Source organism: Pseudophryne corroboree, chromosome 7, assembly GCF_028390025.1.
Source record: "Pseudophryne corroboree isolate aPseCor3 chromosome 7, aPseCor3.hap2, whole genome shotgun sequence".
NCBI classification, from domain to species: domain Eukaryota; kingdom Metazoa; phylum Chordata; class Amphibia; order Anura; family Myobatrachidae; genus Pseudophryne; species Pseudophryne corroboree.
Genome location: NC_086450.1, coordinates 357,332,490 through 357,541,735, shown reverse-complemented (window position 1 = coordinate 357,541,735; position 209,246 = coordinate 357,332,490). Strand labels below are relative to the sequence as shown.

The 209,246-nt window shown below is 46.9% G+C and overlaps 1 protein-coding gene, 1 long non-coding RNA gene and 1 other non-coding gene across 3 annotated transcripts; 2 read left to right on the top strand and 1 right to left on the bottom strand.

Annotated features, from left to right (window-relative positions):
• Positions 1-8,786: 8,786 nt before the first annotated feature.
• LOC134943696 (uncharacterized) lies at positions 8,787-114,804 on the top strand. The gene is made up of 3 exons (XR_010181683.1): positions 8,787-9,253; positions 94,755-94,877; positions 114,670-114,804. It is a non-coding gene; the product is annotated as an uncharacterized LOC134943696 (long non-coding RNA).
• Positions 37,077-37,158, top strand: TRNAL-UAG (transfer RNA leucine (anticodon UAG)). Its single transcript has one exon. It is a non-coding gene; the product is annotated as a tRNA-Leu (tRNA).
• SDR42E2 (short chain dehydrogenase/reductase family 42E, member 2) lies at positions 69,117-167,708 on the bottom strand. Its single transcript, XM_063932399.1, has 11 exons — positions 167,369-167,708; positions 167,157-167,252; positions 145,796-145,853; positions 144,490-144,608; positions 139,998-140,073; positions 108,288-108,370; positions 104,361-104,498; positions 89,091-89,156; positions 87,489-87,552; positions 83,047-83,120; positions 69,117-69,386 (listed from the first exon to the last, which is right to left on the bottom strand). Exons 1-11 carry the CDS (start codon positions 167,693-167,695, stop codon positions 69,177-69,179), a joined length of 1,311 nt encoding a protein of 436 aa, XP_063788469.1. The 5' UTR covers positions 167,696-167,708; the 3' UTR covers positions 69,117-69,176.
• Positions 167,709-209,246: the final 41,538 nt, after the last annotated feature.

Sequence of the window (209,246 nt, the reverse complement as noted above, 5' to 3'; positions counted from 1 at the left end):
TAATGGCGGAAATGATGGTGCTCCTGCGCAGGCAGGGCGTCACAATTATCCCGTACTTGGACGATCTCCTCATAAAGGCGAGATCTCGGGAGAAGTTGCTGGACAGCGTGTCTCTGTCCGTGAAGACGTTGCAGAGGCATGGCTGGATTCTCAATTTACCGAAATCCCAGCTAGTCCCTGCAACGCGTCTGACCTTTTTGGGCCTGATTCTAGACACAGACCAAAAAAGAGTTTTTCTTCCAGTGGAGAAGGCTCAGGAGCTGGTAGCTCTGGTCAGGAACCTATTGAAGCCAAAAAAGGTTTCAGTGCATCATTGCACGAGGGTTCTGGGGAAGATGGTGGCTTCATACGAGGCCATCCCCTTCGGCAGGTTCCATGCAAGGACCTTTCAATGGGACCTATTGGACAAATGGTCCGGGTCCCATCTACACATGCAAAAACGGATCACCCTGTCTCCCAGGGCCAGGGTGTCTCTCCTGTGGTGGCTGCGCAGTGCTCACCTCCTGGAGGGTCGCAGGTTCGGCATTCAGGACTGGGTCCTGGTGACCACGGACGCGAGCCTCCGAGGTTGGGGAGCTGTCGCACTAGGAAGAAATTTCCAGGGTCTCTGGTCAAGCCTGGAGACTGGTCTCCACATCAATGTCCTGGAGTTGAGGGCCATATACAACGCCCTACACCAAGCGGAGGACTGGCTTCGGAACAAACCGGTTCTGATTCAGTCAGACAATGTCACGGCAGTGGCTCATGTAAACCGCCAAGGCGGCACAAGGAGCAGAGTGGCCATGGCAGAGGCGACCAGGATTCTACGCTGGGCGGAAGGCCATGTAAGCGCACTATCAAGCAGTGTTCATCCCGGGGATGGACAACTGGGAGGCGGACTTTCTGAGCAGGCACGACCTGCATCCGGGAGAGTGGGGACTTCATCAAGAAGTCTTCACACAGATCACGGATCGGTGGGGACTGCCTCAGATAGACATGATGGCGTCCCGCCTCAACAAAAAGCTAAAGAGGTAATGCGCCAGGTCAAGAGACCCTCAGGCAGTTGCGGTAGATGCTCTGGTGACACCTTGGGTGTTCAGATCGGTCTATGTGTTTCCTCCTCTACCTCTCATACCCAAGGTGTTGAGGATAATAAGAATAAGAAGGGTCAGAACAATCGTTCATTGTTCCAGATTGGCCAAGGAGGACTTGGTATCCGGATCTGCAAGAGTTGCTCACAGAAGATCCATGGCCTCTTCCTCTAAGGCAGGACCTGCTGCAGCAGGGGCCCTGTCTGTTCCAAGACTTACCGCGGCTGCGTTTGACAACATGGCGGTTGAACGCCGGATCCTAGCGGAAAAAGGGATTCCGGAGGAGGTCATTCCTACCCTGATCAAGGCTAGGAAGGACGTGACGTCGAAACATTATCACCGTATATGGCGAAAATATGTTTCTTGGTGTGAGGCCAGAACTGCTCCTATGGAGGAGTTCCAGTTGGGCCGTCTACTTCACTTCCTTCAAACGGGAGTGAATTTGGGGCTAAAATTAGGGTCCATAAAGGTTCAAATTTCGGCCTTATCCATTTTCTTTCAAAGAGAATTGGCTTCTCTTCCTGAAGTACAGACTTTTGTGAAGGGCGTGCTGCATATTCAGCCTCCCTTTGTACCTCCGGTGGTGCCTTGGGACCTTAACGTGGTATTAAGTTTCCTCAAGTCACCTTGGTTTGAACCACTCAAAACAGTAGAGTTGAAATACCTCACTTGGAAAGCGGTCATGTTGTTGGCCTTAGCTTCTGCAAGGCGGGTTTCGGAATTGGCGGCTTTATCATATAAAAGCCCATACCTGATTTTTCACGTGGATAGGGCAGAGTTGAGGACTCGTCCTCAATTTCTGCCCAAGGTGGTCTCATCTTTTCATATGAACCAACCTATTGTCGTGCCTGTGGCTACACGGGACTTGGAGGATTCCGAGTCCCTGGATGAGGTCAGGGCTTTGAAGATTTATGTGACCAGAACGGCTAGGATCAGGAAGACCGAAGCTCTGTTTGTTCTGTATGCGGCCAACAAGGTTGGCGCTCCTGCTTCAAAGCAGACTATTGCTCGCTGGATCTGTAACGCGATTCAGCAGGCGCATTCTTCGGCAGGATTGCCATTGCCTAAATCGGTTAAGGCCCATTCCACTAGGAAGGTGGGCTCTTCTTGGGCGGCTGCCCGAGGGATCTCGGCACTACAACTTTGCCGAGCTGCTACTTGGTCGGGGTCAAACACCTTTGCGAAGTTCTATAAGTTTGATACCCTGGCTGAGGAGGACCTCCTGTTTGCTCAATCGGTGCTGCAGAGTCATCCGCACTCTCCCGCCCGTTTGGGAGCTTTGGTATAATCCCCATGGTCCTTACGGGGTCCCCAGCATCCTCTAGGACGTTAGAGAAAATAAGATTTTACTTACCGGTAAATCTATTTCTCGTAGTCCGTAGAAGATGCTGGGCGCCCGTCCCAAGTGCGGACTTCTTCTGCAAGACTTGTATATAGTTATTGCTTACATAAGGGTTATGTTATAGTTGATCGGGTTTGAACCGAGGCTATGTTATTGTTCATACTGTTAACTGGGTAGTTTATCACAAGTTATACGGTGTGAGTGGTGTGGCTGGTATGAATCTTGCCCTTAGATTTACAAAAATCCTTTCCTCGTACTGTTGATCTCCTCTGGGCACAGTTTCTCTAACTGCGGTCTGGAGGAGGGACATAGAGGGAGGAGCCAGTGCACACCCAGAATCCAAGCTTTCTTAAAGTGCCCTATCTCCTGCGGAGCCCGTCTATTCCCCATTGTCCTTATGGAGTCCCCAGCATCCTCTACGGACTACGAGAAATAGATTTACCGGTAAGTAAAATCTTATTTTTTGGAGCTCTGAAATTCTAAATACTGTATGTAAGGAAACCAATCTGAATCCTGTTGATATGCCGCGATAATGAATGTTCCTAATTTGTCTTCATAACAATAACAATATATAGGCCCTTTAGTCATACTGACAGGGTCGGACTGGCCCATAAGGGTACAGGGGAAACCACCGGTGGGCCCCACTGCCTGGGGGCAGGGGCGTATCTACCTATTGGCCAGGATGGCACTCGCCAGGGGCGCCAGCCAAGGAGGGGCGGTGCCACCCGCGGCCAGTAGGTAGATTTAATATTAATGTCAGCAACTGTCCACTCCGGCCCCCCAAGGTGTGTCTCCCCCCACTCCCTGGTAGTTCGTCTCCCCGAACTGACACCTGGCAGGCTGGCCGCACTGAAGACCATAGCAGGAAGCCGCAGCAGTGGCAGTCACTGTAATTGGCGCCGGGGTCCGACACCGCGCTACAATCAAGAAACTACAGCTCCCAGCAGCCCTTGCTGCCGGGAGGTCACTGCAGAAAGGGCAGCTGGTAAGGTGTAGTTTCTTGATTGTAGCGCGGTGTCGGACCCCGGCGCCAATTACAGTGAATGCGGGTGCTGCGGCTTCCTGCTATGGTCCAGGGCGTCAGTGCGGGTGAGGAACTAACGGGGGAGGGGAGGGGGGGGGGGGGGAGGGGAGGGGTATAATTTTATTCTACAAAGTTGTGCCTTCACAATTAAACTGAACATGCACATTGTTCCAGAGTTGCCACGAAACATACAGATTGAGTATAATAAAGTCAGCATGTAATGCTCCCATACAGAGAACTGCCAGCAATACCTCACTTGTTGAATGGAGCTATCCTTATCACCCTAGCACACATTTACCAGAGACTAAACAGATGTGTTAACATTTACAACTTTCTATATTGACAAAATATAATGGCTCCTCTTTGAGTACAAAACATCTTAATCAATATCAATCCAGGCAGCATGTATTTGTCCTCTTTAATAGTGCAAAAAAAGGGTTGTTTTTGTATGATTATTGAATTTAAACACATAAAAAGGTATGTGTGGATAGATAGATAGATAGATAGATAGATAGATAGATAGATAGATAGATAGATAGATAGATAGATGTGTGCGGCACTCACGGCGACTTTCAATAAGCAGACTTTAGACAGCAAGAAGTTAGCAACGTTTCAATGCTTAAAGCATTGAAACGTTGCTAACTTCTTGCTGTCTAAAGTCTGCTTATTGAAAGTCGGCGTGAGTGGCGCACACACCTGCCTATCTATTGAAACCTTCACATGCGGGGACCCGGTGCGTTATTAGGAGCTTATGGGAGAGCCGGCACCTGCTGAGTTGTGTATATATATATATATATATATATATTTTTATTTTTTATTTTTTTCAAATGGTGATGCCGTGGTCATAGGGACCGAAGACCATCTCCACAGAGCCACTGCCCCGGGCTTCCTCCTCTTCACCGCTGCTGCCCATGTCCTCCGCCGCTGCCCATGTCATCCTCCGCTACACCACCCGGGGCCTTCTCCTGTTCACCACCACTGCCCAGGGCCTCCTCCTCACCACCGCTGACTTCAGCCTCTGCACCGCTGCTGACCACAGCCCCATCAGCTGCTCATGTACTCACTCTTTCTGTCCCTGTCACTGCTGTCACTCTCTCTGTCACTGCTGTCACTCTCTCTGTCCCTGCTGTCACTCTCCCTGTCTCTGCTGTCACTCTCCCTGTCCCTGCTGTCACTCTCTCTGTCACTGTCCCTGCTGGCTCTCTGTCACTATCCCTGCTGTCACTCTCCCTGTCCCTATGTCCCTGCTGTCACTGTCCCTGAATTTTGGCTCATACTGTGTGGGGTAATGTGAATTTTGGATCATACTGTGTGGGGTAATGTGAATTTTGGATCATACTGTGTGGGGTAATGTGAATTTTGGACCATACTGTGTGGGGTAATGTGAATTTTGGATCATACTGTGTGGGGTAATGTGAATTTTGGATCATACTGTGTGGGGTAATGTGAATTTTGGATCATACTGTGTGGGGTAATGTGAATTTTGGATCATACTGTGTGGGGTAATGTGAATTTTGGATCATACTGTGTGGGGTAATGTGAATTTTGGCTCATACTGTGTGAGGTAATGTGAATTTTGGCTCATACTGCGTGGGGTAATACTGCGTGGGTAATGTGAATTTTGGCTCATACTGCGTGGGGTACTGTGAATTTTGGCTCATACTGTGTGGGGTAATGTGGGTGGGGTAATGTGAATTCTGGCTCATACTGTGTGCGGAAATGTGAATTTTGGCTCATACTGTGTGGGGTATTGTGAATTTTGGCTCATTCTGTGTGGGGTAATGTGAATTTTGGCTCATACTGTGTGGGGTAATGTGAATTTTGGCTCATACTGTGTGGGGTAATGTGAATTTTGGCTTAGTCTGTGTTGCATAATGGGAATTTTGGCTCATTCCATGTTGCATAATGTGAATTTTGGCTCATTCCGTGTTGCATAATGTGAATTTTGGCTCATGCAGTGTGGCATAATGTGTATGGGGCACCAGTACTAGATGGTATAAGGGGTCCTACTATTGTGGTGCATAATGTGTATAAGGGGTATATGATGTGGTACACTACACTTAAGGACAACAATGGGCATTACTGTGCTGTGTTGTTAGTAAGGAATGCTACTGAGTGGTGTAATTCGTATTTGAGTATTATTGAGTGGCCACGCCCCCTTTTTTGGCACATGCGTCTTCGATATTTCAAATATGGGTGGGTGTGGGGCGCCAGTCCTTTACTTTGCCAGGGGCGCTCAGACCCTGTCACAACTGAGGGTTGGAGACCCTGACTGGGAGCCTCAGCTGTAAGGGCTGACGGGTACTTGAACTTAGGAGGAGCCATGTGACTCCTGGACATGGGTAAAGACAGTAGCAAGGATGCCCGAAGACGTGACCACGACAACTGGAAATATCTTTCAGTGATTTTATTAAATGAAAAGTCAGAAAACGTGAAAAAACAATAGAAAGTCACAAGTGGAAATTTAGGTGTGCAACTGGTTAATACCAGTAACCTGGAATGTAGAGAAAAGTTCTGTAAACTGTAAATGAAGCTAGGGTTCGCTGGAAAACTGTAAATGAAGCTAGGGTTCGCTGGAAAACTATAGTTGTTGAAGAGTGGCTGCTGGAAAGCCGGAATACAGACACAGGTGAGTAAGGTGATGTTGTAGAGGGTTAATCACAGAGGTGTCGTGTTACACCACAGAGTGTAACACAGAGGAGTCAGGCTTAAATGCAGGAGAGTTCACTGGAGAATCTGTAGAAGACTGCACACAGGAACCACTGGAGACAAATGAAGCACTGCAGAGAAAGTCCATGGAAGAACTGCTCACTGGAAACACTGAAGACCATTGAAGCACTGACATCCTTCAGTGCTGGGACAGGCTATTTAAACCCACAGGTTAGCAGGGATTGGTGGGCAATTAACCAGAGACCTGAGTGCAGCTGCTGTGTAATCAGGCTGGGAGCAGAGTGCAGCCGATTGGCTGAAAAGTAACATGTGATGAAAACAAACATGGCTGCGCCCATGTTTGAACTTGGAGGGAAAGACTGTTTGTAACTTGCATGTGAGTTTAACCATGAAGCTGCCAGAATCACAGTAAAGAGATTTGAGACAATGAGATGCAGAGTGCTGCACACAGACAGTGCAGATGGAATCCAGGCTTGGAACACTGGGACAGTCTCAGGAGGCATTTGGAAGGTAAATACTGATGAGGAATTACCTGGATCGTGACAGTACCCTCCCCTTTAGGAGTGGCCCCAGGACACTTCTTAGGCTTAGGAGGAAATCTGGCGTGGAAAGCCTGAAGCAACTGGATTGCTAGAAGTCCTCCCAATCTTCTTCATCTGAAAGGACTGAGGAATAGCATGTAGAAGGTTCCTTTCCTGGATTAGAAGTACGAGAAAATCGTGCTTTTGAAGCTAGCACTCCACTAAGTCTTAAATTAAATCTTGTTCTAGAACGAGGACTTTTCATACAGAGACCTGTAGAGCTTTTTGGTAATTCTGGAACCTCTTCATGCGTGAAAGCATAACAGGAAAGAGCAGGACCTCCCATAATGTAGCTCGAGTCATCAACAAATGCCCCTTCGGAATCTGAATTGAATCCTGATGAACTTGAACTGGCTGGAACCAGAGGAGTCTTTGGACTGACGGATAGGACTTGATTAGATTCGAAGGTGCTGGAATCGGCTGGAACTGAAGGAGGCTTACTGGAATCGGCTGGAACAGAAGGAGTCAGAATCCGGTTGGAACCGGAATGAGTGGTATCCAAGTGTTCAGTTAGACCATCCTGGACATGGTCCATGCTGGATGCCAACAGGGTGGTGCTCTCTGAAAATGGCAAACAGGAGTTCATAACTGCATCTGTAGCACAAAAATTTCCATCTGGGAACTCGGCTCTGGATACTTCCCTTGGGGCTGAAATTTCGGTGACCCCTCCTGGGGTTGACGAATCAGACACCTCTCTCAGGGTTGTTTTCTCCAGCACCCCTTCTGGGGTTGACAGATCAGAAACTCCTTTTTGAGAAGACTCATATGCCCCTAGTAGAGCTTGAACATTGGATACCCCTCCTGGGGCTGCAGAAACAGACGCCCCATCTTGGGCTGCGGAATTAGATTTTCCTTTGGTGAAGAAAGTCTCATTAAATCTCTTTTGTTCCCCGGAATCGGAAATGGGGCTCCTGGACACAGGACCCCAATTGTAGAATTGGGTTTTTCTTTGATCAACTTTTATATTTTTCTTGACCGGCTCAGAAGGAGCTGAAGATTCCACATAGGAAGGTTTGTAACTATGAATGCTGTGATGTGGAGATCTATCCCACTTCCTCGGCTTATGGAGAGAACAGTCTTTAATAAAGTGATCAGAACCCCCACAGTAGAAGCAGAGTTGAAACTGCATGCGACGCTTGCGTTCCTCTTCAGAAAGTCTAGACCGTGGCTTACCCCGGAACTTATCTTTACTTGGAGCAAGGGAAAACGACTTGGACATAGAGAGATTGGCAGCTGTTGCATCTGTGTTCTCAGCAAACTGTGGGAAGGCTTTCATGGAGATGGGAGCAGAGATAATAGGAGTATCACAGAGACACTTTGAAATAACTGGAACGATGCTAGAGAGAAGGTCTTGTAACTGAACCAACAGTTGACTGAGAGTCAGGACACTGGATGCCCCTGAACCATTAAGGGTTACTTGGATTCCATCCAGCCGGGTGGAAAGGCCCTGGAGACAGCGAAAAACTTGACCCTGTGCAGCCTACAGAAGTTCTAAGCGTGCTGCAAGTCGTTGCATCGGGTTAAACGCTTGGGCCTGGTCTCCGGCCAGATCCATTAGGTCAGTGCTTACTGTCACAACTGAGGGTTGGAGACCCTGACTGGGAGCCTCAGCTGTAAGGGCTGATGGGTACTTGAACTTAGGAGGAGCCATGTGACTCCTGGACATGCGTAAAGACAGTAGCAAGGATGCCCGAAGGCGTGACCACGACAACTGGAAATATCTTTCAGTGATTTTATTAAATGAAAAGTCAGAAAACGTGAAAAAACAATAGAAAGTCACAAGTGGAAATTTAGGTGTGCAACTGGTTAATACCAGTAACCTGGAATGTAGAGAAAAGTTCTGTAAACTGTAAATGAAGCTAGGGTTCGCTGGAAAACTGTAAATGAAGCTAGGGTTCGCTGGAAAACTGTAAATGAAGCTAGGGTTCGCTGGAAAACTGTAAATGAAGCTAGGGTTCGCTGGAAAACTATAGTTGTTGAAGAGTGGCTGCTGGAAAGCCGGAATACAGACACAGGTGAGTAAGGTGATGTTGTAGAGGGTTAATTACAGTGGTGTCGTGTTACACCACAGAGTGTAACACAGAAGAGTCAGGCTTAAATGCAGGAGAGTTCACTGGAGAATCTGTAGAAGACTGCACACAGGAACCACTGGAGACAAATGAAGCACTGCAGAGAAAGTCCATGGAAGAACTGCTCACTGGAAACACTGAAGACCATTGAAGCACTGACATCCTTCAGTGCTGGGACAGGCTATTTAAACCCACAGGTTAGCAGGGATTGGTGGGCAATTAACCAGAGACCAGAGTGCAGCTGCTGTGTAATCAGGCTGGGAGCAGAGTGCAGCTGATTGGCTGAAAAGTAACATGTGATGAAAACAAACATGGCTGCGCCCATGTTTGAACTTGGAGGGAAAGACTGTTTGTAACTTGCATGTGAGTTTAACCATGAAGCTGCCAGAATCACAGTAAAGAGATTTGAGACAATGAGATGCAGAGTGCTGCACACAGACAGTGCAGATGGAATCCAGGCTTGGAACACTGGGACAGTATCAGGAGGCATTTGGAAGGTAAATACTGATGAGGAATTACCTGGATCGTGACAGACCCCTAGATACACCCCTGCCTGGGGGCCCTCCTCCTCTAGTGATCAGGTTCCAGACTGTGTTCTTGAATTATACATTATACATATGTTACCTTATACTGCACAGGATTATGATGTATTCTCTACAGTGCATTGCCAATATTTTTTTGGTACATTACCATGCACGTACTAGCAGTATTTATATATTTGTCAATGGCCCAGTCCATGCACTCACTAATAATTAGGCGATCCAATTTAGCGGCTGGCCACACCCCCTCTGGAGACTGACCACACCCATAAACATGGGCCCTACCACTGCATTCCCCGGAGGGCCCTTCATGCCCCAGTCCGACACTGCATACTGATACTAAAGTGCTGTAGAGTATGCAGGAGCCAAACATTTTTTTTTATAAAATGCAATAAATAATAATAACAACAACAACAACAATAGTATGTGGCTGAAGCTGCTTTCACATATGACGGACAATCCCTTCCAGAACCTAGTCCAAACTTCATGAGTTTAGTTTATTATCATTAAATATTCAACATGTGAACAAACAATGAAATTTCAGTATGAGCGAAACAGATACCACAGAAGTACAAATACCAATAAAACACAATAAAATGTTTTAAAAGCCATAAGAACACAAGTAAACACATGAGCAGATACAACAGTCTTATCTACCCTTAAGACCATTAAGCATATTAATTGCCTTAGGAAAAAAACTGTATTTCAGCCGGCTGGTCTTGCACAGCAGAGCTCTATAACGCGAGTTGGAAGGAAGCAAGGTGAATCCCCCATAATTAGGGTGGGTCTCATCACTCAGTATACTCCTGGCCTTGGGAAGGAGCCTCTTTTCATAAATAGACTGGATATTGGGCAATTGTAAACCTACTATTCTTCTAGCGGTTTTAACAATTCTATCAAGTGAGTTACGCTCTGCTACATTACAATTTCCATACCAGACGTAAATACTGTAAGTAAGCATACTCTCAATAGCTGACCATCGATACCCGCCTGTTTTAATCGTCCGAAATGGCATCAGAGCTAATAGGATTCCACCCTAATGCTTTTACACAGTCTGTGAAGCCAATGTTTCAATTGACACCCAAGTCCTTTCCACTTAAATGTACAGTGTGCATGTAGTATTAAGACCAGAGAGAAATGTATGGGATAGAACATGTGTGAAAAGTATTGGAAATGTGTATAGCGATGAACACTATTGGCCCCAGGAGAATGTTGTGCAACAAAAGCAAGGTGCAAGTTTGGCAGAAAGGTGTCACAAAGTGGCTGATAGTCTACTGCAATTGCAGATTCTATTTCCCATAGCACCAAAGTGAAGCGCTGGGATCTGCCCTGTTTGAGTGTTACAGCAGTCCAGCAGGTTCTCATCATGGTCACCTTTTAAATCCAAAGGAAATTTCCATTTGACAGTGATGTTCATTGTAATAAAAAGAATCTTGGAAGCTGCTTCTGCAGTGTAATCTTATGGTCACTGAAAGAATTAGGACCACATATGGAGGCCAAGGACAAACTGCTCTTCATTGAGAACAGATGGTTGTGGTAAATTTGGTAGGAGTACCCAAAAATGTGTAGGTGTGCATAGGATGATGATGTATCAAATCCATACCAGTCTCTTGCAATTCTATGGAAGCAATACAAACAAAAAACTTGCTGATAAACACAAAAATTCACACGAAGCACCTGTCTGCCATATATTGACATGGGAATGGCCCTACCCGAGACCTGACCTTTAACGACACTCTGCAACTTGACCTCGACTTGAGATGTCATGATATGTCACATACTGTCATAGAGGTCAGGAACTCAGTAAAGCTGATGCATGTTCATGTGATGTAATGATGCTTAGAAGGGGGTTGCATACATTAGAAACGAGCAGGAACACCATAATTGATGGATGGTGAGCATCTGGAATGATCTGTAACTTACTACTTCCTAAATACCTTGTGGCTCAGATTTCACTTGGGTTGTGCAAAGGTCTTAAAGAAGCATAGTGGTCTTATAGGTCAGAGGTATTAAGATGGTAGCAACACATTTGTTTGTTTGTTTGTTTTGGTAGTTGTCTACAGAATATTCTACACTGCAACACAACAACAACACAATGGGGGGTAATTCCAAGTTGATCGCAGCAGGAATTTAGTTAGCAATTGGCAAAACCATGTGCACTGCAGGGGAGGCAGATTTAACATGTGCAGAGAGAGTTAGATATGGGTGGGTTATTTTATTTCTGTGCAGGGTAAATACTGGCTGCTTTATTTTTACACTGTAAATTAGATTGCAGATTGAACACTCCCCACCTAAATCTAACTCTCTCTACACATGTTAAATCTGCCTCCCCTGCAGTGCACATGGTTTTGCCCAATTGCTAACTAAATTCCTGCTGCGATCAACTTGGAATTACCCCCAATATATCAACATAAGAGTTTTCATCTTAAGGGTGAATGCTCGCCCAAGACACATTACATATGATTTGCCATCTGTCAGGATCCGGAATGCGGCATCCCACCCGCCAGAATACCGGCTGCGGGGTGAGCAGTAAGACTCCCTTTGCGAGCTCGCTGCGCTCACCACACTGCGGACACAGTGGCTCGCTGCGTTTGCCACAGGATCTATTCACCATTTTGATAGCAGATCATGACTAGGTGGCTATTTTTAACTTTAGCTTAAGCAATAAAGACAGCAAATAAAGCATATAGCAACTGTATTCCTATATCATAACAGCAGCTGCAAAAGGCATGCAATTCCTAACAGTAAATGCAGGCAGGTCATTTCCATTTCATAATAAGCCAAATTCCATATACACAGTCTGCCCAGGTCCCATGCTCATATTAGTATGGCAATAACAGAACATCTCAAGATGGGAATAACAGAATGTGTCAGGGGTACTTTAAGAGAGGAGGAGGTCGATGTGCTGCCTCCTCCGTTCGGGCCCCCTCCTCTCTGCCAGCAGCGCTGGAGACTCTGAGCACTAGATGGCTCAGACTCTACTGCACATGCGCAGATCACTGGGAAAATGGCGTGGCGGACATTTTCCTAGTGATTCCTCTACTGCGCATGCACAGAACACCGTGAAAATGGGCGCTGCAACATTTTCGCAGTGATTCCATAGCGCTGCTGACATTATCGCAGGACACCGGAGGGGTAAGTATTTAAATAATGGGTGCAGCGTGTACGGTGGGGGCCCCCTCTGGACTCAGGGTCCCGTGTGCCCGCACACTCTGCACCCAGTATAGATACGCCAGTGGGGTGGGCATAAAAGAACAGCTCAGCGTGGGGATAACAGAACACCTCAGGATGTGGGTAACAGAACATCTCAGGATGTGGCAGTGACATGAGGTGAGGTAAATGGCTGAGGAGGCACTGGCTAGTCCCAGAGCCAGATTTATACAAAATATATGAGCCAAAGGGTTCACGTGGGCGTAATACAGAGTTGTGTGGAAAAGGTAGGTGCCTCTCCTGCCATAGACTTTTTACTCCAGAGTTTTTACTATAACAATGATTAGAATAATACAGAGCAAATATTTATAATATAGTCTTTGTATTTCTCTATCGTCCTAAGTGGATGCTGGGGTTCCTGAAAGGACCATGGGGAATAGCGGCTCCGCAGGAGACAGGGCACAAAAAAGTAAAGCTTTACTAGGTCAGGTGGTGTGCACTGGCTCCTCCCCCTATGACCCTCCTCCAGACTCCAGTTAGATTTTGTGCCCGAACGAGAAGGGTGCAATCTAGGTGGCTCTCCTAAAGAGCTGCTTAGAGAAAGTTTAGTTTAGGTTTTTTTTCTTTACAGTGAGTCCTGCTGGCAACAGGATCACTGCAACGTGGGACTTAGGGGGAAAGTAGTAAACTCACCTGCATGCAGAGTGGATTTGCTGCTTGGCTACTGGACACCATTAGCTCCAGAGGGATCGAACACAGGCCCAGCCGTGGAGTCCGGTCCCGGAGCCGCGCCGCCGACCCCCTTGCAGATGCTGAAGCGTGAAGAGGTCCGGAAACCGGCGGCTGAAGACTCCTCAGTCTTCATAAGGTAGCGCACAGCACTGCAGCTGTGCGCCATTTTCCTCTCAGCACACTTCACTGGGCAGTCACTGAGGGTGCAGAGCGCTGGGGGGGGGCGCTCTGAGAGGCAAATATAAACCTTATACAAGGCTAAAAATACCTCACATATAGCCCATAGGGGCTATATGGAGATATTTAACCCCTGCCTGACTGGAAAAATAGCGGGAGAAGAACCCGCCGAAAAAGGGGCGGGGCCTATCTCCTCAGCACACGGCGCCATTTTCTGTCACAGCTCCGCTGGTCAGAACGGCTCCCAGGTCTCTCCCCTGCACTGCACTACAGAAACAGGGTAAAACAGAGAGGGGGGGCACATTAATGGCTATATATATATATATTAAAGCAGCTATAAGGGAGCACTTAATATAAGGATATCCCTTGTATATATAGCGCTTTGTGGTGTGTGCTGGCAGACTCTCCCTCTGTCTCCCCAAAAGGGCTAGTGGGTCCTGTCTTCATTAGAGCATTCCCTGTGAGTTTGCGGTGTGTGTCGGTACGTGGTGTCGACATGTATGAGGACGATATTGGTGTGGAGGCGGAGCAATTGCCAAATATGCAGATGTCACCCCCCAGGGGGTCGACACCAGAATGGATGCCTTTATTTGTGGAATTACGTGATGGTTTATCTTCCCTTAAACAGTCAGTTGAGGACATGAGGCGGCCGGACAATCAATTAATGCCTGTCCAGGCGCCTCAAACACCGTCAGGGGCTGTAAAACGCCCTTTGCCTCAGTCGGTCGACACAGACCCAGACACGGGCACTGATTCCAGTGACGACGGTAGAAATTCAAACGTATTTTCCAGTAGGGCCACACGTTATATGATTTTGGCAATGAAGGAGACGTTACATTTAGCTGATACTACAGATACCGTAAAACAGGGTATTATGTATGGTGTGAAAAAACTACAAACAGTTTTTCCTGAATCAGAAGAATTAAATGACGTGTGTGATGAAGCGTGGGTTGCTCCTGATAAAAAGTTGATAATTTCAAAAAAGTTATTGGCATTATACCCTTTCCCGCCAGAGGTTAGGGCGCGCTGGGAAACACCCCCTAAGGTGGACAAGGCGCTCACACGCTTATCCAAACAAGTGGCGTTACCCTCTCCTGAGACGGCCGCACTTAAGGATCCATCAGATAGAAAGATGGAAGTTATTCAAAAGAATATATACACACATGCAGGTGTTATACTACGACCAGCTATAGCAACTGCCTGGATGTGCAGTGCTGGAGTAGTTTGGTCAGAATCCCTGATTGAAAATATTGATACCCTAGATAGGGACAATGTTTTACTGTCGTTAGAACAAATAAAGGATGCATTTATCTATATGCGTGATGCACAGAGGGATATTTGCACACTGGCATCTCGGATGAGTGCTATGTCCATTTCAGCCAGAAGAGCCTTATGGACACGACAGTGGACAGGCGATGCGGATTCAAAACGTCACATGGAGGTTTTGCCGTATAAAGGGGAGGAGTTATTTGGAGTTGGTCTATCAGACTTGGTGGCCACGGCTACTGCCGGGAAATCCACTTTTTTACCTCAAGTCACTCCCCAACAGAGAAAGGCACCGACCTTTCAACCGCAGCCTTTTCGCTCCTACAAAAATAAGAGAGCAAAGGGCTTGTCGTACCTGCCACGAGGCAGAGGAAGAGGGAAGAGACACCAACAGGCAGCTCCTTCCCAGGAACAGAAGCCCTCCCCGGCTCCTGCAAAAACCTCAGCATGACGCTGGGGCCTCTCAAGCGGACTCGGGGACAGTGGGGGGCCGTCTCAAAAATTACAGCGCGCAGTGGGCTCACTCGCAGGTAGACCCCTGGATCCTGCAGATAATATCTCAGGGGTACAGGTTGGAATTAGAGACGGATCCTCCTCATCGTTTCCTGAAGTCTGCCTTACCAACCGTCTCTTCCGAAAGGGAGAGGGTGTTGGAAGCCATTCACAAGCTGTACGCTCAGCAGGTGATAGTCAAAGTACCCCTATTACAACAAGGAAAGGGGTATTATTCCACTCTATTTGTGGTACCGAAGCCGGATGGCTCGGTAAGGCCTATTCTAAATCTGAAGTCCTTGAACCTCTACATAAAAAAGTTCAAGTTCAAGATGGAGTCACTCAGAGCAGTGATAGCGAACCTGGAAGAAGGGGACTTTATGGTATCCTTGGACATCAAGGATGCGTATCTACACGTTCCGATTTACCCCGCACACCAGGGGTACCTCAGGTTCATTGTTCAAAACTGTCACTATCAGTTTCAGACGCTGCCGTTCGGATTGTCCACGGCGCCTCGGGTCTTTACCAAGGTAATGGCCGAGATGATGATTCTTCTTCGAAGAAAAGACAGCTTTAGCACTATCTCAAGAGGTGCTAAGACAACACGGGTGGATTCTGAATATTCCAAAATCCCATTTAATCCCGACAACTCGTCTGCTGTTCCTAGGAATGATTCTGGACACGGTTCAGAAAAAGGTTTTCCTTCCAGAGGAAAAAGCCAAGGAGTTATCCGATCTGGTCAGGAACCTCCTAAAACCAGGAAAAGTGTCAGTACATCAATGCACAAGAGTCCTGGGAAAAATGGTGGCTTCTTACGAAGCAATTCCATTCGGCAGATTCCATGCAAGAATATTCCAAAGGGATCTGTTGGACAAATGGTCAGGGTCGCATCTGCAGATGCACCTGCGAATAACCCTGTCACCAAAGACAAGGGTGTCACTTCTGTGGTGGTTGCAGAAGGCTCACCTATTAGAAGGCCGCAGATTCGGCATTCAGGATTGGATCCTGGTGACCACGGACGCCAGCCTGAGAGGCTGGGGAGCAGTCACACAAGGAAGAAACTTCCAGGGAGTATGGACGAGTCTGGAAAAGTCTCTTCACATAAACATTCTGGAACTAAGAGCAATCTACAATGCTCTAAGCCAGGCGGAACTTCTCCTGCAAGGAAAGCCGGTGTTGATTCAGTCGGACAACATCACGGCGGTCGCCCATGTAAACAGGCAGGGCGGCACAAGAAGCAGGAGTGCAATGGCAGAAGCTGCCAAGATTCTTCGCTGGGCGGAGAATCACGTGATAGCACTGTCAGCAGTGTTCATCCCGGGCGTGGACAACTGGGAAGCAGACTTCCTCAGCAGACACGATCTTCATCCGGGAGAGTGGGGTCTACATCCAGAAGTCTTCAACATGTTAATAGACCGTTGGGAAAGACCAATTGTAGACATGATGGCGTCTCGCCTCAACAAGAAACTGGACAAATATTGCGCCAGGTCAAGAGATCCACAGGCAATAGCTGTGGACGCACTGGTAACTCCTTGGGTGTACCAGTCAGTGTATGTGTTTCCTCCTCTGCCGCTCATACCAAAGGTATTGAAGATCATACGGCAAAGAAGAGTAAGAACAATACTAGTGGTTCCGGATTGGCCGAGAAGGACTTGGTATCCGGAACTTCAAGAGATGCTCACGGACGAACCGTGGCCTCTACCTCTGAGAAGGGACCTGCTACAGCAGGGTCCCTGTCTTTTTCAAGACTTACCGCGGCTGCGTTTGACGGCATGGCGGTTGAACGCCAGATCCTAAAAGGGAAAGGCATTCCAGAAGAAGTCATTCCTACCTTGATTAAGGCACGGAAGGAAGTCACCGTGAAACATTATCACCGCATTTGGCGAAAATATGTAGCGTGGTGCGAGGATCGGAGGGTTCCGACGGAGGAATTCCAACTGGGTCGTTTCCTACATTTCCTGCAATCAGGATTATCTATGGGTCTCAAATTGGGATCCATTAAGGTTCAAATTTCGGCCCTGTCAATATTCTTCCAAAAAGAATTGGCCTCTGTCCCTGAGGTCCAGACTTTTGTCAAGGGAGTACTGCATATACAGCCTCCTGTGGTGCCTCCGGTGGCACCGTGGGATCTAAATGTAGTTTTAGATTTCCTCAAATCCCATTGGTTTGAACCATTGAAAAAGGTGGATTTGAAATATCTCACATTGAAAGTGACTATGTTACTAGCCCTGGCCTCTGCCAGGAGAGTATCTGAATTGGCGGCTTTATCTTATAAAAGTCCTTATCTAATCTTCCATTCGGATAGGGCAGAACTGCGGACTCGTCCGCATTTTCTCCCTAAAGTGGTATCAGCATTTCATCTGAACCAACCTATTGTGGTGCCTGCGGCCACTAGCGACTTGGAGGACTCCAAGTTGTTGGACGTTGTCAGAGCCTTAAAAATATACATTGCAAGGACGGCTGGAGTCAGAAAATCTGACTCGCTGTTTATATTGTATGCACCCAACAAGTTGGGCGCACCTGCTTCTAAGCAGTCGATTGCTCGTTGGATTTGTAACACAATTCAACTTGCACATTCTGTGGCAGGCCTGCCACAGCCTAAAACTGTAAAAGCCCACTCCACAAGGAAGGTGGGCTCATCTTGGGCGGCTGCCCGAGGGGTCTCGGCATTACAACTCTGCCGAGCAGCTACGTGGTCGGGGGAGAACACGTTTGTAAAATTTTACAAATTTGATACCCTGGCAAAGGAGGACCTGGAGTTCTCTCATTCGGTGCTGCAGAGTCATCCGCACTCTCCCGCCCGTTTGGGAGCTTTGGTATAATCCCCATGGTCCTTTCAGGAACCCCAGCATCCACTTAGGACGATAGAGAAAATAAGAATTTACTTACCGATAATTCTATTTCTCGGAGTCCGTAGTGGATGCTGGGCGCCCATCCCAAGTGCGGATTATCTGCAATACTTGTACATAGTTATTGTTAACTAATTCGGGTTATTGTTAAGGAGCCATCTTTAAGAGGCCCTTTCTGTTGTCATACTGTTAACTGGGTTTAGATCACAAGTTGTACGGTGTGATTGGTGTGGCTGGTATGAGTCTTACCCGGGATTCAAAATGCCTCCCTTATTGTGTATGCTCGTCCGGGCACAGTACCTAACTGGAGTCTGGAGGAGGGTCATAGGGGGAGGAGCCAGTGCACACCACCTGACCTAGTAAAGCTTTACTTTTTTGTGCCCTGTCTCCTGCGGAGCCGCTATTCCCCATGGTCCTTTCAGGAACCCCAGCATCCACTACGGACTCCGAGAAATAGAATTATCGGTAAGTAAATTCTTATTTTTTCATATACTATATATAGTCAAAACTCTGGGATATACGAGCCTCACCTGCCTCACCTTCCTAACCTCACCGCATGTCACTGGGATGGGGATAACAGAACATCTCAGGATGGGCAAAACATAACGTCCATGATGGGGATAACAGAACGTCTCAGGATGGGGATAACAAAACATCTCAGGATGGGGAAAACATAAAGTTTCATGATGGGGATAACAGAATGTCTCAAGATGGGGATAACAGAACATCTCAGGATGGGGATAACAGAACATCTCAGGATGGGGATAACAGAACATCTCATGATGAGGACAACAGAACATCTCAGGATGGGGACAACAAAACGACTCAGGATGGGGACAACAGAACGTCTCAGGATGGGGACAACAGAACAGCTTAGGATGGAGATAACAGAACAGCTCAGGATGGAGATAGCAGAACAGCTCAGGATGGGAATAGCAGAACGTCTCAGGATGGGGATAACAAAACGTCTCAGGATGGAGATAACAGAATGTCTCAGGATAGGGAAAACATAACGTCTCAGGATGGGGACAACAGAACGTCTCAGGATGGGGAAAACATAACGTTTCATGATGGGGATAACAGAATACCTCAGGATGGGGAAAACATAACGTTTCATGATGGGGATAACAGAACATCTCAGGATGGGGATAACAGAACATCTCAGGATGGGGACAGCAGAACATCTCAGGATGGGGACAACAGACCGTCTCAGGATGGGGACAACAGAATGTCTCAGGATGGGGACAACAGAACAGCTTAGGATGGAGAAAACAGAACAGCTCAGGATGGAGATAGCAGAACAGCTCAGGATGGGAATAGCAGAACGTCTCAGGATGGGGATAACAAAACGTCTCAGGATGGAGATAACAGAATGTCTCAGGATGGGGAAAACATAACGTTTAATGATGCGGATAACAGAACATCTCAGCATGAGAACAACAGAACGTCTCAATATGGGGATAACAGAACAGCTCAGGATGGAGATAGCAGAACAGCTCAGGGTGGGAATAACACAGCTCAGGGTGGGAATAACAGAACAGTTAAGTATGGAGATAGCAGAATGTCTCAGGATGGGGATAACAGAACATCTCAGGATGGGGATAACAGAACTGCTTAAGATGGGGATAACAGAACATCTCAGGATGGGGATAACAGAACTGCTTAAGATGAGGATAACTGAACATCTCAGGATAGGGATAACAGAACCCAGGATAGAGATAACCGAACATCTCAGGATGGAGATAACAGAAAGTCTCATGATGGTGATAACAGAAGATCTCAGGATGGGTATAAGAGAACTGCTCAGGATAGAGATAACAGAACCTCTCAGGATGGGGATAACAGAAATGCTCAGGATAGAGATAACAGAACGTCTCATGATTTCCAAAAGCAAAGCCTTCTAGAACTTTGCAGGAACAGCATGTTATCACAACCGTTGTTCCTTTTAATTTTTTTTGCTGAATAGCTGTGAAAAAAAAGTGATTACAAAAATGATTGTGACGATATTGCCCAATAATGATCGGGATAATATTAAGAATTTTGCTGAATAGAGCCCTTTATATTGAACCTCTTTACTGTTTCTAGTAGAATGATACAAAGTAGTTTTTGCTCGCCCCCGATTTTCTCGTTAGCTATAGTATTGTGCCATTAGCTCAGATAATGATGGAGACATTTTTTTTTTACTGCTAATTTGCAGATGACATTATGCCATCTGTTCCTGCTGTACACATGCTTCAAAAAATATTATTGTGAGGTCTGAAATTCTAAACGAAATAACGATTATATGAAAAAATTATTCTGTTAATATTCGCAAGTCTACTCTGCACTTACACAAATGTTCTCACTTCAAGCTGTCACTTTTGACTTATATTAATTACCTTATAATAAAAAATAAAATTTATTTATAGTCAATTTCTATATCCATTCCACATAGAACTGTAGCTTATGAAAAAATCGAGCGTCTTTTTTGATCACTAGGCGTACGCATGTTCATTGACAGGAAGCCAGCGTTTGGGGGTGGTAACTGGCCGAGCCCAAACTTTTTCAGGGAGGGTGTGTGACGTCAGCTCTTGCCCCGATCATCCTTATTATATCGCACTGTAGGAGTAGGTCCTGGGCTACACACAGACTGGAAAAAGCATTTGATGGTGAGTGAGCTGCGAACGGATTTGCAGCCGACCGCCGTTCGCAGAGATTTTTGCAAGGCGTACGCAGACTTGCACGGGGCAGGTTTTCATTCTATCTGGGCGGCGACTATCTGATCGCAAACCTCTGCAAATTCGCAGAGGAGCGATCAGGTATGAATTACCCCCCCACCCCATACTGAAAAGGGGTCTATTTTGTACTACAAACTGTATAACAGTCTGCGATTGTTGCAGTATTTTGCATGGTGTATTCCACCCTGTTTATATAAAAGGCATGCTAAGATGGACCAAATAAAAAAGACCTGTCCCAGCAAAGATAAAAAGGGCATGTTTCACGAATACAAAAGACATCAACATATTTCTGAAGACCACTGCACATGTCCTGAAAGAAAAATGGGCCTAATTAATGCTTGTGCGCACATGCTTTAGCATGTGTGACTTTCTCGGCTTTGCAACACCTTCAAATGGTCACTTCCTGTCAATCACTGTCCTATGAATCCTCATTGCGAGCTGGATCGCAACAGCAATTTAGGGGATGCGCCCTATGATTGCAGCACATCCACAGTCTACTGATTATCACTCATTTGCAAGAACATCGGCCATAGTGAACAAACATGAATTAGGACCAATAATAATACCCTCCTGCACACATTTACACTATTTTCACAAATGATTTCTATCACCACCATACAAGCATAAAACCACCAGGGTGTAAACCACAGCAGGCTCGGACTGGCCCACCGGGGTACAGGTGAAACCACCGGTGGGCCCCTCTGCCTGGGGGGGCCTCCTCCTCTAGTGATCAGGTTCTAGACTGTGCACTTGAATTATATATTATACATATGTTACCTTATACTGCACAGGATTATGATGTATTCTCTACAGTACATTGCTGTCATTAATCTGGCACATTATCATGCATGCACTAGCATTAATTACTATATAAATTATCAAGGAGTCCAGACCAGGTACTCTATAATGGTTAGCCAAACCTCTGTGGTTGCTGACAACACCCCCTTTGGAGGCTGACCACACCTCTAATCATGGGCCCCTACCACTGCATACCCCCGGTGGGCCCTTCATGCGCCAGTCCGACACTGAACCACAGACACTTGGAATTCTAACACCAAATAAAGTAAAAAATACACAAGAAATGAATTACCTTGCCTGCACACACCATTATTATAAGAAGAAATCCCCTATTTTTTTAAAATTATTTATAGATGTTAATGTCTCATATATAGGTACATATTTCCAATGATCAAACGACTCAGGGAGGAGCTGAGGGAGCACTGCATTGTGGGAGAAAGCAGAAAGAGACATGTCCCTGTGTTCTCCACTTCTGCAGGCAAATAATTAATATCATTAGGACATGGAGACTGAATTGTTTTAACCACAAGATTGGAGAAGCATCACTTCTGTCACCTTTCTAATATCATTCTAGCACAGCCCCCAGTGTAACCTATGGGGGCTGTAGAATCATAAATGGGCAGACGAAAAGTCGGAGAAATTAGTTATTAAATAAAAAAATGCTGAAGACAAGTGACTTATGGGTTTACAAAACAGACCCCATAGAGGAGAAAGGTCTAGATGATCTATTGGCTCCAGAGCATAAAGCATATTAATCTGCTGTTATTTTGGATCAAGTTTGTAATTGGCCAAAGAACTCTCAAAAAAAAATTAGGCAGAAAAAGGCACTACTGTAAGCTAACTTTCCCAAACTGTCTCGACCATATCCTGTCATTATATATATATATATATATATATATATATATATATACATTTGCAAATACCTACATATTCAAGTTTCAGCAAAATGATTTTGTTTTGAAGACTTAAAGATACATGTCTTTACACCTTAAATAGCTGATCTGTAAGCAGGAAGGTAAGATGAATTCATGGCCATGATGACTACAATCAACATGCAGGACAGCACCTTAAAAGTTACATGGGAAATCAACTATTCATTATCTATCCATTATCTGGATGTAATGTGGACTGTAGATACAGGCAGGCTCGGACTGGCCCACAGGGGTACATGGGAAACCACTGTTAGGCCCCACTGCCTGGGCGGCCCTCCTCCTCTAGTGATCAGGTTCTAGACTGTGCACTTGAATTATATATTATACATATGTTACCTTATACTGCACAGGATTATGATGTATTCTCTACAGTTCATTGCTGTCATTAATCTGGCACATTATCATGCATGCACTAGCATTAATTACTATATAAATTATCAAGGAGTCCAGACCAGGTACTCTATAATTGTTAGCCAAACCTCTGTGGTGGCTGGCCACACCTCTAATCATGGGCCCCTACCACTGCATACCCCCGGTGTGCCCTTCATGCCCCAGTCCGACACTGGATACAGGTATAATTCACAAAGTTAACTCTTTTTATCATAAAAGTACAGATGTGTGCTCATACTAATTGCTGTGCAGCTACAGTAATGCTAAAGCTGTTGCCCGGCGTCTCTAGAACACTGTGAGAGGTGTTTTCATGCGTCTGCGATGCGACTCAGTGCCACTGGGTGTCTCTCGCCATATGTTGTATTGAGGCTAGGTGTTGGAGAACGCTTCTGTACCTCACAGTCTATATAAAGTGGCTGTATTATTCTCTGGGGCAGGAGTTTTTAACCACTATCCTCAAGTACCATGAACAGCTCATGTTTTGTGGGTTTCTTTCTGCGGAAGTAGGTGGGATAATTACTGACCCAGCAAAAAAAGATTCACTCATTGATGCATGATTTAAGAAATCCACAAAACATAACCAACGTGGTGAAACATGAAACACAGTGGTACTCGAGGATTAAGGATGAGAACCCCTGGTATAGAGAAACTCTATAGTTTGAAACATTTAAAAAAATCTGTGGTCCAGTTGGAGAAACACCTTCATGATGGACTTCAGTACATCTACATCCTGGGACTGGTCCGTCCACCGTGAAAATATGTATTCTGCTTAGCAAGTAGTGAACAGTGAATGATTACAGGTCCTGCTTATCTGTGGTGGAACTTTTGCAATTTCAATGGGTATTAGTCCTGGAGGTGACAAAGGACTTTCAGTGCTGTCCCACCCATTCAGAGTCTCCTTCTAAGCATGTTCAAATGCCAAAGGGCCGATGGCCAACTGGGCTGGTGTGGTCACCTGAAAGCCTGGCCGAGCAGCAACATCATGCTGATGAACCATGATGCAAAGCCACTCCCAGTTACTTGTGGCTCATCCCCTCGAAGTGTGGTCACTCCCCCAATGAGGAGTGGTCACGCTGATTCGCGTCTCTAGGCCACCGCTGTAGTCCCATACGCCCCATTGTTAAGGTGTTACAAATATAACGTTTCTCTTTTATAATATCAATGAACTGATGGCTAAGAAGGAGGACATTTGGATCCAGTGTTAAAAATATAGATCCATAGCTGTATAATTCCATCTTCTCCTCGAAACTAGATGCCTGTAGCATAACTGAACACTGGGGCTAATTCAGAGGTGGGGCCGGATGTAATGAAGGCAAAACCATGCCTTGTACATGATTGCCGCTTAAAAAAAATGTTCAAGTTCCTCCGGGAACCCGCACCTCCAGCCAACTCGGACTTCATTACATCTGGCCCGTGGTTAGGGTTATCACTATGGTAATGCAGCAAGACGCGTCTATTACAAGCAGACACCTCCTTCTGCAGTCTTGTGTCCTAGGACACAGCATCGGATAACTCAGTCACCATCAGGTGGCTTACGGCATCCATAGTGTCGCACAAGCCGCCAGTTGCAGAGGCCATGAGATCTCTGTGCAACCGTGGAGTTCACTAGCCGCTTCCCTTCCCCTAAACGGCAGCAAACTGTCAATCACTGACAGTCTACTGCCGTCCTGCTCCCTACATCACAGGACCCGTTTGTGCATGTGCAGAATGGGTCCTGCTCATGCACAAAGTACCGATAATTCAATACTAATTGATAATCGGTACTTTGTGACACACAATGCAACTCCAACCGCATACGAATAACCCCCACTATTTTTCTGCCTCACAGAATGTTTTACATATATAAAATATACCTCAATTCCAGTATGTCATACTACCAGTCTTCTCATATTAATGGTATGTTCCATTGTGTATTTCCCTGTGCCCCATGTGTACATCTTAGGGGATCTAGGTATGTGAACCGCCGGTCACAACACCTCCCCCTGCATCCCACCCCCTGAGTATCCCAATGGTCAGCATGCCGACCAAGAGGGACTATTCCCACTTGTGGGTGCACAGGACACCTATAGAGTGGGAATAGAACCTGTGGTTGCCACCAAGCTAATCTCTTTATTTATAATAGTAGTAAACAATGAAAATACAATAACAAACAATGGAACAATCTGAACAGAATATCCAACAAAGAGAATCAAATATCTGTATAAAACAGGTATAGACGTTAGTGATGTGCACCGGACATTTTTCGGGTTTTGTGTTTTGGTTTTGGATTCGGTTCCGCGGCCGATTTATGAATTCGGACGCGTTTTGGCAAAACCTCCCTGAAAATTTTTGTCGAATTCGGGTGTTTTTTACAAAAACAGCTTAAATCATAGAATTTGGGGGTCATTTTGATCCCATAGTATTAGTAACCTCAATACCATAATTTCCACTCATTTCCAGTCTATTCTGAACACCTCACACCTCACAATATTATTTTTAGTCCTAAAATTTGCACCGACGTCGTTGGATGACTAAGCTAAGCGACCCAAGTGGCCGACACAAACACCTGGCCCATCTAGGAGTGGCACTGCAGTGTCAGACAGGATGGTCGATTTAAAAAATAGTCCCCAAACAGCACATGATGCAAAGAAAAAAAGAGGTGCACTGTGGTCGCTGGATGGCTAAGCTAAGCGACACAAGTGTCCGACACAAACACCTGGCCCATCTATGTGTGGCACTGCAGTGTCAGGCAGGATGGCACTTCAAAAAAATAGTCCCCAAACAGCACATGATGCAAAGAAAAATGAAAGAAAAAAGAGGTGCAAGATGGAATTGTCCTTGGGCCCTGCCACCCACCCTTATGTTGTATAAACAGGACATGCACACTTTAACAAACCCATAATTTCAGCGACAGGGTCTGCCACACTACTGTGACTGAAATAACTGGTTGGTTTGGGCCCCCACCAAAAAAGAAGCAATCAATCTCTCCTTGCACAAACTGGCTCTACAGAGGCAAGATGTCCACCTCCTCCTGATCGTCCGATTCCTCACCCCTTTCACTGTGTACATCCCCCTCCTCACAGATTATTAATGTCTCCACGGAGGAATTGATTATAATTCATTTTGATGAACATCATCTTCTCCACATTTTCTGGAAGTAACCTCGTACGCCGATTGCTGACAAGGTGAGCGGCTGCACTAAACAGTCTTTCGGAGTACACACTGGAGGGGGGGCAACTTAGGTAAAATAAAGCCAGTTTCTGCAAGGGCCTCCAAATTGCCTCTTTTTCCTGCCAGTATACATACGGTGTCTACTTGGATGCGGTCACTTATATAATCCTCCACCATTCTTTCAATGGTGACAGAATCATATGCAGTGACAGTAGACGACATGTCAGTAATCATTGGCAGGTCCTTCAGTCCGGACCAGATGTCAGCACTCGCTCCAGACTGCCCTGCATCACCGCCAGCGGGTGGGCTCGGAATTCTTAGCCTTTTCCTCGCACCCCCAGTTGCGGGAGAATGTGAAGGAGCAGCTGTTGACGGGTCACGTTCCGCTTGACTTGACAATTTTCTCACCAGCAGGTCTTTGAACCTCTGCAGACTTGTGTCTGCCGGAAAGAGAGATACAACGTAGGTTTTAAATCTAGGATTGAGCACGGTGGCCAAAATGTAGTGCTCTGATTTCAACAGATTGACAACCCCGTGAATCCTGGTTAAGCCGATTAAGGGCTCCATCCACAAGTCCCACATGCCTAGCGGAATCGCTCTGTTTTAGCTCCTCCTTCAATGTCTCCAGCTTCTTCTGCAAAAGCCTGATGAGGGGAATGACCTGACTCAGGCTGGCAGTGTCTGAACTGACTTCACGTGTGGCAAGTTCAAAGGGTTGCAGAACCTTGCACAACGTTGAAATCATTCTCCACTGCGCTTAAGTCAGGTGCATTCCCCCTCCTTTGCCTATATCGTAGGCAGATGTATAGGCTTGAATGGCCTTTTGCTGCTCCTCCATCCTCTGAAGCATATAGAGGGTTGAATTCCACCTCGTTACCACCTCTTGCTTCAGATGATGACAGGGCAGGTTCAGGACTGTTTGCTGGTGCTCCAGTCTTCGGCACACGGTGGCTGAATGCCGAAAGTGGCCCGCAATTCTTCGGGCCACCGACATTATCTCTTGCACGCCCCTGTCGTTTTTTAAATAATTCTGCACCACCAAATTTAATGTATGTGCAAAACATGGGACATGCTGGAATTTGCCCAGATGTAATGCACGCACAATATTGCTGGCGTTGTCCGATGTCACAAATCCCCAGGAGAGTCCATTTGGGGTAAGCCATTCTGCGATGATGTTCCTCAGTTTCCGTAAGAGGTTGTCAGCTGTGTGCCTCTACTGGAAAGCGGTGATACAAAGCGTAGCCTGCCTAGGAACCAGTTGGCATTTGCGAGATGCTGCTACTGGTGCCGCCGCTGCTGTTCTTGCTGCGGGAGGCAATACATCTACCTAGTGGGCTGTCACAGTCATATAGTCCTGAGTCTGCCCTGCTCCACTTGTCCACATGTCCGTGGTTAAGTGGACATTGGGTACAACTGCATTTTTTAGAACACTGGTAACTCTTTTTCTGAGGTCTGTGTACATTTTCGGTATCGCCTGCCTAGAGAAATGGAACCTAGATGGTATTTGGTACCGGGGACACAGTACCTCAATCAAGTCTGTAGTTGCCTGTGAATTAACGGTGGATAACGGAAACACGTTTCTCACCGCCCAGGCTGCCAAGGCCTGAGTTATCCGCTTTGCAGCAGGATGACTGCTGTGATATTTCATCTTCCTCGCAAAGGACTGTTGGACAGTCAATTGCTTACTGGAAGTAGTACAAGTGGTCTTCCGACTTCCCCTCTGGGATGACGATCGACTCCCAGCAGCAACAACAGCAGCGCCAGCAGCAGTAGGCGTTACACTCAAGGATGCATCAGAGGAATCCCAGGCAGGAGAGGACTCGTCAGACTTGCCAGTGACATGGCCTGCAGGACTATTGGCTTTCCTGTGTAAGGAGGAAATTGACACTGAGGGAGTTGGTGGTGTGGTTTGCAGGACCTTGGTTACAAGAGGAAGGGATTTAGTGGTCATTGGACTGCTTCCGCTGTCATCCAAAGTTTTTGAACTTGTCACTGACTTATGATGAATGAGCTGCAGGTGACGTATAAGGGAGGATGTTCCGAGGTGGTTAACGTCCTTACCCCTACTTATTACAGCTTGACAAAGGCAACACACGGCTTGACACCTGTTGTCCGCATTTTTTTTTAAATAATTCCACACCGAAGAGGTGATTTTTTTTGTAATTTGACCAGGCATGTCAATGGCCATATTCGTCCCACGGACAACAGGTGTCTCCCCGGGTGCCTGACTTAAACAAACCACCTCACCATCAGAATCCTCCTTGTCAGTTTCCTCCTCAGTGTCAGCAACACCCATATCCTCATCCTGGTGTACTTCAACAGTGACATCTTCAATTTGACTATCAGGAACTGGACTGCGGGTGCTCCTTCCAGCACTTGCAGGGGACGTGCAAATGGTGGAAGGCGCAACCTCTTCCCGTCCAGTGTTGGGAAGGTCAGGCATCGCAGCCGACACAATTGGACTCTCCTTGGGGATTTGTGATTTAGAAGAACGAACAGTTCTTTGCTGTGCTTTTGCCAGCTTAAGTCTTTTCATTTTTCTAGCGAGAGGATGAGTGCTTCCATCCTCATGTGAAGCTGAACCACTAGCCATGAACATAGGCCAGGGCCTCAGCCGTTCCTTGCCACTCCGTGTCGTAAATGGCATATTGGTAAGTTTACGCTTCTCCTCAGATGCTTTTAATTTTGCTTTTTGGGTCATTTTACTGAACTTTTGTTTTTTGGATTTTACATGCTCTCTACTATGACATTGGGCATCGGCCTTGGCAGATGACGTTGATGGCATTTCATCGTCTCGGCCATGACTAGTGGCAGCAGCTTCAGCACGAGGTGGAAGTGGATCTTGATCTTTCCCTATTTTACCCTCCCCATTTTTGTTCTCCATTTTTTAATGTGTGGAATTATATGCCAGTATCAATAGCAATGGCCTCCTACTATATATACTGCGCACAACTGAAATGCACCACAGGTATGGATGGATAGTATACTTGATGACACAGAGGTAGGTAAAGCAGTGGCCTACTGTACCGTACTGCTATATATTATATACTGGTGGTCAGCAAACTGTGCAAAACTGAAATGCACCACAGGTATGGATGGATAGTATACTTGACGACACAGAGGTAGGTAGAGCAGTGGCCTACTGTACCGTACTGCTATATATTATATACTGGTGGTCAGCAAACTGTGCAAAACTGAAATGCACCACAGGTATGGATGGATAGTATACTTGACGACACAGAGGTAGGTAGAGCAGTGGCCTTCTGTACCGTACTCCTATATATTATATACTGGTGGTCAGCAAACTGTGCACAACTGAAATGCACCACAGGTATGGATGGATAGTATACTTGATGACACAGAGGTAGGTAGAGCAGTGGCCTACTGTACCGTACTGCTATATATTATATACTGGTGGTCAGCAAACTGTGCAAAACTGAAATGCACCACAGGTATGGATGGATAGTATACTTGACAACACAGAGGTAGATAGAGCAGTGGCCTACTGTACCGTACTGCTATATATTATATACTGGTGGTCAGCAAACTGTGCAAAACTTAAATGCACCACAGGTATGGATGGATAGTATACTTGACGACACAGAGGTAGGTAGAGCAGTGGCCTTCTGTACCGTACTTCTATATATTATATACTGGTGGTCAGCAAAATTCTGCACTGTCCTCCTACTATATACTACAATGCAGCACAGATATGGAGCGTTTTTCAGGCAGAGAACGTATAATACTGGTGGTCACTGGTCAGCAAAACTCTGCACTGTACTCCTCCTATATAATACTGCTGGTCCCCAGTCCCCACAATAAAGCAGTGTGAGCACAGATATATGCAGCACACTGAGCACAGATATGGAGCGTTTTGCAGGCAGAGAACGTATAATACTGGTGGTCACTGGTCAGCAAAACTCTGCACTGTACTCCTCCTATATAATACTGCTGGTCCCCAGTCCCCACAATAAAGCAGTGTGAGCACAGATATATGCAGCACACTGAGCACAGATATGGAGCGTTTTTCAGGCAGAGAACGTATAATACTGGTGGTCACTGGTCAGCAAAACTCTGCACTGTACTCCTCCTATATAATACTGCTGGTCCCCAGTCCCCACAATAAAGCAGTGTGAGCACAGATATATGCAGCACACTGAGCACAGATATGGAGCGTTTTTCAGGCAGACAACGTATACTGGTGGTCACTGGTCAGCAAAACTCTGCACTGTACTCCTCCTATATAATACTGCTGGTCCCCACAATAAAGCAGTGTGAGCACAGATATATGCAGCACACTGAGCACAGATATGGAGCGTTTTGCAGGCAGAGAACGTATAATACTGGTGGTCACTGGTCAGCAAAACACTGCACTATACTCCTCCTATATAATACTGCTGGTCCCCAGAATAAAGATATTTGCACTGCAGCCCCCTGAATCAAACTGAGAGGACACCAGCCACGTCCTCTCACTATCATTTCCAATGCACGAGTGAAAAATGGCAGCGACGCGCGGCTCCTTATATAGAATCCGAATCTCGCGAGAATCCGACAGCGGGATGATGACGTTTGGGCGCGCTCGGGTTAACCGAGCAAGGTGGGAGGATCCGAGTCTGCCTCGGACCCGTGTAAAAAGGGTGAAGTTCGGGCAGGATCGGATTCCGAGGAACCGAACCCGCTCATCATCACTAATAGACGTCGCGACTAAAAGCATAGAAGTGATACAGATAATAGAAATATGTCATATCAAATATGAATGTAAAACAATACAGGTCAAAAGAGACATCATCAAACTACCAGTTTTTATATTCGTAGGTACTTTTAAACCAGTAAAGCATACACATAGGTGGTCATTCCGAGTTGATCGCTAGCTGCATTTGTTCACAGCGTAGCATTCAGGCTATAAAATGGCAGTTCTGCGCATTCATATGCGGCGCACTGCGCATGCGTATGCGGCGCAATGCGCACGCTCGTCGTACGGGCACAATGAACGATGTAGTTTTGCACAGGGTCTAGCGAAGCATTTCAGTCGCACTGGTGGCCGCAGAATGATTGACATGAAGTGGGCGTTTCTGGGTGTCAACCCAAGGAGTGTTCGGAAAAATGCAGATGTGCCAGGAAAAACGCAGGTGTGACTGGGCGAACGCTGGGCGGGTTTGTGACGTCAAAACAGGAACTTAACAGTCTGAAGTGATCGCAAGCGCTGAGTAGGTTTAGAGCTACTCTGAAACTGCACAAAAAAACTTTGTAACCGCTCTGCGATACATTCGTTTGCACTTCTGCTAAGCTAAAACACACTCCCAGTGGGAGGCGGCATAGCGTTTGCACGGCTGCTAAAAAATGCTAGCGAGTGATCAACTCGGAATGACCACCATAATACCAATTTAAACTAAAGTCCAAGAAAAATAATGATAAAGAAAATGGGGAAGAGGGAATAATGAAAAAATAAAAGAAGTAAAATATAAAAATAATAAGAATTATTAACCCAGGCCAGCCAGATTGCGATTAAAGTGAGAGAACCATGGTATCCAAACGTCACGGAGAAGAGCAGTAATGTACTACATGGAAGCAGTGTACCAAACCTTATTTTACCCATCCCCATTTTAATTGCTATTTTCTCACTAACAGCAATGAAAAGATTGAAATTAAATGAAAAAACATTACGTTGGAAAACCTCATTTTATTATATAGAACTAAGCCTATGTATATTGGGGGTCATTCCGAGTTGTTCGCTCGTTATTTTTTTCTCGCAACGGAGCGATTAGTCGCTAATGCGCATGCGCAATGTCCGCAGTGCGACTGCGCCAAGTAAATTTGCTATGCAGTTAGGTTTTTTACTCACAGCATTACGAGGTTTTTTCTTCGTTCTGGTGATCGTAATGTGATTGACAGGAAGTGGGTGTTTCTGGGCGGAAACTGGCCGTTTTATGGGTGTGTGCGAAAAAACGCTACCGTTTCTGGGAAAAACGCGGGAGTGGCTGGAGAAATGGAGGAGTGTCTGGGCGAACGCTGGGTGTGTTTATGACGTCAAACCAGGAACGACAAGCACTGAACTGATCGCAGATGCCGAGTAAGTGTGGAGCTACTCAGAAACTGCTAAGAAGTGTCTATTCGCAATTTTGCTAATCTTTCGTTCGCAATTTTGATAAGCTAAGATTCACTCCCAGTAGGCGGCGGCTTAGCGTGTGCAAAGCTGCTAAAAGCAGCTAGCGAGCGAACAACTCGGAATGAGGGCCCTTGTGTTTCCATATTGCTGCACAGTTTCATGCTTCATGGTAAAAAGCTATTTGTACAGACTCCTGTGCTCTTGTTCCCAAGGGTTCCAAGATGAAAGAAAACTGTCTTTAAACAGCAGGTTTGCTGTACATCGTGTACTGTAAACAGGGAGGTGTTGACACACTCTCAGGGAACTGCTGAGAAAGACCTTGTGTCCTGTAACTAATCCTGCTGTACTGTATCACATGTGTAGTGTAAGGAATTCCCTAAAGGAAAGAGATAATTTACAGGCAGTTATTGCTGTCTTCCCCTGTACACATTATTATTATTATTATTATTATTATTATTATTCTTGTTATCCTTTATTTATATGGCGCCACAAGGGATCCGCAGCGCCCATTACACAGTACATAATAAAATGAGCAAACAAGAAAACAGCACTCACAGTACAAGACAAACCCGGGGTTAGGTGCCATCAAAGGGAGTATGGAGTATAAGACAGAGTAAGTAAGAAAAGGAAAGGCACATGAGGAAAGAAGTCCCTGCTCTTGCGAGCAAATAACACAGTTCTAGTCAGTATGAACAAAAGAATCAGGGTTCCGGCATGATGTATTGCATGTGTTTTCATTCCTGTACCCACTTTACTAGCATTGCAGTCAGCGCCTGAATAAGGATGATACACTTGTAGCACCCCCCAGTGACTAGTATGCTTGGAAAGAAGTTACTACATCCCGTATGTGAGTTGGAAGCCCTTGGTGGTTCAGTATTACAGATACACTGCAGGAACACGTTTGCCTCTTTGATCTATCTTTGCAGGGAAGCAGCTGTGCAATTCCGTGTAATTCATATTCAAATGCGGCAGGAGGCGTCTGTAGGAGATAGACGCCTCCTCCATGCATCTGCGAGATCTGAGTGCTGCGTCTGTGGTCGGATCACCTCACAACTATGCATTGCAATTCACAATATTTTTAGACAGCGGTCAGCCTGCATAGGCTGAAGCTTACTCAGGCTGGCCGTCAGTTTTGGACACCGGCTCCAGTAAGTCTGGGTCTGATGATGCAGATCCTGGTCCAGTCATGCCTACAGTAAGGGGATTTTGAAGAACGGTGGCGGTTGCTGCCCCCAAGCGCGACAGCATGTCAATCATTCTGCGGCTGACAGGAGGCTGAAAGTGATAATGCAAGACCCATTCTGCACGGGTGTGGTTCATCAAATCGACAGTGTCTAGGTCGACAATGTTTAGGTCGACCACTATAGGTCGACATGGATGGAAGGTCGACAGGGTTTCTAGGTCGACATGTGCTAGGTCGACAGGTCTAAAGGTCGACATGAGGATTTATTTATTTTGGTGTCGTTTTCTTCGTAGAGTGACCGGGATCCCAAATTAGTGCACCGCGTCCCCTCGCATGGCTCGCTTCGCTCGCCATGCTTCGGGCATGGTGCCTTCGCTCCGCTACCGCTTCGCTCGGCACACTTTACCGTTCCAATCGTAGTCCACGTGGATCGTTAAGTATGAAAAAATTCAAAAACAGAAAAAAAATGTGAAAAACTCATGTTGACCTTTAGACCTGTCGACCTAGCACATGTCAACCTAGAAACCCTGTCGACCTTCCATCCATGTCGACCTAGTGACTGTCGACCTATAGTGGTCGACCTAAACATTGTTGACCTAGACACTGTCGATCTTCAGACCGGATCCCTTCTGCACATGCGCAGACCCCAAATCATCAGATTTGTACGTAAACCAATGGGCTTATGTACAAATCTGAGTTAGGGCCAGAGTCCTCTTGGCGGGAGGTGGTGGCCCAGATGGACCTTTCTGTGTAGTTAGTAGAAAAGAGTAGTGTGTGACACCAGTGCTGTATGTCAGTCTCCACTGATTGAAAGATTGTTAAAGTGTGGAGAAATATTGGGAAAATGTGGGCTTTACTTGTTCAATCTGTGACTTATATTTCAATAAAAGATTTTTTATTTTTATAGGAACCCTAGTGCCCAGAGCTGTACAGCGCTGACGGCTAGAGAGGAGGGGGCCCAGAAGGATCCTGCACATGAGCCTCCTCCTGTCTGGAAACGCCCCTGCATTCTGTAGTATGGACACACCTCCCAACGGTCCTGCTTTCGGTGGGATAGTGTGGTTTTTAGGCGACTGTCCCACCTGCAGGTCACAGTGTCCCATCAACTGGAGTTGGAGGGTGGAGCAAGAGCACTCAGTGGAGCCCATACCTCCCAACTGTCCCGATTTTCGCGGGACTGTCCCGCTGTCCCACCCGCGTGCCGCAGTGTCCCGCGGTGGGGGGGGCAGTTGGGAGGCTCTGTCTCTCGCTGCCCTGCTTAGCAGAGCAGCGGTGAACAGATGCTGTGCGCATGCGCACAGCGTCTATTCACTGGAGTCAGACGGAGAGGGGGCATGTCAGCGGCTCATAGAGCGCTGGGCATGCCCCCTCAGTGATGAAAACGGGGGCATGGCTTGCGATCGCGGGTCCTCCGCGAAGTCACGCCCCATTTTCTTAGACCACGCCCCTTTTCGGGAGTGCGCGCACAGCTTCGCCGCGCGTGTGTCCCTCTTCTTACAAATAGAAAGTTGTGAGGTATGGTGGAGCCTGATTCAGAGGTGAACGTAGACGTCCCCTAGCAGCTGGGACTTTGTGATGATGGGCGCAGGCCTGACTGAACCTTAATCAGGCCCTCTGTCCTAAACCCTACTGTGCTGCCGGAGAGGAGGGGCCTGCACAGAGCCTGCACACGGTCCCTTTCCTCTTTGAAACAGCCCCTGCTGTTGACCCTGCTATTTTGTCTGTTTGTCAAAGCTCAGATTTGCTGACCACAGAACTTACTAGTACAACTGTGCTACACTCATACAGTATGTATCAAACCTTCTAAAGAGGATCATTTGCCCATATCTGATGTCTATGGTTTATGTGCATTAAGTTGTTAATGGGTATATTACATTAATACAGTATTTTCTCTAAAGAGTCTTTAATGTAAAGTTTTCGTTTCTTTGAGTTGATTCATTTTTCTTTTCTTTTGGAGACAATTTAAGGAAGCTTGATTGTAATTTTCTTTCCAGATGAAATCAATATTATTTTTTCAGAGTGCAGTGGGGAGAAGCGGGCTCTGGGAGCAGCCCGGGCCCCACAGCAGCTGCACCCGCTGCACCCACGGTAGTTATGCCGCTGACCCAGGGGTATAAAGCTTCCTGCTTTCCAAGGCTCAGGTTGCCAGTGCCATAAGTCACACAGCTCTGTGTGTGAGCTTTAAAACTGGGCTCCTCAGTGTGTCCAGATACTACCCGTGTACCTGTAGTACTCCTGAGCTTAGAGACAATTACCATCAGTTCCAGTCCAATAACATCAACTACTATCGGTTCTAGTCCGATATCTTCTTTATCATCGGTTCCAGTGCGATATGATCATTACCATTGGTTTCAGTCCGATATTACCAGTACCATCGGTTCCAGTCCAATACCACAGTTACCAGCAACTCCTGTTTAACATCTTCAGTACTGAAACAGGTAACCTTGACGGGGCCGCAACCGGCCCATCAAGTACAGCGAAACCCAAATCCCCTTGCGGGGGTCCCTGGAGAAGACCACTGGCGGGGTAAGACTCTGCGCCACTGCTCTGGCTCTAGTCAATCAACTGATGCTAGTCTCATAATCCTTCTGCCTCCCTGAGGATTGAGCTCTTCCATTTCTATGAGATTGAGAAGCCATCCAGCTTCCAGCACAACACTGCCCCAGTTACCAGCGACACAGATCCCTGAGCCATCCATACACCAAGGGCCTAATTCAGAGTTGATCGCAGCGGCAAATTTGTTAGCAGTTGGGCAAAATCATGTGCACTGCAGAGGGGGGCAGATATAACATGTGCAGAGAGAGTTAGATTTGGGTGGGGTTTGTTCAAACTGAAATCTAAATTGCAGCATACTTGCCTACCTGACCCTCTCCATGAGGGAGAAAATGCTCTGTTCCTGGTCTCTCCTGGCAATGTATGATTGCCATCACCTGTGGTGAAACGCCTTTCTTATCAATTAACTAGCTCACCACAGGTGATGGCAATCATACATTACCAGGAAAGTCCAGGAACAGAGCATTTTCTCCCTCATGGAGAGGGTCAGGTAGGCAAGCATGAATTGCAGTGTAAAAATAAAGCAGCCATTATTCTCTCTGCAAATGTTATATCTGCCCCTCCTGCAGTGCACATGGTTTTTGCCCAACTGGTAACAAATTTGCTGCTGCGATCAACTCTGAATTACCCCCCAAATCCAGACAAAAGTTGCCTGCCAATAATATTTACAAACTTCACCATTACAGTGCAGATTTTAAGGATATCCATGTTTGAGTCCAAATGATTAAATAAAGTTGACTGAGGTACTAATTAAGTCACCTGTGACAAGCAAAACTGGACTGTAATGGTGGAGTTTGGGAAACTCAAAATTCCACTGTAATATTACTAATATGGTAATAGTAGCCGTTAGACAATGAATGCAAATATCTAGTTGCTATAGATTACTGGTAATTTTCACTGTGCCGCTGTTGCAACATAACCATCAATGGACTGTTAGGTGTCTACACTTTCAGTAATAGCCCAAATAGCAGCAAATAAAAGGTTAAATTATCGAGAGAGAGAAGTGGGAGGGGTCAGGGCGCATAGGCCAATGAATTATATGAACAACAGTGCCATCTGGTGACAATAAGTGGATTTGCTGCCAGACAGGAAATTTCTCCACTAGTTTACGTAAGGGATTTTTAGCAAGAAAAATAGTGAAAAAGAGTATAAACAGAATTGTACCTTAAATTTAGATTACCACTGGTACATTTTGGCATGCTGAGGAGTTACATCTGAGAAAATATGACGGCTCCCATTTTGTTGCCTCCAGTTATATCAACAATACAGCTTGTTAAGCTGAGAATGGTAGCGTGGCCGAGTGGTCTAAGGCGCTGGATTTAGGCTCCAGTCATTTCGATGGCGTGGGTTCGAATCCCACCGCTGCCAGTTGTTTTTTTTTTAAAGAATGTTTATTAATCAACTTCCTTTTATGTAATACTTATAATATACTGTAAACAATAATACAAATATCCTCAATCAAAAAGGAAAAAATCAAGCGCTCCTAATTGTGCAATATTACTATATAGGTATACACACACCTTTAAATGTGCAACATTGTTATAATCTACTGAAAATGTCACAAAAAAAATGAAAGTACTGAATTAAATTTCACGTTAACATTTTTCTGTTTTCACATAAAGCAACGAGTTAAAAATTGTGCTTTTGAGCCTGTCTCCCTCTGACCCCGTCTGTTAATCCACTTGAGTGCTGATGTACTTGCTCCTTCTCCCCTCCCTACTTTACATCATTACTGGCTTTCGTTAGCCATAGGGGTTGTTCAATTAGCCGCAGGGTTTATTCTTTGGCTAACTGCTGGCTAAAATCCCTGCTGCAAGGGAAAAGGATATTCCATTAAAAAAAAAACTTTTCCCACATCTAATAATATTTCTTTGTAACAATATATGAATCTTGTGTCTCTTGAGATAATTGTGTATAATAAAGCGCTGTAATTTCTTTTCATATAATTATTTTTTACTTCTGATTATATTAATTTGTTGTACTAGATATCACGGTTTCTATATTTATTAACAAGGAGCTTTAAGCTATTACGTATCCATAGGCAAGATCAACTAAGTCATTTAACCCCTTCATACCAAGATATCTATCATATATTAATTTTCAGCCATTTTACTGTGGATCATACTGACACATTCCTCCCCTACTCCTTTGCTGACTGCAGATCACACTTACAGCGAGTACGTCAAGTGTTGTGCACACTCTGTAGTCAGAATGGAGTGCCATCTACTAGTGGCGTATCTATAGTGTGTGCGTTACACCGCACACCCTGCACCCATTTTTTCAATACTCACCTCTCCGGAGTCCCCAGGCAAAACCATGCCTTGTAAGTGATTGCCCATTTTAAAAAATGTCAGAGATCAGCTGGCATCCCGCACCTCCACTGATCTCGGACCCTTTTACATCTCACTCTGGGCCAGATGTACTAAGCTTGAAAAGTGATAAATATCACTGTGATAAAGTACCAGCCAATCGGCTCCTAACTGTCATTTTTCAAACACAGCCTGTGACATGACAGTTAGGAGCAGGGCCGTCTTAACAGCAGTGTAGGCCCCTGGGCACAGCAATGCACTGGGCCCCCTACCCATCCTTCAGCGGTAGGGGTGGGGGGTGCTATCAGTGCAGCTTTGATGTCCCGCAGGCGGTAGGGGGTGTCCTATCTTCCGCTCAGCATGTAGGACCCGGAACAGTAATTTCTGCTAATTACTCCTTTACTGCACAGATGGGGCTAAACTGTAGAAGGGGGCATTGGGCTGAATGAAGAAGCCCTGGTACATGACCTCCAGGGTGGCAGGGGGTGTTTAATACGTAGGGGAGGGGTGGATAGTGGAGTGGGCTTAATATTTATCATTTTCCAGTGGGAGGGCAGCTTGCTTTACTGCAGATATCTCATGTTCCTGAAAATATATTTCTTAGCTTTGAATGGGAAAAAAAACTAGAGTGTCCCACCTTTCAGATGGTTCTGGGGACTTGGCGATCAGTGTTCAGGAGCCAAAGCAATTCACCAACGAAAATCTAAAACTGCATATTAGGCGTGTGGAGCTGGAGCAGGGACCGGCTGCTTGAAGGCTGATATCTCTGGTTCTGGGCATAGTAGAGACAAGCTGCCAGTGTCCACCAAAAGAGGAGAGTCACAGCTTTTGGTTTTATACCCTCAGAAATACTTTAAATCAGACAGAACCCGAGATATCAAGCTGGGAAGAGCAATTAACAGGCTTGGATGGGAACCACTGCTTTCAAGTCAGATATCTCCGGTTCCCCAGGGCCGATTTTCAAAAATCTGGTACCCCTGGAAAGAGGGGACCCTCAGCTATCAGCCTAGGGCCCTTATACTCCTGGGGCCCTTGGGCAAGAGCCCATTGAGCCCATACGAAAAGACGGCCCTGGTTAGGACTGTAGAGATGTGCACTTGAAATTTTTCGGGTTTTGTGTTTTGGTTTTGGGTTCGGTTCCGCGGCCGTGTTTTGGGTTCGACCGCGTTTTGGCAAAACCTCACCGAATTTTTTTTGTCGGATTCGGGTGTGTTTTGGATTCGGGTGTTTTTTTCAAAAAACACTAAAAAACAGCTTAAATCATAGAATTTGGGGGTCATTTTGACCCCAAAGTATTATTAACCTCAAAAACCATAATTTCCACTCATTTTCAGTCTATTCTGAATACCTCACACCTCACAATATTATTTTTAGTCCTAAAATTTGCACCGAGGTCGCTGGATGACTAAGCTAAGCGACCCTAGTGGCCGACACAAACACCTGGCCCATCTAGGAGTGGCACTGCAGTGTCACGCAGGATGGCCCTTCCAAAAAACACTCCCCAAACAGCACATGACGCAAAGAAAAAAAGAGGCGCAATGAGGTAGCTGTGTGAGTAAGATAAGCGACCCTAGTGGCCGACACAAACACCTGGCCCATCTAGGAGTGGCACTGCAGTGTCACGCAGGATGGCCCTTCCAAAAAACACTCCCCAAACAGCACATGACGCAAAGAAAAAAAGAGGCGCAATGAGGTAGCTGTGTGAGTAAGATAAGCGACCCTAGTGGCCGACACAAACACCTGGCCCATCTAGGAGTGGCACTGCAGTGTCACGCAGGATGGCCCTTCCAAAAAACACTCCCCAAACAGCATATTTTAATAGGCACAACTAAAAGGCACCTCAGGTAAACAATGGAGATGGATGGATACTAGTATACTTATGGATGGACGAGCGACTGCCGACACAGAGGTAGCTACAGCCGTGGACTACCGTACTGTGTCTGCTGCTAATATAGACTGGATGATAATGAGATGAAATTAATATATATATATATAATATCACTAGTACTGCAGCCGGACAGGTATATATATTTATTATGTAATGACTGATGACGGACCTGCTGGACACTGTCAGCTCAGCAGCACCGCAGACTGCTACAGTAAGCTACTATAGTAGTATGTATCAAGAAGAAAGAAAGGAAAAAAAACCACGGGTAGGTGGTATACAATTATGGATGGACGAGCGACTGCCGACACAGAGGTAGCTACAGCCGTGGACTACCGTACTGTGTCTGCTGCTAATATAGACTGGATGATAATGAGATGAAATTAATATATATATATATATATATAATATCACTAGTACTGCAGCCGGACAGGTATATATATTTATTATGTAATGACTGATGACGGACCTGCTGGACACTGTCAGCTCAGCAGCACCGCAGACTGCTACAGTAAGCTACTATAGTAGTATGTATCAAGAAGAAAAAAAATAAAAAAACCACGGGTAGGTGGTATACAATTATGGATGGACGAGCGACTGCCGATACAGAGGTAGCTACAGCCGTGGACTACCGTACTGTGTCTGCTGCTAATATAGACTGGATGATAATGAGATGAAATTAATATATATATATATAATATCACTAGTACTGCAGCCGGACAGGTATATATATTTATTATGTAATGACTGATGACGGACCTGCTGGACACTGTCAGCTCAGCAGCACCGCAGACTGCTACAGTAAGCTACTATAGTAGTATGTATCAAGAAGAAAGAAAAAAAAAAAACCACGGGTAGGTGGTATACAATTATGGATGGACGAGCGACTGCCGACACAGAGGTAGCTACAGCCGTGGACTACCGTACTGTGTCTGCTGCTAATATAGACTGGATGATAATGAGATGAAATTAATTAATATATATATATATAATATCACTAGTACTGCAGCCGGACAGGTATATATATTTATTATGTAATGACTGATGACGGACCTGCTGGACACTGTCAGCTCAGCAGCACCGCAGACTGCTACAGTAAGCTACTATAGTAGTATGTATCAAGAAGAAAGAAAAGAAAAAAACCACGGGTAGGTGGTATACAATTATGGATGGACGAGCGACTGCCGACACAGAGGTAGCTACAGCCGTGGACTACCGTACTGTGTCTGCTGCTAATATAGACTGGATGATAATGAGATGAAATTAATATATATATATATAATATCACTAGTACTGCAGCCGGACAGGTATATATATTTATTATGTAATGACTGATGACGGACCTGCTGGACACTGTCAGCTCAGCAGCACCGCAGACTGCTACAGTAAGCTACTATAGTAGTATGTATCAAGAAGAAAGAAAAGAAAAAAAAAACACGGGTAGGTGGTATACAATTATATATATATTATATACAATTATATATATATATATATATTAAACTGGTGGTGATTAATTAAACTGGTGGTCAGGTCACTGGTCACACTATCAGCAACTTGCAAGTAGTACTCCTAAGCAGACAATCACAATATATACTGGTGGTCAGTGTGGTCACAATGGCAGTGTGGCACTCTGGCAGCAAAAGTGTGCACTGTACGTTAAAATATGTACTCCTGCTCTCAGACTCTAACTGCTCCCCACTGTCTCCCCCACAAGTCAGATATACAGTCACACTATCACTTCAGCAAGTAGTAGTACTCCTCCTAATGCTCTCCAAAATTACTAAAGTAAATACTGTGTCTCTCTCTACTCTAGTCTCACTCTCTTCTCTATAAACGGAGAGGACGCCAGCCACGTCCTCTCCCTATCAATCTCAATGCACGTGTGAAAATGGCGGCGACGCGCGGCTCCTTATATAGAATCCGAGTCTCGCGATAGAATCTGAGCCTCGCGAGAATCCGACAGCGGGATGATGACGTTCGGGCGCGCTCGGGTTAACCGAGCAAGGCGGGAAGATCCGAGTCGCTCGGACCCGTGTAAAAAAACCTGAAGTTCGGGCGGGTTCGGATTCCGAGGAACCGAACCCGCTCATCTCTAGTTAGGAGCCGATTGGCTGGTGCTTTATCACAGTGATATTTATCACTTTTCAGGCTTAGTACATCTCCCCCCCTAAGTGTGTGTAGGTAAGTGTGTATCATAATGTAATGTATTTATGTGGGATAGAGGCAAAGCTGTTGAGTCGGTACACCAAACGTTCTACTCTGACTCCTCTTTTTACAGCTGTCCGATTACAACTCCTTCTCCAACTCCAACTCCCAATATGGCTGCCTCTGTGCCTCACCTGGTATGCTCCTAGATGGGATGATACATGGACCTGACAGTTATGTTGGGACCATACTCCTAGCATCAGTGGTTCCCAAACTTTTTTGAGTCACGGCACACCTAGACCAAAGGTTTCTTATTGAGAAATTTAGAATAAAAAATTACCTTAAGTAATCTCTGTTTATATGTCATCATTAGGTTCAGTCATGTGATGAGGGACAGGATTCACTTCTGTTTTTCCACATATGTTACGATGGGGAGCCATAAGCACTGGTTTTGCCTATTACACTGACCGTAAATTATTTGAATTGGTCCTGGACCACCAACCCAGGACACCCTTGCAAGTGCCCTCAAGGCACCCCAGGCTGCCTAGGCACAGTTTGAGAACCACTGTGCTGATGTGTTGAAGGTGTATCGCGACTGTACAAACGGCATTATTGTGAATAACCGACGTGGAAACTGTAGAGCACTACATGCCATTGATGAGAGAGGTAAACGTCAGCTACAAAGGTGCATGAGAGCCGACTGACACGCTACAGCTGCGGAGCAGCTTGCAATCAAAATGAACCTGGGGGCTACCAAGTGTTGGACTGGGGCATGTTCGGCCCACCGGGGGGAATGCAGTGGGTGTGGCCAGACTGCAGAGGGTGTGTGGTCTGCCACCACATTGGTTTGACTAACCATTAGAGAGTGCAACATCTGGGCCCCTTCATTAAATTCAGTAAATTCAGCTGCTAAATGCACGATAATGTACCATATTAATAACAGCAATGCACTGTAGAAAATACACCATAGTCCAGTATAAGGTAACATATGTATAACGTATAATTGAAGTGCACAGACTGGAACCTGATCCTTAGAGCAGGAGGTGGGCTCCCAGGCAGTGGGGCCCATCGGTGGTTTCCCCTGTATTCCTGTGGGCCAGTCCAAGCCTGGGGCTACCAGACATGTATCTAAAACAACACCTGACCCAAGTGCTGATTGTAAATGCATCTGAGTCCTCCTAGCTGAACTCCGCGCTGCAACGCCACCTGACATGACATCCCAGGCCTCTTGGATTCATTTACTGTACGCCAGCCTTAGACACATCATCTCATGGGACTGCAGGGCAGTGAGCTCCGCAGCAGCTGCTGTGTAAGGAACAGCTGAGCCGCTGAGGGGAGCCGGAGTGAAGGCTGTTCTGCACTGCATGCTAATTGTGGGTATTGTGTGTGGGGGTTCCAGGGTGACTGCACCTGCCCCTCCCATATAATTCAGCCCTGACTCTAAATTATCTTTTTACTTTTGTATTACTGTGTTACTTAATTCTTTGTACTTAGGGCCTAATTCAGACGTGATCACTGCTGCCGATCAGGTCTGAACTGCACATGCGCCGATGTGCGCTGGCGCATGCCAGAGATGTGATCGGCATCTCTGCCCAGCGATCGCCTCTGCCTGATTGACAAGCAGAGAAATTCGCTTACAGGAGGGGGTGGGCCGGCGTTGTGGGGCAGCCGTTTTGGGGGCGCGGTCCGGGCAACGCATGTCACATGCAGCCGCTGTGACCCAGAGAGAGCGACGGGTAGCTCCCTGCCAGCGCGCAGGAGCTGCGCTGGTAGGGAGCTACTCTTCAGGTACAAAAGCATTGCCGCCGTGCAATGCTTTTGTACCTGTGCAGTGGGGGGAGGGCCAGACATGCGGGCGGACTAGCCCTGTGCTGGGCGTCCCCCCGCATGTCAGGGTGGCTGATTGTAGCCATACAAAATTTTTCACGGCTACGATCAGGTCTGAATTAGGCCCTTTGTATCTTCGGATTTGTCTCCCAAAGAACATTCTTTGGAAGTGGTTAGGGCTCTCCGTATCTATGTGGGGAGGACTGCCTCTATCAGGAGGTCAGATTCCCTTTTTGTTTTGTTTTCACAAACATGGCTGGCCTGTGAATAAGCAAACCTTGGCCAGATGGATTAGAAAGGTGATTGCACAAGCTTATGCACAGGCTGGACTCCCAGCTACTGCTGCAGTTAAAGCTCATTCTACTCGGTCTGTTGGATCTTCTTGGGCAACCGCCGTGGCGCGTCCCCAGAACAATTGTGCAAGGCGGCTACATGGTCCTCAGTGAACACGTTTATTAGGTTCTATGCCTTTGATACTTCCGCCTCCCAGGATGCTTCCTTTGGACGCCGGGTTCTCTTACCCGCTAAGGCGCGTCCACTCCCTTGAGGAACTGCTTTAGAACATCTCTGATGTATTCCCTGTAAACACATAGTCCCCCGCTGCAGAAAAGGAGAGTTATGATAGACTTACCACGGTTAAACGCTCTTTCTGCGAGGTACACTGGGTTACACAGGGCGCCCACCCTGACACACCTAGCTTTTTTGGGTTGTATGGCATTAGCCGCTGGTACCCTGTCCTGTCGTGAGATTGTGGTTCTATGTGACTAACATCTGCCTTCTCTTTTATCTGCTTCTGCATTGGACTGGTTAACGAAACTGAGCTCTCAGTGCCTGGCGGCGGGGTTACAGAGGAGGCCCCAATGCATCCTGGGACAGTCAAAACTTTGCCTGATGGTGCCTCTGGATCCAAGATCCTGCTCTACACCCCGACATATTCCCTGTGGAACCCAGTATACCTTGCAGAAAGAAAATTAACCATGGTAAGTCTACCATAACTCTCCTTTTTGGAGTGCTTTACTTAGATCAGTGTTGTATTTTCTGCTCTGATAACAGCAAGTTCTGTTTTTAGCAGATATGTTTAAAGCCTCCAAGTAATAGTGAACCGTCTATATTAATGATTGGGGTCCACAGAAATAGTCTGGCCAGACAATAAAAAATCCACAATACTCTCACCGCTTCTTCCGTGCTTCTCTGTTTAGAGATATACCTCCCCGGCTGCAGGTACTAATCCATTAGGTGCAGACATCTCTGGAAGGTAAGTATCGGATAGTGAGGTGATGCAAGCTATTAACAGTTGTGCTCATAAGTTTACATACCCTAGCAGAATTTGTGATTTTCTGGCCATTTGTCAGAGAATATGAATGATAACTCACAAACTTTTCTTTCACTCATGGTTAGTGGTTGGGTGAAGCCATTTATTGTCAAACAACTGTGTTTAATTTTTTTAAATCATAATGACAACAGAAACTACCCAAATGACCCTGATCAAAAGTTTACATACCCCAGTTCTTAATACCGTGTATTGCCCCCTTTAACATCAATGACAGCTTGAAGTCTTTTGTTGTAGTTGTGGATGAGGCTCTTTATTTTCTCAGATGGTAAAACTGCCCATTCTTCTTGGCAAAAATCCTCCAGTTCCTGTAAATTCTTGGGCTGTCTTGCATGAACTGCACGTTTGAGATCTCCCCAGAGTGGCTCAATGATTTTGAGGTCAGGAGACTGAGATGGCCACTCCAGAACCTTCACTTTATTCTGCTGTAGCCAATGACAGGTCGACTTGGCCTTGTGTTTTGGATCATTGTCATGTTGGAACGTCCAAGTACGTCCCATGCGCAGCTTCCGGGCTGATGAGTGCAAATTTTCCTCCAGTATTTTCTGATAACATGCTGCATTCATCTTGCCATCAATTTTGACCAAGTTTCCAGTGCCTTTGTAGCTCACACATCCCCAAAACATCAGCGATCCACCTCCGTGTTTCACAGTAGGAATGGTGTACCTTTCATCATAGGCCTTGTTGACTCCTCTCCAAATGTAACGTTTATGGTTGTGGCCAAAAAGTTAAATTTTGGTCTCATCACTCCAAATTACTTTGTTGCTGAAGTTTTGAGGCTTGTCTCTGTGCTGTTTGGAGTATTGTAAGCGGGATGCTTTGTGGCATTTGCATAGTAATGGCTTTCTTCTGGCGACTCGACCATGCAGCCCATTTTTCTTCAAATGCCTCATTATTGTGCATCTTGAAACAACCACACCACTTTTTTTCAGAGTCCTGTATTTCAGCTGAAGTTATTTGTGGATTTTTCTTTGCATCCCGAACAATTTTCCTGGCAGTTGTGGCTGAATTTTTTGTTGGTCTACCTGACCGTGATTTGGTTTCCACAGAATCCCTCATTTTCCACTTCTTAATTAGAGTTTGAACACTGCTGATTGGCATTCTCAATTGCTTGGATATCTTTTTATATCCCTTTCCTGTTTTATACAGTTCAATTACCTTTTCCCGCAGATCCTTTGACAATTCTTTTGCTTTCCCCATGACTAAGAATCCAGACACGTCAGTGCAGCACTGGATGAAAGATGCAAGGGTCTTTTAGGAGTCCAGAAACTCACTGACCTTTTATACACACACACTGATTACAAGCAAACAGATCACAGGTGAGGATGGTTTCCTTTAGTAGCCATTCAAACCCGTTTGTGTCAACTTGTGTGCATGTTATCAGGCCAAAATCTCCAGGGTGTGTAAACTATTGATCAGGGTCATTTGGGTAGTTTCTGTTGTCATTATGATTTATAAATAGTAAACACAGTTGTTTGACAATAAATGGCTTCACTCAACCACTAACCATGAGTGAAAGAAAAGTTTGTGAGTTATCATTCATATTCTCTGACAAATGGCCAGAAAATCACAAATTCTGCTAGGGTATGTAAACTTATGAGCCAACTGTATATATACGTATATATATATCTGCTGGGTTCTATAATGTATATATATATATATGGTGACTTGCTGTGGCTCTGGTTGGTTTAATGTACAATATGTATATGGTGGCAGTGGCATCACAACGTGGGTGCGGGGGGTGACAGTGGCGTCACAACGTGGGTGCGGGGGTGCGGCCCGCACCCGGGTGTTACCCTTTGAGGGGTGACACCAAAGTGCCGGCTCCTGCTCAGTGACAGGAGCTGGATGCTGCAACCCGGCTCCTGTCACAGTGCAGAAGCCAGCACTGCAGATTCAGCAGTCTCCGGGTGAAGGCCGTATCCCCCAACCCACAATGTGCCGAAAACGGGGTAGGGACGCAAAGCCACGCCCCTTCCACAAGGCCACGCCCCTCCCACGAAGCCACGCCCCCCTTTTCACCCGCGACCGCACCGGGTGTTGTAAAAGTAAGTGACGCCTCTGTATGGTGGTGACATGCTGGGGCTTCTATAATATTTATATATATGGCAACATGCTGTTGCTGCTTTAATGCATATATATATGCAGCTGCTGGCTTCTACAATCTCTCTCTCTCTCTCACTCTCTCTCTGTATATATAATGACATGCTGCTGCTGTGGCTGCTATAATGTATGTATTGACATGCTGCTGCTATAATGTATGTGTTTGGTGACATGCTGCTGCTCTAATGTCTGTATATGGGCCCTCATTCCGAGTTGTTCGCTCGCAAGGCGAATGTAGCAGAGTTACACACGCTAAGCCGCCGCCTACTGGGAGTGAATCTTAGCTTCTTAAAATTGCGACCGACGTACGCGCAATATTGCGATTACAAACGAGTTAGCAGTTTCAGAGTAGCTCCAGACTTACTCTGCCTGTGCGATCATTTCAGTGCTTGTCGTTCCTGGTTGACGTCACAAACACACCCAGCGTTCGCCCAGGCACTCCCACCGTTTCCCCGGCCACTCCTGCGTTTTTTCCGGAAACGGTAGCGTTTTCAGCCACACGCCCCTGAAACGCCGTGTATCCGCCCAGTAACACCCATTTCCTGTCAATCACATTACGATCGCCGGAGCGAAGAAAAAGCCGTGAGTAAAAATACTTTCTTCATAGTAAAGTTACTTGGCGCAGTCGCAGTGCGAACATTGCGCATGCGTACTAAGCGGATTTTCACTGCGATGCGATGAAAAATACCGAGCGAACAACTCGGAATGAGGGCCATGGTGACTAGAGTTGAGCGGGCTCAGTTTTCAGAGAACCGAGCCCACACAAGCTTCTGGGATTTTCTTTGCTGTTTGTTAACTACTACTACTACTTTTTGAGCAATGATATTCCACACACGATTCTTAGTAAATTTCCATGTTGTATGTTTTCTATTGAAACTTTGAAAGTACTTGCGAGTTGGTCTGATTGGTTATTGCTAATACATTACTTATTTACAAAACATTTTTAAATAGAAATAACTGCTGTGTGTTTGAGCCGCTGCTGTGTTGCGTTGGTGATGAATATTGGGGGTCATTCCGAGTTGATCGCTCGCTAGCAACTTTTTGCAGCGCTGCGATCAGATAAAAACTCTGCAAAACTGCGCATGCATATGCACCGCAATGCGCAGGCGCGTCGTACAGGTACAAAGCGGATCGTTGTTGAACGATGGATTTAACGAAGAATTCATTCGCACAGCTAATCGCAAGGAGATTGACAGGAAGGCGGCGTTTGTGGGTGTCAACTGACCGTTTTCAGGGAGTGTTTGGAAAAATGCAGGCGTGTCCAAGTGTTTGCAGGGCGGGTGTCTGACGTCAATTCCGGGCAAGAATAGGCTGAAGTGATCACAAGGGCTGAGTAAGTTCAGACCTACTCAGAAACTGCACAGATTGTTTTTGTAGTGCTCGGCTGTAAAAGCGATCGCACACTTGCAAAGCTAAAATACACTCCCCTCGACTATGCGTTTGCACGGCTGCAAAAAGTTGCTAGCGAGCGATCAATTCGGAATGAACCCCATTATGAGGTGTGAGGTGGTCAAACTTGAGTGAAAATGACTGGAAATAAATGTTAGTGAGGTTAATAATGCTGTAGGAACAAAAAAAAATGCCCAAATTATGTGATTTTAGCTGTTTTTCTAAAAAAAAAAAAAAAAAACAGATCCAAAACAAAAATCAAAATACGTAAAGCTGTTTTGGCAAAACCAAATCCAAAACCAAAACCTGACGATGAATTAGAACCAAAACCAGCAAAAATGGGCGGCATACGTCTCTAATTATGATGACTGGAATAGAACATTTATAAGGCTGCATACAGTAGCTATGAAGTTATGGGAAAGTGGGATGTGTAAACATTAGAAATGTAACAACATAATAAATTACCACATTATCAATTTTATTTATTTATTTATTAACAGGTATTTATATAGCGCACACATATTCTGCAATATTTGGCCATTCAAATCAGTCCCTGTCCCACTGGAGCTTACAATCTAAATTGCCTAGCACATGTACACGCATACGTATATATCAGTGGCGTAACTAGAAATTTTTCTCCCCCAAGCCAAAAAATTCTTTGGCGCCCCCCCCCCCCCCCCTTCATGCTCCATAATTGGGAGCAAGAAAGGGATAAATATGCGCGCGCCGAAGGCGCGCGCGTCAAAAAAGGGGCGTGGTTTTGTTGGAGTGGGCGTGGTTTCGCATAAAGGGGCGTGGCATTGCAGGAAAAGACTACCTTATACCCCAGTTTTGCAACCTGCACGCCCAGACGTTGGCCACCACAGGAAAGAAAAATAATCCTGATTCATGCCCCTTACATTATTTGTCATTTTTCCTCCTTATAGTAATGCCCAGTATACATTATGCCACATACTGCAATGGCCCTTAGACATTATGCCGCACACAATAATGCACGACACAATATGCACACACCATAATGCCCCCGACACATTATGCCACACACCGTAATGCCTGTGACACATTATGCCACACACCGTAATGCCTGTGACACATTATGACAGGAATCGCAATGCCCGTTATACATTATGCTACACACTGCAATGCCCCTGATACATTATAGCACATACAATGTCTGTGACACATTATGACACACACCGCAATGTCCGTGATACATTATGCCACACACTGCAATGCCCGATACATTATAGCACATACAATGCCTGTGACACATTATGCCACACACTGCAATGACCTTGAGACATTATACCACAATGCCCGTGATATAGTATACCATACACCGTAATGCCTGTGACACATACCGCAATGCCCTGCCCGTTATACCCTATGCCACACATCGCAATGCCCGTTATGTATTATGCCACACTGCAATGACCCTGAGACATTATACCACATACCACAATGCCCGTGATATAGTATACCACACACCGTAATGCCTGACACATTATGACACACACCGCAATGTCCGTGATACATTATGCCACACACTGCAATGACCCTGAGACATTATACCACATATCACAATGCCCGCGATATAGTATACCATACACCGTAATGCCTGTGACACATTATGACACACACCGCAATGTCCGTGATACATTATGCCACACACCGTAATGCCCATTACACATTAAGTCCTACAGTAAGGCTTCTAATTACTTTTCAATTACCTGCTCGTTGTCAGGGGTTTCATGCACTGGGTGTCATGCTCGTTGCCAGGGATTTCATGCTCTTGGTTCCATGCACGGTGCCAGGGGTTTTCATGCTCAGGGTGTCATGCTCGTTGCCAGGGGTTTCATGCACTGGGTGTCATGCTCGTTGCCAGGTGTTTCATGCACTGGGTGTCATGCTCGTTGCCAGGTGTTTCATGCACTGGGTGTCATGCTCGTTGCTAGGAGGTAGTCCTTGTTGCTAGGGCTGTGCTCCCAGTGCCACATATGTCCCCAGTGTACTTACATGCCCCAGTGCCAAATATAGTCGTCCCCCCCATGTGCCAGGTACACATATACCCCCCCAGTGCCACATATGCCCACAGTGCCAGATATTCCCCCCCAGTGCCAGATATTCCCCCCGTGCCATATATGAGCCCAGTGCCAGATATTCCCCCCCAGTGCCAGATATTCCCCCCGTGCCATATATGCCCCCAGTGCCAGATATCCCCCCCAGTGCCATATATGCCCCCAGTGCCAGATATTCCCCCCCAGTGCCAGATATCCCCCCCCAGTGCCATATATGCCCCAGTGCCAGATATCCCCCCCCCCAGTGCCAGATATTCCCCCCAGTGCCATATATGCCCCAGTGCCAGATATCCCCCCCCCAGTGCCATATATGCCCCCAGTGCCAGATATTCCCCCCAGTGCCATATATGCCCCCCGTGCCATATATGCCCCCAGTGCCAGATATCCCCCCCCAGTGCCATATATGCCCCCAGTGCCAGATATTCCCCCCCAGTGCCATATATGCCCCAGTGCCAGATACCCCCCCCCAGTGCCAGATATGCCCCCAGTGCCAGAAATGCCCCAGTGCCAGATATCCCCCCCCCCCCCCCCGTGCCATATATGCCCCCAGTGCCAGATATCCCCCCCCCCCGGTCGCTTTTTGGAGGGACACGGAGGGCACAGCTCGTCTCTCCTGTGTCCCTCCTGCTGCATCATCTCCGGCGGCCGCGGGTCTAATAGGGGGAAGTGCCGGTTCGTGAGCCAATTAGAGCTCACGGACGGCACTTCCCCCTATTAGACCCGCGGCCGCCGGAGATTATGCAGCAGGAGGGAATCAGGGAGGCGCGCTGTCCCTCCGTGTCCCTCCAACAAGCGGCGGAGGGAAGGAGACTGCAGACTGACATGCGGACGCTCGTCCGCATGTCAGTCTGCTGTAAATCAGTGGCGCCCCCAAGCCACCGCGAGGACTGCGGGGGCAGTAGTTACGCCACTGGTATATATAGGCACTAGGGTTGATTTATGTTTGGAGTCAGTTAACCTACCAGTATATTTTGTAATTTTAAGAGAAAACCGGAGTACCCAGAGGAAACTCATGCATGCATTTAAAGAACATACAAACTCCATACAGTTAGGGCCATGGTAGTAAGTAAACCCATGACCTCAGTGCTGAGTAACGCTAACCAATACACCAACCGTGCTGTACAATTCAATCAATTAAGTAGTCGTCAAAATCAATTGTATATAACAGCATTTCTGACATAAGGTAAAAGGTATAGACATTTTACAGAGCAGTGGTTCTCAACCTCAACCCTTATGTTTTCCCAATATGTCATGTTTTAAGGGTTTCTGTCTCTGACAGCAGATGGGATAATTACTGATCCAGCAAAATAGATTAATTTGTCTGTGCATGATTTAAAAAATCCACAAAACATGATCTGTTGGTGGTACTTGAGGATTGATGTTGAGAACCACTGTTATAGGGGTCTGGGACTCCAGGTCGACAGCAAAAAGGTCGACACACCTTAGGTCGACGCCAATTGGTCGACACACCTTAGGTCGACATGGACAAAAGGTTGACATGGACAAAAGGTCGACAGGAACAAGGTCGACATGGAAAAAGGTCGACATGAGTTTTTAATGTTTTTTTGGTGTCATTTTCTTCGTAGAGTGACGGGGAACCCCAATTAGTGCACCGTGTCCCCTCGCATGGCTCGCTTCGCTCGTCATGCTTCGGGCATGGTGCCTTCGCTCCGCTCCGCTTCGCTCCGCTCCGCTTCGCTCGGCACAGATTACCGTTCCATTCGTAGTCCACGTGGATCGTTAAGTATGAAAAGGTTCCAAAAAAGAAAAAAAATTGTGACAAACTCATGTCGACATTTTTCCATGTCGACCTTGTTTCTGTCGACCTTTTGTCCATGTCGACCTTTTGTCCATGTCGACCTAAGGCGTGTCGACCAATTGGTGTCGACCTAAGGTGTGTCGACCTTTTTGTTGTCGACCTGGAGTCCGGATACCCTGTTATAGATACATCTTACTTGGCAGAAAAGGAATGTGGCAACTGAGCACTGAGTAACATCATAATTAGTTTACATGTTAAAGTGAGGAAGCTGCTAAAGGACGCCTCTATCATGAAATACTGGTTTATCATCAACGACCACTAGATGGAGCTAAGAAAACTGATCAATGCAAACAAAAGGAAAGAATCACTGAAGTCATGACACAGAGACATTTAATACCTTATTTCTAAGGAAATAATAATTTTATTTTTTTTAAACATACTATCAAAGCGCTAATAACACAACCCAGGATCATAAATACAGGAGACAATGAAAGGTGGTTGCCTCCGGACGCCAGCCCTGAAGGGGGCACACCATACCTCCCAACTTTGAAGGGGGAGGAAAAGGGACCCCTGCGCGGCGAAGTCGAGCGTGACCGAAAAGGGGGCGTGGCTTGTCGTGGAAGGGGGTGGCATCTGACGAGTGGGCGTGGCCGAGCGCCACGGACCCATTTTCGGCATTTTGGGGGCGTGCCCAGCGCTCCCCGAGCAGCTGGGCAGCCCCCTGCTCCCCTCACAAGTGGGTGATCAAAGCCTCCCCTAACTGCCCCCTCGCCCGCGGGACACTGCGACCGGCGGGAGGGACAGCGGGATAGTGTCCGAATAGCGGGACTGTCCCGCTGAAACAGTTGGTAGGTATGGGCACACTGGGGCAGATGTATTAACCTGGAGAAGGCATAAGGAAGTGATAAACCAGTGATATGTGCAAGGTGATAAAGGCACCAGCCAATCAGCTCCAATATGTAAATTAACAGTTAGGAGCTGATTGGCTGCTGCCTTTATCACCTTGCACATATCACTGGTTTATCACTTACTTATGCCTTTTCCAGGTTAATACATCTGCCCCACTGACCTCCTCCATTGCTCCAGGTTGTGCTTTATGTGCCCCAGAGCAGGAATAAGCAGGGAGCCCAGGTGGCATGTGGTACAGTCGTCCCTTGCCCTGTCTGGGTGCTGCTGAGGTGGTAGAAGTGAATGTGATCTGCAGGAGACAGGGCCCCTCCCACTGCAGCCGTCACCTACTGGGAGAGACTTCCTCTTGAGTACACACTCACCCCACACTAACGTTCCCTTCTCCTCGCAGCTGTACAGGGGGCACAGGCAGTTGCACAAGGGGACCAGCTTAGCAGATGACCTGAGCTGAAGCTCTTTAACAAGCCCAGGCCCAGGTAATTACCTCACCCCCCCACCATACTTGCCTACCTGACCCTCTCCATGAGGGAGAAAATGCTCTGTTCCTGGACTTTCCTGGTAATGTATGAATGCCATCACCTGTGGTGAAACACCTTTCTTATCAATTAACTAGCTCACCACAGGTGATGGCAATCATACATTACCAGGAAAGTCCAGGAACAGAGCATTTTCTCCCTCATGGAGAGGGTCAGGTAGGCACGCATGCCCCCCACCCATCTCGGCGCTCCAGGAGACAGCGTGTGTCTGGGTGCTGCTGGGACATGGTGTTGGAAGTGGAGGGAGGGAAGGGGTGGGGAGTAGTTTGAACTTACACCTCTGCGACAGCCTCATTATTTGAACTTCTCAGTTTGTACATTTATAAGCGTAAAGGAGGAAGTGGAGTTAAAAAAAGGTTATAAATTATGGTATAGATTAAATTAAGTGAATTATATATATGGGCTAGTAACATGTAAGCTACTACTCTTACTTTTTTCTCTATAAACATTTTTGAAAGACATTCAGTTGTTGTAATGTATGTAGCCGCAGAACAGCAGACTTATGAGTGATGGGAAGTCAGGAGATAAACAGGTAGATATCTACCCACATGGTCTTCATAGTAGGGCAAATCCAATAAACGGGAAAAGATGACCTTATTTTACTCATGTGGAAAAAAATAAAAATAAAATTGCTATATTCTTTATATTTCGAGATCAGTCCTCCACGGTTAAATCTTTCTGTAGCCAATTCTTCAAGTTGACCATGTGGATGTCCAACTTGGATGGGTGATTTTTGCACTGCTGCAACCAGATAGTTGCTGCCTACAGGGGAGTGTATTTTAGCTGTGCAAGTGTGCGATCGTATGTGTAGCAGAGCTGTACAAATTGATTCTGTGCAGTCTCTGAGTAGCCCAGTACTTACTCAGCCGCTGCGGTCACTTCAGCCTGTTCGGGACCGATATGACGTCAGACACCCTCCCTGCAAACGCTTGGACACGCCTGCGTTTTTCCAAACACTCCCGGAAAACGGTCAGTTGACACCCATAAATGCCCTCTTCCTGTCAATCTCCTTGCGATTGCCTGTGTGAATGGATTCTTCGCACAAACCCATCGCTGAGCGGTGCATGCAGTTCAGACCTGATCGCCCGTTGTGCGAAAACGCAGCCTAGCGATCAGGTCTGAATTATCCCCCAGGACTTATGAAAAGTAGCCAATGTCTGTCTCTACAATTTCCCATCACAGATTTGGTACTGCGTCATTGGTCATCAAAGGCCAATGCCTTGCCTAATGCAGGCCATACATCAGCCATGCCACTCCCTGACTCCAATCTGCCTATTAAAATGCACATCAGTGAAGATCTAGCAGCAAAATTTAGCATGCTAAAAATCCCAGACTCAACAATACTTTTTTGGTCAGAATTGTCGAGTAGTGGAATTCCAACATGTTGGACTTCCTCACTCCCTGACACAAGTATCAGGAGAATGGGGAATTGCATCAATTACTCCACTGATGTCTGGGCTCCTTTAGTCCTAGAGGTGTTTTATCTGGAGAGCGCTTGAATTCTACAATTGGAAATAAGTAGTATACATTCTAGAGGGAGTCTGGGTAATAAAAAAGTGTGATGTTCAGTGGCAGATTTTACCTATGGGCTGCAGGACTGCAGTAAAATCTTTCACCCAGCTCGGTGTAAGTGAAGCCAGATGCAGTCCATGACTGTACTGACTTCACTGTGACTGGCAGAGACTTCCGATTGGAATTCCTATCTGTCAGTCACACACACACAAGGCAGTCCCATTGGGAGGTGTTTCCTCCCTCCTGGACTGCCAGACCGAGCTGCGATAAGCAGAGCTCTGACTTCCTGTAGTAAACCATTCCCTGCCTTTCACACAGCCCAATCTGGCTTCTACAGGCTGCAGTCGGTGCTGTCCACAGAAACCGGGGGTTTGCGCATGTGCGCATATGCCGTTCCTGGCACCTGCTGAATCCATTGTGCAGGTGCCAGGACCCGGGGCTACTTGTCTCCGGTCCTCTCCCAGCATGGAGGTAGCGGCAGCCCCCCTGCCAAACGTAAGTAGGAGCCGCCGCTAGTGATGTTTATTATAGATTTTAAAGGAGTTCTAGACTTGCAGAGAAGAGTAGATACACTGATTGTGTTCAAAATTTGCATACACCAAAGGCGTAAAGGGAGGTACTCACGGAGCGATAATCTAAGCAATCTGACTAGATTTTAAGCATGATCGCTCCGTGTGTACCCCCCACAGCGAGAGCGATGCGCAGCCCCGCGCATCACTATCGCTGGTGCTATTGCTGGGTGAAATGAGCGCCCACCCCCACGTCTCCCCCCGCACGCTCAGCACACATCGCGCTGTGCTGAGTGGTGGGAGAGATGTGTGCTGAGTGGTTCTCTCCCACATCGGCCCGTGAATATGGGCCTTAGGAGATACAGAAGCAGTTTTATGTTCAGCCATATAAGATAACAGGTGTTTGTATACTCCTAAATTACTGTTTCGTATTGTGTTAGTAATTAACCGCCGGTGGTAAATACATTTTGGTAACTTCATGTAAGTTGTATCAGTGGCGGGGGTATGGTATAATGCAGGGAAGGAATTCAAAAGAAAGATGTTTGGTCCTTTTAAAAGGTGAAGGCCAAATATGATCAAATATGTTTTTATATTGCTATGTAAAACGAATCAAAATGTAAAAAAATCAAATGAAAAATAAATATTAAAATATGAATTTTAATTAAACATTGCAGCAAATTACATTGAATGTAAGTATAGATTATCACCAATCACATTCTACAGAACTGTGCATCAATCAGGAAAAAGCAAGCACACGCATTTCATATGGCATTTCAGGAACAAACATATATTGAAATCAGGCTTGGAACAATCTATTGCTGGGTCCTATAGCAACAGAATAGAGCAGGGGGTCTGAGCATGCAAATACTGACGCATTTCACTACACATGGGGCTGATCCAGCATTTCCAGTTCCCTCTTCTCCGAGCCCCAATATCGCTCTTAACCTTCACTTTTCCTGTAGTTCCGCCCTTGATTAAACTAAAAGCGTTAAGTCCCTGCTTGTCATTATTTGCCACCATCACAGAATATGTGAATGACACAAAAACAACACAAGCACATTGTCTACACAAATACTTAGATCATGTAAAACATTTCCATATATAATTGGTTTAGTCTTGAGTTTCCACTGTAACTCTGTCATAAAAATATGATTATTGACTCCCCATACATCCCAACTGCAAACTACATAAAAAGACAACACAAAGTACTGAAAGCAATGTGTTACTTGCATTGTATCACGGCAAATACTGTACGCATTCTCTCATGCAGATTAATCATACAGTACTCAGAAAAAAAATTGTTCATCCCTAATTTTTCCCCTTATTATATGTAGTACTGGGATGTGGTCACATGACCGGCGGTCAGGATGCCGACGCCGGGATCTCGAATACTGGCAATGCCGACACACAGGGACTAATCCCACTCGTGGGTGTCCACAACACCCATAGAGTGGCACTAGAACCCTCAAGGGGTTCCGTTGCGCTCGTCTCCCCCCCCCCCCCCCCCATGGACGGGATCCCGTGGTCGGTATTCTGACCTCCGGGATCCCGACTAATGGCAAAACAATCCCAACCTGTAGTACCCACTGCGTGGCAATGTTAATACCATATATGATGGCTAATACATCTCAATAGACAGAAGGGGGTATCATACTGCATAAAACTGAAATATCTACAGTCCAAGTTTTACCCAGTATAATATATACAGTAGTTCACTAATATGTTAGTTTGACATTTGTTAGTGTCCAGTACCGATGGCTGGGGTTGGGGCTGAAATGCTGGCGGTCAGAATACCAACCGTGGCATCCTGACATCCTGATGTTTAGAATCCCGAGCATGCTACCCCTACCCCACAACCCTCCCTTACTGCAGCCTAAACCTAACTCAACCCTCCCTGGTGGTGCCTAAACCTAACACTTCCTCCCCGCAGCCTAAACATAACCCTACTCAGGGGTGCCTAAACCTAACACCTCCTCCTCCCACAGCCTGACCTTAACTCCCCCTTCCCGCAGCCTAACCATGTCCCTCCTGCATCGGCCTGAACCTGGACCGTTGGGGGGTGCAGGCCGCGGTGGCAGTGTGACGTCACATGCAGCCGCTGTGACCTGGTGCGCGGCCAGTAGCTTACTGCCAGTGTGCAATAGCTGCGCTGGCAGGGAGCTACTCGTAAAAAATCATTGCCGCCGACATGCGGGGCGGACTAGCCCTGTGCTGGGCGTCCCCCCGCATGTCAGAGTAAATGATCGTAGATGTGCTAAATAATTTAACACATCTACGATCAACTCTGAATTACCCCCTTATTTTGGGAAAATTACCATAGACCAATACACTATAATAAGATTGTCCTTTACTATAAATTAAAAAAAACCACAATTGTAACTAAAGTGTTTTCAATGTATATTACAGAGCATTGTATGTCGATCAGTGGCAATAATCACATCAGTCCATAATTCCACTACGATTCCAAAATGTAAAAAAATTAAATACGGGTGAATAGTTTGTATTGCCACTGTGTTTTTATAGTGAGGTAAGTGTGTACTGTTTGTGAGGCATGAGGCATAGTTTGTGTTTCATGGAGAGCATCATTATGGAAACTAGTTACCAGCCCGTCAAAATGACGGAACAACATAACAGTAATGTCAGCACTGGCTCCATCAGGCGCCACCTAGTGAATCCCCCCATAGAAGTGATGAGCAGCGTTAGCATTTTATTATATACTAGGTGATTCATCACGCCCTACGGGCGCTCTTCACACCGTCGTAAGGGGCTACGTCCCCTTAACCCTTGCACACCCTTGTGGCGTGCAATATTTTATTATATGGGGTATTACATCCAATCATAATTGTGTCAGTGGTTAAATATTGCACGGACAAAGGGCGTGCAATGGTTAAGGGGTCGAAGCCCCTTGCAACGGCGTGAACAGCGCACGCAGGGCCTGGTGAATCACCTAGTAGGTGCTGTGGTTGGGGGAGTGGCGGGTGCGGGGAAGATGCGGATGGGACTCTGGGGTGCCGCGGGAGGGGCGGTTGCAGTGGTGCCGCAGGTGGGGGAGGGGCTGGAGTGGTGGTGCCACAGGTGGGGGAGGGTGCGTAGGTGCCACGGGTGGTGGTCCGGAGCCACTGCGGGTGGGGGAGGAGCAGTTGCGGAGCTAGATGGGAGTAAGGGGCGGAGCTACATGGGACCATGCTGCAGCAGGAGGATGAGCTGCTACAGCTTCGGCCAGTCAGACTTCATTAGATAAGTGTCTGGAAAGAGAGTGAGTGTGTGTGTGTGTGTGTGTGTGTGTGTGTGTGTGTGTGTGTGTGTGTGTGTATATATACATACAGTGTCTGTGTATACTGTATATATGTGTGACTGTGTATGTGTGTAATGTATGTACAGTATGTATGTGTGTGTGTTTGTATATATATATGTGTCTGTTGTGTGTGTGTGTGTATGTGTGACTGCTGCATAATGTGTGTAAGCGTCACTGGTACAGGGGGCATTATGTGTGTAAGCAACACTGGTACAGGGGGCGTTACATGTGTAAGCGGCACTGGTACATGGGGCGTTACGTGTGTAAGCGGCACTGGTACAGGGGGCGTTACGTGTGTAAGCGGCACTGGTACAGAGGGCGTTATATGTGTAAGCGGTACTGGTGGAGGGGGCATTACGTGTGTAAGCGTCACTGGTACATGGGGTGTTACGTGTGTAAGCGTCACTGGTACAGGGGGGCGTTACGTTTGAAAGCGTCAATGGTACACGGGCGTTACATGTGTAAGCGTCACTGCTACAGGGGGCATTACATGTGTAAGCATCACTGGTACAGGTGGGCGTTATGTGTGTAAGCATCACTGGTACAGGGGGCGTTACGTGTCTAAGCGGCACTGGTACAGAGGGCGTTACGTGTGTAAGTGTCACTGGTACAGGGGGCGTTACGTGTCTAAGCGGCACTGGTACAGAGGGCGTTATGTGTGTAAGCGTCACTGCTACAGGGGGTGTTACTTGTGTAAGCGTCACTGGTACAGGGGGGACGTGACATGTCTAAGCGTCACTGGTTCAGGGGGCATTACATATGTAAGCGTCTCTGGTACAGGGGGCATTACATGTGTAAGTGTCTCTACTACAGGGGGTATTATGTGCGCTGTGCATTTGTAAAGTATGCAAGGGTGCAAATTTATAGTTTGCAGGGGGGAGGCGAACACTCTAGCACCGGCCCTGACTGCACACCCACTGCACTGCACAGTCACCTTATACATTGATTCAGCGTCCATACATTACCCTCCTCTCTATCCGCTACATTAGCCATCTCGGGGCTTCCAGGCCGGCAGGCCAGGTGCTGTGCTGTGTTGCGGAGTCAGGGCCTCTGGGCGCGGCTGTGGCTGCGAGGCACTTCTGTGACATCACACGCAGAGGAGGCTCTGGGGCTCAGAGAGTATGCGGCGCAGGGAGGGCTATGAAAGCCTTCTGCTGCGCCGCTTTCATACACATCTATGCCGGTGGCCGCAGCAGCTTTTGTTCCACCTTCGGTGTCGCTAGGGAGTGGGGATTGTTGATGCCGGAGGGGGCAGGTGGACTGGCAGCAAGACATTGGTGGTCATTCCGAGTTGATCGCTCGCTAGCAGTTTTTAGCAGCCGTGCAAACGCTATGCCGCCGCCCACTTGAAGTGTATTTTAGCTTAGCAGAAGTGCGAACGAAGGGATCGGAGAGTGGGTACAAAAATATTTTGTGCAGTTTCAGAGTAGCTTCAGACCTACTCAGCGCTTGCGATCACTTCAGACCATTCAGTTCCTGATTTGACGTCATGAACACGCCCTGCGTTTGCCCTGCCACTGCTGGGTTTTTCCGAACACTCCCTGAAAACGGTCAGTTGACACCCATAAACGCCCTCTTCCTGTTAATCACTCTGCGGCTACCTGTGCAACTGAAAAGCATCGCTAGACCCTATGTAAAACTACATCGTTCGTTGTAATAGTACGCCGCACGTGCACATTGCGCTGCATACGTATGCGCAGAAGTGCCGAATTTTTGTCTGATCGCTGCACAGCGAACGAATGCAGCTAGCGATCAACTTGGAATGACCCCCATAGGACGCTGCAGTAAAATAATGTTTTTCCCTCCTATCTACAGCGCAGAGACTTGCTGCAGATGCAGTGGCATACCCCATACCTCCCAACATTGAAGTAGAAGAAGGAGTGACATCTTGGCGTACGAAGCGCGGGCGCGACCGAAAAGGGGGCGTGGCCTATGTAGAAGGGGGGGGGTGGCTTCGCGGGAGGGCCCGTGATCGCGAGTCACGCCCCCGTTTTCGTCACTGAGGGGGCATGGCCAGCGCTCTGTGAGCTGCTGGCATGCCCCCTCTCCCTCTAACTCACTGGAATAGACGCTGTGCGCACGCGCACAGCGTCTATTCACCGCTACTCTGCTCTCAACTGAGCAGAGCAGTGAGTGATCAGGAGCCTCCCAACTGCCCTCCCCCCACCGCGGGACACTGCGGCCCGCGGAAGGGACAGCGGGACAGACCACAAAAAACGGGACTGTCCCGCGAAAATCGGGACAGTTGGGAGGTATGCATACCCTCCAGCTGCACCTTTTTGGCAGGTACAGTCATTTTTTTTTAATGGTCTGTACCGATTTCTGGCTCTCCAAGCTTCCATTGGAAGTATATGAAATGGGGCGTGGCCACGCTGCTGTACCCGTGACCACGCCCCCTTTTCAAATGTGTATCAATGTTTATGTGTTAAGTGTTGGAGGGTGTGATGCTGCAGATGCAGTGGGACTATTTTGGGGTGTGGGGCTGGAGCTGCAGCTCCATCAGTTCCATTGCTAATCCTGCTCTGTGAAAACACAGCAGCCAAAGGGCAAAGCCTCCTATTGGATGTAACCTGTGTGGGAGGGCGTTTCTCACCCAATCAGCTGTGGACTGGGTGTGATAGACCTGCCACTAACCCAATGAGAGCTCCTAGCCACGCCCAGCGTTAGAAACCCAGGCACAGAATCACAGGGCTATTATATAGGAGATAGGAAATGATGTGCCAGCTTCCTCAGCTGTAAGGGCACACAGCTGACACATTTATCTCACATATATATAACCATGTACTTACAGAAGCTCTGATGTTTGGAAGTAAGGAAAACTGTGAGGGGCGAGACCAGTTCTTTATTTACAGATCTGACTTATGCTGTGTATAGGGGGTATAAAATTGGCAACGCTATGTAAGGATTGTGTATCCCGCTTTAGTATTCTGTATCTTCCCCATTATGTGTCATCTGGCCCATTCAGAGCAGTGACAGGGCCGTGTACTGGAGTGGGCATGGCAAAATTGGGGAGGCTTGTTTCCACTCCCCCTCCCTTCATAACACTGTGCACAGAGAAGGGGGTGGATTTGTCCCTCACAGGGGAAAGATGCAGGGAGAGGGGCGATCTCCCTGTAACACTTGCAGGGAAAAAGAGAAGACTTCTGCTGCTGCTCCCTGGACTATGTGCTGGGTTGGGGGGAGAGACTGCTGCAGCTGAGCAGCAGAAATCTCCTTTCTCTCCCTGCCCGATGCACTACTGACCCAGGCTCCCGCACCTCTTGGTGCTCATGAGTGTCAGCTCTTCCAGGCATTTGTCTATTCTGCCTAGTGTAACTAATGTAGTGCACCCAAGATGGCTACCTTTCCTGGTACCTTTATGGGTAGGATGAATAATCTGAAGTACAACCAAAATGGCTGCCACACCTCTTATGTTCACAGTTCCTGTATTTTCTGCAAATATAAATATCTGTGTTATGTTCATGGCTTCTGTAATGCACATTAAGCCATATTGGAGAGAGCACAATATATAAATATATATATAGAGAGAGAGAGAGAGAGAGAGAGAGAGAGAGAGAGAGAGAGAGACAGACAGACAGAGATAAAAAGATGTTTTTTTTATTTTTTATTATGTGGTCACATACCACTGGCACCACAGCCGTATGAGTGCCCTGGATTAAAGCCTGTTGTTTATATAAGATGTTTGTGGTCACTTTCTCTTGCACCCCTGTTTTCAATGTGTAAGTCAATTAAACGTTGTTAGATATTCCCCAGGTGTTCATTAGCTGATATGCTTGGGTGTGTTTCTGTGTCATTATATAAGTGGGACAGTACCTAAACCTATGATAAGAGCATACTTTGTATTTAAAATCCAAATCATGCCTGAGAGCAATGCTCATATTGTTGAAGTCAGTGTAGAGCAGGCTTGTCCAACCCGCGGCCCGCGGGCCGCATGCGGCCCAAGTCGGCTAGTAATGCGGCCCAGGAGCAGCGCTGCAGCAGAGGTTTTTTTTTGTTTTTTTTTTCGAGTACGGACACCACATGTGAGGCTGAGCCGGCCCCAGCAGGCTGTCAGCACATCCTGATTGGATTGCTGCTGCTGGGACCAGCACCAGCTCACGCCCTCTCCGCTGTCAGTCACAGTGTAGCCCTCCTCCGCTGCATAGCGGCACACGTGACTGAGCAGCGCGAGAGTAGAGGAGCCCAGCGGAAAAGTTGGTTGTACAAGAACACGTAAGTGAGCCGGGGGTGGGTGTCTGTCCGTGGCCGCGCCGCTGTACAGTGTCCGGGGAAGGGGGGGGGGGGAATCAAGATCTGAAGTCCGTGGCCGCTGCCTGCGCCGCTGTACAGTGTCCTGTACAGACGTCCCTCCCGTAGTACAGCAGAGAGGAGCGGCGGACGGAGACGGAGGCTGCGCTGCAGGAGCGGTAAGTATGTGTCTGTGTGTGTGTGTGTGTTTTTTTTTACAGCTACAAGGGGCACAGTACAAGGGCGCAGCTACAAGGGGCACAGTACAAGGGGGCAGCTACAGGGCCATAACTACAAGGGGCACAGTACAAGGGCGCAGCTACAAGGGGCACAGTACAAGGGGGCAGCTACAGGGCCACAACTACAAGGGGCACAGTACAAGGGCGCAGCTACAAGGGGCACAGTACAAGGGGGCAGCTACAGGGCCACAACTACAAGGGGCACATTACAAGGGGGCAGCTACAGGGCCACAACTACAAGGGGCACAGTACAAGGGGGCAGCTACAGGGCCACAACTACAAGGGGCACAGTACAAGGGGGCAGCTACAGGGCCACAACTACAAGGGGCACAGTACAAGGGGGCAGCTACAAGGGGCACAGTACAAGGGGGCAGCTACAGGGCCACAACTACAAGGGGCACAGTACAAGGGTGCAGTTACAAGGGGCACAGTACAAGGGGGCAGCTACAGGGCCACAACTACAAGGGGCACAGTACAAGGGGGCAGCTACAGGGCCACAACTACAAGGGGCACAGTACAAGGGGGCAGCTACAGGGGCACAACTGCAAGGGGCACAGTACAAGGGGGCAGCTACAGGGGCACAACTACAAGGGGCACAGTACAAGGGGCGCAGCTACAGGGGCACAACTACAAGGGGCGCAGCTACAGGGGCACAACTACAAGGGGCACAGTACAAGGGGCACAGCTACAGGGGCACAACTACAAGGGGCGCAGCTACAGGGGCACAGTACAAGGGGCACAGTACAAGGGGCACAGCTACAGGGGCACAACTACAAGGGGCGCAGCTACAGAGGCACAGTACAAGGGGCACAGCTACAGGGGCACAACTACAAGGGGCACAGCTACAGGGGCACAACTACAAGGGGCACAACTACAAGGGGGCAGCTACAGGGGCACAACTACAAGGGGCACAGCTACAGGGGCACAACTACAAGGGGCACAACTACAAGGGGCACAGTACAAGGGGCACAGCTACAGGGGCACAACTACAAGGGGCGCAGCTACAGGGGCACAGTACAAGGGGCACAGCTACAGGGGCACAACTACAAGGGGCGCAGCTACAGGGGCACAGTACAAGGGGCACAGCTACAGGGGCACAACTACAAGGGGCACAGTACAAGGGGCACAGCTACAGGGACACAACTACAAGGGGCGCAGCTACAGGGGCACAGCTACAAGGGGCGCAGCTACAGGGGCACAACTACAAGGGGCGCAGCTACAGGGGCACAGTACAAGGGGCGCAGCTACAGGGGCACAACTACAAGGGGCACAGTACAAGGGGCGCAGCTACAGGGGCACAACTACAAGGGGCACAGTACAAGGGGCGCAGCTACAGGGGCACAACTACAAGGGGCGAACGTCTTCCCGCGTCAGTGAGGGCATAATATTCATTCATTCGTTTGTAAGTATAATTTTCATTTTTATAGGTACCGACCCTTTTGGATTCTACTGGACAAGTGGACGTGACCGGCGTGGGATGTAGGTAAGTAATCTGTCTCTCATTCAGGTATCGTTACTGTTATTTTATTTTATGTGCGGCCCAAACCAAATTTTCATCTTCTAATGTGGCCCAGGGAAGGTGAAAGGTTGGACACCCCTGGTGTAGAGACTGACCAGTAGGGAAGGCCTTGAAGGGACTGGTCAGCTTAACAAATTACTCCAGAAGTCCACATTGGTGCCCTCCCCAGGGAACTTGCCCTATATAGTCTTCAGGATTCTGATGAAGGGGACAGTGGTCCCCGAAACGTTGATGTAGCACCTGAATACACATTTATATATATTTTTTAAAGTCTCCGAGTGCCGCCTCTCACTCCACAAAGTGTATATACATACACATACAGTGGGGCAAAAAAGTATTTGGACAGCCACCGATTGTGCAAGTTGACCCACTTAAAAAGATGAGAGAGGTCTGTAATTTCTATCATAGGTACACTTCAACTGTGAGAGACAGAATCTTAAAAAAAAAACAAAAACAGGAAATCACATTGTATGATTTTTAAACAATTTACTTGTATATTCTTGCGGAAACTAAATATTTGGACACGTACCAAGCAGCAAGATTTCTGGCTCTCACAGACCTGTTACTTCTTCTTTAAGAAGCTCTTCTATCCTCCACTCGTTACTTGTATTAATGGCACCTGTTTGAACTGGTTATCTGTATAAAAGACATCTGTCCACACCCTCAAACAGTCAGACTGCTACCTCATGGCCAAGACCAGAGAGCTGTCTAAGGACACCAGGGACAAAATTGTAGAGCTGCACAAGGCTGGGATGAGTTACTAGACAATAGGCAAGCAGCTTGGTGAGAAGAGATCAAAGGTTGGCGTAATTATTAAAAAATGGAAGAAATTCAAGATCACTGACAATCTCCCTCATCCTGGGGCTCCATGCAAGATCTCACCTCGTGGGGTATCAATGATCTTGAGTACGTTGAGGAATCAGCCTAGAACTACACGGGGGGACCTGGTCAATGACCTCAAGGGAGCTGGGACCACAGTCACAAAGGTTACCATTAGTAACACACTACGTCGTCATGGATTGAAATCCTGTAGCGCCCGAAAGGTCTCCCTGCTTAAGACAGCACATGTCCGGGCCCATCTAAAGTTTGCCAGTGACCATCTGGATGATCCAGAGGAGGATTGGGAGAAAGTAATGTGGTCAGATGAGAGCAAAAACAAACTTTTTGGTATAAACTCCACTCGCCGTGTTTGGAGGGAGAAGAATGATGAATGGCATCCCAAGAACACCATACCCACTGTGAAGCATGGGGGTGGCAACATCATGCTTTGGGGCTGCTTTTCTGCAAAGGGAACAGGACGACTGATCCGTATTAAGGAGATGCTGAATGGGGCCATGTATCGTAAGATTTGGGGCAAAAACCTCCTTTCCTCAGTAAGAGCATTGAAGATGGAACGTGGCTGAGTCTTCCAGCATGACAATGACCCCAAACACACCACCCGGGCAACTAAGGAGTGGCACCTTAAGAAGCATTTCAAGGTCCTGGAGTGGCCTAGCCAGTCTCCAGACCTCAACCCAATAGAAAATCTGTGGAGGGAGATGAAAGTTCGTGTTGCCCGGCGACAGCCCCAAAACATGACAGATCTAGAGAAGATCTGCATGGAAGAGTGGACCAAAATACCTGCTACAGTGTGTGCAAACCTGGTCAAGAACTACAGGAAACGTTTGACCTCTGTAATTGCCATCCGAGGTTATATTACAAAGTATTGAGTTAAACTTTTTGATTGTCCAAATATTTATTTTCTGCAAGAATATACAAATTGTTTAAAAATCATACAATGTGAATTCCTAGTGTTTTTTTCAGATCCTGTCTCACAGTTGAAGTGTACCTATGATGGAAATTACAGACCTCTCTTATCATTTTAAGTGGGTCAATTTGCACAATCGGTGGCTGTCCAAATACTTTTTTGCCCCACTGTATGTATGTATGTATGTATGGGTGGTAGTCATGTGACCGCCGGTCGGCTGACCAACAGTCACATGACCTCCTCCGTGAGCCCGACGGCTCACTATCCCTATGGTCGGCATGCCGACCAACAGGGACTATTTCCACTCGTGGGTGTCCACGACACCCATAGAGTGGGAATAGAACCCGTGGCGACCGCAGGTCGCCACTGAGCCCGCAGCGTGGCGAGCGCAGCGAACCCGCAAGGGGCTTGCTGCACTCGCCCTTCCCCGCCGGGATCCCGGCGTCGGTATGCTGTCGGGATCCCGGCGTAGTAAGGTCACCCGTACTACACCCGTATGTATATATATATATATATATATATATATACACACACACACACACACACACACACACACACACACACACACATATAAGGCAGGTATATTTGCCCCAGGAAAGTGTTTAGTTGTGTTACTAACAGCTTTTGGTAAAAGCCGAATGAGGGTTCCTGGGATATAGATGTGAGAAGAGAGGATGGGCTCCATCCATTAGGCCCAGTTCAGGTCTTATAGGCCATACACACTGGGCGACATGAGTGAAAGATATGAACGATCTCGTTCATTAATGAACGCGATACCATTCATATCTTTCAGTGTGGAGGCACCAGCGATGAACGATGCGTGGCCCCGTGCTCGTTCATCGCTGGTGCCCCGTCGTTTGTGCATGCAGGCCAATATGGATGATCTCGTCCATATTTGCCTGCACTGCTATGGAGCCAAGTGATGGGGGAAGTGAAGAAACTTCACTCTCCCCCCCCCCAGCCACCGGGTCGCCCGTATCCGCCATCGGCAGCTCGGCGGAAATTGTGCAGTGTTTAGGGCCTGCTGGCCTCACAGAAGGCTATTTAGTGATTTAGGCAGCCTGAGAGTGTCATAAGTTCACTATCTCTCTCACAATACCTGGGGATAAAGGAGACTGCAGAGTCTCTGTGAGAGAAATCCTGCTCCTGAAAACAAGTGAGCTATGCTTGGTAAAACTGCTAGTGTTTTATAGTGAGTTATGGAATGACTTGTGTTTACACCACCATCAGCACCAGAAACCTTGGACTTGTGTGATCTCTTGGCTGCTATATTCTACCATCTACCCCTGGAGATGGTTCCTGTTTATCTAACCCTGTTACATATTTTATATATATATATATATATATATATATATGTGTATGTGTATGTGTATGTGTATGTGTGTGTGTGTGTGTGTGTGTGTGTGTGTGTGTGTGTGTGTGTGTGTGTAAATTGTTATTGAATATAATATTAATAAGACTTTTTTTGGATTATTATGATTATTAAAATCAAGCAATTGGCTACCTATCACTGGTAAAGTAGCACTTATATTGGAAAAATTCCTCGAATCGAAGGATCACAATCGGGCAAGTTGGTGAATGCAGTTGATGATGACCGACATACTTTGACTACCTGAAGATTTAGGCCAGAAGTAATCTGCCCCTCAGCTTGAGTACTGAATGGAAAGATCTCACAGTTCAGCCACAAACAGTATATGTACAGCAAGATTAAACAGTGCTCGTATAACTCAACATATTGCCAAAGTCAGTATCGAGCCTTTGTCCAAGTGTCTATGAGCCAATGGTTGGAGCTTGTTACCTCCCCCACCCTAGGGTATGAGTTACCACTCAATGGTGTAATCCAGACTATAGGTCTGCAGACATCAGTATACATTCTTCTTGTTGCAGAGTTACATAATTATTTTTTGTTTCTTGCCAGAAGTACATTTCATGCTCTGTACAATAAGCTCATTCCATCCCATATAAACAGTGTTGGTTTCAAACTATACGCATAAAATGGTAAACCCCATTTTCTCCACAATCCCACTTTAATGCGTACTTCATGTAGAGGTACAGGATTTTGTAGGCTCTATAGAAGCAAGAGTAGGCACAGACAAATAAATAAACAGAGCAGGACAAGCAATATTTTTGTAATGTTCCATCTTTCTTTTGATGGATTGGGTCGGCTTTTGATGAAAAAGTCCACACAGTCAGCAAAGTAGAACTTCTTTGGGTTGTAGCCAAGCTCTTTCCGAGCCTTGTCTATCCGGAAGGTGTGCACCACCGCAATTTTCATTACCTGTAAAGGAGAAGGCAGCCTCACATTGGTGTAGGGAACATTCAGGCAGACTTACCTTCTGTACGGGGGAGTTTTAACCACTTAACTGATGATTTCCATCCCCCAAAAAAACACTCAGAAATTTTGTGTGTGTGGGGGTGTGTGGGGTTATGAGTAAATTAGGTGAAGAGTATGTATTTAACCTTATCCAAAATGATTTTAGTGAAAAAAACACATTTTTTAAAAAAATATTTCTGTGTTTTTTTTAAACATCAGAACATCGGTCATAAAGCGGCCATTGCAGCTTTCAATTTAAAAGCCAGGACAGCCATCAGGTACACAGGGGGGTGGCTTGGTTAATCAATAATTAACGCTTTCCCAGCGGCTGCTATTGCCTGCAGCCGCTGGTTGGGGGGCCTGCCATGCTGACCGATCAGCAGTGATTGGCAGCACACCAAACACTGTGGGGAGGGTGTGGGAAGGCAGAGTGACCTTCCGATCCCTCTGAGAACTGCAGCTGTGGGACATTTTCCTTCCCTGCAGTTGCATACGCTGTTTATCTGACTGGTCGCATCCTGTGTGACCAGGTTAGATAAAGCACTTCCTGGGATGGTCACATCTGAAGCAAACAATGCCAGGAAAGTGGCTAATAGAGGAAGGGCCCCGTGTTGGCCCCTCTCCTCTCCACGGCGCAGTAGAATCTGGCATTGTGCTAGAGTCTACTGCGCATGTACAGGTCTCCAAAAATATGGCATCCACCATCTTCTGGAGACTAATCAATACCACGCATGCGCAGTGGCCATTTTGTCAGTAATTTTTTACAGCAGCTGCAGTTCCAACGTGTAATTCTGGAAAGGTAAGTGATTAAACATGGGTGCAGTGTGTGCGGTTTGGGCTCCCCTGGACACTCAACCATACTTGCCTACTCTCCCGGAATGGCCGGGAGGCTCCCGAAAATCTGGTGACCCTCCCGGCCCCCCGGAAGAGCAGGCAAGTCTCCCGATTTGCGGGGTCCCCCCTGCCCGTCCGCCCACTTAGTGTGTAAAGTGGTCGGTCCGGGCAGTTGATGACGCGATTCTTGCGGAATCGCGTCATCATAGCCACGCCCCCTGCAGTGTAATGCCGGTGATCGCGGCATTACAGAGCGGGGGGCGTGGCTTAAAGGAGGTGTCACTGTGACCCCACCCTTGCTCCGCCCCGTCCCACCCTTGCTCCACCCCCATCCCGCCTCCGGCCACCCCCTCCTTTACAGCACAGCCTCCCCTGCCGGCCCGCTGAGCCGACCTGGCTGCTCTCTCCCGCAGAGAGCAGCCAGAATATCGGTAAGTATGCACTCAACCCATTATAGAAAAGCCAATGCCTCTGTACCAGAGTTATAATAACAGTTGTAATAGTTCCTACGGAACCCTTGCTTTTGACAGCTAGGCCTAGAACACTGAGAAGGGTGAGCAGCTAAACAGAAAAGGACAAGTGTTATCAAATTTATTAATAAAAGCATCAAATGCCACAAGTATTATAGGCATGTAATGGGTTAACATACTCATGATTTACGGTCGTCTGCGCATGTGCCGCAGCCGCAGTGCGGATGCAATCACGATGCGATCGGATCGCAGAAGGATGCATTTGCATCATGATTGACAGACAACGGGTGTCCGGGAGAGGCCATGCATCATTGGGGGGAGAGGAGTACACCAGGAAACGCAGGCGTGTCATGGCCATTTTCGGCACCGGCCAATGATGTCACCTGCTTTTTCTGCGATTGGAAACATGTCGGTGGTGCCATTGCTGCGTAGCCAGGGGTCAACCTCTATTTGAGATTTTTGCAATGCAATCACAACTGAATTGCGATCACATCACGGGGCGGTGCCACACAAGCTAGGCGGCCTTGCCCTGTGCTGTGTGGCCCCCAGGATGCAAGTTTAGTGGTGGCAGATTTTGCTAAGATAGCAAAATCTGTGACCAACTCTGAATAACATAGAGCCGCTCGCCACGGGCCCAGATGGAAGTGGTCCGCCTCTCTCCCGGAGCGCATCGCATGTTCGCTGGGCATCCAGTGCTAAATCATTCATAGACAAACTGATTCTGGGTCAAGGTTTTGTGCGTAGCAGAGCAGCTCCCTACCTGCGATCTATTGATAGTCATCCCTCGAGCCAAGCTTTAGACCTTCTGCCCCACGGGAGGTTACTGTCCTCCCTGAGCTCGCCTTAGAACACCTGCGTTATGCTTTGACAGGTACCGCCCAAGTCAAACTCCCCACCTGCCACTGTGCTCTATGATCCGGTCTGTGTATTGTTTTACACACAGATACTGCAAATAGGCCTAGACGGATAACATAAAACCTCTTATGTATATCCCTATTACCTATTTAGTTATGTTTAATTAATACCTGTTGGATACAGCACAGAAAATATATATCTTGAAGACTGATTTTTTTTTGGGGGAAAAAGGAGATTTATGGTAGACTTACCATGGTTAAATGTCTTTCTGCGAGGTACACTGGACTCCACAGGGAATACATCGGGGTGTAGAGATGGATCTTGATCAGAGGCACCAACAGGCTAAAGCTTTAGACTGTCCAGGAATGCATTGCAGGTCTCCTCTATGGGTCTGGGACTGAGGGTCGACAGCAAAAAGGTCGACACACCTTAGGTCGCCGCCAATTGGTCGACACGCCTTAGGTCGACATGGACAAAAGGTCGACATGGACAAAAGGTCGACAGGAACAAGGTCGACATGGAAAAAGGTCGGCATGAGTTTTTTATGTTTTTTTGGTGTTGTTTTCTTCGAAGAGTGACCGGGAACCCCAATTAGTGCACCGCGTCCCCTCGCATGGCTCGCTTCGCTCGCCATGCTTCGGGCATGGTGCCTTCACTTCGCTCGGCACAGATTACCGTTCCAATCGTAGTCCACGTGGATCGTTAAGTATGAAAAGGTTCCAAAAAAGAAAAAAATCCTGAAAAACTCATGTCGACCTTTTTCCATGTCGACCTTGTTCCTGTCGACCTTTTGTCCATGTCGACCTTTTGTCCATGTCGACCTTAGGTGTGTCGACCAATTGGTGGCGACCTAAGGTGTGTCGACCTTTTTGCTGTCGACCTGGAGTCCGGATACCTCCTCTATAACCCCGCCTCCAGGCACTGTGAGCTATGTTTTGTTAACCAGTCCAATGCAGAAGCAGGTAAAAGATAAGACAGATGTTAGTCACATAGAACCACGTTCTCACGACAGGAGAAGGGACTAGCGGTTAATGCCATACAAACCCAAAGAAGCTAAGTGCGTCGGGGTGGGCGCTCTGTGTAATCCAGTGTACCTTGCAGAAAGAGATTTAACCATGGTAAGTCTACCATAAATCTCCTTTTCTGCAGCGGGGTACACTGTGTTCCAGAGGGAATACATCGGGGATGTCCTAAAGCAGTTCTTCAAGGGAGGGGACGCATCTTAGCGGGTATGAGAACCTGGCATCCAAAGGAAGCATCCTGGGAGGCGGAAGTATCAAAGGCATAGAACCTAATAAACGTGTTCACCGAGGACGACGTAGCCGCCTTGCACAATTGTTCTGCGGACGCACCACTGTGGGCCGCCCAAGAAGACCAACGGACCGAGTAGAATGGGCCTTAATAGCAGCAGGAGCTGGGAGCCCAGCCTGCGCATAAGGTTGTGCAATCACAATTCTAATCCATCTGGCCAAGGTTTGCTTATTTGCAGGCCAGCCACATTTGTGGAGACCAAATAGAACAAAAAGGGCATCTGACCTCCTAATAGAGGCAGTCCTCTCCACATATAAACGAAGAGCCCTTACCACATCCAAAGACCGCTCTTTGGAGGACAAGTCAGAAGAGATGAATGGCGGAACCACAATCTCTTGGTTAAGGTGAAAAGATGACACCGCCTTAGGTAAATAACCGGGGCGAGTTCGGAGAACTGCGTGATCACGATGAAATATCAAAAAGGGTGGATGACAGGATAAAGCGCCTAAGTCCGATACTTTTCTGGCAGAGGCAATAGCCAATAAGAAAAAGACCTTAGCCGTAAGCCATTTAAGGTCCACTGACTCAAGAGGTTCAAATGGAGACTCTTGCAAGGCATTCAGGACAACAGACAAATCCCATGGAGCCACAGAAGGGACATAGGGAGTCTGAATCCGCAGTACGCCCTGAGTGAATGTATGAACGTCAGGCATAGATGCAATTTTTCTCTGAAATCACACCGACAAGGCAGATATGTGAACCTTGAGGGAGGCCAGATGAAGTCCTAAATCCAGGCCTTGTTGCAAAAAAGCCAGAAGTCTGGAAGTAGTAAACTTGGAAGCATCGTAATTCTTAGCAGCACACCAGGTGAAGTAAGAATTCCAGACCCTATAATAAATACGTGCAGAAGCTGGTTTGCAGGCCTTTAGCATAATTTGGATAACCGCCTCAGAGAATCCTTCAGCCCTCAGGAGTAAAGCTTCAAGAGCCACACCGTCAAAGCCAGTCTGCCTAGGTCCGGGTGGACACAAGGGCCCTGAACGAGGTGGTCTGGGCGTTGAGGAAGTAGAAGAGGACGCTCTATCGATAGACCCTGCAGGTCTGAGAACTAATGCTGTCTGGGCCACGCTGGAGCAACTAGAAGTAGTATTCCTCCTTCTTGCTTGAACTTCCGTAGTACCCTGGGCAGAAGGGACACTAGAGGGAACACGTAGGGCAGCCGAAAGTTCCATGGAATTGCCAGTGTGTCCATGAACGCTGCTTGAGGATCCCTTCTTCTTGATCCGAAGACCGGAACTTTGTGATTGTGTCGGGACGCCATCAGGTCTACATCTGGCAGACCCCACTTGTCCACTAGGAGTTGAAAGACTTCCTGATGAAGACTCCACTCTCCGGCATGTACTTACGACTGAGGAAATCCGCTTCCCAATTGAGGACTCACGGAATGAACACTGCTGTTATTGCTGGCAGATAGCGTTCCACCCAACAAAGGATTTTTGACACTTCCATCATTGCCATGCGGCTTCGTGTGCCACCTTGTTGGTTTATGTATGCCACCGTGGTGGCGTTGTCTGATTGTACTTGAACAGGCCTGTTCTGTATCATAGGCAGGGCAAGAGTCAAAGTACTGAACACTGCACGCAATTCCAGAATGTTTATCGGGAGGAGAGATTCCTCCTTGGTCCACCGACCCTGGAGAGAGTGTTGCTCCAGCACCGCGCCCCAACCCCACAGACTGGCATCCGTAGTCAGTAAGACCAAGTTGGGGATCCAGAAGGGACGGCCCCTGCTCAACTGCTGGTCCTGTAGCCACCAGCTCAGTGACAGACGAACCTCCGGAGTCAAGGAGATCATTTGAGACCTGATCCGATGAGGCAAGCCATCCCACTTGGAAAGGATTAACCTCTGTAGAGGGCGGGAATAAAATTGAGCGTACTCTAACATGTTGAAAGCCGACACCATGAGGCCTAGTACTTGCATCGGCGAGTGTATCGACACTCCTGGGTGTCAGGTCTCTGGTTTGGTCTGTCCCCGGCAGGGGCACTAGTGGGTCAGTGTTGGTGCGATGTACAAAGCGTGGAGGCAATATAACAGTCCTGCGCATATGCGCTGATGTTTATTAGCACAGAGGTCACAGAGCAGATGGTATAACAATGAATAATAAGTGAAGACCGGCAATGTGGCAAACAATGGTTGATAACTGAATCCAAAAGTAACAAAGTCTCTTGCAACAAAATATGAAATAACTTGATTTACTGAATGCAGATGAATAAACAAAACTCCGGTAATACTTGAAAGCACAGTCTCTGTATAACACAATATGAAATAAACTGATAACTGAATGCAAATGGATTTGAAAGCAGAACTCTGGTATTATTTGGAAATACACGGTCTCTATATAGCACAAGTTCTAATGGCCACACTAGGCCCAAGCAGGAGACAGTCCCAATGCAATTAGTTGGTAAAACTGCTGAGATGCACAGGTTGATATACTGATAATGAAGTGCACAGGTAGGAAATGAAATGAACACCTGAGGAGAGTCTCTTACTGCTGATGAGCTTGTAGCTAGCTGAGGCTGAAGTCCAGAGTAAACAAGGGAGCTGTAGAATGATGAATGGAACAGTGAATGTAACCACAGAGGATCGCTGGAAACAGGAATACAGGAACCAGGAGGACTAGACACACCATATGTGACTTGTTGTCCGAGGCGGACTGGAACTTATACCCCTTGCTCAGCGGTGATTGGTCACTGAACTCTGGCTGGAAGCACAGCGCTGGATTGGATACCTGGATCAGCTGAGTGCAGGTGTCATGGCAGCGTCCATACAGGCCGGATTCCGGCACACAGCAGAATACACACACAGGACCAGACTCAGGGGTACTCAGCGACATGGGAGATGACGCTCGCGGTCAGTGCACCCATGCAGCCGCAACTGGGGCCATGACCTCCGTAGGCCCGCACACCAGCGCGCTGGTAAGTACGACGCAGCTGAACGCCGATTCCTGACATTGGGCGGGAGAGGAAGTATCTGATCCTGTCCTGAAGTTTCAGGACTTTCACTGGAGACAGAAACAGTCTTTGGCTGTGTGTGTCCAGCAGTGCCCCCAGGTGCACCATGCTCCGAGCAGGGACCAGCGAGGACTTCTTCCAGTTGACAAGCCACCCGTGGGCTTGTAGAAAGCGTACCGTCAGTTGCAGATGACTGGGGAGGACATCTTGGGAGTTCGCCAGGATCAGCAAGTCGTCCAGATAAGTCAGGATCCTGATTCCCTGATGACAGAGATGAGCCGTCATCACTGCCATAACCTTGGTGAAGATCCGAAATGCTGTGGCCAGTCCAAATGGCAGAGCCTGGAACTGATTGTAAAGGTTGACAATAGCAAACCGCAGATATTGGTGATGCGATACAGCAATAGGTATATGCAGATAAGCATCTTGTATATCCAGGGATACCATATAATCTCCGGGTTCCATGGAGAGTACGTAGCATTTCCATATGGAACTTGGACACTCTCACAAATTTGTTCAGTGATTTGAGGTTCAGAATAGGCCGGAAAGACCCATTGGGTTTCAGGACTAGAAACAGGGTCGAGTAGTATTCTCCGCCTCTCTGGGACAGGGGTACCGGCACTACCACTCCTGTTTCCAGGAGGGAATGCAGGTGTAGAGCTTGCACCTTCAACGGGTCCAAAGGAATAACTGTCGCGCAGAACTGGCGAGGGGGACGTCTCTTGAAAGAGACTGTGTACCCATGAGAAACGACTTCTCGCACCCATGCATCTGAAGTGGTCTTTAACTAGACCTGGGTGAACTGCAGAAGTTGGCCTCCCACCCTGGGATCCCGCAGGGGGAGGCCCACCCCATAATGTAGCAGGCTTGTCTTGTTTGGAAGCAGGCTGACGGGCAGCCCAGGATTGTTTTGCTTTGGGGTTAGTGGTTTTGGGAGCACGAGCATGTCTCGGGTATGCCTGACCTTTTGCTTTCCCTTGAGGTCGAAAGGAACGAAAAGTGGTACTCATTGCCTTCTGTGCAGAAGGATTAGTATTCGGGAGAAATGCAGTCTTAGCAGCCGCTAAGTCAGTCACAATCTTATTCAGATCTTCCCCAAATAGGATGTCTCCCTTAAAAGGAAGTACCTCCAAGGTCTTTTTGGAGTCCAGGTCCACCTTCCATGACCTCAACCACAGAGCTCGGCGAGCCAGGATGGACGTAGTCGACGCCTTGGCCGCCATTACACCTGCCTCAGAGGACGCCTCCTGAATATATTGTGAGGCGGTGGTAATATGAGACAGATATTATCTGGCAGTGTCAGATATATCCTGAGGCAGCTCTTCCTCTATTGCCTGAACCCATGCTTCAATTCCTTTTGTGGCCCAAGAGGCTGCTATAGTGGATCTATGTACCGCACCTGTAAGGGAGTAAATAGACTTCATGCATCCCTCGACACGCTTATCTGTCGGTTCCTTCAGTGAGGTGACAGTGGTGACAGGTAGAGTAGATGACACCACAAGATGGGTGACATGGGAATCCACCGGCGGTGAATTTTCCCACTTGTTACACAACTAAGCAGGGAGAGGATAACGAGCTAGCATCTTTTTAGTCAGGGAGCATTTCTTTCCTTGAGAAGACCAGGGTTCCTGACGTATGTCTGCTAAATAGTCAGAATACGGTAAGACTACTTTAGCTACCTTCTGACGTTTAAACTTATCAAGTTTTTTTAGACGCAGTAGTGGGATCTACATCATCATTGATTTGTAGAATCAGCTTAATAGCCTCCACTAGGTCACGGACATCAACCTGAGTTGTAGGTTCCTCGTCAGAAGCAACTGTATCGGTGTCTGACGGATCAGTATACCCCCCATCCTCATCAGAAGTATCATCTGAGATATTAGTGGATTGTGAGGAGGAAGCGGCCCCCTTAGATGACCCCTTGACCCCAGAGGGACGTGGGGTAGGTTTTTGTCTAACCAAAGATTGATTCAATTGTTGGAACTGGATAGACAGAGTATCCGCCCAGGGCGGATTTACCACAGGGACAATATGTGTCTGCAATGGCACAGGAGGTCCCATAGGAAAACCGCCCAAGGTGGCTCATGATTGACTACAGGAGCAGCGGGCTGACTGGGAGATGTATGGCACATATTCCACAGACCATCCTTCTATACTTCCCCCTCAGGCAAATCCTTGGCGCATGCGCTGCATGATGCAGGAGCGTCCGCGGATTTCCTGCTCTTTGTGGTAGACATTATAGTGAATGTAACCCTAGAGTGTAAGAGTACGATACAGCCAGACAAATACAATACATGCAAATAAATCCCCTATTTATGTGACCGTATATACAGGACACAAACAGAGAATAAATGCGGTATGAGGTGACTGAAATACACAGTAGAATCCACTTAACTGTAAATCCTAGTCCCCTAAGGTACAGATTACAGTGACAGCTATAGGTGGGATACACTGAAAGTGAAATCCACACAGCAGATACAGGCGCACACAGTCACAGTGACAATGCAGGTAATTCCTTTAGTCAGACAATAAGGAATATATATATATATATATATATATATATATAAAACAATGCGCGGTCCGAGACCAGATGTATATATCAGAATACTTGTAAAATATATTCTGGTAGAAGTACACTTGTTCTTAACTAACACGGTCTTAAAATGACATGTAGAATACTTAAGTGTCTGTAAAATCACAACGCTGATGAATCAGGCGGATTTACAGGGGAGACCCCGCCCTGCAGTCCCGGAGACCAGTCACAGCTACTGTGAGAAGATGGCGCCCAGAGTCTCAGTCAGGGAGTGAGGGACAGTGTGAGGCAGCTCCAGGGCGGGAACAGCAGCAGTAGATGGCGCCCGGAGCTGGGGGAGGGGCTACAGGTCAAGCACCTTTTCCCCTATGCTGGTCCTCACCACCGGGTACTATGGAGCTTTATTAAAGTGGATATTTTAATATCCAACCTGTCCTCCCTTGCCCTGGTGGGTATAGTGGGTTCCCTGCAGTGTCACAGTGTCCACGTCAGCGTCACGGTTTGTCTCCTTAAACCGCGACAGGAACGAGATTTAATGGCAGGTCCTGCATGGGGGACCCTCTTACCTCCTCCCTTAGTAGCAGCCACGCGATCCAGGAGAGCGTCTTCAGTGATGTGCCTAGGAACCGGAGTGCCTCCGCGCAAGTACCCGGGAACAGAGCCAGTGGGAGTATGCGACGCAGCTGGGGAGGTGATGGAGCCGCAGCACAGTATGTCACACTGACATATGAAGTGCTGCAGCCCTTGAAGTCTTCTAAAAAGCTTTTTCAGGGCTGCCTAGCGCAGCCCCCCTGTTAAGTGACCTGCTTCATGCAGGCACCAACTCTAAAACTGAGCTCACAGTGCCTGGAGGCGGGGTTATAGAGGAGACCCCGCAATGCATTCTGGGACAGTCTAAAGCTTTAGCCTGTTGGTGCCTGTGGATCAAGATCCATCTCTACACCCCGATGTATTCCCTGTGGAACACAGTGTACCCTGCTGCAGAAATAGAATTAAATGCTATTAATAAAAGGGAAGAAGCTGGGGCAGAATGAGAAATGGAACCATGGCTACTCTGCAATTTTAGTTTTAATTTGAATTATTGCAGATTCCTAAGCAGTATAAATGCACACATTTTGCATTAACAGGCGCTACACTCTACAGTACATTAACACTCAGATACAGTCACTGCGTACCTGCCAACTCTTCTGTAATATCTGGGAGATTACCAAAATAGTAGGTGACTTTCCAGACTCCCAAGAGAATCTGGCAATCTGCCTGAAGTGAGACAGGAAACACTAGGGAGAAAGACTGGTCATAGCTACACCCAGGGCTGTAACTAAGGTGGTGCAGCTGGTGCGCGGCACATAGCACATATGCCCTGTTGGCGCAATTGCCTGTATCCACCCATAATTGGATTGGTACATACCGCTGCTGGCTGTGTAGCACCCGCTGCAATGTATAATAGTAGTGGCGTGCCTGGCTCCTTTTCGCCGAGCTCACCACTACTATTATACAGTACATTGCTGGACTCTTGTGCTCCACCTCCTCCCCCCCGACATACACTTCAGGCTTCAGGAGTGGAGCTGGGTGACATAGAGGACACAGCTGGGGTGGGCATTAGTAGATGAGTGAGCATGAAGCGGTATAACTGCATCCTACATATCTGATGTCAAAGTGTTGTGGGCAAGGGAGCTGGTACATCTGGAAAGTGTATCTGGCGGGTCAGTGTATGTGCTGGCACCTACTTGCATATGACTTATTCAGTTCCTTTAATTTATGGATATATATTGCAATGTGTGAGGAATGAGGAGTAGGAATGAGTAGGGTGAGGAATGATGATGAGGAGTAGGAAAGATAATGATTCACAGTAGCTCGGGGTGTGATGATGATGAGGAATGTGGAGGAGGAATGATGATGATGAATAGGAATGAGTAGGAAGAGGAATGATGATGCACAACAGCTCTGGGGGGGGAATGATGAAGAATGCGGAGGTGGAGGAATGAGAGGAAGAGGAATGACGAGGAGGAGGGAGGAGAAAGAATGATGAGGAAGGGCTTTACTGTGGAATAATGTGTATATAACTGTGTTGCATAATGTGTATAAGAGGTACTAACTTAAATAACAGACACTACTGTGTGGTATAATTTGAATAGCAGACACTACTGTGTGGAATAATGTGAATCGTCATGCCCCTTTATTTTTTCGCATGCACCTTTGGCGCAGTGACGTGTGGTGGGGTGAGGCAGAGCCTTTCCTGTCATACTAACATTTGTGCCAGAGTTTTGACTGCGTAAAGTACAGGTATATGAAAAATACAAAAAATATGTTTGAAATATCTTCTTTGCATTATTCTAATAATTTTTATAGCCAAAACTCAGGAGTAAAAAGTCTATGGCAGGTGAGGCACTGGCTAACTTTACTGCCCATCTCTGATCAAAACTCACCAAATTTCCAGGAGTTTATACTGCTGCACCTGTGTATAATGCCCAGATGGACGTTTTGGCTCATATATTGCATGTAAATCTGGCTCTGGTGCTAGTCAGTGCCTCCTGAGCTATTTAGCTCACCGCACGTCCCTGCTTTGGCGCATGCTATCCCTATTTTGAAGAATATGGGGGTCGGCACAGATTCTCTTTCTGGCACAGGCCACAAAAATGTCTAGCTGCGGCACTGGCAACACCTGTATGCTGGAAAGAGGTGGACATTTTCTTGTAGCACACCTCCTTGAAGTGTTACAAGAAAATGTCAGCCATTCTCCACAGATACAATCATTACTTTTCTGCTCCCGTGTGTGTGTGTGTGTGTGTGTGTGTGTGTGTGTGTGTGTGTGTGTGTGTAAGAGAGAGAGACAGGTTAGGGTGATGAGCGGATTCGGTTTTACTCGGTTTTACTCGGTTCTCAAAACCGAATCTTATTGGCTATCCAAAACACGTGACATCAGTGAGCCAATAAGATTCGGTTTTGAGAACCGAGTAAAACCGAGTAAAACCGAATCCGCTCATCACTAGTTAGGATATGAGGCCATGTGGGTGTATACATCCCCTACACAGTCAGCCCCATTGTCTCAATATGTAAAAGAAGAAAATTTATATTATTTTGTGATGAAATTAGAAATAGAATAGCTGGCCACCATCATGCTGTGATAATGGGCCTATTTTTACAGGAATACTATAAACTGTAGTCAGGGCTGTTATTAGGGGAGGACTGCCGAGACTGGAGTCCTGGGCCCGGACACAGAGGGAGCCCCTCTCCTGACACCTACAACTAATGGAGTGCCACCTATCTTAGTGGACTCCAGAAGCAACTACTTAACAACTACAAGTACTGGCAACCGCTGCTGTCCCAAACTAGACTGTAATATAAAGAAGGCCTGCTGCAGCTGCTCTGGATGCGGGAAAAAGAGTCCTGCTGGGAGGTGGTGTGCTGCCCTTGAGGAAAGGATGACCCAGCAAGTGGGAGTTGAGATGCGCAGATCTAAAGCGGGCAAACAGAAAGCAGTACAGATGCAATCCTCATATTCCTCCTCTCTCTCACATCTTCCCTATTCCTTCTCTCTCTCTCTCTCTCTCTCTCTCTCTCTCTCTCTCTCTCATCTCCTCCTATTCCTCCTCCCATTGGCCTATCTATAATGGGTGCAGTGTGTGCAGTGCACACAGGCCCCTGGTCCAAGGGGACCCAAACCGCATACACTGCATCCATGTTTAATAACTTACCTTTCTGGAGTCTTTAGTCAGCAGCCGCGGCATAAATCACTGGCAGAATGGCCTTTTCTTTCTCTCACTTCACCCCCCTCCCCATCCCCTCCAATGGGGTGCATGGTTTGGGCCCTGCCTATTTTGTTACTTCAGGGCCCTAAAATTTCTGATGGCAGCTTTGGTCCCACCCGACTCATTGTTAATTTGGCCCGCCCATCTGCACCCTTACTCTCCCAAGGCCCAGCTGGGTTTTGTGCAATACAATTGGCAATATTATTTGTACAACATAATTTGCAATGTGGTATGTGTCTGATAATCTGGTTTGTGTACTGGGATTTGTTTATGGAGAATATGTAAATGGACATAACTCTAAACAAAGTCTGATTAGGTAATTGGCAGTTGGGTGTCTGTGTAATTGGGTTTCATTATGTGGTATGAGGTCTGTTAATGGGAGGCATTTGATATGCTGGTTGTTGTGATCCCGGCGCTCACCATACCGACGCCGGAATCCCGACAGCCGGCATACCAACAACTATTCTCCCTCTTGGGGTGCCATGACACCCCTGGAGGGAGAATAAATAGCATAGCGTGCGTACTGTGCCACAGCGAGCCCGCAAGGGGCTCTTTTGCGCTCACCCCGGTGCCTGCATGCCGGCGGTTAGGATCACGGCGCCGGCATAACATAACATACTATACCCCTGTTAATAAAAGCCAGCAGGCCAGCAGCACTGTGTCAGGCTGTCCTAGAGGAAGTGTTTTCCAATGCCTGTGGATACTGATCTACTGTTTGTATTGATGACAGTGTGGTGACGTCAGTTGCGTGTGATGGACGTGATGTGCCATTCCAGAGCAGAATATTATGCTCGCTGGCACATACGAAGTCTGCACTACCATAACCCAGTGGTTGCTTTTTTTACATTATTTATCTGAAGTAAAGTTATTGGAAATCTTAATTTCCATCTGGCACCTGTACCTGGATTCAAGTTATCTTACCTCATGTCTGGTCAGCACAGGGTTTAAGTCTATAAAAGGACTTAAGATGATATGCACATATTCCAATATGAGAGCTACAGGGTATAAAAAAATAAATTAAAAAATAAGTATAAGTTTTTTTGTTTGACATAGGACAATAAGTTATGGTAAATGAAAAAAGTCCTATTTTAAGGCATGCTGTTATTTCTTTCTAGTATCCCTGCACACATTTAGACATGGCTACTTGGCTATCTGCACATTGCATAGGACAATGGCTTCTCAAATCGATTAACTGACCAACTAAAATCACAGTGTGACCAGCTGCACAGATTACACCTGTAGGGGCACTGAGAAGAGGGGTTAGGGGACGACAACAATGTACACAGGCCAGGGATCTGAGCTGGCCAGAGAATCATGCTCTCAAGTTGCTGTGGTGGTGGGTCCTGGCATTCACAGTGGTTTGTGGTCAAATCCTCCACATCTCCTAGTACTGGTTTTGCCAGATTGTTTGGTAGCCCAGCTCAACTGTAGCATAGGTAACATTAGCCACAGTGCTACCGGCAGATCATTATCATATGCAGTATAAACATCATCTGTGTGCAGGTAGCCAAGCTGTGGGCTGAACTTACAGATGTGTCCTCATACATCTAGCCTGAATATGCCATGCACTGCGAGATCGGGTGTAGTACTGGTGACCGGCGGTCTCCTGACCGCCGGTCACCTTACCGACGCCGGGATCCCGGCAGCATACCGACGCCGGGATCCCGGCGGGGAGGGGCGAGTGCAGCCACGGGTTCTATTCCCACTCTATGGGTGTCGTGGACACCCACGAGTGGAAATAGTCCCTGTTGGTCGGCATGCCGACCATCGGGATAGTGAGCCGTCGGGCTCACGGAGGAGGTCATGTGACTGTCGGTCAGCTGACCGGCGGTCACATGAATACCACCCGCGAGATCAATATGTTTATTGGCGCTTAATCAATTAAAAAGTAACTACCCTAAATGGTTTACACCTCCAATTGTCAATCAGCTGCAGGGTATAAATTTATGCCTGTGTACACAAACAATAGTAGCACTCTCCTGTTGCTACAGGAGACAACACTCAGATAGATATTTGTTCACTCTGCGCTTATTTAATATGGTCCATAAGATGATTGAAAACACATGCAGCAATATTAATAATTTAGTTTAATATAATATATCTTATTTCAAAAAAATATATAACAGAAATAAACATAAAGCATAAATATCAAGATTAAATTACATGTCATGACATATCCAAGTAGCCCATAACTGTAAGTGTACCATTACAAGTGTAAATACACTCAATAACTCTTTCCAGCTAATCTGGTAACTGCTAAGAGGTGGATCAAATGACCTATATTGTATCAGTGCACTGATATAAGGAATTTTCCATGTGGGGACAATTGTAATAAAACTGGGGATCTCAGTTCTTAAAAGTCCCGCAAATGATACTGAATACTGTCCCGATAAAGGCCCTCATTCCGAGTTGTTCGCTCGTTATTTTTCATCGCATCGCAGCGATTTTCCGCAAACTGCGCATGTGCAATGTTCGCACTGCGGCTGCGCCAAGTAAATTTGCTAAGAAGTTTGGTATTTTACTCACGGCATTACGAGGTTTTTTCATCGTTCTGGTGATCGTAATATGATTGACAGGAAGTGGGTGTTTCTGGGCGGAAACTGGCCGTTTTATGGGTGTGTGTGAAAAAACGCTGCCGTTTCTTGGAAAAACGCGGGAGAGGCTGGAAAAACGGGGGAGTGTCTGGGCGAACGCTGGGTGTGTTTGTGACGTCAAACCAGGAACGAAACTGACTGAACTGATCGCAGTGGCAGAGTAAGTATCGAGCTACTCAGAAACTGCTTAGAAATTTCTATTCGCAATTTTGAGAATCTTTCACTCGCAAATCTGCTAAGCTAAGATTCACTCCCAGTAGGCGGCGGCTTAGTGTGCAATGCTGCTAAAAGCAGCTTGCGAGCGAACTACTCGGAATGAGGGCCATAGTGCTTATCCTAAGCACTCAATGCCAAATATAAAGCGCTATAGAAAGCTGGGGAATAAATTGCTTGTAGCAATAGACCGGAGACCGGTATATGTGCTCAAATGCGTTAGTGGATTACACCAAGCTCACCACCAGGACGTGATTGCACAGTTATTCGATGCACTGCGAGATGCCTGGCGCGAGTGAGCCGCCAGATCCCATGCAACTCTACTAACGTCGGATGTCTTTTCAAACCAATGTGACTGTGACGCATGAGGAAACGGAGATTAATTTGATTTTTGACACTTGTATATTGTGTGTGATGGAGTCTGTGTACGGAGCAGAACAGAACTTGTATTGGAGAAAAGCTGTGGCTGCTACCAGGGGCGTATCTACCCATTGGCCAGGATGGCACTCGCCAGGGGCGCCGCCTCACAGTGCCACCCTCGGCCAATGGATGGAATCCCTTAAGCCGTAGTGTCTGGCAATACCTGCTGTGCCGAGCTGCTGGGAGCTGTAGTTTATTTTCAGTTTCTTCACATAGTTTGGTGCGGTGCCAAACACCAGCGCCAGCTCCTGCCTGCTGAGCAATCCTCCGCCCTTCATCCCAGGCAGCTCGGCACAGCAGGTATTGCCAGACACTTTGGCTATCTGCTGGGATCTTGTGCGGCGAGTACTAGGGCTACGTGCTGTGTGGGGAGGCTATGTATGTGCTGGGAGTGGGGGAGACTACTTCTATGTGCTAAGGGCGGACTACAGCTACAGTATGTGCTGGGAGGGGGATGGGGACTATAGCTATGTGCTTGGGGAGGTGGGGGCCTATGTGCAGGGAGGAGGACTATGGCTATCTATGCTGGCAGGAAACTATTGTTATGTGATGGGAGGGGGGTGGGGACTACTGTATGACTGTGTTGGGAGAGGTGGAAACTACGGCTATGTGCTGGGGGGACTATGGCTATTTCTTGGGAAGGTGGGGGCTATGGCTAGTTACTGGGAGGTGACTGGCTATTTACTGGGAGGTGACTATGGCTATGTAATGGGAGGGAGATGAGGACTATGACTATATGACTGTGGGGGTTTATCTGGCATTGTGTGGACATATGTGTATCTGGCACAGTGGGGGCATATCTAGCACTATGGGGTCATATGTGTATCTGGCACCGTGGGGGAATATCTGGCACTGTGGGGTCATATGTGTATCTGGCCCTGTGGGGGCATATCTAGCACCGTGAGGGGGCATATCTGGCACTGTAGAGGCATATGTGTATCTGGCACTGTGGGGTCATATGTGTATCTGGCACTGTGGGGTTATATGTGTATCTGGCACTGTGGGGCCATGTGTGTATCTGGCACTGTGGGGGCATGTGTGTATCTGGCACTGTGGGGGCATGTGTGTATCTGGCACTGTGGGGGCATGTATGTATCTGGCACTATTGGGGGCATATGTGTATCTGGCACTGCACTATTGGGGTAATGTGTATCACGCTCCATTTTCATTGGCAACGCCCCTTTTTGGCAAGTGCGCACCTTCAGCGCGTGCACACATTACCACTAATATTTTTTTAAACTTGCACCACTGGGTAGTGCACTGCACTGCACTTCTTTGCACTACTATTTGATTATACTACCTGGCCTTAGGTGGCATTGCCTCCTCAGCCAGGCCAGGCACTGCTGATGTCTCCTCCGTGTTATAAGAATTACTGTGTGGGCATAATGTGTAAAGGGAACTGCTTCTGTGTGGGCATAATGTGTATAAGGGTTACTACTGTGTAGCGTAATTTGAATTGGGGGGAAGTATTGTATGGTTATGCCTCTTTCCCACAAGATCATGTCCCTTTTTTGCACATGTACCTTCCCTATTTCAAATATGGGGGGCGCCAGTCCCTTACTTTGCCAGGGGTGCTCGGACCCCTAGATACACCCCTGGCTGCTACATTGTAGCATGTCGTATACAAATTCAGAAGCTCAGTCACACAGAGATATACAAGTGTCATATATTAAATTAATAAGCACAGTCTCCAGGAGCATCCTAGTTGCATTGCATTGCGACTAAAGCCCAGTACACACTAGGGGGTAAATTTACTAAGATGGGAGTTCTATTTAAGATGAGATGTTGCCTATAGCAACCAATCAGATTGTACTTCTCATTTATCTACCACCTTCTAGAAAATAATACCTGGAATCTGATCGGTTGCTACGGGCAACATCCATCTAAAATAGAACTCCCATCTTAGTAAATTTACCCCTAGAGGTGATTCCCGCCGACGCCGATATTGGCGGCAGGGGCCCGGCGGGGTGCCGGCATCGGCAAGTGCATACACACTTGCCGATGCCGGTGGGGAAGGGAGCGAAGGCGGGCGGAACGACAGCATGGCTGTCGTTACGGAGGACCTCCCTCATCCGTACATGTTCAGACGAGGGAGGGGTTCGGTAACGATGTGCGGGAGCGCGCCAATATGTATACCTGCAGCATAGACCAGAGAAATGGGTAGAGTTATCCAAGGATCCGGGAAACCCAGTTTTTTAAACTGCAAATACAAAAAAAGCAATGAATTAATTAGCATGGTGCATCTGCGAGACACATTTTGGAACTGTCCTCTAAGAGTTCTGTGTGCGACCTTTTGCAGGTTTGGAAAGGTCAACGGAACATTCACACTTTAGGACAAACTAATTCTATAATTACAACTTCTACATTTTCCTGCTACTGCATGCTTTTAACGCTTACCGCTAAGAAATCCCTTAATGCAGGAATGTATATAAATCAAAATATTGCCAGGCAAGGTGTGATATGAAATGCCGACGGTTGGGATACCGGCAGTCACATGACATTCCACGGCATCCCGACTTTTAGAATGCAGACAGGGAACTGGGTAATTAATTTACCCCTCCCCTGCCCCCTACCCTAACTTACTTGGGGTGGCAGATAGGGCTAAAATATTGGTGGTTGGGGGGGGGGGATTGGCTATGGCTGCCCCCACTCTTTCCCCCTGTAGTGCCTAACACTATATCCACCTCAGTCCCTAAACCTAACCCTCACCCCCTCACTCAGTGTCGGGATTCCGGGGTCGGTCACCCAATCGCTGGCATCCAGTGTGCCGGGCAGCTTACTGATACCCAGTTGCCTGTGACTACTGGTCTGAAATGGTAAGGGTTAACCGACAACTTAGCCAACGTTAGTGTTAGTAGGTGTGGGCATGCATGATATAACTGAAAGGCCAGATTGGGTCTTCAGTTCCCCTACTAAAAAAAAAAAAAACAACGTTAAAAACAGATGACATTTATTTTAAAAGTTGCAAAAAGTAAAATCAGATCTCTAATTACAAAAATCCCTCCATGCGGAGACTAAAACACTTTTGTATAGTCTTGATCTGTTCTTGCATCTTGTGCATGAAATGAAGCTTCTTAGAAAGTGAGGTCATTTGCTAACATTGGCCCTCATTCCGAGTTGTTCGCTCGTTTCCGATTTTCGCAACGGAGCGATTAAGGCAAAAATGCGCATGCGCATGGTTTGCAGTGCGCAAGCACTAAGTATTTTAGCACAAAACTTAGTAGATTTACTCACGTCCGAACGAAGAATTTTCATTGTTGAAGTGATCGGAGTGTGATTGACAGGAAGTGGGTGTTTCTGGGCGGAAACTGACCGTTTTCTGGGAGTGTGCGAAAAAACGCAGGCGTGCCAGGATAAAACGCAGGAGTGGCTGGGGAAACGGGGGAGTGACTGACCGAACGCAGGGCGTGTTTGTGACGTCAAACCAGGAACGAAACGGGCTGAGCTGATCGCAGTGTAGGAGTAAGTCTCGAGCTACTCAGGAACTGCTAAGAATTATTTATTTGCAATTCTGCTAATCTTTCGTTCGCAATTCTGCTATGCTAATATACACTCCCAGAGGGCGGCGGCCTAGCGTTTGCAATGCTGCTAAAAGCAGCTAACGAGCAAACAACTCGGAATGAGGGCCATTATTTCTTGGAGCACTGGTACCAAAATATGTACTATTGAAGCGTGTTAGATGTGCCTTGAGTGCTTGATTTTAACTCTAAGATTCTGATTTTATCCAGCTGTACTTACCATTGGCTGGAACCACTCGTGAAACTTGACATCTTCCCCGTCATGGATATAATAGGCCTTTCCACTCTGAAACATAAAGTGTTAATTGCAATATTCAGGAAGTTAGAACGACATCTGATATCACAGGATGAGATTCTACTATAATTTAGCTCTCATACACATTGAGTGTCACCCATCAGGGCACTTTGTATAGGCAATTGCCTCTTAGCACACAGACTTCACCGTGACTTTGTACATGTATATTTTCTCAGTGGCACAGGGCCTTCATCTATAGCTTCTACATAACAATTTGGAAGTTCCAGGCACCTTTGATCAGTGAGATGTTCATAACGTTATTACCTCCGTGATCTGAGTTGCTAATGACTCCGCTGGGACCTGGAACCTTTCCATATTTATGGTACAAGTTAAAGAGGAGGCCGATCTCTGATCTACTATCACTATAGCATGTGACAACGGAGAGACCAGCACGTATGGCCAGCACATCCAGCGTCACAGACCAGCAGTGTAGATGGAGTTGCAGCAGAGAGCTATTGTCTTTTTGCATCCTCTGGTCCCAGTTCCTATGGTGCTAGCAGCCAGGGCCACCATCAGAGGTAGACTGCTGGGACAGGTGGTCTGATGTGCATTATGAGGGAATCGCCCACTGGACAGTCACCCCTTCCCCTGGACACAGGATCTCTCCTCACCACACTCCTCCCCCCATGGGGCTGTGACAGGAAGGAAACAACCTATTGCAGTGGGTCACCCAATCAGCCAGAGCCCAACCTGCATCCACCCTGCATGCGAGCAGCTAATAGCGGGGATGGAAGTGAGTGCCATGGCAGAGGGGCCAGATGGGGGATGTTGCTGTTTCCTTATCATGGCCTGGGACAGAGAACGTAGGAGCGGGGGGACTGAGGTCAGTCTGTTGGAGCAGACCTGGAGGACCAGCATTACCAAAGTTAGTACCAGCTGGGCACTTGCGGCATAACACTGGGCATATTACTGAACTGAGCATACATGGTACAGCACTATAATCACAGCTCTGGGCATGGTACAGCACTAAGCATAGCACCAGGGCCGTAACTAGGTGTGTGCGGACATAGCGCTGCAGGGTAGGAGGCACTGTTGCCAGCACTTGTCAATTATCTGTTTTAATTAATTACACTTGCAGCTTTCCTTCTTTTGAAGCCCAACATCTCCTGACCGGCTCCTGTCTCCTACCTCAACTCCTTCTGTTGCTAATACCTATATGGCATTTATAGACTTGACTTAATAGCCCTTTGTTGTTAAGTTGCACTGTCCTATATTACATTTCGGAATGCAGATGTGCCTGAGATTCGAACCCGTTGCCTATGGCATTGCAGTCGGACACTCTTTTTATTGAGCTATCTACCCTTGCATAGAAAGCTAGAGAATTCCAAGCTGGAGAGTCCTAACGATTTAAAGCTTACTTTGTACTTTGTGAAGGGGTGATAAGCGTTGTGGCTGGACAGATCTATGTAGTGTGTGGCTGCAAGGGATTGGATGAGTGGCTGCACACTGTATGGTCCTGGTTATTTTTATGGGGTACAGGTAGCTTCATATAGTAAGAGTCAATTAGTGACAAATTTTCATGGGAAACTTGTGTAGCCGCATATTGGGCATGATTCTGAGTCTCACGCAAAAGCGCACGCAGGATCGTCTATTGTGGTCGCTCATCTGCAGGTTTATACAAATGGCATTACAACCTCCTTCCCGTGTGTACATCTGTGCAGTCAAACATGCAAGGACTGAGAGCCCCACCTTTAGCATCCAAGAACGCTGTAATACCGATTGCAGTTTCCCTATCTCACCAGGGCCTTCTATGCTTCCAGCTGTGTGTGACACTTTCATAACACACACACTGAATGGACCACTTGTGCATGCACTACTAGCCACCTCCCAGTCACTGCCCAGAAACATCCATCACTTTTCTGCACATTTCTGACACCATCTGACCTGAACGGTAGGGCCGGATTAAGCCCTCGGGGGGCCCAGGGCACCCAAGACAGGAGGCCCCCCTTCCCAGAGCCGCGCTGCAGCAGGGAGAGAAAAGAATACACCAGGTTGCCGGGGCAGGAGGGATCCACGCTGCCGGGGGAGGAGTGCGGTTGTCCATGCGGCTTCCTCTCGCCTCCTCTCGGGCAGCATGGGCGGGGACTGAGTAAAGCAATCTCCAGCCTCCGCTGTCAGCAGCATCTCTCCTGGCAGCAGCGAAGGTTGGAGATCGCTTGACTCAGTCCCCGAGAGGAGGGGAAAGGAAGCCGCATGCACAGCCGCACTCCTCCCCCGGCAGCGTGGATCCCTCTTGCCCCGGCGAACTGAAGAGCAGTGCAGAGCTCCGGCAGGGGGTCCCTTAAGACAGGGGGCCCGGGGTACTGACCCCCTTGGCACCCCACTTAATCCGGCTCTGCTGAACGGAACAGCATCTTTCTGCCTGTACTCTGGACCTAACTCATGTTTGTAAGTAAAGCAAAAAAATCAAGTAACTGTGTCTGGAATAAACCATGTTGCCATGCCATGCCATGTTTCTGTACAGGGTAAATACTGGTTGCATTTGCATGTAGCCTGCAAATGTTGGACAGCTTTATTTTTACACTGCAATTTAGATTTCAGTTTGGACACATCCCCACTCAAAACAAAATTTTCTGCACATGTTACATCTGCCCCACCTGCAGTGCAGCATGGCTTTGCCAAGTTGCTTGCTTTTTTGCTTTCATTTGAGTTGGGAGCAGGGGTGCCAGAATATTTTGAGCTTGGGGGGAGGAAAAAAAATTACAGAGGAGCGCTTAACTCCGATACCTGCGGTGACTTGTCCTTTAAAAAGTGTGCTATTCCATGCGCTGTCCAAGCCGGCTCTTCACTGATGCATTACTGGGAGGAGGTGGGGATGTTCCAGCAGGCCCAGCATGGCCACGCCCATTAATGCATCAGTGAAGAGTCGGCTAGGACAGTGCATAGCATAGCACGCTGTGGCAGCAGACTTTGTAAAGGACAAGTCACTGCGAGTGTCAGCAGTAAGCGTTCCCCCTCCCCAGCGCCTGCACATCTGTCATATTTGAGGGAAGGGGCATGCTGCCCCCTTGCCCCCCCCCCCCCCCCCCCCCCATTCCGACGCCACTGGTTGGGAGTAAAGAAAAAAAAGCAGATAACATTGCATGCAGGGTAAAATGTTATTGTCTTCAGATCAAGGGGCTCAGCTCAGCTCTCCTGATTGGCTGAGTAACTAGTACATCATGGTATACTTCCCCACTATCTGTGTGTGACCTTTCCCCCATATATCTGTTTGTGACATATTACTATATTGCCGTAATGTGTAAAAAAGGGGGCACTGTCAGCCGTAATGTGTTAAAAGGGCACTCTGTCCGCCGTAATGTGTAAAAAGGAGGCGCTGTCTGCTGTAATGTGTAAAAAGGGGACACTGTCCGCCGTAATGTGTAAAAAGGAGGCGCTGTCTGCTGTAATGTGTAAAAAGGGGACACTGTCTGCCGTAATGTGTTAAAAGAGGACGCTGTCTGCCGTAATGTGTAAAAAGGGGACGCTGTCTGCCGTAATGTGTAAAAAAGGGGACGCAGTCTGCCGTAATGTGTAAAAAGGAGGCGCTGTCTGCCGCAATGTGTAAAAAGGGGATGCTGTCTGCCGTAATGTGTAAAAAGGGGCTCTACCTGGGTGTCGTGGCGCTACTGTGTGGCGTAATTTCAATAATGGAGACTACTGTGCACCATTATGAATTGGTATTATTTTGTGGCCACACCCCTTTCCCGTTAAGCCACACCCCTATATTTTTTGCGCGCGTCTACGGCACGCACTGCCGCCGGTTTATGTTAGGGGGGCGCCGATGCCGTTTCTTGCACACAGCGCTAAAATGTCTAGTTACGGCACTGATACACACACATACATACATACGAAAGCCCTCACTCACTCACTGACTGACTCATCTCTAATTCTCTAACTTCCCGATATGTTAGGAAGCTGAAATTCAAGATAGGTATTCTTCAGGTGAGAAATAGGAAAACTACGTAATCAGAATTTTAATAAACCTCCCCTAAGGGGATGAAAAGAAGGTTAACATAATAAAGTCATTACTGATGCGTGGCTTGCGTTGCGTGAATGATAACGCCCAAATGGACAAGCGGATAAAAATTTAGATTGCACCTCCATTGTGTAGAATTTAATGAACTACAAAAATGTCCCTGTCACTTTTTACCGTATCTGCTAAGGGTGCTCCTTGGGTAACGCAAAGAACCATGGATTAATATTTACTTACATTAATACGTCTCAAATTTACATCTCAATAAATTTACCAAATTATTAACACTCATGTCAGGGGCGCTTTAACAGAGGAAGGGGCCGTGTGCACCTCAGGGTGGGCCCCCTCCTCTGCACGGCGCAGTAGTCTCTGGCAATGTGCTGGAGTCTACTGCACATGTGCAGGTCTCTGGAAACATGGCGCCCACCATATTCCGGAGACCAATTTGGCTACTGCATATGTGTTGTGGCCATTTTGGCTGCGATTTTTGCTGTGAGAGCAGTGCCCAATGCTGGACATGAAAGGTATTACAATATGGGTGCAGTGTGTACAGCGTGGGCAGTGTCGAACTGGGGCATGAAGGGCCCACCGGGGGAATGCGGCTGTAGGGGTCCATGCGTAAAGTTGTAGCCAGGTTCCAGTGGGGGCGTGGCTATCCACCATAGAGGTTTAGCTAACCATTACATGTTCTGTAACCCTTGGTAAATATATATTAAACCAAATTATAGTGAAGTATAATGTAACATATGTATAATGCATAAATCCAGTGCACCAGGATAGTCTGGAACTTGATCCCTAGAGGAGGAGGAGGGCCCACAGGCAGTAGGGCCCACCGGTGGTTTCCCCTGTTCCCCTGTGGGCCAGTCCGACCCTGACGTGGGCCCAGGGGCCCGTGTGCATTGCACCCATTATAGAAACACCAATAACTCATGTAGATGTACAACCGTGAAAATCATAAAACTCCAGTGCGAAGAATGGGTAGAACAGCTAGTACTGTATATATAAAAATTTGTTAACTTGACAGGGAATCCTATTTTAGGTGAAATCCACTTATTTAGCTGAGAATGTGGTTCACTGTTTCCTAACCACACACCCGCCTGGTAATAAATATGTGTTTGAAATGACAACACTCCCTGTGATGAGCAATATTAGGACTCATACCACACATCTATCTTCCCTTCCATAGATAGTATTTGTTAGAAACATAGAATTTGACGGCAAATAAGAACCATCTAGTCTGCCCCTTTATTAACCATATTGTTACCTGAAACCCTATTTGATACTTATTTCTTTGTAAGGATATCCTTATGTTGTATTCTTTACAGTGTATTATTATTATTATTATTGTTAATGTAATTAGTAACAGTGCTTCAGTTGAATAATAAGTTTGTTAGAGATAAGGTAAAGTACCACTCCTAATAGGATACCGCCTGTAATGTTACTAGCTAAATTAAATCTGGACACCGAGGAATGAAAAAAAAATGGTTTTCTGAAATGTTTTACCATTTAATTTTTCTTTTTTGTTAAGAATAATTTCTACTTTCTTTGGTTTCATTAAATACAATGTGCCTTCACTTACCAACACAGCCTGGTAGCACTGATATCCTGCCCAGCATTCCTTCTGCTCCTCTTAGGTGGATGGGATGCCACAGCAGGGACAAAGCAGAAAGGGAAGGACTGACGGGCACAGCGTCATGCGGTGCATCATGACATAATTCGTGGGCCGGACCAATTGACCAGAAGGTTACCGGAGAGGGGTGAGCGGAACGGTGTGCCTAATTAACTCTGTTTTCTTTTGCCTACCTATCCCGCGTGGCACGCACCAGGCAGACGGCAGGTGCGATCCGTTCATGATCCACCACTAGGCACCACAGCCATGTTTAGTGCTCAGAACCTGGGGGCCCAGCACAGGTGTCCCCTTTATCCCTTCTCCCCTATCGCCGGGCCTGGGCATAATCCAACAACAGAAATGTACACAGTACATTCAAAATAATTTCAACCATAAACAGGAAAACAGAAAGCCAAAAGGAAAGAAAAAGAAAAAAGAGGTGGTAAAGAAGAGAAAGGAGAAGAGGGGGAGGGGAACCATCCAGCCTGACAGGTTATGCCCGGAGAACATAAGTGTACAGACAACAGATTGTAGTAGTATCAGCAAAGGAAGCCTCAATCAAAAATTTAACAAGTTGACAAAAATAAGTGAAGTAGAGGTTTAGCCCTGGACATGAATCAGGAATGCCACTCACTGATGTTCATGATGTTCATGTAAATTCAGGTTAAGGTAGGGCCTAATCTGAGGCCTCCATCTATGCCTTCTACAACCTGGGTGGAGAGGTAGTAGTATAAATAAACCATCTATCCCAAATACACTCAAATTAATCCAGTGAATCATGCAGAGCGTGGGTAATTATTTTAATTAAAGCAAATTAATTACAGCATGACAGTACAGCTACTACCGTACATGCTGTTCCTTTGCCCACGTCATACGTCAATATCTGAGACGTATATGGTGTGTCTTAATACTGGGGTTGCAGCAATGTCACTGTTGAGCTGATAAAACCGCTATACTGTAACTTTTGGATCAAGAATGGGATTATCACTTTGTGTTTGTTGATATTTATATAAATCCCAGTAGTAGAGGAGGCTTAAGTTTAGCTTCTTATTCACTTCTTATTCGAACTACAGCTTCTTATTCAGAAAATTGAGCTTTGCAAGGGCTGACTAGTTTTGTGCCACAAATTTGACACCTGAAATCAACAGAGGGTGGTCACTTACACATGACCCAAGCAAACTTCAGCCTCGTCAATAGTAGTGTGATTCTAACGTAAAACAGTGAAACAGTCTAGAGCAGTGGTTTCCAAACATTTTTGAATCACGGTGCCCTAGAGTATCAGAATTTTATTCATGGCACCCCTGGAATTTTTTTTTTACATTAAGTAAATTGTGTTTTTATGTCATCGTTAGGTTCAATATGGTGAGGGGTAAGATTTTCTTCTGTTTGTCCACCTATTTTATTATTTGCAGCCACAAGCACTGCTTTTGCCTATTAGGTAGACCATAAATAATTTAAATTGATCCTTGACCACAAAATCAAGGCACCCCTGTAAGTGCCCCACAGCTTGAGAACATCTGGTCTATATAGAGCAATTGCAGTGACACCGCTGTTTCACCAAAAGGCAATTACTATTAATATATAATTTTAAGTTACTGTGCACATTGAGTCAATGTCCTTATCTTACATACACTTGACAGTAGCTCCTTATTGATTGTATTGTGGAGCGAGTAATACAGTATGTCTGTGTCCAATTAGCAGCTAGCAGTCACGCCGCTGCTAAACCTGGAAGGAGCTCCTGATAGCGTGTCAGTGACTACTTCTGTACATACTTATGCAGTGTTCACTTTTACATAACATTCTTAAATTACATTTGCAGAGTGGGCTTAATATTGGCGGGTCACAGAAAGGCGGCCTGACAAAGTAGGGGGACAGACTTAATAGGAATTTTAAGAGTTTAACTACTTAACTGATACAATTTTTCCACAAAAAAGTTGAGAAATTGTCATTTTTATATAAAAAATGTCAAATGTATGTAAAAAAAAAATATTAAAATATTTAATAAATTAAAAAAAAAAAAAGGATTTTAATTACCTACCGGTAAATCCTTTTCTCGTAGTCCGTAGAGGATGCTGGGGTCCAAATTAATACCACGGGGTATAGAGGGGTCCACTAGGAGCCATTGGCACTTTAAGAGTTTGAGAGTGTGGGCTGGCTCCTCCCTCTATGCCCCTCCTACCAGACCCAGTCTAGAAACTGTGCCCGAGGAGACAGACATCTTCGAGAGAAGGATTACACAGATAGTGGCAACCCAAGCTAACTAGCTTTAAACATCAGCAACGGCTGAACAGGATTACTTACCAAGTAACAAAACAGTACTTACCCAAAACTAAGCAATACTGAACTAAATAACCACTGCAGGATAACAAAGCGTTGGGCGGGCACCCGCATCCTCTACGGACTACGAGAAAAGGATTTACCGGTAGGTAATTAAAATCCTATTTTCTCTTGCGTCCTAGAGGATGCTGGGGTCCACATTAGTACCATGGGGATGTACCAAAGCTCCCAGAACGGGAGGGAGAGCGCTGAGGCTCCTGTAGAACCAACTGACCAAACTTAAGGTCTTCAGAGCCCAAAGTATCGAACTTGTAGAACTTTGCGAACATGTTCGACCCCGACCAAGTAGCTGCTCGGCAGAGTTGCACAGCTGTGACACCCCGGGCAGCCGCCCAGGAAGAACCCACCTTACGAGTAGAGTGGGCCTTAACAGAGGTAGGAAACGGCAAGCCTGCCGTAGAATATGCATGCTGGATAGTAAGCCTGATCCAGTGAGAGATCGTCTGCTTAGAAGCAGGACACCCAATTTTCTTGGGATCATACAGGACAAACAGAGTCCGATTTTCTGTAACGAGCAGTCCTCCTCACATAGATTTTTAGAGCCCTTACAATATCTAAGGACTTTGATGAAAATGAGGAGTCAGTCGCAACTGGCACCACAATAGGTTGGTTGATATGAAATGCCGACACAACCTTCGGAAGAAACTGCTGACACGTCCGAAGCTCAGCTCTGTCTTCATGGAAGATCAAGTATGGGCTTTTACATGACAAAGCCCCCAGCTCCAACACACGTCTAGCAGAAGCTAAGGCCAACAAAGTGACAGCCTTCCACGTGAGAAACTTGACCTCAACCTCCTGTAGAGGCTCAAACCAGTCCGACTGGAGGAACTGCAACACCACGTTAAGATCCCAGGGCGCCGTAGGCGGAACAAAGGGAGGTTGGATGTGCAGAACTCCCTTCAAAAAAATCTGAACCTCAGGGAGGGCAGCCAATTGTTTCTGAAAGCAAATAGGGCAGAAATCTGGACCTTCACAGATCCTAACCTCAGGCCCATATCCACACCAGCTTGCAGGAAGAGGAGAAAACGTCAGAGTTGAAACTCCACCGTAGGAAACTTCTTGGACTCACACCAAGATACATATTTTTTCCAAAATACGATGGTAATGTTTAGACGTTACTCCTTTCCTAGCCTGTATCAGGGTAGGAATAACCTTGTTCAGAATACGTAGCGGTGGTAAGTCTTGATAGGCGAATGGGCTCTGCTGTAGCAGGTCCTCCCGAAGAGGAAGAGGCCTCGGCTCTTCTAGCAGTAGTTCCAGAAGATCTGCGTACCAAGCCCCTCTTGGCCAGTCCGGAGCAATGAGGATTGCCTGAACTCCTGTTCTCCTTATGAGTTTGAGGAAACTCATAAATGTGGAGTAAACACATACACCGACTGGAACACCCATGGAGTCACTAGGGTGTCCACTGCCACTGCTTGCAGGTCCCTTGACCTGGAACAATACCACCGAACTCTTCTTGTTGAGTCAAGAGGCCATCATGTCGATATGGGGTACGCCTCAAAGATCTGTTACCTCCTTGAACACCTCCGGATGGAGACCCCACTCCCCTGGAAGGAGATCGTGTCTGCTGAGGAAGTCCGCTTCCCAGTTGAATGAAAATTGCTGACAGCACCAACACGTGTTTTTCTGCCCTGTGGATGTTTCTTGTTACCTCTGACATTGCAGCTCTGCTCTTCGTTCCGCCTTGTCGGTTTATGTAAGCCACCGTCGTTACGTTGTCAGACTGTACCTGAACGTCCCGATTTCTCAGAAGATGGGCCACTTGGAGAACACCGTTGTATACGGCTCTTTGTTCCAGAATGTTTATCGGCAGGCCAGCTTCCAGACTTGACCACCTTCCTTGGAAGGTTTCCCCTTGAGTGACTGCGCCCCAGCCCCGGAGACTTGCATCCGTGGTTAGAATGATCCAGTCCTGAATCCCGAACCTGCCGCCCTCCAGAAGGTGAGGTAATTGCAACCACCAGAGGAGTGAAATCCTGGCCTTTGGCAACAGACTTATTCTCTGGTGCATGTGTAGATGGGATCCCGACCACTTGTCCAGGAGATCCAGTTGGAAGGACAGAGCATGAAACCTCCCATACCGCAGAGCCTCGTAAGAGGCCACATCTTCACCAGAAGGTGAATGCACTGGTGAACTGACACCCAGGCTGGCTTCAGGACATCCCGGACAATTGTTTGTATCACCATCGCTTTTTCTTCTGGAAGAAACACCCTCTGCACTTCCGTGTCATGGATCATTCCCAGAAAGGACAACCTCCTGGTTGGTTCCAAATGTGATTTTGGGATATTCAGGATCCAACCATGTTCCTTGAGAAGCTGTTTCGTGAGAGCTATGGACCGTAACAGCTTCTCCTTGGACGATGCCTTTATCAGCAGATCGTCCAGATATGGAATTATGTTCACCCCCTGTCTGCGGAGGAGAAACATAATTTCCGCCATTACCTTGGTGAATACCCTTGGTGCTGTGGAGAGGCCGAATGGTAGGGCCTGGAACTGAAAATGACAGTCCAACAGAGCGAATCATAGATAAGCTTGATGCGGCAGCCAAATCAGAATGTGGAGGTATGCATCCTTGATATCCAGGGATACCAGGAATTTCCCCTCTTCCAGACCTGATATCACCGCCCTTAGAGACTCCATTTTGAACTTGAACTCCCTCAGAAATGGGTTTAGTGATTTTAAGTTCAGAATGGGCCTGACCGAACCATCCGGTTTTGGTACCACGAAAAGATTCGAATAGTAACCTGTGTTCTGCATTTGAGGAGGGACTGGTACAATGACCTGTGCCTCCACCAACTTCTGGATGGCTCCCTGTAGGATAGCCCTGTCTGCCGGCAAATCTGGCAATCCCGATGTGAAGAACCGATGAGGGACATCTTGAAATTCCAACCGGTACCCCTGGGACACAATATCTAATACCCAGGGGTCCAGGCCGGACGACACCCAGACGTGACTGAAATGTTGGAGTCTCGCCCCCACTGGCCCTACCTCCAGGCTGCGCTGTCCACCGTCATGCGGAGGACTTTGGTGCACCTGAAGCAGGCTACTGTTTTTGGGAACCTTCCACAGCAGGTTTCTTGTATTTTGGTCGGCCCCCTCTAAAGAAGGTGTTGGCCGGTTTGGTCTTTCTTGGTTTAGAAACCTAAAAGGACTGAGATGCAGGTGAAGAAAAAGGTTTCTTCGCAGCAGGAGCTGCTAAGGGAAGAAAAGAAGACTTACCCGCTGTAGCCGTGGAGATCCACGCATCCAATGCTTCCCCAAAGAGAGCCTGACCTGTGTAGGGTAGGGTCTCCACATCTCTCCTGGATTCCGCGTTGGCAGACCACTGGCGCAACCACAGTCCTCGACGAGCTGAGATGGACATGGAAGAAATTCCTGCAGCCATTGAACCCATGTCTTTCATGGATTCCACCATAAAACCTGCAGAATCCCAAATGTTATGGAGAACAATTAAATGTCACTCTTATTTAACCTATCCAAGTCCTCAATTCACGTGCCTGACCACTTTACTATAGCTTTGGAAATCCATGCACAGGCAATAGTAGGACAGAGTATCGCCCCTGAAGCCGTGTATATGGATTTGAGAGTAGTATCAATCTTGCGATCAGCCGGCTCCTTTAAGGCGGTTGATCCTGGGACAGGTACAACCACCTTTTTTGAGAGTATGGATACAGATGCGTCCACTATGGGTGGGTTTTCCCATTTCTTTCTATCATCCTCAGGGAAGGGGAAAGCAACCAGAACCTTCCTAGGGATCTGAAATTTTTTCTCTGGATTTTCCCATGCTTTTTCAAAAATAGCATTTAATTCTTTGGACGCAGGGAATGTTAGCGAGACTTTCTTATTGTCAGTGAATTAAGCCTCCTCATCCTGTTCAGGTGTTGTGTCAGTAATATTCAACACATCTCTAATAGCCTCTATCATCAACTGCACCCCTTTTGCAAGAGATGCGGCCCCCCTGAGCATGTCCCCATCACAGTCTGCCGTGTCAGAGTCGGTATCCGTGTCATCTTGCATGATCTGGGAAGAGCATGTTTGTGGGAACCAGACCAAACTGGGGCGCGATTTCGGGTGTGATGTCGGTGGTCAGAGACCACCACGTTACTCCCATCCAAGGGTGCCGTTGTAGCAGGATGAAGTCCGCTCTGCACTTGTGCAGAACGGATTTCCTACATTACACAGGGGGAAGCAGTGGGTCACCACCGTCGTATGTGATACGACCAACCCCAGGTAATGAACTCCTGGCTGCGGTTGTATCACATACGACTATGCCAGGCAAGTTGGTAAAATACATGTATATTTCTGCCTTGAGCGTTTGAGGCAAATCTTAATTCATTTGAATTTTATGTAGGAAAAAATATTCAATACTGGCTCTTCTTTACATATAGGAATAAATATAGCTATAAGATGCACTAAGGCATTACAGTGTGATTTATATTTAAATTGTGCAGACAGATTTATGGCCAAATGTAATAGCTCACAATGTGTGGGAGCCAGCGTGATTCCGATGATATAGTCAATAGATTTAAAGCAGCAAATTAATTAACAGGCAAAATGCGATTTATTACATTTGGCCCTTAGGCTTGGACAGGGATAACATCCTAGCTTAACTCTAATTCACAGTTTAAGAATAAAGTTAACAATACAATGTGATGCCGCTGCGTTAAGGAGGTGGAGAGACTTTGGAGGTAATTCAGAGTTGATTGCAGCAGCAAATTTGTTAGCAGTTGGGCAAAACCATGTGCACTGCAAGGGTGGCAGATATAACATGTGCAGATAGTTAGATTTGGGTGTGGTGTGTTCAAACTGAAATCTAAATTACAGTGTAAAAATAAAGCAGCCAGTATTTACCCTGCACAGAAACAATATAACCCACCCAAATCTAACTTTCTCTGCACATGTTATATATGTCCCCCCCCCCACTTTCCCCCTGCAGTGCACATGGTTTTGCCCAACTGCTAACAAATTTGCTGCTGCAATCAACTCTGAATTACTCCTTTTATTTGGATTACTACAAGTTCTGTTCGTATACTGGATATTTATTAAGTTTCAATTGCTAACAATGGAGCACTGATACTACATGGGACAGAGAGGTGAAGTGAAGAGGTGGGATATCCATGCAGTTCATAAAGTATGCACATTCTCCCTGTGCTTCTATGTAACCAGGTGACTAGAAGCTATTTAATTTGCAAACATTGAATGTAGCTTGCTTGACTAGGGGGGGGGGGGGGGGGGGGGAATCATGCTATGGCTGATTATGGAGGAATTCAATTGAGTATGGGAGATTTAAAAATCCCTGCGGCATGTTTTCCGCAGCCGCAGGGTTTTCCTATTCAATTAAAAGGGAGTAAATGAGATGTGTGATCTCTATAGAAATCACTGTGTCTTTTTTCACGCACCACCAGCGCAATATTTTTAGGAAAAGGCACTAGGACTTGCTCGGGCACCCTTGCGGCACTTACACTCCCCCCCCCCCCCGCCCATTATGCAAGTGTTGGAAATTTCCAGTTATCTTAATTAGGCAGTAATTACTCACTTTCCAAAGCAGTGACTTCTTCATCCAGCATAGTATGTGTGTGAGCAGCGGTTTGTGTGTGAGTGTAAGGTTGTGTAAGTATGTGTGTGACCCACTCTCACCCCCGTGTATGTGTTATCCCCCAGGAGGCAGCAGCAGGGAGAACTACATCTCCCAGCAGCACCTCCCCTTCTAGCAGCCCCCTCGCCTCCCAGCAGCCCCCTTCCCAGTGGAAAGATGGATGGGAGATCATTGGGAGCCGTGGTGACCACCGGACCATTAAGTATAATTTTTTTATTTTTTTATTGCACAGCGTGGTTTTCATAGCTGAAATCCCCTCGTGCATTTTTTTAATTGGGTATCGGTAGAGTGCATACCCATGGCAATCCAAAATTGGGCCACAAAGTTTTTTTTGCGGGCTAAACCTCGTGCCCAATTGAATCCCCCCCTAAGAACAGATGATTTGCTGTATTTGTTAGCTGGATAAGTACTATGTTTAGACTGAGTGAATCTACACTACTCAGAATTTACTAACCTATTTGTGCTGGATTAGGTTTATTAAGCCAATTAACACTTTTTCTTTGATGTTGCAAACTGACAATTATCTCCGGACTACTGAGAATTGAATACCTGTTTAACTGCTCTAATGACTAACAATTGGGACAGAACAACTAATGCTTGAAACTGAGCAATTAAGAAGTTATTATTTCTAGACAGGCTGGTCAAAAGGCAAGAAGTATTTCTTTCATTTACCTATGCTGTAAAAATAGAATACCACCATACTGTGTATATAGTTTAGAACTTGCAAAATTTTATATAGATTTTTATTATATACAGTGCATCCGGAAAGTATTCACAGAGCTTCACTTTTTCCACATTTTGTTATGTTACTGCCTTATTCCAAAATGGATTAAATTCATTTCCCCCCTCAAAATTGTACACACAATACCCTATAATGACAACGTGAATTTTTTTTTGCTAATTTATTAAAAAACCTCTATTCGATGCGATCGCAACTGATTTGCGATTGCATCGCGGGGTGGTGCCACACATGCTGGGCGGCCTTGGCCTGTGTTGAACGGCCTTCAGCATTTGAGTATACAGTATGCATTGCGCAGAAGGTTAGCGCCTGACTTTTTTCTTAGTTAAGAATAAAGTTTCCCAGTATATGTGTGATGCACACAATAGCAGCCAGTACTGTATTTCTCCTGCATGCAAAGAAACTTATACCCCTTTTCCACCTATGAGCACGGGTCGCATCCGGGAGCCTGACACGGGTGCTACCCGGCTGCGGCCCGTGCTCAGCCCCCTTTCCCATCAGCAGTTACCAACCTGGCATATTGCCGGGCTAGTGACGCGGCAGGGGCGGCGCTGGGAGATCACCTCCCAGCGCCACCCTTCCATACAGTGTAAACGGGAGCTGTGTCGCATCGACACGGTTCCCGTTTACACTACAAACCTACCCGGATTATTCCTGTGTCCTACCCAGGTATTTTCCCAGGGTAGGACTCACGGGTTACTTGATCCGGGTTTTTGCGGGGGGACCCTTTTCCACTTGCAAAAAACACGGGTGCGCGCCTCTGTGCATTTACCCGTGTTTTCTGAGCTAGTGGAAAAGGGGTATTAGTACCCCAGGTGCAAACTTCCTCCCCTTAGCTTTATTTGCTCCAAAATCTAAATGAGGCCTTTCACAGTCATTTAGCATGTAAACAAACTATTGCCCGATTCCACAATTGTTGCAATATTATTTTCAACAGCTATTAGATAATAACTCACAGCTATATATCCTTTACTGGCGGTCAGCGCTTCAGCAGCAAGTACATGAGCTTCTATCAGATTTTGTAAGTGAATCCAGTTCATCTTGGTCCGGTCATTCCAAAACTTAAAGCATAATAAACGTTTCTCAGCACTTGCCTGGAAATACACAAGGAATATTTTATAGCTAATCACATTATTATCTAGCAATGAGTTCCCTACTGTACAACATCTGCTGGAACAGTTTGCCCCTACCTCAGTTAAACAATATTTTACAGGTTAATCTGTCACTGCTTAAAACCATACCAGGGGGAGACTCTATCATCTATCACAATCTGGCATCCTGCACTCTCCTTGCCATTATCTAGTCTCCTGTCCTTCCATTTAACCTAATCAGCTCATCCTTGTAATACTTTCTATAGCAACAAGTGGCTTATTGGCAGGGGCGTATTAACAGGGGAGGAGGCTTGTGTCCATCCTCATCCGTCTGGGCCCTCCTTCTGTAGCCGATGCTCGTCAGCGCAATAGAGTCTGAGCTCTACACTGGCACAGACTCTATTGTGCATATTTCCGGGGAAATGGTGCGGCGGTCATTTTCCCAGAGATTTCCTTACTGCTCACGCGCAATCTCCGGAAAAATGTCCACCGCACCATTTACTGGAGATTTGTTGAAGCTGCAAGCCGGCAAGGGAATCCGGAGAGATGAGTATTTAAAAAAGTGGTTGCAGGGTGTGAGGTGTGGGCCTCCCTGCACCGCACACACCCATTATAGATACGCCACTGCTTACTGGTATACAGTACTGTCAATATGCAGAATGATGACATGGTCTGAATTTCGACATGGACATAATGTTGACATAGTCATAATATCAGGTCAAAGCAGAAATGGCTGGTGCTACCGCATATAAAGACCGCGGCTGAGAAGCTTCCAAAATGGCTTCCAAAGATGGATATACAATAAAAGGTAATCTCTGGTGCTGACTTTAGTGTATATAAATGTAACTTTATGTACCTAGTACATGTTGACCTAACGGCTATGTCGATCTAATGGCATTGTCGACCTTCAGTGGTCGACCTAAGTTGTGTTGACCTAACGATCGTAACCCACGCAAAGTTACACTTATATGCACTAAAGTCAGCGCCGGAGACGATCTTGTATATTGGGCCTGATTCAGATGTGGTTGGAGGTGCGCCCATCATCACAAAGTACAGATTTTTGTTACTTTGCACGTGCATGAATGGGTCCTGCGACATAGGACGCAGAGCAGCAGCAGACTGTCTGTGATTGACAGTCTGCTGCTGTCTGGGTGGTGGGGAGGGAGCAGCGACGGCCTCCGTTTGTGAAAATGGAGGCATGCTGCTGCCGTTTAGGGGGTGGGGAGAGGCCAGGGATCTCCATCGTAGGACGGAGATTTCATGGCCTCTGCGACGGGCATCTTGAGTGCCGTAAACTGCCAGATGGTGACCGAGTGATCCGATGCTGCATCCTAGGACGAGGTGGAATCACTACTGCAGCAGGAGGCGTCTGCTTGGAATATCACCATACAGCACTATCACTGCTGCTTCCAGGGAATCACCAGTGATAGCATCTCCAACCACTATTGTTATAATGATGACATTGTGAATGCTGACAGTCCATTTTAGGATTAGGGTTAGACTGCAGTTATAGTTAGGGTAGGATTAGGGCGATGATCTCCTTAAATAGCTATGTCGACATGATGACAATATTCGCAATGTCAACATTCTGGCAATGACAACATAATTCCTATGTTGACATTCTGAATCTTGACATTTTCTAACACCTCGTTTATTATACCTTCATCAGCTACAGTTTGTTAATCTGGTTTTCCACAATCTGTTATTTGCCATAATGTCCCGCATTCCTATTTCTCCGTCAAATAATCTGCCTTATTCCCTTACTTCCCACAATCCATTTTATTCACTTACTTCCCACAATCTGCCCCATAGCCTCACTTCCTACCCATAATCGGCCTTATTCTGTAACTTCCTGCAATCCGCCTTATTCCCTTACTTCCCACAATCTGCCCCATTGCCTCACTTCCTACCCATAATCTGCCTTATTCTGTAATTTCCTGCAATCCGCTTTATTCCGTTACTTCCCACAATCTGCCCCATTGCCTCACTTCCTACCCATAATCTGCCTTATTCTGTAACTTCCTGCAATCCGCCTTATTCCCTTACTCCCCACAATCTGCCCCATTGCCTCACTTCCCATAATTTGCCTTATTGCCTTACTTCCTACAATCCGCCTTGCTCCGTTTCTTCCTACAATCCGCCCCATTCCCTTACTTTCCCCAATCTGCCCCCAATCTATGCCTGCATCCTTTTATCTCCAACAATCTGTCCCAATATGCCTGTCTTTCTTTCTTGCACGCTGGTCTGACAACAGGTCACATTGTTCTATAGACTTTCTCTCGTTGCTGCCTGCTTTGCTGCATGTTTAGCAGAACACAGACAGATACGGGGCACATTCTGGAAAAGCTGTAGCATTATTGCTACGGCCACCATTGATGCAATAAATATATTTTTTATTTTGTTCATTGCGGTACAGTGCACATAACATCATGACGTCATGCAGTGCTGCACCACTGAATGACAGCAAAGGATCCAGAAGCCACAGCGGGCAGCAGAAAAAAAAATACAAAAAGGTGTCAAGACAGGGGGTAATTCAGACCTGATCGCTAGGGTGCGTTTTTTGCATCCCTGCGATTAGGTAGTCGCCGCCTACAGGGGGAGGGTATTGTGTGTGTGCAGGTATGCGATCATTTGTGCTGGAGATCTGCACAAACAGGCGTTTGTGCAGTCTCTGCACAGCCCAGGATTTACTCTGCCACTGCGATGATCGGGACCGGAGCTGACCTCAGAAATCCTCCCACAAAACGCCGGGTCCCTCCTGTGTTTTTCCCGGACACTCCCTAGAAACAGTCAGTTGCCACCCAGAGACACCCGCTTCCTGTTAATCTATTTGCGATCGTTGGTGCGTTTTGAATATTTACACCATCCCATCACTGACCGTCGATCCCCGTTGCTGCGGTTCCATCGCGCCTGCACATTGCGGTGCATACGCATGCGCAGTGCAGACCTGATCGCAGCCTGTGAGAAAACGCACAGCAGCGATCAGGTCTGAATCGGCCCCATTGTGCAGCTGGCTGAAGGGGGCTAGGGCTGGAGAGATAGAAAGCAGCTAGAGGGACGCTGTGGGGGCTCAGGCTGGAGAGACAGAGCAGCTAGAGGGGCGCTGTGGGGGCTAGGAGTGGAGAGACAGAAGGCAGCTAGAGGGATGATGTGAGGACTATGGCTGGAGAGACAGAAGGTAGCTAGAGGGATACTGTGGGGCTAGGGCTGGAGAGACAGAAGGTAGCTAGAGAGACACTGCATGGACTTTCTGGAGGGATGCTTTAGGGACCCAGGGATGGGGTGCCCCTAAACAAATGGATGTACTGTGCCCCATGATTTCTATTGCAGGTCCTGTTTGCACTACACCAATCCTCAAAGTGTCCTCCACAACCTGAACTTTCACCTCCCTGCCCCACATCTTAATTAGTCACATACTGTCTCCCTGTCACCTCAGTTTACTCCTTTATCCACCACAATACTGTATGCCTCTCCTCTATTCTCCACCAGTCTGCCCATTACAGCTATTCCAAAAGAAATCACCAAAAACACAGGGGTGATTTAAGAGAGGAGGGGTCCTGTGTGTATTCTCAGTGCAGTCTCCACTCTCTCCCCAGCAGGGGCTACTACACCTGCACAGAACTCTGGGAAAATGGCCGTAAATATGCTGTGAATTATGGCCCAAATGCCCAGTGTGGCTGGATCAAATTTCTCCTTCCCTTTTTGTATATAACCAGCCCTGTTCTTATATCTGCAAAAATAATCCCCCACTAGTATAATTGAGCATATAATATTTAACCCTTGATGACATACAACCAGTCTTGGCAAATGTCTTCTCTCATCTGGTCCATAAATTCCTGGCGGTCGCAAAACACAAGTGAGAAGTTTATTGCCTCCTACAAGAACACATGAAAATGTATAAGTGCAATCAAATAGATATCATCTGTTAATAAAGCTCTATGTCTTAGCTTTACTTCCACAGTAGGTAAAATATACTGTAAATTGCACCAAATGATGTTGTTCTGGATGATACACTTATGATGCTTTCCTATTCGTAATCTATTCGCTGAGCTAATAAATTAATCCTAATACAGGAGAATAGTTCACCAATTCATTATTTGAAATTGAAGTCATTAGCAATAGTAATATATATATATATAATGCAGTATATATAAAATGGTAAATTCATTAGCAAAAACTGTGAAGAAAGTATGATAACAAAAATAATTGAAATTCCAATTTGTATTATGAGATTTATTTATCCCTTGAAAACTAACCTCCAATAAGTGACTGCAGAGTCCTGTTAGCTCTGCCCAGTGCTGCTGATGTCCTGATTCTGCTAAAACATGGAAGCCCAGCATGTCTCCACTATAATAAACTTTGGGTATTGACCAGTCGGTCTTATGAGTCGGGAGTGTGGGAGTTTTTTGCCAGTTTTTTTTTGGGGGGGGGATGAGAGAAGAATTCCCGACAATTGCGGGTCACTAGCAGCTGAATTGAATAGCGTCGGGAGCTAATTCCCGGCGCTATTCTTAAGTTGCCGAATAGAATGGACTCCCTTGTCCAAGGAAATTATTTCAGGCTCTGTAGATTCCTATATGCCCATTAATTCCCCTCTAGATACGTCCATTGTAAATCACCGGTGTGCTTTCAAAGCAGTTACGCGTGGAGCAGCCATTCAAGCTGGATCCACTCTTAAGAAACAAGCCGTTCAATTACAGTTGAATTTAGAGACTAAACTGAAAGACCTAGAATCAGAAAATATGGCCACTCCCTCCAGAGCCCTTAAGAAACAGCTTTCGAATGTTCGCAGCCAACTCCAGAAGCTACTCCTAGTCCGCACACAAGCGGCGTTAACTAGAATGAGACAAAAGTTTTATCTCCTGGGTAACAGATCAGGTAGAATGTTGGCCCGTAAGCTTCGAGCACAACAAGCCAGACTTAGAATTAAATATCTTTACTTCCCCTCTAAGCAAAAAATCCTAAATCCTAAAGACATTACAAATCATTTTGCACAATACTACTCCAAACTCTACAACTTAATGTCTGACCCCTCCACCCCCAAGCCTACTACATCTTCTTTCTTAGACAAGATAATTTTGCCCGCTCTTACCCTTGAACAATTATCTGTTCTTAATGCTCCATGGGCCTCTACAGAAATCCTTACGACTATTAGGTCACTCCCATATGGCAAAGAGCCAGGCCCAGATGGATTTATCATGGATTTTTATGTCACATTCCGAGACATATCATCCCCCTACTTGGCCGACCTTTTTAATGAGATCTCCACCCAAGGTACCCTCCCTACTGAGTTGTTAGAAGCATGTATCATAACCATCCCAAAACCAGGGAAAGACCCGGCCTATTGTCACAACTATCGCCCTATTGCGCTGTTCAATTGTGACATCAAACTATATGCCAAATTAATAGCTGCCCGTATTAATAAACTTCTTCCAGTGCAGATATACCCGGACCAAACCGGCTTCGTTCCTGGGAGAAAGTCATCGGACAACACACGCAGGGTCTTTAATTTGATTGATTCTCTCTCTAAAGACCAAGGTCTTCTCTTACTGTCACTAGATGCTGAGAAAGCATTTGACAAATTGAACTGGTCTTATACGCACACAGTTCTCGATCACTTTGGTTTTAAAGATCATATCTTATCTTCTATTTTATCATTATATAGCTCTCCCACGCCCCGGGTGTTCAGCAACGGATTTCTATCTGACTCATTTCCTATGGTACGAGGCAAGGATGTCCCCTATCTCCATTAATATTTGTTTTATCAATTGAACCTCTTGCCATCACCATGCGTAACGATCCCTCTTTCCCAGGTCTGAAAATCGTCCCTACCTGCCATAAATTGAGCCTTTTCGCTGACGATGTCCTCCTTTTTGTTTTGAACCCGCTACAAATCTCCCTTCTCTCCACTCTATTCTAGACATATATAGTTCAGTATCTTACTATAAACTTAACACCACAATGACAGATGCCCTCCCTATTAACCTAACCCACTCCCTCTCCTCCATTCAGTCCTCTTACCCCTATAATTGGCAGAAAAACACGATAATCAACATTCTCACTACTACTTCCGCAGTCTTCACCTCCAATCTCTCCCCTCTCGTGACGACGTTAGAGGCCCTATCTCGCTCCTGGCTGTCGTATGATGTCTCCTGACTAGGTTGTATGGCTGCTTTTAAAATGTCCCTTTTGCACAAATTAATGTATCTGTTCCGCACGATTCCATATATTTTTATGAAAAAGGCCCTCTAGGCCCTCCATCCTAACTAAATATGTTTGGTCCTCAAAACCTCCTACATTACCATTTTAGAGTGGGCTATTGTCAAGGGCACTGGGAGTACTGTACCTCCCTGACATCTACTTATACCAGGAAGCGTGTCTCCTAGCTTCCTTTAAGAATTACTTCAATGCTGTCTCACAGACTGGTTGGGTAGAGCTTGAGCAATTTTTTGCTCACTCTCCCTCTCTTACAGACCTGATTCGTATTCCTAAGTCATTCCGACCCCACCTTCCCACCCTGCTCCCTTCCACACAGGCCTCTTTGAAAGTCTGGGATAAACTATCTGCCACTATACCATCCCCCTGCCTGCACCATGATGCAGATTTCCATCACCACACTCGCGAAACTGATCCCACATCTGAACCTCACCAAAGGGAGATTCCTGGGCGTAGCGTTATTAGGAGACATATTAGATGACCTTTCCCTCCTACCCTTCTCATCTCTGCAACAGAAATTTTCTGGACCTGCTTTGGAATTCTTCCATTACCTACAAATTACACATTGGTGGAAATAGTTTTCCCCTGCCTTACTCTCACCTGACATGACTTCACAACAGCTTCGCACCAGACCTTACTTATTCAACTCTAAAGGTGATATTTCTTTCTGGTATAAAGTGCTAATAACTCCTGCCTCACCTTCCAAATCTACTGCCCAGCTAACAGGGGAAGTAGACATCAGTAGAACGTTGTCTCCGCTCGAATAGCAAAAAGTCTTTCTGTCCTCATACTCCATGTCCTGGTCTCTAAACCACACTGAAATGCATATAAAACTGATCCATAGACTATATTTGACCCCAGACCGGTTACACACATTTTGGCCCTCATGTAGCAACAAATGCTGGAGACTGTGTGGCAATGTTGGTCATATATTCCATATTTTTTGGTCTTGCTCAGTGATCACTCGTTACTGGACCGATGTTTTTGCCTTAATTAATAAAGTATTAGACATTAATATTTCCCCGGATCCAACTTTGGCGCTGCTGCATATTGTTCCACCTACTATCCCCCCTGCCAGCAGGTACGTTTTAGGCCACATTCTAATAGCTGCCCAAGCCAGCCTTGCTCAGATGTGGAAACAATCTATATCCCTGCCGATTCTGAAAGTTATCAAATCACCATTTCCTTATGAAAACCGAATTTAGCCCCCACCCAGGTTCGGCCTCCTCTCCCCTAAAACGTTGGTCCCCGTGACACATATTTGTGACCGAAGGCGACGGATCACAATATTTCCCAAATGCATCACAAAGCGACCCACTCCAATTTAGTTTAAAAGAGGCCCCCTCAATGAGCACCCAAACAACCAGTTAATCCGATAGCGTCTTATCCATATTGGATTTAAATACCCTTTCTTCCCTTTCTATTGACTTTTCCTTGCTGTTAGGCGCCGGGGTCCGCTTGTCCGCGCGGCCCGGCGCCTAGCAACTAGGGACGCTGTGCACGTTCAGCCGCCGGCTCCCTAGCAACGCTAGACGCCGGGCGCGCTGAGCCGCACGGACCCTAGCAACGGGGACGCCACTGGCGGACCGCGTTCCCCGTTGCTGGGCTTAATGAACTAACACATACACCTGTCCTCCGGCCGTGCAGCAAGGCAGCTGCACGGCATTTATTCCAATCAGGCTCTAAGCAGCTGATTGGAGGACTCCCTGTTAAGTATCTTCCCAGGGCTTCTCACAGACGCCGGTAATAGCTTCCTGCATGCTGCTTTGGTTTGCTGAGAATCTGTTTCCAGTCCTGCTGTATCCGGTCATTCCTGTCCTCAGAAGTCCAGTATTCGGGAGTTGTCATCTCATCCCAGGAAGTCGTTTTGTTCCCTGGAGTCCTGACTGATCACCGTTTAACATCGAGTGGTGTTTCGTGAGTTGCGGCTCTGCCGTGTGTTGCGGCTCAGCCGCTTTATCTTTATATCTTCTGTTGTCGGAGCATTTGCGGAGGGTTCCGCTTCCACAAGTCCTCTCTGGAACTCGGCGGTGCCGGGTAGGAGAAGTGGACAAGTGGATATTTTGGTTGTCCTTTTCTCTGGCGGTTATTCCGCACATATTCTAGTTTTGAGTTAGCTTGTAGCCCCTGGCCTGGTTGTTTAGTCAGAGGGCCCCTTGTTATCTCCCTGTCTCGGATTTCCCTTTGTCTCTCACTAAGACCGGGGGGGCATCGGAGTTGGGCAGACATAATCCGCCCTTCAAACGCGGCTGCCAAGGGCTCAAGCAACCATAGTCTCGCAGGGGATTTCTGACAGCACGGGTGAGACAACGGAGTTAGGGCGCCAGGGGCTATTTTCCATTCCCGTTCCCTTTCCCAGCATCTCGTTCCAGTGCTCCGGTCCTCGCAATAAGATCTCCTCAGACCAGAGTGCTGGAATCATAACACTTGCGGCCCACTCGCTTTCCTTCATCTGAACTAGATCATTGTACTGCCGTATTATGTATGTATTTTTCTGTATGATATCGAATATCAGATTCTCAGGACTCCATACCTTTGTATACACTGCCTACTGTTCCTCCAGTGATTTCCTTGACACAAATGTTTCCCTTGCTCTTATTAATGCGAAAACACCTTTGTCTGGACATTTTCCTACCCCCGTGCTCCCCCCCCCTTTTCCCACTGTACTCTGTCCCCCCACTTTTTTTTATTTTTTGTATCCCATAAAAACAGTTTTTTTCTCACAATAAAAATTATTGATAATTAAAAACAAAACACACAACAAAAAACCCACACACACACACAACAACAACAACAACAACAACAACAACAACAACAACAACAACAACAACGTTAAAACACACAATTAAACCTTTGCTGATACCAAGATGTTGTTGTTGTTGTTTTTTTAACACTATAACACTCTGTGAAGCCACCAACTGGTTAGTTGATTTACTATTGTTATAAATAAAAAGTAATTTATTTTTTTAAAGTAACGGGTATAACTCATGGTAAAAATAGTTTCTCTTTGTTTTCCCATTTTCCCCCTTCATAAATGATTATAATTAAAATGTATATTTATTTCAATATGATACAAAGAGAAAGGCAAAAAATATAAAGTGTGTTTGGATGGATTGAGAATTGCAGAAATGATTCATTTAGGCAATAGTTCCCAATATGGGTGCTGTCACTGTTGAAGCCCCTGGGGTGCCACGGGGCCCTTGCAGGATTGCCACATGTTTGAAATCCAGGACCAAATTAAATAATGTATGTTCTAAGTGATAGCCACCAGCACTGGTTTATCCTGCCAATCATAACATATGTGGTGAGGCGCAACCCTACCTACCATCACATAACTGAACCCAAGGATGACATAAGCAGAGCCGTATTAAGGGGGGGCTCCAGGGGTAAGTACCCAGGGCCCCCCCATGTCTTAAAGGCTCCCCCCCCCCCCCCCCGACACCTGCCACAGATCGGATCTCTAATCCAATCTGATTTGCAGCGCTCTGCTCCCTGCTGACAGCCCAGCCATGACGGTGGGGAGCATGACGCTCACAGCCGCCGGCACTGCATACTGCTTCTTGCTGAGCAATGGATCAGCTGCCCAATAGTATATCAAGCTGCTGCCTGCAGCTCAGTGACTGGCTGAGCACGCAGGCTGCAGTGAAAAGGAGGTTCCCTTGTTCCCTGACAGCATGTGGATTTGACTTGGGTGCCGGTGAAGGCTCTGATTCTCCTGTAAATTAGGATCCACCGAATTCATTTTTTTTTTGTATGTTATGGATTCAATTTGAAGTTAGGCACTGGGTTTTTAGATATACACAGTGTGTGTGTGTGTGTGTGTGTGTGTGTGTGTGTGTATATATATATATATATTCTACACACACACACACACACACACACACACACACACACACAGTGTATGTGTACACACTATATATATATATTTTTTTATTTTTTATTTTTTTTTGTCATCTAGATTGTTTGTGCCCCTGATGAAGTCCCATTGGGGACGAAACGCGTTGGAAGCATCTATTATTCTACAGGTGTGTTGCTCAGTGAATCTATGCCAACAAAGAAACACACAAATCATTGAATGTAAAACCGATACTTCTGAAGACACATCTCTGTGAAATTGTACAGATGCTCTTGATGTTCTATTGTATTTTTATGAATAAATTTTTACTTGAATTTTATTGTATATTATTGTAACCTAACATTGGAACAATACCGTTAATCTAGCTTATATGTGTCAAGTAGGTGGTGTGGCAGGTAAATCCAGATGCCCCTGACTGGACGACATTCATCAATTTAGTGGCACCAGCATGAAATTATATCTTGGCCCACTCCCTACCTAAAAAGCTTGTGGCGCCCCTACACATAAGCACAATTGACTTTAAAATAAGATTTTACTTACCGGTAAATCTATTTCTCGTAGTCCATAGTGGATGCTGGGGACTCCGTAAGGACCATGGGGAATAGACGGGCTCCGCAGGAGACATGGGCACTTTAAGAAAGAATTTAGATTCTGGTGTGCTCTGGCTCCTCCCTCTATGTACCTCCTCCAGACCTCAGTTAGAGAAACTGTGCCCGGAAGAGCTGACAGTACAAGGAAAGGATTTTGGAAATCCAGGGCAAGACTCATACCAGCCACACCAATCACACCGTATAACTTGTGATAAACTTACCCAGTCAACAGTATGAACAACAACAGAGCATCAGTTCAACCCTGATGCAACAATAACCTAGCCCTTATTGCAGCAATAACTATATACAAGTATTGCAGAAGAAGTCCGCACTTGGGAGACGGGCGCCCAGCATCCACTACGGACTACGAGAAATAGATTTACCGGTAAGTAAAATCTTATTTTCTCTAACGTCCTAGTGGATGCTGGGGACTCCGAAAGGACCATGGGGATTATACCAAAGCTCCCAAACGGGAGGGAGAGTGCGGAAGACTCTGCAGCACCGAATGAGCAAACACAAGGTCCTCCTCAGCCAGGGTATCAAACTTGTAGAACTTTGCAAAAGTGTTTGCACCTGACCAAGTAGCCGCTCGGCACAGCTGTAATGCCGAGACCCCTCGGGCAGCCGCCCATGAGCCTGCTGAATCGTGTTACAGATCCACCGAGCAATAGTTTGCTTTGAAGCAGGAGCACCAAGCTTGTTGGAAGCATACAGGATAAACAAAGATTCTGTTTTCCTGACCCTAGCCGTTCTGGCTACATATACCTTCAAAGCCCTGACCACATCAAGTAACTCGGAATCCTCCAAGTCAGTAGTAGCCGCAGGCACACACAATAGGTTGGTTTATATGAAAGGATGAAACCACTTTTGGCAGAAATTGTGGACGGGTCCACAATTCTGCTCTATCCGCATGGAAAACCAGATAGGGGCTTTTATGTGACAAAGCCGCTAATTCTGACACACGCCTAGCCGAAACCAATGCTAGTAGCATGACCACCTTCCACGTGAGATATTTAAATTCCACCGTTTTGAGTGGTTCAAACCAGTGGGATTTCAGGAAACTCAACACCACGTTAAGATCCCAAGGTGCCACCGGGGGCACAAAAGGGGGCTGAATACGCAGCACTCCCTTCACAAACGTCTGAACTTCAGGTAGAGAAGCCAGCTCTTTTTGAAAGAAAATGGATAGGGCCGAAATCTGGACCTTAATGGAACCCAATTTTAGGCCCAAAGTCACTCTTGACTGTAGGAAGTGAAGGAAACGGCCCAGCTGGAATTCCTCCGTAGGGGCATTCCTGGCCTCACACCAAGCAACATATTTTCGCCATATACGGTGATAACGTTGAGCTGTCACGTCCTTCCTAGCCTTAATCAGCGTAGGAATGACCTCATCTGGAATGCCTTTTTCCGCTAGGATCCGGCGTTCAACCGCCATGCCGTCAAACGCAGCCGCGGTAAGTCTTGGAACAGACAGGGCCCTTTTTGCAACAAGTCCTGTCTTAGAGGAAGAGGCCACGGGTCCTCTGTGAGCATTTCTTGCAGATCTGGATACCAAGTCCTTCTTGGCCAATCCGGAACAATGAGTATTGTTCTCACTCCTCTTTTTCTTATGGGTATGAGAGGAAGAGGAGAAAATACATAGACCGACTGGAACACCCACGGTGTCACCAGTGCGTCCACAGCTATCGCCTGAGGGCCTCATGACCTGGCGCAATACCTCTGTAGCTTTTTGTTGAGGCGGGATGCCAGCATGTCCACCTGTGGCAGTTCCCACCGACTTGCAATCTGCGTGAAGACTTCTTGATGAAGTCCCCACTCTCCCGGGTGGAGGTCGTGCCTGCTGAGGAAGTCTGCTTCCCAGTTGTCCACTCCCGGGATGAACACTGCTGACAGTGCGCTTACGTGATTCTCTGCCCAGCGAAGAATTCTGGCGGCTTCTGACTGAATCAGAACCGGTTGGTCGCGAAGCAGGGTCTCCGCTTGACGTAGGGCGTTGTATACGGCCCTTAGTTCCAGGATGTTGATGTGAAGGCAAGTCTCCTGACTTGACCACAGACCTTGGAAATTTCTTCCCTGTGTGACTGCTCCCCACCATCGGAGGCTTGCATCCGTGGTCACCAGGACCCAGTCCTGAGTGCCGAATCTGCGGCCCTCGAGAAGGTGAGCACTCTGCAGCCACCACAGGAGAGACACCCCGGCCCTGGGGGATAGGGTGATTAACCGATGCATCTGAAGATGTGATCCGGACCACTTGTCCAGTAAGTCCCATTTAAAGGTCCTCGCATGCAACCTGCCGAAGGGAATGGCCTCGTATGATGCCACCATCCTTCCCAGGACTCGAGTGCAGTGATGCACTGACACCTGTTTTGGTTTTAATAGGTTCCTGACCAGTGTCATCATGAGCTCCTGAGCTCTCTCTATCGGGAGATAAACCCTTTTCTGGTCTGTGTCTAGAATCATGCCTAGGAAAGGCAGATGAGCCGTAGGAACCAACTGCGAGTTTGGAATATTTAGAATCCAGCCGTGTTGCCGTTACACTTCCAGAGAAAGTGATACGCTGTTCAGCAACTGCTCTCTTGATCTCGCTTTTATGAGGAGATCGTCCAAGTACGGGATAATTGTGACACCTTGCTTCCGCAGGAGCACAATAATTTCCGCCATTACCTTGGTGAAGATTCTCGGGGCCGTGGAGAGACCAAACGCAACGTCTGAAATTGGTAATGACAATCCTGTACCGCAAATCTGAGGTACGCCTGATGAGGTGGATAAATGGGGACATGAAGGTATGCATCCTTTATGTCCAGAGACACCATAAAATCTCCCCCTTTCAGGCTTGCGATGACCGCTCTTAGCGATTCCATCTTGAACTTGAACCTTTTCAGGTATATGTTCAGGGATTTTAAATTCAATATGGGTCTGACCGAACCGTCCGGTTTCGGGACTACAACATGGTCGAATAATAACCCCCTCCTTGTTGAAGGAGGGGAACCTTGACCACCACCTGTTGAAGATACAATTTGTGAATTGCAGTTAACACTATTTCCCTCTCGTGGGGGGAAGCCGGCAGGGCCGTGGGTGAGGGGGCATCTCCTCAAAGTCCAGCTTGTATCCCTGAGACACAATATCAATTGCCCAGGGATCCAACAGGGAGTGAACACACTTATGGCTGAAATTACGAAGACGTGCCCCCACCGGGCCTAGCTCCGCCTGTGGAGCCCCAGCGACATGCGGTGGATTTTGTAGAGGCCGGGGAGGACTTCTGTTCCTGGGAACTAGCTGTGTTATGCAGCTTCTTTCCTCTGCCCCTGCCTCTGGCAAGAAAGGACGCACCTCAGACTTTCTTGTTTCTTTGTGATCGAAAGGCTGCATTTGATAATGTCGTGCTTTCCTAGGCTGTGCAGGAATATAAGGCAAAAGATCAGAATTACCAGCTATAGCTGTGGAGACCAGGTCCGAGATCCCTTCTCCACACAATCCTCAGCCTTCCATATGCCTCTTAAGTTGGCATCACCTGTCCATTGCATATTCTACAGGACACGTCAAGCAGAAATCGACATAGCGTTGACTCTAGAACCCAGTAGACTAATGTCTCTTTGGGCATGTTTAATATATATATATGTCTTAAGACAGCATCTTTAATATATATATATATATCTATATATATATATATACACATATATATATATATATACACATACTAGGGTCTCAATCTCTGCTGATAAGGTACCTGTCCACGCTGCTACAGCGCTATAAACCCATGCCGACACAATCGCCGGTCTGAGTAGTGTACCAGAATGTGCACGCTATCTGCAGGATCCCTGAGGATCAGGGCTACCTTTTGGGCAAACGTGACACCCTAGGGGAAGATTCCCATCGTATCCTGGCCCTAGTAGGGAAAGGATACTCCCTGAGAAATCTTTGTGGGAAACTGCAGTCTCTTGTCTGGAGATTCCCGCTCTTTTTCATAATGAGAGGAGGGAAATTTACCTCAGCTTTCTTCCCCTTAAACATGTGTACCCTTGTGTCAGGGACAGATGAGTCATCAGTGATATGCAAATCATCTTTTATTACAATAATCATATATTGAATACTTTCCTGCCATTTTGGCTGTAACTTTGCATTATCGTAGTCGACACTGGAGTCAGACTCCGTGTCGATATCAGTGTCTATTATTTTGGATAGTGAGCATTGAGAGACTCTGAAGGTCTCTGCGACATAGGGACAGACATGGGTAGAATCCCTGTCTGTTCTCTAATCTTTTGTGCAATAAATTCACCTTAGCACTTAATTACACATATCCAAACAGGTGTCGGCGTTGTCGACGGAGACACTCCTCACACACACATTTGCTCCATCTCCTCCTTAGGGGAGCCTTTTACCTCAGACATGTCGACACACACGTACCGACACACCACACAGTCAGGGAATGCTCATCTGAAGACAATTTCCCCACAAGGCCCTTTGGAGAGACAGAGAGAGAGTATGCCAGCACACAACCCAGCGCTATTAATCCAAGGAATAACACAGTAACTTAATGTTAACCCAGTAGCTGCTGTTTATATAGATTTTTGCGCCTAATTATGTGCCCCCCCTCTCTATTTACCCTCTTCTACCGTGTATCTGCAGGGGAGAGGCTGGGGAGCTTCCTCTCAGCGGTGCTGTGGAGAAAAAACATGGCGCTGGTGAGTGCTGAGGAAGAAGCCCCGCCCCCTCGACGGCGGGCTTCTGTCCCGCTTAAATATAAATTTTCTTGGCGGGGGCTCATACATATATACAGTGCCCAACTGTATATATGTGTACTTTTGCCAAAAGAGGTCCATATGCTGCCCAGGGTGCCCCCCCCCCTGCGCCCTGCACCCTTACAGTGACCGGAGTATGTGAGGTGTGTTTGGAGCAATGGCGCACAGCTGCAGTGCTGTGCGTTACCTCATGTGAAGAACGGAGTCTTCTGCTGCCGATTTCGAAGTCTTCTTGCTTCTCATACTCACCCGGCTTCTGTCTTCCGGCTCTGCGAGGGGGACGGCGGCGCGGCTCTGGGATCGGACGACGAGGGTGAGATCCTGTGTACGATCCCTCTGGAGCTAATGGTGTCCAGTAGCCTAAGAAGCAGGACCTATCTGCAGAGAGTAGGGCTGCTTCTCTCCCCTCAGTCCCACGATGCAGGGAGTCTGTTGCCAGCAGAGCTCCCTGAAAATAAAAAACCTAACAAAATACTTTCTTACAGCAAGCTCAGGAGAGCTCACTGAACAGCACCCAGCTCGTCTGGGCACAGATTCAAACTGAGGTCTGGAGGAGGGACATAGAGGGAGGAGCCAGAGCACACCAGAATCTAAATTCTTTCTTAAAGTGCCCATGTCTCCTGCGGAGCCCGTCTATACCCCATGGTCCTTACGAAGTCCCCAGCATCCACTAGGACGTTAGAGAAATATTATTGATACATTTCTCAATAAGAAATAAAAAAAATGCTGATACACTAGGGTGCTATGTTTCAAGAAAGGGGTGTGGGTCGACAGGATCAAAAGGTCGACAGGGTCAAAAGATCAACATAAAAAAGGTAGACACCATGTTTTTTGCATTTTTTGTGGTTTGTGCAGATAGTTTTGTCATGTGGAACCCCCAATTGTAGAAAGGCATTCGCTCGCCACGCTTCGGGCATGGTGGCTCACTGCGCTCGCCACAAAGTTTATAACCAACTCTATGCCGACATGGATAGAGAAGATATGAAATAGTACAAAAACATGTTAAATGAAAAAACAAAACAAAACAATTTATCTGTCTTTTTTATGTCTACCATTTTCATGTCGACCTTTTGACCCTGTCGACCTAATGTCTGTCTAACATATGGTGTCTATCTACTGACTGTCTAACTAGACACTGTCTATCCATCAACCGGATACCCAAGAAAGTTTAGGAACCACTGTATTAAGGGGATAAAATGCTGCGGTTGGTGGGTAAGTGGTTAAAAAAGTAAACAAATAATCATATACAGAACATCCCTGGTATGGCGAGATGTCATGTCAGCAGCAGGACCAGCAAGGATTATTTTATAAATGAAGCCCAAATTATAAATGTAATTATGTAACATTTATTTATTTATATCAATAGTTTATTTTTTGGTTATCCCACGTATATATATTTGTACAAACCGCACTTATTCTAAGGGCTCTTGCATGACAGGAGATACATATGAAATTGAGAATATCCTTGTTAGTGTGCTGGTTTTGTCTGTACTAGAAACCACTTGTATCTATACTACAGGTATCAGGTGGAGTGAGAGCGAAGTGTAACCTGTTCCCAGCTAAATTTATCACAGTCTCACCGGGGCAGCTGCTATCATGTTGCACTTTACATTAATTTGTTGTACAGTGGCATTTCTAACCTTATCGCAGCTCTGGGCGTCTTAGGTGCTGAAGTGACTGCCTGCTATGGAAATGTCTGGGGTCTGCCATGAATAATTCTAGCGGAGTGGATCAGGTGACCGCTGCGAGGCTTGTGGCTGGCAAAACAATTAGAAGCAATTGTGCGAGCAGAAACGTATAAGGGCACTTTCTACTCAAGAAATTCGTGACTACAGACAAGCCAGTTGATGATATCAAGAGAATTTTGGAACCTTTATTAGTTTATATATATTAGTTTATATATAAAACGGATGAAACCTTTAGCACCAATAAAATCCCCAAAAGACTATAATATATTCAACACAGGCCAAGCAAGTATTTCATTTGGGTATTATTCTGAGTTGCAGTAGAGCATTTAATTTCTTCTGCGCAAGCATCTTAGTTGCACTGTGCATATGTCCAGATAGTGGATTTGCGATTGAGGAGCACGGGAGACACACACATCTCAGACATGTCTTAAAAGTGTATTAGTAAAATCTTAAAAGTGTATTAGCGGATACACGGAGATGATCCGTCTTATGGGTGTGTTTTGAGAGTGTAGCAGGCATGTCGCTGCAATTGATTGTGTACAGAGATGCTCAACCGCTCACATTGGAGGCCATACTCGGACGGAGAAACTGCATGTGACATAGGGCTGTTGCATGTTTTGATGCTGCGACTGATCTAATGAAGCACAAATCAGTATTTCAGAGTCTACGGGCGCTGACAGTGGACTTCTCAGTCCTTGCACATTCATACACATAGATGGAGGGCTTTGTAATGACATATGCATAAAGTTGCAAAAGTGCAGCTGGCAAACATAATCTGTGCAGGTTTTCATTTTGTTACTAAGGTTTAAAATAAAATAATAATAATAATAATAATAATAATAATAATTATTATTATTATTATTATTAATATCAGTAACCTGACCCAGGCCTCTAAGCCTAGGCTGGTTTTGGAAAAAAGGTGTAAGAAACGGCATGAAGTCTCCAACTTTCAAATACTTTAACATGTTACATGGCACCAGAATCCCCTGAGATCGGAAGGCCCTGAGTTCAGGAAAGGCCACATGGGTCCAGGGTGAGGCCTGTCAAGGTGCAGCGATGATACTCTGCTAACTTGGAAAATCATTGATTTCATTATCATCTACAGTATATTAGTATTCAAAATAACTGAAACAGTTCAAATGTGCTTGGATGTTACAAATGTTTCCCTTAAAACCAGAGTCGGTCCTAGGCATAGGCAAACTAGGAAATGCCTAGAGCATTTGATATGCCTAGGGGCATCAGCAGAATCTGCTGATTAAAATGATATGCAGCATGCCTATATTCTGTGTGTAGCATTTCAAATGCAGATACATCCACAGTCTTACACAGTATATAGGCATGCTGTATATAATTTTAATCAGAAGCTGCTTGTGTCTCCTAGCCACATAGCAATGCAAATAATATGCATTTTCAGCAAGAAAAGTCGCCCGACGTCAGCATTGAGACAAGATTTATGAGGACACATCTGTATCCAAGCAGAGGCAGAGGTCAGAGTGTTAGCGTCTGTGTGAGTGCTGTGTGCGAGTGGGTTGGTTGTGCAGCAGTGTTCGGCATATGTGTAAGGGGCATTATGTGTGTCATGTGTAAAAATGCATTAATAATGTGCAGCAAATGTGTAAGAGGCACTATGTATGTCATTATGTGTATAAGGGCATTAATAATGTGCGGCATATGTGTAAGGGACATTATGTGTATAAGGGCATTAATAAAGGTTGTCATAATATGTAAGGCGCATTATGTTTATAAGGACATTAATAAGGTGTGTCATATGTGTAAGGGGCATAACTGTGTGGTATTATGTGTATAAATGCATTACTAATGTGTGGCATTATGTGTATAAGGTGCTCTACTGTGTGGCGTAAAGTATAAAAAGGGCACTACTGTGTGGTCTAATGTAAATAAAGAGCAATTCAATGTGGTGTAATGTGAATAAGGGGCACTACTGTAAGGAGTAATGTATATAAGGTACAATGGTACTACTGTGTGATGTAACGTGAATTAGGGACACTATCGCATGATAAAATGTGAATAAAGTTTTAGTACTGTGTGGCATAATTTGAATTGGGGGTACTATTGTGTGCCCATGCCCCTTGCCAGCAAAAACACACCCCTTTTTGGGCTGTGCGCCGACTGTTCTTATTTAAATTATAGGGGGTAGGAAACTCAAAATAAGGACTGCTATGGGTGAGGGGTGATGGTGCTGGGATAGGGGTGCACTGTCAGAGGCGGAACTAGCGGTGGTGCTAGGGGGCACCAGCCAAAATCTTGCCTAGGCCATCATATTGCTTAGGGCCGGCTCTGCTTAAAACTACATAATTATTCTTTATTACTGGCACATATTAGGCACCCCCACAAAAATGATGTTTTTGACTAACATTTAAATATCTTGTTCTCTAATTAAAGTGTTATAGAACCTTGAGGGGGAATGTTATAGAGTATGACTATGAGAATCAGAAAGTGGGAGATTTTGGGGTATATGCAATTCACGGCGAATCGCGGCAAATTATCGCCGTTTTTAAATTCGACACAATTCGACAGGTGAATTCCGGCAGGTGGCTGCCGGAATTCACCATATTCAATGAAAAACGGATTCGACAGTCCCGCGGGCGAAAAACGGCCGATTTGCCGGATTTTGCCGCAATTTAAAAAAACGGGAAAAAACGGGAAAAACACGAAAAAAAATGGCGTGGGGTCCCCCCTCCAAAGCATAACCAGCCTCGGGCTCTTCGAGCTGGTCCTGGTTCCAAAAATGCGAGGGAAAAATTGGGCAGGGATCCCCCGTATTTTTAAAACCAGCACCGGGCTCTGCGCCTGGTGCTGGTGCAAAAAATACGGGGGACAAAAAGAGTAGGGGTCCCCCGTATTTTTTACACCAGCATCGGGCTCCACTAGCTGGACAGATAATGCCACAGCCGGGGGTCACTTTTATGCAGTGCCCTGCGGCCGTGGCATTAAATATCCAACTAGTCACCCCTGGCCGGGGTACCCTGGGGGAGTGGGGACCCCTTCAATCAAGGGGTCCCCCCCCCCAGCCACCCAAGGGCCAGGGGTGAAGCCCGAGGCTGTCCCCCCCATCCAATGGCTGCGGATGGGAGGCTGATAGCCTAGAGTAAAATGACAAGAATATTGTTTTTTCCAGAAGAACTACAAGTCCCAGCAAGCCTCCCCCGCAAGCTGGTACTTGGAGAACCACAAGTACCAGCATGCGGGAGAAAAACGGGCCCGCTGGTACCTGTAGTTCTACTGAAAAAAAAATACCCAAATAAAAACAGGACACAGACACCGTGACAGTAAAACTTTATTACACACTGCCGACACACACATACTTACCTATATTCTGTCAAAGTCAGAAAAATATCTCTATGCACACTACCATATTTGCACCTCACACAGGTCCGTGCTGCGCATGCGTACGCTCTCCCGTACGTGCGCATACTCACAGTCGCGGGTACCCGCAGGCGCACGGTATGCGTATTTACGGTAGAGTTTATGTGATCGTAGCGTGCGACTCAATCGTTACATATTTTCACTATACAATGTATTTTGTAGATCATGGTCCCTTTGATAGATTCTGAAAGTTTGGTTAATGTAGAATGTTCATGAACAGAGAAATCCCTCTTTGTTTGATACGAAGGGACAGACAGGAGTAATACAGTGGTGTTTAGTACCCATCGGAAGAGTATTTAATTAGCAATATTCCGGTGTTGGTTTGGAGCGGATTAATCGCTCGTGCGAATAGTTATGGACATAAGAAGTTTATGTCCATTTACTATTATTTGCACTTACTTATCCATGCGGCGGGAAACCCAGTTTCCCTCCCACCTGAGCTGTTGGAAATAGTCACGGCCCACCTGTATGAATCAACCTATGACCTTTTGTTATAATGCGAGGGGGAATTCCTGTGTCCAATGAACAATGAGATTGTAGGGACCATTGAATTGTATTGTGTGTGGGGCATAAATAGACAAGCCGATCACATCCAGCTCTCACTCTTCAACGGTTATCATTGCTGAAAATTGGGAGCTGGATGTCCAGAGGCGCATGCGATCGTTTCCCCTTGTGCGTAAGTGTTTCTCCGCAATCATATTGTTCTTACTGTTATTGTGGGCCATTTCTCTCTCTCTCTCTCTCTTCTCCTCTCTCTCTTATTTTTCCCTTAAAACGTAATTGTATTGTATTGTATTTCCTGTGTAGTTATCTGGTTAGGTAGTCTATGTTATATTGTAGTGTATGACTTGTATTGTGTTAATTCTTTTGCAAGTATATCATTCATAATATATATTTATTAGGCGTTGGACCCTAAGCCCAGGTATCTGTGTATTTCTTATAGTGTTTAGTATTCTCAGAGCGTCGGTGACGCTCGAACAGCATTTGAGTTAATAAGGTTATACTGTGTTGCATTTACACTCTATCATTACACTAAGGTTTTACTGCACAATACACTGTTTATGGTTTAGATACAAAGGTTTAACATTGTTAGCGTCAGCGCCGCTGGTGATCTCCTCGTGGTCCCGAGCGTCCGCTACGCTATAGCGAATCATTACGTTAGTCAGCAGCCAATAGCGTGCCTGCCTGTGATCTCTTGGCCGTGAGCGAACGTGACGCTTGAGCGTCTCGACTACGGCTGAGCGATTGCTACGCAACGAGCGTACCCTTACGGTACTCCATACGTGAATAGCGTACAGTGTTCTTAGACCTCACAAAGGGTTTTATATAAGATAAATATTCAGCTTTATCAATTGGCGGCTCGCCCGTCCTTCACATATCTGCACTAGGTAATTTCAGCAGACATTATCCAGCAGCAAAGGGCGGGAGGTCATATTCCTCGTAGTGCTGTTTGGATAAGCGTCTGCTTCGCTTAGTAAAGGGTGCTGAAGGAATCCGGGACCGGAGGTAAGAACAAAACGATAGTGTCCTTTTAAAACTGTTTATTTCTGTCTTGCGTACACACGCACGCATATCTGCATTTCTTTTCATTCGTGTATTTTCATATATCACTCTCCTGTTTGCCATTGTATAATTGATAAACGTACTAAGAGAGATTTGCCGCTATTTCATAGTTAAAGAGTAAAGGTAATACAGTTAAGGTATAGAAATACACACAGCTCTACCTAAAGGTAAAAGGAGAGATTGGTGTGGTGTGCGGTAGATGATCGAGGATCATCTACATTGATAAAACGTGTTAGTTGTGTTACGGTAGACAAAGACTGGTGTACACGTGTCTCTAACAAAGGGAGAAACTCGCGTATGCAAAAGGCCGACGCACGCAGCGTAAATTACGCAACGGAGCGTCTGGGTACGCCCACGTAACCCAAGTCACACGATAGTGTTGATTTTTAAATAACGCAACAGGCGATAAATAGCGCAAATCTATTTTAAATTCGAAATTTAAATTAACAGATCCTTCTCCTAATTTGTAACACATCTGGTCTAAAGAGAAATTTCTGCGCAGAAATAGAAATAGAAACAAAAGTGTACATGTGGTGAGTGAATGTTTTTACATACATTTATACAATTTTGAGGTTGAACCAAAAGAAATCATCGAGTTCTCGTGAGGTACATACGTGTAAGTGACATGCACGGTGGCTAGGGAGGCATCCTTGGTTAAACATAAAAAAATTGAGCATTAGAGTATAGCAGACCAGGAGGTCATACTGTAACAGACCAGGAGGTCATATCAGACCAGCAGGTTCAGGTACAGCAGACAAGGAAGTCCGCTATACAGTCCACAGGCACAACACCTAAAAGGGTTGGTGCAACACCCATATAGGCCATACAAGCTCTTGCTGAAGGAATTCGCAGCCGCAATTTTCGATTCCGCTGGTCGCTCCGTACATAAGATTAGTTGCTTATGTGCTGAACGATTGTACCGCACGTAATTGTGTGCATTAGTAAACCTGACCGGTACTATTTGTGTACGAAGGTCATAAACGCTATTTGTACATTCTGACGTGATTTGTGTAATTTTTTATTTTTACAAAGGGAAGTTCGCTGGTCACTCAGGAATTATCCAACAACCTCACCTTTACTGGAAAGAGTAAGTGTTCTGCGGATATCCCTCGCATGTTCCAGTAAACAAAGGTTAAATAGGTGCCCTGGGTCGAGTACGCCAGCACCATATCGGTGTGATCAGGTCGTATTGGTCGGCGTGGGCAGAGTGAGTAAGGTGCTCGGTAAACCTTACCGTCAACCTATCGTGAATATCTTGGTTTTTTGTAAGGGTCCGTAACACCTGCAAATTATGGGGGCCAGTTGTTCAGGAAGGGGGCGATCAACCTCGGTTCGGGTTGATTCCATAAAACCGATCAGTCGGGTCGGCAAGGTACGTAATGTGTGAAAAGTACGGAAGTCACACAGAAGCTTTATGTGATGAATGGGAGAGAATGACAGTACATGACGGGGAGAAATTCCCAAGAGTAGGTGGCTTCAGCTCAGAAGTGTTAACGAATTTAAGGAGAAGGATATGTCTCATTAAATCAGCAAAGAGACGAATCAAGCATTATGATTATTTGCAGTTGTGGCAACAGGAGGGTGACATACAGAGAGGATTGGCTCAGGCGGTGGGATCTGGCTCGATCAGGAAACTGATAGCCACGGCCCCACCGCCACCATACATATCAGGAGAGAAATTGGTTGCGGAGAATGACGCACTAAGGTGTAACAAACAAACACTTAGCAACTGTGTAAATGTTAAAGATAATGTTAACCAATTAACCAATGCAAGTATTAACCCGTTCAAGTTGTACCCTGTTTTGAACTTTCCTCAGGAGTGTGATCAAGAGGACGAATCGGCAACAATTTCAGCGCTCTCTCTAGCAGCCACCATAGCAGAGACCACAGTAGGCACAGCTCCACCCCCGAGATTAGTAACAAAGGCCCCTAGCGGAGGGATAGGTGAGGTCGTATCAACGGGTAAGTACGGCACCATACACTATGCTGAAACTATTTCACCACAGCCTGTAGAATCTACACAGAATGAGGTTGTTAGAGTTAATCCTGTTAAGGTAATAGTAGTTCCAAATGGGAAAACAGACACTTCAGGAGTCACTCCTGTTAGGAACATTGCCATGTATAGCCCATTTTCCCGAATGGAATTAAGGACCATAGTGTCTGAATTCCCTGACCCTAGAAAAGACTTAGTTGCCAGCCAAAAATACATCAGAGACCTAGGTAACACGTTAGAGCCCAACAACAAAGACTGGCAGATATTGCTGAGAGCATGTTTACCCTCCAATGTTGACGCAACTCAATTTTTAGCTGACTGTGGATTAGATCAGGATGTACCTCTTACAGAAGTGTACAACAAAGACAATGTAAAAAGAATAAGCTTACAGTTAAAGGAGTATTTCCCAGCGGTAGTTAAATGGAACAAGATATTCTCCATTAAACAAAAGGAGTCAGAAACAGCTACAGAGTATTTTCACAGAGCATTATTAGAGATGGCAAAATACACAGGCATAGAGGACATTAAAACAAACATAAACCATCGAGAAGTAGCAGTATCGGTACTGATGGATGGTTTAAAAGAGTCATTAAAGACTAGGGTACAGACCACACTACCATGTTGGCGAGGTCTGTCTGTGGCTACTTTGAGAGAGGCTGCTATTGATCACGACCGGAATATCACCAGACACAGGGAACAACAAGGTGATAAGTTAATGGCAGTAAGTATACAGGCCTTGACCACAAAACAGCCTGTGTTAATATCACCAAACCCTGTGGGTAAGTCAAATGTGGTAACATGTTATTCTTGTCACAAACAGGGACACTTTGCACGAGACTGTAGATCGAGAAATATACAAAAATCTTATCAACCCCCTAGACAACGACACGACACACGACATTGGGATCAGGGTCCGCAGAAACGGAGTTATGAGCCACATGCAGGGGAAACAAAAAGATATCCCCCGAACAGAGACTGGCAAGCCTCTGGTAGCTCCCAATTAACTCCATCACAAGTAGTTGCTGCCAGCGGGATTCAGGGAGGTCACCATACCCAATAGGGGTGTGGCCATACCTGTAATCTGCAGCCAGTAAAATTGATTGCAAGCCTTGGAAGTGAACCCGAAATTGCAATCAATGTAGCTGGTAAATCATTAAACTTTCTTGTAGATACAGGGGCGGCCAAATCAGTGATAAATTCGACAGTGGGCATGAGAACCACTGGTAAGACAATTCCAGCCATAGGGGTAACGGGAGTAGTCCAGCACTACCCTGTTAGCAAACCAGCCGAGATTACAATAGGGCCTTTACATACCAAGCATTCCTTTTTGCTGGCTGCATCGGCACCGACTAATCTCCTGGGAAGAGACTTACTGTGTAAAATGGGGTGCGTCATTTATTGTACTCCTGAAGGTGTATTCTTGGACATACCTGAGAATCACGCTCAGGAAGTACGAGACATGTTAGACTCCCCATCAAAATTAATGTCACATACCATTATGACAAATAGGACTCCCTCCCAAGTAGAAGAAATGACATCTCAGATACCAGAGTCACTTTGGACTAAAGATGGACAGGACACTGGATTAATGGCAAACGTAGCTCCGGTAGTTGTACAAGTAAAAGATGGTAGGATAGCTCCAAAAATCCCACAGTACCCTCTGAAGCCAGAGGTGGAGTTAGGAGTTTACCCAGTAATAGAGCGCTTGCTACAACAGGGCATTCTGGTAAGAACGTCCAGCACTGCCAATAGTCCCATCTTCCCTGTGAAAAAGAGTGGGGGGAGGGGTTACCGGCTAGTGCAGGATCTAAGGGGGATTAACAAAATAGTTGAGAGTCAGTTCCCCGTAGTGCCAAATCCAGCTGTCATCCTAATGCAAATCCCTCCCACTGCGAAATTTTTCACTGTTATTGACCTCTGCTCCGCTTTCTTTTCGGTACCTCTGCACCCTGACAGCCAATATTTGTTTGCATTTACATACAGAGGAGTCCAATACACATGGACCCGATTACCACAAGGATTCATAGATAGTCCAAGTATATTTTCCCAGGCTTTGCATGATTGTTTACAGTCTTTCCAACCAGTGAGTGGATCAGTATTAATACAGTACGTGGATGATCTACTACTGTGTTCTGATTCATTGGAAGCATCCCTGAAGGATACGAAACAGCTTCTGTTTCATCTTTCAGACACAGGACACAAGGTTTCCAAAGACAAGTTGCAATTATGCCAAACTAAGGTAAAATATTTGGGACACTGTCTAACACAAGGACTGAGACACCTGACCGCTGATAGAATTCAAGCAATTAGAGACATGACTCTGCCACAAACCCAGCAACAGATCAGAACGTTTTTAGGAATGTGTGGGTATTGCCGTAACTGGATCCCAGGGTTTTCCATTCTAGCGTTACCCTTGCAGGAGATGGTCTCCTCAAACAAACCTGATCGGATTTCGCATACAGACGAGTCTGAGACAGCATTTGAGAGACTTAAACAGTGCCTAACGCAGGCACCAGCATTAGGTATGCCAGACTATGGGAAACCCTTTGAACTATACGGAACAGAAAGTGCTGGTTGCGCGGCAGGCGTACTAACCCAAAAGCACGGTGATGCCAGCAGGCCAGTAGCCTATTACAGCGCTCAGCTAGACACGGTAGCGCGATCCCTCCCCACATGCTTGCGAAGCGTTGCTGCAATAGCATTGCTAGTAACGAAAAGCGAAGATGTCGTGCTAGGTCACAACCTCACAATTCATACACCACATGCAGTGTCAGCCTTGCTGAATTCTGCCCAAACCAGGCACGTCTCATCAGCGCGGTTTACAAGATGGGAATTGGCACTAATGGCCCCCGTAAACATCACCATAAGGAGATGCAGTGCATTAAATCCTGCAACATATCTCCCAGGTGTGCCTGGACAGGCACAAAGGGTGGAGGATGAGAGTGGTGGGGAAGGAGGATTTAATACAAAGGAAGACACACATGATTGTATGGAATATTTGACCCAAAATTTTACCGCAAGGCCTGACATCAGTGACAACCCACTGGAAGATGTAGAACTTACGTTCTACACGGACGGTAGTTGTCATAGACAGTCAGACTCGGGAGACTTGTGTACTGGATACGCAGTCGTAGATGACCAAGGCACCATAGAAGCGGAACCGCTAGGCCCACCTCACTCAGCCCAGGTTGCTGAACTGGTCGCCCTAACCAGAGCATGCGAATTGGCTAAGGGCAAATCAGCCAATATCTACACCGACTCTAGATACGCATTCGGGGTAGTTCATGATTTCGGAGCCCTATGGCGCCTCAGAAATTTCATGACGGCAGCTGGTACACCGGTAGCGCATGCAGCTCACATAAAAAGGCTTCTAACAGCGATACAGGAACCCGACAGAGTGGCTGTTATCAAATGTAAAGCACACACATATAGCCAAGACCCAGTATCACTTGGTAACAGCCGAGCAGACGAAGCTGCTAAGTTAGCAGCTGCTACCCCCAGACAGACAGACACCACACAACTGATGGTATTTAATACCATCAACACACAGAAGTTGTGTGAGATGCAAAATTTGTGTTCCACACAGGAAAAGGCAGTCTGGAAGGCAAAAGGATATGGCCAGGAGTCCTCAGGACTCTGGACGGATGGACACGGTAAACCAGTGGCCCCCAGAGCATACCTTCCATGTTTAGCTGAGGCAGCTCACGGGCTGACTCATCTGGGCAAGGAAGGGATGTGCAAGTTGGTAAGAGCATATTGGTGTGCCCCAGGATTTTCATCTCATGCGAGTAAAAGAGCAATGTCATGCCTTACCTGTTTGAGAAAGAACATCGGAAAGGCAATACCTACAGAACCATCTCATATCCCACCTGCCGGCGGCCCTTTCCAGGTAATACAGATTGACTTTATACAATTACCCCCTTGTCGAAATTTGAAATATGTACTTGTTTGTATAGATGTTTTCTCAAATTGGGTCGAAGCATTTCCGGCGGTCACAAATACCGCTATGTTTACTGCTAAGAAAATTGTGCAGGAATTTGTATGTAGATATGGTATCCCTAGAATTATCGAAAGTGATAGGGGTACCCATTTTACAGGTGATGTCTTTCAAGGAATGTGTAAATTGATGGGAATTGATAGCAAGCTGCACACTCCATACCGTCCACAGGCGAGTGCGAAAGTGGAAAGAGTGAACAGCACTATTAAAAATAAACTGAGTAAAGTGATGGCAGAGACAGGATTGACATGGCCAGAAGCTTTACCCATTGTACTGTACAGCATCAGAACCACTCCCAGGTCCCCTCTTAATCTGTCTCCCTTTGAAATCTTGTTTGGTCGACAACCGCATGTTATGATTAACCCTCAGGATGATTTGAAGTGTAACAATGAAGTGACTGTAAAATACTTGATTAACATGAGTAAACAGTTAAGGAATCAAAATGATAATCTGAAGTTAGTGATTCCTGTTTTACCAGATAGTAATTGTCATGACATTGAACCTGGGGATTATGTAATGATACGGAATTTTCTATGCTCAGGTTGCCTTATTGACAGATGGGAAGGACCATGCCAGGTCTTATTGACTAGCACTACAGCATTGAAGGTTGCTGAGAGAGAGACTTGGGTTCATTCGTCCCACTGTAAGAAGGTTGCTGATCCAGAGAGGTCCCGTGATAAGGAACAGACGGTAGAGGTTGTATCACTGGAGTGTCTGTTCCAGGAGGATTGAGGCGGCACCTGAGCATTGAAAATCACAAGACCAAAAGCAGTTGTCGATCCCCTGTTCCCTTTTATTGTTTTTCTCCAACTTCCCATCCCCTCTCCCTCAAATTATTTTTTCCCCCTTCTCATTCTTCTCCGTTTCCTCCTACAAGATGGACTTGCCCCAAGAGACTGTGATCCGGATTTTCCTGTTGACCATGATGTTGACCAGAGCAGTCTGTTCCGGCGAGAGTACCATGGAGGTCGAGAGAGGTTCTGGAATGGGTTCTGATGATAAAGATGGAGGCGTAGTTTTCCAAGAACAACTTAACCAACAAGTAAAGGCGAGTATCAGAAAACGATCCGATAGCATTGACCATAGAAGGAATTGTGAAGGATTGTTAGCTGAAGAAAACTGTATCTGTCGGCTCTGTAACAATGTCATTGAGGATGGGTGCATAAAGAAATGCCAATCCAGTTTTAATATCCATATGGACCGGCATCCATTGAGTGACTATCACTCCTTAGTGGGTAGTGTGTTAAATAAAACAGATTGTTGGGTATGCTCTCAAGTACCTCAAGGTCATAGCAAATCAGGGCTAGTACCATTTCCTTTAACGTTAGGGGAGGTACTTGAGTTAAGTGGTGGGAGACCGGTGGACAGGAGGTTTAATATCTCCAGCCCTCCTAGTTTGAAGCTCCACCAATACCATGTGGATAGGTCCCTATTATGTTTTAACATCTCTAATCCCCGAAAGCCGGGAAATTGGGAAGTGTCATGGAGTAATCAAACCATGACTTTTTCGCATAGAGCAGATAGAATGCCTACAGATACAGAGCTTATACGCCACATAGCCAGTAGAGGAAAATCTTTCCGATATAGGTATACCTTAGGGGATAGGATTATGAGAGTTTGAGAGGTATCACCAGGATACTGTGCACATATCGTACAACCTGATACGTGTACTAAGCAGATGGAAGAATTAGGGTTAGGAGATTTCACATGGAAGGTGTGTAATATGGTTATGTCTTACTCCGTCCCATATGTTCTCCCCGATGATGCATATTTCATATGCGGGAGAAAGGCGTATAAGTGGCTTGCCCCAAACTCTGAAGGATTGTGTTATATTGGAAAAGTACTGCCTGAAGTAATGACTGTATCACATGATAAAATGAAAGACATACACCGTGTTGCCCAAACTCCTTATACTCACACCCATTACGAGCACGTAGTTAAACGGCACCTGATAGAAAGAACAGAGCATCCGGCCTCTGACATGATCCATGAATTCACCGGGATTCAGTTTCTAATCGCGTTAGACATCACTCGCACCACCAGAGGAGTGTTGAATTATAAATACATATCTGCGCTTGCAAATTTGTTAGATAATATCACTGAAATGTATGATGACACGTTTAGGTATACTGGAAGAGAACTTCAAGCTTATAAAACAGAACTGGTACAGCATAGAATGGTTCTTAATTACCTCACAGCAGTGACAGGCGGATATTGTGTCACACTGGCAACACAATACGGCGTGAAATGTTGCACATATATTACGAATAGCACCGAGGATCCGGTCGAGGTCATAGACCAAAAGATGGACGATATTCTCCAACTGAAGTGGGAATTTCGCAGGAGACACAATCTCACTCTTGCTGCTGTAGGTAATGAGCTGACTGGTTGGGTGTCATGGTTGAACCCGCGAAATTGGTTCTCTGGTTTAGGAGACTGGGCTCAAGGAGTCATAATGGATGTTGGGAAGTTTCTCCTATGTATCTTAGGTGTTATCATAACGATTGGTTTGATATTTAGATGCGGTCAGGCTTTAATGAAGTGCAATCGTCGTACTAGGGTAATGAGTTTAAGGAGTGAGGAAACTGTAATTCCAATGGATTTGATTTATGACCCAAATGTAGAAACAATGATGTGATGAAAATGCGATTTCTACGGTCCGTTTCTTTCACCTGTTTTTCTGTTTCCTCCAAGGTAAAAAGACCCACTTGGACGAGGAATTTGATGAGCCGATATACAGACAACAGAGGGATTAAAGAAGAAGTTTTGACAACCTGATACACAGATTTTTGATGAACTTTGCCATAGATCCCCAGTTTCCCTAGAAATTTTAAAATTACGCTAGCCCAACACTTTTGTAAATCTATGGACATTGACAGCTTTTGCTCGCACCTTATGGGCAAAAGCACAAAGAAGACTGCAACCAACAGACACCAAACAAGACCTCAATCGACGAATGTACATTTACCTGACATAGAATACCACCGCATTTACCGTAATTATGTCTTTTCTTCATTTCTACAACCCTCAGGTAATGACACACATAGTCGATAGGGAATACAGGCACAGATATCAGCAATCACATATCTCCCCCATTCATGTATCATCAACTAAAATGTGCTCCCCCATTTTGTTACAACCAAAGCCGAAAAGAGCTCGGTAAAGTTTGACAGCCCATCCACAGACCCGTACCACGGGATAAGAAGGAATTCAAATGTATACTTCGCAATACCTCGAAGCTTGATTTAAAACACGTACGGCACGATGATACATGACCCCCAAGCACGGATTCATACACACATGCTTCTGCTATCTCACTAGGTCATACCCTTTTTTCCTACCTTCTCCTCTCCTCCCCTACCCAACCATGTAAATGTATTAACCCCTGACATATATTTTTCTCCTTTTGAAATGTTTTAGGAAGTGGCAGTTATTGTTGACTGCCAAAGGGTGGACTGTCAAAGTCAGAAAAATATCTCTATGCACACTACCATATTTGCACCTCACACAGGTCCGTGCTGCGCATGCGTACGCTCTCCCGTACGTGCGCATACTCACAGTCGCGGGCACCCGCAGGCGCACGGTATGCGTATTTACGGTAGAGTTTATGTGATCGTAGCGTGCGACTCAATCGTTACATATTTTCACTATATAATGTATTTTGTAGATCATGGTCCCTTTGATAGATTCTGAAAGTTTGGTTAATGTAGAATGTTCATGAACAGAGAAATCCCTATTTGTTTGATACGAAGGGACAGACAGGAGTAATACAGTGGTGTTTAGTACCCATCGGAAGAGTATTTAATTAGCAATATTCCGGTGTTGGTTTGGAGCGGATTAATCGCTCGTGCGAATAGTTATGGACATAAGAAGTTTATGTCCATTTACTATTATTTGCACTTACTTATCCATGCGGCGGGAAACCCAGTTTCCCTCCCACCTGAGCTGTTGGAAATAGTCACGGCCCACCTGTATGAATCAACCTATGACCTTTTGTTATAATGCGAGGGGGAATTCCTGTGTCCAATGAACAATGAGATTGTAGGGACCATTGAATTGTGTGTGGGGCATAAATAGACAAGCCGATCACATCCAGCTCTCACTCTTCAACGGTTATCATTGCTGAAAATCGGGAGCTGGATGTCCAGAGGCGCATGCGATCGTTTCCCCTTGTGCGTAAGTGTTTCTCCGCAATCATATTGTTCTTACTGTTATTGTGGGCCATTTCTCTCTCTCTCTCTCTCTTCTCCTCTCTCTCTTATTTTTCCCTTAAAACGTAATTGTATTGTATTGTATTTCCTGTGTAGTTATCTGGTTAGGTAGTCTATGTTATATTGTAGTGTATGACTTGTATTGTGTTAATTCTTTTGCAAGTATATCATTCATAATATATATTTATTAGGCATTGGACCCTAAGCCCAGGTATCTGTGTATTTCTTATAGTGTTTAGTATTCTCAGAGCGTCGGTGACGCTCGAACAGCATTTGAGTTAATAAGGTTATACTGTGTTGCATTTACACTCTATCATTACACTAAGGTTTTACTGCACAATACACTGTTTATGGTTTAGATACAAAGGTTTAACATTGTTAGCGTCAGCGCCGCTGGTGATCTCGTGGTCCCGAGCGTCCGCTACGCTATAGCGAATCATTACGTTAGTCAGCAGCCAATAGCGTGCCTGCCTGTGATCTCTTGGCCGTGAGCGAACGTGACGCTTGAGCGTCTCGACTACGGCTGAGCGATTGCTACGCAACGAGCGTACCCTTACGGTACTCCATACGTGAATAGCATACAGTGTTCTTAGACCTCACAAAGGGTTTTATATAAGTTAAATATTCAGCTTTATCAATTCACACGCCGACATCGGTCCTCTTCTCCATGTAGAATCCACGGATACCTGAAAAGAAAAGAGCAATATACTCACCTCAGCCAGGGTCCAGAGATAAATCCATGTACTTGGCAAAAAAAGAAAACGGACACACGGACCACCGGACTGAAAGGGGTCCCATGCTGACACATGAGACCCCTTACCCCGAATGCCGGGACACCACGTGACTCCTGTCACTGAAGTCCCTTCAGCCAATCAGGAAGCGCTACTTCCGTGGCGCTCACCTGATTGGCTGTGCGCTGTCTGTGCTGTGACAGCGCATCGCACAGCTCCGTCCATTGGAGGTCATTCCGAGTTGTTCGCTCGCAAGGTGATTTTAGCAGAGTTGCTCACGCTAAGCCTACGCCTACTGGGAGTGAATCTTAGCATCTTTAAATTGCGAACGATGTATTCGCAATATTGCGATTACACACCTCGTAGCAGTTTCTGAGTAGCTTCAGACTTACTCGGCATCTGCGATCAGTTCAGTGCTTGTCGTTCCTGGTTTGACGTCACAAACACTCCCAGCGTTCGCCCAGACACTCCTCCATTTCTCCGGCCACTCCTGCGTTTTTTCCGGAAACGGTAGCGTTTTTTCCCACACGCCCATAAAACGGCCTGTTTCCGCCCAGTAACACCCATTTCCTGTCAATCACATTACGATCGCCAGAACGATGAAAAAGCCGTGAGTAAAATTACTAAGTGCATAGCAAATTTACTTGGCGCAGTCGCAGTGCGGACATTGCGCATGCGCATTAAGCGGAAAATCGCTGCGATGCGAAGATTTTTACCGAGCGATCAACTCGGAATGAGGGCCATTATATTCAATGGTGGGAACTTAGCGGCTAGCGGTGAGGTCACCCGCCGGTCAGCGGCTGACCGCGGGTAACCCCACCGCTGACGGCAAAGTTCCCACCATTGAAACTAATGGACCGAGCTGTGCGATGCGCTGTCACAGCACAGACAGCGCACAGCCAATCAGGTGAGCGCCACGGAAGTAGCGCTTCCTGATTGGCTGAAGGGACTTCAGTGACAGGAGTCACGTGGTGTCCCGGCATTCGGGGTAAGGGGTCTCATGTGTCAGCATGGGACCCCTTTCAGTCCGGTGGTCCGTGTGTCCGTTTTCTTTTTTTGCCAAGTACGTGGATTTATCTCTGGACCCTGGCTGAGGTGAGTATATTGAACTTTTCTTTTCAGGTATCCGTGGATTCTACATGGAGAAGAGGACCGATGTCGGCGTGTGAACATAGGTAAGTATGTGTGTGTCGGCAGTGTGTAATAAAGTTTTACTGTCACGGTGTCTGTGTCCTGTTTTTATTTGGGTATTTTTTTCCCAGTAGTACTACAGGTACCAGCGGGCCCGTTTTTCTCCCGCATGCTGGTACTTGTGGTTCTCCAAGTACCAGCTTGCGGGGGAGGCTTGCTGGGACTTGTAGTACTACTGGAAAAAACAATATTCTTGTCATTTTACTCAAGGCTATCAGCCTCCCATCCGCAGCCCTTGGATGGGGGGGACAGCCTCGGGCTTCACCCCTGGCCCTTGGGTGGCTGGGGGGGGACCCCTTGATTGAAGGGGTCCCCACTCCCCCAGGGTACCCCGGCCAGGGGTGACTAGTTGGATATTTAATGCCACGGCCGCAGGGCACTGTATAAAAGTGACCCCCGGCTGTGGCATTATCTGTCCAGCTAGTGGAGCCCGATGCTGGTGTGAAAAATACGGGGGACCCCTGCTCGTTTTGTCCCCCGTATTTTTTGCACCAGCACCAGGCGCAGAGCCCGGTGCTGGTTTTAAAAATACGGGGGATCCCTGCCCAATTTTTCCCCGCATTTTTAGAACCAGGATCAGCTCGAAGAGCCCGAGGCTGGTTATGCTTTGGAGGGGGGACCCCACGCCATTTTTTTTTTATTTTACCGTTCCAGCACTAAAAAAAAAAATAAAAAAAAAAATAATATTTTAAAAAATATATAAATAATACTTGTGCCTCCAAAAAAAAAAAAAAAAAGTACCTAATCCCTTCTAATATAAATAGATATGCTATTCCCAAAAAAAAACACACCAAAAAAAACATGTTTAAATTTTTTTTTATTGTTTTCACCCTCCAAAGTGTGGCGGATTGAAAATGACGAATTTACTGTCTAAAAGCACTGCTGTCGAATTTCCAAACTTGAATTGAATATGCTTTTGTCGAATTGCAGCACTGAATTTTTGCAAAAAGTCGAATTTCAAAAAGTCGAATTTTGAAAGTCCGTTTTTTTGACGGAAAGCACTGAATTGCATTGACGATTTTTTTTTTTTGGCGAAAATGACCCGAAATTCGACAATTTCGGGAATTCGACCGCAATTGCATATACCCCTTTGTGAGCGTTCTCCTGTGCTTTTTTTTAAGTGCCAATCATTTACATGGCAAAACTAGGATAAGTTTCCCATGTAAATGATTGCCTCTTTAAAAAATCAGGAGAACTCTCACAAAATCTCTCACTTTCTTATTCTCACACCCTATTACATCCGCCCTTGTTCTCTCTATCTTTTGGAGCAAATTTACCTTTTAACTATACAGTATGTTGCCCTGAATTCGCATCACAGTATTACTTACAAGAAAGCTTACCCTTTAGTGGAGTTCCATTGGCTGCCAGGATCATTTGATCAGCAATTGTCTTTGTCTTGGAATAAAAATCCACCTGCTGAAAATTTTACATTCAACTTAATAAAAAATACCAAACAATATTAAAAAATAAATTGATTAAAGTGATATTCATAGGCAGTGTGGAGTCCCATCAAGTAAACACAATGACATTACAATTCATAGTTTTAATAGATTTTCCTTAAAGCATAATTTAGATGTTGTAATGATGTCACACATAGGATGCAGGGACAGGAGGTTCAAATGTTGTGCCTCACTGAAGCGATAGAGGCCAGAAAAATCCCATCACCTGGGACCCATAAGAAAATATCAGTGGCAAATGTTGGCTTTTGAACAAACTGCTTGGAGAGTGAGTTGGTCACTGGAAGATTGAGCAGAGAGGTTGGCACGTAACCTGACTGGTAGGGCCCAGTGAGCTAAACTTAGAAGAGTGGCAGGCTACCACTTACCAGAGGTAAAGGAAGAAACGTTTGCCCATATTAGTATTATTGGCCCAGACACGGCTTAGTGGTTCCATGACTGGCAGTTTGCAAAGGAAAAACCAACTCGCTCGCAGCTAGAAGACATAATGAAAATTGAAAAACATGGTTGTGAAATCTTGGCAAAACTCTTGACTGAAGGTTGCCGAGATAAGGTGAGCCAGTCGGACTCTCAATAAGGCCACCATGATTGACAGGTTCATGGTGCAATAGCTTATGTCCAAAGCTTCTGCGGTGGTTCAAAGACTCCTGCCTAGACAGAAGCCCAACTATACCACTGAGGAATATTAGAAGTCCCTGTTAATGTGAAAGACTAAATTGTTAATGTAGTAGCAGCTATAGCCTGTAAGCTGCCATACCAGTTGATTCTTGGACAAGACTCTCATTGTTTCCAGAAGTTGTACATGAGCTGGTTTGTCCAGATATGATGACAAGTGAATATCTGAAAGTCCTAAATAAGCCTCTCGATCCTGCAGTAAACATGAGCTAAGATCTATTTAAACTAAGTAACCTGCTATTCTGGAATGCTGATGACACGTTGGTGGCAGACAGGGACTGACTGGTTCTGCTTGACAGTGCTGGCATTATAGAGTGCACACCGCTAGCCTTTAGGTCTATTTTCACATTGATCAAAGAAAATGCATATAAAATATACTACAGGTGGTATTATACCCCTGAAAGGGTAGCGAAGATGTATAACTCTGCTTCTCCTACCTGCTGGAGGAACTGTAACCAGATTGGCACATTTCTACATTTCTGTGGTCCTGCCCAGTGATTTTCCATTTTTTGGGATGGGATCCCAGATCACCTGGCCTCTCTGCTTCCTTATCCAGTGAACAAAGACCCATGGTGCTTTCCGTTATGCTACCACATTGAAGAATACCATAAACCTTCTGCAAAACTGGACTCACACATTCCATCTGCAGCTAAATACTGGAAGCATCCAGATCCACCCTATGCTTATGCCCTTATATCATATGTCTGGTTCATCATCTGCATGGAACAAATAACTTATTAACTTCATGATAACCACATCTCTTTTGATCGGATCTGGGCCCCTTGGTTACTTACTCAGAGAAATCTCCTACCCACGTCTTTATCCACCTCACTCCCTCATCTATCCAGCGCCTAGAGATCTCCTTTTCACAGACTCTTCCTTCTTTACTGGTCATACCACTTACACCTTATCACCATGACCTGTCTATGCCACTCTTCTTCCATCATTTGAGATGACCCACTGCCCACCAAGCCCCCCACACTTCCCTCTTTGTTGTGTATTTTCTGTTTGTTATGTTAATTACTCTTTAATTTACCATTTCAAGTATTGGAATCTGTTTGTGATTTAAGTCTGCTTCACAGATTTTTTTTTTCTGAACAGTATCTGACTTCTGTTCAATAAAAAGTCTAAACAAAAACACCCCAAAACATATGTTTAGGAAGGCCGTGACCCAGGAAAGACTATTAGAGAATGAGTTTATAGAGTGGGAGCAACACGTCCCTAAGGAGTCAAATGTGGTTCAGTTTGTGTCTCGGTTATAAGAAAAGCTGGGACAAATTAGTCCCATAGTCAAACAACTGCAGTATAATGAAACAGCATTAGACCGAACTATCAGTCCTAGACAGAAGGTGTTCGTTTTAGTATCGATTCAGGAGACGAAGGTAAGGTCCATATGAGAGCTTAGAAACAGTTTGACTAAAAAGTCTTCCAATTAGGAAGGAAAAGAGAGAAGCAAATATGCCACGTTATATTCCTTAGACCCTGGCTAGATTAGACTTCTGTACCCAGCTTAATAAGTGCTGTCACCAAAGCCATTGCCATAGTCAGGCATGACTCCTGCTCAGAAGCAACAAGTAGAAAAAAAATTGTACAATGGGTGAATTCTCGGACATCCGGCTGAATCAGACTAAATTAAGTATGACATTGCCACCCCACTAGGGTTTGTAGTGAAGCAGAGACCTGACTGTTTACTTATGCCAGATGAGCAGCAGGTAACAAAGAGATAAACTGGTCCAATTGAACGTAATTGTACAGAGAGTAGAACATTCCCATTGCTTTCGTTCAAAAACCAACAGCACAATATGCTTATGCAACAACTTTAGGAAGCTGAAGAGCATATATGGGGGTAGCTATTTACCCTTGACTTCACAAATGGGTATTGACAACTTTGGTTGCATGGAGCACCTGTCATGTTCCAAAGGTATATGAACCGAATGTTGAGACCCCATTTCCCCTATGCTGCAGTGTATCATGATAACATCATTATCTATTCTCCAGACTGGGAATCTCATTTGCCTACAGTTGAGGTGCAGACTGTAAAATGACAAAAGTTTATTTGGTTACTATGGGAAACTTAATTTTAGCTCTCTCCAAGATTTGCTAAATCTCCCCACAGATGATCACCTGACAATAGCTGCTAAGGGGATGATAAAAGTTGAAAGTGGGGACTGCCAGCTTATATGTGAGTAACCCCACATTTAGAGGTATAATTATGGGTGTGCACTCTTACCGGGATCTGTATGCACAACCAGCGGACGGGAAGCCGGTCACAATACCGACGCCAGCATCCGATGGACACGATCTCGACAGGGGCAAGGTAAGTATTCTAACTCCCTAACTCTAACCCTCCCTTACCGCAGCCTAACCCTAACCTCCCCCCTGAGTGCCTAACCATAACCTTCCCCCGTAGTGCCTAAACCTAACCCCCCCGCCATTTCCACAGCCAAACCCTTCCCCTTAGTGCCTAAACCTAACCCCTTTATTTCCACAGCCGAACTCTTCCCCCTTAGTGCCTAACCCTATCCCCCCTCCCCAGCAGCCCAACCCTAACCCCCCTCCCCGCAGCCGAACACTATTCTCCCCGGGTGGCGCCTAAACCTAAACCCTCCCGGCTATATATATATATAGCTTCAGGATTCTGGCGGTCTGGATTCTGGCATCGAGATGTTGACCTGTTCAGGATTCTGGCATTGATGTTCTGACGACTGTTAGTAATCAACAGAAAAACTGCCTGCGCGGCACATTACACCCTGCCCTCCACCATATACAGAAAATCTGTCCAGTAATCATTCGTGATCGCCAGCCAACAACTGCTAAGGGGACTCATCATATAAAAGAGGGGAATCCCCACTTTCCAAAATGGGTGCCATAGATTTTATGGATGCCAGGTTGGGGGGAGGTTTTGCCTGATGATCACACTGATCACCATGCAATAAGCTCTATGGAGCACATAGTTTGAAAGGGTGCCCCCATCACATTACGTGCCAGGGTGGGGGAGGTAAAGAGACTTAAAGTCCCTCCCACTTACCTGTGCCAGGACCGGACGTCTAACCACTGATTAGTTCTGGTGGGGAGAAGAAGATCGGGTAGGAGTGGCGGGGGGCACTTTGCTATGGATGTCGAGTGGGACTTGTCAACCACAGGTTTAATGTATATGCAGATGACAAGCAACACTCATAGGGCCTTATTCAGAACTATTTATGCCCAGTGCGCATGCACAGGAGCTGCACTGCACGTGCGCACACAGTGTTGTGCACTCGCATCTTACTTATGCGAACGCCACATTCGGGCGGCAACGCTGCGTTGCGAGGGCATGCCGCCGAAACAGGGGCGGGTTCGGAGAGACCACGTGACGTCACATGTTGCCGCTGTAAGCCAAATGATGGCCGCTCTGCGTCTGCCTTTGCAGCCAGGCTGTGGAGGCAGGGGTGCATCAACAATTCAGCGATGTGATCGCAATTGAATTGCAATTACATCACTGTCTGGCTTTTGCATGCTGGGCAGCCTTGCCCTGTGCTGGGCGGAACCTAGCATGCGATCGCAAGCACTTGCAGTTTTGCTAAAATAGCAAAACTGCAACTGAAGCTGAATAAGGTCCATAATTGGCAGCTAAGGGGTTAAACTTCCTTACATTTCAATAAAACTTAAACAGTAATTATTTATACTTTATTTGTTGTCTTAAATGAGCTATATAAAATACCTTTTCCAGTGGGTAATAAGGAATTGTTTCCTCGTCACCGTCCTCAATGCAGTTGCCACCAAATACCACATTTACTGTACTGGTGTATATTAGCCTGGGGATGTTTCTCTGTATACAAACTGCATGAAAAACAGGAAAACATAATACATCAGTATATACAGGTAACTAACATGCAAAGATTTCTAGATATCCGTGAAAGTTTCCCAGTGGATTTCTCTCACTCTCTGGATCAAAAGCTGCTCCCATGTTGGTCTCTGACCCATAATTTCTCAAACCAAATGAGTTTTCTACATAAAGCATTGCACCTATTGAGTCATCTACGCTGTAGTCATTTTGCGGCCGATTCTGCGTGACGCACAAATAGGCAAAGAACTAAATGCAGATTTTCCCCTTTGTGCTAAGTTGTATTCATCTATGTGACCACACACACACACACTATGGGCTAGATGCGTCATCGCTTGGAAAGTGATAAAATGGAGAGGAAAAAAGCACCAGCCAATCAGCTCTTAACTGCCATTTTTCAAACACAGCATCTGACATGGCAGTTAGGACCTGATTGGCTGGGGATTTTTCACTCTCCATTTTATCACTTTCCAAGCGATGACGCATCTAGCCCAATACATGTTTGTTTAAATAACCGTCATCATGATTAGCGGGTCCTTGCACCACCACTAAACCTGGTGCAAGAGATCCACCTGAAATCAGACAGATCTCTACGCATGGCAGACTCCAGGTCCGTATTATCCCATGGCCGGTACTCTAGGCTTTCAGGTATTTCGGGTCCCCTTTGGCACTTCAATCGGTCACCCCACACCCCACACCGATCCTCATTGTCTCAAAACAAATTTCAGCTGACTACGAGTTTGCCTTGGTACGGCGCAGAGTGCAATGTGCCTATAACCATTGGAGCCCCAGGTTAACAGTGCCTTAGCAAAAAAAAATAAAAAAAATGACGGGCCCCTACTCCCTTCGGGGCCCTTTGGCTTCAGCCTAGTCAGCCTAATGGATAATACGGTCCTGCTCAGCATAGACCACAAATCTGACTACTGTATATTCCTCGGACATGTCCTCACTAAACCAAGCTTGAGTCTGGGCGCCCCATTGCCATCCAGTTACACTGACTCAGACAAAAACAGAGTTGCAACTGGGATACTTGCAAATGGCCTATAGATCCGTGCTCTCAGCAACGGATCATGAGTAGTGCGATAAATCCTAAAAGATCTGTTGACAAAGCAAACTTTTGTACAACTCTGAGTCTGCCCCTTTGTATTATAGCTAAAATAATGTTAATAAATAGAATACTTACCATCAACAACAACCTGTGTTCCTCCTACGTTTATAGATTCAATCAGTTTCTTCTGTAGCTAAAACGCAGAAGAATAATCTTTGTATGATCAAATAATTCCACTGGATTCATTTTGAAGTAATGCAGTAATCCCTGTACCCTACAGTATGTCTTCTATTTTCCATTTTATAATGGATTCCTCATATACAAAATGATACTTAAAAAGGCAGCAGAACACAATGGGGCTGATTCCGAATTGCGAGAAAGCAAAAAAGAGCAAGTAACTTTGGGCCTGATTAAGCCGTTTGTACAGCAGCTGCTGCTCTGGATGCAGCTGCTGTGAGTAAAATCTGCGAAAGCAGCGGGAAGCGCTGTGAATAAATAGATGTCTCACTTGTGTGATCCGCTGCTGCATTCCAAAGATGCACAATGGGATCACCTGCATGAACATCAGTCATCTGTGTAAACCTCAGGTTCACATTGCCGAAGACCTAGACCTTGATCTCACCTCTCGCTGGCCTGCCCCCAGCCCCCGCCTCTGTGCACTGAATGGATGTCGCGCGTATGTGCTCGGCATCCATTCACCCTCACCCAGGCACCGCTGTTTGCGTAGCAGGGAAGACAGCAGCGGAGACTGCACCTGCCCTGTCCCCAAACCTCACAACTGCCCACAAGATGCTGTGGTTGGGAGGTATGGGCTCTCCCCTCAATGTAAATGAGTCCCGGGTCGGATTATCCGGGTTACCCGTTTACTCTGCCCCTCAACTTGGGTCCTACCCACGTCCAACCCTGCTGGATTCCAGAGTTGAATTGCTAGGTCACTGGACCCGGGTTATTTTTTTGGGGGGTGGCCTTTTACATAGAGGTCAGACCCGAGTCGACCTGGCAATAACCAGAGTTTTTATCTTGGTATAATTAGGGTATCACAAGTCGGTATCCAATTGAAAAGGTATTGCATCAGCAGTATAAGACACAGCTGTAAATGTGTTTTCTCAAGTTATCATAATCCCATTGGCACTGTTAAATTACAATTTTAGGGGGTAATTCAGAGTTGATTGCAGCAGCAAATTTGTTAGCAGTTGGGCAAAACCATGTGCACTCCAGGGGGGGGGCGCGCAGATAATAAGAATTTACTCACCGGTAATTCTATTTCTCGTAGTCCGTAGTGGATGCTGGGAACTCCGTAAGGACCATGGGGAATAGCGGGCTCCGAAGGAGGCTGGGCACTCCAGAAAGATCTTAGACTACCTGGTGTGCACTAGCTCCTCCCACTATGACCCTCCTCCAAGCCTCAGTTAGGACACCGTGCCCGGACGAGCGTACACAATAAGGAAGGATTTTGAATCCCGGGTAAGACTCATACCAGCCACACCATTCACACCGTATAACTCGTGATATGAAACCCAGTTAACAGTATGAAACAACTGAGCCTCTCAACAGACGGCTCAACAATAACCCGATTTAGTTAACAATAACTATGTACAGGTATTGCAGATACACCGCACTTGGGACGGGCGCCCAGCATCCACTACGGACTACGAGAAATAGAATTACCGGTGAGTAAATTCTTATTTTCTCTGACGTCCTAGTGGATGCTGGGAACTCCGTAAGGACCATGGGGATTATACCAAAGCTCCCAAACGGGCGGGAGAGTGCGGATGACTCTGCAACACCGAATGAGAGAACTCCAGGTCCTCCTCAGCCAGGGTATCAAATTTATAGAATTTTGCAAACGTGTTTGCCCCTGACCAAGTAGCAGCTCGGCAAAATTGTAAAGCCGAGACCCCTCGGGCAGCCGCCCAAGATGAGCCCACCTTCCTTGTGGAATGGGCATTGACAGATTTTGGCTGTGGCAGGCCTGCCACAGAATGTGCAAGCTGAATTGTACTACAAATCCAACGAGCAATAGTCTGCTTAGAAGCAGGAGCACCCAGCTTGTTGGGTGCATATAGGATAAACAGCGAGTCAGATTTTCTGACTCCAGCCGTCCTGGAAACATATATTTTCAGGGCCCTGACCACGTCTAACAACTTGGAGTCCTCCAAGTCCCTAGTAGCCGCAGGCACCACAATAGGCTGGTTCAGGTGAAACGCTGACACCACCTTAGGGAGAAACTGGGAACAAGTCCTCAATTCTGCCCTATCCATATGGAAAATCAGATAAGGGCTTTTACAGGACAAAGCCGCCAATTCTGATACTCGCCTGGCCGAAGCCAAGGCCAACAACACGACCACCTTCCACGTGAGATATTTCAGATCCACGGTTTTAGTGGTTCAAACCAATGTGATTTTAAGAAACTCAACACCACGTTGAGAATCCAAGGTGCCACAGGGGGCACAAACGGGGGCTGAATATGCCGCACTCCCTTTACAAAAGTCTGAACTTCAGGTACTGAAGCTAGTTCTTTTTGAAAGAAAATCGACAGAGCCGAGATCTGTACCTTAATGGAGCCCAGTTTTAGGCCCATATTCACTCCTGCTTGCAGGAAATGCAGAAATCGACCTAGTTGAAATTCCTCTGTTGGGGCCTTTTCGGCCTCACACCATGCAACATACTTCCGCCATATGCGGTGATAATGATTTGCTGTAACCTCTTTCCTAGCTTTAATAAGCGTAGGAATGACTTCCTCCGGAATGCCCTTTTCCTTCAGGATCCGGCGTTCAACCGCCATGCCGTCAAACGCAGCCGCGGTAAGTTTTGGAACAGACAGGGCCCCTGCTGCCGCAGGTCCTGTCTGAGCGGCAGAAGCCATGGGTCCTCTGATATAATTTCTTGAAGTTCTGGGTACCAAGCTCTTCTTGGCCAATCCGGAACCACGAGTATCGTTCTTACTCCTCGCCTTCTTATTATTATTCTCAATACCTTTGGTATGAGGGGCAGAGGAGGGAACACATAAACCGACTGGTACACCCACGGTGTTACCAGAGCGTCCACAACTATCGCCTGAGGGTCCCTTGACCTGGCGCAATATCTTTTATAGCTTTTTGTTGATGCGGGACGCCATCATGTCCACCTGTGGCCTTTCCCAAAGGTGTACAATCCTTTGGAAGACTTCTGGATGAAGTCCCCACTCTCCCGGGTGGAGGTCGTGTCTGCTGAGAAGATCTGCTTCCCAGTTGTCCACTCCGGGAATGAACACTGCTGACAGTGCTAACACATGATTTTCCGCCCATCGGAGAATCCTTGTGGCTTCTGCCATCGCCATCTTGCTTCTTGTGTCGCCCTGTTGGTTTACATGGGCGACCGCCGTGATGTTGTCTGATTGGATCAGTACCGGCTGGTTTTGAAGCAGAGGCCTTGCCTGACCCAGGGCATTGTAACTGGCCCTCAGTTCCAGAATATTTTGTGTAGAGAAGTCACTTGACTTGACCAAAGTCCTTGGAAGTTTCTTCCCTGTGTGACTGCCCCCAGCCTCAAAGGCTGGCCTCCATGGTCACTAGGCCCTAGTCCAGTATGTCGAACCTGCGGCCCTCCTTAAGATGGGCACTCTGCAGCCACCATTTTAGAGATACCCTGGTCCTTGGAGACAGGGTTATCAGCCGATGCATTTGAAGATGCGATCCGGACCATATGTCCAACAGGTCCCACTGAAAAGTTCTTGCATGGAACCTGCCGAATGGGATTGCTTCGTAGGAAGCTACCATTTTTCCCAGGATTCGCGTGCAATGATGCACCGATACCTGTTTTGGCTTCAGGAGGTCTCTGACTAGAGATGACAGCTCCTTGGCTTTCTCCTCCCGGAGAAACACCAATTTCTGGTCTGTGTCCAGAACCATCCCCAGGAACAGTAGACGTGTCATAGGAACCAGCTGTGACTTTGGACTGTTTAGAATCCAACCCTGCTGTTGTAGCACTTTCCAAAATAGTGCTACCCCGACTAGCAACTGCTCCTTGGACCTCGCCCTTTTAAGGAGATTGTCCAAGTACGGGATAATTAAAACTCCCTTTTTTCGAAGGAGTATCATCATTTCGGCCATTACCCCGGTAAACACCCTCGGTGCCTTGTACAGTCCTGTCTGGACTTGGTAATGGTAATCCTGTACCACAAATCTGAGGTACTCCTGGCGAGGATGGTAAATGGGGACATGCAGGTAAGCATCCTTGATGTCCCGGGATACCATGTAATCCCCCTCGTCCAGGCTTGCAATAACCGCCCCGAGCGATTCCATCTTGAACTTGAATTTTTTTATGTATGTGTTCAAGGATTTTAATATAAATGGGTCACACCGAACCATGCGGTTTCGGTACCCCAACCCGTGTAGAATAGTAACACTGTCCTTGTTTAAGTAGGGGCACTTGAGTATTACCTTTGGGAATACTGCTTATTAATTGCCTCTAGTACAGCCTCCCTGCCTGAGGGAGTTGTCGGCAAGCCATAATCTAGGAAACGGCTGGGGGGAGATATCTCGAATTCCAGCTTGTACCCCTGACATACTATTTGAAAGAAACAGGGATCCACCTGTGAGCGAGCCCACTGATCGCTGAAATTTTGGAGACGGCCCCCCACCGTACCTGGCTACACCTGTGGAGCCCCCGCGTCATGCTGTGGGCTCAGAGGAAGCGAGAGAAGAATGTTGATTCTGGGAGCAGGCTGACAGGTGCAGCTTTTTCCCTCTTCCCTTGTCTCTGTACAGAAGGGAAACGCCTTTGACCCGCTTGCTTTTCTGAAGCCGAAAGGACTGTACCTGATAATACAGTGCTTTCTGAGTCCGTGAGGAAACCTGAGGTAAAAATATTTCTTCCCAGCTGTGGCTGTGGATACGAGGTCCCAGAGACCATCCCCAAATAATTCCTCACCCTTATAAGGCAGAATCTTTTTAAAGTCAGCATCACCTGTCCCGTGACAGGTCTCTAATACCCTCCTGACAGAATGGACATTACATTCATTTTGGATGCCAGCCGGCAAAATATCCCTCTGTGCATCCCTCATATATAAGACGACGTCTTTAATATGTTCTCATGTTTGACAGGGTCACCGACCACGCTGCAGCAGCACGATCTGCAGGTCTCCGTCTAGCACCTGAGTGTGTAAATACAGACTTCAGGATAGCCTCCTGCTTATTATCAACAGGTACCTTCAAAGTGGCCGTTCCTAAAACGGCAGTGCCACCTTTTTTGACAACCGTGTAAGCGCCTTATCCACCCTAGGGGATATCTCCCAGCGTAACTTATCCTCCTGGCGGGAAAGGGTACGCCATCAGTAACTCTTTAGAAATTACCAGTTTCTAAACGGGGGAACCCACGCTTTTCACACACTTTATTTATTCATCTGATGGGGGAACAAAACACTGCCTGTTTTTTCTCCCCAACCTAAAAACCCATTTTTAGAGGTGCTTGGGTTAATGTCAGAAATGTGTAACACATTTTTTATTGCCGGGATCAAGTCACGGATGTTCCTAGTGGATTGTGTATATGTCTCAACCTTGGCGACACTGGAGTCAGACTCCGTGTCGACATCTGTGTCTGCCATCTGAGAGAGCGGGCGTTTTTGAGCCCCTGATGGCCTTTGAGACGCCTGGGCAGGCGCGGGCTGAGAAGCCGGCTGTCCCACAGCTGTTACGTCATCCACCCTTTTATGTAAGGAGTTGACACTGTCGGTTAATACCTTTCACCTATCCATCCACTCTGGTGTCGGCCCCACAGGGGGCTACATCACATATATCGGCCTCTGCTCCGTCACCATATAAGCCTCCTCATTCAACATGTCGACACAGCCGTACCGACACACCGCAGACACACAGGGAATGCTCTAAATGAGGACAGGACCCACAAAAGCCCTTTGGGGGGACAGAGTGAGAGTATGCCAGCACACACCAGAGCGCTATATATATACAGGGACTAACTGAGTTATGTCCCTAATAGCTGCTTTTCATATAATATATATACTGCCAAATTTAATGCCCCCCCTCTCTTTTCCCTCTTACTGTACTGTAGATTGCAGGTTAGAGCCAGGGAGCTTCCTTCCAGCCGAGCTGTGAGGGAAAAATGGCGCCAGATAGGCTCCGCCCCTTTTTCGCGGCCTATTCTCCCGCTTTTTATGGAATTCTGGCAGGGGTATTTTCCTCATATATAGCCCCTGGGGCTATATATTGAGGTATTTTAGCCAGCCAAGGTGTTTTTATTGCTGCCTCAGGGCGCCCCCCCCCAGCGCCCTGCACCCTCAGTGACCGGAGTGTGAAGTGTGTGAGAGGAGCAATGGCGCACAGCTGCAGTGCTGTGCGCTACCTTGGTGAAGACAGAGTCTTCATGCCGCCGATTTTCCGGACCATCTTCTTGCTTCTGGCTCTGTAAGGGGGACGGCGGCGCGGCTCCGGGACCGAACACCAAGGACTGGGCCTGCGGTCGATCCCTCTGGAGCTAATGGTGTCCAGTAGCCTAAGAAGCCCAATCCGGCTGCAAGCAGGCGAGTTCGCTTCTTCTCCCCTTAGTCCCTCGCTGCAGTGAGCCTGTTGCCAGCAGGTCTCACTGAAATAAAAAAACCTAAGTCTATTCTTTCTAAGAGCTCAGGAGAGCCCCTAGTGTGCATCCAACCTCGGCCGGGCACGAATTCTAACTGAGGCTTGGAGGAGGGTCATAGTGGGAGGAGCCAGTGCACACCAGGTAGTCTAAGATCTTTCTGGAGTGCCCAGCCTCCTTCGGAGCCCGCTATTCCCCATGGTCCTTACGGAGTTCCCAGCATCCACTAGGACGTCAGAGAAATAACATGTGCAGAGAGAGTTAGATTTGGGTGGGGTGTGTTCAATCTGAAATCTAAATTGCAGTGTAAAAATAAAGCAGCCAGTATTTACCCTGCACAGAAACAAAATAACCCACCCTAATCTAACTCTCTTTGCAAATGTTACATCTGCCACACCTGCAGTGCAAATGGTTTTGCCCAACTGCTAACAAATTTGCTGCTGCGATCAACTCTGAATTAGCCCCTTAGTTCCTTGTCTGCCTATAGCGCTGATATACTCCTTTAGTTTGCTATTGGTACATATGTTGATTCTCAGAACTGTTAATGTTTATTACTTGTGATTGTTTTGCGATTACTGTTTGCTGCTTTCAATAAAGTTTTGTTCCAAATACAAAGCTATGCATTACGCATTGGTCCGGATGATGGATAAGACGGTACAGATGGCGACTAGGGAGCGGTGGGGGTTTATAGAGATATTTTTTTCCTAGCACCAACAATTATAAGGCCAAGACTGTACATCAGCCTAAATAAGTGTTTCATAATGCATTCTACAATATGTGTACAACATTAGTTTATGTACTGCAACTACTGACATAGTGGATAATGCTTGATTTAATTCCTTTTCCCACTTTTACCTCTCTGTATTTATTCTACTTGTAACAGTAGTATTAGGTCATAACCAGCAACCACAAGGTGTCATTCACTGTGTGCCAGACAGCTGCAGCTGCTGAAGACTACAAACCCCAAAAGTTATTTGGGCAAATATGAGAAGGGGCGTAAGCACAATGTGCACCAGGAGAAATGCAGAGGAAGCCCACGAGAGTTGGAGCCAGGAAAAACAACAGACAATGATAAAGAGGAGGCGGAGCTGGAGACGGAGAGAGCAGAATTGAGCCTGCGTCACTGATAGAGAGATGTGGCATGAGGTGTGGAAAGAGGCCGAGAGCGGGTATGAGGACTATGAGCAGGGTTGTTTAAGAGAGGAGAGGGCCAGTGTGCAGGCTCCATTTGGGCCCCCTCGCAGTAAACTATGACTTTGTGCCATAGTCTACCATGCATGCACAGGTCTCCGGGAACATGGTGCCTGCGCTAGGTTCCCAGAGACTTCTCTATTGCGCATGAACAAATATTCGGGAAAATGGCCAATGCTATATATTACCAGTGATTACTGTCTGCAGCGTCGGTCAATGTGGGTCTCAGGAGAAGTAAGTATAATTATATGGGTGAAGAGTGTGCAGTGTGGGCACCGCCGGACCCAGGGGCCCATGTCAACGACACACCATGCACCCATTACAGATACACCAATGGACATACTGGCCGCAAGGCTCCTAAAAATCAGGGTGGCCCTTCAGTCCCCTGGAAGAACAGGCAAATCTCCCGAATTTGGAGGCACACCCCTGCCTGGCAGCCAACTTAGTGAGTAAAGTGTGTGTTCTGGGCAGGCCGATGATGCAATTCTCACTGAATTGTGTAATCGTAGGAAGTCGGCAACTATGCCAATGGGAAATCTCATGTCAGCAGACTGCAAATTAAATCTCCAGTTGGTTGTGCTTGCTCTACAGGAGCCATGATGACTGCACATGCAAAGGGGAGCATTCATTTGGGGTGGGTGCACACATACTATATATTCATTATCAGCAATATTGCTGATTACTATAACAAGGGCAGGATTAACAATGATATGGGTGGGTCTGCAGCTCCTGGCCCCCAGTGAAAACAGGCCCACAGGACACTGATAGCATTGTCCTGTCACAGACTGCCAGCGCCGTCCCCAGGCTCCCTCCCCTAAGCACCGCACTTTCACTCTCACGTGTCAGTGAGATCAGTCAGTGCTTAGAGCCATGCAGGCAGTGTAGTGGCCACCCCTTCCCTCACCTCCAGTCCTTTCCTTCACAGGGGTCCTGAGCCCGTCAGTCGCAAACTCCGACCGACCCAAACTACATGAGGAACTGCTGCTGAATGCAGCCTGGTGTTAATTTTTTTCTTTAAAGGCTTCATGATGAGGAGAATGGATTAACGATTGGGGGTGTGGTGTGTGTGAGTGAGATTAAAGTGTGCTGACGGGGGGGGGGGGGGGGGGGGTGTAATGTGGTAATGGGCACTGGGATATTGACATTGATTAATGAATAGGTATATGAGTGCTTGGGGAGCCACATCCAGCGATGTTTGACAGTGTTTAGGGGTGGCAGTTGAAGTGGCTTCCCTATTTGAATAATGGACTGCTGTGCAACTCTCAGTGGCAAGGAAGTCCAGGAACAGAGCATTGTGTCCTACCCCCTCCGATTTGGCATCACCGACATCATGCATTCTTTATAGCCCTGGCTGGGTGGGCTGTTTTATCTCTCCTCTGTGAGGGGGAATTCCCAATAAAAATCTCACCCCTTTTAACCCCCTTGTGGGTGGAATTTTTAAAAATCCCTTCTTAGTGGGTGCCTACGTCACAAAAGCAAGCTACTGTCTAAATGTGAAGTTCCTAGTCCTTATGGTTCAGGAGATTTTGTGATGAGTCAGTGGTTTTTGACATTATATATACATACACACATTATATTATATATATATATTTTTTTATTTTAATTTTATTTGTGGATCTGTATAATGGATTGGGGCACATGATGTGGGGCATAATTAGGTATTGGGGCGCTGTTGTCTGGCATATCATGCATTGGGAGCACTGCTGTGTATTGGTGGTATATCGTGTATTTGCACTGCTCTGTGGCATATTATGTATTGAGAGCACTGATAATAGAATTTTAATTACCTACTGGTAAATCCATTTCTCGTAGTCCGTAGAAGATGCTGGGGTCTACATTAGTACCATGGGGTATAGACAGGTCCACCAGGAACCATGGGCACTTTAAGAGTTTAACAGTGTGGGCTCGCTCCTCCCTCTATGCCCCTCCTACCAGACCCAGTCTACAAATTGTGCCCGAGGAGACGGACATACTTCGAGAGAAGGAAACACACAGATAGTGGCGAGATTCACACCATCTCACACATAAGGCAAACCAAGCAAACCAGCTTGAACAAGACAGCTACAGCTGAACAACAGTACTTAAACAAGGGCGTACTGAACTTAAGTAACTTATAGCAGGAGAATGAAGCGATGGGCAGGCGCCCAGCATCCTCTGCGGACTACGAGAAAAGGATTTACCGTTAGGTAATTAAAATCCTATTTTCTCGTGTGTCCTATAGGATGCTGGGGTCCACATTAGTACCATGGGGATGTACCAAAGCTCCCAGAATGGGAGGGAGAGTGCGGAGGCTCCTGCAAAACTGAATGACCAAACTGTAGGTCCTCAGATGCCAAAGAATCGAACTAAAAGAACGTGTTCTACCCTGACCAAGTAGCCACTCAGCAAAGCTGTAAAGCTTAAACACCCCGGGCAGCCGCCCAGGAAGAACCCACCTTACGAGTAGAGTGGGCCTTAACAGATTTAGGACACAGCAATCCTGCCGTAGAATAAGCATGCTGGATAGTGAACCTGATCCAGCGACAAATCGTCTTCTTAGAAGCAGAACACCCAGTCTTATTGGGAGCATATAAGACAAACAGAGTCCGACTTTCTGTGACGAGAAGTTCTCTTCACATACATCTTCAAAGCCCTCACAACATCCAAGGACTTTGAGGAGTCAGTAGCCACTGGCACCACAATAGGTTGGTTTATATGAAAAGCCGACATAACCTTAGGAAGAAACTGCTGACGTGTCCGGAGCTCAGCTCTATCTTCATGGAAAATTAAGCATGGGCTCTTGCAGGACAAAGCCCCCAGTTAAGACACACGCCTAGCAGATGCCAATGCCAACAGTGTCACCGCTTTCCAAGTGAGAAACTTGACCTCAAGCTCTCGTAGAGGCTCGAACCAATCCGATTGCAGGAACTGCAACACCACGTTGAGATCCCAAGGTGCCATAGGAGGCACAAAGGGAGGCTGGATGTGCAGGACCCCTTTCAAGAAAGTCTGAACCTCAGGGAGGGAAGCCAATTGTTTCTGGAAGAAAATGGACAAGGCCGAAATCTGGAACTTTATGCAGCCCAAACGTAGGCCCACATCCACACCTGCTTGCAGGAAGAGGAGAAACCGCCCAAGTTGAAACTCCACCATAGGAAACTTCTTGGATTCCCATCAAGACACATACTTTTCCCAAATGTGATGGTAATGTTTAGATGTTACTCCTTTCCTAGCCTGGATCAGGGTAGGAATAACCTTGTTCGGAATGCCTTTCCGAGCTAAGATCAGGCATCCAACCTCCATGCCATCAAACGTAGCCTCGGTAAGTCTTGATAAGCAAACGGCCCAAGGTCCTCTCGAAGAGGAAGATGCCTCAGATCTTCCAGCAGTAACTCCAGAAGATCCGCGTACCAAGCTCGTCTTGACCAGTCTGGAGCAATGAGAATCACCTGAACTCTTGTTCTTTTTATAAGTTTTAGAATCCTTGGGATGAGTGGAAGTGGAGGAAACACATACACCGACTGGAAGATCCACGGAGTTACCAGTGCGTCCACCGCCACTGCCTGTGGGTCTCTTGACCTGGAACAGTACCTGCAAAAGCTTCTTGTTGAGGCAGGAGGCCATCATGTCTATTTGAGAGACGCCCCAAAGACTTGTCACCTCTGCGAACACCTCGGGGTGGAGTCCCCACTCTCCTGGATGGAGATCGTGCCTGCTGAGGAAGTCTGCTTCCCAGTTGTCCACTCCCGGAATGAAGATTGCGGACAGCGCCATCGTGTGCTTTTCTGCCCAGAGGAGGATCTTTGTTACCTCTGCCACTGCCGCTCTACTCTTCGTTCCGCCTTGTCGGTTTATGTAGGCCACAGTCGTTACATTGTCCGACTGGACCTGAATGGCCTGATCTTGCAGAAGATGTGCCGCTTGTAGATAGCCGTTGTACACGGCTCTTAGTTCCAGAATGTTTATCGGAAGAATGGATTCCAGACTTGACCACCTTCCTTGGAAGTTTTCCCCTTGGGTGACCGCGCTCGAGCCTCTGAGACTTGTATCCATGGTTAGAAGGATCCAGCTCTGAATCTCGAACCTGCGGCCCTCGAGAAGGTGAGGCATATGCAGCCACCAGAGGAGTGAAATCCTGGCTTTCAGCAACAGACGAATTCTCTGGTGCATGTGTGGGCGAGATCCCAACCACTTGTCCAGGAGATCCAGTTGGAAGGACCGGGCATGAAATCTTCCATACTGTAGAGCAGGGCCGGTGCTAGGGTGTTCGGTGCCCTCCTGCAAAATATAAATTTGCGCCCTCCCATACTTTACATGCAGGGCCGGGGGGTTACCATGGCCTCTTGGGCCCCTGAGCTGCAGGAGATCCATGCAAGCCTATGGATGTGAACTCTCTGCCCACACACACTCTGTGCAGCGCTAGTTATGGCCCTGCACACAGACAGTGCCGTAACTAGACATTTTAGCGCTGTGTGCAAGAGAGGGCATCGGTGCCCCCCTGTATGTAAAATAGGGGAAGTGCGCGCCGCAGGCGCACGTCAAAAATATAGGGGTGTGGCTTCATGGGGAAGGGGTGTGGTCACAAAATAATACCAATTCATATTACATATTATAGTATCCTCCATTATTCAAACTACGCCGCACAGTAGTGCCACTATACCAGGTAGAGCCCCTTTTACATATTACGGCAGACAGCGTCTCTCTTTTTACACATTACGGCAGACAGCATCCCCTTTTTACACATATCGGCGGACAGTGTCCCCTTTTTTACACATTACGGCAGACATCATCCCCTTTTTACACATTAAAGCAGACAGCGTCCCCTTTTTACACATTACGGCAAACATCATCCCCTTTTTACACATTACAGCGGACAGAGTCCCCTTTTTACACATTACGGCGGACAGCGTCCCCCTTTTTACACATTACGGCAGCCATATACACCACAGCCCTCCACCAAGCACACATATAGTACACCACAGCCACCTCTCACACACTCATGTACACCAGCCCTGCACACACTACCTGGCACATGTAGTTACAGCTCTGCACACACACACACACACACACACACACACACACACACACTTTCTCTCTCACACTCTTTTTACATCCACTTACTACAATCCTGCTGGCCAGATCTTCACAGTCTGCTAGCCGGGTCCGGTGTAGCTCCGCCCCCTTTCATCAGAACGAACAGTGACACTCCTCTCACTGTCACAGCCTCACAGGGGAGAGAGGAGAAGGAGTCATGCTGCCGGCGCTGCTGCGGCTGCCTGTCAGTGTGACAGGCGCAGCAGCAGGGGGGACAGGACGACGCTTCAGCAGGGATGCAGAGCAGTGAAGGTGCCTCTCCTGCCCGGCGCCGACCTGCACTGCATCCCTTTGCTGAGCGGGTAGCGCCGGGCCTGCTGTAGAGCCTCGTAGGAGGCCACCATCTTCCCCAGAAAGCGAATGCACTGATGAACCGATACCCAGGCAGGCTTCAAGACCTCCCGGACCATTTTATGCATCACCAACGCTTTCTCCACTGGTAGAAATACCCTCTGCACTTCCGTGTCGAGGATCATCCCTAGGAAAGACAATCTCCTTGTTGGCTCCAAATGTGACTTTGGAAGATTCAGGGTCCACCCATGATCCTAGAGTAGTCGAATTGTGAGAACAATGGACTGTAACAATTTCTCCCTGGACAACGCTTTTATCAGCAGATCGTCCAGATATGGAATTATGTTCACACCCTGCTTGCGGATGAGTAGCATCATCTCTGCCATTACCTTAGTGAACACCTTGAACTTATAGTGACAGTCCAACAGAACAAATCTGAGATACGCCTGGTGTGGCGGCCAAATTGGAATGTGAAGGTATGCATCCTTGATAGCCAGTAATACCAAGAATTTCCCCTCCTCCAGACCGGAGATCACCGCCCTCAGAGATTCCATCTTGAACTTGAATTCCCACAAATAAGGATTTAACGATTTGAGGTTCAATATTGGTCTGATCGAACCGTCCGGTTTCGGTACCACGAACAGGTTGGCGTAAAAACCCTTGTTTACCAGATGAGGTGAACTGGAACAATGACATTTGCCTTTCGGTACCACGAACAGGTTGGAGTAAAAACCCTTGTTTACCAGATGAGGTGAACTGGAACAATGACATTTGCCTTTTCCAGTTTTTGAATGGCTTCCTGCAGGATAGCCCTTTCTGTCAGCAAAGCTGGTAAGCCCGATTTGAAGAATCTGTGAGGTGGGAGTTCTTGAAACTCCAGTCTGTACCCCTGGGATACAATATCTTGCACCCAGGGGTCCAGGCCTAAGGACACCCAGACCTGACAGAAATATCGCAGACGAGCTCCCACCTGTCCGATCTCCAGGCTGGGAGGTCCACAGTCATGCTGAGGGTTTTGAGGAAACAGAAGCCGGCTTCTGTTTCTGGGAAATTGTCAGTGCAGGTTTTCTGGATTTTCCCCGACCACTTCTGAAGAAGGTGGAAGAGGCTTTGGACTTCTTAACCTTTGCGGTCCGAAAGGACTGCATCGTAGACGTAGAAAAGGACTTCTTTGCCATTGGAGTGGCTGAGGGAAGGAAGGCTGACTTACCCGCGGTTGCCGTGGAGATCCACGCATCCAAAGCCTCCCCAAATAGAGCCTGACATGTGAAGGGTAGGTTCTCCACACTTTTCTTGGATTCCGCAGCCGCTGACCATTGGCACTGCCAGAGTCCCCTGCATGCCGAGACAGCCATGGAAGATGTCCGTTCATTCAGATTACCAAGGTCCCTCATGGCCTCCACCATGAAACCTGCAGAATCCTGTATGTGACGTAAAAACATTTCAATGTCACTTATGTCCATAGTATCTAAATCCTCTAGTAATGTGCCCGACCACTTTACTATGGCTTTAGAAATCCATGCACAAGCGATAGTGGGCCTTAGTGCCACTCCTGACGCAGTGTATATAGATTTAGGCGTAGTCTCAATCTTGTGGTCTGCCGGCTATTTCAAAGCGGTAGAGGTGGGAACAGGTAAAACCACCTTTTTAGACAGACAATCTAGATACAGAAGCATCTACTATAGGGGGGTTTTCCCACATTTTCCTATCCTCTTCAGGGAAAGGAAAAGCAACAAGAACCCTCTTTGGGATCTGGATTTTTTTCTCCAGGTTTTCCCAGGATTTCTCAAATAATGCGTTTAATTCCTTAGACGCAGGGAAGGTAAGGGAGACTTTCCTATTGTCAGTAAAATAAGCCTCCTCGACCCCTTCAGGAACTTTGTCAGTAATGTGTAATACGTCCCGTATAGCCTCAATCATGAGCTGCACCCCCTTAGCAAGGGAGGCCTCCCCCTTCAGTATATCCCCATCACCGTTCCCTGTGTCACAGTCGGTATCCGTGTCGACTTGCATTATTTGGGCAAGAGCACGCTTTTGGGGGCATATAACAGTGGATTTAGATGAGGTAGTGGGAGTTGAATACGAGAAAACCTGTACAGATTGTTTCAAAACCTGTGTTTCAGTCTCATAATGAGCTATCCTAGATGAAATCTGGGATATCATCCCATTAATAGAAGCCACCCACTGGGGTTAGGATTCAGAAGGCTGAAACAGTATATTGCATTCCTGAGTACATGGAATAGACTCCTCTGGAGAAGATACATACTCTGCAGCACAAGACACAGAGTCCCTGGACATTGTAATGTGAGATATATAACATACACAGGAAAATGTCAGACACAGTTTCCCCCCAAGTACCTTCAGAGAGACACAGAGTTGAGGAGCCAGCGCCCAGTAGGCAGTTATAATAATAAGAGCCTGGTGCTGACTGAGAAACCTTAATAGATTACTCAGTTAATGTTGTAAATAAAACACTCTCCCCCCTTCTACACCCGCTGGTACTGTACAGGATAGCTGGAGTGATGTGGAGGGTCAGCGCTCCCTGTCAGTGTATCTGTGTTTGATCTGCAGGGAGAAAATGGCGCCGAAGAGTGCTGGATCCGCTCTGATGAGAAGCACCACCCTCCTGTAATGGCGCGTCTTCCCGCACTTTTAAATCTTTATACTGGCCTGAGGTAATAAACACTGGCAGTAGACAGAGTCCCTGAAAGCTAGTGACAAGTTTGCAGGGTATAGCACTGACCCAGGGCGCCCCTCACAGTGCCGCACTGTCTGCCTCTGAGCCCTCCATTGTGCAGCGTCAGCGCTGCGCTCCTACCCTGATGCCGCCATTCTCACTGACTTTCCACTTGTCGGGTCACCGGTGTCCTACACACCACCGCGATCTTCTGGCTCTGTTAGGGGGTGGCGGGCGTGCTGCGGGAGCAAGCGGTCGCCTCGGGGGCTTGCGATCATCACCCTCAGAAGCTCAGTGTCCTGTCAGTGGAGATAGTGGCCATTAACCTCAAGGGTTGGACACTACTCCTGCCCTAGGTCCCACGAAGCAGGGAGACTGTTGCCAGCAGCCTCCCTGTGCTGAACATCTCTTAAAAATAATAATAAAACCAGAAAAGCTCTAGGAGCTCCCCTAGCTGTGACCGGCTCCACCGGGCACATTTTCTAAACTGGGTCTGGTAGGAGGGGCATAGAGGGAGGAGCCAGACCACACTGTTAAACTCTTAAAGTGCCCATGGCTCCTGGTGGACCCGTCTATACCCCATGGTACTAATGTGGACCCCAGCATCCTCTGGGACAGGCATGTCAAACTCATGGCCCTCCAGCTACTACAAGTCCCAGCATGCTTTGCCAGCATACCTCCCACTGATCAGCTGGTAAAGCATGCTGGGACTCGTAGTTTCCCAACAGCTGTATGACCATGAGTTTGACATGCCTGCTCTAGGACATAAGAGAAATATGGTATAGAATGCATTGGGGGCACTGATTGTGGAATATCATATATTTGGGACACTGCTGTGTGGCATATATTGTATTTGGGGTACTGATGTATGGCATATTATATATTGTGGCACTAATGTGTGACATAATTTATAGGGGACACTGCTGTGTGGCATATTATGTATTGAGGCACGGATTGTGGCATATATATTGGGGGAACTGATTGTGGCATAATATGTATTGGGGCACTGATTGTGGCATATTATGTATTGGGGCACTGATTGTGGCATATTATGTATTAGTTGCACTACTGTTTGACATATTATAAATTTGGGGAAATGCTGTGGGGCATTCTATGAATTTAGGGTACTGCTGCATGGAAAATTATGAACAATTAAGGACATGCTTTGTGTTAGATTATGAATTAAGGGACACTTTTTCATGGCATATTACATATTGGATGGTACTGCAAATAACTCACAGCTCTATAACTCTCGCCTACCTTCAAGGTAACTCCCCTCCTCTTTGCCGAGTCTCCTACAAAGTAGTGTTTAGTAGCTGCCCTCAAATTAGGGCAAATGTTTAGACTGTCAACCAGCTCACAAGGAAATCTCCATTGGGCTCCGTACTGTCTATAGTGCAAACTCAAATATTGTTCTTAAGAATTGGTCAACATCATGTGGGTAAGGTTTTATGTACTGTATGTGGCTGGGAAGAGTGTATTGGTGGGGAGCAGGGCGGTAGGGTGAAGTTTTGCCTAGGGTACGCAGAAACCCTGCACCGACCCTGGGTCCTCCTCCTCCTCTCGTGATTCGTCTGTAACACATAAGTGCGCACATAGTTTGCCCACCACATAGGGGTGCTGCATTGCCCGGCCCACATATAACTGAGTGGCCTTGATCTCGCTGATGAAGCTGGGTTTGCTGGGAGTGCGTGATGCGCCAGTTCCTGCAGGATGGTGCCCAGAGTCTGGCGCTCTGCTGTCTGTTCACTAAGGCATTATTTATAAAATAGCGCATGGGAAGGGCATTATTTATATAATATGCCAAGGGAAGGGCAATACTTATAAAATGGGTATGGAAAGGGCATTATTTCTATAAAGGGTTATGGGAATTACATTATATACTGGGCCATGTGAAGGGCATAATTTCAGGCTAAATATGCTATGTGTCTGTTTTTATTTTTATTATTATTATTATTATTATTATTTTTTAAGGCTGTTACAATATTGCTTTGGAAAGGTTATTATGTAGTTGGGGTGGTCTTCAGTATGCCGGCTGTCGGGATCCCGGCACACAGTATACCGGCGCCGGAATCCCGACAGCCGGCATACCGACAGCCGGCATACCGACACTTATTCTCCCTCGTGGGGGTCCATGACCCCCTGGAGGGAAAATAAAATAGCGTGGCGCGGGTGGCGAGCGCAGCGAGCCCACAAGGGACTCATTTGACTCGCAACACTGTCGGTATGCCGGCGGTCGGGCTCCCGGCGCCGGTATGCTGGTCGCCGGGAGCCCGGCCGGCATACCATACTACACCCTGTAGTTGCTGTGTCAGGCTGTCACTGATGTGGCCTTTTATTAAGTATCAGGTTTTAAAACCAATAATTATAATTTCTTATCACGGCAATAAGAAATTATGTACCGTCATCATATGAACTTAGGATCTGACTTGCGATTGGACCCAACTGGAACTGCTGAGAACTGGAGTTAGCTTAGGAACTGACTTGTGCTTGGACCAGACTGGAACCAGTGAGAACTGGAACTAGAGTCAGCTTAGGAACTGACTTGTACTTGGACTGGACTGGACCTGGAGTCAGCTTAGGAACTGATTTGTACTTGGACCGGACAGAAACTGGTGGGAACTGGAACTGGAGTAAGCTTAGGAACGGACTTGTACTTGGACCAGACTGGAACCAGGAAGAACTGCAGCAGGAGACATCACTAGAGAGAAAGAAGAGCTTTTGGATCAGATACTGATCCCAGTAGTCTGGAGCCTAGACGCAGCTGAGACAGAGACATTGGGCCTAATTCAGACCTGATCGCTAGGGTGCATTTTTTGCATCCTGCGATCAGGTAGTCACCACCTACAGGGGGATGGTGAAATCGCTGTGCAGGTGTGCGATCGCATGTACAGGAGAGCTGCACGAACAGACGTCAGAAACCCTCCCTTCAAACGCCTGGTTCCGTCTGCGTTTCTCCGAACACTCCTTAAAAACGGTCAGTTGCCACCCACAAATGGCCTCTTCCTGTCAGTCACCCGTGCGATCGCTTTTCTTGCACCATCCCAGTGCTGCGGACCAAAGCGTCTGCGCATTGCGGTGCATACACATGCACAGTTCAGACCTGATCGCTGGCTGTATGAAAATGCAGCCTAGCAATCAGGTCTGAATTAGGCACATTGTTCTGGGCAGTTTGCTAGAGCTCCCAGCAGCTCTTTTATCCCCCTTGCCGATTAGTGATTGGACAGCGGAGTTAGCTGATCGGACTTGTGCTCGCAATTGGTAGAGTAGCCATCAGGTGACCGGTGGAAATATGACGGCACCCAGTACCCGCAGCTGGTGAAAAAGAAAGCGGCGAGCCTGAACAGCATCCTGGGGTGCCGGACCAAGCATAGAGGGAAGCAGAATGACAAGCGGTGTAGCGCACGCCGGATGGGTTCACTACGATATGCCGGCGGTCGGGCTCCCGGCGACCAGCATACCGGCGCCGGGAGCCCGACCGCCGGCTTACCGACAGTGTGGCGAGCGCAAATGAGCCCCTTGCGGGCTCGCTGTGCTCGCCACGCTACGGGCACGGTGGCGCGCTACGTGCGCAACACTATTTTATTCTCCCTCCAGGGGGGTCGTGGACCCCCACGAGGGAGAATAAGTGTCGATATGCCGGCTGTAGGGATCCCGGCGCCGGTATACTGTGCGCCGGGATCCCGTCAGTCGGCATACTGAAGACCACCCCGCCGGATACCTGGAGCCAGGGCCGGAGCTTCCACTAGGCAGCTTTAGGCAGCTGCCTAGGGGCGCCGGGACCTGAGGGGGCGGCCTGCTACAGCTGCCTGAAAAAGGTAGTGTGGTCCTATCTTTCACAGCCGCTGCAATCCTCCCAGGACTCGTATCTTACAGTAGCCGTGACTGCTAAGCTCCTGTATTGCAGTCTCCAGCTCCAGCTCCACCCGGCACAGGCAGTAACTGTGACAGCTCCTGGAGTCCTGGCTGGGGGTGACATGCAGCACTGCTCTTCATTCCAGGCTCTTTCACAGACTACTCAGTCCCAACTCTGCATCGCTGCACAGTGTACTCTCTGCATTTAAGTCCACTGAGCAGGGGGGGGGGGGGGGGGGGGGGAGGAGATGAGCAGCAGGCATGCACACAGTTTGGGAGGATTGAGCAGCAGCATGCATACAGATGGTGGGGGGGATAGGACAGCAGACTTTTAACAGTGGGGGGGGGGGGGGGGTGAGAGTAGCTGGCACCCAAACAGACTGGGGAGATGGGGAGAGGAGAGCAGCCATGCAACAAACTGGGGGTGGGGGAGAGCCGCAGCATGCCTTTCATCTGAAGGGTGAGTAGGGGGAAGGGGCAGTAGGCAGAAGTTTGCCTAGGGTGACGAGAAACCTTGCACCAGCCCTGCCTGGAGCCAGACTAGGTTGCAGACTGGTAAGACACGGAATGCAGAACTCTGATTCCTGACAGTAAAGCTGCACAGCACTCTATGTACAGTGGTTACTAGGATTTTCTCTGTATTTAATATCTGTCACTAGGATGCTCTTTGCACTGTATGGATGTCACTTGGATGCTCTCTGTATTGTACGGTGGCAACTTGTATACTCTCCCTATTGTATGGTGATCACTAGGATTTACTTTATAGTTCTTTGGGTTAAACAGATATATTTAACATATGTGTTTGTTTGGTATTTTTTTAATCTTTGAAAGCAACCCATGCCACCAAGAATGGGGAGCACTGGGAGGATTGAAGCTATTTCTGGGTACAGGAAGGCAGAGCCAATATGATTTATTTTTACTTTGGTACTGATATAGAAAATGTAGAACCAGTGGCAGCTGTACAGTGTGCAAGACTCCAATAAGATTGATCTATTGTACAGTGACTAGACCCAACTACTATCATATTAATGCTAACCCTGGGAACCTGCTGTTGGATGAAGCAGCACCACTCATGCAATGTATTCACTGCTGTTTTTTTTAATGTGGTAAATTCTATTTTTATTTCATATAAGTGATATTTCTAAATGTAATACTGTCTTACTTATTGTTGCTTTTATTATATATTTTCAGTATTGCTCTATTTTTATCTAACTTAGGTCCTGATTGATTCAGTAAGGATTGCAAATTTTGCCAAGTAGCAGAATTTGCAATTTGTAATCCTTTATCGCATGCTGGGATCGCCCATCGCAGGGCAAGGCCGCCCAGCATGCAAACCCCCCCCCCCCCCCCCCCGCTGAAACCCCCCCCACCCGGCTGAAATTGTGGTCACACCGCAATTTCAACGTGACCGCTAAAAATAGGGTAGCCCGCAGCCATTTTTGTGATCGCAGCGGCTGCGTGTGATGTCACACAGCCGCCCCAATCACGGCCACACCACACCCCCAGTTCGCGCCACCACGCCCCTGGTTTTACTTTGTGCCACGACAACGCTCCATCTCCGCCTTGGATGCCTGATTGACAGAGGTATTCGCATTTTCTGTGGGCGCAAGCGCAGGACAGGCACTGCGCATGCGGCCACCAGGAAATCATAAAAAGTCTGGTTGGATCGCTCTTTCGAATTAGCCACTTATTATTCTAAAATAATGATAAATACTTTGGTACATTTCTCCAAAATTAATAGAAATGTCACATTTTTTAAATTGAATACACTTAAAAAAGATATGAGAGAGACAGAACACAATTGTATCACACAAAGGTGGAGTTGTAATGGTTTCTCACTTGCTGGTATCCTGACATTCCAAAGGAAGCAACATGAAAAATACAGTCAACTCCTTCACAAGCGCTGTACAGCGAGTCATAATCCCGTATGTCACCCTGAAACACAAACAGAACATACAAACTATAGGGAGTAAGAACCCTTCTAAAAATAAGTAAATCACATGATACTGAATTTCACATTTCTATTTATTTTACAATATGGTCGATGTTACCTGTATGAATGTAGCACGACTTGGCACTTCCCAGTCCGGCTTGTGTATGTCAAAAAAAACAACAGAGTACCCCAACTTTATCAGAGTACATCCAAGGTTGTGTCCTAAATAACCTGCGGCCCCTGTGACCAGTACTTTGGTAATCTCCAATGTGCCTGGATGTGCGCCTGGCATACAGGTGGAGATCCCATTCTGATATGGCACCACACCATTCAATCTGCAGTTTCTTATTGGCAGCACGTTCCTGAGACATTCCGAACACATGTCTTCCTTCTCGATCCTGTTTCTCAGGTCTTCTAACTCACACACAGTTTGTGTTTCCCTCATGACTATAAATGTTATCCAAATATAGCCAATAATCTGTGGACAAAATAACAAGAACATTAATATAATATTAAATGACATGACTGCACACAACTATTTAGGCTCTTTTAGGAGAACTTAAGAATAAACTTTGTAGTGAGGTAGCTTCTGGAAAAATAAGGAGCAAATGGGGGGCTTTGGTCACCTACCAATCTCTCCCTGTCTGTTCCTCCAGTGCCTCTACATTGATTTATCATAGCTGCAGTCTCCCAGAACCGGCTTTCTTGTTTGTGGAGTCCTTTAGGATCTTTATTGTGTCCTTTAGAAAACTATTGGGATACGCTAAGTTACACTAAATTACCCACCAAGGGGACATGGAATCAGAGGCAGAACTCTGGGAGGCAACGGAGTCATCTGCCGCCAGGCTCCTGCTCTGAAGGGGGCACCTCTCCTCCCATTCTGTGACACCATTGAATTAAGTTAATTGATAGCTGTCGCTGTCTTTTCAGTGGCCGACTTCCTCACTGGTCCCTGCATACTACAAATCACATCCTCTTTATTATACTGTAGATACATATTTTGCAAGTATCACACCCAGGATTAGAAACCACAACCTATTACACTGGAAGCAGAAACCTTACTGATGAAGCTGTTTGCTCCTGTAAGGAAACATGAGAATTTTAACTATATGAAGATACTTCTCTGACAATTACACGTACCTTCATATAGTTAGAATTCTTCCTCTACAGGAGCAAATAACTCCATCAGTAAAGTGTCTGCTGCTAGTGTAACAGGTCATGGTTTCTAACCATGACTGCCCTGAAATGTGTGATTTAAAATAAAAGACAATCAAATGTATAAATACAGTATACGGGCGACTGTGACGAACTTACGCCACTGAATGGAATAGTTAGGATTCAAATTGTATGTGTGTCTTAATATGTGCCATACTGTCCACACAGGATATGAAGATACGCATTTAACTGCACATCTGGAAGAAAGGGCCTCTTTATAGATGTATTTCCATGGCTGTTGGTATTTTTATCCAAATATCAAAGTTGGGCCATCTGATTATATAAAATCATGTTTGATAAATTAACATCACTAGGGGATTTAGGCAGCTGGAGTTTAAAGAGGCTCAGCCTAGGCTTTGCACAGCAAACAGAAATTTACAGAACATAGGGGATAATTCCAAGTTGATCGCAGCAGGAAATTTTTTAGCAGCTGGGCAAAACCATATGCACTGCAGCAGGGGCAGACATGTACAAAGTGAGTTACATTTGGGTGGGGAGTGTTCAAACTGAAATCTAAATTGCAGTGTAGAAATAAAGCAGCCAGTATTTACCCTGCACAGAAACAATATCCCACCCAAATCTAAAGAGGGGTACTAACGGAGCGATCGCTGCTTAAAATTTAAGCAGCGATCACTCCGTGTGTACCCCTCACAGCGATAACGATGCTGCATGCAGGCCAATCTAGCAGGTCGCTCATTTCACCCGCTGGGTGAAATGAGCCCCCCCCCCCCTGTCTCCCCCCGCACGCTCAGCACACATCTCTTCCCACATCTGCCGGTGAGTACTGGCCTTTACTCTCTCTGCACATGTTATATCTGCCACACCTACAGTGCACATGGGGGGTAATTCCAAGTTGATCGCAGCAGGATATTTTTTAGCAGTTGGGCAAAACCATGTGCACTGCAGGGGGGGCAGATATAACATTTGCAGAGAGAGTTAGATTTGGGTGGGTTATTTTGTTTCTGTGCAGGGTAAATACTGGCTGCTTTATTTTTACACTGCAATTTAGATTGCAGATTGAACTCACCACACCCAAATCTATCTCTCTTGGTTTTGCCCAACTGCTAAAAAATTTCCTGCTGCGATCAACTTGGAATCCCATGGTTTTGCCCAACTGCTAACAAATCTGCTGCTGCGATCAGGTCTGAATTACCCCCATTGTGTCTATAGAGAAGGCATCTCTGCATGTCTTGAGCAAGGGCAAAGTCTGAGGAGTATAAGGCAATTTTGGAAATATAATTTTATAAAGACTGGCTTTACCTAAGTATGACAAGCACAGACAACCCCTACCCGAAACCTCCCGTTCAATAGCAGCAATCTGTGTAGTGATGTTGAGATGATACAACTGGGATAAATGCTCAGGCAGCTGAATACACAAATATGGGATGGAGCGAGAGGCCCTTGAAATTGAAGTCATCCCAACCCCAGAGGGCCCAGCCAGTAGCGGATCTTGCCACGGGCAAGCAGGACTTTTGCCCGGGGCGCCACCTTCTGGAGGGCGCCGCACCAGGGCAAGATCCGCTGCTGCTGTGCCCCCCGCTGCCCGCTGCCCCCCGCTGCCGCTGGCCGCTGTGAAGGGAAACTAGAGTTTCCCTTCGTGGAGAGGTCCTTTACTGTGCAGTGCGCGATGACGTCATCGCGCACCGCACATTAAAGGACCTCTCCACGAAGGGCTTCGCAGCAGCCAGCGGCAGCGGGCAGCGGGGGGCACATTTCAGAGCGCTACAGTAGTCTGTACAGGGGGGCGTAAATGACCACGCCCCCTGTACGAAGCCACGCCCCCCATTGCCGCCTGGGTCGCGCAAAGCCCCAGAACCGGCCCTGGGCCCAGCACAGTCTGGCCAAAACTAGAATGCAAACAATTTTTTTAAATTAACCTGAACTCTAGGTAGCGCTCCCTCAAAATCAATATAAGACATAAGGGGGTCAGAGAGTCTAGGGGGATTTGAAATATACACCACGATATTGTCTGCAAATGATGTTAACTGCACCTCCTCCTTTTGATGTGAATGCCCTGAAGCACTGGACCAGCTTGGCGAAAATAGAGAACGGAACTAAATGAAGAAGCAGTCGGGAAAAGTGTGCACCACTGATGAGTGCCTTGTGGACATAATAACAAGCACCAGCAATGGTCACTGACCAATTAAAGAGATACTAGTATTGCTGTATAAAAAGTGAATATAATCAATAAAGGCTATGCCAAAAGGCCTATATTGTAACACCGCATACATATAAAGCCAAGTTACTGTGTCATAGGCCCTGATGGCATCTAGACCAAGGGGATACATTTATATGACCGGCAGTCAGGAGACTACTGGTCACAATACCGATGCTGGGATCCCAGCATCTGAAAATCCAGCCGGTCGGCATGCCGACCACCAGGGACTATTCCCACTCGTGGGTGTCCACGAAACCCATAGAGCGGGAATAGAACCAGTGGCGAGTACAGTGAGCCACTAAGCCCGCTGCTTGGCGAGCATAGTGAGCCCGCAAGGGGCTTTGTTGCGTTCACCCCCTGCTGGCCATCTAGAAGCCGGGATCCCACCGCCGGTCACACATACCCAACATGGACCAAGAAGCATGTTAGAAGTCTAAGCATTCATAAAGGAGAGAACTACCGCCCGCTATTGCAGGGCATATACCGCTGCCCGAATAACAACCTTCCCCCCAAGAAATTGTGGTTTACAGATTTAAAAGTGTGATACGAGGAAACTAACATAGGGTCTTTCCCTGGTTTCAAAATAAGGGTAGATGTGTGATTAAATAGGGGAAGGGGAGAGTAATGAAGAAGACAGAAAGGTTCAAGCAACGATGCTGCAAAATCCACCTGAAGTTCTTTATAGTATTTCTCCGTGTACCCAATGTTGGTGGACGCGGGGAGCCCGGCCGCCGGCACCCTTAAGACCACCCCGAACCCAATTGGTCCAGGTGATTTAACGAAGTACAGACCAGAAATAGCTGACTATACTTCCAGCGGGGAGATATCAGCATCAAGCATAAGTTGTTAGTCAGTAGACAATTGAGGGAGATCAATTTTGGCTAATAATACCCTATTGCACAGACAGGTTAACTGATATGATAAATAAGGAATGCATGTAATGGCATTGTCCCAAATTCTACAGGTGAATACCGGTGAACAGGAATGCAAATTATAGTAGTGTCCCAGATAAACACTGGGGATTGCAGATAAACAGGAATGCAATAGTAGTATTGTGCAATAGTAGTAAAGTACACTGGTAAATATAGTTGAACAGTAATGCAAATAGAATTATGTGTTGGAGAATGCAGATAAACAGGAAAATAACCTGAATGCTGAGGTGATGCTGGCCTGGTATTTGGGATGACACTGGGAGCAGTCCATCTGCAACACAGAGAGATCAGAAGTTCCAGAAGCAGATCCAGCACAGGAGACTGACATGAAGAATCTGAGACATGGGAGTGTATTTACTAAAGTATATAGAAGTGGTAACCATTCAGATTCTATCCAGCACTTTCTAAAAGATAATAGCTAGAATCTGAATGGTTGCTATGGGCAACATTTCCACTTATATAAACGCACACTTTAGTAAAGATACTTACTGGAGTCTGACAATATGATGTGGCCAATTGATAACTGTGGAGTTGGTTTAAATTAGGCAGTCACAGGTGCAGTCCATGCTGCTGCATCAGCTAATCCGCACAGGATGCAGGGTCACAGAGACCGGGAGCACCACTGAAGAGAGCAGTGCTTCTGGCAGGAGAGTAGTACTGCAACAGATCATGATCCCCAGTATAAATTAGAATAAAAATCAAATCTGAAAATATTTACCAGTAGCCTGCCAGCCCATCTATAATATTTATATGCGTATAATCAATTTGTTGCTTGGCTTGGGAGAAAAGAACGCTCTCCAGTAATTGATGGGATTGAGTATACTGTAGTTGTTCAAGAAACCATCAATCAAGTTTGCACAGAGCGTTGTAATGAAATATATGTATCATTGACTATATTTTTGTGTTGGTGAATGTAAGCAATAATGTGGCAATGTCTCATGACTTTTGATGTTTCACAAAAAAGATTGGGGTCAACTCGGTGTTCCGAGCTGTCATCACTAAATTCTGCTCACTTTAAAATTATGGGGCTAATTCAGACTTGATCGCTGCTGTGCGTTTTCGCACAGCGGGTGATCAGATCTGAACTGCGCATGCGTATGCACCGCAATGTGCAGGCGCGATGGACCTCAACAATGGAGTTTGCCGGGCAGCGACAGGATGGTGCGAAAAATCCGAACGCACCGGCAATGGCAAGGAGATTGACAGGAAGAGGCCGTTGGTGGGTGGCAACTGACCGTTTTCAAGGAGTGTCCAGAAAAACGCAGGAGGGACCAGGCGTTTGGAGGGAGGGTTTCTGACGTCGGCTCCGGCCCCGATCATCGCACTGGAAGAGTAAGTCCAGGGCTACGCAGAGACTGCACAAAATTAGATTGTGCAGCTCTGCTACACATCCGAAAGCACACTTGAATTCCCCCTCCTCCTGTAGGCAGCAACTACCTGATCGCAGGGATGCAAAAAAGCACCCTAGCGATCAGGTCTGAATTACCCCCTATGTACAGTAAGTAGAAAGAAAAGCACCAAAAATTATGAGGACTAGGTGAGCAGGGCATTCAAATTGAGACATTGGGGTGTATTCAACAGCTGTCGGAAGCTGCCGTCTTGTCGGAAAGATGGCAGCTTCCGACAGATTTCGGGCGGAAGGGATTGCGACCTATTCAATATTTGTTTTTTTCTGACAAGTCGAGAATTCCGGAAAACACGTGGATCGGCGGAATAGCCGCTGATCCGCATGCTTCTGTCGGAAACAGGGCCAAATCCGACATGTTTTGGCCCCGTTTCAGACAATCTCAATCTGACTTTAATAAAAGTCAGATTGAGGTGAGGAGATGGGGGAGCAGTGCGGCAGGCTATGGGGAGTGGGGCGGCGGGTAATGGGGAGCGGGATGGCGGGATATGGGGAATGGGGCTAGGAGCAGCAGGGCATGCAGGTACCTGATGGGCGTCTCCCCTGCAGCGCTCCCCAGCCGGCACTGGGATACACAGCTGAGTGCGGTGATGTGCGGCTCCCTCCAGCAGCTCCCTGTGATCTCACACACAGGGAGCTGCTAACAGCAGCTGCACAGATGCCGGCCAAGTCCGACAGTCGGATTAGGCTCATATCCGACAGTCGGATTTGGCCACTCTATTGAATAGGGCTTGTCGGATCCATTCCGACAAATGCATGTCGGAATGAATCCGACTCTTATTGAATATACCCCAAAGACAGGCATGTGGTCTGAAATGAGAATATCGTGTAATGACAAAATTTTGCAAGCAACATTGCAACACAATGAGATTTTGCGATGTTTGGACCTCTATAGACAGTCTGCAATCCACATATCCTGTAGGGCTGAATCATAACTGCTCCATCAATGCGTTTCTTGGAGTAAGTAAGTAAGTAAGGGGAGCATGCACAGAACTATGGGCCTGGTTTTGGGGGTAATTCAGACCTGATCGTAGCAGCAAATTTGTTAGCAGTTGGGCAAAACCATGTGTACTGCAGGCGGGGAGATATAACATGCCAAATCGACACGAGTTACTGTGCGATGTGAAAGGGGCCATGGAGAATTCCCGGGTCCCCTGTCCCAGTAATTCAACCTGGGTTATAAGAAGGGTTATTCCCGATGAATACCGAGTCAGTGGCAGTGTGAACGGGTTGCCAAGTCGATGCGTCCCGGAACCCGTTCACTACATAGGGAGAGGCGGTGTGGAGATGAGATCATCTCCCAGCGCCACCCCCGATGTCGGCTCCGCCCCCCCTTGCCACTATGGCAACCCGACCTGGCATATTGCCATTTCGGGAAGCCTGCTATTAGGGTCCAATGCCAGATCCCACCCGGGAAGGACCCATTTCCAATTCCCGGGTGGGATCCGGCATTGGAGATGTGAAAGGGGTATAAATCATCTGAGCTCAAGGATGGCTATCCTTAAAACCTGGACTGTTAGTGTGCCTTGAGAACCGAGGTTGGGAAACACTGATCCAGTGTACAGTCAGCATTATTCCCAGTGGGTTGGGTATGATATGCCGGTTGCCGGGATCCCATTATACCATAAGCAGAATATAAATAAACACAATACAGTACAGTATATAAATACATTATAACTGCACATGCTGAGATAGATGCATATGCATAATGAAAGAATTAAGAAACCACACATTAAAAAGAGCATATTTACATCCATATGGTCAGACAGAGGCATCTCCATATGCACGCAACTCTGCACAAGTCGCATATGCTCAGTTGAAAAGTGGAGAGAAATGGCGTTAGCTTATAGTGGTGCATAGTAAAAACCCCACAATAGAATAAAAACCCAGAATGTTTATTAAGTATATATTAAAAACCAGTTTACTGGGCTCTACAAATTAGACAAAATAATTAAAACAAGTATAGCAAATGTGATTCGTGAGATAAATAAAGAGACTATGGCCCTCATTCCTAGTTATTCGCTTGCTAGCTGCTTTTAGCAGCAGTGCAAACGCTAAGCCGCCGCCATCTGGGAGTGTGTTTAGCTTAGCAGAAGTGTGAACGAAAGGTTCGCAGCGCTGCTACAAAAAAAGATTGTGCAGTTTCAGAGTAGCTCCAGACCTACTCCTAGCTTGCGATCACTTCAGACTGTTTAGTTCCTGTTTTGACGTCACGAACACGCCCTACGTTCGCCCAGCCACACCTACGTTTTTCAAGCCGCTCCTGCGTTTTTATCTGACATGCCTGCGTTTTTACACACACTCCCCGAAAACGGTCAGTTACCACCCAGTAACACCCACTTTCTGTCAATCACTCCGCGGCCAGCAGTGCAACTGAAAAGCGTCGCTAGAGCTTGTGTAAAACTGCATCGGCTTTTGTGAAAGTACGTTGCACGTGCACATTGAGCCGCATACGCATGCGCAGAAGTGCCGTTTTTTAGCCTGATCGCTGCGCTGCGAACTAAAGCAGCTAGCGATCAACTCGGAATGAGGGCCTATAATTGGGGAGGGGGAGGGCGTGGTTGGCAGAGCCTTCTGTTGTTTATCAAATACCCAGAATTCTGTTTTTCTAAAAAATCCCCACAGGGATATATATGTTTTGTGTGAAAAAAAAACCCTGTGTATTTATGAGAACATATTCTCTTTTCAATATTCATCCCTTCTCTCTCTTTGGCGATATATGCCATCTAGTTTTAGTTCTCAGGCACCCCAGTCAAATGTATGTTAATATTATATTTAACCTATTAAAACAAATTATATTTGCCAAAACAAATCAGATGATTAACGTCTTCACTATTCTAATTTAAACAAATATATATTATTTTATTTGTATTACCTATAGCTGTGTTTCTCAACATTAAACTTGAATAACCCCTGACAGTGCATGTTTTACAGATCTCCTAGTTGGTGCACAAGTGTGTTATTACTGGCTGACACATCTTAAAAGATCTACTGATTGTGCTAGTACAGTGGTTCTCAAACTCGGTCCTCAGTACCCCCACACAGTGCATGTTTTGCAGGTAACCCAGCAGGTGCACAGGTGTATTAATTAATCACTGACACATTTCAAAAGGTCCACAGGTGGAGTTAATTATGTCACTTGTGATTCTGTGAGGAGACCTGCAAAACATGCACCATGTGGTGTCCTGAGGACCGAGTTTGAGAACCTGTGTGCTAGTAATTTCACTTGTGATACTGAAGAGATCTGTAAAACATGGTCTGTGAGGAGTCCTGTGGACTGGAGCTGGGAAATCCTGACCTAGAGATCGATATTAAGCAGAGGCGTAACTAGGGCCAATGGCACCCATTAAATATAATTAAAGATTCTGGCTGAATTCTCATAGCCTATAAGTATTGTTGTCTGTTCTCTCCTCATACTTCCCCCCTTGTCTGTACTCTCCTCATAGTTTCCCCCTTGTCCAAACTATTCTCATAGTGCTCCCCCCCCCCCTTTTCTGTACGCTACTAATAGTACCTCCCTTGTCTGTATACACCTTCAGTGGCGGAAATACCGCCAGTGCAAGCAGTGCCTTGCACTGGGGCCCGCCACTGTCAAGGGGCCCAAAGCTATCGCAGCATGTAATGAGTCAAACTGACTCATTACATGCCGCCATATGCTGCGAGCCACCGCCGCCTGCCAAGCAGAGGATCAGCAGGGATGCAGCGGCCATGGGAGGGGGGCGGGGGGGAGATGGAGGAGGGAGCCGCAGCAGCGCAATGTAATTGATGGAGGTGCTGCTGCTGCTTTCCCTCTCCTTCCACATAGGCTATTCACCGCCGCTGTGAATGCTGGGATGCGCTTCCCTCATCACAGCGGCGGCGGGCAGCCTATATGGAAGGAGAGGGACAGCAGCGCCTTGACCAATTACACTGCACTGCTGCGGCTCCCCCTCCCTCCTCCTTCTTCTCCCCTGCCTGGGACCTCGACTGTCTGACAGTGACTGCCTGCACCGAGGAGCCTGACTGCCAGCGGAGACAGTAAGTATCATCTTTTCTTTCTTTCTGTCTATCTATCTATTCTGTCTGTCTTAATGTGTAAAAAGGGGACGCTGTCTGCCGTAATGTGTAAAAAGGGGACGCTATCTGCCGTAATGTGTAAAACGGGGACGCTGTCTGCCGTAATGTGTAAAAAGGGGGACTGTCTGCCGTAATGTGTAAAAAGGGGACTCTGTCTGCCGTAATGTGTAAAAAGGGGACGCTGTCTGCCGTAATGTGTAAATCGGGGACGCTGTCTGCCGTAATGTGTAAAAAGTGGGACTGTCTGCCGTAATGTGTAAAAAAGGGGACTCTGTCTGCCATAATGTGTAAAAAGGGGACGCTGTCTGCAGTAATGTGTAAAAATGGGATGCTGTCTGCCGTAATGTGTTAAAAGGGGACGCTGTCTGCCATAATGTGTAAAAAAGGGGACGCTGTCTGCCATAATGTGTAGAAAAAGGGACGCTGTCTGCCGTAATGTGTAAAAACGGGGCGCTGTCTGTCGTAATGTGTAAAAGGTGGACTCTGTCTGCCGTAATGTGTAAAAAGGGGAATCTGTCCGCCGTAATGTGTAAAAGGGGCTCTACCTGGTGTAGTGATGCTACTGTGCGGCGTAATTTAATAATGGAGACTACTGTGCACCGTTATATGAATTGGTATTATTTTGTGGCCACACCCCTTCCCCCATGAAGCCATATACAGAGTGACACTATACAGGGATTCATTATATACACATTGACACTAGGGTTCCATGTACAAAATAATAAGCAACATATCTTGATGTTTGAAACACTGCCTTTACTACAGATGTGTCCTGCTACTTCCTTGCAGTGTTTGCTCCTGCGATGCGCTATGCCGCAGGAAGCTGTGATCTATTTAGAGCTGCTGCTTTCCCATAGAAGCAAATAGATGGTGGGTGCATGCGTGCATTCACACCAGCGAATCTCCGTAGCTGGCCGTCTCGCTGCATACATTGCGTAACGCAGCAAGGCTGTAACAGGACTTATCTGCATATATGAATTACATATGGAAACTACTCATTCCACACATTTACACAGTAACTTTATATAGTTTAAATTTAAGTAACAGAATTCGGTCCTTTTAGGTTATAACAGTCAAAATAGGTAATGTTAGGTACTAACACTCAGATTTGGTTATTTTAAGTCATGTATAAATTAAGAATTTTATTCCTTGGCACATAAAACATAAAAGGAAACTGAAATTTCGAGTGTAATAGGAAAGAATTAGAATGTGTTAGAATTTACGAATCACCAAAGCATTCTGCCTACTCTCCTGGATTTGACGGGAGGCTCCAGAAAGTTGGGGGGCACTTCCGCCCCCCTGAAAGAGTAGGCAAATCTCCCAGATTGCCGCCAACCCCACCACCCCCGCACATAACTCCCCCCGCATGCTGAAAAAGCTGATGACGTGATTAGCATGGAATCACGTCAACACGGCTCCGCCCCCTTGCACCAGCAATGGTGGTAATCCTGGCATTGTTTAGCGGGGACATGGCTACAGTGATGCAATTTCGTCATCACGTCCCCCTCTGCCCCCTTTGCATCATCACGCCCACCGATGCACCTCCCATATGCCGCGCCACGACCCCGCAATACCGGCCTGGCTGCCTCCTCCCGGAATCTATTTAGGTTATTAAGCACATCATAACAAACTCACCAGTTTTCAGTAATGAATGACTTTTTATAAGGATTATGCATAGGAGTACTATTATACTAAATTAATCTACAGTTTATTTATGCTCCCTGTTTCTTCGTACTCGCAGACAGAAAAATACAACTAAACAGAACATCAATTTCGGAATTCTGACTTTCCAGAAAATGTGTGAACAGCTTTAGAACAGTGAATACGTTAATCATTTGACAGGATCAAACACAAAGTTGCCAGGAGTTAGACTAGTTGGCACATATTGACTGAGTGTGATAAATATTGAAAAATTAATTTATACTCATAAAATATAGAGGATGTAGCACACAACAAATGTATATCCCAAGACTTTCACATCAACTACGCAAATACTTCCAGCAATGAGATCCCATGGTATTTGGTATATAGCATCAAAGTTGTTACATAGATTATAAATATATATATATATATATATATATATATATATATATAATCTATCTATCTATATACTGTATTGATATATAAGTGAAAATATGTATGTATGTATGTATGTATGTATGTTTGTTTTTCATAGGTCAAAACTGAACCCATCATCTTGCCCCCATCCAGAGTCTCCACCCTCCCTAATATCTCTATCACTGTTGACAACACCATTATCTTCCCTGTTCCCCAACTCCGCTGCTTGGGTTTTACTCTTGACTCCTCCCTCTACTTCACCCCTCCCCCCCCCCCCCCCCCCCACATCCAATCTCTGGCTCAATCCTGTCAGTTCCAGCTATGCAACATCGCTCGCATCAGGCCGTTCCTCTCCCAGAGCGCAACTAAATTTATTATCCACTCACTGTTCATCTCACGGCTCAACTATTGCAACATTCTCCTCGCTTCACTCCGATCTGTTCTCAACTCCGCTGTTAGACTTATCTTCCTCTCCCGCCACTCCACATCTGCCACTCCCCTTCGGCAAAACCTGCAGTGGCTCCCATTCCCCTACAAAATCCACTTCAAACTCCTCACCCTCACATACAATGCCCTCTCTAATGCCACTGCTCCCTACATGTCCAACCTCATCTCCCTACATACTCCCTCCCGCCCACTCAGGTCGGCCAATGACCGTCGCCTCTCCTCTACCCTGGTCACTGCATCCCATGTGCGAATCCAAGATTTTGTATGCACTGCCCACAATCACTCTATTAGACTCTCCCCGACCTTGCAAAGCTTCAAACAGCCTCTTCCCTCCGGTTCTCACAACCCTCTTCTCTCATATTTCCACTACAGCTCTCTCCTCCTCAGCGAATGTCTATACCAGCATCTCCTCTTGCTCGTTACTTTTTGTCTCTCCCAATGGCTGCCCGTCCCTAGTAGTATGCCGAATACTCCATTACATCTCAGCTGTATTGTGTACGGAGAATTGTGGTGCTAATTGTTACCTGTGCTCTGTTTTAGTCTTTCAGTTACAGTATTGTTAAGTTCTGTGTACCCGGTATTGTTCTAATGCCTGCCATATGTACGGCGCTGAGAAACATTTGTGGGGCCTTATAAATAAAATGTAATAATAATAATAATAGGCTCCTAGATGGCTTGATGGATCTGCACTAAACTTGATACACATACCCTTCATTATCCAAATTAAAATACTGCAGTGTTTCAACTAAAAAAGATCCACCCCTTTCTGGGCCAGGGCCATATACTGTATATGAGTGTAGTACGGTATGCCGGTGCTCGGGCTCCCGGCGACCAGCATACCGGCGCCGGGAGCCCGACCGCCGGCATACCGACAGCGTGGCGAGCGCTAAGGAGCCCCTTGCGGGCTCGCTGCGCTCGCCATGCTATTTTATTCTTTTTCCAGGGGGGTCGTGGACCCCCATGAGGGAGAATAGCTGTCGGTATGCCAGGTGTCGGGATTCCGGTGCCGGTTTAATGTGCGCCGGGATCCCGACATTCGGCATACTGAAGACCACCCCTGTATATATCTTATATATGAAATGTATTGCTGTTTGTTTGTCCATCTGTCCAGATATGCATACGAAAACCCCTGCACCGACTCTGATGAAACCATTGTGAGGTGGTCCAGTTGAATCTTGGACAGGTTTTAGGAGGCTTAGGATCCCACGGCGGACATCACGGTGGAATGCGTCAGTCAGTACTTTGACCCAAGGAGCCTTTTGGGGCCCTTCCACTGGATGGATCTGGAATAATACTTTACAGAGGGGTATCATTATATCTGAGAAGACATACTATGGAGTTGGGGTTCCGGTTGGACCTCCTGTTTGTGTATGCTGGCTAGAACTTTGCCCCCGGGAGCCTGTTTTGGGACTGCTGCTGGATGGATTTGGATTAAAAGTTCACAGAGTAGTAACATTGGACAGAATTTACCAAAATTCAATTACCTGAAATAACTGACTGAAATAACCAGAAATCAATTAACTAAAATAACTGACAGAAATGGAGATGGAAAGACAAAAAATATTGTGTACCCAAAAGCCATGGCATTGCAATATTGATAACAGAAGGAAACTTTAAATCTCAGAATGGAAAATAGGATTTAAATTACCTACCTGTAAATCCTTTTCTCGTAGTCCATAGAGGATGCTGGGGTCCATTTAGTACCATGGGGTATAGATGGGTCCTTCGGGAGCCACTGGCACTTTAAGAGATTAATAGTGTGGGCTAGCTCCTCCCTCTATGCCCCTCCTACCAGACTCAGTCTAGAAACTGTGCCCGAGGAGACGGACATATTTCGAGAGAAGGAAATACACAGATAGTGGTGAGATTCACACCAGCTCACACATAACAAAAAGGAAAGCCAAGCTAACCAACTTGGAACAATTCAGCAATGGCTGAAACAACAATATTGAACCAAATAACAATGCAGAAATACGAAGCGCTGGGCGGGCGCTCAGCATCCTCTACGGACTACGAGAAAAGGATTTACCGGTAGATAATTAAAATCCTATTTTCTCTAACATCCTGTTAAGTTCGATTACATTACAAGGAAAAGCAATACATTATTACACTTTGGTTTGAGCCACTGCGGCCGCTGCACATAAATATAACCGCCAAAATGCGTAATTATATGTTGCGTATACACACTGACACGTTATGCGCACAATATAGCGACACGAGTGGCTGAGTACACCGTACCCCAAAGAATGGAATGCGACACCAGTAGTTAAATATAATGTTGTGGTCCAACGCATCAACAGCATTTACTTAAGATTATACAGATAAAAAGGTACAACATACAGAGAAGAGCTACAACCAATAATACATACGTTTAAACGCGAGCGCTCCTGGATCCAGACCTCAGTCAGTCTTGGCAAGATGACCTCAGAGAATAGGGACTGAGCCTGGTCAGGAGGCCTCTCTTTTATACAATGTGTCCAAATACAGTACAATGGGAAGTGTAAGCTATTCTTTCATAGGTCAGAGGGCAGGTCATTTACAGTACATGAGGGGTCATAGGTTGGTTTGAATGAATGGGCGATGCTTGGTCCAGGTGTACTTGCAGGTGTTCGCCACTGGGTTCCCGACGAATATCATGAGTAGTATTACAGCAGTTTGCAAATATTACAATCCTGTGTATATCTATATGCAGAAACATGCGATAAACTGGAAATAGCCACCGGAATGTAGATCACAAAAAAATGCACATCTGGATACCAAACACTAAGTCATAACCTTGCTCCATCCCCTCACATCCTGTAAACCTGAATAGCTCTGTTGTTTTACCTTTTAAGTGCATGTAAGTTGCTGACAAAGTGTGTGGAGACTATATGCAAATTATGCACTATGTGAATAAAGTATTTAATATGTCTTTTTGGCTTTTCCTTGCGAATGCATTTGCTACCGTATATACTCTTGCCATGCGTTAATACGCAAGGCCTGGGTACGTAGCATGCGTGTATGCGCACGCATGGAGGGAACGTGCACGAACAGAGGCCACTCTGCTTGGAGTTTGCACGTGTGTGTGTGTCTGTGTGTAATATTTTTGACTTTGACAGTCCTAGAGGATGCTGGGGTCCATTTAGTACCATGGATGTACCAAAGCTCCCAGTACGGGAGGGAGAGTGCTGAGGTTCCTACAGAACAGATTGACCAAACTTTAGGCCCTCAGAGGCCACAGTATCGAACTTAGCAAACGTGTTCGACCCAGATCAAGTAGCTGCTTGGCAAAGCTGTAAAGCCGAGAAAACCTGGGCAGCCGCCCAGGAAGAACCCACTTTATGAGTAGAGTGGGCCTTAACAGATTTTGGACACAGCAAGCCTGCCGTGGAATAAGCATGCTTGATAGTAAACCTGATCCCGCGAGAAATCGTCTGCTTAGAAGCAGGACACCCAACCTTGTTGGGATCATAAAGGACAAATAAAGCGTTTGACTTCCTGTGACGAGAAGTTCTCTTCACATAAATTTTCAAAGCCCACACCACATCCAAGGACTTTGAGGTAATTGAGGAGTCAGTAGCCACTGGCACCACAATAGGTTAGTTGATATGAAAAGCTGACACAGTCATCGGAAGAAATTGCTGACACGTTCTGAGCTCAGCCCTATCTTCATGGAAAATCAAGTAGGGGCTCTTGCATGACAATGCCACCAATCCTGACACACGTCTAGCAGATGCCAATGCCAACAGTGTGACTGCCTTCCATGTAAGAAACTTGACGTCCACCTCCTGCAAAGGTTCAAACCAATCCGATTGCAGGAACTGCAGCACCACATTAAGATCCCAAGGTGCCTTAGGAGGCACAAAGGGTGGTTGGATGTGCAGAACCCCTTTCAAGATGTCTGAACCTCCGGGAGGGCAGCCAATTGTTTCTGGAAGAAAATGGACAAGGCCAAAATCTGAACCTTCATGGAGCCCAAGCGGAGGCCCACGTCCATACCTGCTTGCAGAAAGAGGAGAAACCATCCCAGTTGAAACTCCACCATTGGAAACTTCTTGGACTCACACCAAGACACATACTTTTTCCAAATCCAGTGGTAATGTTTAGACGTAACTCGATTCCTAGCTTGAATCAGGGTAGGAATGACCTTTTTTGGAATGCCCTTCCGAGCTAATATCTGTCGTTCAACCTCCATGCCGTCCAACGTAGCCGCGGTAAGTCTTGATAAGCGAACGGCCCCTGCTGCAGCAGGTCCTCCCGAAGAGGAAGAGGCCTCGGCTCTTCTAGCAGTAGATCCAGAAGATCCGCATACCCAGCCCTTCTTGGCCAGTCCGGAGCAATGAGGATCGTCTGAACTCTTGTTCTCCTTATGAGTTTTAGAACTCTTGGAATGAGTGGAAGTGGAGAAAACACGTACACCGACTGGAACACCCACGGAGTCAATAGGGCGTCCACCGCCGCGGCTTGCGGGTCCCTCGACCTGGAACAATACTGCCAAAGCTTCTTGTTGAGACGAGATGCTATCATGTCTATTTGTTGTACACCTCAAAGATCTGTTACCTCTGTGAACACCTCCGGATGGAGGCCCCACTCTCCTGCTGAGGAAATCCGCTTCCCAGTTCTCTACTCCCGGAATGAAGATTGCTGACAGTGCCAGCAGGTGTTTTTACGCCCAGGGAATGATTCTTGTAACCTCTGACATTGCAGCTCTGCTGTTCGTTCCGCCCTGTCGGTTTGTGTAAGCCACTGTCGTTACATTGTCCGACTGCACTTGAATGGCTCGATCTCGCAGAAGATGGGCCGCTTGGAGAAGACCGTTGTAGATGGCTCTTAGTTCCAGAATGTTTATTGGTAGGCTGGATTCCAGGCTTGACCACCTTCCTTGGAAGGTTTCCCCCTGAGTGACTGCGCCCCAGCCCCGGAGGTTGCATCCGTGGTTAGAAGGATCCAGTTCTGAATCCCGAGCCTGTGGCCCTCCAGAAGGTGAGGAAGTTGTAGCCACCAGAGGAGTGAAATCCTGGCTTTTGGCGACAGACGTAGTAGATGAGATCCCAACCACTTGTCCAGGAGATCCAATTGGAAGGGACGAGCATGAAACCTTCAGTACTGTAGAGCCTCGTAAGAGGCCACCATCTTCCCCAGAAGGTGAATGCACTGATGAACCAAAACCCGGCTGGCTTCAGGACATCCCGGACCATTGTTTGTATCACCAACGCTTTCTCCTCCGGAAGAATCACCCGCTGCACCTCTGTGTCGAGGATCATTCCCAGAAAAGACAAACTCCTGGTCGGCTCCAAATGTGATTTTGGAAGAATCAGGATCCAACCGTGTTCCCTGAGCAGATGAGTCGTGAGAACAATGGACTGCAACAACCTCTCCCTGGACGATTCCTTTATCAGCAGATCGTCCAGATATGGGATTATGTTCACCCCCTGTTTGTGGAGGAGAACCTTCATCTCTGCCATCACCTCGGTGCCGTGGAGAGGCCGAATGGCAGTGCCTGGAACTGATAGTGACAGTCTAACAGTGCGAATCGGAGATAAGCCTGATGCGGCGGCCACATTGGAATGTGGTGGTACGCATCCTTGATATCCAGGGATACCAGGAACTCCCCCTCCTCCAGACCTGAGATCACCACTCTCAAAGACTCCATTTTGAATTTGAACTCCCTCAGATAGGGGTCCAACATTTTCAAATTCAAAATTGACCTGACCGTACCATCCGGTTTCGGAACCACGAAAAGGTTCGAATAGTAATCCTTGTTTTGGAACTGGGACAATGACCTTTGACTTCTCCAATTTTTGGATGGCTTCCTGTAGGACAGCCCTGTCTGCCAGTAAAGCTGGTAAGCCTGATTTGAAGAATTGGTGAGGCGGTTGTTCATGAAACACAATCTCCTGCACCCAGGGGTCCAGGCCGGTTGACACCCACACGTGGCTAAACCATCTGAGCTTCGTCCCCACCGGCCCTTCCACCGTCATGCTAAGGATTTTGATGTACCAGTAGCAGGCTTCTGGTCTTGGGAACCTGCAGTAGCAGTTTTTTTGGATTTTGCATGACCTCCTCTATAGGTGTTAGAAGGCTTGGCCTTTTTTGTTTTTGCTGTCCGAAAGGACTGTGATGGGAATGAAGAAAAAGGTTTCTTCGTAGCAGGTGTAGCTGAGGGAAGAAAAGGTGACTTACCCGCAGTTGCTGTGGAAATCCACGCATCCAACGCTTCCCCAAATAGAGCCTGACCTGTGTATGGTAGGCTCTCCACACCTCTCCTGGATTCCGCGTCGGCAGACCATTGGCGTAGCCAGACTCCTCTGCGAGCTGAGACAGACATGGAAGATATCCCTGCAGCCATCGAACCCAGGTCTGTCATGGATTCCACCATAAAGCCTGCAGAATCCTGTATGTTACGTAAAAACAATCCAACGTCACTTTTATCCATTGAATCCAATTCCTCAAGTAATGTGTATAGCTTTAGAGATCCATGCACAGGCAATAGTAGGTCACAATATCGCCCCTGAAGCCGTGTATATGGATTTGTGCGTAGTGTCAATTTTGCGATCAGCCGGTTCTATTAACGCGGTAGATCCTGGGACAGGTAAAACCACCTTCTTTGACAGTCTGGAAACAGATGCATCAACTATGGGTGGGTTTTCCCATGTCTTTCTATCCTCCTCAGGAAAGGGAAAAGCAACCAGAACTTTCTGGGGATGTGGAATTTTTTCTCTGGGTTTTCCCAGGATTTTTCAAATATAGCGTTTAATTTTTTAGAAGCAAGGAAGGTTAGCGAGGCTTTCTTATTATCCGTGAAGTAAGCCTCCTCAACCTGCTCAGGTGTTGCGTCAGTAATATTCAACACATCTCTAATGGCTTCAATTATCAACTGCACCCCTTTTGCAAGAGATGCCGCTCCCCTCAGCACATCCCCCTCACCGTCTGCCGTGTCAGAATCGGTATCCGTGTCATCTTGCATAATCTAGGCAAGAGCACGTTTTTGAGAGAGTATCCTATGGGGCCCTGGAGGAACAGAACCGGACCATACAGCCATAGAGTTTTGTAAAACCTGAGTTGCTGTCTCAGTTTGCGCTACCCTAGTAGAAATCTGAGATATCATACCCTTAAGAGAGGCTAACCACTCAGGCTCCTTAGCAGGAATCTGTGCTAAAACAGTGCAATCCTGATTACATGGAATGGGGTCATCCTGAGAGGACATATCCTCTGCAGCATATGACACAGAGTCCCTAGACATGGCCAGTTGGGGACAACAAACACTCCATACACACACAGGGAAAAAGCAGACATAGTTTCCCCCCAAGAATGCCAAGAGAGCCACACAGATTGAAGCCAACTCTCACACAGCACTTTTTAGATATAGGAAAACCACTATCCAGCGCTTACTGTGCACCTTAATAGGTTACACAGTACATACACCGCCACCCCCCCCCCCCCCCCTTTCTACAACCCCTTGGTACCGTACAAGATAGCTGGAGTTGATGAGGAGGAACAGCTTTCCCTGTCAGCGTCTCTGCATGCAGGAAAAATGGCGCTGAATGCTGCTGGCTCCGCTCTGATGAGAAGCTCCGCCCCCTTCCATGGCGCTGCTTCCCGCTCTCTGGTTCTTTATACTGGCCTGAGAAATATCTGCTGGCAGTGATCTGGGGTCCCTGACAGGCTTCTGACCAGTGTAGGGTGTAGGCGCTGGCTCAGGGCGCCCCTCACAGCGCCGCACAATGTACTGCTGAGCGCCGGAATGCACAGTTAGTACTGCGCTCCCTACGCTGTTGCTGCCATCTTCACACTGGCTCCCCGCTTGCCAGAGGACCGGTGACTCACTCGCCACTGAAGTCTTCTGGCTCTGCAAGAGGGTGGCGGCATGCTGCGGGGGTGAGTGATCACCTGTGGTGGCGAACGTTCATTCCCCTCAGGAGCTCAGTGTCCTATCAGCGGAGATAATGGCTCAGACCCCTTAGGGTGGACACTACTCTCCCCCCTTAGGCCCACGAAGCAGGGAGGCTGTTGCCAGCATCCTCCCTGTGCCTAAACTCTATTAAAATAAAAAAAACTCAGAGAAACTCCTATGGAGCTCCCATAGCTGTGACCGGTTCCTCCAGGCACATTTTCTAAACTGAGTCTGGTAGGAGGGGCATAGAGGGAGGAGCCAGCCCACACTCTTAAACTCTTAAAGTGCCAATAGCTCCTGGTGGACCCGTCTATACCCCATGGTACTTTTGTGGACCCCAGCATCCTCTAGGACATAAAAGAAAAAAAGAGGGGTATAGGCAGTGTACCCAGTTTCTGCTTTTGCAGATCTGCTAATTAGCATAGAATCTGCAATGAGAGAACCGTACTTGGCACACGTATAAACCCCAAAGACCTGTATCTGCTTTTAACCTTTCACATGCCCGTGGATTGGCAGAGGTTAATGAGAGTACAGGGGAGAGGTCCCTATAAGAAATAGATGCTTCTGATGAAGGTCGTATGACCGAAAACGCGTTTGAGCAACTTCATATCCACAATTGGACCGCTGTGACCCTGCACCAGGACTCAAAGATTTATCCTGACCCTTTCCATCTGGGATTGACAGGCTTCTGGGACCGGTGAACAGTGGGATTCCATTTTGGGTGAACACCGCATTGTGGTGATACATGCATTGTTTTTAATTATTAAATGTGAGTGTAATTGTCTATTAAAGTCTGTCCAATTTTATCCAGACTCTATTGCACTATGGCCCTCATTCCGAGTTGATCGGTCGCAAGGCGATTTTAGCAGAGTTACACACGCTAAGCCGCCGCCTACTGGGAGTGAATCTTAGCTTCTTAAAATTGCGAACGATGTATGCGCAATATTGCGATTACTAACTACTTAGCAGTTTCAGAGTAGCTTCAGACTTACTCTGCCTGTGCGATCAGTTCAGTGCTTGTCGTTCCTGGTTGACGTCACAAACACACCCAGCGTTCGCCCAGGCACTCCCACCGTTTCTCCAGCCACTCCTGCGTTTTTTCCGGAAACGGTAGCGTTTTCAGCCACACGCCCCTGAAACGCCGTGTTTCCGCCCAGTAACACCCATTTCCTGTCAATCACATTACGATCGCCGGAGCGAAGAAAAAGCCGTGAGTAAAAATACTTTCTTCATAGTAAAGTTACTTGGCGCAGTCGCAGTGCGAACTTTGCGCATGCGTACTAAGCGGATTTTCACTGCGATGCGATGAAAAATACCGAGCGAACAACTCGGAATGAGGGCCTATGTACATCTGTTTAAAGTTTTAGTATCACAGAGTGGGATCTCAGGATTAAGAAGAAACAGCTATATGTGGATGATATGCGAAATATAATCCTGGTCCATGTGAGTGGAATTTATAAAGGGGACTAAAAGGCAGAATATCATCTGGTGTTGCACTATTGTTTTCCCTTTTTTTCATTTTATAGATTTATAGATCTCCATCTCAAAAGGATGCATTTATATTAAGTATATTATTTGAGAATTTTTGGGACCTTTTGGGTAGCGTCACATGTCCTTTCTACTCGGTGTGAAAAATTTGTGTTCCTAAAATCTTGGTGGAGGATTTTCTGAAAGTTCATAGGCGGCTACTGTATTCAGCGCGGTTTTGGAATATAACTTTTGTCTTGGTTTTGTCCTATAAGAAATACATTTTCAATTGATCCCAGCGAAAAATTTATTATATTGTTCTTTACTTGAAATTATAGATGTAATGGATTGCAAACATAGGGTACCTTTTTCTGCTGGTAATACTGGAAAGAAGTTTCCCAAGGAAATAGCATCAATAGTTTCTACTGTCAGCAAACATATCAGATGACATTAAATTGCTGATGGGAGGACCATAAGGTTCTTTTCCAAGCGTGCTTCTACTGTCGGTATCCTTGAAACCCGGTGGCCGATGAGAGGGCACAGAAAAAAGGGAGGAAGAGGAGGATACAGGTGAATTTCTGAATACAAGGCGTGTGGATCTAAATATCCTGCTTACAATATGTATAATCAATCCTGAAGAGACTGGACAAAGGAGATATTGCTATAATTAGCTAGTGCCCTCCTGTGTGGATATATTGGCCCTCATTCCGAGTTGATCGCTAGCTGCCGTTGTTCGCTGCGTAGCGATTAGTAAAAAAAAATGGCAAAACTGCGCATGCGTATGCACCGCAATGCGCACGCGCGGCATACGGGTACAAAGAGCATTGTGGTTTTGCACAGGATCTAGCGACGATTTTAGTCGCACTGGCGAACGCAGGGAGATTGACAGGAAGTAGGTGTTTCTGGGTGTCAACTGACCGTTTTCTGGGAGTGTTTGGAAAAGCGCAGGCGTGGCCGGGCATTTGCTGGGCGGGTATCTGACGTCATTACCGTGTCGTTCGTCGCAGCAATCATCGCACAGAATAAGTAACTACAGGGCTGGTCTTGTTCTGCACAAAATGTGTTTGCCGCCGCTCTGTTCGCACTCCTGCTATGCTAAAATACATACCCCTGTGGGCGGCGACTATGCGTTTGCACGGCTGCTAAAAGTAGCTAGCGAGCGATCAACTCGGAATGCGGGCCATTGTCCAGTTTACTCCACATTTGTGTATATCCAGTATATAACGAGTTTTATGATAAGAACTTACCTTTGTTAAAACTCTTTCTGCGAGGAACACTGGGCTCCACAAGTCTGGACAATGGGGTGTAGAGTAGGATCTTGATCCGAGGCACCAACAGACTCAAAGCTTTTTGACTGTTCCCAGAATGCACAGCGTCACCTCCTATATCACCCCGCCTCCCAGCACAGGAGCTCAGTTTAGTTAACCAGCCCAATGCAGTAGCTGGAAAAGAGACAACAATGGTTAGTAGCCACATACACCACACTCTCACGACAAGAGAGGTGTCAGCGGCTAATGCCATATCAACCCAAAGAAGCTAAGTGCGTCAGGGTGGGCGCCTTGTGGAGCCCAGTGTACCTCGCAGAAAGAGTTTTAACAAAGGTAAGTTCTTACCATAAAAGTTGTTTTCTGCTGCGGGGTACACTGGGCTCCACAAGTCTGGACAATGGGGATGTCCTAAAGCAGTTCCTTATGGGAGGGGACGCACTGTAGCGGGCACAAGAACCCGGCGTCCAAAGGAAGCATCCTGGGAAGCGGCAGTATCGTAGGCATAGAACCTTATGAACGTGTTCCCGGGGGACCACGTAGCCGCCTTGCACAATTGATCAAGGGTCGCACCACGGTGGGCCGCCCAAGAAGGTCCAACAGACCGAGTAGAATGGGCAGTAATTTGAGCAGGAGCTGACAGACCAACCTTCACATAAGCATGTGCAATCACCATTCTAATCCATCTGGCCAGGGTCTGCTTGTGAGCAGGCCAGCCACGTTTGTGAAATCCAAACAAAACAAAGAGAATCAGATTTTCAAATAGAAACAGTTCTCTTCACATAGATACGGAGAGCCCGTACCACATTCAAAGACCGCTCTTTGGGAGACAAATCAGGAGAGACAAAGGCTGGAACCACAATCTCCTGATTAAGGTGGAACGAAGAAACCACCTTAGGTAAATATCCGGGACGAGTCCTAAAAACCGCCCGGTCACGGTGAAAAATCAGATATGGGGAACTACAAAACAAGGCACCCAGATCCGACACTCTTCTAGCGGAGGCAATAGCCAGCAAGAACACCACCTTAAGGGAAAGCCACTTAAGGTCAGCTGAATCAAGAGGTTCAAAGGGAGGCTCCTGCAAAGCCTCCAAAACCACCGACAAGTCCCAAGGAGCCACAGGCGGGACATAGGGAGGTTGGATACGCAACACACCCTGAGTGAAAGTATGAACATCAGGTAAAGTCGCAATTTTTCTCTGAAACCACACCGACAAGGCAGAAATATGAACCTTGGGGGAGGCCAGACGCAGGCCTAAATCTAGGCCCTGCTGCAGAAAAGCCAAATGTTTGGCTGTACTAAACTTGGAAGCGTCATAATTGTTAGATGCGCACCAAACAAAGTATGAATGCCAGACCCTATGGTAAATCCGAGTAGAAGCCGGTTTCCGGGCCCGCAACATAGCTTTAATGACCTCTTCAGAAAAACCCTTGCCCTCAAGACGGAAGCTTCAAGAGCCACGCTGTCAAAGATAGCTGGGCTAGGTCCTGGTAGACACAAGGGCCCTGAACGAGTAGGTCTGGGCGTTGTGGAAGCAGAATTGGACGCTCTGACGATAGGCCTTGCAGGTCTGAGAACCAGTGCCGTCTGGGCCACGCTGGAGCTATGAGAAGCAGAGTTCCTTTTTCTTGCTTGAACTTCCGAATTACCCTGGGCAGGAGTGACACCGGAGGGAACACGTACGGCAGCCGAAACCTCCACGGCACCGCCAGCGCATCCACGAATGCTGCTTGAGGATCCCTTGTCCTTGCTCCGAAGACCGGAACCTTGTGATTGTGTCGAGACGCCATCATATCCACATCTGGAAGACCCCACTTTTCCACGAGGAGTTGAAACACTTCTGGATGGAGGCCCCACTCGCCGGCATGCACGTCCTGTCGACTGAGAAAGTCCGCTTCCCAATTCAGGACTCCCGGAATGAATATTGCCGATATTGCCGGTAGATGGCTTCTGCCTAACGTAGAATCCGTGAGACTTCCTTCATTGCCAGACGGCTTTGAGTGCCGCCTTGATGATTTATGTAAGCCACTGTGGTGGCGTTGTCTGACTGTACTTGAACAGGACGGTTCTGAATCAAATGCTGGGCTAGGTTCAACGCATTGAAGACCGCCCGCAATTCCAGAATGTTGATCGAGAGGAGAGATTCCTCCTTGGTCCACCGACCATGCAAGGAGTGCTGCTCCAGCACCGCGCCCCAACCTCTTAGACTGGCATCTGTCGTCAACAGGACCCAGTTGGATATCCAGAAGGGACGGCCCCTGCACAATTGTTGGTCCTGGAGCCACCAGAGCAGCGACAGACGGACCTCCGGAGTCAAAGAGATCATATGAGACCTGATCCGGTGAGGCAGGCCGTCCCACTTGGCTAAGATCAGCCTCTGGAGGGGGCGAGAATGGAATTGAGCATACTCCAACATGTTGAATGCCGAGACCATGAGGCCCAGCACCTGCATTGCTGAATGTATCGACACTTGTCCTGAAGCTTCAGGACTTTCTCCTGAGACAAGAACAACCTCTGGTTGTGAGTGTCCAACAGCGCTCCCAGGTGCACCATGCTCTAAGCAGAGACCAGGGAGGATTTCTTCCAGTTGATGAGCCACCCGTGGGCTTGTAGAAACTGGACCGTCATGTCCAGATGACGCAGGAGAAGATCTGTGGAATTTGCCAGGATTAACAACTTGTCCAGATACGGCAGTATCCTGACCCCTTGACGGCGGAGTACCACCGTCCTCACCGCCATAACTTTGGTGAAGACTCGTGGAGCCGTTGTTAAACCAAAAGGTAACGCCCGAAACTGGTAATGTAGGTTGCCAATAGCGAACCTCAGGTATTGTTGATGTGACACTGCTATAGGAATATGCAGGTAAGCATCCTGTATATCCAGGGAGACCATGTAGTCCCCAGGTTCCAAGGCCAGAACTATAGAGCGAAGGGTTTCCATACGGAACTTGGATACCTTCACAAACCTGTTCAGCGCCTTCAGGTTGAGAATGGGCCGGGAGGACCCATTCGGTTTCGGGACTAGAAACAGCGGAGAATAGTACCCCCGTCCTCTCTGAGCAAGAGGCACCTGTACTACGACTCCTGTATCCAGGAGGGTCTGTACCACCGAATGTAGAGTGTTTGCCTATGTCTGGTCCGAGGGGATGTCTGTTTGGCAAAATCGATGAGGGGGTCGGTATTTGAAGGCTATGGCGTAACCTCGAGTGATGACTTCCCGTACCCAGGCATCTGAAGTGGTCTTCAACCATTCCTGGGTATACCCTAGAAGCCGGCCCCCCACCCTGGGTATACCCTAGAAGCCCGCCCCATCATGCGGCATGCTTATCAGTCTTGGCAGCTGGCTGACGGGCAGCCCAGGCTCTTTTGGGCTTCGGCTTACCAGGTTTGGAAGGGCCGGCCTGCTTATGGTACGCCAGACCTTTTGCTTTACCTGAAGGACGAAAGGGGCGAAAGGACGTGCCTTTGGCCTTCGACACAGAAGGAGCTGTATTAGGCAGACAGGCAGTTTTGGCAGTAGCCAAGTCAGCCACTATCTTATTTAAGTCCTCCCCAAACAGAATATCTCCCTTGAAAGGGAGTACCTCCAGGGTTTTTCTAGAGTCCAGATCCACAGACCAGGATCTCAGCCACAATATCCGACGAGCCAGGACTGACGTAGTAGAGGCCTTGGCTGCTAGGATACCGGCAACAGAAGCCGCCTCTTTAATATAGCGAGAAGCTGTGACAATATATGACAAGCATTGTCTAGCATGGTCAGAGGAGATTTCAGCTTCTAACTCCAAGGCCCATGCTTCAATAGCCTCTGCAGCCCATGTAGCTGCAATGGTGGGCCTTTGTGCAGCACCCGTGAGGGTGTAAATAGCTTTCAGACAACCCTCGACACGTTTATCCGTAGGCTCTTTTAGAGACGTGACGGTAGTGACAGGTAGAGCTGAGGAAACCACCATCCTAGCCACATGTGAGTCTACTGGAGGAGGCGTTTCCCAATTCTTAGACAGCTCTGGCATGAGGGGATAGCGAGCCAGCATCTTCTTTTGAGGCACAAACTTCGTACCCGGGCTTTCCCAGGGTTCCTGACGTATATCCACTAGGTGGTCAGAGTGAGGTAAAACCTGCTTAACCACCTTCTGACGCTTGAACCTATCTGGTTTCTTAGGAGGAACGGATGGCTCGGGATCATCCGTAATCTGCAGAATTAACTTAATAGCCTCCAAAAGATCAGGAACATCCACATGTGAACTACCCTCCCCATCAGCCGTATCTGAGTCAGAACCTGTGGGGTCAGTGTTTGTGCTGTCTTCATCAGACGAGGTGTCAGTGACAGCAGTGGATTGTGAGGAGACGAGCGCTCATTTAGAGGACCTCTTGGACTTAGGCGAGCATTGGTCAGACTTTTTAGTAGTCAGGGACTGGTTCAACTTCTTTAATTGAGCAGAAAAATCATCCGCCCACGGCGGGTTAGCTGCAGGGACCACATACGGTTGTACCGGCATTGGGGTTCCCATAGGGCGTGTTAGTTTGTGAACTAGCGTATGTAGAAGCGTGGAAAAAGCGGCCCACGGAGGGTCAGTATGTGCCTCCATTGCCACAGTCCCACTGGGGGGCAAGGAGCCCCCAGAACCAGAGCCCACAGCTGCTATATTCTCCTCATATGGGTCTGTGACTGCAGGAACACCGACAGTGTGCTCAGCCCCAGAACCGTTACCCTCAGAAGCAGACATGATATAACTTGCAGTATGAGGTAACACAGTACAATTATTAGCAGCACTATATCCCTAAACCCAAACCCCTGCGCAGTGTAGTCAGCACCAGCAGAGATAAAGGAGAGATATGGTGACTAAATCACAGAGAAAAATATGTAATACAGTATATATTTGTGAAAATCCTATATTAGATATCACCTGACGCACCAAGCCCCCTCAGGTTATGGAATATAGGGATAGCAAGTTGAGTGAAAGACACGAAATGGACACCACTCAGCTATCAAATGCACACAAAAATAGTCACAGTTTGTACAATGCAGAGGTTATTACAGATAATAATACTGCACTGGACTAGCTTACACAGCTATATAGTCAATAGATATAACACTACACAGTAAGAACTGGATGTATATCACAAGGTAATTGTACTATAAACCCCTGACTAAATGCACTCTTTCTTAACTAGCACTGACAAAAAGGCAGGTAGAATACTTAAGTGTCATGTAAAGGCACAGCGCTGACAACCAGGCGGATTTACATAGGAGGATTTGCCCAAGCAGTCCCAGGAACAGTGAGCTGAGGAGTAATGGCGCCGCAGACACTGACAGGGAGTGAGGAAAAGACAGAGATGCAGCTCCAGGGCGGGAACACTTGCTAGAAATGGCGCCCTGGGGCTGGGGGAGGGGCTTCAGGTCTAAGCCTTATCCCCCTTGCTGGCAAAACCACCGGGTACTGTGGGCGATATTAAAATCGGTTTTGAGAGAAAACCTGACCTGCGCCCATGCCCTGGTGATCTAGTGGGATCGCCTGTATCCACAGTGGCCACCGCCAGCGCGCGCGGCCCGCCTCCCACTGATCGCTGTAAAGACCGGGTCCCGCGAGCGGGACCCACTTACCACCTCCCGAAGCGCGGCCACGCGATCCTGGAGAGCCCCAGCCGTGTGTGCCTAACGTGAAGTAAACCGGAGCCTCCGCTGTAGGTACCCGGCAACCAGGGCTCGGGAGTGTACAGCACCGCTGGGGAGAGCTGGAGCCGCAGCAGATAATGTCACAAGACATTTACCACTGCTGCTGCCCTGAAGTCTTCACTTTTTCTTCAGAAAAAAAGCCTTTCTTAGGGCTGCACGGAGCAGCCCCTCTGTTAAGTGCCTGCTTACTGCAGCACCAACTAACAAAACTGAGCTCCTGTGCTGGGAGGCGGGGTGATATAGGAGGCGGCGCTGTGCATTCTGGGAACAGTCCAAAGCTTTGAGTCTGTTGGTGCCTCGGATCAAGATCCTACTCTACACCCCATTGTCCAGACTTGTGGAGCCCAGTGTACCCCGCAGCAGAAATTATAGTATTGATCAATTCTGAATGAGTTCTAAACTACCCACCCTATTTTTTTATACCAATAGATCAATAAATATACAATAAAAATTATGGCAATACACTCCTCTGCACAGATCTCAGCGCAGATGCTTTTTTTTTGTGTAACCGTATTATAGCATAATAGATAGTAAAGGTCACAGTTCAAAATAATCATATGACAGTCAGCGTTTAGGAAATACATTCAATCACCAAAACGTGTGTAACCGGGTCAGTGGATTAATTTGACCACCTTGTATTAACTACCTGGATTAGTGTAAATCGATACTAATGATTCATAGGGTCATAGCCCTGCATTAATATGTCTAATTGTCTATAATAGCAGACAATCCTCTGGTGTATATAGTCACCCCGATATACATGCAACGAATACAGTTGTATTTAATAACGCAAATAAATTGAGCAACATAATTCAAAGAATTCTTTTATAAACCAATTCATCTAATGCCCAATTAGTTAAAAAGGGGTACCAATTCATATGTATAAACCTATTAATAAAAAAATTTCATAAAAATATCAATTCAATTCATATATATGCATCCATTAGCAAGATAACTGTATGAAAATCAATTCACAGATATACATCCATTTGCCTGGTTTTAGCATGAATTATGCAAGGAAAAAGTGAAGGGGAGGGTAGAAAAAAGGGAGATGCCGTGCCAATAAACCACCTGATGTTTCAATTAAGAGAACACAATCTGCAGGCATACCATACATAGGTATCAATATTAAGCTCCGTGTCTCAGTATATTACTAATAAGTGGTGAATGGTGGCCGTGCGCCATTCATACTAATTCATATATATACACATATCTTTTAGCACGGTATTTAGCAATGAATGGTGGCCATGCACCGTCATACCTCCCAACATGACCCTCTCCAGGAGGGACAAAATGCTCTGCTTCTGGACTTTTCTCTTAATTTATGATTGCAGACACCTGTTTTAAACAGATTAATGGACAAGAAAATAGGATTTTAATACCTACCGGTAAATCCTTTTCTCTTAGTCCGTAGAGGATGCTGGGGATGCTTCAAGAACCATGGGGTATAGACGGGATCCGCAGGAGACATGGGCACACTATAAGACTTTGAATGGGTGTGAACTGGCTCCTCCCCCTATGCCCCTCCTCCATACTCCAGTTATAGGAACTGTGCCCAGGGAGACGGACATATCGAGGAAAAGGATTTATTTTAAACTAAGTTGAGATACATACCAGCTCACACCACTAACACGCCGTACAACATGGCATTCAACAACAACGCATGCAACGGCATGATCAACATCAGTCACAAACTGACTTAACGCAACACAACCTGTGTGTAACTATAACCAATAACTGCAGATACAGCCCGCACTGGGACGGGCACCCAGCATCCTCTACGGACTAAGAGAAAAGGATTTACCGGTAGGTAAAATCCTATTTACTCATACGAGGATGCTGGGGATGCTTCAAGAACCATGGGGTTTATACCAAAGCTCTAGAACGGGCGGGAGAGTGCGGATGACTCTGCAGCGCCGATTGACTAAACAAGAGGTCCTCCTCAGCCAGGGTATCAAACTTGTAAAACTTCGCAAAGGTGTTTGATCCCGACCAAGTAGCAGCTCGACAAAGCTGTAATGCCGAGACCTCTCGGGCAGCCGCCCAAGATGAGCCCACCTTTCTGGTAGAATGGGCCTTCACCGATTTCGGTAACGGCAATCCTGCCGTAGAATGAGCCTGCTGAATCGTTTTACAGATCCAACGCGCAATAGTCTGCTTAGAAGCAGGAGCCCCAATCTTGTTGGGAGCCCACAGGACAAACAGAGACTCTGTTTTCCTAAATTGCGCCGTTATGGCGACATAGATCTTCAAAGCTCTAACCACATCGAGAGACTTTGACTCCGCCAGGGCATCAGTAGCCACTGGCACCACAATTGGCTGGTTAATATGAAATGATGAAACCACTTTTGGCAGAAATTGCGGACGAGTTCTCAACTCCACTCTATCAGCATGGAAAATCAAGTAGGGGCTCTTGTGAGACAAAGCCGCCAACTCAGACACTCGCCTTGCAGACGCCAAGGCCAACAACATGACCACTTTCCAAGTAAGGAATTTTAACTCAACCTTGCGCAAAGGTTCAAACCAATGTGATTGCAAGAATTGCAACACCACATTAAGGTCCCAAGGAGCCACTGGGGGCACAAAGGGAGGTTGGATGTGCAGCACGCCTTTTACGAAGGTCTGAACCTCTGGAAGAGAGGCCAATTCCTTTTGAAAAAAGATTGACAAGGCCGAAATCTGTACTTTAATAGAGCCTAACTTTAGGCCCGCATCCACACCTGCTTGTAGGAAAGGGAGCAAACGCCCCAGGTGAAATTCCTCCGTAGGAGCCTTCTTGGATTCACACCAAGAGACATATTTTCTCCAAATACGGTGGTAATGCTTTGCCGTTACTTCTATTCTAGCCTGAAGAAGTGTAGGAATGACTTCACTGGGAATACCCTTTCAGGCTAGGATCTGGCGCTCAACCTCCACGCCGTCAAACGCAGCCGCTGTAAGTCCTGATACATGCACGGCCCCTGTCGTAACAGGTCCTCCCGAAGAGGAAGAGGCCAGGGATCTTCTATGAGCAACTCCTGAAGATCTGGATACCAGGCCCTTCTTGGCCAATCCGGAACAATGAGGATCGCCTGAACCCTTGTTCTTCTTATAATTTTTATCACTTTTGGAATGAGTGGAAGTGGAGGGAACACATAGACCGACTGAAACACCCATGGTGTCACTAGGGCGTCCACCGCTATCGCTTGAGGGTCCCTTGACCTGGAACAATATCTCTGTAGTTTCTTGTTGAGGCGGGACGCCATCACGTCCACTTGAGGAACTCCCCAACGACTTGTCACTTCTGCAAAGACCTCTTGATGAAGACCCCACTCTCCTGGATGGAGATCGTGTCAGCTGAGGAAGTCTGCTTCCAGTTGTCCACTCCTGGAATGAAGACTGCTGACAGAGTGCTGGCCTGCTTTTCCGCCCAGCAAAGAATTTTCGTTGCCTCGGCCATTGCCGCTCTACTCTTCGTTCTGCCTTGGCGGTTTATGTACGCCACTGCTGTCACATTGTCTGACTGAATTAGGACCGGCAGACCTCGAAGAAGATGTTCTGCTTGCAGTATGTCGTTGTATATGGCTCTTAATTCCCGAATGTTTATGTGTAGACAAGCTTCCTGGCTTGACCACTTTCCCTGAAAGTTTCTTCCCTGTGTGACTGCTCCCCAGCCTCGGAGGCTTGCATCTGTGGTCACCAGGATCCAGTCCTGAATCCCGAACCTGCGTCCTTCCAGAAGGTGAGAACTGTGCAGCCACCACAGAAGTGAAATTCTGGTCCTGGGAGACAGAATTATTTTCCGGTGCATATCCAGGTGAGACCCGGACCACTGGTCCAGTAGGTTCCACTGAAACACCCTGGCATGGAACCTGCCATTCGGAATGGCCTCGTAGGCCGACACCATCTTCCCCAGCAACCGAGTGCAGCGAAGAACTGACACCGTTGTCTGTTTCAGAATCTGTTTTACCATGCTCTGTATTTACAGAGCTTTTTCCACTGGAAGAAAAACTCTCTGCAATTTTGTATCCAGAATCATACCCAGGAACGACAGCTGTGTCGTTGGATCCAACTGTGATTTTGGCAAATTTAGGAGCCAACCATGTTGTTGCAGAATCGTCAGTGAAAGGGCAACATTCTTCAACAATTGCTCCTTGGACCTCGCCTTTATGAGTAGATCGTCCAAGTACGGGATAATTGTGATTCCCTGCGCAGGAGAACCATCATTTCCGCCATTACTTTGGTGAAACTCCTTGGAGCGGTGGATAGACCAAACGGCAACATCTGAAATTGATAATGACAACCCTGCACCGCAAACCTCAGGTAAGCCTGATGTGGAGGATATATGGGGACATGTAAGTATGCATCTTTTATGTCGACCGACACCATAAAATCCCCCTCCTCCAGACTGGAGATCACTGCTCGTAGAGACTCCATCTTGAACTTGAATCTTTTCCGAAAGAAATTGAGGGATTTTAGGTTTAGAATCGGTTTGACTGAGCCATCCGACTTCGGGACCACGAATAGGCTCGAATAAAAACCTTCCCCCTTTTGAGACGGGGGTACCGTGACAATCACTTGATTTTGACACAACTTTAGTATCGCAGCGCTTACTATCTCTCTTTCTGGAAGAGAAGCTGGCAAGGCCGAGTTGAAAAATCGATGAGGGGGCACGTCTTGAAACTCTAACTTGTACCCCTGGGTTACAATGACTACTATCCAGGGATCCAGGTCCGAGTGTACCCAGACCTGGCTGAAGAGCTTGAGACGTTTCCCCACTGGTGCGGACTCCCGCAGAGGAGCCCCAGTGTCATGCGGTGGATTTGGTAGAAGCCGGAGAGGACTTCTGCTCCTGGGAACTTGCCACAGCCTGTGACCTTTTTCCCTGACCTCTCCCCCTTGCAGCAAGGAAGGAGGACCCACGACCTTTTTTTAATCTATTGGGCCGAAAGGACTGCATCTGATAGTGAGGCGATTTCTTCTGCTGTGCAGGGACATAAGGTAAAAATGAAGACTTACCCGCGGTAGCCGTAGACACCAGGTCAGTGAGGCCGTCACCAAACAATACACTACCATTAAACGGTAGAGCCTCCATTCAAAATAATCATATGACAGTCAGCGTTTAGGAAATACATTCAATCACCAAAACGTATGTAACCGGGTCAGTGGATTAATTTGACCACCTTGTATTAACTACCTGGATTAGTGTAAATCGATACTAATGATTCATAGGGTCATAGCCCTGCATTAATATGTCTAATTGTCTATAATAGCAGACAATCCTCTGGTGTATATAGTCACCCCGGTATACATGCAACGAATACAGTTGTATTTAATAACGCAAATAAATTGAGCAACATAATTCAAAGAATTCTTTTATAAACCAATTCATCTAATGCCCAATTAGTTAAAAAGGGGTACCAATTCATATGTATAAACCTATTAATAAAAAAATTTCATAAAAATATCAATTCAATTCATATATATGCATCCATTAGCAAGATAACTGTATGAAAATCAATTCACAGATATACATCCATTTGCCTGGTTTTAGCATGAATCATGCAAGGAAAAAGTGAAGGGGAGGGTAGAAAAAAGGGAGATGCCGTGCCAATAAACCACCTGATGTTTCAATTAAGAGAACACAATCTGCAGGCATACCATACATAGGTATCAATATTAAGCTCCGTGTCTCAGTATATTACTAATAAGTGGTGAATGGTGGCCGTGCGCCATTCATACTAATTCATATATATACACATATCTTTTAGCACGGTATTTAGCAATGAATGGTGGCCATGCACCGTCATACCTCCCAACATGACCCTCTCCAGGAGGGACAAAATGCTCTGCTTCTGGACTTTTCTCTTAATTTATGATTGCAGACACCTGTTTTAAACAGATTAATGGACAAGAAAATAGGATTTTAATACCTACCGGTAAATCCTTTTCTCTTAGTCCGTAGAGGATGCTGGGGATGCTTCAAGAACCATGGGGTATAGACGGGATCCGCAGGAGACATGGGCACACTATAAGACTTTGAATGGGTGTGAACTGGCTCCTCCCCCTATGCCCCTCCTCCATACTCCAGTTATAGGAACTGTGCCCAGGGAGACGGACATATCGAGGAAAAGGATTTATTTTAAACTAAGTTGAGATACATACCAGCTCACACCACTAACACGCCGTACAACATGGCATTCAACAACTACGCATGCAACGGCATGATCAACATCAGTCACAAACTGACTTAACGCAACACAACCTGTGTGTAACTATAACCAATAACTGCAGATACAGCCCGCACTGGGACGGGCACCCAGCATCCTCTACGGACTAAGAGAAAAGGATTTACCGGTAGGTAAAATCCTATTTACTCATACGAGGATGCTGGGGATGCTTCAAGAACCATGGGGTTTATACCAAAGATCTAGAACGGGCGGGAGAGTGCGGATGACTCTGCAGCGCCGATTGACTAAACAAGAGGTCCTCCTCAGCCAGGGTATCAAACTTGTAAAACTTCGCAAAGGTGTTTGATCCCGACCAAGTAGCAGCTCGACAAAGCTGTAATGCCGAGACCTCTCGGGCAGCCGCCCAAGATGAGCCCACCTTTCTGGTAGAATGGGCCTTCACCGATTTCTGCCGTAGAATGAGCCTGCTGAATCGTTTTACAGATCCAACGCGCAATAGTCTGCTTAGAAGCAGGAGCCCCAATCTTGTTGGGAGCCCACAGGACAAACAGAGACTCTGTTTTCCTAAATTGCGCCGTTATGGCGACATAGATCTTCAAAGCTCTAACCACATCGAGAGACTTTGACTCCGCCAGGGCATCAGTAGCCACTGGCACCACAATTGGCTGGTTAATATGAAATGATGAAACCACTTTTGGCAGAAATTGCGGACGAGTTCTCAACTCCACTCTATCAGCATGGAAAATCAAGTAGGGGCTCTTGTGAGACAAAGCCGCCAACTCAGACACTCGCCTTGCAGACGCCAAGGCCAACAACATGACCACTTTCCAAGTAAGGAATTTTAACTCAACCTTGCGCAAAGGTTCAAACCAATGTGATTGCAAGAATTGCAACACCACATTAAGGTCCCAAGGAGCCACTGGGGGCACAAAGGGAGGTTGGATGTGCAGCACGCCTTTTACGAAGGTCTGAACCTCTGGAAGAGAGGCCAATTCCTTTTGAAAAAAGATTGACAAGGCCGAAATCTGTACTTTAATAGAGCCTAACTTTAGGCCCGCATCCACACCTGCTTGTAGGAAAGGGAGCAAACGCCCCAGGTGAAATTCCTCCGTAGGAGCCTTCTTGGATTCACACCAAGAGACATATTTTCTCCAAATACGGTGGTAATGCTTTGCCGTTACTTCTATTCTAGCCTGAAGAAGTGTAGGAATGACTTCACTGGGAATACCCTTTCAGGCTAGGATCTGGCGCTCAACCTCCACGCCGTCAAACGCAGCCGCTGTAAGTCCTGATACATGCACGGCCCCTGTCGTAACAGGTCCTCCCGAAGAGGAAGAGGCCAGGGATCTTCTATGAGCAACTCCTGAAGATCTGGATACCAGGCCCTTCTTGGCCAATCCGGAACAATGAGGATCGCCTGAACCCTTGTTCTTCTTATAATTTTTATCACTTTTGGAATGAGTGGAAGTGGAGGGAACACATAGACCGACTGAAACACCCATGGTGTCACTAGGGCGTCCACCGCTATCGCTTGAGGGTCCCTTGACCTGGAACAATATCTCTGTAGTTTCTTGTTGAGGCGGGACGCCATCACGTCCACTTGAGGAACTCCCCAACGACTTGTCACTTCTGCAAAGACCTCTTGATGAAGACCCCACTCTCCTGGATGGAGATCGTGTCAGCTGAGGAAGTCTGCTTCCAGTTGTCCACTCCTGGAATGAAGACTGCTGACAGAGTGCTGGCCTGCTTTTCCGCCCAGCAAAGAATTTTCGTTGCCTCGGCCATTGCCGCTCTACTCTTCGTTCTGCCTTGGCGGTTTATGTACGCCACTGCTGTCACATTGTCTGACTGAATTAGGACCGGCAGACCTCGAAGAAGATGTTCTGCTTGCAGTATGTCGTTGTATATGGCTCTTAATTCCCGAATGTTTATGTGTAGACAAGCTTCCTGGCTTGACCACTTTCCCTGAAAGTTTCTTCCCTGTGTGACTGCTCCCCAGCCTCGGAGGCTTGCATCTGTGGTCACCAGGATCCAGTCCTGAATCCCGAACCTGCGTCCTTCCAGAAGGTGAGAACTGTGCAGCCACCACAGAAGTGAAATTCTGGTCCTGGGAGACAGAATTATTTTCCGGTGCATATCCAGGTGAGACCCGGACCACTGGTCCAGTAGGTTCCACTGAAACACCCTGGCATGGAACCTGCCATTCGGAATGGCCTCGTAGGCCGACACCATCTTCCCCAGCAACCGAGTGCAGCGAAGAACTGACACCGTTGTCTGTTTCAGAATCTGTTTTACCATGCTCTGTATTTACAGAGCTTTTTCCACTGGAAGAAAAACTCTCTGCAATTTTGTATCCAGAATCATACCCAGGAACGACAGCTGTGTCGTTGGATCCAACTGTGATTTTGGCAAATTTAGGAGCCAACCATGTTGTTGCAGAATCGTCAGTGAAAGGGCAACATTCTTCAACAATTGCTCCTTGGACCTCGCCTTTATGAGTAGATCGTCCAAGTACGGGATAATTGTGATTCCCTGCGCAGGAGAACCATCATTTCCGCCATTACTTTGGTGAAACTCCTTGGAGCGGTGGATAGACCAAACGGCAACATCTGAAATTGATAATGACAACCCTGCACCGCAAACCTCAGGTAAGCCTGATGTGGAGGATATATGGGGACATGTAAGTATGCATCTTTTATGTCGACCGACACCATAAAATCCCCCTCCTCCAGACTGGAGATCACTGCTCGTAGAGACTCCATCTTGAACTTGAATCTTTTCCGAAAGAAATTGAGGGATTTTAGGTTTAGAATCGGTTTGACTGAGCCATCCGACTTCGGGACCACGAATAGGCTCGAATAAAAACCTTCCCCCTTTTGAGACGGGGGTACCGTGACAATCACTTGATTTTGACACAACTTTAGTATCGCAGCGCTTACTATCTCTCTTTCTGGAAGAGAAGCTGGCAAGGCCGAGTTGAAAAATCGATGAGGGGGCACGTCTTGAAACTCTAACTTGTACCCCTGGGTTACAATGACTACTATCCAGGGATCCAGGTCCGAGTGTACCCAGACCTGGCTGAAGAGCTTGAGACGTTTCCCCACTGGTGCGGACTCCCGCAGAGGAGCCCCAGTGTCATGCGGTGGATTTGGTAGAAGCCGGAGAGGACTTCTGCTCCTGGGAACTTGCCACAGCCTGTGACCTTTTTCCCTGACCTCTCCCCCTTGCAGCAAGGAAGGAGGACCCACGACCTTTTTTTAATCTATTGGGCCGAAAGGACTGCATCTGATAGTGAGGCGATTTCTTCTGCTGTGCAGGGACATAAGGTAAAAATGAAGACTTACCCGCGGTAGCCGTAGACACCAGGTCAGTGAGGCCGTCACCAAACAAGACACTACCATTAAACGGTAGAGCCTCCATCGCCTTCTTAGAGTCAGCATCAGCATTCCACTGATGTAACCACAACGCTCTCCTTGCTGAGACCGCCATGGCATTGGCCCTTGAACCCAAAAGGCCAATATCCCTTACAGCTTCTTTTAAATATGCTGCAGCGTCCCTGATGTGACCCAGAGTCAAAAGTACACTATCCCTGTCTAGGGAATCTACCTCAGATGACAAGTTATCCGCCCACTTCTCAATAGCGCTACTCACCCATGCCGCAGCAACGGCAGGCCTGAGTAGCGACCCTGTAGTGACATAAATGGATTTCAGTGTATTTTCCTGCTTACGATCCGCAGGATCTTTTAGGGCTGCCGTGTCAGGAGACGGAAGCGCCACCTTTTTGGATAGACGCGATAAAGCTTTGTCTACCGTGGGGATTGACTCCCACCTTTCCCTGTCCCCAGAGGGGAACGGATATGCCACTGGAATTCTTTTGTGAACCTGAATCTGATTTTCCCAAGCCTTTTCAAAAAGTGCGTTCAGTTCATGAGAGGGAGGAAAATATGTTACTTCAAGTTTCTTTCCTTTAAACATACAGACCCTTGTATCAGGGACAGCAGGGTCCTCAGTAATATGTAGTACGTCCTTTATCACCACAATCATGTACTGAATACTCTTAGCCAGATTTGGATGTAATCTGGCATCACTGCAGTCGACACTGGAATCAGAGTCCGTGTCGGAATCTGTATCTACTATCTGGGCAAATGCACGTTTCTGTGACCCCGAAGGGGTCTGGGTCTGTGACAAAGCATCTTACATGGATTTTCTCCATGTTTGGTTCTTAAACTCAGATTTATCAAATCTCTTAGTCAATTTTGTCACATTTTCATTTAAAACACTCAACATATTCACCCAATCATCCGTCGGCGGTATTCTCTGTCCCCACTCCAGCCTCCTCCTGGGAAGAGCCTTCCGCCTCAGACATGTCGACACACACGTATCGACAGCCACAAACACACTGGGGCTATAGGAGACAGACCCACAATAAAGCCTGCAAGAGGGGCACAGAAAGAGATCTGCCAGCTCACACCCAGCGCCTATCCTGGTACTGAGGCCAGTAAGGTGACTGCCCAGCCCTGTTAGCGCTTTTTATATAATCAATCAGCACCAAATTGCCTGTGCCCCCCCCCCCCCCCGTTTTTCACCCTGTTACTTGTACAGCAGTGCGGAGGACAGCTTCTGAGGCGAGAGAAGATGGCGCTGGTCAGAGCTGTGCGGCTAAGCCACGCCCCCTACATGGCGCGCTTCAGTCCCGCTCAAAATACTGATTATACTGGCGGGGGTCCCTGAACTGTCTCATGCTGCCCAGGGCGCCCCTCCTGCACCCAGCAATGCCGTGATAAGCGTGGGAGCATGGCGCGCAGCGTGGCCGCTGCGCGGTACCTCTCTTGCCGTCACTGAAGTCTTCTGTCTTCTCATACTCACCCGGCTTCTATCTTCCTGCTTTCGTGAGGGGGCGACGGCGCGGCTCTGGGAACAAGCAGCTAGGCGTACCGTAGTGATCGAACCCTCTGGAGCTAATGGTGTCCAGTAGCCTAAGAAGCAGAGCCCTTGAACTCTTAAGAAGTATGTCTGCTTCTCTCCCCTAACTCCCACGATGCAGGGAGCCTGTAGCCAGCAGGTCTCCTTGAAAATAACCAAACTAAATAAAGTATTTTTCTGAGAAACTCAGGAGAGCTCCTCAGTGTGCATCCAGTCTCACTGGGCACAGAATCTAACTGGAGTCTCGAGGAGGGGCATAGGGGGAGATGCCAGTCCACACCCATTCAAAGTCTTATAGTGTGCCCATGTCTCCTGCGGATCCCGTCTATACCCCATGGTTCTTGAAGCATCCCCAGCATCCTCTAGGACGTATGAGAAAGGTGTTTCAGCACAGGTGATGGCAATCATAAATTAAGAGGGAATTCCAGGAGCAGAGCATTCTGTCCCTCCTGGAGAGGGTCATGTTGGGAGGTATACACCGTTCGTACTAATTCATACATGCATACCTCCCAACATGACCCTCTCCAGGAGGGACACAATGCTCTGCTTCAGGACTTTCTCTTAATGTATGATTGCCGGCACCTGTGTTGAACAGGTTGATGGCTAAGAAAGGTGTTTCAGCACAGGTGATGATAATCATAAATTATAAGGGAAGTCCAGGAGCAGAGCATTCTGTCCCTCCTGGAGAGGGTCATATTGGAAGGTATGATACATGTACACATCTTTTAGCATGGTATTTCATGTAAGTATATACATATATAATCATCCGTTATTGTAGCATCATTTGTACAGATAAACGGAAAGGTTAGGAAGGTTGATATGTGGGAAAAGGGAGGAGAGGGGAAAAAATGGGATGAAGCGCCGTGTCACTAAGCCACCCTGTGTTCTATCTTAAATAGAAGGAACACAGTTAACAGAGATACCACAAGTGTGGGTATTAATGTTAAATCCAATTCCCTGTTGTAGTCCTATCAGGCATTACTTATCTTCAACGGATCTCCATTGTGATGCATCAGGGAGGTAAAAAAGCTCCGTGTCTCAGTGTGCTCACAGTGAGTAGTGAGCGGTGGCCGCGTGCATGTGCGCCGTCTGACGTGCACGTTTCGCTGAGGCAGCTTCCTCTAGTAATGTGCCTGACCACTTTACTATGGCTTTAGAAATCCATGCACAAGCAATAGCAGGCTTTAAAGCCACGCCTGTAGCAGTGTATAGTGATTTGAGCGTAGTCTCAATCTTGCGGTCAGCCGTCTCTTTTAGGGCGGTTGAACCAGGGACAGGTAAAACCACCTTTTTAGACAACCTAGAAACAGAAGCGTCAACTATAGGTGGGTTTTCCCACTTCTTTCTATCCTCCTCAGGGAATGGGAAAACAATGAGAATTCTTTTAGGGATCTGGAATTTTTCTCTGGGTTTTCCCAGGATTTTTCAAATAAAGAATTTAACTCCTTAGAAGCCGGGAAGGTGAGCGAGGATTTCCTATTTTCCGTAAAATAAGATTCCTCTACTTGTTCAGGAACCTTCTCAGAAATATATAAAACATCCCTAATGGCTTCAATCATTAGCTGCACCCCCTTAGCAAGGGATGCATCACCCCCCTGCATATCCCCATCGCCGTCCCCTGTATCAGAGTCGGTATCAGCAGGGGTTAAAGTGAGCTGGAACGGGGCGGAACTGCCGATCGACAAGGCTTCTCCGTCACTGGGGGTCCCTAATACTAGGTATGGGTCCGGGGTGCAGGACCCCATGACGTCGGCACAGGTCGGCTACCCCAGGTCAGCACACAGGTGAGAATTAATAAGGGTTAATAAGAAGCACAGAAGTGCTATGTAAGTGGTGTGATTAAAATAATACAAAAATATATACAAAGTGATAGGGAAAATCATAAGTGTTAATAAAGTGTTAGGGTGTGCCGACCTGAAGCAGCCCAGCCATACCGACACAGGGGCCACCGCACCCCACACCCACCCCATAAATAATTACAAATATGTCTGGGTTAAATTCCCAGTGTAAGGCCACATGGTAATGGCTCCTACAGCATCTGAGAGCCAGCTTACCTGGAGATACCCCTGGCTTCCCCTATGGCACTATGGAGTCAGCAATCCCTCCTAATGCTGACCCATCTATGCCTCTCTAAATACAATACACAAAATGGAAAGCTGCTCAATCAGATCGTGATGTCACTCAGGTGCTAAAAGGGAGGGGTAATTCTGTGTAGGAAAAAAACAATGTGTTCCCTAATGCACACCGAGTGAAAAATATGTTTCACTCGGTGTGCATTAGGGAACACATTGTAGTTTATTTATGTATGTATTTATTTATTTATTTATTTACCTATTTACTCAGGCATGTCACT

What these genes read in the sequence shown, in the direction of transcription:
- SDR42E2 (XM_063932399.1), bottom strand. Translation starts at nt 167,695, where the DNA reads ATGAGGGAAACACAAACTGTGTGTGAGTTAGAAGACCTGAGAAACAGG. An exon ending in GAATGTCAGGATACCAGCAA is followed by an intron (nt 145,854 to 167,156) that starts GTGAGAAACCAT and finishes TCTGCGTTTTAG; the next exon opens with CTACAGAAGAAACTGATTGA. An exon ending in TTCTCTGGTCTATGCTGCAG is followed by an intron (nt 83,121 to 87,488) that starts GTATACATATTG and finishes TATACCCTGTAG; the next exon opens with CTCTCATATTGGAATATGTG.